At 36.6% G+C, this 228753-nt stretch overlaps 1 protein-coding gene across 1 annotated transcript; it reads right to left on the reverse strand.

Annotated features, from left to right (window-relative positions):
• Positions 1-13906: 13906 nt before the first annotated feature.
• Positions 13907-155848, reverse strand: SEMA3E (semaphorin 3E). Its single transcript, XM_074144540.1, has 17 exons — positions 155734-155848; positions 80145-80305; positions 70171-70230; positions 65520-65639; positions 50794-50887; positions 43258-43377; positions 41109-41251; positions 38245-38359; positions 37834-37903; positions 36386-36530; positions 31381-31603; positions 28609-28700; positions 27374-27415; positions 24022-24188; positions 17916-17983; positions 16263-16402; positions 13907-14359 (listed from the first exon to the last, which is right to left on the reverse strand). Exons 1-17 carry the CDS (start codon positions 155846-155848, stop codon positions 13907-13909), a joined length of 2328 nt encoding a protein of 775 aa, XP_074000641.1.
• Positions 155849-228753: the final 72905 nt, after the last annotated feature.

Below are 228753 nucleotides of genomic sequence, written 5' to 3' on the forward strand. Positions count from 1 at the left end.
GATAATTTCTTAGGCTTTTTTTTTTGTACTGGAGGGACCACCACGCAGGTTCTGCTTGTCAGAATCAGGACGAGAATGAACGGGTTCCCCACTGTCCCGATTAGAGGTAAAATAGAACCAACTTTCTGTTCAGTAATTTTACTTTTTATCTAGGCCTCTTCTAACTCTCTGAAAGTAACAACATACTGTGGAGAAAACTGTTTGCTTTTAGAGCAAATTATTTGCACTATTTACACTATTTGTTGAGGTGTATTTTGTATGTACATTGCACATATTTATGTGGCTGTAAAGCTTCAGATATGTACCTGACTCATAAATAGAGGGCAACACATGGAAATAATTGAGATAATTCTCGAAAACAAATATCTCTCAAAGAAATATAGGAATTTTTTAAAAATAAATTGTTTCTGATGCAACTGAATAGGTAAAATGGTCATGGATGCTTTTTGCAACATCAGCTTGCACACCAATTGTCCATTCCGGGGGTTTTGTCTCTTCCTACTGTTCTTTGCCTCTCCTGTGCCTCCTGCCCAGTTGTATCTGTTCTTGAATTCCCTGGTTTGGTTCCCCTTGCTAATCCCACAAACCCATGTTCAGATACAGCTGAGAGGAGTATATAGGGGAAAAAATGAGGGGCCAGGGCTAGTGTAGTTGGAAGGCAAAAATTGCACAAGCTAAGAATGTGATTATGGAATGAAATGGGGACAAAATTCAATTCCACTCGATAAATTATGCTGCTCATTTGCCCCCTCTTTCTGATGTGTGTAACCTGGTACAAGTGTGTTACGCATTTCAGCTGTCCTGGTCTGCAAAGTCAAGTAGTAAAAGTTACATTCTTATTTCTTTTCAGAAAGTAGGACATATGGTATTTATTTGCTGAGCAACAAAATTGCATCTTCACTGGTTATCTCAGGTATATCCAAAGGAATTAAGCTGTGCTTCAGAAATTAAATGCTGGAGAAATTGTGCAGTAAACAAATTCTCTCTGAGTGTGTTTTTCCATATTGCTGTTCTGCATAATTCCATAGATATTTAAAAGCCTTTTTCTCTTTTGCCCTGAAATCTAGTTAAATACCAAATGATGTATACATGAATCCTATTAATGAGGTATCACTTAATAAAGAAGACTTAGGTCTGTGACCTAGCTTTCAGAATACACAATGTGTTTTTCCAAAAGTAGTTTGCAGTTTGTGTTTGTACACGTCCAGATACATTGCTGTGTAAATCTCATTGGCTGCTGATATTTCTCTTTGAAGAATACTAACCATGTCAAGTGTGCTAAAATATTGGTTTCAAGTTCCTCAAGCTAAAACCCTGTTCTGAAGAAGAGTCCCTCTCCACTAAGAAGAAAGTCTGATTTCTGGGAAGAGCCTAGTATGGTGTTTGCATCTAAATGACATTTTTAAATACTATAATTGAAAAAAATTCTTCACTTGGGGAAGTAAAGGGAACTCAAGAGACTGCTGATGCAAGAAAAGCCTCATGGAGATAAGAGATTTGAGAATACAGTCATAGCAGAGATGGAAGATTCTAAACAGAAAACTCCTTGTGTAAAATCTTCATTTTCTGGGAACAGAATACAGTCTCTCACTCTGAAAACGCAAATTATAGACTAGTTTTTCAGATAGCTTTAAAGTATTTAAAACTGATTATATAAACAGAAATGGCAGGAGAATGAAAATGTCAAGTTACTAATAGAAATAACAGAAGATGTCTACAGTAAAGGTTATTGTACCATGTGTAGTAATTATCAGTTAATTCAACAGTTCCCTGGGAGTTCGTATATTTAATTACAACTTTTGGCTGTACCTTCGTTAGAACTGGATAGGCAACCTCTAACTCTTTAGCTCCAGGTCATACTATATGAAGAACAACCCATATCTGGGTTACAAGCACAACCCATGTATGTGTCTTACACAGACAGAAGGACTATGAATCATAGAATTGTAGGCTCACAGAATGGTTTGGGTTGGAATTGACCTTCGAAGATCATCTAGTTCAACCCCTTGGCCATGGGCAGGAAAGTCTTTCACTAGATCAGGTTACTCAAAGCCCCATCCATCCAACCTGACTTGAACACTTCCAATGATGGGACAGCCACAACTTGTCTGGGAAACCTGTTCCAGTGTCTTACCACCCTCAGTGTAAAACATTTCTTCCTTATGTCCAATCTAAATCTACCCTCTTTCAGTTTAAAATCATTATCCCTTGTTTTATCACTACAGGCCCTGATAAAACGTCTTTCTCCATCTCTCTTATAAGCTCTCTTTATATATTGAGAAGCCACAATAAGATCTCCTGGTGCCTTCTCTTCTCCAGGCTGAACAACTACAACTCTCTCAGCCTGTCTTCATAGGAGAGGTGTTCCATTCCTCTGATCATTTTCACGGCCCTCCTCTGGTCCCACTTTAACAGGTCAATGTCTTTTTTGTGCTGGGAACCCCAGAGCTGGACACAGTACTCCAGGTGGGGTCTCACCAGAGCAGAATGGAAGGGCAGAATCACCTCCCTTGACTTGCTGGCCACGCTTCTTTTGATGCAGCCCAGGATATGGTTGGCTTTTCTGGGCTGTGAGTGCACATTGCCAGCTCACATTGAATTATTCATCCACCAATATCCACAAGTCCTTCTCTGTGGAACTGGTCTCAGTCCATTCATCTGCCAGTCTGTACTGATGCTGGGAATTGCTCAGACCCATGTTAAGGACCTTGCACTTGGCTACCCTGAACTTCATGAAGTTCACATAAGGCCACTCCTGCAGCCTGTCAAGGTCTCTCTGGGTGGCAACCCTTCCCCCTAGCAAATCAACTGCATCACTCATCTTGGTGTCACCCACATGTTGAGGGTGCACTCAATCCCACTGCCTGTCATTAATGAAGATGTTGAAAAGTACCAGTCACCTGAGGGAGACCACTTGTTACTGATCTCCATTTGGCTACTGAGCCACTGACTGCCATTCTTTGGATACAGTAATCCAGCCAGTTCCTTGTCCATCAGATAGTCCATTCATCAAACCCATATCTCTCTAATTTAGCAATAAGGATGTTGTGTGGGTTCTTATCAAAGCCTTGCAGAAGTCAAGATGGATGATATCAGTTGCTCATCCCTTATCCACCAACACAATCACTCCATTGTAGAAGGCCACCAGATTACTCAGGGAATTATGGACTTTATGAAGTTCATAAAGACTTTATTTTTAATTTCAGATAATATAATGATGGAAATAATCCCATTTTCGGGGGAAAACAAGATGAAGGAAAGCAGGACAGGGACAAGCCTGGGTCAAAGTTGCATGGAAAGATCATTCTTTCTGAGCCTGTGTGTGAAAACTGATTAATCTTCAACATACCACATGGGCGTCATCTTATCTGATCATCATGTTTCCAGTTCATCCGTTTGGTGAACTTCACTTAATTGCATTACATGTTAAACAGCAGGCAGTCGCAACTCAGAGTAATGTTCCTCTTTAATGGTGCAATTCTGCCTTGTTCAGACTATTCTTAGGCAGAGCCATCAAGTGTTTGATGCCTGGGATGCCTGGAAGCTCTGATATTTGGAGTAGCTACAAGGCTTGCTTTCAAGTCTTGTAGTATGTGCATATGCCAGGGTTACCGGCACTACTGGCTTTTCATCATTATGACTCAGTCCTACCAGGAGGTGACTTTTTTCTATTCTGGACATCTTATGAACTCAAAAGAATTAGCAATGGAGCTAACAAGTCAGGAGCAGCTCTCCAGTTAAATCCCATAGAGGGGTGAGAAAGTGATACATGGTTAAGGGCTAGCTGGATTGTGTGGATCTCTCAGCAGCTGTCGTGGTTGTTACTAATCTTTGTGAATTATTTCCTTCTAACTCCATCTTTTTGAAGGTTGCAACTTCATTCAGTCAACAAATAAATCTTTATGCACTTTTTTTTTCCCCACTATCCAGTTTCATAGTGAGGTAAGAAACTGGAGAAACAAGTTATTAAGCATGCAAAAAACATACAGCAGAGAAGCCTCCTTCAATTTTTAATCTTAGTATTAAATGGCACCAAAGAACATATGGTTTTCACCTAATGCTTTCTCTTAAAGATAACTGTTCCTCTTGAGGCATGATATCTCTCTTTGAGGACCAAGTAATAGAAGGATTTTACAATTGAGTGGCACACGAATCTGAAGCCAGAGAAAGCTATAAATAGCTCTACTTTGTGTTCAACACATACTAAATATGGTGCAACTGGTTGAACTGTGATGTTCACAGAATCACAAAATCACAGACCAGACCAGCTTGGAGGGAACCTGGAGAGATCATCTGGTCCAACCTTTCATGGGAAAGGGAGTCTAGATGAGATTATGTTACATATTTGTGGTAGAGAGGCCCAAGGAATTCCAGGTAGAATGGAGAGCAAAGCATTCCTTGTAGTGGTGAAGATGTTCAGTCTATCAGATCCTGCCTCTGATTTAAAAACAGTTTTCTTTTGAACAGAAACCTGACCCTTGGAATAGCATAAATCAAAATATGGAGAGATTGCTTAGCATGGACATCTGTGTGGTAGCTATCTGCTTCTGTCATTAAAGAGGAGGCTGGAAATTAATTGCTACTTTGCACAATATAGTGGAATAGCTTGAATTCTTTGCCACAAAGCCCTAGCTCAATTGCCTGAAATATGCTCTTGGAAATGTTTCTTCTTTAGCCATGTATTTGATAATCCCTATATTGTACATCTTACAGGAAAGTGTCATATCTGTCACACAAAGCCATGAAAATAAGACTTTTTTTTTTCTGTTCCTGCAGCGCTGTGTGGTACACCAGAAAAAAACAAGGTAAGTGAACATATGAGAGGTAAACCTCTTCTTAGGACTATGATCAGTACAAATGGCTGTTATTGTGTGCCTCCAATCTCTTTATGTTAAGAGATAACCAACTCTTGTTGATAGAAACAAAATAGTTTGTCTCCAAAGAAAGCAAAGTTAGAAGCAAGTCTGTTACAAAATATCTACTGATTGCAAATTCAGCAGGGTAGTTTTACTTATTTAAGATAAAAGTCTTGGATGCATTAAAGAAGGACACACCATCTGTGCTGCATAAATCACTGCCTTGACTATGTCCTTGATTAATCAGACCTTGGTCTATTTGCCTGTCTAGACCTTGCGTGGTGGGAGCAGCCTTTGCTGTGCTGATGACAGGAAGGTTCAGTTTTAGGTAAGAAGAGATTTCCCACAACATGTCTTCAGTTTCTGGTTACTAATTGCTTTATTTGATATAGTTTTTAATGTGGCTTAAAAAAAACCAATTCTTATGTAGGACATGGACTGAATATGGGACCAGGAAGAGATCACAGTCTGTTCTTCAGCTCTCCTACCTTTGAAAGTTGTTTATAGCTTTATGTCTAGTGAGAGGGAAGAAAACCCACTTCCCCTATAGCTAGGGGCTAAATATGATTTCTCTGCAGCTTTTGAAAGCGTAGCCTACATGCATATTCAGTTCCCACCAAGCTAACAGTTTTGGGGGTTTTTTTGAAGGCTTTGTGTAGTTCTAGTGACGGTGGCCCTCTGTGCAGACTGCTTTGCCATACTGTGGAGTATATGGCATCTGCTGACCAAACGGTGCCATTTGCTTACTTTTAATTCTGTGAAATCAGCTTTCCAAGAGGCCAAATGCAAAACACAGAAGTTACTAACAAATACTTTTCTCCTGCCTCCTTCTCCTGCATTGTACAATATCAAATGCAGTGAGTTGCAAGTAGTCATTGTGAATAAGAAATGGTTCCCCACATCTTCCACTCACTTCCCTACCAGCCATCCTATATCCAGCCCTCTCCCGCCAATGCATCCTCTAATCTGGCACTCTTTGCTCTAGCCATATAGCTTTTGCAATGTCCCCCACAAGGCTGCACAGTCCATGTGTTGTCTAATGCCCTGGATCAGATCAGGGTTGCATTTGAACACACTGAAAGCAGCCAGCAGTGAGAGTCATATCTACTGGGCCATGCTCCCTGGCACAAGCTGTAGGAGCGGCAATCATCTTGGCAGCTTCAACCCCATTGACAGCTACAGAAGAGGACTCAGAGGTCATTACCTCATAATGACCCTACGCTCACCACCAAATGTGGTGACCATATTAACAATCCAGGAAGCACCGAAGAAGCCCCAGAGAAGCTGCCCTTGCAACAGTTTCTTCTGATCTGCAGTTTCCTAATTTGTGCATTTAAAGTGCTTTGAAAAGGATAGATGAGATAGAAAACTTTTTTCTTTTTCTTTTTCTTTTTTTTTTTTTTTTAATAAAGCTAAAAAAGTAATTCCTGCCTTTCTGGAGTGAAATTAAAATGAATTTTAAAGTTAAATTTTAATGAATTTTAAAATTAAAACTCTACAAAATTAAAAATTTACCCACAGTTCATAATCCACCCAGGCACAGGAACTATGATAACAAATCACAGTTCAAGATCTTTTCTAAAAGCTTCTGTGGGTAAGCAGTTCTCAAATCATTATAAACACTAACCCCACACTAATATAACTAACTCATGGCTGAATAATCCTCTCACACCTCACAGTTCTGTGTGCCTGGTGTAACATTTAATGAAATTCACAAAACAGTGCCACAAAGGTGTGAAAAACAGTCAAAAAGCCAGAGCGCAGAGCAGAAATGGTAATGTTCTAGGCTGGCTGGAACATTCATAATTTCAAGAGAATATTTTGTATTCTGGGGATTGAATGAATTTTTACCATGTGCACACTCTTAAAAGGTCAGTGCACGTAAAAAAAAATTGCTATATATTTTGGATGTGAAAAAAATCTCTTTTTCAAGATGATTAAAAGGCAGAAAGATAGAAAGGCAGGTATTCTTTGGAAGTTATGCTTCAGGTTTATGAATAGCTTCTTTCACAGAAATGTGGTATAAAAGTGAGTGAGCATCTAATTCCCCTACTTTCCAAGCAAATCTAAATAATAATGATTTCTTATTAAAATTAGTTTCTGGTGAAAAATGACCTCTGAATAAATGAGAGTACATCACTTACTGATTTCTGCTGTTTAAAAGAAAAAAAACCAAAACCCCTCCCTCCAAAACCATTCCACAATACCTATTGATTTCTTATTGAATGTTATCAACTTCATCCTCCCCACTGTCTTTATTTGCTAGCTCTCTAAGACAAAACTGCTTGGAATTAGTTACCGTATTTTCAGCTAAATTGATAGCTCTGATGTTTTGGACTATTTACTTTGAGACAAAAATTAGCTTGAAATGGTCTTTCTGATTACTTTAAAGCACCGTGGTGGAATTAATCAAATGAATCATCTCATCCTAATGAACACATCTAAAAAGGACCTGATAGATTGCAATCCAAGAAATTATATTTTTCTCCAACAATTACAAGGAAAAAAGAAAAAAGAAAAAAAAAAAAGAACAAACACCTTCCCCCCACCATCCCCCCCACTCCCAAAAAAAACCAAACCCAAAGAAGCCTGAACGACCACAGGCTCTTGTGCTTTTCTTATTAATAGGGACTGCACCCTCAACTCAGCCTTACGTGACCATGAGTGGACATCACCTTAAAGAGGCTTTATATTTCTTGATAGACTTCTGATTTTTCACTTTTACCCTCTTCCAAAAGTTTCCACCCTATAGCAAGAATGACTGAGCAGGATGTGTTTGTTACCTGTGCTACCATAAACTGACACTGCCTGAAAAAAGTGTCGATTAGCACAAACATGCCCTTGCACACTGCTTTTGGAGCACAAGCAGGCACCTCTGTGTGGCATCGCACCATGTTGGTTTAACTTGCCCACTCGCCTGGCACTACTCTGTACATGGCATTGTGTGGCAGAGGAGCTCTTTCTGGCCACAAGCCTTTTCTGCTCCTGTGAACAACAGAGTGAGGGATGCTAAAGCGTACTGTCATCCCTCTGGTGGCTGTTGTGAGACTAAACAAATTTTGAACATAAAAAGCATAAAAAACACTATCAACACAAAAAGCATGAAACTATCAACATATACACTATAAACATAAAAAGCACTATCAAATATTCATTTTTTTTAATGACTGCAAAATAATAATGTAGTAAGTAACACATTTAAAGAGGAGGAAATGTAGTAAATGAAATACTAATGATCTGTATACCTGAATTAAAGCTACAGGTAGAATATTTTCATTACCTTGATTTTGACATGGTACACAGTGATTTTTCATATTCTGATCATTATTTCAGTCACAACAACCCCAGGCAACGCTACAGGCTTGAGGAAGAGTGGCTGGAAAGCTGCCCAGCAGAAAAGGACCTGGGGGTGTTGGTGGACAGCCGGCTTAACATGAGCCAGCAGTGTGCCCAGGTGGCCAAGAAGGCCAACGGCATCCTGGCCTGTATCAGGAATAGCGTGGCCAGCAGGAGCAGGGAAGTCATCGTGCCTCTGTACTCAGCACTGGTGAAGGCCTCACCTCGAGTACTGTGTTCAGTTTTGGGCCCCTCACTACAGGAAGGACATTGAGCTGCTGGAGCATGTCCAGAGGAGAGCCACCAAGCTGGTGAGGGGTCTAGAGAACAAGTCATATGAGGAGAGGCTGAGGGAACTGGGCATGTTTAGTTTGGAGAAGAGGAGGCTGAGGGGGGATCTCATTGCCCTCTACAACTACCTGAAAGGAGGTTGTCGAGAGGTGGGTGTTGGCCTCTTCTCCCAAGGGAATAATGACAGGACCAGAGGAAATGGTCTGAAATTGCAGCAGGGGAGGTTTAGATTAGATATTAGGAAGAATTACTTTACTGAGAGAGTGGTCAGGCACTGGAACAGCCTGCCCAGGGAGGTGGTGGAGTCGCCATCCCTGGAAGTATTTAAGAAACGTGTAGACATGGCACTTCAGGGCATGCTCTAGTGCCTGAGATTGTTGCCTTGTGTCTGTTTGTGGGTGGGTGTGGTGTGTGGTGGGTTTTTTTTGGGTTTTTTTGGTTGGTTGGTTGGTTGGTTGGTTTTTTTGTGGTTGGACTCGATGATCTCAAAGGTCCCTTCCAACCATGAAGATTCTGTGATTCTGTGATTAATAGCACATTTTAATGCGTCTAGCAAATTAAAATGCAGAAAATGTGCATGGGGCATTAATTATGCCTATTGGTCTACAAATTTCATCTCTTCTTATTAAGAAGAGGAGAAGACAGTGAGTTAAAGCTGTTGTGGCTTATGATGATGATGACGATTATTGACATTACTATGTGACTGCACAGATATGCTTGAAATCCATGTTGAAGGCACTGGGTGTGTGATTCTTCAGAGTGAGAAAAAGTCATCATGGGCTATGTGTGTGATTTTGTTGGATATGTTGAATTTCAGACTGACTAGAGATATCCTGAGAGTTCATAAATTATATACAAATGCACCCACACGGAATGTAATCCTAGAGTACACTTCTTCAAATGCAGCTTTTCAAAGATGTGCAAAAACTCTTCCAAAGGCATGAAATTCTGCAGTTGAATTAACTGACATCAAAAGTAAAGAGTTGTTTTGTTTCAGTGGAGTATTCTGGGTGTTGTAATTGGGGAAGTCTACTGAAACAATTTATTCACAACTGCTCTTCAGTCCACAGATGTTCTGAAACAGAATCTGTGACTCCCCAAACCATTCATTTAGCCAGGCTCCTCCTCCTGCAGTTAAAACTGCTCTTTCTAGATATGGATAAGAATTTTGTGGAATCTAGGAGCTGGGCAGCTAAGACTGCCAAGCTCCAACTACATTCAACTATGCTTGGTCCTGCTGCATAGCACTTCTCACTTCAGGAAATTGTGAGCACATGTGAGCAAAGGCTTAACAATATATTTCCTCGTTCAACATTAGATGAGAGTCAAAATGTTGTTTTGTGAAATGGGATTACAGTGATGGATTAGGTTGATGTTTGATAAGTTTGTTTAGAAATGTGTTTATCACTGTGAAATGTAGATTAACTCATGGTGACTGGTAGCTTTACTTGACATTGATAGCTCTGCCATTTTTCTGCTTATCTAGTCAGATAACTTACTTCCTCAAAAAATTAAAATTTAAAAAATTCCCTCATTACTACTGGAGAAAGTAAATATTACCCAAAGGCAAGGCTTGTCAATCGTGGCTTCATTTACGATAAATACTCATGTTAACTGGACATGAATCCTCCTTTAAAAGCAGTAATTCAGTGAACTGAACAGGATTCCAGGGCTGATAGGAATTGCAGACATCCTGCTAGGTTACAGATGTAGCAAAGCTCACTTTCAGTGCCTCTTATCTGGACAGTGCAGCTTTCAGAGGCGTTTGTGCCTTCTGGACCCAGAAACATAAAGTTGCATAAATAACTCCAGCTTCACTGCTCCAAGGTAGACTAAGGAGATTAATGGATTTCTTAAAAAGGGAAACTGACTGACTACTTTTTTTAGGGGAAAAGAAAATTGATTCTTTCCCCACAAATTAAAAGAAAGTAAAGGAACAAGAGAAACTCTATAACTATGTTAGTTACTTTAATTCAAACACTTCTTAAAATATGACTCTTAACTCTGCTATTCAGTCACCTGGATGTAGGGCAATTATTTTTCTCTCTTGCCTACCGAAAGAGATCTGTTTTATGCTACAGAAAATTGTGTAGATCCTGAAAGCATGTTTTGAGATATACAAGCCAGGAACTTCACGGCAGGCTAACACTCTCCTGGCTTGATGTCCCAACAGAGCCTGGGAGCACAGTAGTTTGTACAAGGTGGCAATAATCTCATTGACAAGAGAGCGAGAGCGAGAGCAAAGCAAAGTGAGTGTTTAGTCCAAGTGATCTGGCTTGTCCCTCATCATGCAGCAGGTCAGAGTTCAAAGCTTTATCTAAACTGTTGTTTCTCAGTGAATTTACATCAATTAGAACCGTCTGGGTTTAAGTGACCATGTGCAACTCTCAAAATACATTAATGCAGCAGATGTGCTCTAATCCTAGCTTTCCCAAATCTACCTGACATTAACAGACTAAATCTACTCATTACCCTGTTCCACAGTTTCCCACTTGGCAACCGTGTACTAACATCCCTCTATCCTGATCTGAGATCTCTGCTCAATAAATGCATTGTGAAGGGCATCTGTAAATAACAAGGCATGACTAGTGATTTGCACGTAATCATATTGTCTGATGAAAAGAAATGATGAGAAATAATACAGATTATTTCAGCCAAAAATGGTTCTTAATTATATTTATAATTTGACCACTTCATGCACATACAAAATACATCAAAATCATAACGAAAAGAAGCAGACAATGCCTCCCAAATATACAAAGAAGCATTTTAAATAACATTGTCTGTGTACGAGCACATTTGTGCGTATCCTTCCAAAATACACTGTCACTCTTTCTCTTCTTCCATAGCTGTCATAGCACTCTTTGAACAAGACTTTGTAGTTCTGAATCCTCACAGGCATTGCAACCATGAAAGTAGCAAGGTGTGAGCTAGAAATTTAAATTTTAAAAAGTAAATAAAAATTTAATGCAATTCTCCACATGTAACCACTAAAGGGATGGGGAGCTAAAAATACACACTCTTGTATTAAATCAGGAATCCTGATTTGCATATCACATGATTTCAACCTGAAATCTCAGAGAATGAGGTTGTTCCACCAGACTGAGATGCTGTTATTCCTTTCTAATAGTCCATTAATGGTACATTTGGCACTAGATGCTAGCAAATGAATCAGGAAAAGTAAAATATAACTCCCATTACTGCTGAAAAGAAGAGGATTCCACAATTCATCAGAAAAGGATTTCAGTGGTGTTTTAAGAGTTTTCCACCAAGGAAGCCAGTGAGGATTGTATAGGGAATTAAGTATAAATCAGGGGTGCTTGTTCTGTGTATGTTCTCTCTTCCACAGCCTTCAGTACTAGCACTTTCCATATAACTGTAAACAAACAGGGGATCCTAACTTCAACTAAGTTCCATTAAACTGTCACAGAAAAGTGAATTTATCCAGTCTTCTGTATCAGATCAAAGTTTGCAACTGCATGAATTCATGCAAGTCTGCGCACAGTGTCTGGTCCCATCTCTTAGACAGGCAATCTAGCTAAACGAAGTGCAAACCTTCAGATAAATAGTTTTCCTTAACACTACTGGCTGACAGAAAAATTTGTCTGCTGTTATACTAACACAAGGTGAAACCCTGTTTTCCTTATTCTCCATTGCTGACATTGTGCCCACAGACCCCTTTCAAAGACTGGGACAGCCTCTGTTCCCAGAGGAGCACAGGAAAGCTCTCTGGTCCTGCCAGCACCCATGAGATCTCTCACACACAACCTGTTCAGAAAACACTGGGTGAACACCGATTGCTGTGTTTGTTAACACAAACCTAGCAAATCTCTGTTATCCAGGCTCGTACTTCCCACTGAGTTAAGTACTGTTTCCTGATTAGAAGCTGAAGCTCAATATGAACCTTGTTGTGACTGGTGAATCCCTTGTATATTTTCTTGGTGGCATCAAAATCTGTATAAGCTTGGCTATTTCCCCTATTGGCATCATGTTCTCATTTGAGGAGTTAACTTATTTGTGACTCATTTGTGTTTATAACTTCCCTGTATTTTTTTAAAAATTTCCAATTAAAAAAAAAATCAAATTCATATTGTAATATCAGATTTCTCAAGTAGTGAAATGCTAGTTTTTCTGCATTTTCTGCATCTTGTTTCTTGTACTTAGAGGATTAAATTTTTTCTTTTTTTTTTTTTTTCTTTTTTTTTTTTTTTTTAAGTCTTGAAAGACCTAGATTCTAAGTGACTTGGTTCTTTGACCTCTCCTGGTATCGCTCACAAGAACAGCAAAGCAGCCCTTTTGACCAAAGATCACATATCTGGAAAAGATTTACCTGGTCAGACCCTGAAACTATATATACACAGCTGCATAATGCTGTTCTTCTTTTTAATCTACATCCTAACTTTTTATGACTGCATTTTACCCCATAAGCACTTTAACAACATAAAACATTACTTACTTTAAATGCTGTCTTTCCAGCATAAATGACTTCCAACTTCCTTCTAAGTCTGTGGATTTAGCACATGGAGACTGGAAGCGTGTGCTGAAAACAAACCAGCTGTGGATCTGGGCAACACCTCTTTGCTTTACACGTTTCTTCAGAAAATAGGTAACATCAGCTTTTACTTTGTTTTGCCACAAGAGGGCACTCCCTTAATTCGTGTCATTACTAAGGCGATGTCCATTACTAGCGACAAGATAGACTCGTTTTCTATCTAAACCATCGTTCCAACTTTTTATATAGATAAGTTGAAGAATTTCATTCTGTTTGTGTTCTCAGCATGCATTTGACTTACATCAAGTTACTAGGGAATATCATTTAGCTGTGAGAGCACACTGCGCTTCATAAATGACTGATAAGACAAAAAATGGTGGGAAGTAAATAGTATTTTCCCTTCATTATCTTTACAAATAGCAGTACACTGTATTAACACAACTCATTGTTCTCAGTGAGAAACTCAGACAGGTCACAATCAAAAGGAAAGATCTTAAGACGTGCCGCTTTCAGAAACATGAGAAATTTGTGAAACGAAGAAAAAACGTGTTATACTTTTCATCTGCTTGTGAATGCTTAGCTATTTGAATTTGCTTAAATATGCCATCATATGCAACAATATACAGCGCAAGCATGGTCCACACAGGAAACTGATTCAAGCACTCAAAGTCTGAAGATTGTCACGTCCTCCCTAATGCAAAACTCTGATTGCATTGACCTACTTAGAATCAGAAAGTTAAGAAGATTTTGTTTAAAATGCTTCTAAACAGTCATCATGAGTGTACAGTATAACTTACCATAGCATTTTTGTTTTCAGTCCTCATATTTCATATATAAACCTGTGTCAATTACCAAAACCAAGACTGATTTCACCCTCTTACTTAAGTCCAAATAAAATCTTGCCCAGAAACAGTAGATGGATGTTTGTCCATCAAGAGTCAGCTATGTTCCTGGGCAACCGGTAATGCTCTGGCCGGATCCTTGCCTTCTTCTCCTGAGGGTTGGCATATTTCCACTTGGATGGAGACATTTTCAGCTTTTTTCTCTTCTTATCTGTACACCACACTTTTTCACAGTATTCCTCCACTCTCTGGAAGTTGCTATAACCTATTAGTTGAAGAAATTCCTTGTACCATGGCTTGGATGCCTGAGGTATACTGCTCTGCATTGGGCATGGCATTTTGTGAGGTGTCTCCTCCTCATAGTCTTTATTGAACATTTCATCTACACGCTCTTCCTCAACTATTTCCAGGGTGATTTTCCTGACAGTGTGAACAATGCTGTGTTCCACTGTCTGACAAAAATACGTCCCTGCATCCAGCCGATGCAGCTTCAGGAATAAGAGGCCAAGGTCCATTTTGATTATTCTATCATCTGTCTTCACCTGAAAAACAAATTGATGCAGCTATAGAGCACAGGCCTTTACTATTACATTAAATCAGTGCAATTACTTCTGAAATGTACTTTCATGAATGTAATATTACATTTCAAGAGGACAATTAGGAATCCATGATCCTTTAATTCACAGTTTTTAAGTAAAGAAAATATTTACTTGAAGTAAAGAAGTTGAGCTGTGAAAGGAAAGCAACCTAGAGAATCTGGCAAGCATGGTAGAACAGATAGTGGAGCAGATAGTTTCCTGTTTTCCCAGCATGGGTTAGTCACTTGTGGCTAAATCACAGAGGGAAATAAGGTTGAAACATGCAAATAAACTAGTGGATAGAAAACAAACAGGCATTTGCCAGATGACCTCCAAAAACTGTCCCTGTGAATGCTTTTATACATTGACAAATGTTTTTGAGGTAGCACTCATAGGCATTTTTATTTCTAACTGCAGGGCCAATAAGATCTTAAAGCCACAGTTCTGAGCTTGGTGTTTGAGTTCCTCCTACAGCTCCCGAGAGCTAGGTTATTAACTACAATGTATTTGCTGATGCTAGCAAGCAGGGAGCACACAGCTGTCTAATCCAACCATCAGAAATGTCCAGGAGAATGGCATCTCCATCTTTCTATTTAACACTAAGATGCCGAATATAAGGCAGACAAGAAGTACTGGGCGATGAATGGATTGAAAAAAGCCTTGCAGTGAAGGACCTGGGTATATCGGTGGATGGGAAATTGGGCGTGAGCTGGCACTGTGTGTTTGCCGTCCAGAAAGCCATCCATATCCTGGGCTGCATCACAAGAAGCGTGGCCAGCAGGGAGGTGATTCTGCCCCTCTACTCTGCTATTGTGAGACTCCACCTGAAGTACTGTGTCCAGCTCTGGGGCCCCCAACGTAAGAAGGACAAAGACCTGTTGGAACAACTTCAGAGGAGGAGCACAAAAATAATCAGAAGGCTGGAACACCTGTCCTGTGAAGACAGGCTGAGGGAGTTGTAATTGTTCAGTCTGGAGAAGTGAAGGCTCTGGGGACACCTTATAGCAGCCTTTCAATATGTAAAGGGGGACTATAAGAAAAATGGAGACACTTTTTACCAGGGCATGTAGTGATAAGAGAAGGGATAATTATTTTAAACTTAAAGAGGACAGATTTAGATTGGACATATGGAAGAAATATTTTATGCTGCGGGTGATAAGACACTGGAACAGGTTTCCCAGACAAGCTGTGGCTATCCCATCATTGGAAGCGTTCAAGTGAGGTTGGATAGGGCTTTGAGTAACCTGATCTAGTGAAAGATGTCCCTGCCCATGGCTGAAGGGTTGGACTAAATGATCTTTGAAGGCCCTTTCCAACCCAAACCATTCTGTGATTCTATGACAATATTGTTCTACTTCTCTTTGCTTGAAATTGTCTTTTTCTGATGAGTAAATAATTATTCATGGAAAAAATGAAATAACTTGCAGGTGGAACCATTAAAACAAATTCATCTTAGTAGTATAAAGACCTACTGGAAAGTTAGAGTCTGTTTCATAATAGGGAAATAGATGTAAAAGTGGCAGAGAATCCACCAAAACCCGTTTTCAGGAGGTTCTGTCATGTAATAGGTGAGGTAGCAAGAATGAATAAATGTTAAACTAGACTCACATTGGGAGCAATATGTACACATTTCACCTCTGCAATAACACACCAAGAGAAGAGTTGGATTCTCTTTTGGTTTGAGATCTTCAATCAAGTTTTTCTATATTTCTAACATCTGTGTTCAAGATGCTGAATGCAAACACCAGTTGAAATTCTCATGTCTATTAATTCATGAGAGCGACTGATGACAGGCCTTTCAGTAAAGATGTAATATTCCTAAGCACAGACTCTTTTAGTTAAAAGGTTAGGCTAAAGGAATATTTACCTCTTCCTTCTTAGCTTCATGTGCTCGCTGGACAAACCAGATTACTTTTGCTTGTAAGGTCTTAGGGGTGCACTCCAGAAGGGTACTGTTGTACTCTATTCCATAAACAAGTCGCTCCTCGGTCTTCTCCAGGACTTCACCTGGAAGGAAGAGAAATGTTTTAAAAATATGTGTCACGGCTAATACTTGTTACACTCCATATTCAAAGTGTATTTACTTTTCAGAGTGAACTTTAATTCAGATCCAACCATATAGTGACTGAGAAGTAGTGTCTGGTGAAGGTCTGACCCACTAAGTGAATTTTCCGATCATCCCAGATTCTTACAGGATCTGGCCACAAGATAAATGGACCAAATTGTGCCATGATTCAGCTAAGATTATACACAGAGAAACAGATTTCAGCCTTTCAGACTGCTAATTGCTTGTGCCTGGTTCTTATGAACAGTTCATCTATTTCATTTTCACTCAGTGAAACAGGAAGATTCAATACATGCTTACATATAATAAATAATTACATATTTTTAGGGAGAGCACATAGTCTTTTGCAGAATGAAACTCTTGAAAACTATAAATAACCTAACCAAATTATACATATCCATGTTATACACGTGTAAAATGAATGTATAGTATTGGCCCAAGGGTGCTAATAAAAGCAAGGTGAATGAAATTAATCAAATCTCAATTCTGCTTTTCCATCCAACAAAACATCTGGAGGAAGATAAGCTAGATCTTACACTGGAGGAGACCAATTGCCTCATTAATGAAATCATTTTATTCCACAGCAGTGAGAAATATTCTTGAGACCAATCAGTTTTATACCTTAACAATACAGGATTTTATATCATTGTGATTTCTCTGTTGCATTTCAAACTTACTGTATAATTAATATTTCATGTTTGAATATACTTTTTCAAAATCTACAATATCCTCCAATGATCTCCAATTTTAATGAAGCTTTCTCTGGTAAAATATCTGATATTTTAATATCTACAATATCTTTCCTCTGACTATCTATCTAAAAGAACATTTTATATTTGATTTTTTTCTTTTATAAATGTATTGAGTTATCCTGCAAAATACTGAGGATGTCCAGGCAACTGCTTGCTCTCTGTTTTGCCTTTCCCAGTCTTTGAAATCATCACTTTCCAAGATTTGGAAAACAGCATTAGACATGGTAATCTTTTTTTAGGACAAATCTTGATGATAATCATAAAAACACATTTGTGTTCTGACGTGTCATTGCCCATCTCTGTGCTATGGAGCTCTCTCAGTTCTGACTGAGTGTCCTGGCAGCATTTCATACACATTTCCGGATGCAGCCCTGTTGTTTCTTATCCCTGCCCCATCTTTCCACTTGCATTTCCACTGGAGGCCCTTGAGATGCATTAGCTACATCCCTAGTCTGAATGACAGAGCTGCAGGACTATATGAATGCTGTGGGATGAACCTCACCTGCTATTGAAACAAAGTCATTCTTAAACCTGCATAACGAGCTCATCCCCATGACTCTTATAATTTATCATAAATCCTTATTATAGGTATAAGCCAGTAAAAAAACTCAGGTGGGATCATGGTCTGGCTCATGCTCTTGGCAAAGTCTGTGCCTCTGCTCCAGGCATTTGCTAGCAATTTGTAAACGTGTGAGTAGATTACCAATGAACTGCTGGCCAAAGCACTGCTGCGCTGCATTTCCATGTCGAACATCTTGTCGGCGGAAACGTCTGCGGGGGAAAAAATGGAATTGTTTGAGATGAACATGTTTAGCTTACAGATTGTTGGGTTTATGCTAAAGTGGCATTCATTAAAAATGTAAGGAGTTAAACTCCGATTCCTAAAAATTTAACACTGCTGTGAGAAGTACTCATTTATGCATTGGCATTTTGTCTCTAGCCAACCTGCTGGAAATCACGTCTGAAAAGAAGAAACAGACATGTCTGGGGAAGAGGCACAGATATGTATGTCCAGTTTATACTTAACTACATTGATGTTACAGATATTAAAATCAAAACTGGATCAACTGGGCACCATTCAGTGCTACGAAAAGTCAAAGGGTCCTTTAACTTTTCTTTGCATTTTCTCTCTCTGGAAGCCAAGGAAATTTTCCTTTCTTAGTTTAGAACAGCTTGCCATGTATGTGAATGGTAGCTCATTTATCCTTTGCTCTCATGTTATTTTTTTCACTTGGGAATCTCAAGGCTCAGAGTAAATACTTTATTTTATTACATCTGTGTAGCAGACAGTTGTTAAGTTCATTTTTTCTCAATAGGGAAACAGACACACTCATGACTAGCCCATGCCTAGAAATTGACCTAGTGGCAGAGCTGTGGTCAGAACCTGGGAGCCCTGGGCTGCGACCTGGAAATAATGCAATTGGTTTTGAGCAAAAAATTGTTGTGAATTTTGGGCTTTGGGGTTTTTATATACATTGACAGAAAAACTATGAAAACCATATTGTAAGGTGCATTCCCAGAAGAATTGTGCTTTTATATGGCGATTTTTTGCTGAGTGTCCTGATAAATAAAATTCAGATTGCTTACTAGTGAAACAAAAAAGCCTACTGGAATGCCACATCTTGCCAGATATAGTAGTTCTGACAACCTGAAATCTGGTTATACTGAGGATACCTTTCATATATTTGCATAAAGACCCATTCTACACAGTATTACCACTGTCATACATAACAGATTAACAGAAATATGCAACGTGGCAAATCTTACACAACAGGTATGTGTGCAGTATAAATCATATATGATAGAAACACACAAAGCCAAGCAGTTTTTTTGTTCTTTGCATTTACTGCTTAAATAATGCTTTTCTGCAGCGCTACGTGAACACACAAGGCAGAATTTTATTTGAAACAAATTTAATTTATTGATACTATATAGATTTATACTGGCTAAAGGTCTTACCCATGGATGTTACTTATCACATTTCTAAACTGGAAGTAGACAGTGATTGTTTTCTAAGTTCTGTCACCCATATGGAATTCTGATCCAGGTGTGCAGGTGGATCAATAGGACAGCTTTAACCTTTACTGATATTCAGAGTAGCAGAGCCAATATTTTGCCATTGTTTCAGGGGAATCTGCAAATTCATTGGTGACTGCATCAGGCCTTTTAAGCAGAAGCACTAAAAATCCATGCACGTTATTAAATGGAAGCTGAGATTCTGAGATAGCAACAGGGCTTCATCATGTCCGGGGAGTTCTCATTGTGATGTATAGATGCTGCAGCCCTGCTTACTGATAACTCCGCAAAGTGTCAGTGCTGAATAATGCTTCCACCAGCTTTGCACATCTGTATACGCAAAGAAGAGACAATTCTCTTGCACAAATATACATAAATAGTACAGACATTAGCCTTGAAAAAACCAAAGTAGAAAACGCCACTGCTGTCAGGCCCAGCAGCCCTATCTAGCAGGAACAGGACAGTTAGCAGACATGTACTATTTACTCTGCAGTTCCTGAAGATCACTGTGGAACTAAAAAAATCCAAGTCCTGTAAGACAGGATATTTCTCCAGTTGTTAGAAGCGTTCAAGGAAAAGAAATGTTTGTTTGATGGAATTTTGCTGTTGTGAGTGTAAACACTGGGGAAGATATATTTACCTTCACTTGCTACTGTTTTTTTGAAGAAAAGAAAAAAATGGGGAGAGGTGCTGAAAGAGAGTGAGATGCTGGGGGATAAATTTATTTCACAAATACTGACATAAGCCTGGTATTTGTTATTTTTTCCTAGTAATCATTTCATTCAGAATTCCATGAATAATAGAGTACCAGACATTTCCTGAGATAAACTAGGATAAGGAACAATTTTCAGTGACTAGCAAATGTACTGAATATGTGGAAGTGTCTTTTGCAATCTGTAACTTCATAAATTTAGATTTCAGTCTATTTCTGTGCTTCCACAAACTTAATAAAAATGATATGCAAGAAAGCAATAGTTGTCGTCGTCGTCATCATCATCATCATCATCACTATCATCCTAATGTTTCTTTATTGTATCCCAGGGATAGATGAGGCAAGGTGGAAAAGTCTCAGGGAGAAAAGGCACCGTTGTTGTTTGCAGAAATAAATCAGTCAATTGAGTTTGAGTTTGCCCAAACAGGTTACAACAGATTGACATTTGGGTTGGCACAGGGGCTGAGCTGCAAGAAGGCAGCCCCTTAACTCCGCCCTGCCCCCGCGCTCCCTCGCACCCCCTTGTGGGAGGCTGCGGTCACTGCAGCTCCACCTCCCCACTCCAGCCTGGGCACCCCGTCACAGGCAGGCAGCAAGGAAGGCCAGGAGGCTTCAGGGAAAAGAAACATAGATTTGGGAAAAAACTCATCTGTTCGGAGCTCCCTTGCTAACCATGAGAGACAAGCATGTGTTTGTGTGTCTGCTGGTGGAGTGGATTGTGGAGAAAGACGCCAGAGAGAAAGAGCGGGCAGGAGTGCAACTGTCAGCTTCTTAAAATTAGCTAAGGAATCACAGGTTAACAGACCTACCCAAGCTGAAAGACATTTTTGAATTACTTCAGCCCTTTTTCAGCCTGGACGATGAGCTGGCATAGCAAAGTGTCTCACTTGTAGAATATAGTGCTTGTTTAGATAAGAATTGAACCTGCCTAAATCAGATTGCAGAGGTAATAGTGAACTAAAGCATCTTTGAGTCCTGGACCTTTCTGCTTCCTCAAGCACACTTCATAGAAGTTGAATGCAATATAATTTCCTTCTAGCATCTTCAGTATTTGCAGTATGCAGGAGCTGTACACCTGTAACTACCATGACACCATAGTGTGCTATTCTGGCAGCATGAAAATACGGGATTTTGAGCTCAGTTTTCATCTGACCTTAATTAAATCCTATATCTATTTATTATCCAGGCTATACATTTACAAGGAATTGTAATATAGGCTTTCACAATTCAACAAATTAGTACCAGCTGTCAAGCAGAGGGTGTTCTGTATTTATGCTGCAGTTCTCTCTGTACCCTGTACATACCTTAACTTGCAGTTTTTCTATTTCATGTTTCTCTAAACACTTGTCATACCTTGGAGGCATTAGGATCTAAAGCAGAGAGTGAATCAGTAGGGAGAACACATTGTACATTCCTGCTTTGGTTCAACTCTTCACCATCAGGACTGGAATTAAAAAGAGAGCTCTTAGCAGTGCTCTTACTGCACTAGCAGGGCTGCTTTTACCAGTCAAAAGCCCACCTAAAGGTACTGTATGAGGGACATGTTTGAACACATGGAGGTGGTATTAAAGCCAACTCAAATATGCTGTATTGTAAGGCACAGGTCTATAACCCCTGATGAAGTGAGGGCTGCCAGGAACAGGGGGAACAAGTGTTCTCCAATGCCCCTTGTGCTCCCATTGCTCATACTACCCAGCACAGCTTTAAGCAGAAATCTGGAGCCCTGAGACAAAGCCAAACCAAGATGTATATGCTCTGGGGCATAGCGTGAATCATATCTGGAGCCCAGGGCAGCCACGGCAGGGTTATTGACTGCTCAGGGTTGCTTGATATCAGAAAACTCCATGTTATCTACCGAGATTTGCCTTTTCCAGCAGTGATCTCCATCTGGTACCCAGCAGCAGGGAACTTAAAACAACTTTCATAACATGTCCTGAGTAGCTTTCCCTGCCTCCCCATGTACCACACTGCTAGTGTAAGCTCAGCACTTTAAAATGCTCTGAGAGCCAGCTATGAGCTAAAGGGAACAAAGCAAATGCCATCTATCCTTCTCAACGATATTAGCTCTTGCTGGCTGTTTCCCATACTCTTACATGTAAAACAAGTTTTGCAGACTTCAAGAACATTCAATTGAGTGCAAATCCCTTCTCCACCGCTGCAACGCTTATCTTAAGAGGAGGGTGATAATAACAGTATTTTCTTCTTTTAGAGACTGACCTGCTGAATGTTGAGGAGGTAAGGCACAGGAAGGTGCCTGGGGTGCTGCCCGTATCACTCAACCCTGGATAAATGTATGTATCAGGGGACTTAAGGGCTCCTGCTCTGGAAATTGTCTTAGGTGAGAAATATGCTAAAAATGTACAACAGAGTTCAGGACCAAGTGAGTTTCTCTTATCTTTCCTTAGACAGTAAGTAGCCTGCAGAACAACGTAAATGCTACTACAGTCCTAGCAGGTTGGTAGGAAATTTTTAAAAACCCCCAAATGACCCCTTCCCCAAATGACTTTTACATCATTAATTGACTAACTCAAATGCTTTATAATTATGATAATCCAATTTCTACTTATACTGCAGGAAATTAATCTCCCTGGCCCACTATATGCTCATTTTTCTTAATCTGGGGCCTGAAAATTTTATCCAGAATCTTCTCACATTGACCAGAAAACCAGAGCCCACTTCCTCCTTTAGGTTTGCAAGAGCCATGAGAAGTCTGTATGATCGTGCTTGTAAAAGTGGTGTAGATTTCCTACTTGGATTAACCTCTGTTTTAGTGTAATAAGTCCAAGAGATTCTTAATTACACTGAGTCATTGGCTGTGTTTCTCATTTTTACTTCTTAATGTGCCTTACCCAAAACATCATGTTACCCAATGTAACGCAACTGTGTTTATTATCTTTTAGACAAATCCACGGAAATGTCTGTTGTGCCTGGCTATAGTAAGCAGGGCATTTGTTTGAGTTCATCCAGGTTCATGGAAAGATAAGGTGTGCAGGACAAAAAAATAAATAAATAGAAACCCCCAGTTTCCTGTTTTTTTCCTTAAGAAATAATAATCAATTTGGGATATTATGACTTGGTTTTGACTGAATCATCTCCACTGTTTTTCAAAACTGCCTCCAGAAGTTACTCAATTTATTCAAATCCTTGCAGTCCATGTACATCTATATATAAGTATATATTTGCAGAAACAGTAACTGTAAACAAACAAACAGACAAACAAAAAAAAAAAAAAAAAAACAAAACAGAAGGGATTTGAATTATACATTACCAAAGTTTTGCTGCTAAGGCTAGAAATTAATCTCTCTAGTGGCAAAGCTGACTTAAAGTCTTGCGAAAAAGTCTGGATTAAAATATGCACATTCTAGATGCTTGATCAAGTATATGTGTAGCTGAATTGGAGAATTTGGGTTTGAGAACGAAGGGAAGATAACAGGTATATGGGAAATTACTGCACAAAAGAGTGAAGGCCAAGAGCCATGAATAAGTGAATGGTGACAGAGAGGAGAATTCTACCCAAGGGAAGAATTAAAGCACCTGAATTACATTTGTGCTTTGAACTGGCCTCTAGAGTAACTTTTCTTGATAAATTCACTGAAGAAAGCCTAAGACTAGCTTCAGCTTTTGCAGATAGTCTGTTTTCTTTTTGATTGGTGAATGTATTTGACTATTAACAAAGATTCTTCTTTGCTTTTTTTGGAAATTCTGTTGTATATTTTATTGCAATGGGATATATTTGCTGTATAATTCTACCACAATAGGTCTCTGAAGTTGTAACAAATCCTCTGTGCACCAGAAGATGTATAAGGAAATTGAAGTTTGTTTAAAACTTACTGCAAATAATTACTAAGTGAATTTGCTTCATTCATAAAAATATTCCTGGTACTGCACTGGTTTATGCCAGCCTGTTAATTTGGCTACTTTGCAATCCCCTAAGGTTGTGCTAATAAATTAGCAGCTAACATATCTTCTCAGTGCTCGGTTATTTTTATAAGGGGGAGATACGAAATACTTTGTGTGGCGGTAGGATCTCTTTACATAGATATTTTGCAAAAAGGATATCACAGAAAGCAGCAGTTCTCACCTCTTTGCCTGCATTCCCGTGGGATAGTATCGGGAGCAGGAGATCCCATCCCAAGCGCAGTATGGATCCCGAGCGAGGCAGCAATCAGCACAGGCCGTGCCGTACATGTCACACTGGTGGAACTTCACTTGAGCTATGACCGACTCAGATCCAACATAGAGCTGTTGCTGAAAAAAATACACCATGTATGATTAAATTCCTAGAACTTCCACTAAAACTTCTGTTACCAATGGAGTTATTAAAAAACATTAGCTTTATCATTGCTTGCCAGTTGCGCATCCAGCCTGTGCCCTGAGGGAGGCAGAGTTACTCTATAGGAAAATATCTGATTATGGACTAACTCCCCTGCATGAGGACAGAGGAGCAGAAAGAAGGTAAAATGAACAAGTTTATTTTGGCATTTCCTCACTTCTGAAGTTTCAGCTTTGTAAGCTCTGTGTTTAAATAGGCAGGGATTTAATTTCTTTTTCTTCCTCAAGATACTTTCAGTGCCTCCCTTTTCACACTTCTCTGTCACCTAACAGGTCTGCAAAAAAAACCCCAAAAAACTTGACAAAGACTTTAAACAAAGAAGTTCAAATTTGCAAAAGTTTTAAGCAATCTCAATCTTAAAATGGGAGTTATCAAGTAAATTTAACTCTTGGTATGGGTACTTACAATATGGTCATATACACATGCACAGTAGTACTGTGATTTGTGTAATCCCTCAGTGCACAAGAGAGATTTATTTTTTCCTGGTGCTATGCAGTCTTTCCTTACAAATTAATTGGTCACAATCTGCTTCTTTCATATTTATTTGTAGGATTTGGGGGTTTTTTTCAGCATTAGTGATAAGACCATTTGAATCTTCTGAGTTCACAGAAATATCCTTTTCAAATCAAATGAAAGACAATCAGTCTGATTCATGAGTTGCTGGTATAACAAATTCAGAAGAGAATAGCTTGAATTTACAGGGATTTGATAAGAAATCTTGTTGCAGGTGAATGTAAATGGAGTGAACACAGAAATATGCAGTGTGCACTGCAATAGGAACTGCTTATGCATGGCTCACTACCATGGTTTTACCAGTCAGGAAAAGGATTCCTAATGAACATTTAAACTGTGCTTATCCTAATGGCCAAACTTAGTCCATGACTTCCACTTTTAGATCAAGCTTTCAAAATCTGGTATTTTAAAATTCTTAAAGCTGGAAAATACAAGCAGCTCATTTAGTCTGGCTTGCCTATCACAAAACACAAAATTTAATCCAGATCGTTCATTTTTGTTCCAAATTACACCTCCTGTTTAGGTCATGAAAATTTTACTCTTAGAAATGCCGGGAGAAAAGACTAGGAGAGACTGGTAACAGCAATGCTTGAAGACTTTTTCAGCTGAGATAAAGCAGATGATAGCAGGAACTCAATCTGCCAACAGGAATGAAGAAGCATCCTAGGATCCTTGTTTGAGAGGACTTCTTTCTTGTCCGTAAAGGCTGCCTTGTGATTGTCCCAGAAGACATGAACAACACTTTCAATGAGACATACGAGATGAGATTTTTCTCTTTCATCTTTTAGCAGGGGTAAAGACTACTCTAAGTCTTGGTTCATCACAGAAGGGCAAAAAGCATCTGATATCTAGCCAACCGAACATCAAAGAACATTCCTTCCCAGCCTTTGCAGATAACTAGCTCAGCCCTGAAACAGGATATTGTATTGCACCACTGGCTTAGCAAAAACTGGGTAGTGTTATAAGAATATTGAGACAAACCTAGCAACGAGATCTCCACAGGCCCACAAAATCTAAGGTCAAAAGAGACCAACCAAAATGCTAAAGTAGAGAAGCTACATAACTTTTTTTGCATAAACTCAATTAAGTTATACTTCTGCTTGCAGATCTCATTTTAAAGACAAAGTTATTTGGTGCCAACCCAGTCTCTTACATGTATTCCAACATTTAATTGTCCTTAGTACCAGAAAACTGCATCCTATTTCAAGATTAAGTTTATCTACGTTCAAAAAGCTGAATTTGGTTATTTAATCTTGATATTGCTTTGCCATCATTATTCAAGAATCTCTCTACACATACACTAAGTAGTCACTTTGTTGGGTAAAATTTTGTATCTGGTTATCCTGTTTTCTCTAAGTCTTTTCTTTGATATCTCGAAAAAGTTAAGCTATTTTTACTTCTCACAAGAAGGTTTGTTCTCCAACCACTGGATTGTTCTGGCAGCTTTTTTACAACACTCTCCAGATTTTCCAGATATTTCTTGAATTATTAGACTTAGAAGCCCTCTTGGGAGCTGGGTATAATGGAGGAAGACTACTTCACTTTTTATACAGTATCTCCTTTTTACTTTTCCAACACAACCCTTTTACCATGACATTTCACTGAGAGCTAAAGTTAAGGCAAATGCCTGAAATGACACCAAAGTCTTTCTCCAAATAATCACTTAAGTGCAGTATTAGACAAGCCAGAGCTGCTTTCACACTCCAAGAGAAAAAAAAAAAATAGATTGATCCAGGAAATAATTCAGAATACTTACACCTAAGATCCTCCTCTGAATCACCATCAGAGGAGTCTGTCTTTCTACATTACCTGCAGAAAGAATGCAACTTTACTGACACCAAGACTAAAATGATCTTTTGGGGCACACTCACATCTTATATTAGTGCACTTTTCAGTCTTTGATACTTGTGTTTCACTATGTTTACATGCACTCATATTGCGTTGGATGTCTAAGATCTATTAAGATATAACTGTCCTGGGATGTTTATAAAGGCTCCATCCTGAGATGATGTGGTGATATGGTACGGATATCTGTGATATGGTACGGATATCTGTGATATGGTAAAGAGGAGAATCTACCTACAATAGTAATAAATTGGGTGTTTATATTAGCAGAAACTAGCAGAAACTCTAAAGTGAGTCAGATCCAAACAGCCCTGCCTTTCATGGGCAACTGAATACCTGGGAGAGCCAGCAAGGTGTTCTACACTGGTATCCCCATGGGGCTGCAGTCTGTCTGCATTTATCAGCAGGGAACTTTTCTGTGAGTTGCCATCAAGCTAATCCCTACTCTGATTGCTATGGCAGTAACTCATGAAACAGATTGGGTTTTACTTGCTTTGATAAGAATGATAGTGGGAACTAAGGAGAGTTAACATTAGAATTAGAAAACATAAATGCTTCATAAAGGAAGAGAGTATGTAACCATAAGTTTATATTACAAAAGGATTATATGTATAAAACCAGATCACATTATAGATGATGTACGTCCATCCATCTATCAATATATATATCTATCTCTATACAATTTATAGCTTAATTACATTTCAGACACAATCTTCACATTTCAAACTTGTCAAATACTTACCCTTTTTGAAGAGATTTCCATAGAAATAATAGGAACTGGCACCTAGGAAATATGAAATATTTCATTGCTTAGGAAAAAGAACACATTTTTGCTATGACAATAAATTAAGTAAAATAGTGATGGTATTTACTTACTATATTCAGTTTTGTTAGAAACTTTGACTTCCTTTAAGTTCTTATGTTACAGAAAGATGTGAAGAAATTGTGAGTTTCAGAACTATTACTTTAAAAGAGTTTATTTAAAAACAACCAGCCAACACTTAATTCAGGATTATTTGAGCCACAGGAACACTAAAATTTCCCTGTCAAACATGACATTAGTTCTTGCCACCACTGAATCCCTTTTGTCCTACTTGAGAGTGATAAGTGGAGTGTTCTTTATAACAAAACATTCATTAAAGATAAGATAAAAATAGCAGAAATTCCTTCTCTTACCATTTTCCTCTCTGCCCTCTGCTCAGATTTCCTGGAGCAATGGCAAGACATAGCCCCTAATAGGTCTATTGAAAACCAGATTTATCAAGAGGGGCAATTTCTGTGATTTTCCCCCCAGGCAATAAGTCAATATTAAATGCAGGTACCAGATCTAAGTATCTACTTTTGGACGTTAGATTTTCCCTATGGTTGCAAGTAGGCTACCCTCCTACGCAATGTGGCTGACATGGCATGTTGGGAATACTCTCTAAGAGAATTTCATTATATTAGCTTTGCCACATGCCAAATACTGAGTTTAGTCATGGGTTATTCTGAAACAGAATGGAGTTTTGCCTCACTAGGATTCAGGTTTTCCCACTGTAAAGACGGATTAATTGATTCACTCTTTCTGAGGATAGGACTTTTTCTATCTAGACCTCATTTAAGCTTCCAAGATTGTAGTACACACATTTTTGTGCATGCATTTGTAATTTTTAAAATACTTAATTGGATATGAGGGGAAAATTAAATAAAATGCAGTAAGTTCTTAATTGATAGTCACACTAAAACCTCCAAACGTAAACAGAAAGACAGTAGTCCTGGTTTGCTGCCATATGTTTCAGTACTTGGGCTACAACCATCTCAGAAAAACTTCAATCAAAAATGAAGATTTCCTGTCATAAAATAACTAGATCATTAGAAAATTTCTTGCACACAGCTATTATATATTTGACTGTCTTCGGATAGCTTTTTTTTTGACATTTTTATTCTACAGAAAATTTCAGACAGTTATATATATACTTCATATACAGCACAGTTCACCTTGAATACTTGCAACTCTTCAAGAATCACTTCTTCCATTGATTCTGTCTCTTGATTGTAAATTGTAATGATTTTCAGCACAATACCATTATCTGGAAATAAATTTAAACAAAACAAAACAAAACAAAACAAAAAACAAAACAAAACTAAAGGTTATAATTGGTGGAAACTTTTATATGGCCTTCAAATACATTAAATGACTTCTTCAAACTGATAATGGATAGAAATTTATAAATATGTACAGGTAGTTGGATATCACTTTTATTGATGAGGGGGTCTTACTCTTAGAAAATGAATACATATGACAATTTGTCCCTGGCAAAGACGAGTCAATTGAGACACCCCTGAGCTAAATGATTAATTGACTTGCATTTTTCAAATTCTGGGTCATAAGCCCTTTGGTGATCTACAAAAGGATCAAAGAGGGTGACCAAATTTCAGAAAAAGAAATGAGAGTAGGCAGGAGCTGACTCCATCAAGGCAAGAGAGTGTAAAGTGGCTTAAATGATAGGATCTGAATGTTTACACTAGTTAGGAAATTACTATCCTTAATTGCTGGCAGCAGCTCCATTCCTCCAGGCAAGAGTACAAACACCTTAAGGGGTTCATTGTCCAAAGCTCTCATGCCCTTTTGGGGAAACACTGAGCTTCTATTGAGCTGAAGGTGTTAATCCAAGGAAGATGAACCAAAAAAAAGGCTGCACATTCAAGAAGTCTAAGGCACATTGGAGTTTAGATCTTTCATCCTCTCTGTCAGTACAACTCTTGCAGGAAATTAAAATACATGAATAGCATCTGGTCTTCCACCACTTTAGCTTTGTCTTGCTGACTCTTGTTAGAATAGTCTTGTTTTCCTTAATCTGAAAATCTGTCATCGACAATGACAAATATCAGTTCCTTTCTTCTTTCAGTCACCTTTGATTTACAGGGGAAATATTAAGCAGACAAGCACTGGGAAAAATGTTCAGCAAAAAGATCAAAGGGGCAAACATAAAGAGGAACCGCTAAACTGGGGTCATACAGCACTTCTCAAAGAGAATATGTAATCAAAGGCATCCATTTTGTGATGGAACAGTAAAAAGAAATTGCATTCTGAGCTCTGATTTTCATAAGTAAGTACCCCTTCGAATCCTGCTGACAGACACGTGGAAGTTAGCCCTGACGTTGAGACTTTGCCTTTGATGAACCTTTCTAACCTATACTGCTACTCTAAGAAAACTTCTGCTTGGCTGTAAGACCCTATTTACTTATGTTACACAGCAGGTGTTGGACTCAGATAAAAAAAGATTAACCCTTCCTAACATTATATTGCCAAGAGAATCAGTGAGTTTTTGGATGGGAACTTTGCCAGAACAGAGATTGCAGGGTTCATTTTAGAGTTTCTAAAGCCCAAATTCCTATGCTGGAATTTCTTGTCACCTGAGATTAGACATCTGGAGAAGACTAAGCAGCTGTTGGGTGCCAGTCCAGCACAGCTCTAAAGCACACACTTAAGTCCCTTTGGATTCTACTTTGCTGAATGGAGGACTCGTGTACAAGAGTATTTGATGTAATACCTCGATCACAAATGCAAATGGAAAATATGAAAATTCTAGTCACTGTTATAAAATCTGCTGTAGAGAAATAAGTGACACATGGCACAATGTTTTATAGACTACACAAAATACAATACCGAGACCATACTGAGGTCATTTAAAAGCTTAGAATATAGCATTAATATAAATAAACCTTTGCTATTCTACAAGCATGTTTCTTTTGAATGTTCTCAACACTGAAATGTGCTTATCACAGGAATTTCATTAGTAAAAAATAATTCACTGCAACTGCTTTCCTAGACAAATGGTCAAAATGATTTGTGATACCACTCCTGTTGTTAAATTGATAAAATGTGAATGCATGAATCCTTGGATTTTTTCCAAGCAGATTAGATGTGACTAAAGTCTTGGCTTGTTCCAAACTTTCCTCTTATTTTCTTATGTTTTCTTGCTTTTCAAATACCATTAGAATGTGTGTTTTTTCTCTGGCTGCTTAGAGTTAGGTCAGGTCTATGATATATTTTAGCTTGTTCATATTTTTTGGTAGAGGTTTAAAAAAATCCTTTCTCAACAAGCTCTATGTACCTTATAAAGCCAGCACAAAAGAAAGACAAGAAAACTTGGCAGAAAATGTCTAACAGTTTATTTTTAAGAAATGTGGGTATTTCCTCCTTTCTTCCCTCAGCTGTGTTGCAACTCAAGTCTGGAAGCTGACAGCTTCTTTTTAACAGTATCAGCTAGACTTGTGGTCTCCAGAATTAGGGAAAACAAACTTTGTAATAAAGTCAGTAACTTGAACTGATATTTTTGAAAATCATATCACCTCTGTTTCTCTCAGAGTCTAGGTTTCAGCTCAAAATTATGCTCGTATACATGATTGTGTTCTGAAGCTTTAAAAATAAGGCCAGTCATGTAGGAATTTAATTTAAGGTTCTTGTTTGGAAAAAAAACCAAACAAACCAAAAACCCGAATCCTATGCTTAAGCTTCTCATCCTAGTCTTTTCTTAACATTATTTTTCTATATAATGTTATCAACACAGTGAAACACATTTCTAGAATGACTAAATTCTTCTTTAAGTTGAAGACTGGCAACTTAAGTTGAAGTCATGCAAATAATGATTGTTAAAGAGGAATATGGTATTGATTTATTATTTTTGGACTATACACAATTTCATTCATCCTGAAGGAAAAAAAGACCCATTAAATCAATTTTCTTCCTTGTTTTTCTTAATGTACCTGTACCAATGAACAAGACATCATATTGCCCGTCTTCGGCTTCCACTCTGTCCACTGCTATTTGTTTAAGATTGTACTTTCCATCTGTTTTAACTAGTATTGGCCTCTTATGAACAGGCTTGATGGGCTGATACATCAGTGGATGACTCCTGGCAAAATGGACAGCTTCATCAGGATAGTCTTTGGTGGTGGTGTACAGACCACCATTCACCTTGCTGGCACACTGCAAAACCAGAAAACATAGATTATCCTGAAGGTTTGCCAGATACATTGCCAGAGACAAGTCTTGCTTTCAGGGGTAATGACAAGTCTACAGAAAATCTGGCATAAAAACAGGCACAGAAGACCACAGTAGGAATTGAGACAGTGAACTCTATGTGTTGTGCACATGTGGATTATTAATCATGAGAAGCCAAGAAAGGAAACACAGAACAGAGCCTTGGTGCTGTCATGTTTAGAAAGAGGGAGGGCTCCTTCCTCTCTGGCATACTAAAAGCAGAATAAATAGTGACACTTAGATTTTTATGAAAACCACAGTGCTTATGTCTTCCCCAAATTCACATTGAAGATGTGATCAGAATGGCCATTGACAGAGTTAGGAGAAAAGGGTTTCCTATCCCAGTAGAGCGACAGCCACGTAAAGTCAGTAGTATACTAATACTTGAAACCAATCTCTAGTCTAATTACTTCTGATTGCAAAATGTGTTACTGTAAGAAACTAAGCACACTTAAAAATCATAGAATCATAGAATGATTAGAGTTGGAAGGAACCTTAAAGATCACCAAGTTGCAACCCCCCTGCCATAGGCAGGGACAATTTCCACTAGACCAGGTTACTCAAAGCCTCATCCAAAAATGATGCCAGCAGCAACAATAATTCTTGATTTCAGGCATTCTAACAGTATTACCTTTGATTCTAATTCGTAACTCACAATGACAGTATTATATATCACAGTTTAGCTTGAAATACCAATGTTTGCATTGATCAATCTACTGTTTTGCAAAGCAAATACACTTTATGTCAATGATTGATTAAAAGAGGCTTACTCCTTTGGTCAAATGTGCAATTAGGGATAATTTAATGCCTTAAACTGAGAAGTTAATTTTAGGATGCTTTGCAAAGGATATAGTGTTCCCTAACTGAACACGGATTCTACATTTCCAATTTGCTTCATGATGTCTAATTGAAACCATTTATGATCAAGTTGGAAATATCTCAGTAACTCTTTACTTTCTCCACATATTCATAAGACAGTGTGGTTTTAAGAAGCATTTCAAGCAAAGCCACAGTAGCAGCCTTTCCCTATTTAAATTGGATTTTTCAATCAATAAAATGAAATAAAATATTCTTTATGTTTACTGGAAACAGCAATTTTAAACTTGTGGTCAACTGTAATTTACAATAACAAACTCTTGCACTTGTCAATTGGGGCAACGTTTGTTTCCACTTTTTGGGCTTAGCTACAAGAAAGTATTTGTTCAGTGTTGACTTTAAAGTAATTGTCTAATCAACCCAGTGATGGGATTTCAGTGGCTGTTTGCAATAAAGAGACAGAGCTGGAGCATGAAGACAGGCTAAGCCTCTGCTTTCCATGCACTGCACAGTTTATGAAGATAATAGGAATTGCTAGGTTCCCTTTGCAAAGTTCTAGTCCTGGAGAGATTTAATAAAAATAATCCTTCACAGGCTTTTCATTTTTAATTAAATAAAATAAAGTAGTCTAGAAAGGAAACAGTAGATGCAGCTGTCTCTGAAGTTTATCAACACTATTTTTGAGGTAACTGATGTCATTCCCAGAAGCATCACAGTCTAAATGAACTAAATAAATCACAAAACAGGAGCAGAGATTATGGCAGGAGCAGAGATTATGGCAGAAGCAGAGCTTCAAGCAGACTTCAGAGAACAACGGATTGCAGAGTCTGTCAGAACTGGTGGCTTTCTTTTTATTTAGCTTTAAACTGTATTCTCATTCCTTATAGACTCCGTCTTTACCCATTCAATAGCTAAGATCAAAGAGTGCTGACTCTCAGAGATGCCTAATAGTAGGTTATTTTTGGCCTCTTGTCACTGTCACTCTTGTAATGGGAAAAGTAGTGGGATTCAGCTTACCAATATGCTGACCTCTTCTTTGGAGTGTGAAACCTAACACTGTGGGCTACAGCCCAACACATGCTCTCTCTTCATGCTACTGGAAAAGCATTGAAAATATCTCTAAACTGTGCCCTATATAAGCAGCCAAAAATGAATCAATTGATCCCCTGTTAGCTGGCACACCCGGCCACTTCAGCCTCTGACACACTCTGCAACATAAAGATTTAATCACAATAAACATGATTAAATGGATCTGCACACAGGAAAGACCTGGTTCCTCAGCTAAGTTGTTCCATGACATTGGGAAAAAATACTTGCTCTCTTCTTTTACATCTGTTTTGGCTCCTATGCCTTGCCTGTTGGGGAGGCTACAGTCCAGGCTGTCCCAGATGTGGCCATTCAGAGCCAAGGGAGAGAAGCATCGAAAGCGAGTGGAACTTAGGGCAACCTTTCTGTAAATCACTGTCAACTGTGCTGAAGTGTTGGCTCAGTGTTCTATCCTTCTTGCCAAAAAAAAACCCCAAAACGTTTAATCTTCAGTGCTAGGTTGTATTAATGTAATGATTGTAGTCATTAATACAGAATTCCTGCCTGTGTTTAACACCAGTCCAAATAACATATGTGAGGTGTTCTACTGACTGGAAAGAAAAAAAAAAAAACCAACCTAACACTTACAGAATTTGGACCATATCATCTTTGCAAAATATGTAGCCATTCTGCAATCCATGCATGGTACTATTTCATTATTTAGTAAAACTGTAAAAACTGTAAATTTGCTATACAAAATGTCACATAGGAAACCAATAATTCATTTGAATTCAGCCGTTCTGCTCAAAATTTGATAATTTACTTATCTGTTTTCCTGTACTGACTCAACATCAATGACTTTGATCCACATCAAACAAACAAAAAGCCATTTGGTACTGATGTCAGCACTGCTACAGTGGTACCTTATTGGCCAAGATGGTCAAATCATATTCACAGTGTGTAAATCCCGGATAATCTCTTTTTTGGAGCATCCACTTCAGCATTTTGACTTATGTCTCTAACCCCAAGAGAAGTAAAGGAAAACATTAATTTAAAATGAGAGAGGACATGCATTTGAAATCATACTGCAGGGAGAAAGGCTGTACTGGCATGGACTTGATAAGCTAATAGGCCTTTTCACCTCTCATTTCTGTGATTCAGTGATAAATGAATTGTATGCAAAGTTTCTTTCTGCAAATGAGTGCTTTTAGTATAAAGGAGAATATAGATTCAGTTAGCAAAGGGAAAACAGCACTGAAGGTAATGCTCCAGCAACTGTTTATTCCACCGTTAAGAAAGTGAGCCCCTATCCTGTAAGAGGTGAAGTGTGAGAGCTGAGGGATGGGGGGGGGTTAGCCAAACTGCTATTAGAAATGTCTGCATCTTGAGAGTCAAAAATCTACACAATGTGGACGTGATAAGAGGTAGACCTTCAGCGAGTATAAAAAAAAGCAGCTTTGCAAGAGATGGCAATTGCCGTAGGTGGGTAAGTAGCTGCATTCCCCAAAATTACAGGGAGCAGAAGAAGCCCTGGATGTGGTACTTCTCTGGGTTGGCCCAGCATTGCCTGCTGTGAGACAACTCCTGACTTGCAGTGGGAAGGGGAACGTGAGGGAGGCCCTGGTTGTGCTGCGTCTGTGAGATGCTGTTGGGCCCCTGCAATGCAAAGGGGACATTCAAGCTGCACTAACGGGCAGCGAAGGCAGGGGACTGCTCTCCTTACCCCCTGAGCTGAGATGGGAAAGTCACAAACTAAGATACTACAGAGAGAGAAACTTCAGAAATGCCTAAAAAGAAACAGTAAAAGCATTTGAGATTAAGATTACTTGTCATGCCATTGAAAAATGAACATAGAAATTAGAAATTCCTTGTAGAAATCAATACCCGTCTTAAGTAATGTTTGTGATTTCCTCCAGAATTTCTGTTTACTAAGTTAAAAAGCTAAGTGCCAGCCAGAAACACCTCTCTGCATGACAACACCTGTACAGTTGCTACAATAGTTGCCAGATTAATTACATTTTCAAAATATGTCTTGTTTCTTTTCTTCACCTAATGTCCATTGGAAAAAAGAAAAAAGTTTCTAAATAAACTCTTGGAAACTAGCAAAAAGCATGTCATGAGTTTGGTTCTTTGCAACATTGTTTTAATATTGCTATATTCTTTGTAAAGGGTACAGAACAAGAATGTTAATAAGCTCAGGAACCTGATTTCAGGCTAGTAAAATCTCCGTATGTGATGTCTGAAAGCAAACCAAAGAATTGTGAGGCTGCTAGACCCTTGCTTCTAGAAAGAACCAGTCCTGAGAGAAGGACCAGTGATGGAGGATTTACTTCTTATCTACGAATGCGCTTGTTCTGATGAGTTACTTTTGTTAAAATCTATGTCTCATTTCTAAGCTGTACACTGATGCAAATTATTGAAATATAGAAATTTGATCCTTTTTGAAAAAGAGATGGAAAAAAGGAACCAGAACAATCTGATCTTGAAATAGTGGATCATCTTTTTATTTTCTTCCTTTAACACTTGTTAAATGCCCTGGTTTCTGCAGGCAACAGAAGGAAAGTGAATTACCTTGTATAAGCATGCTTTTTTCCAGTAATAAGCTTATTTATATTGGAAAGTATTTTTGTAAATATATGTACATATTTTTAGTTCATCCTAGCTTTACTTTCTCAAGCAATGTCAGTAGGGACAGCCTGTTCACCAGAAAGTTCCATTAGAAAAAAACTTCATGGTTCGCTCAATGCAGGTGATGCTGGAGTATGCATATAAATTTAAGTACATCCTGGATTGTGAAGTCAGGAAGATTTGTACATTAGCAGCAGTCTGCTTTTTCTTTCTGCATTAGTTTACACAGTAAAGCAGTGGAAAATAGATTATACTTACTGAACCAGGCCTAGGATAAGGTACTTTTCCTTCATATAGAGCCCAGTGGTACTCAGGTCCTTCTTTATGAGCATATGGTCCATTGAAAGCTGCTCGGACACTTGCCATGTGGTAAACACATACAGCATATCCTCTAAATATATTGCTATGAAGTAAAATTCAAAGACATTATTAAAGCAAAATGCCACATTCTGTACATATAATACTCGTATTATTGTGTAATTAAAAATAAGTCACATTTCACCAGTATTCAGGGAGAAAAAATTACTTATTGCTTCCTATATGCTTGTCTTACAACTACTATGTCCGATGTTCTTTACAAAGTCTTTAATGTGTTTCTATTTATAACATTTATCTGAGGAAGCTCCATGTTGTTATCCCAAATCACCAAAAAAATGATGAACACAGGCTCTAAATTACTTGTTTATAAATACAGAGGAAGTGCCATGAGCTCAACTCAGGTCTTGATTAGTAACCTATTAACCATTAGTGACCCAGTTAACCATTTCTCTTCTCTAAGATTTTTCCTGATGTTGTTACTTTGGAAAGATGGGAATCATCCAATGTTGACTGAAATACAGGAGTCTTTTTATATTGAGTGGGAATGTTGGTTGGTGCTATTAGATCATCAAGATCACTCTATGTAGATCAATTCACATAAAAGTATGTGGATTTTACTTTTAAATTTTATGCACTTAGTTCCAGAGAAGTAATTCATTATTTTTCAAACAAGCATCAGTGCTATCTGCAAAGAAGTTACCTCTGAAGACTCCAGAAGGAGATTCAGATAATTTTAATTAGGTGCCCACCTCTCTCTACTGGCATAGGGAGCCAGTAGGAAATGGTTGGTGCCTGCATCCCTAGAGGACCAGATCTGCCTTGCTTTATTCCAAAAAAAATAATTCAGGAGAGTGAAATAGTGGGAAAAGCACAGTTGCTCTTCTCGAACAGTCACATCCTGAACAAACAGTTGGATTTCCAAGAAACAAGTACTGTCTGCTCGCACTTGAACTGAGCTGCTGTGGAAAAGGAGGCCACCAACAAGATCATAGCTGGTGTTTTAGGCTTCACTAAGAAGTTAGGGAGTTTAAGCCCCTATCTACTTAAACTTGAATTACAGTGGAGCTTGTAAAAGACAAGTGGCTCTGATAGGTGGCTGCTCTTGTAAGCATGCAGGAGTGCATATACTTGGGAACTAGGAAATTTTCAAGCAGAGAAACATTTAATTAATTTATGATCCAGACAGACTGGATCACTGAATGAGACTTCAAGCTCCCTAGTGTCACAGAGCAGTTTTTACATTAACAAGGAAGTCCATAGTGAATACAAGAGGGATTAAACTGTTTACTATATATTTGCTAAGGGATATTTATCATGCAGCTTCTATCTCTTCAATAGGATGTTCAAACATTCCTCTATTGCTGGTATTATTTCTTCTAGTTGTTTACCTTGTAGTATTGAAGAGGCCAAATATCACTGGATTTTTGTTATCACGAGTTTGCAGCAAAAACACATCCTCTGTAAAATTTAAATACAATGTTATTGGTAGCAAACCACTTTTCTCAGCTCAAAAGAGAAACTTCATTGCTTGTTAAAAGTGTAATCCTATTTTACTCATATATGTTATTTAATTTTATGCAGATTTTAAAAGCAATCTTTAAAAGCAATGCAGTAAGTAAAGGCATAATTGACGATAGTCAGGTCCATATGTACAGAACTTCATATACATTGGAAACAAAACACTAACAACCATTCCCTGTTAATGAATACAAGTACAATATTTGATAATAAGGTGTGTTATCATGAAAGTATATGCTTTGTATGATGGTTTTAAGTTTGTTGCAGTCTAGAATGTTTACCTAATTCATCAAAATGCGTATCAATTCCATTTCTTCCAGGCACAGAGCAAACTAGCCTGGTTTTGAGGAAAGTGCTCCATTTATTCACGAGCATTCGCTGGCCTCCCATATCATTCTGCATAGAAAGAAACAAATGCTGATAGTAATTTGAATGAGTAAGTCTAGAAGCACAAACATCTCTGCTGCATTAGCTGCTTATTGTATCTTTTAATGTCAAAAGCATGCATTTTCAAACCACATGTCTATTACTAGTATTATATCTCTGGAGTCAGTTTTCAAGTAGGATTCCACTGATCAAGACCAGGTCTCATTAAGAGCTGTGGGTTTATAAAAATTTTTTTATTCTGCACCGCATCCATGGATAGTTTTAATGATACAGCTGTGGTAAAGCTTTTATTGCTCATTTTCATTAGCTGGATGTACTAAGTACACTAGCAAAGTTTAGCTTTGCTTTAGGAGCTCAGTGCAGGGTTAGATCAACACATTTGGGAACTGAAGCACTGAGTAGAGCTAGCGCAGCTGGGGCAAGTCTGAGGCAAATGTCTACGTGGTGCTCTAACAATTTCTCAACACCTTTAAATAATTCCTGCTTTGCTATGACCGTCTCATCTTTTTCTTGCTGTTGCAACTGTTGGACTCTCAAAAAAAAGGAGACATTTAGCACTACTTAGTAATTGGACTCTGTAACCTTTGGGTAGCATCCTTAAAGCTAAGGACTTATATTCTTGTAGACTGTGTAACCAACTGCTCAAGGCTCTGTATTAGGCTTGCAAAACTCCTCTTGCAACTTCACTCTTAGCTACTGAAATTAATTTATTTCCTCAGCTTCAAATTGAGATCTTACGAAACCAGAGACGTGTTTTCCTCAGAAAAGCAGAAATATACAGTCAGTGCCTCTGCGTTACAAAACCTGTTACAGCTCAGACGAGAACGTAAAAGCTGGAAAAAAAACCCCAGATCTTGAATCATGAGCTAGCAATTTTTTGTATTTATTAAATCAAATTTGAATTATAGCATACGGATTTGAAGTTAATGTCCAAATGAAAAAGCATTTGGAGTTTTGGACAAGTGGAAGAGAAAGTTCTGTGGGATTTTGGTTTAACCCACAGCTAGAGATAAGACATTCGGATGGATTAGAGGGAACGATTAAAATAATCTATTCAGACATTTACCAGAACATAGGCCAAAGAATCCTACTTCAGATCTTGACGCAGGCTTGAATTCAGAAAGTGAACTGGCTTTGTGAACATTAATGTCTTAGGCTGCAATTTGGTACTTTGCATACTTTTGTTTTAAGTAATACATGAATATTCCTTAAGAAATTTTAATAGGTAGTATGCTGGTGAGTATATTTGACATAATATACATTGAGGTGACAAAAGATTTTTAACTTGTATCTTGTTTTTTGCCCAATAGTTTTAGGAATGTATCCCCTATAGTTAGGAGGAAAGAATGCAATTAGTTTTGGACACAAGATCAGATGCTAAGAAATAAACTTCTCATTGCTTCCTTTAATCAAGCAGCTCTAGTTCCAATGGGAATGGGAGACGTTTTCTCATCAGCCTTACTGTAGTTCAATTAATAGAAAAGCAATGCACGCAAACTTCATCAGTTGTTCAGAGAGGACCAATTATGGGCAGCTTAATCTGGGAGATCAAATGTATAACAGTGGTTCTCTCCAGTGACTGCCTGAGATCTCCTTCCTGTGTTTGGGGCCATGGAGTCAAAAAGAGATGCAATCAACACACCAGGAACATGGCCTGTGTGGGAAATGGGTAATCATATAGGGTAGCAGAGGGAAGTAAGGTCTCTCCTTGTGACTTTTCTCCTCCTTCTGGTAAACCTTATGCCTGGCTGCAATAATAATTTCCTGAGCAATTCAATCCTTTGTTCTAGTTTCCTATCTGCACAATTTTCCTTAGTTGCTGTTGAGAAGAAGAAAGACAGATGAAATGAAAACAGTAGTTAGCTACTGTTTATAAAACACTCTACAGATGGCTGACATTGCACCCCTTTTATTGTTCATGCAGCAGAAAGAGGATTTTGAAATTTACAGAATCACAGGATAGTTGAATTTAGCAGAGAACCCTGGAGATTTTCTAGGCCAACTGCCCTGCTAAAAGTAAGTTGCTTTAAGCAAATTGCTCAAGAAGTTGCTCAGATCCATGTCTATCGGGTTTTGAGTATCTCCAGGGCTGGAGACTCTGGTTAACCTGTATCAATGTTCGATCACCCTGGCAGTAAAAAATTCTGATAGAATTTTGTATGTTTCAATCTGTGCCCATTGTCTCTTGTCCTGTCCAGCTGGCTGCAAAAGCCAGCTGTCTGATAGGATAGCCATTGATCCTCCACAGATGCATGTGAGTTAAGTTTTCTCCTCACTCACAGAATGGGAAGGCAAGATGGAATGTTGGAGAGCACTGGTGTCTGGACTGGTCCTGTCACCAGGAATGTGAGGGGACATCAATTTATGTCATCTGTGAGAGCTGCAAGAGACCCTGGACCTACAGCCAATACTAAGGGTGATGGAGCCTTGATCTGAATTGAGAACATGGATGGTAAGAGTCCTGTGGGCAACTGCTATTACCATTATGTCATGTCAGCACAAAGAGAGATGGACTTGATTAACAAGATTTCTGAACTTTGCCCTCCTCTCTCAGCAAAATTATCTTCAAGCCCAGATTTTGTATTGCTTTTGAATTTTCTAATGCTTGGGGCTGTTTATATGTAAGTTTTTCATTCAGACCTAAAACTTACTCTTACATACATTACAGATGCCATATTTGCCTGGGGGAGAAGGACCAAAGAAAGGATCATGCTTTTTTTTTTTTCACTAAGCTGGGGAATCAAAAAAAAGAACTTACTGCGCATACGCGTCCCACTCTGGTATATATGGCATGAGTGCTTGTCTCGGCCTCTAATGCTTTTTCAGTAAAGAAGAAATATACTTTGTTGTCATCGTGGTCTTCATTGTCAGGGATCATGTATGAGCCAACGAATTTTGGCTCTTGAAAAGAAAACAAAAATGAATTGAAATCAAGTTTATTAAAACATTCTCTTATTTTTCAATCCTTTAAATCAGCTGGTGGCAAAGAAAAAAATAAAATGAAAGAATCATGCATCTGTCAGTCAGAGACATACCTAAGGGGAAATGGGTGAGAGAAAGAAGAAAAAATCTACTTTTTTTGTGGGTTGGTACTATAGAACATGTGGAATACATTAATGTCAAACTATTTTTATAACTCCAATTCAAAATCAATATTCCTTAGTATGTGTGCAAGAGAAAGACCCTTTTCCAGTCCTGTTCTCTGGGGCTTATATATTTTAATATGGATTAAACTAAAATCTGGCACTAATATTCACATAATAATCTCTGATCCCATACAAACCAAGTGTAAGAATGTCAACTTCGGACAAACAGCCCTTTAGATAAAGAAAAAGTTCTGGTATTTCAGCAAATAGATGTTACATGAACATATATCTTCATAGAGAGAAGGTGCATTGTGTATCTTTTTCACAAAATAAAAACCTTCTAAATTTCTCCTGTTTTCATATTTTGCTGCAAAGTTGAAATCTAAGTTCAGGCTTCAGTCCATGCCTGTACACCTTTTAACCCCACACCAAACAGAGCTGTGGATGATTTCATCTCACTGAATTGTAACAAAGTTTTTACAAGTTCTTTAAATGAAAATGTCATTCTTACAATTAGTATGATTTCTTAAGAAGCAGCAGGTAACACAAATATTTTCTAACTTCCTGTTTTCTATAAAGACAGTCATTGGATTTGAAGACATTGATACAGCACTCGCTAATTTTCTGTAGGGTTTTTAATATTTATTTTAAAATATTCCCTTTCTGCAAATAAATTTCAACTATAGGCAAAATGCAAAACAATATTTTGGCCATAATATGGAGAATTCTATATATTTGAAATAATGAAATCTTCCAGAGACAAAAGAAGAGAAAATTAACTTACATATTAGGAAGATCCTCCTGATTGTTGCTATACATATATAGCCAATCTAATTCACTCAGTTCAGCAAAGCTTAAGTATTAGACTTAAAGAATATCAAAGCATTTTCCAAACATATTTTAAAAAAATTAAGTAATTGAAGTCTGAGGTCAGATTCATGTTGGAAGAAGTATACAGCAGAACTATTCTCTCCTTCTGATTTGGGAGAAAACTGCTTTGAAATTTGAGGGAAAACTTCTATGTGCTTTTACTGAAAACATGATGCTCACCACATGAATCACCTTAAAAGGCAATTATTGACTCTCCTTGCAAAACACTAGCAGTAATTAAGTCAATGTTATGACAAAATATTGCAATACTTTTGGAGCAAAACAAATCAAGATTATGACTCTCCATTTCACAGAAATTTCAACATTTTGAAATTTGGTTACATTTCACATTGAAGAGTATGAAACAATTTATAAATTTCCCAACACATAACTTTGCTCAATATTTTTCTTGTGGAATATTTTAATTTTCTTCTTTAACTTATTATTTCATTTAACTGCATGATCATTGTATATCTATAATTTTCCGTTATTGCCTGACATCTGTTTACTACACAACTTGGCAAAAATTGACTTGTTTCATTGCAACATAAAGACAAAATGATCTCACCTAGAAAAAAGAGTACTGTGTTCTAAGTAGAAGCTCCCATTAATTAAATAGAGAATTTTAAAACTTTATATGAATTATATCTGACATATTAAATAGTATAGACTATACGCAGAATATAAATTAAAAGCAATTTTAAAAGTGAAAAATGGAGGACTTAAAGTTCCACTTGCTAAATCCAATATGTAATTAAAGTAAAGATTTCAATATGTTCAGCCTGGCAGGAGATTAATGAAAAATTTAATGGAAAAAGTTTAAACAAATTCATCCCCAAATGGATATACTCTTGCATGAACAATATAATTTTAATTTCTGGTTAAACAAAAATTCTCTAGTCATCCAAAACACTTTTGATTCCTTGTTCTTCCTTCTCTTCCTTCCCATACCTTTCAACAGGCGCTCACTATCAGGTTCGGTTCGGAGATGGGCCATGCGATTCATGGTGCGAAATAGAGCAGCATCTCTTCCCCAGTAGTCACTGTAGAGACCAGTAAAAAGTTCACCACCTGCAAACCGTACATTAAAAAACAAAACAAAAAAATTTGATAATGCTCCACTTATTAATTTCATTGCATATGATAGGAACTGCATTATAAACATGGCTCATTAATATTTCCTCAAATTCAAGTAAGAAGATGTCTCAATAAGTTACATGTAGTCTAAAGAGCATATGGACATTGTTCCTACCAGCACTGCAACATTTACAGTTGGAACAGCATGATGACAAGAATTTTAAATTTCATTCATGGGTTTGGCCTCATTTTCAAAACTGACTTAATGACTTCAGGATAGACTCACACGCAAAACATGAAAGCATTAAGATAATGTCTAACCATACCTGCAACAATAACATCTGACACATCAGCCACCTAAGTTCAAAGATCTCACTGCCATTCAGTTTGTGCCTGGCTCTACAGGGACCTTTGTTGGCACTTAAAATTTTCACCAGTACAAAGACTTTGACCAGTGGTTTGTTTCTGAGCACTTCCAGACGTGCCCCAGTCTTGCTAATGAGAAGTTGCGAATTGTTTGGTCCCAGAACTGGAAGGGACATGTTGGGTTTATGATGAGCCAGAAATAATGGGAGCAAAAAAATGGGATGAAAATGCAGCAGCAGAATTCAGAGGATGCAGTGAAAATGAAAAGAATAGTAACAGCTGCACCAAACCACTGATTTGGGCTGTGCTGCATGGATACACCTCCAGGCTAAACCAGACCTGAACCCACAGATCAGACCTCAAACAAGGGAGTGGTTCCTGAGCATAGTTATCAGATTTGGCTCTGTGCAAAACATGGCTGAAAAAAAGATTCATTAAGGAAGAACATTCTGAAAATACTGGAGGGCTGGATGCAGTTATCTCCCCAGCTGGAGAGATAAGAAGCAGTACCTGCTACCTTAGAAGTGATTTCTATAAACAAGCACATGTTTTATTAGGCTGAAGGGTATTGGAGCTGTTGTACTTTACCTGAAATAACTACAGTTTGGGCATAACTTGCTGGCTGAGGGGCTTAGGTGTCCAGATGGACAAAGAAAAAGAGCATATTTTCTCTAATCCAGCAGTAACTTGTTTTCATATCCTTAAAATATTCACCAGAGTAGGGACAGGACCTGAGATCTCAGCCATCCTTCACAACCGGTGATGAATATTTCCTGAAAAATTTATGGGAACAGTAATTTGATCCCATTTTCAAAGGGTTCAGGTGGCATTCACAAATTAAGCAAGCATAGGAAAATATTAGAAACAATATGCTGATTGCCAATAACTGTTGAAAATCTATATGTAGTTGGGTACAACTGGATCATACGTTTGTTCAAAAATCCAGCCTATCTCTATCTGACCCATCTAAAATTGTGGTATTGGATATATTTTACTTCAGTGAAATACCAGCAATAATTCTAGCTTTTAGTTATGCATGGGTGCAATTCCCCTTAGCTGACCAAGCATTAAGGATAATATAGTTCATGTCCTTGTAGCTTTAGATGAGAAATTTTTAGGCTCAATTTAAGAAGCAGACAGCTATCGTCACTAGGTGGCATCCTTATGTTAGAAAATAACACAGCAGGAATTGAACTGTGCAAGAAGAGGGAAATTATTTCCAGTTCATGTCTAATCTGAGTGGAGGTTTCAGTGACACGGCTTCCTACCCCCTAGTCAAAATAAATATGACAGATCCATTCAAATAACATTTTCTGATATTTATAAAGAATTATAGCAAAAGTAAGAATTTTGCTTGTTGGTCTCCTGCAAAGTGTGAATTCTGTTTCTTTTAAGAGATATATATTAATTGAATGGTACCATAAGTACCATTATTTAATAATAATTAAGATTATTCAGAATATTTATAAATATTCTGAATAATTAAGATCTGTCAGAGTAATGATTCTGAAAAGTTTATAGTTTGGCAGCTGTGGCTGGTTCAGAAACCTCTGCTGATTCAGAACTGAGTGTAGGGGTTTTTTTTTGTCCTAGGCAACATTCATTAAAGAATGAATATTGCCTTGTAAAATACATGGTCATGATTTAGTGTAAAATACTTGCAAGTGAAATGAAAAGTAAGTATAAATTACAGCATCAGTTCTACCGAAAACTAATAGCGAGTTTTATTTTTTTAAACACAGAGCTGCTTAAACAACAGAATTTGCCAGTGTCTGAATAATGTTCCAAACAATCTTCACAACAGTAATTAATGAGTTACATTAGTCATAAATCCCCCTTTAAGAATTCTGTTGGAAAAATATTTCAGACTGAATGTTGTTTTTTGGGGGGTTTTGTTTGTTTGCTTGTTTGTTTGTTTGTTGCTTTTTAATTATGGTGATATGTAATACAAATCACTATGCTTTTATCTTTTCCACACTGTAGTGAATCTTGGAATATGCATCTGTGCGGGGTAAATGATTTGTCACATATTGCTGATGATCAGGATTGACATTTATAAGTCCAGATGTTCAGAAGTTGGACATGAAGCCTATTCCTGTTTGATATAGCTATAAAATGTTAGTATATGCAACTAACCTGCTGGTATGGCATTCTACCGTATACTGATGAAGTTATTACTGATTTTATCTGTGAGATCCTTGGGGGAGAAAATGGAAGTTCCAGTCTTGGAAGGATATTGTTCCATTAAAGATATTGTACAGATACAGAAATTAAATCTGATTTTTAACCTTAAGTGTTACTAAACTAAACATAAGACAAGTATCAAGTGTGAGCAGACAGGTCACCTCACTGAAGGAAAGCAATGAGACAATACTGACAAGGGTGACTGGCAAAGATGTCAGCGCAGGATAGATAATTCTGAGATCTTTTCTACTTTTGACAGAGGATCTTCTCTTTTCCTCTTCAACAGTCTTTTGCACATCCTGTAAATCCATGTTACAAATTTTGAACAGTGGCACATTTTTACAGGTGCTGACTAATTCTAGATTTGGAGGCAACCTGAGGTTCAGGTTTGAAAAATCCTGTCAAGATTTCTTCTGTTTTCTCCTCTGAAAAAGCTACAACTGTGTATTAACTCTTTCCTGTCTTGGTTGCAGGGTTTTATACTGCTGCACATCACACTGATAAACCAGTATCTTCCAGTGAAAATCAACTGAGCAATTTCACAGACCTTCAACATTCCTACCGTCTTCCAGTCTAATCTCAGCTTCACATCTATTTGACAAATTAATTGCTAAAATTTAAGTTTTAATACAGCCTGGTTAATCCTGCTGAAACAAGAATAGAAACTTTCTTGTTTCCTTATTTGAACAAACAAAAAAATCCCATGGACCTCAAAAAACAGTTTTAAATCAAGTGATACATGCATACTTTTCAGCTAGCATTCTTTTCAAGCAAACAAATACATAAATGTTCAATTGGGACCACTTAAAAGATAACTTGGTTTTTTGCCCTTTTCTCAGAGGAAAATATTAACAAAATCAAATACAAAGTTCTTCTTCTAAAACCAAGAATTCCTAGACAATGATCCTTAAAGTAAAACAGATTGAAGCATGTGATTTAATTTTAAAAAGCTTAATATATACAAGGGTTTTCTATAAATAGGCTGCTTCTACGTTAGAAGTGGGTTTCCTTCATTTCTTGTTGACGTTTTGTGTACCTGCTTGAAATTGGAATGTAATGCAAACATATGCTATTGTTCATCAGCAGTCCTTTTTGTGTAAAATCCTCATTATACCACTTTCTACAAAGTGGACTAGCTCTGTTATGAATACAGGAGTAGAACATAAGCAGCACCTTTCGTGCATTTCTTTGCCAACCAGTTATTACTCACATGAAAATTAAAATCAGAATACCAATTCATATTTTTAGCAAGTGATACCTTTCACAGTAGGAAAAAAAAAAAACAAATTCAAAGAAATTAGCTGTTGCTTAGCTGATAAACTTCCTCTGTAATCTGAAATCTGCTTTCCTCCAAAATCTGCTTTTTCTTTCTCGCAGTTAAGTATTCCGTCTTTTGTTTTAAGAGAAAATGTATTTATTTTAGCTCTATATCTAGAGTAAAAGAAGGGATACAAATATATTAAACTGTTTTAAAACTGTAAAACCAGAAAATATTGTCAGAATGGGTTTCCTGGATAGAGAAACATATTAAAATGTAGCTTAGGTTTTTCACCAGTTGCTCGTGATATATTGCAAGTAACAAAACATAGACATAAACTAATTTCTCAGCTTTCAGGAGCTAGAGTGGTCTAAGTTAATCAGTGTGCATGATCTGATATCAAAAACAGTTTTGGCTATTGAAAGCAGATGGGAGAGTTCATTAGAAATAGAAGTCCAAAAGTTTTATATGCCATTTATCCAAACATATACATTTTATACAGCCTGTCTGCCATCCAACATCTATTCTGTTTCCTGATGCTGACAATAAATTGCTAAAAGTTAATTGTTCATAAATTGAGGAATTCATCATAAGCTACTTTACCACTGGGTCGGATAACCTGTAATAAAACTTACAACAGCATGGATATTCAGTTTTAAAGCCAAGTCACGAATTACTGTTTTCTTGAAGTGGGTATTTTAACTGATGTGTTGAAATACATGAAGAGATACAGAACAAGAGATTGTCTTTCTTCCTAAATTAATCTAGCTAAATCTGGTCCTAATTAGTGATGGTGCAAATGACCTTTCAAGATCAAGATTTTTTAAAGCTTTTAAACCTTTATCAGAGATATGTAAAGTTTCCTTGACAGTCTAATCCTCACTGTTAGTCAATAGCCATGCTGGTGTAGGCTGTTGTGTTAATGTGAGTTGCAGAGATGGAAGTAGGTTTTGAATAGTTTAGTTAGGAAGAAGAGGGTACTGGGGTGTGAAAGTCTTTGCTAACAGGTTTGCATAAAATCTTTTTAAGGACATGCATATTGGCTGAACCTATGTGGGAGAGTGGAGGCAGCTCTGGGGTGCAGCCTCCAAGGACATACTGACTCCATACCAGGAGCAAATTTCACTTTCTAAGAAAACTGGAGTGTATGAAGAGGAAGACAACCTCCAAGTGTTGAAGGGAAAACTGGAAGACCTGGAAGGTGCATGGTGCAGTTGTCATCTCCTCTCATGGGGTCATGGCCACAATGAGCTCTAACCAGGGCTCAGCTGAATGAAGGAACATCCCTTCCTTCAGAGTGTACTTGGCATTAGAGATCTCAGTCTCATTTTCAAATGTCAATTAAAAGATTCATTAATATTCACTGTGTTTGCATCTATGTTATCTACCCTTTTCAAATGAACACCTACAGAAACAAAGCATATACATTCTAGAGTCTAAGGAGTGGCACTAATTCTGTTTATTCTGTAAACTGTGTGTCCTTGATTAGTAGAAGTTAGTAGAATATAGTAGAATACATGGAAATACAAACTCGATAAGACATTTTCCTAAGTGTTAGAAGTGTTTGATTCCAATAACATAAAAAGTATAAAAGCATAGATAAAATACTAAGCTACGAAGAATTTTGTTATGTTTTTAAAACAACATTCTATGATCCCTTCAAATTATAGAATTCCCAATGGAGGCCTAGAAGAACAGCCTCTAAATAGCTTTTTCAGGTCATATTAGTTTTAATAAAGGGGTGAAAGTTTGCCTGGTTTTTGGTGTTGTATCAAATCCGATAAAAATGTATTATTTTCTCTTGTTAGTATTGCCACATTACAGAACTGTTAGCTTAGTGAGATTGATTTTATAAGTTTTTGTCAGTGGATGTCCAAGACTCTGATCAATATTTATCAGGGAAGGTCTTATTTAATGGATTCCTCTTTCAGATAAAACTGTGAGGATCCATAGGACCTCCCATAATCCGGGCACACTAATGAATAGGTCAGAAACACAAGGACTAACCATTAGTCTTGAAGTGCTCAGTGGAACAATCTGGCTTCCATTTAAGCACATAAAATTCACATTGATCTCACAGTAGGAACATGATCAGGTTAATTTATTTACTTAGTTCTGTCTGAAGAAAGGTTGAGAAGGACTTCAAGATTAGACCAAGAGGTTTCAGGCCTACAGCAAATTCCATGGGATGAGTCTTTGTTCCCAGGCTGAGCTAAGACTGGAATCTGTTAAAAACTGCAGAAACAATTTAGAAATAAGGGTGGAAGAAAAGCGTAACAATCTGTGCTTCATGGATTTTGGGAGGTCGGTCAAAATACAGCAGTCTTTTCAGATTCTTTCATGACTTCTTAACCCACTAACTCTTAAGAATTTGAGCTGTAATTTATTTTTTTAATGGGAATGAACAATATTTTGATGAATTGCTGCAATTTGAAAGATTTGTCATTACTTGTGAGGATTCTTCTTGCAAGTAATTTGTTATTGTAAAGGAATAAATAAATCTGGCATGTAAAAATACATCTGTCACTCATGACCAATACTCCTTATCACTGTGGGGGACCTATATCATTGCAGTTCACAATCAGAGACTTTAGCTGTCTGAATTTAAGATATGGTGTCAAATGTGAATATCAAAGAGTCCTAAAATCCTCTAACTTTTTTATCCCTGAAAATTTGAAAATTTAGTTGATCTTTAGCCTCTTTTTCTGGCTCTTTCTTTTAATGACTATTTATTTTAAATGCTCAGTTTTCATCTTATTTATGTTTGCCTAAAACAGAAATCACTGCGTTACTCCCTAAGTGCATCTAGCTTTCACATTTTACCTGCTGTTCCAGTCTATTTTTAGTCAATGTACTATAATATTGCCAAACCTGTGTTTGCTTGATCTCACAAAATGTTTTCAGGAAAACATTACAGAGGAAAAAAGTATATGGTTTGCTATGCTACAACTTCAAAGATCCCAGCCCTACAAATATACTTACCAGCAAGGCATAGAGGAGCGCTATCTCAGCCCAGATTTCTGGCACTGCAGGACTTTTAGATTGAATTCTATTTTTATAACTGTCAAGTATAAGATCCACTCTTTTAACTGAGAATCTCCAGTTTTGGATAGTTCTGTTAGAAGGTAGCATTGAAAAAAATCTATTTTGATCTCAAAATCTATAATTTATGTAAACAATGAATGCTTGATATTAAAAAAAAAAGGTAAATTCACATTTTTACAAGATGCTTGTTATTCAGATTATGTCTCAGTAGATGAAAAATAGTAAATTTTGTGCATTTGTCTCAATGGTGTAAATGACTAAACTAAACATATTGCCTTGGTTTGAAGGCAAGCGGGAAATTACTATTTCCGAAATTACACAACAATCAATTACCTCTTCAGGCACATGTCATATAACATTTACTCCCTTCACTGGGACACCCTTTCTGGAGTTAATGCTGTCTGGGATGTAATATTAATGTGGGCAGCACCATGAGGATTAAGTCTGACATATAGAAGTTTGCAAGGGAAAACTGACAACACCTCAGTGTGCTGAAGAAAGAGACTTAGAATGACAGATTGACAGGACCGTGAAGTTTGTGACATAAAGATCATTACCAATTAAGATGGAGGTGAAGGAAGAACTGGGGTCAAAAGGGCACCTGCCTCGTCCTCTCTCAAATTTGTGCGATTCCAGTTGAAACAGATGATCCTTAAAAAAAAAAAAAAACAACAACACAGAAACCAGCATAAATGCTACAGGCAAAGAAAAATGTCCTTCGAGCTGAGCTTTAAGTTTGTTATACCTTTGTAATGAATTGACTTCATTAGGGAAAAAACACAATTACAATTGCTCACTGATATACTAGTAAAAATTCTCTGGGTTTCTACAAATCATCTTTGTGTGTGCACTGCCGAAAAAGAATCAGTAAAATATGCACTAAAATTTCACTTGTTTCATTTCTGTGGGAGTAGGGAGTGAAGATTCCTCTATCTTTTCTCCAAATTATCTGAACATTAAATAGATATCTAGCCATGGAATGTATTTTCCCTCTTTAAACATTTTTTTCCAGTAGTTGTTAAATATATCATGCTGTGTTATCTTCTCTTGGTAGCTTTGAGATGTTTATATCTCTTCTTCATAAAAGTATGTTTAGGAATGTATCCCCAGTTATGATTTTCAGAGCAGATGTGATTTCTGCAGTGGATTTAACAGAATATCAGTTTAAAAAGAACATTGGCAACTTAGTTTAATTTGCTGGTGTAAGGCTGTAAAGGCTGAGAAAGAATTTACAATTTAAATTTTCATTTGCAGTGCTACATTTGTCCCACCTTTCTCAAAAGACCCCATTAATGTCTGATTAAAATATCCGTTGAGAGTACAATATTTTTTTAATGTGTATATTACCAAAAAATTATACCACAAAGCATGGGGATGGGGGAGGCAAAGCAAGAGAAAGCTATGAAAGCTTCATAAAAAAATATGCCACCCAGCCATCAAGTGTGTGACTGGTAAACATTTCGACAGTCTAGCAGTTCCAGTTCTGTGCAACAGTTTTAGTCAAAAGTCTATTGAAATGCAGATTATATCAACATATTGGAACATATTGAACAGCTACCTGTTCAGTAAACTAATCTCAGGTTCACATTGCAAATATACTGAGGCAACTATTTTATGAGGCATAAAATTACATGTGACAGGACCCCAAATACCCTAGAATTTTGAGGAGAATGTGTCTGGATCTCTCCCTTACAGCAAACATTCTCAAAGAGGTCCAAGATGCTTTTTAACCATCAAAACCATGTTTTATTAGACCTGACTTTTCAGGTATTTATTAGAATAACTCAGTATTTAAACACAAAAAAAGATTGATAAATCCAGACTGGCAAAAAAATGTCCTGGCAGTATATATAGTCCTTTTAGTCCTTATGTCTTTATAGCAGGCTCTTTTTTCTGCTGTTGATTATCTTCATGTAATTCTGGGGGGTTGTAGCATATGCAGCTCGATCCTTAGAAAGTTTTGCTTTTGAGAGATACAGAAACCTGATCATGTGCCTCCTCTCTGCAATGCTGTATTCCCCACTCTCCTTCAGATCACTCACCTGTATGTCCACCCATCCCACCCTACAACCTACAACTGTCTCTCTTCCCAAGCAAGTGCAGTTGCCCCCAAAGCAAAACTAATGCTCTCTTCTCTTCAGGTAGCTCCACTCATGACAGTTAAGCCCTCCTGAAAAAATCATAAAGAGAAGGAGCAAAGCAGCAGAAGAGATACTGACCATTGCATGGGATGGAAAACTGGTAAGATAATAATAATTAATTTCTTTAAGGATGAAAAAAAAAAATATATAAAGAAAGTAGGAAAGTTGTAGGGCTTTTAGTTCCCACTTATTGATGAATAATTGAATATTCCTATGCATTTCATTTAAAACAAATAATCTTGAATTTGTCACAAGCTCCTGCCCTTCAAAACATTATTCACTCCTTAATCCCCAGATCAGCCAAGCTGATGTTCTGGCCTATCTTCCTATCTGTCTATCTAAATAATGCATTCCTTTTTGGTGCAACTTTTGATCAAAAAGCAAGATTCCCATTAGTTAGTTTCCATAAAAATGGGATGTAACCCAGAATGCAGTTCTGGAAAATTATTCTGGAAAAATAAGACATCTATTTCATGTCTACTTGAAGTGAAAAAAGCCACCCCAAAATAAAAATAGCAAGCAAAAACAACACAAAATTTAAGTTACAGTCCTAAAACCCATGAGATAACAAGACATTCAGTATCTCACCTCTCCAGAAGCTCCTGTGTTGACCTAACCCTGGCACATTAGGACCTGATGTTAAAGCTGATGCAGCAGAAAATAATCATCCTGGGTAGAGACTGGTGGTGCATTAATATTATTTTCTGCTGTATCAGCTCCAATTGCACATCAGTAGTAACTATTCCCCCTCTGCTGTTGGATAAATGTCAAACAATGAAGAAATATTTCTCTGTGTGTGGAAATCTCAGACCCATTCCATACTTTTCAAACATCACATACCAGGTATTTTTCAAAACTAAATACCATAACATTTTGGGTGAATAGTAGAAAAAGAGAGAGTAAGGAGGACTCAAGAAGGGAAAGAAAAACCTTGTGAAACTGCACAAAAGGACTAGGAAGTATAATGTTAATAGAATATGTTGTGAAGGAACTGTTTCTAAAAACAATCCGACTGTCTGATGTAATATATTCTCTAATCAGGTATTAAAAATAAAGTTATTAATGAAACAGTTTCTCTTCTGGGACCTCAGCTAAACTATTTGTCCATTCATCTGTTAAATAAATAAGAAGAACCCCACAATTTTTAGAGAGAAAGATGCAGAAGTAAGTGGAGAGATAAACTGAGAGTTAAAATTTGATAGATTTTTCTAGTCTTAACGGTTTCTGTTCACTTTTCCGGCCAATAAAATAAAAAGGTACTTGTCTATGAAAGGGAAAAGTAACAAATTTTTAACTGATTACAGCAAAAAACCATACTCAGGTAAAGTGATCGGGTGTGGAAACAAAATTATTTTGAAATAATATTTGAAGAAGTTGTATTTTCCATACTTCATGGTTTGTAGTGTATGGCTCGTATTTCATTCTAAATAGGGAACAGAAATTGAAATTTTTGTGCTGTAAAGCAAGACATGATCCCATCAGGGCATCATAAACCACTATAAACCATCATATTCAGGTCTTCTGGTAAAATGCCCCTGGTACTCAGACCAGGGAGACTTGACTGGTACAGGAGTCTTCCAGGTGATGTGGAAGGATATTGTATCACTGCACACCAAATTATAGTATCACCATGGAAAAGCTACTAATGTAGCTAACCATTCCCCTAAGAATCAGAATGAAATCAGTGATAAAGATAAACCCATCTCTTTTAACATTCATGACATGAATGTGTTTAAAGCAGATAACTAAATGATTGCTATAACTATATATATAACTACGTAATGTGAAGTAGTATGCAAAGTGTCCTATCATTATCTACATTTTAACAGCTGGAATTTCTGAGTATGGATTGTAGCTTAAATATACAACCTAATGCTAACACTGAAGGTAGACAAAAATTTGGATTTCAGAGCAACTTGGAGAAGTTTCTAAGTGGATCTCACCAGTTCTGATATAAAGCAGGATGTGTATCAAAAATGCTTGCAGATGCATGTAACTGTCTGAAAAGTCACTGGAAATGTAAGCAATGACTCCCACAAGAGATATTTTCCACCTTCACCTTTTAGGACAGCATACCAAATATTCCATGGTTGCAATAAGTTATTCCCATCACTGGGGTAGAGCAACTGGAGATCAAGTGTTCGATGTGTCAGCTTCCACAGGATGCCAGTTTAAATGAAATAAGTGTTACACATTAATAATCAGCTTTGAAGGCTAATAACATAATTCTAACCCTCCTTGCTGCTTGTGACATCGGAATCTCTTGAAAAATATCAGACGAAAACTGACAGTTTCCTCACAGATTATCCAACACAGCTATTGAACACTGAAATTTGTTTTACGGGTGTTCTTCAGTGGTTAAGGTAAAAATTATGCAAAAACACATATGGAGGGCTGGGAGTGGAATTACAAATTTCTACATCTAGTTTGGGAGAAGAAATGGGGCTCTCGGTTTGATTTATGATACCTATGACTTAGGAAACGTAATACACTTTCAACTATTATTAAAATAACAATGTTGTTTAAGAAGACATAGAAGATATTTCCAAGGGCATTAAGCATTTTGCCATTAACTTGATATGAATTGATAATTCTAGACAATGAAGAATAATGTAGGCTATAAATAATAATGAAAGAAAAGGTCAATCAGAGCCATTAAAATTTAAAGGCTGCATTTAACTTTTGTTGCAGAAAATTGCTTTCTCTAATGCCAAGTGCTGCTTTGCTCTGGTTCAAGACAGCATTTATGCATGTGATTAATTTAAAACATATGCTTACTTCCATTCCTATTCAGCAAAGTACCTAAGCCTATTCTCAATGTTAATACAATGGCTGTATCTTTTCACTAAATCAGAGACTTAAAAATTTAGAGGCTTTGGTTGGATTTTCCTACAATATTATTTTTAGGAGAAAAAAAAAAATATTTTCTGTAGGGGGATTTTTTTTTCACTTGCAATTTTTATTTTCCAGGTAACAAAAAAGTAAATGTATCATACTGGATTTTTTTGAAAAGAAATTTAAACCATTTGAAAACCTTTAATTACATACTTAACTGTGTATGTATATGCTCCAACAGTATAGCCAAGGTCTACTCTTCAGGAAATCTATGCTTTTCTGTAGTTGGTTGGGTTTTTTTTTGGCTGCTATTAGGTGTTTTGTGTTTGGTTTTGGTTTTTTAAGATGTCCATGTTACTTATATTGCAGGATAGTAAACCATATTTAGAGTATTGTGGGGAGAGACTGCAGATTATATATTTTATATATATATATTTGCAAATATATATACAAATATTCTTTTGTTCTGTATAGTCTCAAAATATTTTTTTCACTTTTCTTTTTTCTTGTATACTCACTTATTTTTATTTTGACCCTGAAAGACACACTGAATACACTCTGCAGAGGCTTCTTTTAGAAAGAATGAACCTTGGCTTCCCCATTAAAAAACAAAATCTGAAAAATCACAGAACCTGTCTGTAAATCAGCAGAAAATACAATTCAAATATAAGTCTCCAAAATTAACAACTCCATGACCTGTCTTAATCTGTAGTTAATCTACAGTTGCCTCATCAATAAGACATGTGGTAAAAGAGATATACAGTAGAATACTTTGTCTTTGCATAACAAAAGAAAATAACATACTGGTCAGGCCTGAAAAGATGTCTCACATCATATATAAAAGGTATATCATCTGCCTTTTGTATTTAAGCAGACCAAATTTTGGTGCTAAGAAAAAGGTGTATTAACCTAATATGATAAGGATAGTCCCAAGTGTTAGGCAAGTGGTAAATTGATACAAATCCAACTAACTAATTCAAGAAATTAAAACTGTAAAATCAATAGAAAATTAATGAATACCATGGAGTTTATATAAAGGATGTTGTACATCAAATACTTTAGTAAGTTCCTATTGCAACCTACTGGCCTATTGAAGTCAGCATAACACAGGCATGCAGATATAAGGGTGCTTCAAAGGTGAAAGAACCTTTCATTCATGATGTAATATCTTCTTAAAAATATCCAAATACTAATTTTCAAAAGGATCTATGCACTGGTAAAAAACTCCTCTGCTTGTTGTCAGAGGATTACTAACTTTGAAAATTACACCTTTCATTTCACTCAACTTTATTTTCTGAGCCAAATGGGGATACAATATTAGGAATGGAGTCCTCAAAGAACTGGCTGAAATAGTCAGTTCTTTGCTACTTGACATAATTAAAATTATTTGGGAGGTGGTATTTCTTCTGAGGATCTGTTTTCAATCCTCTTTACTGTTCAGTGACATACTGAAAAGATCAATCGTCCTATGGGATGAGAGTGCATAAAATATTATGGACATTAAATCCTCCCTAAAAATTCAGACGTATTTTTCAGGTCTACACATTTTATTCCACGGTTAAATGATTAAGACACATTGGACTCCAATGTGAAAACATGTTTAAAATCTGGAGCTATGTCAGACTGCTGTCTGGGTTTGCTAAAGGATTAGCAATTTGTGACTTGTGTCAAAATATCTGGCCTAAAGTGACAGAAATAATGTATTTTCCTGATTTAATGCATGTGAAATACTCTGGCAATAGGAAAAAAGAAACCACCCCAAGCCTGCATATCAAAATCACAGGCATTTATCTTCAGCAGTTCAGAGTGTTTAAGCAGAAATGGCTGACTTAGAATTTTAGGAGATACACCTTTGCATGACCTTAGCTGGACACATAAACTCATTAGGGTCCTATGGCATAGAATAGGACCTTTAGCAAAACCAATTATTATTATATTGCACTAGTGTGATAGTAGGTATGTAACTTCCAGGAACCACATAGGGGGTCTCTAGAATTAAAAAATTTTAATAGCTGTATATGGTCTTATGACTAGGTGAAAGAGGACCTAAAGATACTACAAAATTCCTGTACAAAAGTGAAGGGACTTCTGTGGGGAAATGCACAGGCTTCACACGGAGCCTTGCTAGGCAAGATTTTCCCTTCTCCTTGATTTTGACAGTAATACTTGTGTTAAGATTGTGAGGGTCGCATCAGAGCAAATACTAAATAAAAGTCCTCTCCCCTAATGATTGCTGTCACAACAACTGAGAACAAAGGTTGTGAAAAAAAAAAAAAAATAAAGGAATGATATAGCTTTCTGGTTTGAGCTTACAGTCCAGGCTTTGGTGATGGATGGATCAACAGATGCATTGGGTATGGAGAGGACAACAGCTACATTCAACTGAGAATGGATTTAAGAAGGAAAGCAGATACCCTGGGGAAGTTCTGTCTATCTCAGTAGTGTGGAGCCTTAGATAGACAACAGTCCTTTTGCAGAGCTTCAACAGGGCATGCCAAATTCGGCCATTCTGGAAGAAAGGGCAGAGGAGTGGATCCACTGCCTTTTGATGAGACATATGAACTGCAATACTTCTTTTTAGTTCACTTTTTAATCTGGATTAAATTTCCTGGATAGATCTCAGTCAAATAAGAACCATTATTAGCCATAAATTATGGAAGAATTATAGAATATTAAGGGTGCATTTTATAAATCTGCAAAAATATTAACTAAAACCTGTCATTGTTTAGTTTTTGCTGGTTTTAATTATGATGACTAACATCTCATTGAGTAGTACCTCCACTCCTCAAACAATGTCATAGACTTCATCAGGTACCCACACTTAGAAAAATACTTTCTCTCATAAATAGAGGTGGCAGAATCTAAAAATCATTATAATGAGAGCTGGAATATTTTACCTACCCCCATCAAATTGCCACACAGGTGGAGTATTTCTTTCTCTTTGGGATAATAATATTATTCCTCTGTACTGATTCATTCTCTCCTGACCATCTGTCTTTAATCTTGCAAAGGGCAGGTTTAATACGATGGAAAATTCATTTCATATGGCTGATCAATTCACATTCTCTACTAATCTGCCAAATTGAACTGAAACTTCAACTGTGGCCATATTTAGACAGTATTCAAAAGTAATGAATGTCATTCATCTCATTTTATGGATGGAGAGTGCTGTCAAACAAACCTGTTGCCTGTTGCAATGTGTAAGACTGACTGATAAGAACAACTGTGCTGATACAGAATACTTGGCTTTCTCCAGGGCATTTGATTTAGTACATAGTTATTTGATGAAACAATGTGCATTGTAGAATTATTAAGAAATATGCTGACGTGTATCAAAGTACAGTAGTTATTAGGTACGCATTGATGAATCCTCCGTTACTGAAGGTTTCCTTAAATTTTTTTTCGATAGAAGAATTTTTTATTTAGCAGTGATTTAAAAAGAAATCATATGATTTCTTTCATAGTAAAGTTTACAAAAAGACCGGGGAGGCATAAAAATGAAGAGAAAAGGTTAATGAGAGCTCTGGGGGCATTCAGGTTGTGGAATGTTCTGAATACCAAGTTAAAGATTAGAAACTAACAAAGTAGACTTTAATATAGTCATATCCAGGGTGGTATATCTTGGAATAGGGAATACAGTTTATATGACATCAGAATGTCCTAGAAGGTGAAGGTTCATATCCTTGTTCAGTCAGACTACCTTCATGCACTAGACTGAGGTGCCTCATTTAGGATCATTGACATACCAGGTGCCTTGTTAGAGCTGACAGTGACAGGCATCTCTAGAAGTCTCTTCACTGACATTGTCATATGAGACAGCTAATTATGTGTCTCAACTCAGTGTGTAAACTGGGATAACTTTGTGCTCCAGAGAAGAACTTTGGGTCAAGTGCAAAATACAAAAAGGAAATTTCTCATTGTGATGCTGTGCCAAGAACTCAGCACTTGAGTCTATGAAAAGAGGAATCTCAAATAGAGGTAGGGAAGTGACATGGCCTGTATACACACCATTGAATAGCATGTCTGGTTCTAGTGTCCACACTTCCAGAACATGTGAAAATACTGCAGAGAGTTCACAGGAAGGACACAAATATGATTGAGGAATCCTTGTGATAGGAGATTTAAGGAGCTATATTTATTCAGCTTATCAAAAAAAAGTGAAGAGGTGTCTTGATCTTTTTGTATAGGTACTTATATGTGGAAAAGATGTGGAAAAGATAGCGTGAGACTTTTCAACTCTGCTATCAAAGGCATATTGAGGTTAAACAACAGGAAGTTGAACTTAGATAACTTTAACCTTGAGTAAAGGGCTATTTCCTAATGTTGAAAGTAATTAAATACTCGGACAGCTTACCAGAGAAATAGTGGAGTAACTGTTATCTGGATACTTTCAAATGACAATACATATTTTGCTGAGTATGTTTTAATTATCCATGCAGTGTGTGACTGACCACAAAAAATGTTCTGATGGCCCCTTCTGGCCTTTACTTCTCTTTATGCACTACCCATTATCCCTTTCCTATCAAAGCTTGTGAAGAACAGAATTGCCCTTTCTTCATTTTTCTTACTGAGATTCACATACACAGCTGTTCATTAAGGTCGTTATAGCCGAAACTCATGAACTTTAATTTCTCACATAACCATATGCGTTGGTGTGAAAGGAAGTTTTTCACCCTGTTTCACAAGATGCTTGTCATTTTTTTGGAAGGTTTGGCGATTGACCAGTTGTGGAGGTTGGGTTGTTATTTGAGCTGGTGTAGAAAATCTTTTTCATATGTTGCTTGGGTATTACTTCCTCATTTTCTTAGGAATACACAGATAAGCCTTGAGTTCAGTAAGAAATTCTTCTTCAGGTTAGGGTTTATGTGGGTCTTCAGCTTTTTCTTTTTCCCTTTTACAGCACAGCACCTTTGTTGTATGCTGTGAGCATAGGGTTATTGCTCACCTGATCGATTTCCTGCCTACTGTGAGTTTAGTTACCAGTTTAATATCTACCAAAATGCCTGCATATTTAACTTCCAAAACCTGAAATGCTTTAATCTAACTGAAATTTTGGGCTTTTTGATGTTTTGGTGCAATTTGACAGCCTGTGATGTGGGCATTCAGCCTAGATGATGTAATGAATCTCTCTGGTAAAAAGTTCTATGACACTGTGTTTCTTACTTGGCAGCACTTCATATATATGAACACTTGGTATTAGTTTAGACATCACCCAGCTTAATGACTAGTTTCACATGAACTGTAGATGCAGAAGACTGCAATAAATAAGCAATTTTGTAGTATTTAGAATTACAGATTCAATTCCATAAATAGATCAAGTTTGGAAAAACCTCCTATGATTTAGTGGATGACATTCTAACTGGTGGCTTTTTATCCATGCAGAGGGACAATGTGTCTCTGAGCGAATATTTTCAGGCCAAGAATTTGTCACACATTCTATCTAATGAAGGATTGACCAACACCCACTTCTATTTGGTCAGTGAAACCAGATGTTCCTCCTCCTTCGTCCTCTGCAAACTGAGAGCGGAGATGAGGTAATAGGAAAAAGCATGGAGAGGGAGTAACTGGGTAAATCATTGTTTGTTTTGATTATAAAAAGATAAGTCAGAAGCAATATCCTAAAATAATAGATATAAATAAGTATACAATTTTTTTTCAAAGCAGAAAGAATGATGACATTACCAAATGCTGGTCAAGAAAAGAAAAAAAATATGTCACATGAAAATTAAACTGAGATATGACTGGAACATTCTCTCTTAACTTCCATGTCAATTCACATCAATTTTTAAAGCAAGAGCTGAGGACGTCATGTTGCCTACATTTATTTGGAGGAGACAAGCAAATAGAACACATTGATTTCTATTTGAAAGCTAATTGAAAGCAACAGTTGAACCTTATCCTGGTTTTGCTTTGAATCACTGAATATGTAAAAAAAGAAGCGTTACTCCCCACATCCAAAGAAATATTAAGGACAACATAGACTAGAAAGAAGAAATTCTAACTTGACTGAACTGTCCTCCAAGCAAACACACGTGCTGCTTCGTTAAAAGCAATTCCTATCTAACAAGCCTTAAAGACTTAGAATTTATAGCTGCTGTTCCACTGTTCCATCATAAGCAGAATCTCATCTGGCTGATTGAAGAGGAAATAGCATCATAAGGAATGCATCAGATTAGGAACACCTAAGGGAGACTCCCAGAAACCACCAGTGCATTTTGTGGATGGTGACTTAGTCCATCAGCCTTCTGAGATGGAGAAATACAGCTGTAGGCAGTTAGCTGACTTGGATGAGACATTGAAAATGGTACTTTGCCAGCTCAGTGCACATATTAAAAATTTACAGCGTGTTCTGGAAGAAAAATTCTTCATGCACTGTCCTTTCCCACAACTTTAATTACCTCAACAGGTTTTGTCATGCAGAGATGCTTTCCTCTCCAGAAATCAGGTCTATCTTGTCACCATATAGTATGCAAAACCTTAGGATATTATTTCTGCATATTGTTTTCTTTTGGAATTTCCACTCATTTTGCAGGTTCTATGGATGCAGAGTGATCTCTTTAGCCATATTTGGTGGAACTCCCATCTGGAATTGTTAAAGGTGCTTTGTGAGTTAGCTATTAAGGCAGTTTGGATCATAGGAAGGCCTCTGGAGCACTCCTAAAACCTGTTGGTCTGCTAAATAGGTAACTCATTAAGATAAAATCATTGCCTGACTGCAAATAGCTCATCTGATTTATCTAAGTTTGTCATATTTCACCTAGAGTATTTTGAGCTATATAGAACAGTAGCGGAGCACTGTTCTACTAGCAGATAAATGAGAAGAAACATAGACAGAGAAAGAAAAAGGCTTCTCACAGTATTCATCTTCTACTACCAAAACTGAATTTATATTAATGCAAAAGGAAGAGGCTGGATGTAGATGCTTTTTTGTTTGGTTGGTTTTTTGTTTGTTTGTTTTTTTCCCCATTGGCATGAAAGGCAACAGGAGTGCCAAATGTTGATTTGGTGAGAATGGAGACAGAGTAATGTTTTTTCAGCACTTTTCTTCATCTCCTATACTTGGTTGAGGACTTGTCTCATATTTGTTCTCACAGAGCACATGGTAAGGATGCATATTCAATTAATCATGGGAAGTTTGGGGTTGAGGGTCTCTGACTCTTGCTTTCTTCAGAAAAAAAAATAATATTGATTTTAATGAAATGGACTCTCCTTCATTTCTGGATGACAGACAAACAGAAACTAGAGGAAACCAGCCTTTTTTGACCTAAACAGATTTTTGACTTTGGAAGCATTTCAAGAAGTCAGTGATAATGAACTCACTTACTGGCTAGCAATTAACTTGCTTATTTTTTTTTGGACAAGATTTTGTAATATGTTCTTTTGCAAACACCAATAGTTGTTCTGTCTGCAAAGTCAGCATTCCTATTTTTCCCAATTTGCAATTTATTTCTAAATGTCAGAAAAACACTGGGTGATTTGCTGAAATGTTTAAATTTGGGGAAGCAACATTCATCAAAGTCAAAGTAATTAGAAAAGAGAGAAAAAGATAAAAAGATGCATGTTGCTATCAGTAACTATACTTGTATATTTTTAGAAAGGTAATATCCGACAACAGCTTTACTAAAGTGAACAGCCTGGAATTCCAAAGCAACATCAATTAAATCAATATTAAAATAGAAGGACTGCATTAAACCATTATACATTTAATCTTTCAAATGGATATATAATGTATCATAGAATTTTAAAAAAAATTATTTAGAGAAATATATTTGGTTAGACACTGGTGGTGCAACACAAGTTTAAGGTAGAATTCAATAAATCCAAAATTTATTGCTTGTTGGTTTATATGATCAACATATTCAAATAAAATTATTTACATTAAGACAAAATACCAGGTATCATTAAATTTCTATAGACAATGAGAAGCATCAAATGAGCATTTAAACATATATAATATATCATGGTACAATTTGATTGTGAAAGATTTCAAAACACATTTCAATTACTACATTGTAAATTAGATTATTTCTAGAGAGACTGGTTAGGGGAATGGACAGCTTTACTGTGTTTTTTTGAGAAACTTACGTGTTCTGATTTTCAGTAAGTTCCGAGGAGCAATGATCTGCCAATGAAGCAATCAAATTCTGCCTACTTTTGGAGATAAAAATCTCCTTTTTGGCTTCACTATTTGTTGACATGAGCTCAATGTTCTGCAAGACACAGCTCAAACCTGTTTTTGATAAGAAAGTATGAATTTGTAGTTGCATAAGAATGTGAGACTTTATACAGCAGGCAGAATGCTCCTTTTCATAAGCTGGATTGCACCTCACAAAAATATGCTAAATACTAGATCAGGATGCCAAACAATATGATTATGATCATGGCTTTGGGATATTCTTACTGTTCAAAGGAGAAACAGTAATGCTTCGTTTTCTTCAAATGGCTATTCAGAAATGGATGACTTGATGTAAACTTTCATTGCAAGACAGCAATGAAATAAATTTTCTTGCAACATGGGACTAGTGAGCACCAAGAACAAGAGCCACAACTGGATTTTGTTCTACCAGATTGTTTCTCTGTGACCTTCTCAGTAAATTGTGAGAGATAAGGCTGTAGAAAATACAGTCCTGCTATTCTATCATGTTCTTAAATGCCTATATCTCTAATTTGTATTTATATGCAGTTTTTAATTTAAGAGGGTTGCATCTCCCCTTCACCATCAGCTCAGGAAGCACTACTGAAACTTATGATTAAGGTCCCTGACCACAGATCAAGTATTTCCTCTGTGTTGGTACCGATGACTCATAGTTCTGAATGGAAGAGTGAATCTAGCTTCATATGCTGTGTTAGCTAGGTATCTAGATATACAGAAGTGTGCTGTAAGGGCTTCCTTTTTACCTCCCACCCTTTATACGTCAACATGTCTACAAAGTGTCATTGTTCAAATGCATATAAGCCTCAAATACACTTTGTGTTTCTTAAGAGATTCTGTTCAGAAGCAACTTAGTTTGCAGAATGAAGTTAGATTTACTTATATTGAAGTTCACTACTTTTAATAAAAAATGTCAACAATATCTACGATATGTTCCTTTCAGCCAGCTGCATATTATGAACTGCATTTAACTGCATATAACTGCATAGTATAAACCAGCATTTACCCGTCAAATTCAAGTCTGAGTTTTATTAGTTTTTAATGAAGGTGTTTGGGTCCTGTTTAGAAATGGGATAGTATCGTTATATTTTTAAGACTGTTTCATTTGTTACTCTTCTCTCCATGACGGTCAGATAGTGAGAAAGAGGCAAGAGAGCTGAAGTGGCAGAAATAGGGGGACAGTAATCAGAAGTCAACGGTTTGGGATACTCTGACCAAACAGAGAGATCAGCAAACAGAGAGTGAACTGCAATTTTCTGACGAATGATCTTGTCTCTTCATTTCCTGCAGTTACATGATGTCCTTATCAGTCAAAGAAAGCAAGATTGCAATTTGCCCACTCAATCACATACCATGTGTTATTTTTAACCTACCATACACATGACACCTGTCTTTTTTAATCCTGATCGTCAGCTTTTCAGATAACAGAAACTAATATAGCTACTTGTTAGTGTAACAAATATACTTCCAGTTCTTCTACATAAACAGAGAAATGGTAATTTTCCCATGACTTCAGTATGGGTAAAATTTTAGAACTTCAGTTTGACAAGAGAGAATAATAAACAAAAAGAAGGAAAGGAAGGACAGTGATACACAAGGGGAGGATCATGGGCCACACATTCTTATATACAAGTCTTGTTTCTCATTTTTTTGTTTGTTTGGTTTCTATTTTTATTAGCCTGTTGCTTATGTTTTCTTAAACAGTGTTCCTAAATATACAGATATTGCTTCCTTTAAACTGTACCAGGAAGCCTGACAGGAGGTTCATGAGAGGAGCAAAGATGACATGCAAAGCTGCCTTATTTTAAAATTGCTTATTATCTAGTTCCTTCCTCAGTTTCTGATGGCACTGTACTTCTACAATTCAAATAACTTCAAATTTAAGTGCTGTGCTGGGGTCTTAACTTCTGAGATGCTTCTGATTTTAACAGCAGTTGGAGGTGCACAGCGTAGATTGGGTCCTTGGAGATAGTTTCTGGTGATGTGGTTCTAGTCACTCATTAGTGAGTTCCTCTAGTCACAAACTGAGTTTTAGACCAGCATTACATTTCACCTGGAAAAAATATCTCTTGTATGGTTTGTATGAGAACTCTGAGCCCTTGAATTTAAATATTTATTTTTAACCACACAGGCTTTTTTGAAACAAATTTCTTACCTCTGATGGATGTCCAGCTCTAATAAAAGTACAGAGTGGATCAAAAGCTCCTGTTCCACAAGCCAGAAGATGCGTTCTGTTGTATCGGTGAAGGACACGGATGTAATTTGCACATTCATCCTAGTTTATATAAAACATAAACATAGAAAAATATTAGCATTCTTTTTTTAATTTATTTTTTTTTTTAAATATCTTAGGTGCCCTTAGGTGATATTCTGCATATTGAAAATTTCTATTCCATTAAATACAATGTCTTAGTTTTCCCACTTCATTCTGTACCTCGGTGCCACCAATTTCATGGATGGACACTTTTGACATGAAAAAAGTTTAGAGCACTCATTTATCACAATTTTTCTTAGATGCTTAACCGGTTTGGAGTTATTAAGCTATAAAACACACTTTTGTGCTTCCTTAATCTCATAGATATTCTGCAAACCTAAATATTTGTTTTACTTTTAGATGCACCAGACATTAGACTCAGCATGAGATGTAAATAGTCAGTAAATGGTTCCCCTCTCAGGTTAAATAAATTTTATCTCAAGAAAAAGAACATTTTTTTCTTACATTTTTCCATAGGACCACTGCACTATTATTTATTGTGTAATTAATTGCTAATCAATATTTTTTTTTTATTGTATAGCCTCGTGCTTTATCTGCTCCCACTGTTCAAACCCTACTTTGGAGAAGAAATTATTCCTTTTCCCCAGGGTGATACTCTGGGACTCATTAGTGTATTTGCAGCTTCATAAATATTAAAATTAAAAAATTTTCAAACATTCCTTTGAGACGTGAGGTCATTATCCTTCCCATGTTAAACTTGAAATGGAGACAGATAAAAGTATCCATTGATTTTGGGACCCCTGGGACTTGGTTTCACAGATTCCTGTTCGTTTCCATTTGTTGCTCAATATTTCTGCAACTCAGACCCTGGGTTTTAAGACAGTCACACCAAGTTTAAGATGACAATTATAATGGGACTAGTCTTAGCTAACTGTAGTTGTGCTAAAGTTTAGATACGTAATTTATGCTATTCTCTTCAGATTTTTCAGTAGTCAATGAAGAAGTCCAGACGTCCAAAAGGCAATTAATTCTATCCTAAAATGAATATGTAAAACACAGTTGAGGAAAATTTTTGAAAATTTGCCTTCTTTCAATGATGACTACTCTACTTTTCAGACTGCTGTATTTATATGAGAAAAATCCTGGGTCTTATTAACCATCTGCAAGAACTTAATGTCACAGAGGAGGAATCTGCAGCAGGGCTACAGGCAGAATTCAGCTCCTAAAAATATACATTGAGTTTAAAACTAAGAAACCATCTTTCTCCTTTCTTCAGACTCTTGTGTCATTCAGTGCAAGTCTTCCAACTGCTCCAACAAATAAATAAGGAAAATTTCTCCATCCTTGTGGTCCCTCACTTGGACAAAATTTTTCAAACCTGCTGAAAAAAAAAAACCTGCTACTTGAATTGAGAGAAGAATGAGTTGAGATTAGTAGGATGTGATCCTCTATACATGGATCAGCACACTCAGATGTGTCCGCTTTGTACGTGCATTTCACAAATATTTGCTAAGTGGTGGTGGTAGAATGGTAATACATAGGAATTTTATGATGCTTTCCAGTTTTTAAATGGATGCTTTACTGGGAACTGCTGCTGTTCCTCATTCTCCCTCCCCTCCAAGTATGACCTTCCTGACTTATCCCCTCTGTTCTCTCTCAGTGGTGGTCTGTTCTTTACTCCATGGTTTCCTTTTTTATCCACATATACCTGCAGGTCTCAATCTTCTTCTCAAAAGCACTGTGGAGGAAGAGAGATCTTAGGTATTTTTTAAAAATGGTCAAAAATTACACATTTTTTCTCCTCTGTGCCTTCATAGAAATGTCTGAGAATTTCTGCAGAAAAAAATAGGATGAGGCAGATACCAAATATAGAAAAAAGTCATTCTAAATGGCTAGATTTATCATTTATAAACAAATGAAAAAGGTGCTATTCTGGGATGTGTTTGGCAACCAGGCATTGCTGCTGGCCCAACTAATAATATCCTGTACACATAAAAAGGAAGAGATGCATCAGCCAAGGGAACATTAAAATAGGTTTTCTTCCTACTATATTAATTAATTAAATGTTGTGGTTGTCTTTATGAGGCTCCATAGACATAATAGATCCATGGAATTTTATTAATCTGAAACTTCTCAGTGTAAAGTAGTTAGTCATCACTACAGAATTTGATTTCTATATCTGAATGATTTCCAATTCTGATAAAATAACTCTCAAACCACAGGCCCACAGGTGTGTTTCCTGGCACACTGGATGAGAGCAGAAGGATTTTTTTCCTTGGTTTGATCTGGATCATAAAAGTGTGGCCTGAGTTTAAGATGATGCACATGTTGTTAAGACAAGGCTTTTCTAACTGTCCTATCAAGTCTGTTACAAGCTCTCTGAAACTCTGTTAATGACTACAGTACTTGCAGTTTTACTGTTACAAGATGAACTGATAACTTTTAAAGATTGTAAGAGCTTGTAGAAGTGGCCTGCTCTGTTATACAGAAAGAGGTAGCAGAGAAAATGTGAAGTACTTCAACACTAAGATGTTTATTACAATATTTTCAGTTCTGCCAAATAGTAATTATGCACTGAGTAAAAGATCTTTTGCAAAGGAAAATAAAGAAAGAAATAGCATGGAAATAAGGAAAAAGGTTTCAAAGAGCACCTATAAGTAATTTTTTTTCTGAGACTTATGGTGTGAAATATAGCATTCAGAACTTAGAAACAGCAAAGGGTTGATTTTAAGACATAATGCCATTACGCCAATATTAGATTATGGCTACAAAAAATGAAGGTGAAAAGAAAAGTAATAGGAAAGTTTTTGATACTAATTTAGATTCCTTTCAGCTTGAGCAATTTAGCTTACTGAATACTGAGCATGCTAATGAAAGTTTCTAAGGTTTCCCTGGAATTAATTAGTCTTACTCATTCACATAGTCCTACACATAATTAGGTCTCATGTGAGGATCAGAATATTGTTTGGTATTGTTTGGTATTACAATATTTCCAGCTTTTACAATTTTAACATATTTTTCTTAAAGAGTCCAGTTCTGGAATCTTATGATTATTTAAAAATTCTGTGGTTTTCTTTTAAAATATATAGACGCCTAACTTTCACAGTACAGAGAGATGTAGGAAACATACAAGGTTCTTTAAGTGATCATATTCATTACGATGTAAATTTGAAGACTCATAATGACAAACTGGATTGTAAAAGATTTTGAATTTTAGGGAATCTTGTGAGTCTGAAGGGGATACCTCTAAATTATGTTGGAACAACAGTATCTATTTCATACTTGTTTAACCCAAAGAATATTGTCAAAGTACAAGAAAATAATTCCCATCATGTAGTGGTGAAGGAAAGTTGACAGACCTTTAAGTGTAATAACAGCCTATGCTGAGAGGTAGTATTAAATAAAGCTCAAAAAATTTATGTTTTGGATGTACTTAATATGACCACAAAGTTTGGATAATGTAGCAAAATACCATTTTCAACCAAGCCACCTGAATTTCTCAAAGGTACAATAGCATCTAGAAAAATGCAATGAATTTTTAAGATACCTCAGAAAGGACCAGTTGCCCGCCAGGTGTGTGTGAGAGTAAAGTATCGTGGGTTTTATTATCATTATTATTATTATTATTAATTATTATTATTATTTTCCAATTTGGTTCACCGATTCCCTTGATGTGGAAAGTTCTCATGCTTTTACTTCAACAGGAATCTTTATAGCTTCCTAATCTTCACTGGGAATAAGTTGTGGTTATCGTCAAGGCTGCCCGTTTGCTGTGTTTGTGTGGGAAAACTGTGCATGTGTCCTTCTATGTCCTACGTTCCTGTCACTGTTGCTGTAAAACTATCATCATTTTCAAATCCTTTGCTACAGTGTGAGCTCTCTCAGCTGTGGGATTTATTAGGTGTTGTACTTGCTGTGTGTTTATGAGGTGCAGATAATGAGCTTGGTGCACTGCAAAATTAAAGAGAGCTCCCATCCAGAAGAACTTTCATCCTATGGTGCCAATGATATCAGCTGCTGTATGTCAGTGAGCTTTCAGGTCTTTCCCCAGGAACTGATTACAGTCAAAGCACTGGATCACAAGAACAGAACAGCTTTGGAGCTCATTAAAACAGAATATTTTTATTAATATACAAAAAAAACCCTATAGGGCAAACCAATTTAGAGTTTATTTTATAATAACTAATAATTTAACTGCTTTTTTGAAATTATTCTAGCGAATGTGAATTTTAAAGATAAATTAGAATGAGAAAAAGTTTGAATAGAGAAGATATCCTATGCGTATGAAAAGAAAGGGAACAGAAATGGGAAAGGAGTATTATTAAGGCACTTTCTTTGATAACAGCAGAAAAAAGAATTAGGAGAAAGTTCAGATGATCAAAAGTGTTCATTGCCTGCTTATGAGCTGGTTTGAAAAGCAATTGAACTAATAATTCGTTGTGTTCACAGTAGTTACACGTTTTTAAGCTGCAACACTCAGTATTATATCTACACTGTGATCTCTCTGAAGTTTAGGGATGCCTGAATCCTTGTTTTGGACCTGACACTAGTATAATTAAAGTATATTTGATTTGTAATTAACGATACTTACAGCATCTCTTCCCTTAATTACGCATTCTTCTGCCTGCAGAGGTGTACTAGGCCAATGGATCTGAGGAAAAAAAAAAAACAAACAAACATATAAAATCATTTAATGAACAGTCCGATCATGTCAATCCAGCTTCTCCATTATTTTTCATGTGAAAGATTCATAGAAAGGAATCATAGAATCATAGAACAACCCAGGTTGGAAGGGACTGCAAAAGATCATGTGGTACAACTTTTCATGGGAAAGGGAGCCTAGATGAGATTATCTAGCACCCTGTCTTACCACATCTTCAAAACCTCCAGTGATGAAGACTCGGCCACATCCCTGGAGAGGTCGTTTAAGTGATTGAAAAAAATTTCTTTAGTATCTCCTGGTATCTTCTTAGAACTTTTAAAAGTAAAAACATTGTCCCTTATCGGCTCCTTGTGAAGAGAGAGCCTCTGTCCTCTTTGTGGCTGTCCTCTAAGTACCGGAATACTGTGATGAGTTCCCCCTGAGCCTTCTCTTCTCCAGGGAGAAAAGGCCTAACTCCTTTAGTCTTTCCTCAAAGGGCAGGTTCTTCAGCCCTTTGATCATGTTTGTGACCCTCCTTTGGATCTCCTATAGTCTTTCCACATCTGTCTTGAATTGTGGGGATCAGAACCGGACACAGTACTCCAAGTGAGGCCTGACAAGCGTTGAGTAGAGTGGCATGATCACATCTCTGTCTCTGTTAGTAATGCCCCTGCAGACACAATCCAGGATCAAATTTGCCTTCCTTGCTGCCACAGCATGCTGCTGACTCATGTTCAGCTTGATGTTGACCAGCACCCTGAGGTCCCTCCAGTATGGCTGCTCCCCAGCCACACAGATCCCAGCCTATACTGGTTTCTTTGCTTCTGTTGTCCCAGGCGCAGGACCTTGCACTTGTCTTTATACTTGACTCATCATACTGTATATACACTTTTAATAGTATGTTATAAAGTTAAATAAAGTTTCTGTTATCATTTGAACGGTTGTCAAGTAAAATGTTCCAGTTTTATTTTTAAATATCTATAAATGTTTACAATAAGGTAATAAATATTTTTGTCGAAACATAACTGTTTTGCTTAGGGTAACTCAGCAAACAATGCTAGCCAACAGAATTTAAAGGAAATTAACGTATTGAACATTTTATGTAAATTCAGTAGAAATGTCTTGGCTAAACTGTCAGTGACTTTCAACACAGAATTATAATTTTGAACTACTGATTTCCTGCTCTAAGTGACACTTAGGAAAGAAACTGGTTTACAGTGAAGTTAATGAGGGTCAGCAATTAACCTCATGGGAGTAGGATCAGATCTTCACAGTCAGTTACTTGAAATGAAGCCAAATTACACAAGCAAGATTCTTTTCAGTTACCTACCATATAAAATTTATGTTTCATTCCAGATGCATGTTTTGTTTGCATGAAAACAATGTTAAAAAATGACTGAGCAGAGTGGAATGATTACTTCATTTCTTAAAAATTTTAAAAGTGAAAACAAAAACATGTTCACTTCAGTGATATCAGGCTTGGCTGAACAAAGTAAGTATCAAAAAATGGATGTCATCATTAAGACATTCTTGTCAATAGTCCAATCAAAGATTATTATTCTATCTGGAAAACATTTTAAAATTAAGTCCTTCTTCTCCTAGGCTTTTTTTCTCCTTTTTTGTAATTGAATTAACTTAGTTTTCTTGAAATAATTTTAGCCCAAGAAAATCTGGTCATAAACTGTAAGAAAAGTAAATTAGAAGAACAGTGGGGATAAACTATAAACCCTGGAGATCTAGTGCTTAAAAGCAAGAGGTCAGCTATATTCTTATCAACTTCAGCAGCTTGTCGGCGTTTAGGTCTCATTGCCCAAATCATGCCACCTATGTTCAGACACCATCTAAATCCTGCAAGAAACCTAAAATTAATCAGAATATTTGTTTTCAGTCAGATGGTTTTATAGTCCTCTGTGTATGATCAGAAGTAACTCTTATCTAGGCTCTGTATTGCTGTCGTGTAGTCTGGGGAGGTACCTGAACTCTGCTGAACTCCCATGAGGGCTCTCATCCTGTTGCCCTGGTCAGACCATTCCTGGCTCATTCAGTGCAAAACTCGGGGTCCACAGTCATTCACTTTACTCGTTGGTCAAGGATTGAATAGGCAATTAAAGACTAGAAGTTAGGAGATATGAAGTCTAGCGTTTCCCAGCTTCCACTTCCCAAATAAATATTCTAGCTAGCAGGATAAAATAGGGCCTTTTGCCCACATCAACTGTAGGTGGCTGTTCGGAACAGAGAAACCACGGAGGGAATAAAACACTTGAGTCTGCAACCTAATATTAAATACGCTGTGTGTAGGTGATTATTTTTGTATTTGGATACTTAGTCCCAGTGCTATTGAAAACATTTTATATGCACATATTCCACTTAAGACATACTGAATTAAATGCATACACAGAATTAAGAGAAAAAAGTCAAAGAGGTAACCCAATGCCCCCACTTTGTCTGGCATATTGAAAACCAGCTGCAGTGTAAGCAACAAGAATTTAGTCCTTAGCACAGAATGATAGAACAAACCATAGAATCATAGAATGGTTTGAGTTGGAAAGGACTGTCAAAGATCATCTAGTTCAAATCCCCCTGCCACAGGCAGGGAAGTCTTTCACTAGATCAGGCTGATCAAAGACCTATCCAACCTAACCATGAATACTTCCAATGACAGGGCAGCCACAATTTCTCTTATAAGACCCCTTTACATATTGAAAGGCCTCAATAAAGTCTATCTAGAGCCTTCTCTTCTCCAGTCTGAACAACCACAACTCTCTCAGTCTTTCTTCATAGGAGAATTTTTCAAGACTTCTGATCATTTTCATGGTCCTCCTCTGGACCCACTCTAACAGGTCCATGTCCTTCCTATGCTGAGGACTCCAGAGCTGGACCTGGTACTCCAGGTGGGGTCTCACCAGAGTGGAATAGAGGGGGCAGAATCATCTCCCTCGACCTGCTGGCCACACTTCTTTCAATGCAGCCCAGGGTATGGTTGGCTTTCTGGGCTGCAAGAATACATTGCCAGCTCATGTCCAACTTTTCATCCGCTAGTATCCCAAAGTCCTTCTCTGCAGGGTTGTTCTCAATCCATTCATCCCCAAGTCTGTACTGATACTGAGGACTGCCCCCACCCATGTGCAGGACCTTGCACTTGGCCGTCTTGAACTTCATGAGTTTCACATGGACCCACTACTCAAGCTTGTCAAGGTCCCCCTGGATGGCATCCCTTCCCTCACGTGTATCAACTTCACCACTCAGCTTGGTGTCATCCAAAAACTTGCCGAGGGTGTACTCAATCTCACTCTCTATGCTGTTGAAGATATTAAACAGTAACGGTCCCAACACAGATCCTTGAGGGACACAACTCAGTACTGGTTTCCACTTGGATATTCAGCCATTGACTATAACTCTTTGGATGTGGCCATCTAGCCAATTCCTTATCCATCTATCTATCCTTATCCATCCATCTATCATCCATCCATCTATTATCCATCCGTCTATCCATCAAATCCATATCTCTCCAGTTTATAGGTAGGAATCATAGGCCTTACAGAAATCTAGGTAGATGACATCTGTAGTTTTTCCCTTGTCCGCTGATGCAGTCACTCCATTGTAGAAGGCCGCTAGGTTAGTCAGGTACTATTTGTCCTTGGTGAAGCCATGTTTTCTGTCTCTAATTGTCTCCCTGTCTTCCATATGTTTCAACGTATCTTCTTGGGGAGGATCTGTTCTGTGATCTAAGGAGAATCAGGGGAGGTGTGCACAAACCCTCTTGCAGAGGAGGTGGAGGGCTTTGCTTCCTGGGCAAGTTGCGCTACCGCTGCTGCTGGGTATCTGCTTTCCAAAGTGACTCCTGCACAAACCTTTCTCCAAACAAAGCCCTGGTTCTGTCTCGGTTTAACCATATGTTTATTTCCTGTTGGGATAGTTGTAATGGCTTATGTTAGCAAAAGATGCCTAACAGAAGGAGTAAGAAAGGCAAACATCTCTGTACATTTTCCACAGCTTGTGCAGAGGTGTAGGAATCTATCTTAGATGCTAATAGCGTATTACCTGCCTCTAAGGCACACCCATGTTAGTTGCCTGAAGTATGTGTCTGAATTATGACTTTAGCAGTACGGATGAGTCTCCTGAAGAAGCCTTTTTATCCAGAAAATATTTTTTAAGACTCATAACTCTTACAAGGCTTATGAGTCTTAACATAAATGAGCATTAAGTTTTTAATCTCTCCAAGATTACTTTAGACTAGAGACTAAAAAAAGCCTCTGCGTATCAGGTTTTGCTATCATACTACATTTCAAAATTCGATTTTGCATTCATCTTGGGTCTAAGCACAGTAGTTTAAAAGGTGTGTAGTAAAAAAGTGTTCTGCAAAACATAAAAAAAGGTATTTTAGTGCTTTTAATCTTGAAATCTTCATGATTTCTTAGCTCAGTTAAAACAACTGAGAAGAGCTGCTCAATCTGCTACCATCATTTGCAAAGAAATCTATAGTAAGTAGCTCAAGGTAGCAATACTTTACCAAGGTGTACTTACTGTACTTAATTATATTTGTGTAATTATTGATGTTTTACTTAACCAGCATAACATAGGATCTGTTTGCACTTCATGGAAATCCAGATATTTATCAACTGTAATGGTAGCCTTTAACCTGCCACATATTATTTTTCCTGGTGTTTATGCTTTAAGTTATGACAACTACCAGGTTTAGCTTTGAACTGATTCTTTGCCAGGATTACAATCTTCTGGCAAGCTATCAATAAGTATTGTTGGGAAATTTTCCTGTGCATGTAGACTGGAATAACATCACACTAACGTACGTTTCACTGGGCTGTGTGCTTGACGTAATTATTGGCTCAGTCATAATTTTTCAAAACTTTTCACGCCTGCAGGCTGCTGTGGAATAAATTTTTAAATTGCTTGTTTAATGATGTTTTCTCATCTTTCACCATAATGTTATCATTCTTGAGACCTGGATGATGTAATCTTAGCACTGTATTTAAAGGACAGGAAAAAGCTACTTTTAAATATATTCCTCATGGGAAAATATAGAATTATAAGGCAGCACAAACAACAGCTACTGAGCAAATTCAGATAGGGGGAAAACTTTAATTGGAGCTGGAATGCTAATTAGTGTCTCCAAACAGCTTCCCTATTCAGTCACTAGCCTCAAAAAACAGGATGACATGTCTAATGAAAACTCAGTTCAAGAAATTATATGAGCTTTGTAGCACTTCAGGCCAAAATAGACTACTGTCTGAGCTAGTCTGAACTCTAGTATATGACAGAGCAATTAAGCAATTCAACTATCCCATCACTGGTTTAAGGTAATAAATAGTGCTTAATTAACACATAATGTGTTTGGCTGAAGCACAAATTCTGCAAAAATATCTGGTTCTGACTGGGTATTATATGTGTACTTCTAATTTCTGTTTGAATATATGTACATTCCTACATGGTTTTCAAATGAGATACAAGCAACCCCTGCTCTTGCAGACTTGTGTTCAGCCAGCTCTGGAGTGGAAATACAGAGCTTTACTAGAGGCAGGATATATTATGAGGGCTCTCTGGTTTATTACAACAGGCACATAAGTCCTAATCTGGAGCTGTCTCGTACTGGATCAGAAACAGCACATTGAAATCTGCCTGCACAAGTCTATTTGCTGAAACAGGAAGGCATCTCTTCAGACCAAGGCCTTCATGAGCCCTTTGAAGCAGAAACTAGGAAGAAAGAGTATCTATAAGGAGTTTGTGGACAAGTAGGAAGTGCAGTTTATTTTCACTCCAACAAGAGACAAAATATAGAACCAAAGGTCGTCCCTCTCTATGAGCTGTTAGATCAGTGATGGTGAACTACTGGCATTGGTTCAAGTTTGCTGTCAACAAAGATATGCTCTGGCACCAATTACAATGAACTGACATACTTTTTAAAATAAATTTGGCACCAGATATCAAAGAAAGTTCTCTATCAGTGGGTTAGATCATTACAAGCCTTAAAGAATTTGGATCAAATCCCAAATATGTGTAAAGTTTGATTCCAAAGGTGGTGTCAAAGGGAATGAGATATTAGGGAAAGCAAAGGTCACATGGAGGGTACCTCCAAAGGTTTGGCTTTATACAAGGTTTCAAGTACTTGCATGTAACAACATTTCACAATCTCCCTCCTTCTTGCTACTCTTAGTGTTAGGGTATTCTTAATATAGAAAGCAAAGCACGTGAGTAACTTTGTTTCAAAAACTTACTGTAAGATATGTGGTGGGCCCATACGAACCTCATGAAGTTCAACAAGGCCAAGTGCAAGGTCCTGAACCTGGGTCACGGCAATCGCAGGCACAAATACAGGTTGGGTAGAGAATGGCTGGAGAGCAGCCCTGAGGAGAAGGACTTGGGAGTGCTTGTGGATGAGAAGCTCGACATGAGCTGGCAATGCATGCTGGCAGCCCAGAAAGCCAACCGCATCCTGGGCTGCATCAAGAGAAGAGTCGCCAGCAGGTGGACGGAGGTGAATCTGCCCCTCTACTCTGCTCTAGTGAGACCCCACCTGGAGTACTGTGTCCACCTGTGTAGTCCTCAACACAGGAAGGACATGGACCTGTTGGAACAGGTCCAGCGGAGGGCCATGAAGATGATCAGAGGGATGGAGCACCTCTCCTAATGAGGACAGGCTGAGGGAGTTGTGGTTGTCCAGCCTGGAGAAGAGAAGGCTCCGGGGAGACCTTATAACAGCCTTCCAGTACCTGAAGGGGGCCTACAGAAGAGATGGGGAAGGACTCTTTGTCAGGGAGTGGAGCGATAGGATGAGGGGTAATAGTTTTAAACTGGAAGAGGGGAAATTTAGGCTTAGATATTAGGAAGAAATTCTTTACTGTGAGGGTGGTGAAGCACTGGAACAGGTTGCCCAGGGAAGTTGTGGATGCCCCATCCCTGGAGGTGTTCAAGACCAGGCTAGATGGGGCTTTGAGCAACCTGGTCTAATGGGAGGTGTCCTGCCCATGGCAGGGGAGTTGGAACTTGATGATCTTTAAGGTCCCTTACAACCCAAACCATTCTATGTTTCTATGATTCTGTGATTCTAAGATATGTTAAATACTCTAAGCAAGAAATTTGCTGTATGTATTATATGTAAAGAGAGATACAAAGGGTACAAAAAATGCAAACTAGGCAAAGGAAATATAATTTGCCCAATGAATAAGTGAGACTCTATCTTTGTCCAATATGACATGGAAAGCTTGTGCCACATTTGAGAGCTCAACCCAGATCTTTGGATTCCCCAGCCAATGCAAGAATGACAATAGTTTTCTTCCCTCAAAGATTTCTCCCATTTTGTGTATATCTTTTCTTTACTAGATATAAAAAGTGGCCAGAAAAATATATGCTTAACATAATGTTAGTAGATGTGTACAAAAACAGCTAATAACTTATGTGAAAAAGCTATAATCTACCCTTCAGAGTGCTGCTTTGTATTTGAAAGCTGAAGAGAATTGAACTTTAAGGAAAAATACAGTCCAGTAAATGCAGATTTATAGGATGCATATCTCATATGCATCACAAGTTGAGTTTTTTGAAAATGCTGGATTACTTTGGCAGTCAACAGGTCTCAATGCAAAAGCATTTTATGATCACTAGGCATTTTGTTGTTTCTCTTTGGGATCTTCCAATACGCTTGCTAGAACTGAATTACTAGAACATTTTACTGCAGAAGAAATACATCTCTAATTGTGAATGGGCTTTAGTTTGGTTTTTAGAGAGCATATTCATATTCCAAATGGTGGAAAATGAGATGTCAATGAATTAAGATACATGAACTGTTCTCTAGAACACAGAAGGTGAAAAAGATCTATGCAAATTGGCCCCAAAGCTACCAACTTTATGAAACATCTTTTTGGCAGTTAGTGACTCATCCTTGCCTCCATTCTTATACTTTCACTAGGTTATAACTGGTGTTTTAGATTAATTAAGCTAAAATCTTCAGTCTGAAAGAAAAGGTCAAGGGCTAGCCAACATACAGTTAAAGGCAGATTAATGAAAAACTTTGGTAATAATGAATCAACCAGCCTCTCAATTCCAGGAACTTCCCCCAGTGCATTGCAGTAATTAAGCTCTTGTATAACAGAAACATCTCGTTCCACACTTTTGCGGGTAGCGCTGTGGGACAATCAAGTTTTCCCCAGCTATCAGATCTGCTCTGAACGAACACTGGGAAAAGAAAAAAGGATCATGACATTTGTATTCAAGGGACCTAAGTCCCAGTGAGGTCATGTTTCTAAACATGTTAGGTCAAGCTCCATTTATTCCAGTTTCTCATCTTTTGCACATCATAAAAGCAGGCAAGCAGGCAAGAAGAGCTTCCATTAATTTTTCATACTCTGCAAAGAGGTCTCAAGACAGAGAGTATGGTTTCGAGTAATCAGCTGATCTTCCACCTAAAAACAACAAGAAGGAGAGCAATGAACTTCAAGAGTGTGTCCGGATGGGACAATGGTGGTTGGACAGAAGCATAAAGTGCTCTATCCTGTCGTATTTCCTCATACAGATTTACTGCCAAAGTGGGAAGAGAGAGGGGGAAAAAGGCTTATTTTATAGAAACAACAGCTTCCTAAATGTTTTCATATCCCTGAGCTCTAACATCTTGTCACAGGATAGTAATAATTTTTATCAAATGGAAAAGCAGTTAGCTCATATCTCACTGTGGAGGAGCAAAACTCGGTACATAACATTGCTCGCTGAGGAATTAAAAAAATACATTTTATATTTTTAAATGTAGATAAATTCTCAAATGGCCTCTCTGAGTATATCCATTTCCCTGTATCTAGAATTGCCTTTCCGAAACTGTTTATAAAGATGATAAAGCATATTATATCTGTTCACAGTACAGGAACGTACTAATTACACTTGGAGATAAGCAAGGTTGCATATGGTAAAGTTGACCAGAGTGTTGGCATGAGAAAAGTGATATTCACTTACAACAGAGGGGCTGAAAGAAAAGCATTTGAAACATCAGTAGTCAGTGCAGTATGGAAATCAACACAATCATACTTCTCTAGAGGGGCTTTATTTACTGGCTTTTTCATTCATTTACTAATTTGAGAATGAATCTAAATATATCAAAATACCATGGGGAAATTTCAAAAAGTACATAAGGAAAACATTAAAATATTTCAAGACATTGTCCACAGTCAAGATGATTGAGGCAGGAGCAATGCTCTTCTGGCTTCCATTGCCACCACATGCTTCCAATCCTAGGTGTCAAGGGCAGAAGTGAGTAAGGAAGCCAAGACTCATATCACCTCAGACTCCAGCCTCTCCACTTCAATTGACAGTTTGCCAGTCAGCTGTGGTTTCTATGATGTACCAATCTCTCTGGTAGGATTATGACTTAAACCACCTCTCCCCCACAGACCACTAAGTAGACTTCAAATGCCATTTTCAGAAATTACTTAATAGCACCTCTGACTCAAAGCCACTGCAAAGTCCAGTTTCTAAAGAAGGCTAAAAATTAGCTGCATGGTTTATGTTATTATTGAACTTCTCATAGCTGGTGCTAATTTTTTTTTTTTTCACATTTTTTTCATTTGCTGTCAAAAAGGCCCCCACAAATACCAGGGAGAAATTATACCTTGATAATATAGCAGAGATACAGAAATCAAGTATGCACAAAGTGTGAGACGCTCTAAAAGTCTGTAAATATGCTGAAAAACAGTGAGAAATAGCTAAATGACCCCCAGATCTTTTTACCTAGAGTGACCCTTATGGGTTAATACTGGGGAAAAAAATGGTAATTAGTGTATTTTTCTTAAATATAAACATGACCTTATGGTTTGTGCACAAAACATCTACAAAAACCCCATTATCTCATTTCTAGTCATGCAAACTCTGATATTCTGTCCTATGCATTACAACATGAAGTGACTAATATATACAGCTTTTTACTCCACCTCTCGGTAGTTGTCGCTGATTCGATCCAAACTGAGGGAATACAAGAGGTCTCTTCCTCCCACGAACAGTCGCTCTTGATACTCATCCAGCAGCATTATATGAAGACCAAGATATCCAAATGGGCTATGAAAGACTGAAGTCCTGTTTAAATCCCAGAGCTCTGAAATACAATCAGAGTGTGTGTGATAAATACCAAACAGCTTAGCTTTCATGGCTTCATTTTCATATCCTCCTAGGGAACTAGACAAGAAGTTGTGGGACATTAAAATGCTAATCATATAATCTTTGAGTAAGAAAAAGACACAAAACACCTGGGAACAATTTTCAAAATGAACCAGCTCTCCAGGAGATTTTTGTGTGAATCTTTACATTATAGTCTTTGTGCTCAATATATCATGAGGTAGGGATAGGGGAAAATAAGTTTTCTTCTTAATGTTTTCTGAAAAGGAAAAAACACTGCTTAGGATATTAACTGCAAACAGGAAAAAAATGAATGAACTGAGGGAAATTGAAAAAATTACTGGAAATTGTCTCCTTGTCTTTCCCTCAGGCATGGAGGTTTATACTGCATGCACAATGTTATTCTGGTTTTGCCTTTTGAGGGGGAAAAGTGTTGCTTGTTCCAAGCCCAGCACTGTCTCCACTCACTGAAAATATTGCCTGTAAATTCAGTGAGAACAGTATGAATTGTGTAAAATTAATATTCCTAATTTTCCAAGTGATTACTGACTTTGTCAAGAAATATGCTAACCAGATAAGGGGAGCTGGGGCTTAGCTGCACATGGTCCAGGCGAAAGTCACTTCCTCAGAAAAAGGGAAATTCATCCTGGGTAATGTTGCAGAAACTTGGAATCGGGCCTCAGGAAGGAAGAAAGAGACAAGCACAGGGGTCTTTCTGCACTCTTGAGCAGATGGTGCAGAACACAGCCCAGCTCATAACAGGCCAAAGAGGCTGAAAACCATTTTGCTGTCAGGAAGCCCCAAAAGAAGTCATTACAAAGAGTACCTTAGGACTGCCCCTGGAACAGTGGAGCTGGGACTGGGGGAAAGGAGCTATGTCTGTATTGTGGTAAATTGTTTAATTTTGAAGGAACAAAAAATCACTCTTGGTAAAAGCAACTAAATTCCTTTTAGCTTTTCCTCACAGATATCCCTAAGCACAACTGTTCTGATTATTAGGATGTGGCCCAACAGCTGATGGTGGGAAATATGGGAATGTCTCAGAACTAATGAAGACAACAAATGGGCTGCCATGCCATTGGGGTGGAAGGTCATGTGCCACACCAGCAGTTATGTTCATTCATCCATGCTGCAGCCTGTCAGCCACATAAAGGCCACAGCTGGTCTTCTGCAAGAGGACTGGTCCTACATGTTAGAGAAAGTCCTTGCAAAGGTCTATCACTATGGCATCCACTTGGGATACCATATATGCCATGCATATATGCTGTGATTTTCAGAAAACGATGGATATCTTTAACCTGAGAATGCAGTCTCATAAGGTACCCAAATATTAAACAATCAAAATTCATAATCATCATTAAAAAATTATCCTGTGTTCCCTGAGAAAAGGGCATTCCAAACCAATAACATTTGAATTCTATATCTGAATTTGAATTTACCCTACCCAGAAAAAGATCTAACACAACCGATTTTCCTCATGAGATACCTTATATCCTAAAGTACAGAGAAGAGAACAAATATGTTGAGCTAAGGCAAAAAAAATAACATTCAATGAGGATATTAATTTAATCCAATGAATTCCCACAATTTCTTTTTCTTTTAAATTATTATTTATATTGTGTGTGTGATGATAAGGGAATTTAATAATAGGATAAATATGTTTTCTTCCATTTGTTGACTAGGTTTGATTCAGGTGAAGAGAAGCTCAAAGCAACTGCTTTCTGACAGTTCTTTCCCTAGATAATAAAATTTCTATCAAAGCAGTTGTACTAGAAATTCAGCCTCACAACTGTTTTATTTCCTGAACTATCTTCAAAAAGAATCTATTGGTTAAATAGCCGTGCATAGTAATTTTAATGTCTAGGCTTTTCATAAAAATTTTTAACATTAGAGGTCAAAACACTTTGTACCTGGGTGTGATTGCCCTCATTTAACAAATGGAAAAACTAAGTCACAGAGAGAAGCATCATGAGAGGAAAACAAATGTCTTTTTTGTCTAAGCTTTGCATACTGACCAGTAGACATATATACATTTTTTGACAGTGATACACTCAGCAGAAAGCTGCATAGCAGTTTGGAAATGGTGCTTTCAAAGTAAGCTTCTCTTGCCAAGCAAATCCAGCAGATTGCTGTTTCAGAAGAACATTGCCTGTTTGTGATCAGATTAGAAACAGAATGAAAGCAGAACTAGAAATATTCTTTTATTCCTAAATAAAGCCACTTTTTATTTGCAAGAATATAAAACATCCAATATACTTTATTTTTGAGTCAGTCTTGGAGATAGAAGAATTGCATCTTAAATTCTAGTTATATACAAGCCACAAAAGGATACTGTGGTAGCTTCCCCTGATTTATTTCCATGTTGTCCTGAAGGCAAATTTTTCATAAATGAGACAATATTTCTTTACATAGATCAGAGATATCACTCACATTCTCAATGAGAACACAAGGCACAATGAACAGTCCTCTACCTGACCACAGAAAGTGGTAACTTCTCTTGTAAGGCTCAGTCCTGCCGAGTACACCTGCAACTCTCATTGTCTTACATAAAAGTTGAGAATATTAAACACCTTTCAAGATCAAACTTATAAAAAAGAAATATTTCTAGGACTACCTCCAGCAAAGCTATATAGGCACGTTTTTGCTGAGGGTGTAGAGACAAGCACAGAAGTGAACCTGACATCTGGAAGGGCTGAAAACACCAAGCAGCGGGACCTGGGGAGCAATTTTGTTACTGAAATACAAATGTACTAGTATTACGTAGTTCCTTTGAAAGGTACCGGGATTTCTGAACATTGTAAGATATCTGAGACATCAGGATAGTGTAGACAAATAGGATACAGCACCTTCTGAATGCCAAGAGAATTGGTGGGATATCAAGGGGTCTAAAATGGTACTAGATGTCTGTCATTTCTAGGCAACTGAATCTCACCATGATCCTGCTTGATGTAAATGACCCAGGCTTTGGAGCTGTAGAACATCATTCATGTATTGCTGTGCCCCTTCAGCAAAGCTGGTTGGCTTCGATGTAGCACTGCAGGAGTGCAGCTGGACTGCTTCCAGACTTGAGCTGCTGCAGCCACAGGTGGCACAGCCCGCACACTCATTTAGTGGATTGTTAGTTTATGAATTGTTGCACTTCACAGTGTTGAGATGCCCTGAGTCATTTAAATCAAGGCACAACTGGGAGCAAAGCACTTAAATTTAAAGCTCAAAGCAACTTTCCCCAAAATCTACCCTCAGTTACCTTGAAGAAGCTTATGCTTGCAAGGGTCACCTTCTCATTTCAGACTCCTCAAGGTGTCAGGAGTTGTTCTCCTGGTCATGCCCATACCCTTAATTTGAAAAATTCAGTTTCTCGATCATGCATAGATTTAAGCATAACCTAAAAAGAGGTTGATCTTCTACCTCATACTAGGATTTAACAGCTACATTTATGCTGAGCACATCTAGCATACTTACAAGATCAGGTGCAAATGCAATTTTCTTTCAGAACCTGGTCAGAGAAAATATAGTGCTGCTTAAGGTTTATAAAATATTCTAGTGGCTAAATCGGTCACCTGAGAAATAGCAGACATGAGTTCAATTTCCTTTTCTAAATGGATTGAAACCCAGATCTTTCTCTTTCCATAGAGAGGTCTAATCACAAGCTATTAGCTACTAGATTGGTAGGGAAGGATGGATGCTTTCCCCATTTCCTGTCGAAGCTGTGCAACAAAATAGTCAAGCTTCAGGAAGACTGAACAAGCAGTAGCATGACTCTAATTTAATAGGTAAATTGCTTTTCTGGGAAAGAAGTTCTGGTTCTAGCGCTCAAAATACTCTATACATTTTATATTAAACAGATAGTTAATAAAGTATATAAACTGTTTTAGCACATGGAATAGAAACCCTTGGCTCCTCACTCACACAGGAATGGCTAAAGATTTCAGCTGAGTAAACCCCTTCCTTTTTTGGAGTTTCTATAGATTTTTGTGACAATAAGCCCTTCCTTTATAAAGATCTTGTGTAAAGAAATAAAAAGCAAGAGAAAAAGAGGACAAATTGTTCAAGGAGAATGTACTGTTGGTGGTCAACACACAGGACAAAAGATCATTTCTACTTCCATCTTTTGATAAAAACAGAGCTTCAAGTTGCCTTGGTGTACTGACCTCTAAATTTGAAAAAATGTTTTTCAGCTTTTGGACTTTGAACTTAGTTTTTTTAATCGAAAACTAAACCATAACTAAAACTACACAGTTACTGTACAAACAATATTTTACTCAACAAAGAAAGGACTGCTTCAATATTTACATGCTCCTATATGGCACTTCACTTACCCGGGAAAGCCTTAAAGCAGGTCTGGACTTACAGACTACATTTCCTAAGAAAACAAATATTATTTCTTGCTGTTTTTAATGCTGAGAACAAACCTGAAGGTTTGTTATCTGTCTGCTGGAGCTTGCTGGCAAGTATTCAGACCGATCTTGCTCACCATGCTTTCTCTTGTAGCAAATCTACTTTGGTGAATATATTCATATTATATCCTCTCCAACAAGATGGATTCTGTTGGCAATTTGTCAAACAATGCTAATCATATTCATACGAGCTGATTTCTTGAATGTTAATTCTTTCTAACTTCTAAGACTGTGTTAAAACAGCTGTTTCTTCTATTAAAAAAAAAATAAAGTCACCCTTTTATTATGTTATTTCAATATTGTTTTAAATATGAATGCCTAATGAAATATGCTTAGGACATTAAATGTAAAAACCTCATTGCTGCTCGACAGCAGCAAGAGAATGGTGAGCTCTCCTCTATAACACGTTCTCAGAAATTAAGCATGTAGTGTTTGAATCTTGAATATAGACAAGTATCACTGCAGATATTTTTTATCTCAGGGAGTGAAAGAGTTGCTGTTGCTCTGCTCTGTTTTTCATAGCATTACATCATCACAACTGCACAAGGCTATTGCTTTTGCCCTTTTTTGCCCTCATAAAAATCTTTGGTTCCCCTTTTAAATTCTACAGAAATATAGTCTCACCTCCCACACTACTTCATTCTGCAGAACATTCTTCCGGCAAAGATGTTTTCCAGATGCAGGGCACTGACAAATGAGTCTGGCACTTTGAACATGTTGAGTACGTACAGTGGACGTCTCAGTGCTGCCTTACAGGAAGAGGTAACGACTGGGGTTGCCTTCTGTCCCCATCAATAATGTAAAAGGCCACAGATATAAAGACTAGGTAATGTGAATGCCTGCATGACAGTTTGTGTTTCCAGTTACCAGCAACTGTTAGTCCTGGAATATAAATATTTATAAACATTTGGTGATCCTTATGTAATTTTAGTTAGTTCAGCTTTTTGCTATATAGCTGATGTGATAACCAAAATCTGATTACACATGACAAGAAAGGGACAGAAACAAAAAGGAGGAAAACCAAAAGGGAGACATATGGGAGAGCCTGAAATATCTGTGACACAGTTTATGAACTACAGGTTAATAGCAACATCAGGCAACACAAGTATCCTTCAGTTTTAAACCACCAATACCTTAAGGCAGATTACTATTCAAGGATACTCTTTAGACTCATCCATCACAAGGACAAAAATATAATCTTACAAGTGGTTGGATGTTTCTGACAAGGTTAAGACCTGTAACTGGCAATATTCCGTATAAAATAGGTAACAGGAGGCAGAAGTTTTCTTCCCTGGGAAAAATAATAAAGATAAAAGCTCACTCTAAAAAACTATGTTGCAGAATCACTTTCCTGTGCTCGCAGTCATCAGTCATCTATATTTCTGCAAAATTAATTATAGAGCCATGATAGTAATTGCCAAGTAGTGGAGGGACACACTAACTCAGGTGAACCAGGAAGCAACTGAACCGGTTGAGCAATAGTGTAAATTGGCCGAGATGATTGAAGTCACTGCTGCCACATGAGGTTTGCTAGGAAAATCTGAGCCAAGAACTTTAAAGGCAGAATTAATTGCAAAGAGCAAACTAACTAAAAAATCTTGGTAGCAGTAATGCTGAAAGTTGCCACTATACTTTTAAAACACAGTTCTGAAGACATTTTAGTATCCTATTTGGGGAACATGGATCAGTAGGAAGCAAACTTAAAAGGCTGTGGGGGAAACCAAAATATGAACTTTCACTGCTTGAGGTTTTATCTGTGTGGCTGCCAGGCAGATGCCTCAGAAACTTGGCAGGGTAGGAGACAGAAAGCAAAGTCTAGTAATGACAAGCAAAACCCCATTAGTCCATAACTACTCTCACATGATTCAACCTCTGCTCTTAACAGCAGGTGAGTTTGGCTATCTAGCTATATTTGGAGAATGTAATTGGCTTCATGAAGCGAGCTGGTGCAGCAAAGTCCATGAATAGTTTTGTTTGTTTGGTGCTCTTCCTCTGAATGCGTGGATCTAGTGATGAAGTTGAAATTATAGTGAAAACTTCAAAGAAAGAACTTTCCCTGTGAGTTTGCTTAAATTACAGAGGCAAAAGTTTCTGAAATTAAAAGGTACGGTTTGAGGAGACAAGAATATTTCCAATCTGTATGCAATACAAAACTCTTGTCTCTCTTTTTTTCTAAGAATATTGTAAAAACCTATAACTGGAACATGTAATAAATCATAGGGTATATTTTTGTTTCTTCTAATTCTACTCAGCTTATGGCAGAAAAATTTCATTAACACAACTAATCATGTTAGCTCATGTCCTAATCCTTGAAATTTCCATTTCAAATTATTGTATGTCACATATATAACGTGACATATATACACTCTGTCACATCTAGCAAATATTTAGTTTTTCTTCCCTGCTGGCAAAATGACACACTCAGTTAGTAGCGCTATAATTGATCTGGTTTTAGTTACTAAACAACAGAAATATAACCTTTACAAACCTACCAGGGCATATAGTACCAATATGTTACATGCTACTGAAAAAAATAAAGTGTATGCTTACACAGTATTTCATAATGTTTCTAGTTCTTGCTGGAAACTTCTACAGTTACTAAATTAAAAATAATCACCCATAGTCTTCATACAAGCTGGGTTCACTGCAATTTTAACATTCTTTTCTAGAAGCACATACCAGTCCAATAAAAATTATCTGATATTCAATTTAATGTTACTAATTCTTAAAAAGAAATTCAATGCAGTGAATGGTCAATTTACAGACTGTATTAGAGGAAAATTTCTTTGTAAGTCAGCTGAAAACTTTTACAGTACCTGCTTAACAGTAGTTTATGTTGAAGTGCTATTTGTTTTCTGACAATATATGTGATTCCACCAATTTCTGGATCTTATTGTTGATTTTGATTAAAGCAGTAGCAAGCTACTACGGCTTCTGGTATAAGACCTAATCCAGAATTTATCTGCCATTTTTACCAGTTGAGTTCATTAACTTTGAGCTAAGTAATCACACCAACATAGATTAAACAGATGTGGAACAGTACATGAATAATAGTTTTACTCCTGTATTTTTTCTGAACCTGAGAAACAGACAGGGAATCAACTCAGAATGAGAAGAAACCTTCATAATTCCAATGTTAAAATTTTATTTAAATGATAATTCCTCCCATGCATTCACAACATGTTTTTAATGAAAATACGTAATAATATTTCAGTGACCACTGATTTTCAAAGATTTAAAATTGTTTACTATATTGATTCCGTTTCTATTTCCAGTTAGCTGGATATTGCTTACTGAGTGATAAATCATTTATTTTTTTGATTCATTTCAGTGTTAGATAGCAAATTTTGGAGTGCATTCAAACAAATTTGCTACGGTCAAGTTGACATACTCCTTATACCAGGGCTCTAATAAAAAAGATTTGTTTAACTTTCCAGTATGATTTTTCTCAGAAAAGGTACACACATCCCCAAAGTGTTCTCTGACAATGCAGTTCAAAAATGTGGTTGTGACAGAAAATATTAAACCATATTAATTGCTTATGCAGAATGACATAATACCATTGCTGTTACAAGTCCCCAGGTTTCAGTCCCAGGCAGGGTGGATGTTTATTCATGTTAGCAATATTAGACCAGTATAATGTTGTTGTCTAAAACTCCCTAGTGACTTCAAACCTTTATGATCCTTACCTCTTTAATAAAGCATTTTAAGTAGGTGATAATAAGTGATAGTGTTATGGATAATAAAAAACATATTAATGTCAGACTTTTAGATGTAGAATGCATGATAGCAAGCTTCAGAAATGTGTTTGTCTATAAAAATGCTCCAGAAGAAATATAAATGGGAAAATTTTAATATGAAATTATTCCAGCCTAAGGATGACACAACCATCCGTGAAGTTGTCTTTGAGCACATTATATATTTCATCCAATTTATTTCTACAGAAGTAAGCATACAAAAAAATGTCCTCTTTAAATTATACTCACAAAAGATGTTTTACATTATGTTTAATATCTTAATAGTGTTAACAAGTGAAAGAATCAATTTATAAAACTCTTGAGCTTTAGAAGATACATATGGTTCAAATAATCACAGCTCTCTTCTGATGAAACACAGACAGTCCAGTCTCCTGAGGACTTGATTTATTAAGGTGTACCACTTACTACATGCTTATTACCACACCGATCTGTGAAGGGTAGAATTCTTCCTACAGAGAAATCCAGTGTTTTGACAGAAAGAGAATCTGGTGCCTTCATTTAAAACAAAGATGCCAAAAGTCAGAGTTTTATGCTATTTAAAATGACTGTTAAATTGAATTTCCTTTGAAAAAGATGGATAAAAATGTGCTATCCCATGTGACTTTCAGGGGCATATGCTCTTGGGCAGGATGGCATGTGATTGACAGTATACGTAAGGCTATCTGGAATCATCAACATGATAAAAAACAGAACGAAGGAAAAAGGAGACATTGTAAAGAAAGCAAAAGGCAGAGGGAAAATTGAGATGGAAATAACTAAAAAGGTAAAAGGAAACTTTCAAAGTATTTTTTTTCTGCCAAATCAATTACTTACAACAGATGCAGAGTTTGAGATAATACTCCATAGGTGAGTTTAGAAAGATTGGCTACACCTCACACACTGAAATAAACCCAAGTTTTACTGAGCACAGCAACTTTAAGCAGCAGTGAATGGATTCATGTAGAAATGAGTACATTGTTACCCCAAAGTCTGTTCTCTTTAATTGAGCAGAATAACTTCTCTGGAAAGATTTAATTCACAGAAAGGAGACAAATATTCAGCTGCTAAACATCAGTGTCTTCAGAAGACCTACCTAATTTGAGGTATCTGGCACTAACGTATCCATGATTTGATCCTGCTTTTCCTGATATGTACCAAATACTTCTGAATATTAATGAAAACATCAAAGGCCTGTTTGTTGGCTTTATTTAAATTATTTTTTATTATGAGATGGATTTTTATGAAAAAATTCAAGCTCTTATATTCTAGGTGGGGTATGTCATATTCAGCTTTTGCTTTGTTCGAAGTCAGGTCTCTAGTTTAAGATATTTATCCAGCTGTCTTTTTTATCAGAACAAGAGAATGAGAGATTCCTAAATGGGGTTTTGGAATTCCTTTATAAAATAATCTAAACTCATATAATCTAAAAGTAATCATTTCTATAGTCCAAATTTTAAGGAATTCTACTAAGTTTTAGACACATAGTTAAGCGTATATGAATTCCACCCAAGATGCATTCTATATATAAGATAAAACATCAGTGTTTGCAATTTTAAGAACTGCAATGAATACATAGAAATAACTGTCTTTAAGAATCTTTGTTGTCTGTACTGTTTCTCCCCCAATATGCCTAATTATGTGTAAAATGCTGGTTAGGTTAAATGCCTTGGAAGAAAGAAACAGAGAAAAGCTTTATTTGAATAACTTGGGACATATTTGAAACCTTTCAGAATCAATAACGCTTTGCAAATATTAGCAGTCAAAACCAGAAACATGCTTCTGCCATTTGACTTTGAGCCGGTAGAACTCAAAAGAGTTGATCTTAAGTAGTGTAACTGGAGAATAAAAGTCAATATTAGGCAGCTGTTAGTGGCCACATAACTATTATGAATTGTATTATGAAACATTGCATATTATCTGTAAACTTTCACAGATATGTGCACCCATCCTCCCCCTTATTATTTTTTTTTCTACTCATTTGTTTCTGGCAGATTTTGCCAGGTAGGGGGATAATCCTAGTGCTTGTCTAGAACTTTATTGTACATTTGACTTAAACATTATCTTTTCTCATGGTAAATTTGGGCATCCAACAGAGTCAGGCCACAGATCCTACTGAATTTTAGATGCAATTTTTGCTTCTAAACCCTTCAGATACTTTTAGAAAAATACCCAGTGGTAATAAAAGTCAGAATGTAGAGAACTCTACATGTAGAGACAAGAAACAATGTCCCCATATTACAAGTAACATCTCTATGTCCTCATTTGACCTGATGGTAACCATAAAAAAACCCCAACCCTTCATGCTTCAAAATGGAGCATTGTCCCAGTATGACTCTGTCCTGATTCATTTTGCATAGTATGTATAAACACCATACACTTACGGGGTCCTTCCCTGTTAGTTCTTTCTTCACTGTATCATTAGAAATTCACTGTCATCTTGATGCTAGGTTTAGCATTGGTGCTTAACCTCAGATATTTTGGGGTCTACCTGTCTTTTCTTCTTATAGCTCTTTTTTTATAGACTTTACAGTAGGTAGCACATGAGATAATTTCATTAATAGCCTTTAATTCTCACAAGGGTTAATGATCTTTGGAGATACTATGGAAATGAGGAGTTGATACACTGGATTTATTTTTGTGTACTAGAGTGTTGTGCAGAAACCGACGATCAATCGAGGAATTAGATCATAGAATCACAGAATCATAGAATCAATCATAGAATCATAGAATGGTTTGGGTTGGAAAGGACCTTCAAAGATCACCTAGTTCAAAGTCCCCTGCTATGGGCAGGGACATCTTTCACTAGACTAGGTTGCTCAAAGCCAATGTGACCTTGAGTGATGGGGCAGCCACAACTTCTCTAGGCAACCTGTTCCCATATCCAACCAGCTTCATAGTAAACAATTTCTTCTTTATAACTAATATAAATCTACTCTTAGTTTAAAATAATAATCCCTTGTCATATTACTACAGTCTCTGGTAAAAAGTCTTCCTCCATCTTTCTTGTAAGCCCCCTTTATATATTGATAGGCCTCAATAAGGTCTCCGTAGAGCCATCTCTCCTCCAAGCTGAACAAACACAACTCTGTCAGCCTTTCCTCATAGGAGAGGTGTTCTAACCTCTTGTCATTTTTGTGGCCTTCCTCTGCTCTAATAGGTCGATGTCTTTCTTGTGCTGAGGACTCCACAGCTGGACATATTACTCCAGGTGGGGTCTCACCAGAGTGGAGTAGAGAGGGCAGAATCCCTCTCTCCCTCAGCCTGTTTCTTGTGATGCAGCCCAGGATACGGTTGGTTTTCTGGGCTGTGAGCACACATTACCAGCTCATGTCCAACTTTTCGTCCACTAGTATCCCAAAGTCTTTCTCTGCAGCGCTGCTCTCAAGCCATTCATCTCCCATGCTGTATTGATACTGGAGATTGCCCTGACTCACATTCAGGACCTTGAACTTGGCTGCCTTTAACTTCATGAGGTTCACAGGAGCCCACTCCTGCAACCTGTCAAGGTCCTTCTGGATGACATCCCTTCTCTCATGTGTATCAACTTCACCACTGAGCTTGGTGTCATCCACAAAGTTGCTGAGGGTGCACTCAATCCCATTGTCTATGTTGTTGGTGAAGATATTAAATTGTATTGTTCCCAGTATGGACCGTTGAGGGACACAACTCACTACTAGATTATGTACTGCTCAGAACTGCAAAAAAATGCAGCCCTGGACTGCATTTTCTCTAAGAATTTGTAATCTAACTGGAAGACACAGCTAAAAAAGAAAGCAAAATGGAAGAATTTCCATTATGGAAGTGGAGAAAATGGTATAAAAGTAATTTCAGTTTTCACAAAATTCTCCAGGATTTAGATTTAGCTCTACATGATTTGCAACAATCATTCAAGAAGTTTGTATTTAACTGTTGGACGCTTCATATTTTGAATGCAAATACAATGGGTGATTCAGAAGGTTACTATCTGTAGCTTTCTGAATTAGTTTGATGAGAGTTTGCCCTCGGAAAAAAATGAGCAGAACACAGACGGTATTAGAACTTGGAAGGAACATTTTTCTGGCACTGAACGAATTTTTAAAGACATGTTTCCATGTCAAACTGGAATAAAATCTTCAAACACAGAACATTTTTAAAAATTGAAAAAGCCTGTTATTTTCACATTGACGTGATGGAACTATTTTGATAATTTTACATCTTTTATTTTGATTAAAGCAGTGTCATCTTTTTATTGTAAGTCAACTGACATTTCAAAATGAAATGTTTTTTGGACAAAATAGAAGTCTCAATTTAAAATATCTAAATATCTTTTTTTTTTTCCCCTCCCAAAATATCAATTAATGAAAACATTCTATTTCCATGATTTCATAATGTTTCATAATGAGGAAAAAAGAAAAAAAAATCCAAAAACCAACATCAGAATCTATATAACCAGCAAAGTACTTCTACATACTTTAAAAGAACTTACTGCTATTCCTTCTATAAAAAATTTTAGTCTCTAATAAAATTTAGCTACCTCTAAAACTAAAAAGGCTTTTGAAAAAAAGTGAATTTCATTAATTTAATTGCCATGGATTTTTCATAGCAGTGTGTAGAGACAGGAAGATGTAAAGAAACAGTCATGTAGAAGACAAGATACAGAAATCTTTTACAGGATTACAAAACAGTTTCTAAATATGGACTTTTGAGGTATGAATATTACTTCCAAAATAGTTTCAATATGAATATGAAAAATTTGAACATATTATATTAGAATTATATATCCCAAGTACAATATTACTGAATCTGATAGATATTTTTTGGTTTAGAATACGGTAGAAACAGAGATTTATATTCTGCACATTATTTATGAGCTTGGGACTATCTGAGGTAGTGTTAATTTTGTAATGCATGCTGCATATTGGTCCAACACTTATACATCAGGACACAATTCCCCATTCCTGATACTATGGAAAATATGTAAAGAAACCATCATGAGCTGTATGAAATATCTTTTCACAGAATAATATATTTATCAAACTGTCACTAATAAGTACATTTGGGAATGAACAGGTCCTAAACATATATTATTTAACTGAAAGCTATTTAATTGTTTATATTATATTTCATTAATACTTTAAAGGAAAATGTTACACTTAAGTAGTTCTGCCACTTACTATATAAGCTTAACTGAAGTTCAAGGGAATTTTCTCGTTTTAAGAATTAAAGAATTGTGAGTATTTTATTCTATTCTGACCATTGTAGGATATTATAAAATAGTGTCTGGTCTGAAGACAGTGAGACAGTTTTCTTTATAAAGAAAAACAAAAAGCAGGAAAAGCATAGAAAATTCTCATTTGTGTAGATGTAAAAGCAATATATCTAGTTTATTTATGCTAGCTTTATTCACAGAAATAAGTATGATCTATATAAACAGTTTCTGAGTTCAGCAGGCTCTCTTGCAGGGATAAGCACTTCTCGATCTAAGAGTTGCATAAACAACTCTTATGTACCAGTGGATGGCTGGCACTGAGAGACCACATGGGCCATGGTGTGTGCTGTATTTGTATCACAAGAAAACCAAACAAAAATGGTCTTTGTTGCATCTTTTGTAATCTCATACGCTTGTTCAAGTTAAGTCTAAGATAAGTATTAAACATTTGCTCCCCATTTTCCACTGTTGGAAGCAATGTAAAATAAAGTTGTTAAAACACAGCACAATTGTATATACTTGTTTTTGAAAGGAAAAAGGAAGGAAAAAAAAAAAGAGGAAAAAAAACCCAGAAAATACTACAAGGACAAGACAAGGAATTAAGTCATTTAATAGTAAAGATACGAATAATGTGACAGTCAGATCTATTAGCTTCAGAATAATCTGCAAAGGCAAGCACCAGAACTGCTATTAGACGAGCCAATTAAAAAAAGATAGGAGGAAGCATTTGACAATCTACTCTAGTAAATAGCCATGCTGCACTAGTTGGAAAAGGATTAGAAATCTTTCAGGTTATTTCCCCATCTTCATTTGCCATGATATAATTTACACTAAAGAACAGAATTTTCTTTAATCACAGGATATTAATACCAGATCAGTAGTTGGATGTGTCACCTTCCCAAGTGAAATACTTCTATGTAACAGTAAGATGAAAAAATAATATTTACATCCCTCACCTTGGGAGTACAAGCATCAGGAAAATAGTCTCTGACCCACAGAATGGGTATTTATGTGCATGTGGATATATAAGTTTATATGTATGTATAAAATGTTATTTCACACAAAGGTCTCATTTTATAAGCAAGGCTGCTTGACATCTCAAACTATGCTAATGAAAGCGGTATCAAAAAATTAATAATAAATGTACAAATATGATAGCTCTAATGAGGATCTATATTTTCAAAGTATTATGAATCAAAAGTAAATTTGATAAAACTAAGCAGCAGTCCATCTATTATGTTTTTTTCCTCTTGCAACTTTTTTTTTCAGCTTTGAAGGTAATCTCAGTGATACCACCACAGAAAGTAAAGACCATCTCTAAAAATTGTCACAGAGCTAACTAATATTTACGCATTTTCTACGGAAGTCTAGCATGCTGCTACTATTAATGCCATTTGCCAATAACTATTTTCTCTGTGGCTACCAGTTCCATTATCTGAATAATCTTTAAAAAATGCTAAATAGGTATTGAAAACAATTACTTTTTCTTCCCTATAGAATTCAGCATTTTGGTAATTCATAGCTCAGCTGGTCAGTGTCTCTGTATCAATTATTAAATTATTTCAGAACCTAAATTTTTGGAATTTGAACTGCTTTCTTTCTTGCTCTTTTTTAGAAGGAATAAAGATCAGAAAGCAGGTCCTTTAGACGGATTTATTTTCACTGTGTGTCTGTCAGTGGGTCACTGTAAGGGTGTACACGTGCTGTTATAGTAAGGCAACAATATAGATGCTGCCTGTACTGAAATCTAGAAGCCACGGAGTTTGCATAGGTGTCTTGACGTTGTCAAGGCAGCTGCAGCTTCCACTATGTCCAGCTGCCCCTGTTCTTGCATTTATACCAAAAATAAAAGCATCAGCACTTTAACACAGATTACGTCTCTTGAAATACCATCCTCTGCTTCAAATAAGTTGTACTAAAGACATCTAAGGAATCCCTTCATGTTAAATATTTACTCTACCTCCTTTTTACATTCTTATGTCAGAGAGCTTTAAATGAAAAAAACAAGTAGAGCAAGGCTCCAGAATATTACTGTAAACATTCAGAAGTTTCACTACACAAGAGTTCTAGGAAATTTGGGTTCATTTATGCTTAATCATCTTCATATGTCTTCCAATACCACCCAATTGGGGCTTTCAGTCGCAGAACTCAACACACAGTTACAAACACTAAATTTCACATGAAGCCACAAACTCTGTGCAGGTAGTAGCATTTTTTTCTTGAGTTCCAGTGAGTGTTTTGGTGGAAAAACAGGAATAGAAATATATGTGGTTAGAGCATAGTGTAACAAATCCTGAAATGGATGGATTCAGCATAGGTAGAGATTCAATTTCAAATGTGCAATTCAGCCTTAGTGTCTCCAGGTAAAAGACCATAGCAGCGAAAGAAGATGGCATGAACATTGTGCAAAAGATGATAGTTTTATAAATTGCAAGTAGTTTTGCACTGCTGAAGCAGATTCAGAGGGCCAGTCATGTAGGGGTGAAGCTCATTTTAGTTAGCCTATTTCCACTGGCATAAATTAAGTTTCACTTATTTATAATGGTGTAGAATCCGGCCCTAGATGCACTGCATTTCTGTTTCTTATTTATTTATACAGTCTGCTGATCTAAACTTCAGAAAGAATTTCCCAGTGTTAGGAATAAGCAGATGTGATGCCTGCTATTAAATTCCAAAACAATTCTGATTTACCAAACTATTTTGATGTAAAATAAAAAATGTGCACCCAAACCTACCAGTAATGTTTGCAGCCCTTTCTTTTCTGACAGTAGTGAGCTCTAATGGTATTGAACTAACAGTATAATTTTAAGTTCAGGTGGTAAAGATTCATGTGTTTAGGCTAAAGACTGCAGGTTCAGTCTCCACAGTATTTGGCCTCTCCTTACACATTAATCATGTGTAGTAAGTGGCAGAAGCCTTCAAAGTGTATTAACACAGGTGGACCTTTGGTGCTTATTTGTAGCTCTGCAGAATAAATATGCTTCAGGCTGTTTGTATAGGTCCAGTAGCAAGGTTAGAACTCGGGAGTGATAAGGTTACCTAAACCATAGCACAACTAAAGAAAGTCAAGCCAACCAAGAAAATCAAGGTTGATTTCTACATGTCACATTTAAAAACTAAATATATACAATGCCTGAGGAATGCATTTGAAACAGCAAAGTCTGGTAGGAAAGAATGTTTTAAGAGCACTATTATAGCAGGGATATTTCTACTGGGAATAAATAAACTGCTGAACGTGCCTCATTTTTTAATGTCCCACAGATGTAAACTGTACTTGATTCTATTGTCTGTAATTTAATTTAATGCTTGGAATGTTGCAGTAATATATAGTAACTGATATGCCCTTTGATTGAGAAACAGCCAGACCAAAAAACTTTATAATTTTTCCTGCACTATGGAGCCTTCTTACTGCTAATAAAAGATTAGGTTTAACATGAATTGCTATTATTCAACCTTTATTAGAAATGACATACAGAACTAAGACATGTGTCTTTATGTCTTTTCTTATTAATTGGAAAGCTTTTCACTTCTAGATATATGGGATTTTTCTTTGTGTTTTTAATTGTGAACAATATCTTGCAAATTTAAATAATGGTTCAGTAGAAGCATTAGTTGAATAGCACCATCAGCAGTACTGTGAAATTATTTTTCTGCAATAATAGAATTGTTTTTTACCTATCCTTATCTTCACTCCTATTAAATACCTTTAATTCCTTGGGGAAGCAGGCACTTAGCATTCAGTACAAGAAAGACGCAAAGGAGTGCAGTAATATTCAAAAATACTTTTAACTTTGAAGTATTTCTAGTCAGAGATTTAGCTTAAATGTTTATATTAATGCTATGTCACACTCCATTGTGACTCATGGTGTAACAGAATTGTAATTTTATAATAATAAACATGTTATTTCGATACATTTCTAGTCCATAAGGTATAGAAAAATAATAAATTTTGATGTGCAATACTTGGCTTTCTTTTCAAATCAGAATATTTCTGTTGTTTTGCAGCTGTTCTTTAAACAACCAGCCAAATACAAAATATCTATACTTCCATTTTCAGAATGGGTTAATTGAATATGTATAATGCAAAAATTCCTCAATTAAACAAAAAAAATATTTACTTTTTTTTTTTTTTAACTGGTTATATCTCTCATTTTTCTGTAACCAGAGTCTAGTGACAATCTGTTAAGTGGCATCAAGGCTGTCTTACTTTTTCCATAAAAATAGACCTTCCTAACTTTATGAACTTTATGTTAGGAGAGTCTTATGGATGTTGTACTCACATAAACTATAATTGCCAACACAGGCATAATATAAAAAATATATATAAAATATATAAAAATAATTAAAATTAATAAATAAAATATATAAAATGTATAAAAATAATATATTGCTTATACTCAATTTACAACCTGGTTTACAACATTGTCAGCTTCCATCATTTTAATGTGACTGGTGCAGCAGTGGCTTTTCTGAAAGTCCTTACAACTGGAGTGTTGAGTGTATGTGAGAAGCGAATGTTTTCAAACTGCAAGTTTCTCTTCTGATTACAGAGAAGATGCTGAACACGTGACAGAACCACGAAGACCTTGAAACCAAAAAATTTGAAAAATAAACAATCCAATTTCATTTCATTTTTCCATTTTCAGAATACTTTTGTCAATGCTTCTGATTTTTAAGCTGACTCCATGATTTGACACATATATTCGACTATTCAGGTTGAGCAGTGCTTAGTTACACAGTATATTAGCTTTTGTTCCTTTCATAAATTAATTTTAACTTAAGGAACTGACCTTCCAAAATTATGACTAGTTACATGCAAAGTTTGTTTCTGACAGAAGCAAAACACACACAGAAGAGGCTGGAGACATCTGGAAGCTTGTTGATGACCAGAAAACCTCAATCTAATAAAGTTTTTGAACTGTTGAAAGGAAGTACATTTTTTGGTTGTTTCCACCATTGACAACAAGTGTGAAAACTGAGATTTGTTGATTTTTTTTTTTTATTTATCACTTTTTTATATGGTGTGAACAATGAACAGATCTATAAACATCACATATTTTTTAGCACAAATTAGCTAATAGGAAATCAATGTCAAGCTCAAGGATTTGTATCAGTTAAATGCTGTTTAACAAGGAAACATGCTGATACCAGAGTGCATATTTATTTACTCACGCATACAAATCAATAGAAATAGAATGCTAATCCTTCATTAACATTATAAAATAATCTACTTCCTTCTTCTGAAGAATTGGAGGTTGGTGAAGGCTGAATCACTTGCTGCTAAGGACACCTTCTGAATATAAATATTTGCATTCCTTGGAGGATATTCTTCTCCACAGGAGGCAGGAGCACTTAGCTTTGGCTTTATGCCTAACTACACACCTTTAATGTGCGACTGTCTCAAAACCCTTGTACACTGTATTGTACCTAGAGGTTAAGTGCAGAGTGTTAAGGGGAGACCAATTTCAATTAAAAGTGCAATAATGGCATTAAAATATGCACTGCTGTAGCTTCAGTAAGGTCGCTTCCTGTTACTGTCAATAGGATCTTATTAGGGTTTTCTTAATTATGTGTGCACAGGGAATGATATAGTTGATAATGGTGTGGACAGTGGCACCTGAACTGCATTTCAGAGTAGGAAAAAACCCAGCATTTTAAAACTGATCTTCAAGTGTTAGCACTTCAGTCTATACTTAGGTGGGGTAGCAAGTTTTACTTTAAGAACTGCTGAAAATCTCCAGGTTTGTGTTGCCTTCCTTGAGGAAAAAGCATGAAAAAAGGAGGCAGATTTGGTAATGGTTATTTAAGATGTATTAAGTAGCACCAGCAGCATTGCCCAGAAAATCAGTGAATTACATGGCAACAATTGGGTCACTGTGCTAGATAATTACACAGGTCTACACAGCACTCAGCACATGGGAATCTGCCATTTAGACTTGGTGAACTAACAAATTCTGAAAGCATTCCAGCTTATTTAAAAGTCTACCCTGAAACTGGAAGTTGATCTATGGTTGGCAGATTGCTTGCCAGGTATTTTACTAACCTACGAGTTCAAAAGAAATGAGTCTCTCAGCTTCAAGAGAGGGAGAGGGAAGTTGTCTTTGAAAAAGCAAGGGGAATAAGGCAAGAAAAAAGATGACTGAGACTAAAACTTTTCATGTCTTGAAGAACATGCACGGACTACTGGGAAAGCATCCATTATTAGTGCTGTGAGCAATAATTATTACTACTAACAAGCATCCTCACTTACAGATACGATGGCACATGTTTTAAGACAGATTCAGTGGCAGATTTTTAATGAGCTCACTTCGTAGTTACAAATACTGTTGCTCCCCCACAACACAGAAGTGTTTAATGTCTTCCCTCATGAAACTTAAAACTAACAGTTAATTTGCTTACAGTTTCTGTAATGATCTCTTCTTCCCCTCTGAACTAGTTGGTGAGCCACACATTAATTTCCTCAGTTCAGTTTTATAACATATTTTGAAAAATCCTTAGCCTTTTTTCTTTCATTCTAGGGCTGTGGCCCACTGCACACCATGCAGCAGCTTCTCTTTGTTCTTTGTGTGTGCCAGCACCAGAGATAGTTGTTAGCATGCAAAGAGCATAACTTGCAATACTTGCAATGCTGATGCACCTGGAATAGGAAGAGAGTCCAAGGTTGAAGAACCCTCGGTGAAAGCTTCAGAGGTGATCACAGACCTTTACTGGTTGTTTTGCCTCTCCTGCACTTCTCTGTGAACATTTTCCTTCTGTGGGATTATCCACAAATGGAATGACGTAAAATTATGGTTTAACGGTGATTATTTGGCTTGTGCATAAGTGGATGCTCTCACTTATTGTAGTTTAACTCACTTCTTTTCACTCTTTATTGCTTCTAGGCATATACTCAAGTCATATAATCTGTCACCGAACATTGACATTGTTTGTGAAACACAAGTATAGGATTCCAGCACTGCTGACACTTTTTTTGGTTTGTTTTTTTTTTCCCTTGAATGAACACCATTAGTGCATGTGTGTCAACTCAAATTCAAATTATTTTCATTGCATGTGAAATGGAAAATAGACTAGCAATGACTTTTTCAGTTCAAATACTTTGTTAACATTACATTCGATAGAAGCTGTAGAACAAAAATAATTTTGCCAAGAGAGATGAAAACTGAGTGTGTGGTGGAGAAACTAAATATTACAGCAGCAAGAGTGTTTAGTGGAAACACTCCCTGGGAAGCCAAGGCTTTCTGGTGGGTAAGTGACAAAAAGGTGACTAACTGGGGGGATGATTAATTCCCTTTTGTATACAAATGCTATAAGAAAAATCCTCATAAATGAAGCAACTAGTTACATATGTCAAGTATGACATATTATGAATGCACAGATTAATCAAACTAGGCTATGTCTTATTCATCATATATCTCAAAATGGCATGAAAAGAGCTTTACTTTATACCTTTTTTTATGCACTGTTGATGGACTTCATGCGTTTTTGTGAAGTAGCCAAAATGTCAGCTTGACAAATGTTTTCACGTGATCAAAAACCTCAAAATGGTGATATTTTTCTGTTGCATGCTGATGAACACAGGAAAGCATAGCATGATAAATTACAGTACCTGGAATCAAGGATGACTTTGATCATCTTGGCAAAAAAATTACATGATATTTAACAAAAATTTATGGAGGAAAGTCACTCTGAATCCTATCTTCTGTATTCTGTATTTAATTCAATTATGAAATGTAAATGAACAAACCAAAAGATAGTTTTCAGAGACTGAAGTAAAATTCATTTGTACAAAAAAGTGAACATAGTGAGCAACTGTGCGTTAGCAGTCCCCTTATAGAAGAAAACTAATGAATTATATTCGATATTTGTTGGCATTGTCTAAATTGCATATAGCCACTCTTATTCTTAAATAAGACAACAAATAATATCAATAACAAAGAGATGTTGCTGATGCAATTACAACAGAACCTGTACAGCTGCGAAATCACAGCCACCTCTTCTGTTTGAGGTGTACTAATGCTGTAATATAGGCTGTAAAATAATGCTGTAATAGGCCCTGCTAGTGTGAAAGCGTATGGTCTCCTTGGCTGCATCAGTATTACTAAATAAAACCATTTTATGGCTCAGAGGCCAGATGGCATACATCCATAAAGCTAAACTGTTCCACTGTCTTCATCTCCAAGCAACATAACATCATCCAACCCCCCTATGTATAATGGTCCTTGTTGTACTGTCTCCTGAACCATGCCCAAATATTATTTGGAAGAGTGCTAGTTTTCACAGTGGCCAAGAAGAACATAAAAAATTTAAATACTAGGGATAATCACAGGTCAGTGCTTCAGTGGATGCTTGTGCTCTGGATTTGCTTTTTAAAATGATATGTAATCTTTGCTAAATTTATCACTTTCAGGTTTGTTTTAATTTGGATAATTTCCTATTTTTTTGCATGTCTAGTCTATTCCAGAATTATTATTTAACTGATATATTACAACAGAGGTAAGAGACCTAAGTGAGAAGGCTTGGTGTTGTCCTGAGCATCTCATATGCGCACAATAAAAGTTCTTTGCCTTTGAGTTTGAAGAAATAGCAGGGAAATATTCACTTGCTGCATCATAGCCAAGGGGCAATACTGAGCACAGGTATTGTTACTGTAGTAATGTTAACGAGCAGTGGTAACTTCTGTTACCATCAACAACAATTTAAGAAAAGCGTATCTGTAATCTGTTAATTAAAATCTAGTTAGAATCTGCTTTGACATACTTAGGCTGACCACATAGCTCAATAATAATAATCTTTTTTAATGCCGGAAGCACTTGAGTATGGAATGCAAAATTAAGACATTTCTTCTATTTGATTTAATCCACATCTCATTCTGAGGCCATGTGCAGCCCCCAAGAAATCTACCTACTGTAGAAGATATGTTTATCTGATGAGAGATGTTCTACAGTAGGTATATATTCATAAAGCATATGATATTGTGCATAGGCACAAACTCTCTGGTTCCGAGGGAAAACAGTACAGTTGCATGAAAAATATGTTATTTTTTATAAGTAACTTAGCAACTGTGACTTGTTCTGAGCCAAGAACAGAATCTAAAGGTTGTAGTCAGAATTTTCCTTCAACCGTTTTTCCGTCTGTCATCAGTGTCCCCCACAGCCAGAACTGTTTGTGTTTTGTACTGATGTGGGGATTCCTGCTTGGGGCAGAGCTTCAGATACACTACTCAGCACATTGAAAGGATGTGGGCTTTGGGCAGGGGAGGGAGCCATATACTATGTCTCCTTAAGGAGTAATCTACAAATGATTGCTCTTATTATGAATATATTATTTAGAATTTCAAGCTTTTCCCTTTTTTGTGTATATTAATATAATCTATATTATAAACCATAATAGTGTAATGCTGCCAACCTCTTACTCAACTAAAGCATGAAAGAGTTTCATTTTCATATGCCTCTGCTAACCTTTGCCTTCTCACTTCAACTATGTGATAAATCACCATCTTATTTGCAAAAGCCAACTTTTCTCATTTAAGAAATGAATAATAAGCTTGAGTGTGCTACGGGATCAACTTTGCCGTGCCAATATATCCTCGCTCACTTTGTGCTGTAGGCATAGTGCTACATTTTCCACTCTATAATGCAGACATGCTGAATTGCATAATCCAAAATTAAACAATCTAAACTACAAAGCCACATCAAAGTAACACAAAGGAGATAATTAGCCCCACAAGAGGATTAGAGATCTGCTTTTCACTGCCTCAAGTCCATTTAGCTAATTGTTTGGAAATATTTTTCTGGTACTAAAAAGAAAATGCAAGATTAGTTTTAAGTTAAATCATTTGTTTATCTTGACTGGTATTTTTCTGCTGACCCTACAAAAATCTGATGCTTCAGGAACTATGAATAGTTCTAATAATGACCAGGTGACATAGCACACGTGTTGCCCCAGAGTCTTCTGGTGTATAATACACATCTAGAAGCTTGAAAATGGATTGCTATTATCATTCATGAATAAGTACTAATGTCAATAGCATTAATAGCTCATAGCTAATTCTATTAATACACTCAGTTGTGTAAGTAAAATGTTCAGTTCTGAAGGTTGCTGAAAGCAGATAATCCTTTCAGTATGCTTCCACTTTATCATGTGGATATAATTTTAATCAATACTGTATATTCATCTTCATATTCACCTACCTAAAGTATTTGAGAATATAAAATCTTTCCCAACCCTAAGTTTTACATTTAATTATGTCCTTGATATTTAGATCACATTTAAATACATTCAGATAAAATTAGGACAAATAAAAAGCTACAGTGATTAATCTTAAGAAGAAAATGACACTTCGTAAGAAGTTCTTCGTAAGAAGAAAATGACACTATTAATCTGGGCTACCAGTTCCAAGATATTATTGTCTTCAGTAGTTTTAACTATGGTTAAAATGCAAATATTCCCACAGCACATTTCCACCAGTTAAAGTTTGAACACTCCTTTTCAAGAAAATATTTGCATTTCTCTCAGTTCACTAGTGTTGTGAAAAACATGCCACTAGAACATAATCTTTGTTAGCAGTATCAAAGCATAAAACATGAAAAGATTTGAACACGAACAATAGAAAACCTTAAAAATGAGCATCATGTTTATATTCAACGCTAGGTAACACACTTTTAGTTGGAAAACACAGAGCGTGGTAAGATTTTTCAGAAGTGTTTAGAGATTGAGAGCCTACTAAAGTTTTCAAAAGCACCCATACACATTAGGCTACCAAGTCCCATTATTTCCAATCTGGCTAGGTTGAAAAATCACTAAGGGAAAAAAAAAATAATACTGATCTAAGGTTGCTATACATATTCCTGTACTTTACACTGACATTTCCCCTTGAGAATGCATTCATGAAATTCTTTAAAGCAGAAGAGAAATTGTAATTATTTAAGAAAGTGTATGTTATGACGCTTAAAATTTACTACACTTAAAACCAGGTGAATTATGCAAAGAATTCTCTCTAGGGGCCAAAAAACATGAAACACAAAGCCATAGAGAACAGGGGAGAAAAAAAAAATAAAAAAGAGAAAGAAAATGAGAGAAAATAGAGAATCTATCTCATCTGCTGCTCATTACTGAACAGTAACTCAGACTACATAAACATATAAATGGACTCCCTGCTGTTTATACCTAACCATTGCACGGAAATGTGTTCTATCAGCATAAAGGTATCTGTATTCCATTCTGGTCACATTTTAGTGGCAAGTTCATTCTTTTTCATTTATAAGACCTGCTGATATCACATGAAAAATTCTGAAACAAAGTCTATTTAGGGAAAACACTGTTGTAATAGACTATATTTACTGTTTCACTTTTCTCCTTGCCTTATTCCTCAATACGTTTGTATAAAAATAGTTTCTTTGTTCCCCAGAGTTAATTTTCTTACACTGCTTATGGTTTTCAGCTGAGGTCATATTTCTAAATTTATAGTTTTCCAGCTGCTTACTACAGCTTTGCTACTATGCAACTCAAGGCCATGAGCTGTAATGAGTAGATCATCTGTGTGGAAGGAAAGGAGAGGACACTGCACCATGCACTTATACTGTGGCCCACAAGCCCTGGGCACCACCAACCTGAGACTTCTTTCAGATGCTACTTGAGCTTTTTTCCTGAGTAAAAGTCAGTAACTCTGGCTCCCGAGTCACAGCAGGGACACCATGTGTTCACAGAGCTTTGCTGTGGGTTCCTGCATTAGAAGTAGGGAGGCAGAGAAGTTTTACAGAGCTGCACAAAATTTCTGCCTTCTCACTGGGAGTCCCAGTCCATGGGTTCAGCCCTGGTAGGTAATAATGAAGCTGGTTTTATGGCTTGGTACGGAAAGTAGTGCTTAACATTCTCACCTGTGTTGGGCTGGCATATGTTAGCAGTCTTACCCACACCTCGTATAATAGTATTTCCCAATTCCATTGGAAATATTTTGCTCAATAGGTTTTAGGAACCCCTTTTCTTTTCATGGCCAGTTCCACTGTCTAGCTAGTAATCTCTCTGGGATCAGCCCTTAGACTTCTGTTTTCTTCTTCCCTGTGGGTCCCAAAAATCTTGGCTGCAGCTTTTAAGAGAGCAATTTCTAACAGACCTTCATGTTCACCACCAAGCATTCGGTACTATTAAAATTTCATTCCATTTATTTTAGTCTAACACTTTTTTTCTTAAGGTCATCTATTTTGTGCATTATCTGCTAATTTCATTAGCACACTGCTTGTTTTTATGCCAAGCCCATAAATGAGTCTATTAAATAAGATGCATTCCATGAATAAACCTCAGGAATTAAAAAAAAAAAAGCCCTTCTTCAAGCCCTTCCTCTATTTATTTTATAAGGTCTATGCTAATACCTGTCCAACCCTAACCCTTTCGCTGACTAATAGCATCTCCTAGCACTATATTAAATATTTTACTGAAGTCTAGACACATTTTCTCTACTACATTTCATCTGTCTGAAGAAATGAATCATATATCAAATAACAATAAATTAGTACAAGTAAGTGCATTTATCTTTGATGAAGCTGTCTCCAGTGTCATCTTGCCATCAATTAAATTCCATGTTTTAAGGACTGGGGTTTTTTTTGCTTTAAGTTGAAAAGATACTCCATCTAAATTTAGCAAAACAGAATGTAGGCATCTAGTGTAAAGTAGCCTTTTAGGTTCCAAACAATCAGTAGGAAGACCTAAGCATATGTGAAGAGTAAACCACTTAAATATATACATATTTATACATATGTACCTATACATATACACATAGATGTAGTTGGAATTAAATGAGATACCCATTTTCTCTCTTGAATGGACTGGGAGCCATACTTTTAGACGGCTGGGTAAGCCTACAGTTGGATTGAAAGCAACTGTGTTTTCTGACTTGATATTATCAAATTCCTTATGATTTTTTTCACTAAGTCAATAGAGATACTTCCCTTTTATAAATCCATTGTTATTAATAATCTTTCATTCGCATATTTGATATTACTACCTTTATTGAAAGCAAATTTTCATTTAGCTTTGGGTTATACTTAGATCATCTCTTTCACCAATCCTTATTGAACAGTGATCTAATTACCTTCTCCTTTATGTTCTTTCTTTCAGACACCTAAAGATGTTACAGCTGCAGACACTGTGAAGGCTAAGCATCCTAGATGTTTTAAAAAATATGCATTATATAAGCGTACCAAATGTGGCATCAGGAAATAAAAAAGAAAAAACAGATTTTATTCTGCTTTGATGGAAACAGACTAGGCATATCAAAGAAAAAAGCTCCTACTGACTTTAATGGCCATGACTTAATGGATACTAAAAAAAAAAGCATTGATGCAGCCAGCAGACATATATTCTACCTTTTTGCTCAAAGCGTGTCTGGGAAAGCATGTCTCCCAGTTCCAGCCTCCCATTGGGTACAACGGAAGTACTTGACTAAGAACAGTAGCTGAACTGACAGCTTTTTAATTTCATAGGCTTTTGCTGCTGCATTTTAACATGCCTGCTACGGATATTTTTTTTCTGAAAGCCAGTTGAGGGTGCCAATTCTAAGGATACTACTCTGAAAATAACAGAAAAAAAAATCCGCTTCTGTACGTATAAACATAACTATATCCTTATGTCAATGTTATTTTTTGTGCTTTTCGATGTCAAATTGGACAGCAGTGACACAAAGCCCGTAATATGAAGTAAAATGAATTCCAGATGGATTGCCTCAGTTTGTTATTTCAGTAGCATTCAGAACAATTTTAATTTATTTTTACTAAAAATTGTAGCTTACAAAGATGCCTTTGATGGTGTAGCTCAAGGGTGTAAATACATAAATATATACTTGTGCTTTAAAATGAAGACCACAAAGTTCTTAAAAGCCAGTAACAGTCACAGCTAGTCAGATGCTCCAGCGTATTAGATTTGCAACCTTTAACACTGGGCTTAATCAAAACTTTTCTATAATTTTAGAATTTTATTATTTATACATATATATATAAAATGAGGACACATACCTAAAATCCAGCTCTTAACTTTCCTTATTTTGATTAAGACATCCTTATTTATCATTAACCGTTCATTAGGAGACTTCAGGGAAATCAGTGTGAACTTCTTTTATGAGGCAGGGTGCAATTCAGTTGGTACAGGTAGGTCAGTGAAGACGGAGAGGGCCTGAGCAGCCAAATGAGCAAACATTGATCGTAGCCTAACAGCTAGTTCATTGTTTTGTAGGGAAGACTCCAAGGTTCTGGTTCCTGCTTCCAAGGACAATTTTTACTTTTTTAATCCAAAGGTTGCAGACACCTTTCAGGCTGTTAAGTATAGGATCTGATGACATTTCTTGATTAATTGAATACACTAATCACTGATTTATTGCTTGTAATTTTGATGACTTATAGGGTCCTAAAAGTCAAAGCATGTATGATTGCAACAGACTGGATCTCATTCTAAAAGGTAAGAAGAAACAACCAGAACTGTTAAACGTTATTGTTTGACTTGCTATATCCACTGTGATTTCTTTTTCATCAGAAGAGAAGGCAATGAAGTTAGGTTGAATATTGATTGAATTAGGTTTTTTCTATGGATTAGAGACTTGCATTATTTCACATATGACCTCCTATAAAAGAAGACTGGTTGTTTAATGATAAAACCCAACAATTCTGTTACTAGGACAAATCAAGTTCTTTTCATTAAACTTGGGATGTTTAACTGGCTGAAGGTTGTCATGCTCAGCGCTAATACTGGATTGAATTTCAGAGGAACCTCAAGGGGAAAAAAAGAAAAGCAATTTTTTCTGACTGCTGAATATAGAAGACCAATTCAGTCCTCCAGATCCTGGATGTTTTATCATTTCATTTGCACCAACCTCAATAATTTTTTGAGTCATGTGGATTCAGATTCATTCCACCCCAAGTAAGAACTTATCAGAGGCACCCAAACTACACACCCAGTAACTAAATTCCCTAATAGTTAGTGGAGACAAATATGCTTCTTCAAAGAGTAATTTAGCCCACTTAAGAACAACATTGTCATCTGTAAAGGCCCATCCTTTTCCACTGACTGCATGAGCAGCTTAGTAAGACCATAATATTAATTTAAACATTACAGGTGTCTGAATTTGGAGAAGATGAACATATGCCCTGACTCCTACAATGAATATAGCGACACAGATGTGGTTATGATGTTATATGAGATGTTGTTTCCATGTTGTTTGGTCTACAAGCATCTTGCATTATTGATGGAGAATGTGTTACTTTGACAGTCTTTGAGTCAAGGAAGTTATTTTCAGTCACAATGCCAGTACATTATGTATGATGGCAGTATGTGTAGTGGGTAGTGGCAGTAAATATTTTCCTGCCTTTGCTAGTTATTTGTCTTAGCTCTGAACTGCAGAGAACCACCCACTCAGCTGCAAGAATAGTTCAATCCCTATGCCATTCAGTCTTCACTGCAGACTCCGGGACCACCAGGAAGGTCCAAATATCTGAGCTCCAGATTGTCTACACAGTTTGCCAGTTACTATTTACTTGCTAGCCAAATAATTGTATGCTTCATGTCTTGTACTAATAAAGACATTCAACCCTATTTACTTCATTTAGAAAGAAAAAAAGAAAAAAGTAGTACTTAACATTCATTAGAATGTTATTAGAATATATGTCAATCAGAGTCAAGACTATTTTGGTTTTAGGCCAAAGGAAATTACAGATACACCATTATTTCTATTAATTGCAACTAAAGTACTTTTCAAAACCTCACTAAGCACCAAGGAAATTGCCATCAGAAATTGCAGTGGTAACTCAAGCTTTTGTAGCAATTGTAATTCAATTACAATTTCAATTGTTTTCAGTCAAGTGCATTAAAAATTGCTAGGGTTGCTCTTAAAGCTTCCAGGGAAGTAAGCATTTGGCAATGCTTGCACAGCCAAAGAAGTCAGAAGACTGGGCTCTGCTTTTGATTTTGCGTTTATAGAACGCTTTCATTCATAGCACTTCTCAAATAAGATCTCAGGACCCCATTTAGAGGACAGGTTAATGACATTGTCCTTGCATCACAGCTTCCAAAAATGAAGCTTAGAAACATTTTCTTTTCCTAAAGATGCAGATGTATGTGTAACATCTTACAAAATCTGACATTACAGGTACGACATCCAGCTTCAGAAGTCTAATATGTAGATATGATCTAGCTGTCTAAGCTCTCTACAACAGAGAAGTAAGATGTTCTAGTGAGACAGTTGTTCACCTTGTCCTTATATATGTCCAACATTGCTGAGATGAATTGCACTCTAGAAGCGCTTGTTTCTCTTCACTGGTTATAATGGATACCCATATGACAAGGTCAGATATAGCTTTTGACGCAAGAATTTGGAAGTCTTATATTTATAAGCATATTGCTGATACAATAGACTTCATTACCCCTATCCATACAATTTACTTGCAGTTCCAAAGATAAAAACTGAGTTTTAAAGCCTCTTTATCTAACAGTGTTGGTCCGTCTGTTTTTAATATCTTTGGATTTCAGAATCTGCTCATCTTGGTACACAGAATATGTTTTTGGTATTTTTTCTCCTGGGTACTGTTTGCTAGCACATTGTTTTTTCTCCCCAGTCCTCAGATTACTTACATTATCAAGCCAACATATGAAAAAGCTATAAAGCATGTGAAACATTTCCAGTATGATTCTAAGTCAGCAAAAGTATGCTTTCCTGCCAGATGTAGATTAGACTCCAGTTTTTACCTAAATGTCTGTTACCACATCTTCATGCATAGTTGAGCTGCCGTACTACCTCCTGTGCATCACTTAAAGCAAAACTTCCAGATCCCTTTCAGTTATTCTGTTAAAATATTTGGCACAATCTGTCAAAGAATAATGTTTTAGTTTCGTGTTTTCCTGGAAGTTAGCTTAAGTTTAATAGGTTATCAGTACATCAAAAGATCTGAAAACATGGAGACTGAAATAAAAAAATAAATATCAATGTGCTGGAACTAGAACCAGAGCTTTAGGAGGCAAAATTCAACATTCATGCTTTTGGTCTTCAGTTTTGTTTCAAGTTTCTTATCCAAGAATATAATATGAAGCCTCCTGGTTAAAGCTGGACTGAAAGGTTTTTTTGTTCCATTTTCCTTAGTTCTTACTCTGATTATAGGATAGTCTTCCAAGGAAGCATTTGAAAAGCTATGACAGATTCTCTTCTACGGAGTGTATTTCAAAATTCCCATGACACAATATTGAGATTAACAATACACTAGTGAACATAAATAACATGTCCAATGACTTAATGTTGTAATCTTAAAAGTCCAATTGTTGCTGGCTCTTCAGATCACCTTCAGCACCTCAAACCTCATCAGGGTAAATAAAATAACATTCTCTTGGTTCAGCAGTTACTAGGGATAAAAGAAATCACTGAGGCTAAAGCTAAGCCTGTCACACTGAATAGTGGAATTCATCTGACATCCACAGTTCCTGCTGAAATCACATAGTATCTTGAGGTCTGCCCACAGCTGTTCCACAGACAGCAAAGGGGGTGTTATTAGTTTGGCTGATTATGGAAAATATTTGATTAAAACTCCAGTCTCCCCCAATGCCTGTGGAAAACCTAAGAACAGTGAGGAACAGATCACACAAATTCATGCAGCCCTTATCATCTTGGATTACAATTTGACAAGGCTCCAGAGATTAGGCAAACTATAAAAATGTTCTCATGTAATTCAGAATGAGAGCTAACACTTCTGAACCAAGTGGAGGATTTCACAAGACTTCTTTCACCTAGCCTGTTAAACCATCTAAAATGGTCTATGAGAAAAGTCCAGATTAAACTGTATATTCTGTACTGATGCAGCCTATATATCTGTGTATGTTTTAATATAATGAAACCCGCTTTTGAAAAAGTAAATTCATGTACATGGAGTCTTAAGAAACAAGCAAGTAGAAACCCCAACAACACGTTCATTCTCACCTAAGATGTTATGGCCTCTTAATGTTTGCAAATATTACACAAGAAAAATTAAAATATCAGTTCCAACTATGCTTTTTATTGAACTGGTTGTCCCTGAAATAAATTGATTTTATTTCTTTTTAAACCAAAGTAAATCAGGATGTGTGATATCATGATAATTCATGGTGGGTTTACGGCCAACGTCATTTTATTCTACAAGAGCTCATTTCTGTGTAACAGCCATTTTGCACCAAACAACTCATTATTTTAAAGTCACCAAAGAGGTTCTTCAGATAAATTCAGAAATTATATCTTGCCATCTAGTAACATTTGAGAAGGATTTTTTCAGTAGACTTATAAATTCTGTAGGGCTCACCGAGAGATTAGTAATTACAAATTGTCTCCATAAGTTATTCATCACAATTTAAATTGATACATTCTTGTTCTTCCTGTCACAATGCATTTACTTCAGAGAGAAGGTTTGTTTTGGGGCTACTTCACACAGTCTTTTTATATCACTATATTCATCTCAAAACCAGTATCACTGAGGCAGTGGAGTCCACTAATTACTGGTGTAGACGTATTCATAGGGAATACATCTATATAATTTTAGCAATATGGAGTTTGCGCAGAAATCTCAAGTTTCACTTTAATTTATTTTAGTCAACACAAATAATCTCGTAATCCTTAGAAGACTCTGCAAGTACAAACAGAAGCAACCAGTAAACCGCGCTGAAGTAGCAGTAAGGAAATATGTCACCGAAATACCCTAATGCTTTCTCCATAGCCTTCAGGCAATTTCTCCCCTTTCAGGCAACATCTCAGATTTAAAAAGCCTGCTTTGTGCTAAAACTTCCATATCATTAAATCAATCTCTTTTTTTGGTCTTGACTATTCCAGTTATTAAAAGATATAATCAACATCTTTGATGGATTAAGTAATGATCCAATAAAACTGCGCTCAGCCAGAAGATACATTTCTGACTGTGTAACTCCTATGCTGAAGAGTTCTTTCATGAGAAATAAAAAAAAAAAAAAAAAACAACAATTGGTTCAAATTAGTCTATACCTGTTCCAAAACGCAGTGAGATAATCTCTTTTATTAACAGATGGTGAATATTTAAGACTTAAATCCTCCAAAATACAGGCTAATACAGGTATCACTGTAATCAGAAGCACATGATGATGGGGAAAATCATATCCCTAAATTTAATTAGATACAGACATAGCAGAGAAACATTTATAAAAATATTTACTTTTTTTTGGCTTGTAGGCAATAAAATGACTAAAGCAATTACACCATATATCTTGTAACTGTTTGCTAGTTAAAGTGGGTATTGCAAAATAACCCTGTAAGATACATAACAAATGCTCAACTTTATATCTTAAGAACAAGCTACCTATTGGACTACAAATGCAACTTTAACAATTGAGACTTTTCTCAAATGAATGAAACATTTTGACTCCTTTCTAAGGGGATGAACCACTGTGTATGTTTAATTATCATTCTAGAAGACAAGAAATAGAAAAAACTAGAAAGTATTAATTAAAATGAAACAGAGTGCAAAGCAAATTTGATTAAAACAGTACAAAATCATCTTATCAGTTTTCATGGTACCAAGGGAGGTTTAAATTATATATGAGCATAGTTCTTTCCCTTAATTTTCCTTAATAACTTTTAATCCTCATATCTCTTATTAGCTTGAATTTGGAGATAATTGAGGCTGTATTATAAAAAAAAAATACCAAACAAATTTGAACAGCACGTGCACTGACTACATTTAATTGTGTATGGATTTAATGTGATTTAATCATTCCTTTCACATCTTTAGGCCACTATTTTTCGGTTCAAAATCATCTGTAAGGATATTTTGGTTGTTCAGTGCTGAAAGCATAAAAGCGTCTTCTGCATATCTAAGGTATTTCAACCAGTATCCCATACTATGTCAAGACAAGGGGTATGGCAACTCAGCCTTATCCCTGCTTTCCAAATTTTGAGATGCATCAGTTTCCCGTTATTCATTGAGGAGGGACAAGAAGTCAACAAGTAGACCAGTTGCATTGGGAAGAAACTGTTCATTCCTCCCCCACAGAGAGCTGGAGAATTAATATCTAGAGAAATCTCCTTCTGCAAACCATGAAACACTGTTTCTCAGGAGAGTTCAGGATGGTCCCAGTCAGACCTTCTGTTCCTGCAGCTGGCTGCACCAACTGGCCAGACATATCTGCAATTAAGAAAGCCTTCACCATTGGTTGATATATAAAAGACTAAATATTGCTATTCTCGCTGCTCAGGATAGATATGCCAAATTAAAAAAAAAAAAAAAAAAAAAAAAAAAGGAGTAAAGGAAAAATAAATATTCTTGCCCATAACACTAAAGTGTGTCTTTTGCTCCTTTAGGCCATTACTTGTCTTCATACTTTTCAAATTTTTCTCCCATCCTTTAGGGTTCTCTTCCTTTTTATGTCTTTTCAAGAATTTGAAATATGACTCCAACGTGGCTATTATCTATCCTGCTAGGTTTTAATGTAGGGTTCATGCACATGTCTGCAAAATCCATGACGGGATTAAATCATTGATTTGCCATAGTGTCGTTTTCGCCCTTCCTGGTCTCTGCTCTGTTCTTGTACATTTTTTAGTAATAAACTCATGCTAACATCATCAGATGGTGAGCTAATAGAGGCTCATGTCCCTTAATGTTAGCTGTCTAAAAATTAGATGTCCAGTCTAAACAGATACAGAGTGATCCTACATCACTGTATACCTAACCACAAAACGTAGCCACTTGGAGATGGAAATTCAGCCCACCTATTACATTAATTGCCTTTGGAAGTGTCTCTTTTTTTCCATAGACTATAGAAAATATCTGAGCTAACTCGACTCTTTAAGTTAGATATTATGACCATAAGCTTTAGTTAACTATATTTTAAAGTAGGTCTTTTTTCTCCTGGGTGTTTCATAATTCCTTTTGGCATGCTTTATTTTCCAAGTGACTTCCTTATTATCCTATTGGCAATTTTTTTACTATTGCCTTTAAATAACATTTTTTAAAAATAATGGTTTTAATATGGGAAGTTATTTTCTCCAGCATGTGGACAATGACACTTTGCTTTTTCAATAAGCTTTTTTTAATATTTTTAGTTTATATGAAATGGACAAGGCACAGTCTTCTCATAATAGTGGCATTGCAGATGGTATAAATCAGAAAAAAAAGAATTACCTATAGTATTTTAAAAAAACCCAGCTATGACTTATGTTCAGAAGTGCATTAAAGACTTGTCCATTACTGAAGCAGATCCTGACTTGTCTGTGCTTTGACTGAGAACATTATCTAACAAATTGGTCATTAATTGCTGTTGAAAATCAATTCACTGAAATAATGGCTTAAACGTACTGCTGAACGGTTTGTCATGAAGGATATATATGAGTGAAGATAAAATGCTTTAATTTCAGCTGCAATTTATAAGTTATGTCTGGGCTGCCAATCACATCTAACAGTCAGGGCATTTCTTCCAGTGGTCAGAAATCCTGTCAGCATTTTCACAAGTGGAAAGTAATTGAATTAACTGCAAAATGCTAACATTATCCCTTTTCATGTGCACTGAAAAGAAAAAAAATTACACATCTTAGAAATACTGAAATGTTTTAAGACAGAAGCAATTAGGGGTCACAACAGCAGACTGACCCTCTTTAGATTCTAAATTGCATCATTCTCTCTACTGCATTATATGAAGGAGCTAAAAATATAGGCATTAACTTGCAAAAGGAAAAAAAGCAACAGAGACCTAAACCTGTGTCTCAGGCAGTCAAAAAGTCCCGTAATTGACTAGAAAAGGATTAAGATCTGCTCCTCAGCATGTAATATATATGACATATGTATATATATACATACTGAAATAATACACAATATAGTAAATATTACAGCCCAATATTAAATAAAATCTTAGCAGGTTCACTGGAAGTTGTATTAGTCATAATAAGCTAAGAAAAGGCAGATGGAAAGATGCTAAATTTCCATAGGGACATTCAGCTGTTTTCTCAATGTGATAAAGGCCAGGCTGGATGGGGCTTTGAGCAATGTGGTCTACTGGGAGGTGTCCCTGCCCATGGCAGGGGGCTTGGAACTAGAGGATCTACCCTTCCAACCCAAACCATCACGATTTTATGATAAAGGGGGTAGTTATGTTGGTTTTGTTGGTTTTGTCCCTCACTAAAGGCACACAAGATAATAATAAAACAACCTTTTAGATCATTGACTCCATCTCCTCAGTGGACAACTGGTCATTAACTCAGTACATAGCTAACAATGTATATCATACCTAAGGGCTTCTGGAATGCATTCAGTGAGAATGAAACAAATGGCCAAACAAATTACAAAATATTTTGGTATGAAGATATTAACACTTAGTTACTTTTGGTGAACTCTGATGTGGTACGGTTCGGTTCTATTCTATTCTATTCTAGTTCAAACAGGCATTTTTTAAAAAAAATTACTACTTATTTATGACTCCATGAAATTCTTAACATACAGCCTAAGAAACAGTATCATTCCAGTTGTGCAAAGATGCTCTGGGTCTAAGCTAAATCATCTCAAATCATTAGTCATAGTGGAAAACAGAATATTTATACCAAGAAAAACAGTTCCATAAGGTGGGAAAACTATAACAAAACTGAAATAAGCTGAAATAGAGGCTGTTACTGTCAGCAGGAACTCATAGTTTATCTGAAGCTTCTGGAAACACCTCTCATTGCAATCATATGAAAACCGTCTGAGTTGTTGTCTCAATATTAAAGCTACCGCAGTGCCCACTGGGACATCTCTTTGTTTTACTTTCATGTTTCTTATGTGCAGAATTGCCCCAGATCCAGAACTGTTGCTGAAAGTAACACATCAGCAGAAGATATGCAAATAATTTTTCAGGTTTTTCTGAGCTGTTTCACAGCTACTATTGTCATGATTCACATTCCATAATGAAGGGCTTTCATTTCATATTGAATTCATATAATTTTTAAAAGAATTAGTCTGTGAGTAGAGCTCTTAAATTTTTTCCTTTTCTTTTAACCTATCAAGCAACAATCCATTTTCCAATTATTAGTATACCACAACCCTGTCACTACGACAAAAGCAGCAGTGCACAAAGCTACCAAAATAGTCTATTTTTACCAAAGGGACAGCTTCACTTCATTACTGAGTGAAATTATGAACTTGGTTTATCAGTTCACAAAGCACTTCTGAATCATTTGGTACAAAGTAGAATTAAGAGCATAACTTCTGATTACCATAGTAAAATCATAAATAGGTGTATACCATTGTATCCATATCTCCTTCTCCTTCATAACACTCGATTATGTAACACAATAGATGAAAAAGAAATTACCTACATTACTTTCCGTTTCTGTCTTCACCTAACATAAGTGAAAGTTTTATTCATAAGTTTATTGGATGAAATAATTTTCATATTGAAATCAATAGGAGTTAGGCCCTGGATTCACTTGACCACAATTTCACCTGCAAGTGAGGACCAAAAAGGATTACTATGACTATTAAGTTTGACCTCTTTCATTACACAGGGCATAAAATTTAATTAAGTAATTTCTGCATCAAGTCTAATAACTTCCTGATGAGCTCAAGTGCATGATTTAGAAAGACACTTAGCTATAGCTGCTCCATCACTTTGGCTAGAAAATTCTCCCAACAATTAATCATTCTCATTATTAAAAAAAAAAAAAGGTGTCTACATAATTTCCCATCCAAGTCTATCTTATTATGTCTTTGTCTGCTATATTGCCGGTGTCTAAAAAAGATAAATTACTCGATGCCGGCATTTTTGGAAGGACTTCATATGAATTCAAGAGAAACATTGCTTTTTTCTTTTTTTTTTTTTTTTTAACTTTACATGGCCATTCAGGCATGGAGATGGGCAAGATGCCATTAGATATTTTCCTAATTAACACAATTTAGTCTCAGTTGAAGACATAAATGTTCTCTGAAGCAAAGATGATAAAAGCAGGCTAAAAGAGCAAATTACACAAGTGAGCCAAATTAATTCTTAAAGCATAAGACAAGTTGTATATGTCAAATAAAGTGAGAGAGGCAGATGAGCCAGAATGGTTCTTTTCAAAATAAGAAAGAAAAAAAGAACTATGCCTTTTCAAGTGAAAAAGCACCATACAGTATAAATGCATTATTGCTCCACTGGCCAAACAGACTCTACATATGGATGTCTGTAAAATAAAAAGGGTAGAATAAATAGCAGAAACATCAATATGATTTATACTGCATGCAGATTAATAATACCCAAAGGAGAACCTGGATTCAAATTTTATACACCTTGTCGAAGTCCCATGAGAGATGGTAGCATTCGTAAACATTTTGCTCATTCAAATTGCCAAATACGTTCAGGAGTTTATAAACTGGCAAGCAAGGAGTTTGATTCAGTGCTTTGAACTCAAGCCTAGTCTATAAAAAGTATGTCTGCACGAAGACAGAGGGAAAAGAGAGGAAACCAGATGCTGAAAAAAATGAAAAGGGAAGTCACCCTGTGTCTCGCTGAAGCCAAGCACGAGTGTTCCTTGACAGCAAAACTGTGACATGACCTAAGAGCACAGTCTAAAGAGATCTGATATCTCTGATTATAATCTCTTTTTCATCAGAAATTGGGGGTTTAGCTTTCTTGCAGATACTTCAGGACAATTTGTCCTTGTCACCTGTTCTTATTTTTCTAAAAAATAAACTTCTTATAAAGCTGTTTTAGACAGGAGAGATATGAAGGATTTGTTTACAAGCTTATAATCAGCAGCATATGAACTCTGCAATGGGGATACAGTTACACATGCTAACCTCTTGCCTCATTCACGAAGATCTGAAGTTTGGCCCACGATATAAAGTCTCAACGTGAATGACCTTGTGAGCCATAATTAAAATTCCTTGAAACAAAGGTTTTTCAAAAGTTTTAATAGTTTGCAGTGCTGGCATGTGTAGCCCATGCTACCGGGACATTCTGGCTCATGCAAGCTGACTGCAGCTGATATCTGACTACAGCAAAATGTGGGGATAAGATGAAAAGATTATGTCAAGATTTGCTAAGGAATAACTCTTGATGCTTTTGCTTTTCTCCCATTAGTGTCAGTGTGGGTCAGCTTCTTTCTTACACCAGAAGAAAGAAAAAAATTACAGTTATCTTCCTGTTTATTACCTTGAAGGTTGATCAAAATTGACTTTTGCACTAATTCAAATGAAAAAATGGAAACCTGGCAATTTTTTCCTAGTAAATCAGAATACAAAAGAGTTTCAGAAACTGCTCCTAAATAAATGGGATTACATCTGTTCTAGTTTCAGACAGGGTGGGAAGCCTTCTTTTTTGGAAACATTTTCATGTGTATTTATACCACAAACAGAAGCGTCTTTCTACTTTCTTAAGGAAGCTGAATGTTAAACTTGAAGCATACTGTGCAGACTTTAGACTATGAATGCATGTATTATCTTTTCTGTTTCCCCAGAAGAGGAATTCTCTCCCTTGGAGGAGTATGACCACTCAAACAGAGAAGCTGGCTGAAACCTCAGGGCTTGGGAACAGAACCATTTTTAATGGAAAGCTTCCTTATAAAAATGTAAATTTCTTGGTATAAAATTCTGATATTTAAAGATATGGGAAATGTATATACTTGAAATAATGTACATAATGAAATAACTGATTTTCAATTTCTGTTCTATGTATAAGACTTTTGTCACATTAGTTGCTTCTTTTTTTTAGTTAAGTACAAACATGTGAATGATAAAAATATATATTTATAGAAAACTGGCTGGAAAGGGTACCTAAATACTGAATACTTATTGTGCTCTAAGTGAAAAACTCCATACAAATCCTGCACAGGATTGTAACTCTGAGCAAATACAGTACACTGCTAACCCACAGCACAGGAACAATTACTGCAAGGGCTTTCATAAAAGATGTATGTTTAAACAAGGATGAAACTTTATAAACCAAAAGTCTGGACATATGTGTTTATGAATATATACATGTATATACATGTATATATGTATAAAGACACACATTAAAGAAATATGTGTTTATATACACTCATATACACACTACATCAATGTACATATAAACACATAAACACAAATGCACAAACTGTTATCTTCATCTTACTGTATCAGAAGAATACACGATCACAGGAAAATTAACCCCCCAGTTACCTTACCTTGATCTAATGCCAGGGTTTTCTTTTTTTGAATGGGCACCTGGAGCCCAGTGCCTCATTTGATGCTGGCAAAGCTCTCACTGAACTTTAAGAACACCAATTTATTACCTAATGCTGGATTGTACCAGTTCTAGGGTACGCTTTCCTCTTATTTTGCAATAAACACTTGAACTCAAGCTTAAGGGGCTTTTATAGGGACTCTTCCAGCAAACCACTGAAGTTTTAATGCTTAAAATTCTTCTAGACCCAGTTCTTAGTTGTGCTGCTCAGAGTGTGGTTATACTGAGGTTAGCAGAAGCTAAACTGTCTTTCCCCCATATTAATGTAAAATCAGCAAATCAGGTGTACAAAAAGATTCAGCTGTTTTTCAGCTTATGAGAATAAGGCACTGGAAAAGGGAAGCACAAGCTGTTCCACATTTTGCTTCTTTTACCAAGACAGCTATTCAGTAAGACAAAGAGAAAGGTGATACAGTACAGATGGTACGTGCTACTGGTGTTTTGTAAGTGTGTGCTCTGATTCATATGGGCATCCTAATTTAAGACAGTAGTTAAGAATAATTGCCATCCTAAGGAAGAATGGCTTAATACTGAGCTGAAGGGATTTATCATGGGTAACTGTGGGAGCAAAGTGTATTTCCTCTGTAGATATACTCACGGAAATATCAACATTTTAGCTCTATTAGAACATTTGAATTTCAATATACGCAGAAATACAGGGACACTTGAAAGTCTCCATGAGGAGTAGAGTGAAGCTGTAGAAAAAAGTATTCCTGCTCCTAGGAAACACTCAGCTGCACTGCCACTAAATGAGTGTTTAAAACCCAATTTTAGCTAGCAGATGGCCATCAGTGAGGCTGCAGGCCGCCTAGAGTGAGAAACCACGTCTTTACATTTCTATTGTGATGCATACAGTTTTAGTTCTGCTTCTGTGAGATTCACAATGAACACAATGGAAGGAATGAAGCAGAATCATGCTCTCAGATTTGCTAATTTTCATCAGAGTTACTTCAGATGACCTCAACTCTAGTTGAAAGCACGCAAAAACACAAATGTCATTAAGAAGTCACTCTTTGTAAACCCAAACTTCTAAGTTCAAGTTCTCAGTGCTCACTTTGCTGTTGAAAGAGATCATGCCCTTAATTTCCCTCCAAGTAGGAGCCTGCGTGTAACTCATGGGTAGCCCAGGGAAACACTATGACTCACAGACATCCCTCTGAGTCATAATTCCTCCCTTTCTTCCTCCTTTCTCCCACAGCCTTTCCATTTGATTATGGTCTTTTCCACAAGTAAATGATTGTCCCACCAGCCATGCCAGCTCAGCTACATTGGCCAGCAAGTGGAGGAACCGAGCCAAAGACAGATAATTCCCTGTCTGCACCTCGTTACCTGGGCTGGGCAGGCAGCAGAGGCAGCTCAGTGCCCCAGGTAGCCCTGCCAGTATGGGAAGCTTATGAAGCAGTTGTGGGTTGTCCTGGTTTTACCCTTTCATGTGGGCATTTAACTCTTATTCTTAATCTAACCATTCTCATTAAGATCCAAGATAGAGAACCCAGAAGAAACTCTAAACTGTACATGGGTTTCAGTGATTTAAGAAGTAAAAACACTTCTGATATATAAATAAACAAATATAACTAGCTACTGGCAGCAAGTCTCCCAGGGACTGACATTGGTTAATAGGGATCCAGACCAAAGAAAAATTTAGTGTCCAGACATTGTTTTATTTAATACATTTATCCATTGGGTTTTTTTCCTCATTTGTCAGCAAAAGCAAACATTCTTTTCCAGAACAGGCCTGTGAAAGCTGAAAAGTCTTCAAAGCAATTAAAATTGAACTTCTGAATCACCAACTCCCTCGTCTCAATCAGTTAACAGATAAGTAGGATCTACCTCTCCCAGACTCATATTTTCATTGCAAATGTTGATTTTTAAAGGTCTGAGAATAACCTATTAGAATAACTTTATAATACATGAACATTCTTGCACACTTTTAAATGACTGGCCTCCTGCTCAGAATTTAAAACAGGAGTTGATGTGAAAAGGACGGCAGGGTTACAGCAGTCTCAGAGAAAGCTAAATTCAGTGCTACAGTGCAGATGATACATGCAGTTTTTACTAGTTGTGTAATAAAATTCCACAATGACTATAACAGTAAAAAGAATAGTTAGAAATTTAGTTTGAAATACTCAAAATTAACAAGCAGACAAATGCCTAAACATGTGGAGGACTTCAGATTCTGGATGTCCATAATTTCTTTAGCCAGGGCATTGCTGTAACTTTCAGGTTACCGTATGCTAGGCTTAATTTCACTTGCATCCTCTCCTTGACGACTGGAATGTTTCTATAAAAAGTGATAGCTGCAGTGGGAGGAGAGACAAGGGTCCGCAACACAATATCAAAAGTCTCCATTGGAGGAGTAGGATAAAAGGTTGAATTGTCATCAGCCAAGGAAGGAAGTTGAGTTGAGTTCAGACCTCTCACATCTCAAATGAAAAATCAAGTTCTACCTATTAAGTTAGGTGGGAATGAAGCTATGTCAAGAGAGGAAAATTGAGACCTCTTCTTATGTTTCAAAAGTAGATGATTACCTTGAAAAAATAAAAAGGTTCATAGTCCTGTCTTGCAGGTGTCTGAAGTCATGATTTACGTGAGCACTGGGACTACAATGTTGACCTTTTTTCCTATTGACTAGAACAGTGCAATTCCGGAGTTTGTTTCTGACTTTGAATAGTACATTTGGCAGATTGATGGCTGTTTTCAGTCTACCAAGGTACATAACTTACACAGGTAAAAGCTGACTGTGTGCTAACATAGATCCTTAGTCTTCATTGTAGACGACAAGAGTCTCAATTAAGTAGTGGAGCGTCTGAATTTATTTTTTTCCTGCTTTTTTTTTTTCTCTCATATCTCACATTTTTTGATTTAGATTATAACAGAGAAGCAGGATTTAACTCCTTTGTTATTCTCATGTTGTCCCATATTTGTCCAAATACTTTCTAAAATCAAGCTTCTAGTAGTTTCTGGCCCCAAAGTAGCATTTGTTCCTGAAAGAGAGGATAGATAGAGCAAAAGAAAATTCATCCAATACTTATTTAATGATAGTGCTCCTTACTGTAAAATATTTATGCTTTATTATTTTCTGGCAGTTGCTTTCCAAGATTATACCCATTATGATAAGATTTGACACAGTTCATCTCTCCCCAGCTGTAAATTCTTTCTGATTATTATGTGAAGTTGATGAGGAGGTAAGCTAAATAAACAAACAAAAAAAATCAACAAATGGAATATAAGCCTCTCATTTTACATTACTGATGAAATAGCTATTTCATCTAACTGCTGAAGAAAATTTGGAGTATTTTGGAGGTGATTTTTTTAAGTCACTTGGTGACTTAAAAATAAAATTAAATCTGAAGGCCATTAACTGAATAGTTCTTAAATTATAGCTCTTGGAACTGGGCAGAGACACCATTAAATGTCTCTCTCCATATTTTTAATGCATTTCTTAAAGATGCCTTCACTGGCAAAGACTGTATACTTTGCAAACTGGAAACGGCTCTATTTCAATGAATTTATAACCTCTACTAGAAAATATTTCTCTAATAAGAAATATACAAGCTTAACTAAGTATGTCTAAAAGTTACTGGAGCTTGGAGAACTCCGTGGGGTGGGGGTAATGTGGGGGGAGAAATTTTTGGACTGCAAATGTGATTTAGCTAGAAAGGGAAAGGGACAGGGATACAAGATTTCAAGTTCTTGTCACTTGCTTCTGTAATTTAGACACATGGCTAATAATAATTTTTCAGATGTGGCACTAACATGGGTAGCTGACTGACTTTTCACACTTGCCATGCATAAGCACATTGTTGTTTCGACCTCTGTCTTGAAGGGGGAATCAAAAATTATATAGATGCAGAAGACACGTTGGCTTTCCAAATGAGTAAACCAGGCAGATGGCTGATTAAATGAGCACCGTATATTTAACATCTTCTAAAGTGTGCTGAGATCTCCAAGGGAAAAGCAAAGTCAGAATACAAATAGTTGTGATACAGAAATTAATAGCTATAATAGCTAAGTATAATTTAAGTCAATTTAATCTTCACTGCCACTCAAATAATGTCCACAGCATAGTGCTATGAAATATTAGATTTTAGTTCCAACCGTCAGCATCTCTGTCATTCTGGCAACATCAAATTTTCCTCTTGCTTGAATAAGACTACTTATGTATAATTTTAAACTTCCATTTTATATTTTCACCATTTATACCGACTTTATTTCCATTCCAACTAGCTTTTAACCTCAGCAAACAATAAAGTCTAAATCCCCTCATTTTTTTTTAAACCTTTTACTTTCATCTTGCTTTTTAATAGGCTGTGTTTCTTTCAGAGATGAGCAATGGAACTTTAGGTATTTTCCAGTTAGTAGACAAGTCTTATTACCTTTTATATTTTCCATGTTCCTAACTAAATAGTGCTACATCTTGTGAAACAAATATTTAAAATACCCCTCCCCAAAATAAAAATAAATAAATAAATATAATATAAAGCCTGGTTTAGTTTTGAAAAGCTTTTGGTATTTAAAATGAACCAATATACAGGAGATATTCAAGATACTACCTGAATCTGATGAATTAGCATACCTGTTTCACTAAGGAGAGTAATTCACATGAACATTCAATGGACTACATGGTAGATATCCAGATAATGTCTTAATGCCTAAAAGTCTAGATTCTTCTTATATCTTGCCTTTTTTTTTTTTTCCTTCACCTTTTCTGATCATTGTATATCCTTAATCTGGCTTCTCATATTCATCTCAGTGATTCGAGCTTTGCCCACTGGAGCTGTGTGAAGTACTTCCCAGTAGTTAATGGCCAGGTACTAAGTCAAAGGCGCAAAGTGAAGCTAAAGAATGACTGAAGATCAAGAAAAGACCCAAGTCAGAGCTCACAGCAATATAAAAATGTTAGGAAAAAGTAATGGAAGTGGTCTGTCTGTGTATCAAAAGTTTAAAAACTTCAGCAGAATACGTGTACAGTGGACTGAACAGAGTACCTGTTTTTCTTAGAACACCAAACAGTAATGAATACATAAAAAGAATTGCACTCCCAGTTGTTTATTAATGATAACACTTTTGAGACCAGACGCCTTTATCAGTTGAGTGAGAAGATGAAAACTCTTTTACTGTGGCTGCTCCCAAAATGGAACTTTCTAGTTCTAAGTAAGGAACCCAAAGATCTCCAAAAGTAAAAGAGGTTGGTAGCTAGAATGCTGTAACAAGTAGAGAGAAGATCAATGAAAGAGAAATTAGATGTTGGTGATCTTTCCAATGTTGAATGTTGGTAAACTTTTCCAGTGTTCTCATTGATTAGATGAATAGTTCTCTAAATGAATAATTTAAAAGTGTTGATGACAAGGAGAACTCCTAAATCCAAGACCTGTGTGGAACCATTTGACTCCAGGGCTAAACTTAAATGTCATTATTCAGGGATCTCATGGCAAAAAGTGGTTACCACAGTCATGAAGTTAGTATATTAAAAATATATATATATATCAAAATGTTGACAAGAATTCCTTCACTACTATGAACAAATCACCGCACTCATTAATGTGTTGAGAAGAGTTTCTGACAACACAAAACCAAACCCTCAGGCCTCAGATAAGATGAAGGTCGAATTCTCTAGCAAAACAATACACGTATTCCCATTTTCATAAATCATGGTGTTCTGACTAAGTTAAAAGATCAAGAGAAAAATAAAAAAATAATGTTGGGTAGACAGACCCTTTCTCACCTCTGGAGAATGTTTTTCTTTCTTTTTCTTTGAATTTGTTGTATATATTGCTGCAAGGATATATCTCTTTTGCATTACAAGACATCACACAAAAATGAAGGAAACTGAAGGGTAAAATGTAAAAATACAGAGTTATCAGATCAATACACAGACTGATGCTAAAACATAAGTTTCTAGTGCCCCTGCCAATCCACAATTTTGTTGCAAACAGTGAAATAAAATTTAAACAAGATTCATATATACAAAAGAGGATGTTACATTTGAGAACCAAGCAAGAATATGACAACTTCTCTTAGAAATGTTATAATAAGCTATGTTCAAATTGAGTGAATAACCTGCTAGCTTTGCTTCCATATCATTCTGGTTTCCATAGAAATTTAACTCAGCTCAGTTAAATCCTAACAAACGATGTATGGTTTTGACCACCCAACAATAACACCATGATTTCTAAGATCAGATTGTGAACTGCTTCCAAAATTAGATTGTTTTTCTTGGTAGCGAGAAAAATTTAAGAGACGGTTAGTTGCTGACTGAATGTGGGGTCTCTATGCCCTTTTTCATTCAAATAAAAAAATCCTAACGTTATAGGTCTGATTATGAAGGTAAAGAGAAAACAGGATATAGCTTGGTAAAAATGAATGGCTCAAAAGTTAATGTGGATAATGTCAAATGGCTGTCTCCAAGAAACTGCAAAGAACCATACATGTGATTGTGTTTGGCCTTCTGTGATGTGTAGTTATAAATTCATAAACTAGATTTTAAACCCTATTTTGGCTGTGTAAATCACATATAGTATCATTCATGTCTGTGCAGCAGCATATCCTGCAGACAACTCCATTTTTTTCAGTATGATTAAACCAATACAAGTAAAGAATTCGACCTATGCATATAAAAACTTAATTAAATGCTCAGAAGAATAACATTTTAAAGTTAGATTGTGTTAGATTTCAAGATTACAAAAATGAGAGACATCTCATTATATCCTATGGATTTTGCCAGAATAGTAGTAAATTGCTCTAATAGTTATTTTTCCAGCAAGAAGAGGCAGTACATGGATATGCATCCAAAACCGAGTTTAATACTCCACACATTTTCAGATTAAAACCAAGTTGTGCTCCCCAGGAACAGGAGAATCTTGCTACAGATTTGTACAAATGTCACCCTAAGCTCACCTACATCCATAACGGATAAAGGTAATAATAACATTTAAAATGTTAACAACTGAAGACATATAGATATGTCAGACTATTGTCATCCAACTAATCTTAGAAAAGAATTTGGTTGTGCTTTAGATGTGTATGTTTATGAATATTTTATACAAAACTGATCTAGGATTTAAAATATGTAAAAAACATTTTAGGGGGAACATTAAATAGAAGCTGTACTACATTATATTGCCAGACATAAGTATAGTTATTGTTTTAGCTGTCTTTTAACAATTTATACTTCTCTTTTTAAATACTTTTTTATACTTTTAAAATTATTTTTATAATTTTCTCACAAGATAATTAATTGAATATGTGGTTAAACTGCTACATGTGCATCAAAAAGTTAGAAATGTACATAAAATAAGAAGAAAATCAACTAGATTGTTTGAATACTTAATGAATATCACTTGAAAATCACCTGTTGTTCTCCCCCTCAAAGACAAGTGTATTTCAAAGGGCTACATTACATATATAATTTGAGAAGTACATGAGTACTTTCAGAAATTATTCATTAGGACAATTCAACAGTTAATGTAGGATTTTCAAAGGGATTTAAATGGATTAGATAAGGACTTGGTCACTGAAATCCCACAACCTTCATTGAAAATGTCAGCTAACATGAATGTTTCACTAATAAAGTCACACATGCACAGCTACTGATTTATAGTTATATTGTATTTAGTTATAAAGTACTTGAGCCAAACAAGATTCTGAGCATTTAATCAGGAACTTCTTTAAAAATGCAAGTCACCAATAGGAGTAGTCTAGTGTTTAACTCAAAATAAAATGGTTAAGAAAAGTATATGTTGTTTTCAGGTTGCATTTGCCTGAAAAGAAAAATGCTGACTCAGTCTCATTGTGAAAAATACATTTTTGATTTTTTATGAAGTAAAACAATTCTATGAAGAGATCCACTTCTCAGGTACTTCCATCAAAAAATCCTTTCCACAAATAACTGCAAAATCAATTCACATTAGTATTTACTTTTTATGGAGCAGTAAATCAGTAGGGATGACTCTGCTAACACAGTTATCACTAGTGCGAATGGATTGAGTGGAATCTCTTGTTAAAATTCAATGGTATTCCAGACATGGCATCTTAAACATTGTACTTGCAGTTATGTATCTATATATGTAAGAATTTAATTTAAAACATAATTAGGAATGGTGCTAAAAACGTTAAAGCATAGCTGGATGAATCCCAGAAAGCTTTTCAGTTGTAATATCAAATATCAAGTCACATTAATGCTTTATGAAAACTGAATGCATCCAGAGCCTCTAGATTTATCCAAACTATTAAAGTGACAGCTGCTTCTCTCAGTTTAAAACTAATTGGTCATCATTAAATATCTCTGTCTGAGTATGTTAATTAAGCATACTTACACATGTTTCTAAAGAAAATATATCCTGGAAGTCTCTTTCTTTTCAAAGAAAGGAACATTGCTGAAGCTATACGTCTCTCTGCTCTCTTTTCTAAGGTTTTTTTTGCTTTTAATAAAAGCAATGTGATGTGATTTTAGTTGTTAGTGTCTAAAATTTTCCACTTCCAGTGCTTTCTAAAACAGTGAAATCCATTAAAGTCAGAGAAAACATTATGCTATGCATAACAGAGTATCCTTTTCAACCAGAATTATTTTCTTTCCCTGAGGATGGAAAAAATATGCCGTGGTTAAACAGGATAAAACTTCCTACATTTTTTTCTTTCTTTTTAAATTCAGGCATGCAGTAGCAGCTAAAATGATATATTTCATATGTTTTCGCAAAGTCCAATAAAAAATAATGTGCATTAGATGAAAACTAAACATTAATGATGGAAAAGTATCAGAACTGCCTTTATAAATTAGGAGTCTATTGACAGTGAAATTGTACTAAGCCTGTACGTGCCTATGCATTCAACAGAACGACTGAATTATGCCAAAAAAGAAAGGTCTCAGAAATTTGAAGGATATAAGAGGACATTATAACAATCTATTCTGATCCTGTGTGCACAGTACAGGCTGTACTGTCTCAATTGTCAGAGATATGAAGACTCTTTCTTGTACCAGAAATATTCTCATGGGAAATGACATATTATTGGCACTGCTAGATAAATATTTGAATTTAGATATATACATTTATTGAGAAAACTTTAGCATTATTTAACCAATATATATAATATATATGTATATTACATCATATGACCAATATATATAATGAGAGCCCAAAGACAGAATTCTGTCCTCATATCAGCTAACAAAGACTAACAGTATGCATCAGAACAGACATATGATATTTCCACATATATCAATTAGTGAAGTCAGTTTTCAACATCTATCTAGACACAGTCATGTAAAATTATACATCAACACCCATCAAGACAACTGAAAAGTCTAGGTTATGAGGCTCTTAAATTTCATTCCTCTATTTTGGCCTCAGTACCTGTGAAAATGATCTTCCAGGTAGGCGGTAGGATTTCCTAATTGATGTTTAGGCACTTCCATCTAAACTAGGAGACAAGTGAGTTTACAATCCTCTCTTTTATCTTTTTTTTTTTTTATACATGTTTGTGCAGTACCTAACACAATGGAAAATTTATCTTTACTGACTCAAGTTACTAGTAAAATTAGTGAATAAATCATTCCCTGTTGGATTCATGAGCAAGGCCAAAGATTGAGCAGAAATGATAAGCACAACACTGCACTTGGTAGCCAGGAGTGATGATTGCCTCAGTATAAGAAAGTCTGAAAATGTCAAGCAGATGCCAACTTTTAGGAGAGGTTGTTCCTGGTGAATCACCAGGTCCCAGACAGATCAAAGGTCTCCAGTAGGCTCTTGCAAAACCTTATTTGAGCCTATTTAGCTAATTCACAGTTGCAGTACTCTATGCCTACCACCCTATTCCCTTCCAACTTTCTGGCTGGGGTCAAGAAAAAAATATATACTTTTCTGAGGTCAAGAAAAAAAAGTTATTAATCCATACAGGCACATGTAGGATGACTTTCTTTATTGCAGTCCTTCCTTTTTACACCTGTTTTGTAGTTAGAGTGACTAGAAGTTTCTCTAGGAATTGAATCGGAAGAATTAATGTGACTGGGAGCATGCCTGAGGGTTTGTCTTCCAAATGGTCTTGAAAAAGTCTTATCTTTGCCAGGATGATGGGAATTTTTTGTAAGAACTATGTTCACTTTGATATGCAAAAAATATCTGTTACACTCTAATTCAGTTGATTATGATTTTAATATCTTCTATTTAAAACAAAATACTGTAATGGTTTCGTTTATATTTGGGAAATGGTCTTCCTCCTAATTATTAACCATCACTATGCCTGTGGACTGGCTCAACGCATCTCTGCAAGTCTAGGGAAGCAATAGGTATACTGAACCTGCACTGATGTAAAATAGTGAAATCAGTGAAAAGCCACTGAAGTCGTGGATTATACATCAGTTTATATTGAATGGCAATCTGGTAATCTAAACTGCAATGGATTTGAAATTTGGGTGCAATTTAATTTACACTGAGTGGCAATAATAGTTAGTCTGACTATATTCAAGTTGAGTAGTGGGAAACCCCAGTACCTGGCATAAGCAGAGAAAGTGTAAGTAGAAACTTAGGCACATGTAGCATAACAAGGAAAATTTCCATTCCTGGATTAGTCAGTATCTCAAATTGGAAAACTATTGTTTCAGAGAGACGAAAAGTGTGGTGCTATTGAAATATTTCCTTCATGAATAAGTGTGTAGTCACTCCAGGAAAAAAAGGTGTTTGAAGTATGATGATTGAAATGCCAGGTGTAGACTAGACTCATTTTACATAACAGTATTCATTAAAGAATAGTGATCATCATTGTCATCAACAGCCTTGATTTCTTCTGTACTGCTACAAACTTTACATTAATTTATCACACAGAAGTTGTGAAATCACGTTTGTACCAGTACTTAAACCAAATATTTAAGCCAGATCACACAATTTGTCTCAGAGTCTTCAGGTTTCTCTTCTGTAGAAAGGCTATAGAAACAGCCAGGTGTGGACAAAAATTGCTCAGGGCTTTTTATTGCACACTTGCCCAAACATCTTCTTACAGTCAATCACTTCAAGGTGATCAGGTACAGGTTGAGACGAGACATACTCTTACTGAAACAATTGTTGCTGCAAACCAGGTTGTGCAATCTCCTAAGAAAACTCTTCCAATACTGATACTGACTTTCTGCTCCGGAGGCCCCACTTTTGCCTGTGTTGGAGATTACAGGCATTACAACTCCTTTTGTTAAAGCAGAATTCAACTGAATTTAAAAGTCAACTGAATACGCTGAGTTGGAGAAAAGAAAACTGGACAGGCTTTTTTAAGTGTGAACATCACGTTCGCTCTGAAAAAATGCAGCTACTTATCACTGCAGGCGAACAACAGGACTTCCTGCTGGCGAAAGACATATGTTATTTCAATATATAGGGTGAAAAAAATATTGCTCCATGAGATGTGGACAGATGTGGTTTTTTAGATCTGTAATAATGATAAACTGCCTAACTGATCCATAGTGAAGTAGAAAACCCTATCCTTGATTTAATTAATAGTCCAGGAAACTGGCTATACTCCATGGATCTACTCCCTAGTAAGCTGAAACACCAGGGATCTCTGCTTCTCAATTACACGTAGTGAACAGCAATTGTTACACTCCGTGCAAGATTTCAGTGTCCTGCAGGTTACTCAAAATTGAAGTCTTGAAGAGAAAATTGAAAACATGAGATTTGTTGCTTAAGTCACAGAGTCATCTGCAGCACCTTTTGAAAGTCTGGATTTACTGATGGGAGAAGGACAAAGTGGTTAATGGCTCTTCCTGCCAGGGCAAACTACAAAGGTTGTTCAGCTAAGATATGCTAACCTTCATATTAAAACAGTTCATCTGTTTTCCAGACAGTCCCATAGGATTAAGGAACCTGGCTTTGGAACTTCTAGTGGTATTAAAATGACACGGAAGGCTTCTTTAAACACCAAGATATAGTACTGAAATATTGTATTTAGCTATACAAGGATTACAAAGAGTCAAGTGTTATATCTCTTAATGTAGTCACAAAATCAATAAGCAATTTATAAAGCTACTTACTGGGAAGAACAGAAAACCAGCTGTCATGCTTTATAAGTATCAAAATAACACATTGTAAAATACAATATTTAATAGACACCGAACATTATATTTAAGTAATTAATAAATCCAAAACACTACCAGAACCAAATAAGAAATGACAAGGTATTCAAATCAGTACCTAAGCAGCATATGGACATTGTCTCTAAAGATCATTCACATAATCTAAAAAGTGAGAATAGTTTTTATAGTAAGATTATTTTATATCTGTATTTATTATAGTTACATCTTTCAAAAAGAGGCAGTATTAACTTATACTAAAATTTATGTTTTTATTTGAGCAAGGATATAGCTTTTGCAAGATTATGTGTAAAAAATTCATGAGATCTACCTCATTGTTCACAGTTATTTTTCATAGGTTGAGCTGTGTACTGATAAGGAGGAAAAAATGTACAGACACATAAACATACACACAATCTGCTTCATCTACACTGCATCTATCTGGGACCAGACTAAAATTTTTTTTGCAGCTATGCTGTTATTTGAAATATTAGTAATAAATGAACAAAAATATCACAATATTTCAAGTAAAGAGAAACTTACAGTTCCTTGTCAAATGTGAGGCAGTAAAAAAAAAAAAAGCTATTTTGAAAAATTGTATTTATCATGCCAAGTGAGAACTTGGCATTTTAGGTTGTGTCAGATTCTGTCAAAGCATAATGCAGTATAAAGCAACATAGTTCTTCAGTTCAAATCTGTTTTCAATGTGCTTATGCATGCCAGCTTGAGATGACCAACTGTAGCTGCAGAAGGGCAACATTGGTTTCCATTCCAGCAGTTTCAAATAGCCAATTTGTCCTAAAATTGCTTACCTCAAACAGTATTCCCAAGTGTAGAAATACCTATGTATGAAATTCAGATTTATTGGCCTGATTTAAGATGGTATGGATATGCGATGGAAATAATATCTGAGGGATTTTTTGTAATTCTATATCTTCCTCTAGAATATTGTCACACTTCCATTTATGATCCCAGTTACACTACAAAGGTAAACACAAGGCATAAGGGAAATAGGAAAGATATTTAGATAAATTATCTAAATATTTAATATCCCACAACATTGCTGTTCTTCATTTTCATTTCAACAAAATAATTGTTTTGGAGGGTTTCATTATATGAATCTTTGCTAAAGACTAGTTTTATAACAAGCCAATCACTTCCTAAGTTTTAGCTGTAGAGTATGGTTATGATTTTCCAAGAATGTAGGTAAGGAAAACAAAGAGGCTACAGCTTCTAACAGCTGAAACAGCTGGAAAAAACAAAAGCTCCCAGAGACAAGATCTTTCCAACAGGTCCCTCAGATGTTATACTTCCACCTCAAATGTAGGATTGTGATCCCACAGAATGGCAATTAGCATTTAAACCAGATTGAGTGTCCTACTGAGGAAGATAACCCATCTGTCCCACTGATTATCACGTTGAAAGATTAGAAAGACCTCCCATTTCTTCAGTGCTTGTATGTCTCTAACTCCACAATATGGGATAGCATTTAAAAATACAACTAACATAGGTCAGGATTATCTACATGACTGGTATTGATCTATCAGTTCAGATGAAACTGGGGGGGTTCTTTTCAGTTGTTGCTCTCTGACTTTCTGCTGTGATGACCTAGACCCTATAAATAATAAGGCAGTTGTGGATTCTCATGACAAGATGTGAATAATATGTAATTCTGGTTGTGATGAGGTGGGAGTATGTATAGGCACAAAGCCTGCTGAGATAATTTTGAGAATCCATGCCAGAGGAAATGTGTCACAGTGGCACAGCCTTACGCAATTTCGCACATTAAGCTGTACCGTACTGAATCAAAACCCAGTGGACTTTTAGATGTGGTTGGTTTTGATGTTCTTTTGGTTTGGGGTTTTTCTTTTTTTTTTTTTTGAGGGGGAGTGTTATGGTTTGAGAGAACCCATAACAATCCATTGTCGTTAGCCAATTATTCTATCACCCGATGACCCCTCCCCACCCAGAAAGGGGAATCGGGGAACACAAAGAAACACAAGGGTTGAAATATAAATAGATTTAATAGACTAAGACTAAATAATTAACAATAATACTAAAGAACCAGTATTAATCCCGATACTGATATACAGGAATTATACTCAGCCAATTCTATCAGCAGGAAGCTGTGCACTCCCAGCAGGGACAGCAAATATTGGACACTGCGAGCGCAATGGCTTCAGGAGGAAGGGAAGGGCTCAGGGTTCCGGCACCAGGGTAAGGAGTTGTCTGGACCGCCGTCATCAGGGAGGGAGCCAGCTACACAGCAATCTTTTCTAATTTATATTGAATGTGATGTTCATGGTATGAAATAATCCTGTCAGCCAGCCTGAGTCAAATGCCCAGGCCTTGCTCCTCCTTGTCCCTGCACCCGGCAAGGCTCAAAAACACTAAGCTCGAATCCCACAGAGCCTGGCTGGCTATAAAGTAAATATTTTCACAAATTCAGACACTAGAGTCTTCTAAAAGTGCAATTTTCCCCAGCATTAGAAGAATAGTCCTGTGTCTCTCAACCCACGAAGGGAGGAAGGGGGAAGGGCAGGGAATGACTTTCTCCTGTTCCTTTCCTCCTGGCCCCTGACATTGCTTCAGAGGATGCTCTCAGATTCTTTCTTTTCTAATATAGGTGCAACCACAGATCCTAAGTGCACGTAATTATAGGATAGCTAATATGGAAAAGACAGTAGAATCATAAACAACCAGAAATTGGGTGTGGATTCACAAAACCCCAGAAAAATTACTTAGTCATACTATTTTATGAATCAGAAGGGAATACTCTGCCTGAATATAATTAGTAACCACCAGGGCCTAAACTCAGCTTCACTTCCTGAACAGTACAAATCCATCAGCATACTTCTAATACCTTAAGGAGATTTAGTTAGTTATGAAGAGAAAGAAAGAAAGAAAGTTTGAAAGGATCACATATCTTCACTACACTGTTAATTTGGGCTTTTACTCAGTTCTTACTCATACAAGAAACCCTAGGCCAAGTTTAGGAGTTCTTCAAACAAAGTGAAAAACCCAGCTTGGGCTGTGGTATGTGAGCTAGTTCTGTCCTGATTTTGCAGTGAGGATGCAGTGAAAACAAAACTAATTAAGCTTCCAGAAACACAAGTTCCCTCAAAATTTGGAAAAGATCAGAAGAGCTTCAGCCAACTGAAGCACTAAAATGTCAGAGGATATGTTCACAGAAGTCCCAAACACATGTTCAGAGGATATGCTGAACTTGATATATCAACATGTGATATATAGCTCAAATCTTGTTCAGTTGACCTTAATGCATACAAAAATTAATACAAATGTGATGTGTATTCAAGTAGGGCAGCCTTGTCCTTTTCCTTCCCCTTTTCCTGTAGAATATTTTTCTAGAACTAGCTGATCATCAGCTGAAAGACAAGTCAATCTTGAAATTACATAGAATACAATGCATTATTCATCAGATATTTCTGAATTCATTATGCACTGATTTCTACAACCCAGAACAAATCCCACATATTCTTATATCATCAGTCACCATTACAAAATCCTTATCCAAAGGAATGTATGCTTTTAACACAGAAACAGACACAAAAGGGTATTCAATTTAGAAATGCTCAGCTTGGGAAAACAAAAACATGCCACTTATTCAATAGTCATGAATGATCTATTGCTCTGTTCGATTGTGTCACTCTCTTTCCAGATTATCCAAAGACAAAAGAAAATTTTCATTTGCAGTAAAACTCAAGATAACCTGAACAGTACATGAGTATAGTCTAATTAAGCCATATAAATTTTACCCAGGAATTTATTGAAAATTGAGAGCTTATATTTGCCTTAGATCAAAAGTTTAGTCATTTTAACTAAAAATTCAACCAGTGTTTGTCCATGTCTCAGAGTTAACACACTATTTACTGCTGCTGTAACTCTTTTTTTTCATGCTGCAGTACAAGTTTAAAGGAGCAAATAAAAAGTAAAGCTGATTTCTGAAAAAAGTGAGCAGCTTTGGGAAACAAAAGACAGGCAATTCCATTACCAACAAACATGTTCTATTCTCAGACTAAATGTTTTAAATAACATATAATTAGTCAGAAAAAATGTAGGGGGTTTCTCCTTATCTAACTAGGTTAATAGTGTTATAACTACTGCTGGTCTGAAACGTGCACCAGTTACAGATATTGATATATTCTGAAGCTGACTGACAATTTGATGTCTCTGTTCTCATTAGCATTGACAAATCTTTAAAACTAATGTCATGAAAATTTGGAGAGAGATGTGTGGGTTATGAAGTCCAGTTTCACCTAACTAAAAGTAACCCTACAACTAGTATGTGGTTTAGGAAGACTCTCAGGAGTTACTAATATGCCAGACATCAATATGAGCCACAGACCACAACACAGTTTCAACTTCCTGTAACAATGTGAACACCACAGAGAAAGCTGTTAATAGAAAGTACCAATGGAAGGTAGTCCAAGTACATTGCCAATGACAGCATTAGCAGGAGTTTGTTAGATTAAAGTTTTAGCGGATCTGAAGAAGTGCCAGAATCACAAAAAACAAGGAGAAAATTGGGGAGAGATAGAATATTTTTTTTTATACCAAATCTGGTTGTCAGTTTAACCCTGATTATGTCAGAAGAACATAACAAACAGGTACCTAACAATTTCATGTCAAGAGAAGCACGAAGCCTTCCTCTAGTTGTTGCCATTCTCCCGTGCTTCTTAGAAAAAAGAAAAGAAAAGAAAAAAATAAAGAAGAAAAAAAAAGAAAAAACACAAGGAAAAAAAAAAACACCACAAAAAAATTAAAACTTGAATCCTAATTATCAATCAAAAGGTTGCAGAAAGTAGTCTAGGGCCTTGAAGCATGGAATTAGGGACATATAGACAGCATTAAAACAAAGGGTGGCCATGTGTCTTTTCAAACACCACAAAATACAGAATTATGGAATGACAGAATCACAGAATGACAGGGGCGGGAAGGGACCTCTGGAGATCATCTAGTCCAACCCCCCTGCCAGAGCAGGTTTACCTAGAGCAGGTTGCACAGGATGGCATCCAGGCAGGTTTTGAATGTCTCCAGAGACAGAGACTCCGCTACCTCTCTGGGCAGATTGTTCCAATGCTCTGCTACCCTCAAACTAAAGAAGTTCCTCCTTATGCTTAGATGGAACTTCCTATGCACAAGTTTATGCCCATTACCTGTTGTCTTGTCACTGGGCACCACTAAAAAAAGACTGGCCCCATCCTCTTGACACCCACCCTTTAAGATTGATAAGATGCCCCCTCAGTCTTCTCTTCTCCTCTCCAGACAAAAAAGACCCAAGTCCCCCAGCTTTTCCTCATAAGAGAGATGTTCTAGTCATTTAGGTTGGAAAAGACCCTTAAGATCACCAAGTCTAACTGTTAGCCTAACACTACCAAGTCTACCACAAAACCATGTCTTTAAGTGCCACATCTACATGTCTTTTAAATACCTTTAGTGGTGACACAACCACTTCCCTGGGCAGCCTGTTCCAACACTTGACAACACTTTTGGTGAAAAAATCACTTCCCTGGTCCTACTGGACACAGTTTCTGATACAAGTCAGGATCCTATTGGCCTTATTGGCAACCTGGGCACACTGTTGGCTCATATTCAGCCAGCTGTTGACAAACAACCCCAGATTCTTTTCCACCAAGCAGCTTTCCAGCCACTCTTCCCCAAGCGTTCCCCTATAGTGTTGCATATACATCAAAATATAAACTGTGCAAGGGCTAATAATCAAAACTATAATTACTTATTTCCACTATTTCTACTATTTAGCTACATAAATATTTTTCCAAATCAATCAAGCCCTATTTAAGAAGTCAATTATATTTTGTAATCTTCCTTAAAAATCTCTGCAGGAAAACAAAAGGTTTAATACTGTACAGAATCAAAAGGTCTTCTAATATTGACAGTTTTTTGTCAGTCAGGCTACCAGGAATACTGATATGGTACCACTTCAGTGCTGTGCTTCAATCATTACAGTGTGAGCATTAAATATCTTCCAGTAATAAAACAACTCATTTTTGTAAACCTGCTCTTTATCTAAACTTTAAATAAAAATTAACCTAAATATAGAGTGATAGTTTCTAGATGTTTTCAAGCATATGCAATTAAAATATAACAACTTATTGACATTAACTTTGGTTTAGTAAGTCAATCCTCTACCTTGAGTTGAAAATTTAATGGTTGCTTTCTGTATTCTCAAATTCATATTCAAATTCAGTAAAAGGAAGGTCCAATCAAGAAAATCAGGCAGGATGGAAACTCCTCTGTTTATAAGAAGTTATGTTTTTCTTCATCCAGACACACCCCCCACAGCCCAAATTGAGCAAGAAACATATATCAGAAAAGAATGGGTAAAAACACTGTTATAGTCTACAAAAAAGAATGTATGCATAATAAATACAACTGCTGAAACAAAGTAAATATATTCCAAAATATGAGAAATGTATTTATTTCTTAAACTGATGTCTGTAGAGAACATAGAGAATACCATAAGAATGTGGTACTACTTCTACTGGAGAGAATGTTAATGACACGGTCTTGGCTGAGATCAATAAGGCCACACAAAAGAATAAAATCACATTAGAAAATGTCTTGGACGTCTCTTTTGTAAACTGATTATCTGGCATAATAAAGAAAACATTTAAGGTAGTTCTGTTTTGCCTGTTAAATGATTCCTTCTTGGAATGGTTTGTTTTGGAACACACCAAAGTAAAAGCTAGTAAAAAAATGAAAAAGTAGTTATACTCGAGACATTAAGTAATAGTGACCACATCAGAATTAAATTTAGCTCTCTTAAAGGGGGAATAATATTAAAAAAGAAAAAAAAAAAGAGACAGAAATTAACCTTATGATATGAAACTTCAGAAGACATTCAAAATCAAAAGCAAAATATATAAAAAAAAATAAAATAAACAGGATCAAAATAATTTGAAATTTAATTTAAATCCTTGTATTACTAGCTGGAAGTTACATAAACACATGATACCAATCATACATGTTCAGGAAAATGAATTTTAAAAAGCCCACAAAACAAAGCAACATGAGTCTTAAATGTTTTTTTGAGTCAAGCAGAAACCATTTTTAAAAAAGAAACCGCCCAGCTGATGCAGTCCTGAGTAATGTGCTCTAGGCAATCCTGCTTTAGCAGGGGAGTTGGACGAGATGATCTCTAGAGGTCCCTTCTAACTCTGACAATTCTGTGATTCCATGAGGCCAACAGAAGAGAACTAACTATGACATGTGAATGGATGGGGATTTGATGCATGATCAAGTTATGAAGAGATGACAAGTTAACATGCCTCAGCTAACTTGTGATAACTGGATGCCTTAGAAACAAAGTAATTTTGGCCCCAAATTACAATGATTCTGTGAAGTTGCTTTAATCTGTATTTGCTTCAGGCCATGAATGTGCACCCAGATCCCGCATGACTTGCTAAACCATTGTAAGCTGAGTGCGTTCCCAAGTCCTGTGTTTGAGATTTGCAAAGCTACAGTAAAATCTGAAGAATGAGTAGTGAAACTCAAAACCAATCATAGATTCATAGACTGGTCCAGGCTGGAAGGGACCTCCAAAGGTCATCTAGTCCAATCTCCCCGCAGTCAGCAGGGACACCCCCAACTAGACGAGGTTGCCCAGGGCCTCGTCGAGCTTCACCTTGAATATCTCAAGGGAAGGGACCTCAACCACCTCCCTGGGCAACCTGTTCCAGTGTTCCACCACCCTCAGAGTAAAGAACTTTTTCCTAATATCCAATCTAAATCTCCCCTTCTCCAACTTAAAACTATTGCCCCTTGTCCTGTCACTGCAGGCCTTTGTAAACAGACCCTCCCCAGCCTTCCTGTAGGCCCCCCTCAGGTACTGGAAGGCCGCTATTAGTCTCCCCAGAGCCTCCTCTTCTCCAGGCTGAACAACCCCAGCTCCCTCAGCCTGTCCTCATAGCAGAGGTGTTCCAACCCCCTGATCATTTTAGTGGCCCTCCTCTGGACCCGCTCCATCAGGTCCATGTCCTTTCTATATTGAGGGCTCCAGACCTGCACACAGTACTCCAGGTGAGGTCTCACCAGAGCAGAGTAAAGTGGCAGAATCACCTCTCTGGATCTGCCGGCAACACTTCTTTTGATGCAGCCCAGGATGTGACTGGCCTTCTGGGCTGCGAGGGCACATTGCCTGCTCATGTCCAGCTTCCTGTCCATCAGCACCCCCAAGTCCCTTTCCTCAGGGCTGCTTTCTAATACCTCATCCCCCAGTCTGTATTTATACTGAGGATTGTTTCGGCCCAGGTGCAGAACCCTGCACTTGCTTTTGTTGAACCTCAAGAGGTTCATCTGGGCCCACCTCTCCAGCCTGTCCAGGTCCCTCTGAATGACATCCCATCCCTCTGGTGTATCGACAACACCACACAGCTTGGTGTCATCTGCAAACTTGCTGATGGTGCTCTCAATCCCTCTGTCTATGTCGTTGATAAAAATGTTAAACAGTACCGGTCCCAGCACGGACCCTTGAGGGACACCACTTGTCACTGCTCTCCATCTGGACTTCAAGCCATTGAGTACCACCCTCTGGGTACAATCATCCAGCCAATTCCTTGTCCACTGAACAGTCCACCCATCAAATCCGTATCCCTCTAATTTGGCTAGCAGGATGTCAATTGTCTGCAGAAGGATGAGGTGTCACCTGGGCTACCTTGCAACAAATGAGCAACTGAACATTTCCTTGCAGTTTTTCTTCACCACAACAATTTACACAAATACCTATTCAAGACATACTCGTTCCAAGTAATGATGATAAGATCCTCAAGAAAAAATACCACTTTAAATTACTAATAATGTATTAAGGAGTTATTAGTACTTATTGACATTTATCAAAAAGCATTTTTGCCAAACTCAGGCAAAATGGGGGATCAGACTTTCCAGAAAAGCATATCATGTTTCAAGAAATAAATGCAAAGCTCTTTAAATTTACTCTCCCTTTTGTTCCAGTATGTGGGGTTTCTGTTTCCAAGAATTCTTTGCAATGCTGAACACCATAAGTTTTAAAAACTAATACTTATATTCTTAAACATCTTTAGATTTCAGTACCCATGACTTGAAAGAAAAATGCTGTACTTCAATTTGTTAATATGGAAGTCTCAGTATCGCTAAGAGAGTTCATATGGAATTTTTGGTTTAAATACTTAACTGCTAGCAAAAATAAGCATTCTTGTGGAAACTAGAATTGAAAGACAACACCTGCCATTTTCTCTTTAAAAGTGTTGCTACTGTTTCCGGGAATTGAGAAACAAGGCTTGTTTTAACATTCCTAAACTATCTGTAAAATTGAAGGTAATTAACAGTATCTAGATAAACATTGCAAAAGAATAAGTGGCAGCAGCTTAAGGAGAAATTTGGTTTCATCAGAACACTAGAATTTTTGGAATGCATTTACAGTACAGTCAATACAAGGGAAAATGTTCATTTATCTGACTTACTATCTCAAAACACTTTAAAATGCTGCTGTAGTTAAGTACTTTGGAGGTCACTGATAAATAAAACTGCTTGCTAGCACAACATAAAAAAAAATTATTAATAGTTTGTCACTCAGACATGAATGACACCATCTAAGATAATACAAAGTAAACAGAGAATACTTTTTTATTATTATTCCTGAATTAGAATACGCTCAGATAGCCATAGATTTTATTTTTAATCTTGCTTGTCTACACACTTGTCAGCTGCTAGCCTGATAAGCATTTTTTTTTAACTGTTCATATTACCAAGTTTATTGGTGAAAACTAGCTGATAATGATATAGTGGGATTGATTTAGGTTAAATAAAGCCCTGTCTCACTAGGGCTATCTGGTCTTGTCTAAAATTTCCAGTCCGTACCTTTTTCTACTAAGGACTCTTTCATCTTCAACAGTCAGATAGACCTTATGTGGTCTTTTTTTCCAGATGTTCTTTTCCTTTGACACTATATTGACCCAGGCAGTTGTCCTTCATTCCTTGGCTTCTTGCTTTAATATTCTGTCTCAGAAAGCTCCATCTAGAAAGACTCCCTTGGGAATAAGATCATGTCAAAATTATACAGGGAAGGGCTGGGATAAAAATCCTAACCCATCTGAAAGCAGGGAGTGCCACAGAAAATCTCTTCCAAATACTCATTTATTGCACTGTCCCCAATTATTTATGAAGAAAGCAGACCTAGTGCCTTTAACTCATGTAATTCGAAAATATCTTCAGTCTAAATTGTGCTTGGTGATCAGCTGGACTTCCTAGGAACAGCTACCTGCAATACAGAAGGCGACTGAAATTTCCATAGGAGCTATTGGAAAAGATAATTGCATTGCCACTAAATCGACAGGAGGTTATCTGACTTCACTACAGAAATACCAATTTGGAATGACTAAGATGATGATCATAGTAAAGATAATTTGATTCTTTTGTGATGAAAACAACATTCTAACTTCCTAACAAAATGAGGATTTTTCCATCCCTCTGCTCATTGGTTACACAGTCCACTTAGTTTGTTCTCTATGATACATGAGATCCCTCTAAGCAATTTCAAACTTCTTGGAAAAAGGGTAGGGAGTAGAAACAGTCTAAAAAACATTAAGTTTTTCAAAGTTTCCTGAAAATCAGTAGTTAAGAAACGGAAATACTCCCTTTGTTCCTTAACCAAAAGGAAGAACAAAGTCATTATCCAAGTAATCCAATTAACAGGCAACTGGGCCATTAGTACATGCAAACTGACTGGTCAACAAGCACGTGCAGAAACAATCATACTTCTGCTACTTTTTGTCCACCTAGGGAGACAAAGATTGGTTAATGAATATAAAGAGTTCCAGGTTACATGGAACACCACTGAAGATTACATGAGCGAGAGAATTCCTATAAGGGAGACTTTAGTGCCTGGGGTACTGTTACATGTGCTGCAGTAGGAAAACATTAGGGATGGGGAAAGGTGAGTATGACTTTGGAGGATTAAGTGATTCATTAAGAACTGGAGATACTAAAAATACTAGTGATAAAGGGAAGTAGATCTCAGACTATTTCAGTAGGGGAAAGAATAGAGAAAGGCCAAGGGACAGGACATATAAGTATATAGGAGACTAGAATACATTTCTTTCTCTTTTCATGTTTTTTTGTGGTTTTTTTTTCTGCTTTAATGATTGCCTCCAATTGAGGCATGTCCTTGTTAATATTTCTTATTGCCATTGTCACATTGCTCAAAGAAATTTCAGTCTAACTAAGCAAAACAATAGGTAGTTGGAAGGAAATTTTATTCTCACACTTAGGTTAGATAATTCTACTGGGAAAAAATTATGAGATTTAGCAAGACTTAAATACATGAGGATCCCAGGAGCTTGTTGAAGGTTTTTCATAAAACTTCAAAGTGAATCCAGATTTCTCAAATCTAATAGATTATTAACACATTATTGGTGATCCAATCAGCCCAACAGAAAAACTGTCAATGGAAGAAAAGGATTGTAGATCTTCTTTCACAAAGGAAATAATTTAGTTATAAAAGTATTCGGTTTAAAATTGCACACAGACATGTTTTACGGGTACTATAGCTTCTATAAGCATCACGTCAGATCTCTGGAGTTCACTTTCTAAGATAGCTATCAGAAGTTGTGAGGTCTCTATTGAGGTTCATCATCCATTTTTTTCAGCAGGTGTGAGGCCTTCAAAGGGTAAAAAACAGTAACTGCTTAGGTTAGGAACTGACTGCCTTAAAAACAAATCTTGTCCAAACAACAACGTTAAGGTCAGCCTGAAGGTTTTCTAATCCAATTATGCAAGCTGGATCCACCCTTTAGTGCTCTCAGATGCATTTTTAAAAGTCTGTAAACAATCCTGTAGTGACTAAATAGTATCAGCATTATTAAAATCCCTGTGAAAGAAACTGCAGAACTCTGAGATGCCAACTGAAACACTTATTACCCTGTGCTACTGTAACGCATTACAACCATAAGTATGGAACTCAGGTGAATGCAGTAATAGCTGACCTCTGCCATCAAAATTACAGTGTCTGACAAGAGCAGACCTTACAGACCGAAGGACCAAACACTTATATAAGCAAAACCACTGAGACAGAGTTTGCACAGAAATCCACATCTGTAGGAACTTATCATCATGTTGCGAACAGTTAAACACAGAAGCCAAACCACGCCAACAAGGTCGTAGCAGGACTACAGTCATGGATATGATGCATGACTAATTCAGGAAAACTCTGAAGTACCTTTTCATCATAGATTAGAAATCTACTTTCTTTGTGTTAATTTATAGTTTACACCATTTAAAATATAAAACATGCTAAGGCATGACAAGTCTTAACTCTTAGATAGTCCCCATGGGTCCTGCACACTCCCAGGCAATAGTATCAGATATCAGTACGTGTCAATACCTTTCAACAATCCCAAGGTAGAGCATTTCTATGCTGCTATCAAATTCACAGCGCACTTCAGGAGCTATTTCACAAGAATGTATAAACATCAGTTATTATTATTTTCAGATCTCCATGCTGTAAGTTTTTTTTTTGTTTTGTTATACTTCTAAATTAAGAATACAAGGAGTTTTCAACAGCCCAGAGATCTAATTTTACAGCTCAAGGGTTTTAGTGCTATTACACATTAAAGCTGTAAATGTGAAACCACAAAAAACATCTAATCCATTAACCTGATATTATGAAGTAATTTGTTGCATTTTCCAGCAAAGTAAGGGGTTGTTCTGTGTCAAGAAAATTACAGAGATGGCATATAGCACTTGTAGCATCTATTTCACAATTCTAAATGACAAGTACCCACACACATTACAGTGCTCTATAAAACCCTCGAAGAAACATTTTCTGAAAATACCATTTTCCTTGTAACAAAGGAGCATGGCAAGTTGTAAGTCTCAAGCCTTTTCATAAGTGTTTTAACCAAAGAATAAAATGGAAAGTGAATTATACACATAAATCAAAATTGTCAGAGTTTCGTGTTGCTTTGTAATGCCTAGGGTATGAGCAAAATAGAACAACTTTTGTCATGATTGGTTTTAATCAATCATGCTACAGGGACGGCCACAAAGAATCTGTGCCTTAGACTTTGGTCTTGCAAACAAACCCCAACTTAACTTTTAATCAATGGAGTCATTTGTATGATTAAAGGAACACACATGATCAAGTATTTATAGAATCAAAGTTTTAGGATATGGTCTATAAGGCTGCTTTGTGTGCGGCGGAAATAACTTAAACAGCTTGTATATAACCACTGCTTATTGCTACTTCTTAGCCAGAGAGTAGCTGAACTCTGGCAGGCAGCTGTGAGAGGCTCACCTATTTCAATATGAAGTGCATCAGTCTAGTTTAAACTGTTCTGAAAGATGCCTAACTTAAGTCACCATATCATGCTTAAATTAGTATATTATACTTAAACAAAATAAGTGTATTGTGCACTAGAGCAGATGCAGAACGCATCTGAGTCATTACTGCGGTCCAGAGATAGCTGTGTCCAGCAGCTATGGTAGCCACTTTCACTGCTCAAGTCACTGCTAAGTGACTACACCTTTGTCCTTATTTTCCAGACCATCATTAGACCAAAGACACACTACTTAGTGATAATATCTTCACTTATACTTTATCAGGGCAATTGTGCTGCAGCTTGTAAGCGCTGCAGTAAGTTATTCTCAGTTAAAAGGGTTTATCCTCGGACGTGTAACATCCCAGACCTATCATCAGACATTCATCTCAAATCCATCTCACCTACTTTTATCTGAGTGTAAGCTAGGCCGCCAGTTTAAGCTGACTGTTATTCTCCATTTATACTCAGGAGAGATGAAAATACATTTCCAGGCTAAGTGCAGCAACCGAGTGGATCACCTGTTTCAGAAAGTGAAGTCAGGAACGAGGAATATCCAGTAAACTCATTAAGCACAGAAGTTTGTGGGAGGTTTGCCATTGTCCTTAGTAACAGTGAAATAAGGCCTCTGTTCTATTTTTGTATTAAAGGTTTCATATATTTAGCAGTAGAAATTAAGAACAATGTGGTGCATTCAAAGCTGTTGTTGGAGAACCACTCTTTACTGTAACTGTTTATTTCATCTTCTAAACGTGAAATATTTTATCTACAAGTATTCAAGTATTTTAGAAATGAAATAACTCATTGCAGCGTTTGAGTGTTGACCCACAGAAGCTGCAGTCATTCAATAAGGAACACTATGGAATCAATAAAGAGCTTGGGACTGTTTATAGCCTGGTTCTGAGCTATGATAAATGCTCAACCTGCTGAATACTTTAACACCTCCTCAATAGTGTGTTTAGAAATGACTATCCCACATACTTGTGTAACCTGAAAATATGCAGAAGGACATGGCCATGCCCAAGATAAGCAGAGAAGAGAAAATAATTACTTACTGCATGTAAACACAGGCACATAAAGACAAGACATTTTTTAGCAACAACACTAATAAGAACAAGATCTCATAAAACAACTTACGTCTTTCTGGGCTTCCAGACAACACATATTTTCAAGCTTCACATCATACCATTCCCAATCAACTGAGATGAAATATTTAACACAGAAAGGAATGGGTTTATTTTCCTTTACTCTTGGCTTTTACCACACACCCACAGGAAAGCACTTAGCTTAATCATAAATAAAGAGTTGCAGGAGCTCATGGAATTGAGCAACACTTGCTAACCTTTAGCTTTGTGGCTGAAAAATGACCTTCAGTGATGACCCCAGTGAATAGTGCTATCTAGAATAATTCCCTCACATCAAGTAACCTATTATTTTACTATTATTAAGTTTTAGTAACACTGCTGGGAGAAACCATCTGTTAAAAGAGAAACAAGGTACTGACCTCTAGGTATTTGGGGACTGTTGTTTTCTGCAATCAGTTTAAGGCACTTTTCATTCATTTTGTACAATTTCCTTTCAACAGTGTCAGGAAGATCAGAATAAGAAAAGGCCAACATCCCTGTGATGTTTATTGCACATCAACAAATAAAAGATATATTTACAGCTGTATTCACCATTTTACTAGGCCTATTAAACAAATGTGTTGTAAGAAAAAGCCTATAAAGCAAACTTAGCAACAGTAAAAAGCCCATTGTTTGACTCCCCACAGAAGCCTCAATTGCTTCACAGTATGAAGTCAGGAATCCTTTAGATAAAAATAAACACAGAAAAAGTAGAGAATAGATACATTAAGGATGTTAAGAGGAGTGAACTCTTCTTTCACTGAATGCCTATCTTCCAATTACTGGTTCCTGGGTTTAGAGAATTATGTTGCAAATAGTTTGCAAAAGTAACCCCATCATCATACTAGAGGGATCCAGTCAAGAACCTTTTAAATTCGTTAGTAAGTATATTTTGGGGGATTTAAAGAAATAGAAACATGGGACAAACTTCACATGCTGGACTGAATGAGCGAGTTTCCCAAATCTTGAAATTCTTCAGTACTGGTGAAGTAAAAAAATTAGCAACATGATTTCAGAAGGGTAATAAACATATTTTTTTTTTTTTTTTTCCCCCCATATCTGCTGCTGCCAAATCACAGTCTAAAGAGGACTATATACTGCCTGTCATCAAATTCTTACAAATAATGAACATCATCTGCTCAGGCCAAAGGGATATGAGAAAGCATCAGTGATCATTTTTTTTTTTCTTTCTCCTGTTTTTGGATAACAGGCTTTCTTTGGTTGAGCTTGGGGTTTTTTGTTTGCTTTTTTTTTTCATGAATGAAAATTTTGACCTTTTATTTCTTCTGTATTTTGACATTTAATATTCATAGGCATCCTTTGAACTATATTGTAATGTATCACACAAAGCACAAAAGTCTCATGTCTGTCATACAACTTTCCTTGACTGGAAATCTGTCCTTCACAACTAGGTTTCTGATATGAAAGCTCATATCAAGCAAATTCAACTAAGAACAGAAATGCAATTTTAGAAGCCAGGCGTTGCATGTGTATGGCAAATTAGTCTTTGCTATTAGACTATTACAGGGCTTCCTTTGTGTTGATGTTTTAACCTACAGAAGCATTGAAAAATCCAGTTTTTAATCCATCCCTTCATACTGGAGATCTAAGTATCAAGAGTCAACCAGTAACAGGCAGGTGAGTTACAGAAAGCGCTATAGCACCAAGTTTCTCCATGGAAGGCAAAAAGACAACACAGCAGTGAGTATTGCTGTTTCCTTGTAAACTTCATTAATTTTGTACTGGGAAGTGTACAAGGTAAATGGACGGCATTTCCACCAGGCTAATGAAGTTTCAGTCTGAAACATTGCACTGCATTCAAGGACAAATCTTAGGTAATTATGTGTAACTGGAAGACTTCCGTTGACTTTTAAGAAGAATTGAGCAGATTCTGATTGACAAGAAGAGGTAATAAAGCATACAAAGTACTATATTGAGACAGAGTAGCAAGACATGACATAAACAACAACCAATTATCTGCTTTCACCTGAGACTAATAAAAAGTAATTTAAAGATGAGATTCAACTTCTATTCCATCAGAAATTATTTTTCAGCTCCATGAGTGATCCAAGTTTTGCAGCTATTGGCTACACACACAGTCTGTGTGTCATGCCAGGGCCAAGATGCTTGGCAGGCACCACGTTGTTGACATCTTTGTGGTTACAGACCTCCTGTACATACTTGCACAGAAACTGTGAAAGGAACCTTTGACATGCCATTAAATTCCGGAGGTCCTGCAAATTACAGGTAAAATAAGAATGAGAGTAGACCAGAAGAGGAACAAAGATTCCTCACTAGGATGATATATTCTCCTACAGCAGTGCAGATAAATCCAGAGGCCTGATGTGCTGCAATTTACAAATCCTCTGAAAAGGTTTAACATCAAGAAATGTTAAAGAGAAACCCTGAGAAAAAAAACAGAGAAACTCTTCCTTGTGTTTGTAATGTTGTTTCTTAAAAAAAAAAAATCCTTCAAAACACTTTTGCTTAGCTGATGTTTATAGGCAAGAAAATCATCACAGGGTAAGAAAAAACTGAATATATAATGATACATTCCTGCTTTACATTGCTTTGAAAGGGAAGGAAAAAAAGTCTTTAGACTGCTATAAAACAGTTTGCCAAAGGGATGCAGCATGAGTGAAAGCATATCAATTTATAGCTTCATCAAAACTAACAGAAGATACTTAGAGGAGAAACACAGTAATGTCAGCCTTCAATTGAATTGGTTAACAAGGTGAAATCTCTCTTCCAAAATGAGAATTTGTAACCTTGAGGATGATCAGAAGAACCAAGAGCAAGGGGAAAAAGGAATTTGTCAATGTGAGATGAAAAAACGGAGGAAACAATAGGCTGGTAACATTTGTTTTTGAAACTATGCTCTGAGGGAACCATGATGGTTTTATTTGTTTTAATTTATGTAGTAAATTCACTCAGTTCCTCAAACTGAATCTCAGTGATGACAATTTACATTTTCCATCAACTTAAAGATGGAGTTTATTTCAAAAACTTTCAAATATTGTTTCATCAGTCATTTACATCCTTTCTTTACAGGCATTTGGAATTATAGCTAAACTACACTGCAGATTTTTTATAATGCAATATTTTCATTCTTTTTCTCTTTCAACATTTTATTTCATGTTTAATCATGAATCCTTAGCTGATTATTTAAATGCCAAATGTTAACTAACCAACACAAAACATTTTAAATAGTATACTCAAGTTAAGAGGGCTTTTTTTCTGTAAAACAAAGATTATTATCTTTATCCCTGCAGGCTATGAATTTCTTTAAGAAATGAAGATTTTTCTAATTAATGTTGGTTGCATGCTATAACTTCATCATGTTTGCCTGGCTACATGAAGAAAACCAGGGCGGCAGTTTTAATAATATTTAGTATTCCCATTGCACACTTTTAGAATATTTATTGACTGGAAGTTGCTCAAAAGGCCTGAAACAGATGCTCACCCTTGCACAGTGTACTGTAAATCATACAAACAGCATTAATCCTGTTTTCATTTAAGTAAAATATAACACTTTCTTTCAGTGAAATAATAATGAGTAAAATATCTGATGAAGAGTTTAAAATAGCAGATGGTGTTATCACTTTGAAAGTAAGGAGGTAGCTGTATAGAAGCAGCATGCAGGATATTCTGGTCTTGCACCTTCAGATGGTACTTAGTTCTTTAAAGCAAAAGCAGGAAAGTGATTGATGTTGCGCAGCAAACAGTCTGCTTCTTGCATCCCCAGCGATGGTGCTTATCGCTTCAGAGTTCTGCTACAGCAGTACTTACAGAAGCCTTTGTCAACAAAATGCAGTTAAGAAAGGAGCTAGCGTGGCTTCACTGCCAAAAAAAATCCTGTCTTGGTGAGCAAGTCCCTCCAGGATTACTTGGAAACACTCCTGAACTTGCTTCCACCTCTTGTGATATGGATGAATAATAAACCTAAAGCTTGTCCTGATTGTTGGTAAAGAATCAGTTGTATGTCCAGAGGGAAAGCAAAAGCTCTCCTCTCCACCCTACAGGTGGCCCAGAGATATTTGTGTATCTTTCCTTAAGACATTTCTAAGCTGATGTTGAGTTCTCTGTGGCCTCAAGAATTTTCGTATAAGAAGAGACTGCTTGTCACATGGTTTTTTCAAACACTCGTAATTCTGGTTATCAGTCCTTTTACCCAAACATATTTAGACCTTGAGTCATAATACAGGATAATATAGGCCTTTAGTTCCTAAACCCTTGGAATTATACTGCTCTTTAATTCACTGTAAGGAAAATCTTCAATCTGTTATATACACACACACACATATTTTATAGACGCATATATATATGTGTATACATATACCTATATATATATATATGTATATACATACACCTAATCATCTATCTTTTTTTTTTTACACAGATTTCTCTGAACTGTATGTAAGCACAGACCACAAACTAAACCCTTATTCTGGTACAAACTCAAGGTAATTTATATCTAGCATGAATTAACATCTTTCTCGAATTTGAATTTACCTTGGTAGAAAAACTAATCCTTCCTAGTCATTCAAAACCAAAATTCTATTACAGCAGAAAGCCGTTAAAAATAGAAAACATTTTCATGCATGAAATTGAATCAGTCATGATTCAGTTATGGGTTATGTGGCTAGTCATTAATTAGCCATGATTTATGTGGCCAGGTGATTACTAATTGAAAATACTATACTTGCATTAAATATATTTACCTACTTCAGAATTCACAAATGCCTGTCCAAAAATTCCCTGCATTTTTGTTATTCAATTTAGTCATTAGTCCCTGAGAAAATTTTGCTGCCACCTAGCTAGAGAACAGACACAGTAAGATAAGCATGATGAAACTCTTAGTGTTCATTAAAATGAATTCTAAATTACAATCAGCAAGAAAGTTAAAGTAGGTGTGCTGAAATCTGTCTCCTGTAAATGGCAACGAAACATTTTTATGCTGTAACACACCTCAAAGATGACTAGCCAACACTAACAAACCTAAATTCTTATTCTTATATTACACATTCTACATAATAAGATCTCTACATGAACATGGAGAGTATCACTTTTCTTTTGCAACATTTTTAGCTCTTAGTCATCATTTATCTCCTTGGTCATCTGCTACTATTGTTTGAAATATTTATGTTTGGAGAATAAATTTTCTATTCCAGATTATTTTCTTCTAAATTCAGGCTGCTCCTTCTGCCTGCTGCAGCTTGACTCTACTATAGAAAGTAGCAAGCAGTTCTCACAGCAGGTAAAAGGGAGATATTTGGCTGAATAAGGCAGGCACAACTGCTAGTTGACCATACCTTTTCCAGACAAGAATAGTGTCCAGTGCATAGTGACACAACCTGAGATCAAGTGATGCCAAAATCCCTCAAGTCACTCAAGAGCAATGTAAATGGGTAAAACAGATCCCTCAAGATCTGCAAATCTCTGCACGTAACCAACTATGCCAGATCCCATTGCAGCAACAAAATTGTACAGACTGCTGGAAGGGCTCAACGTCTATTTTCATACTATGTTACCTTTAGTCTTGACCATACTCACAAACTAGGAGAAAAAAAAAAAAAAAACCACCAGTTAGAAATACAGTGCAAACCATGCGTAATGCTTGAATTATACAATTACATCCTTCATGGGCTCTTCAGGCCTACATGCTTCTAGTATAGCGCTGTTAGGCTTATATAAATATATCCCTCCTGTCCTCTGGAAACCCAATCCATTTCAATCTGTAATGTAAATAGTTTCTTTTTAACATGCAGTGTGTGCTGATTTCACCTTAATTATATATTTCCCTTTGCGAGAACTTGAACTGTGGGATACTGGGAAAGAATTTAACCAGCAGCCTATAAAGAATAGGGGCTGAAGCTTGGCTTCCATTAACACCTCATTAGGCAGAGCCTGTAGTGCACGTAAAATGAGCTAATGATTTTTAAATGCAGTTGTCAACCTATAACTTAATAATGTAGAAACTTTATTTCTCTTTATTACTGAGCGAGTGATAATACATTTTTATATCTACAAATCAACATGAAGCTATTGGAGAACATTATTACCCCAAGCAAGATCTTCGTCGGTCATCATCAAACACTGACCTTTACTACTAAACACTGACCATACCACTAATACCACAAGTGGTACTAATCGTAGTGTAAATTTTCTGATAGACACAAGCTGAAGGTTTGAGGAAAACACCTTCAAATCCTGGATATAAATATAGTTCAGCTTACTAAAAATGAAGTTAGAACTATAAAATGACTGTTAGGTGGTTATAGGATTAATTCTAATCCCATACAGAGGAATGGCAAAATTCTCATGTTTGAGTTTACTGTGAATAAAGACCATCCTCTACCTTACCAAAAATCACTGTTACAGTCTGTATTAAATTGACAGGTTTAACAGTAGTTCAAGAATGCAGGACTTTCATTAACTCCCACAGAAGCTGAGTAAATGACCATAGAGTCAAACAGGGGTTGCACAATATATCCCTTAATTGGCAAGGGGATTGTGGTATTCCTATCCATCAGGTGACCCCTCTGCACAAGGGTTAGGACCTGATCTTGTTGCAGTGGGTCTGGAGGCATGTGTGCGCTGCAGGTGAAGCCTGGTTTGCTGTGAGAGCAAAAGGTTCTCATTCACTGTCAGTTCACTACACTTTCACTGAGCATCACTTTTAAAGACAGGAAGAAAAAAAGAAAGAAGAGAGATTTTGTGAATTTATAAAAAAGAAAGTCTCTCTTTCTAACTTGTGGAAACCTTCTCTTGGTTCTTCAACGTAGTAAGATTTTAAAACAGAATAGTTTTAAATACTTCTTCCATAACAAAAAAAAATCATGTCTATAAACCTCATTATACTTGTCACAGAGGCTTTGAGTTTACCAGTCAGCACTAGCCTTTCTTGCAATGGCCTGAATCCCAATTAACCACCAGCATCCGCAGTTACAAAGGGAGGCAGGGAGCAGGCGTGCTTACTTTCATGTTTCAGGGTCTTTGCAGTGAAATTTTAAACTGAATTTACAGCTACTCCACACTGAAAATTTACACATATGGGCTTCATCATCTGTGCCACACGGCAACTCACAGGACAGGCTGGAGCAGCTTTGTAAAGAGGATACACAACCACCTCTTCATAGCCTCCCTGTGCCTGGCTGGTACCCACAGCAGCCTCTCTCTAGGGTAAATGCAATTAAGACGAGGGACCCTCCTGCTGTTCCTGTTTGATTAGTGAATACAGCAACGACATTTACTCATTGTCTTCATGCTTGGTTGCTACATTCTTTTGACTGGGAGGGTTGCAGTAGCTGTTCCCAGGGTGCAGGCAGGTATGCCATTTCTAACCTTTGACTCGGGATATGTGGTTGTGCACCCACTGACTGCAACACAGCTTGCAAATTCAGTCACATCTCCGAAGTGTGAAAAATGTGACAGGGTATTGTACAAGGCAAAATATAAGATGGTGATGTGTGTGTCCATGGTAGACAATTTACTTGGGACAGATCTTTCTGTGTCATCGGATCTGAGTGAACCGACATCAGGCAAGGGGAGGTTTGGCCCTCTGTGAGGGATGGATGTTTTATAATCTCCTTGAAAATATCAGTTATGATATGCTATGGCTAAATTACTGTCTCCCTGCTAAAAATAGAAGTAATATGCAGTGAAATGTACACTGATTCCAACCAGCAGAAAAACAATTACTTCTACAAGTGAGCACAGAGGCAGTTAATAGTCACAGCACCATAATGGGGAGCTTGCCAAAACTGGCAGCTAAGCCAGAGTCCTGAACCCACATAACAGTAGGTCTATTTGTCTCATTTACTGTGCTTTCCTCATCTCCCTTACCCAATCACAAGCAAACAAATATCAGTGATAATGATAGCCTTAGTAATTACACCTAGAAATAAATCAACGTTCAAATGCACATTTTCAACAGTAAGAGATGTGAAAGGATTACATAATCAGCATTTGTCACTCATTCCTGCTGTACTCTAAAACCACAGGCTAAAAAAGAAGTAGTTCATATCTTAAAAGCAGTCATATAATTTATTTCATTCAGAGCAATTAATTGTTTACTTACAAGACAGCTTTCCATGACAAATCTTTCTTTCTTTAAAACGTGTTTCACTGCCCTATAAAAGCAAACCCCATTTCTTATAGCTTCCTAGCACGACATTCAGACCAATTATCCTATTCAGCTTCTCCTTTCTGTATAATTGGTAATTTAGCTTGCTATATAAAACACAATTAAACCTTGTTTAGACTAAGGCTGTCTACATGGGGAGCTGTAGCTGATGCTAATTCTTAAATCGTAACCATACTTAAAATAGGTATTCTAATGTACTTCACACTGATGTAGCTTAGTTATCACTTTCATAACCAGATAAATGTTCTTGAGTAAATTAGCATTTGCTCATTCCCAACTATGCCAGCAAAAAGGTATTTTCTTTTCATCTTTGCATAGGAGGTAATATCAAAACATTACTGATTGGCCAATCATCAATTTATCTTGCACACTTACATTTTTTCACTGCTACTGCAATAACTACCTGTCATATATTTGTAAGTACATAATCTACAAAAGTGTGTAATGCTGCAGAGAACTGAAATGTCATGATTGTGCACAGGTATTTTTATATATAGACTAGATTGAAACTAAATCATAGGGAAGAGCTTAAATCACATGCAATCCAGAACTGAAAAAGGAGATACTCTGAAGGAGCTAAGGAAGAAACATTCAGGTAAACTGAAACTTAAATGATTTAAAACAGAAAAGAAAAGTTATAAGTACTCTACATACATATGTCAGAAAAAATGACATTTTTTTCTTTGGGTAACTCAGTTAAACTGCAAGCAGACTTACGTTGGCAGTTAGTCATTTTAATTATAGTGTGATGACACTTGCTAGTTTAGAAAATGAATCATATGGTTGCACAGCAATTCAGTCTTTTTGCCTTAGCTATATCTGTAGATAGATAGAATTCTAAAAGTGAAACAGGCATTTAATTGCTTAAGGGTTACTTGATGCATAAGAGTATATTTATTTAGCAATGATTTCAGATTATCTTGTCCATTTCTTTCCCTCTTATTAGAAACCAGACATCCTTCTTACAGCACAGAGGATAAGACAGAATGACAGGCAAATCTAACACACTTTCAGGTAGGAGAATATTTCAGTAGCCTAAAATTATCACTGTAAGTGCCTTAAATCTCCCTGAATTCAGTAAACTTAATTATGGATACAGTCAAATACAAGGAAACAATTCACAAGATTTCTGAACAGGAATATTTTGTTCTGTCAAAGGACCACAATTTAACCCCAATGCAATACTTTCAGTGAAGTCAATGAACTTGCATTAGCATAAATTCTTTAAAAACCTGACACACTGACCTACCTTTATGTGACAGACGTAACCTTGGCTGCCTCGTATCTGTTGCATGACATCCAGTCGGTAAGTCTAGTAACAAGCCATATAGTGCCAGGATTAAAAGGTCCTGGGCAGATGCCATCCTGCCCAAGATCAAATTCTTGCGCTCTTCACTTAACTGCTGCTGTTTGTTTGTTGTTTTGGTGGGGTTTTTTTAAGGCTCCAAGTTCCACTTCTACTTTCCCAGTGCAGTTAAATCTCTCTCTTTGGTCAGTTTGTGGGGTATCTCTATGGGAAATTCAACGTTCATCAGAGAAGCACACAGCCTCAGCTAGCCATTTGTCAAGCTGTGCAAATGTCATGTAAAAATATTCCCTCCCTAGGACAATTGTTTATAAAGTGCGAGGACATTCCAAGGCGTTACTCTGCGGTGTTGTGTCTTGAGCTCTCTTTAGTAACTCTGCCAGTGGATTCAGGAAGAAGCTGTATTTTCAGTCCCTCCTGCAAGGCAATTCATTCAGAGAAGGAGGGAGGGAGAAAAAAAAAAAAAAAGAAGAAAGCACCCTCCTCCTTGGTGCTCTTCAGAACTCAGCCCCTTGCTCTGACTTGCCAAACAGCTAGTTTTAATTCACCTTTCACCTTTGCTAATTAAAAACAAGAAGTGCCATTCCCTCCTGGAGTTGCAGCATCCACCCAGCAGGGAAGCTGGGCTGTCAGGCTGCTGTATTTACTGAGAAAGTTCAGGGAGGGTTGAGGCAATGTACAGTATTAGCAGCTCCAAGAAGCGTTTTAATCCACGTGCCGTGCACCGATTCCTCAATTGCTTCATGGTTTCACGTTGTAAAACATCGGGAGAAGGGTCAGGATTCCTCCTGTCCCTCCCTTTTGAAAAGTCATTTCGGCTTTTGTTCGCAGCTCAGTTTTAGAGGAGGATTAACCCTAGAATTAACTATGTAAGTACATTATCACTTAGAGTCATTAAACAGCATGCTACTAAGTGGATCAGAATAGAAAGATTCCAGTTGTATACCCTTTCTTACTTTAAAGAAAAAGGTTTAGCTTTTTTGATTATTTTTTTTTTTTCCAAATGTGGTTTTACACAGTGGCTTCTCCCCATTACATTTTAAATGTCTGTAAGTCTGGAACCTTAGGTCATCTATACATGTCAGTAAAATTACTTATCTGACTAGATGCCTGTAGGATTGGACAGCATTTAAAAAAAGAAAAAAAAAAAAAAAGCCTGAACAGAGCGCTGTGATAACATGATAAACAGCATCAGATTTACAAGCGTCAAGCAGCTACCTCTTATATTGCAGCTCACAAATACCAGAAAACTTCCTCTCTTTTTCATGTCATTTGTAACTTAAAAATATACCCGTGGCAAGAACTAAATTTTTATAAATCAAGCCAGATCTATGTCTGGAATATGTTAATTAAAGAATAAAGTTCTCTGTAATTAAGACCTCATGCATAGAATCATTTAGAAATGTGTGAGGTGCATTTTAGTAATTAACAGTTGCACTTTTTTAAATAGGATGGAGCAATAAAGTCATGTTAAGTCTTTATAATTCTCATTGTTTTAGAATCACAAAGAAAGGAAAATGAAAACTAATATATGCATTTGACAATAATGTACTCAAATTTTGTAGCCAACAAAAGGTAATGATATCTGGAGAGAAAGATTTAATAAGAAATTTCTGTATGCCAGCAAACTGAAAAGAACCCAGTACAATAGTATAGGGAAATGCTAGTCATTGTAATAGCAGGATACATGGCTGGGAGAAGACAGGTCTGTTCAAGAATAAAAAATATGAACTACTAGGACAGAAAAAAAAAAAAAAAAAAAGCAACTTTGGTGAAAAGACAGAAGTAAATCATGAGAATGCCCAAGGACTCCTGGAGGCTGTATAATCAGGAGCAGGGAGGAGGTCATGTCTACCTGTTAGTTCTCCAAGAGCAGGTCACGTACACATACCTGGGCTTGCTTTAAATCAGCTGGAAACTGTGCCAACAGCAGTTAAACCACAGGAGCAAGAGCTAAATCACACAGCTATTTGCTCCACTTCTTGCACACAACTGCAGGCTGCACTGAATTTTATGCTGATGTGCCGGTTGTCTGGCAGTAGCTCAGCATGTGCACTGGAGACATTGTCAGTGGAGAAGGCAACACAGGCTCTGCCTCCAAGCATTGACCTCAACATGGATGAGTTTATCATCTACCCGATGGGATTATTGTTATTGGCACCTTTCTGTAGTACTGAGGCATACAAATGTGCTGCGTTTGACCATTAAAATGTGCTGTAAAAGAGCATGATCTGGTGCCTGTTGAAGTTAGTGGAGACTCTTTGAAAATTTTCATTTGTCTTTGGATGTGATTCTGTGAGTTGTTATTAAAATATTTACATCTTCCTTCCTCCCCTTTCCCCCCTCCCCTCCCCCCAAAAAAAGTTCAATGAACAGAATTCTCAGAAACTCCTTCTTTCTCAACATAAGTCATTTAAATATTTAAATATTTTCAATTCTGAGATAGTCCAAATGGATTTTTTTCTTTGAAATATCCTGATATGGAAAACTTAACACTACTTCTAATTTAATATATGTATTTTCAAAAAGGACACAAAATTCCAAATGTAAGCTCACAGTATGAAAACTAAAACCATATTCAGTGAATAAAGCAAACATTAGTGCAAACCCCCAAATCCTGCCTCTCTCTAGAACTCCTCTCCAAGCTGTAGTAGGGTGTTATTTTATTAATTTATTAAATTTCCCAGGCTGCAGCTAAGACAGACTCAGACAGCTCAACAGACTGAACAGTTAGACTTCAGGTATCCTGCGGTTGTACCAAGAAGTTAGTGCAACAAGTTCAAAACAACTTTCCCAACTTTGAAGTTCTGCTTTCGTTTTCCAGTTGGAGAAAGGGAACTGGGGGGTGGAAGGGACAAGGGGGCTGCTGGAGACTGTGGGCCTTATTTTGTATTTAGATAAGAGGTAGGGTGCAGCAGGTCTATTCAAACAAGACATACATAAAAATAAGGGCAATTCCCCACCAAAGTCAGCTTACATGCACTCACACGCAGTTCTAACCCCACACATCCCTAGCCATTACACAGATCCTTGGCTCCCTACAAACACAACGTGACCCAGGGCTGGAGCTCCAGTAGAGTCAGAAATACCCTAACAAGCTGATTTTCATATTTTTGCCCAAGGACAAAGCTTTTCTTTTGTCTGAAATCTGATTCTCAAGCAGGGTGGGCCTTGTGGGTGCCTCAGGCTCCTTCCCCTGCCTGCCGAGGGAAGGGCTGCGGAGCAAAGGAGCAGAAGCAGAAGCTGGAGCTGCCGCTCAACATTAAGGCTTTGGCTGTCAGCAAGAGGTGCTGGCATGGGAAAGCTGGGAATGGCTGCTGAGCACAGGGAAAGATGCCTGCACTGGAAAGAGACCTAACCGAATAGAAAAGAAAAGGAAAATTGATATATCGGACATGCAGGGCACTGATTTTTTCCCTAGGAAAAGTGAATAATCTCACAGGGTGAATCCTTACTTTGTTTTTCTGAGATTGCTACATAAGGATCGCAAGCCTTACACCACCCTCCACCCTTACACAACAAGATTTGATGCAAAGCAAGTAGTGGAAAGATACACACAATTTCACATCAAGAGAAATGCGTGGCCTCAGGCAAGGCAGTCAAACTCTTTGCCTCAGCATCTTTTCAATTAAATAGGCATATGGTCTTGCCTCAAGGGGTATTTTGAGAGGCTTCTTCCTAAAGGATTTCAAGCAGTGGTAGAAGGATGACAACAAAGATGTTCAAATATTAGGATTCGGTCTTAGATGAGTGCAAACACAGATGCCTCAGGGCTGTGAAGCACCCATGTAGTACAGTACAGGGTCTCTGAAGAGTAAACAAGGTGAGTTTACTGCTTTTTTTCTTCTAATAAGGCAAACACAACAGATCCCTGTCAGACCTGAGTTTGCTTCAGTAGTAAAATCTCCAGTTAAGTAAACGCTGACAGATAGTAAAAAATCATGCCTGGAAACCTGTAAGTAAAGATTATTTGAAAATTCAAATGCAAACCCTGTATTTGATTGCTGGGGTAGAATCCCTATAATTATGCTGTCCTAAAGAGGGAGAGGACAGGTTTTCTTATTAGAAAAGGAAAAAATAAGGCTGTTGTGTATATTTGCATTTTTTATGTACAGTAAAGAAATCCACTAAAATAACTACAAATTAATTGTGAATTGCTATGTAAAGTTTGTGAACCATAGTTTGATTTGCTGCAGCCACTGCAGATCCAGAGCAATTCTAATGAAGTCACTGAGCCTGTAAATCTAAACTCTCTAACACAAAATACTTCTGACATATTGTGTGAACTGGTTTAAGTTTAACTGATAGAGTGAAATGTAAACGTAGGAGCAGGATATAAATAAGTAGATCTGCAGCTACTAGCACCAGTAAGAAATTCTAAACATTATCACTATAAAGCAAAACGAAGTGTTTAGAAATTTTAAAGCTGGGGTGGTCCGAGAATTGCCATAACCATAACTTAAAACTAGGTTTAAAAGTTACAAGACTGCCTCCTCTTTCTGATGATGATACACTAAGCCACAGTAGGAATTCTCTTGGTCTTTGTTGGTTGCCTGCAGTTCAAAAGAAGGTGTGTAACCCCAAGAGGAGCTGTGTGGCCTTCACTGAAGTTAATGTGGCCTGTACCTGTGTTAGTACTGTAACTTGTGGTAGCTGCAATGCTCAGGTAATCACAAGCTTTAAAAGACACTTAAAGAACTTCTCTTACATGACTTAATCTGTTAAAGTTTTTTTACATCACTGCTTATTCACTGGGTATTGCAGCTCTTATTGACCCGTCAGCTTTCAAATTCTATCATACAGAAATCCTTACAACAGATGTAGGAGATGAAGGGAAGTTCCATATATCATGTAATTGTTATCTCTGTCTTATCTCTGCCTTTGAGGTGGGAATTCATGTCTGCTCCAGTCTCCACTACAAACTGGTAATTGGCTCTCATGTGTCATCAGTACTGGAAGAAATGGTAACACAGAACTGCTTGGCATCGGCACAGTGTAGGTACTGCAGCCTCACAACTCTCAATCAACCCATAAAAAATTCTGTGGAGGCATTAAGTAAGAATGCTGGCAAGACACAACAAGAACACAAAATAGCTGATCCAACAGGTGAGTAATCACTCAGTAATATCTTCTGGGATCTCTCTCAACGAAAGGAGCAGAACCGCCACTTGGATGACCCTATTGACCCTCAGGAGGATATACTAACTGATAGCAGAAGAATGTTGCCAGAACCTGTTTGATACAAGGATATAACAGGAAATAATAATAAAACTTAGTCATCATATAGAATTGTCAGATTAGAAATGTTTTAGGCTTTTGCTTTTGTCTGCAAAACTTGGATCCTAACCCTGTGTGAAAGTAGATGTGTTTATATGTAGTGTCTCCAGGACAGGGAAGTGTTATTTCTCTTGTTTTATACGCACTGCATTCTCTCTTTGATCCAAGATCTAATTTAGACAATATTCATTAAGCAAAAGAGTTTCACTGAACATGAACCTGTACTTCAAACTAGCCACAAAATTACACAGTAAATTAATGTTCTGGAGGAAAAAAAGAGTTCTCAATTAAATTAAATTCCTCTTAATTCCAGAAAGACTGGGTTTTGACAAGTAAATATTGAAACATACTGCCCTTGGAACATTGTTGTTTGCAGTAACGCCATTTCTATGACTAATTACAGGTGAATGTCAATACTACTTGGGACATAGATGGCATACTTTTGTTAACCTATAAAAAACAGGTGAAACAAGTGTTTCTTTCTTCAAATGCAGCCCTACTGAGGGATTTTTTTATAGGTTGCATGAAAAAAATGGCATATCAGCATATCTTAATCCTGAAATCAACTCCATGTGCCTGACTTAAGATTAGTACATGGGTCACAGCAATCTGTACGGTTCGTTATGGATGAAAATCAAATTACTGATTTCTCTAGGGGAATGTATTTTTGATGGTATTTTTGCTAAGAAATAATTGCTGAAGTCTCTCAAAAGAAAAAACATAAATTAAACTGTTAGCTGTTTGTTGAAGATCAACTTGAAATATAGCATGTCATATTTTCCACTGATCACTGAGCAGGAAATAAAAATGTAATGGTCAAAAGTCTAATATTAAGTAATTATGGCTATCAGATATTTCCTATTAACTCAGAATGAGGAGTATATTTTATTAAAAGTTAATGATGCACTTTTTTATCCCAGATGAACAATGTGAATATTGTGCAGTTCTCCCTTTAAGTGATTTTTGCTTCCAGTTGATTCTTGATTCTTCACTATTTAAAGAAGGAACAAAACAACAAACAAAACACTGGTTATATAAGAATAACATTTTATGCCTTAAAGGTGCCATTTAGTTGCTCTGGTTCTTAGCTATTCATTTCTCTACTCAACAATGAAGTGGTTTGGCCATAGTCAGAGGCATTTGTAAACAAAAATTTACTTTCCTTGATCAGACACACAAAGATATAACCTACAAATTTTCTGTCTGAAGCCTACAGCCATCTTTAAATGTAATTATCATCTGAAAGGTGAAATGGAAAGCATTTGTGAAAGAACAAACCATTTTGACCACAGATCAGTTGCAGGTTTTAAAACTGCAGATGCATTTTGATGCAAAATATTTGAAAATCATTTCCAGTTTTATTGCCAGCTAATGGATTCTACATTCCTACTTGAGCAAGGTGATGCCATCATCATCCTGGACATAAGTCCTGGGCTACACTTAGTTTGTATTTTGACTTACACCTATTAGTGGAAGACATACACCATGACACATCCCAAAAGCAGAGAGCAAGAACTAGTATATGCTGTGATTTGCATCAGTGGGAAGTAATCTGCTTTCAGGAATGAATTAGATTTCTTGTGACAGCAACTCAGGCCCAAAAACTGAAGAAAAGATGAAGGAAATCTAAGACATGCTTTTGGGCATTTAATATGGAGCATGCTTGGAAGTGAGCTGTACTCAATTGAAATACAGAAAGAAGCTTAGCTGATATGCTTCTGTGTCACAGTGGTTAAAGCATTAATTCTCTCCTTGGTTTAAAGATGATCATAGGTAAATATCCAGCTTTGAATCCCTTTACAGTTGTCAGGCAGTTAATATTTAGGTACTGTGATGTTGAGTACTGAAGCGCAGAAATCCCCAGTATTTTGCAGCAGTTCCTGGTGAGCAGTGGCTGATCTCGCTGTAGCCACAGACAGCTTTGGGAAGTGTGGGAGATGTCGAACCTCTCAAATTCTGTACAAAATGTCTCAAAGGAATGAGGAGCCCAGTGTGGTGGCAACTGAACAATCTATTTCCTTTAAGGTCTTTAGAAATCCCAGCATTAACCAGGTCCTCATTTTCAAAGCAGAAAACCAAAAACAATTCCTTTGCTGCATTTCTAACTGCTTTACCACACACACACACATAGGCATCCATGGCCAATAATTATCTCTATCTAAGAGAACTTCTTGTCTGAATGACTTACTGTCCTTTGCTGTGCAGTAGTTGAAACAAAAAGATTTGGCTTTGCATTCAGAACTTGGGTGTTCCTTATACCACAAACACTTTTTTTTTTTGCCATCTGCTTTATTAGTATCATCAAGAAAGTTATTATATTGGATTTCACTTTTGACATCTGTCTAGACAGATATTTATTTGAACCACCAACACATTCACTTAAAGAAAAAAAAAAAAAAAAAAAAGAAAGGGGAAAAAAAAAGCAGAGGCTTTAATACATTTTCTTTATTGAAGAGCCAACAACTTCAGCTTTCAAAAAATCTCTGGACAGGGTATCAAACAGCATTAAGTTAATCCTTTTAATTAAAAACTTGAAGAAATGAGAGAGGAGTGTAAGTCTATTTTACAACTAGATAAATGAATATTCTATCTCAGGGAAATCTGTTGTTTGCCTGATGAGATCATTTATATCATTATTAAGGATGGACAAGTATTACCCTCATCTGTTAAGATACTGCCATTGTTCCAGTAACAAAATCAATGGTTACAGTCATTAGAATAACTACTCAGAAATCCAGTTGTACGGCTGTGTAGAAAAAGTGCAGTAGTATTGCCAGATGTGAGAAAAATGTCAAAAGTCAAATCCTAAGGCTGTGTTGGCTGATACAGAAATTCCTTGTACACAAATATCCCCAATTCAAAAGAACAGCAACAAGAGCGAAGCATAAACAGGAGGTGAGCAATTGTATGAATGTGGAAAGCTGTCCTCAGGCAAGGGAGATCCACTCTCTCTCTATAGCTGAGCTGGATTCCAAGTGAGAAGCTGGAGCTATGAAACAGGGTAACAAGAAAAATCAAGTAAAGCATTGTGGCAGCAGGACGAACTAGACAGCAGACTAGCTGCCTCGGGATGTGGTCAAAGCCATGTTATTTGGGTCATTTTAAACTAGGCTACCCTGCCCTGCTGGGGAGGTGTACCGGATGATGTATCAGTTGTTTTCCATCCCTAGATGCTATGATCTTATAAATGTTGTGGCTCGAGACCATGTCTATTTTGAATTAACAAAACCACTTTGTATGTAATGGGCAAGGCAGGGATTAGAGGGCTGATTAATTAGACAAATACAAGACTATTTATATAGGGACTTTGCATACTTGGTGAGGGCACAGTGAAAACCACACTTCTCTAGTTAATCTCTCTGTAGGGATTCTCTGAATCATAATTTGTTTTTATATAAGTGACCATCTTCCTCCAACACCAAAGGAGGGCATGACCCAAAAGGGAAAGTCACCATAGACTGTAGTTTAGTCTGCTATGACTTCCCTGCTCTAACACAAAGCACATGTGTATTCCCTAAAATAGAAAAGTTAAAGTAGGCAAAACCAGAAGGACATACAAATTATGGCTGCCTGGGGAAAGCCCTGGTTTACAATACAGCAAGTTATACAGTCTGGTGTTGCTGTGTTAGTTGATGTTCAGCATAATTACCATTGTAGTTACTGTGATAAAGTTTTAAAAAATAACAAAAATGAAAATATTAGGTAGTTGTTAAATCATCTGGAACACAAAAGAGGTCTGTAAAATGCAGAACCCTCTCATTTTGGTTACTATGTATCTCTTCTGCAGTCTGTGTAGCTCTTACTCCTTCAGCTATATTTTCTTAAGGTTTCAGAGCCAAATTATTGCATCACCAAAAGGGCCAGAAACAGGATGGCCTCATTTTCTGGTTGTGTGAAATGACTTGATTCAATTTCTATTAATAGGGACAGCTAGGAACACCAAATATCCTGAAATTATAACTATATCACTGAGAAATGTGAATATGCTAAAAATAGTCATTCAAAAAAACACCTATTCTATGCGTTAATTTCCCCAAACTGAATTTTTGGGGTTACATCAGGTTAGTTGCAGCAGTGTTTGTGAGAACTGAAATTCCAGGAATCCAAGGAAATACTTCAGTCTTATCGTTCAGACTACAAACAGTCCCACTGACTTCCAGAGCACCATTCATGTCCTTTAAGTTAAACACATGGTTAAGTGAATTGGCAGGTCAACGTTGAAAATTGTGCATTTTTAATAATAGAATAATAGGAAATAAACAAAAAAAAATGTTGTTCCCAGTAACAGTGTTCGAAAAGAACAAACTATTCCTTAGTTTTAGACTTGTTTTTCCCATTTCGGGAATTCCCCCAAAATAGATGATAATTTCTGCGAAACTGATTCCAGATAAACATCACCTTTTCTGCATCTGTACGGTAAAAAATCAATTTTGAGGTGGTGGAAAACTGAGGTTTTATAAGGTCACAAGAAAAGTGAGGGCAGGCAAAGGGGTCTGGGGTGAAAGTGGGATTGAGAGGTACCTCTCCAACACTAAAAGGGTCGGGAGATGTTTTGTAGCTACAAGAGTGAGAGACACAAACTAACCTGCTGCTTTGGGTTAATGCATTGCAGCTCAGATTGGCCACATCTACCTTACAAAAAGTGTGGGCCAAAGGTTTCCCTGTCATCCTGGGCTCCTAAGGTGTGACTATCACCCTGTGTGTTTTATTAGTCTCAAACTGTCTAATAATACCTTGGGGCTTGTGTTGCAGTTCACTAGTTTGGCATTTTTATGAAACAAAATTAAGGTTCTGTAATTGCATGTCATTGGGTGAGTTATGAAGGCTTGTGAGCCTTTCTGGGGTTGCAAAGCCTACAGAGATAATGTTGAAGGACTCTATAGGATGAAGACTGCTGCAGCCTTTTTGTGCCACCTGTGCAGAGGTATCCCTGGAGTGAATTGTCTCCTGGAGTGGAGAGAGTTGGTTGGAAGAGTCTGAAAAAGAGTCAGGGAACAAATGAAATATTAATGAGCCCTAAACTGGCTCAATTAAAAGAAACTGAGATGGATTTCAACATATTTTAGAGGGACAGGAGTGAGAGCAGGGACCTTTCTCTTTGTTCTCCCTTTTCATCTGTGGGACAGGAGCCATCCCCTCCTCCCCATACCTGCAGACCCGCTGCCTTCCCTGCCTTTGGCTGCACTCAGTGCTCCCAATGCAGAGTAAGCACTTTTTCTTTGCCACTGACACCCCTCCTTTACATCTTTCCATGTATCTTAGGCTGACATGAAAGCTGAGCTGTTTTCACATCGAATGAGGGTGGATCACGTTCCTCTTTTTCACAAGGTCAGGGTCGGCATGATATCGAGAAACTTCTGCTGTGGAAAATGCATTCCTGCCTCCCCCAGCCTGTGTATGAATAGATAGATAGGCTCAAGGATTCCTTCCCATCCCAGCTGCAGGCGAAGGGGACCGTCTATTGCCTCTTGCAGGACACACTTGTAGGCAATTGCCTATCTCTGTTTATGCTGTGCAAGCTTTTAGCAGTCAGATACTATTTTGTGAGAAGAAATTCTAATCAGCGCCTATCAGTTATTTCACTTTGTTGGAAATAAATATTATTTAGGAGGCTAGGTTAGTCACTTCTGTCATCACACAGCTCTAGTTATTCTTCAGTTTCTGACCAAATCTTTGTAATCTGCATAGTTTCTCTGTACCACTTATGAAGTTTCTTGAATATGCCTTATTCAAGTGACTTTTCTATCCTTTTCCAGTTCAGTGGAAACAAAACAACCTACTTGTAACTGAAATTACCACTTTCCTCTTTGAAAGGTTTGGGACTTCATTTGGCTCCTTCCTTTTTGTGTTCCTAGTGCCATAATCTACAATCACCATAGGTCATTTCCGGTCTCAAGGTCAAAGGATGCTCGAGTTTGAGAAGATTCACCTGAAACCTATGTTAAAATGATTGTTATGTATCCAAAGAAAAGAGTGTCATGAATTATTTTGTATAGAAGAAAAGTAAATAATATAACTTGGAGAATTTATACCCTGTTTTGACTGCACTAACACTTTGCCTGGGGAGAAACTGGGTAATAGTTTAAGGGTGCATCTATCTACATGGACACTTTCATTCTGATCAGGACTATGACTTTGGATTGAACCTTCTGATTCACATAACACGCCTCGGTTCACATTGCAGAGCAGTGGGAGAAGATGCAAACTGGATTCCTTTCTGATGAAACTAAACTGGAAGATACATTCCAGGATTGCACCCAACATGCTCCTACTGTTACTGGGCACCAGTCCAGGGAATCAGACTAGAACTAATCCAAAATTAAACTCCTGGGACTCATATAGCATAGACGTCAGGTCTTGTTAATAGTATACAAGATGATAAAAAAGACTAAATTGTCTCCTGGCCTGATAAATTCACATCAAGTTAATTGAATCATTTCAGATACAACTACTTTTCATAGAAATAGTGAGGAAGTGATTAGACTCATAAACTGCTAAAGCAAGAGTGTGCATTTTACCTACGTTAATCCAATAGACCAGTGATTTGATGTTCAGATGTGAGAGAACCAACTTTAAACTATGTCACAATTTGATTTAAACCTGTGAAGGCAGTGTTTGGGGTTTTTTTGTTTGTTTGTTTTTTTAATTAGGCAGTGCATAAATTTGAACCATAGTACAGTATTTTTGCATGCCCACCTTAAACAAGAAGATTATCTGACACAGATCTACTTGGGCCTTTCCTCTGAGGTTCATAGGATAAACACTTATTTTATTTTTTGAGAAAGAGAAAAAGAATTTCACATTTTATTCAACTTGAAACTTCATTTTCACTTTTAAAGTCCTGAAATACAATTATTCACATAGCACTACTCACAGGACCTCAGCAGATCTGGCACTCAGTTCCCATGTTCAGATCATCAGACTAAAACACTCAGCAGAATGGAAATCTGTCTGAGAAAGATTACTATTACTTGTCACTTTTGTGGAAATGTGCCATTTTCTTCTAAAAAGGGGGTGGGCTTGATCAAGAAAGCCTGCCAACTAAAACTATATATTTATAAATACATAAATCTTGATCAACCATAGCTGGGAGCTTATTTCTCTGAGGGCTGAACACCCAACAAATGACCAATTGACTCCACTGTTTGAATAGCTGTAAGATGGAAGGAATTATTTTATGCTGAAGGTCATATTTTATTTATTTCAGTTCAAGGGCCAGTAATTTTCCACAGCTAATATCCTGTTTTTAAAATATCTTTAAATGATGTCCCTAAAAATAAAATTGTATACTCACACATTTCTTTCAGTGGCACTTAACTTTTGGAAAGACTTAATTCTAAGTTTATGTCATTGAACTAGTTCTTTCCACATATATTCTCAGGAATTTGTTTTAGGATAATGATTTCTTTGAATATTTTTCTCCAGATTTTAATGCTCACAGGATCTTATGATTATTCTCTTATAATTTGTATAGAAGACCAACAACTTTGACCCCCAAAACACATGATCTGAGAAATATATTAACCAACTATGTTTTCTGCATTAAGTAATTTTAGACTTTCACTGGGCATTCACCAGCATTGCCCTGCTGAGTCATTTCTGTGGGAAAAATAACACTAATGAAGAGTGCTGTCCTGTTTGTAATAAATAAGAAACACAAGTAGAATTCACCAGAAATTAATCTACAGTCCTTTAGACAAAGGAGGGAAAGAGAAAGCCTTGCTAACGAAAACTGTTTGCAAGGTACATGTCAATGAAAAGACAACGCAAAGAGGTGAAGATAAATGTATAGTGAAATTGAGAAATGTCACTTCAGGTAACTGTGTTTTTAGGATTAGATGTGAGAAAAGTGAAGGCAAAACTACAGTAGGAAGCTTCAAAGGAGCTAGAAGAAACTTAGAAACTGTCATATTGCAGTAGGAAGGTCCCAATTTTCTCCTGGAGAAGCTGGCAAATCATGGCATAGACAAGTGTACTCTTCACTGGGTAAAAAACTGGCTGGATGGCCGTGCCCAGAGAGTTGTAATTAATGGGGTGAAATCCAGTTGGCTGCCAGTCATCAGTGGTGTCCCTCAGGGCTCAGTTTTGGGGCCAGTCTTGTTTAATATCTTTATTGATGATCTAGATAAGGGGATTGAGTGCACCCTCAGTAAGTTTGCAGATGACACCAAACTAGGTGGGAGTGTTGATCTGCTTGAGGGTCAGAAGGCTCTACAGAGGGATCTGGACAGGTTGGATCAATGGGCCAAGGCCAATGGGATGAGGTTTAATAAGGCCAAGTGCCGGGTCCTGCATTTCAGTCACAACAATCCCAGGCAACGCTACAGGCTTGGGGAAGAGTGGTTGGAAAGCTGCCCAGCAGAAAAAGACCTGGGGGTGTTGGTGGAAAGCCGGCTTAACGTGAGCCAGCAGTGTGCCCAGGTGGCCAAGAAGGCCAACAGCATCCTGGCCTGTATCAGGAATAGCGTGGCCAGCAGGAGTAGGGAGGTCATCGTGCCTCTGTACTCGGCACTGGTGAGGCCTCACCTTGAGTACTGTGTTCAGTTCTGGGCCCCTCACTACAGGAAGGACGTTGAGCTGCTGGAGCATGTCCAGAGGAGAGCCACCAAGCTGGTGAGGGGTCTATAGAACAAGTCATATGAGGAGAGGCTGAGGGAACTGGGCATGTTTAGTTTGGAGAAGAGAAGGCTGAGGGGGGACCTCATTGCCCTCTACAACTACCTGAAAGGAGGTTGTCAAGAGGTGGGTGTTGGCCTCTTCTCCCAAGGGAATAATGACAGGACCAGAGGAAATGGTATGAAGTTGCAGCAGGGGAGGTTTAGATTAGATATTAGGAAGAATTACTTTACTGAGAGAGTGGTCAGGCACTGGAACAGCCTGCCCAGGGAGGTGGTGGAGTCGCCGTCCCTGGAGGTATTTAAGAAACATGTAGACATGGCAATTCAGGGCATGCTCTAGTGCCCGAGATTGTTGGTTTGTGTCTGTTTGTGGGTGGGTGTGGTGTGTGGTTGTGGGTGTTTGTTTTGTGTGGTTTTTGGTTTTTGTTTTTGTTTTGTTTTTGTGTTTGTTTTTTGCTTTTTGGGTGGTGTTTTTTTTTTTTTTTTTATGGTTGGACTCGATGATCTCAAAGGTCCCTTCCAACCAAGAAGATTCTGTGATTCTGCGATTCTCTGACTATGGCTATGAAAAGGATAGGCACGGATTGTTCGTGTCTACAGGCCACTTTGCCTCCACAGCCACAGCAGTGCAAGAAGCCATCAATTCAAAAAGGAGTTGTTTTGTCAGCTTTTAGGCCTAAGTATCTTCATTTAATTTTAGAAGCAACACTACACAGACAGACAGTGTACGTTTTGGTGCTCAAGTGTACCTCAGTATTGATGAGAGAAAAAATACACCATCAATCTTGTTCATAAGAACCACATGATTTTAGACAATCAAATCTATCTTTGTCTTTTTTTCACTAGGCCACTACAAGACATCCCATGTCATTTTAGGGTATTAAACCTAGCTGAAAATGGTACTCAGCCCAAATATTTCACACTAAACTTTGGACAATAAAACTAGAAATTAGCCTATTGTAGCTGCTAATATTCTGGACTGAATTTGGCCTGGAGCAAATCTCTAAAATATTTGGTGCTCTGAAAGTTGTGAATTTGAATCAGAAGTTTAATTCTGTAGACTGTATTAATTTTGGAACTGTATGCTTCATAATTTTTTAATTTTCCTCTGTGTTATATAGGAAGAATAAAAAATAATAATCAGCCACAGTTTTGAGAACTGGTTTCAATTTGGATCTTCTTAACTCAGGCTGCCCTTCATCCCTGGGGGTCGACATTTAATTGACGCCTTGGTAGCAAAATGCTCATTTAAATTTCCTGGTCTTTAGTCTACTGTAAAGGCTCATAGCAACATTTGTGATGCTGCATTGACAAAAATGCCTGAAAATGCAAATCTTTTTCCATCTGAAATGCCTCACTTCTTTCCACCTTATAAATAACAGAACATTTGTGTTTGAGTTCCTTCTATTAAAGATCATATTTTTATTAACACCAGATATTGAAATGTGATTCCAACCCTCACTGGATATTTTGGATTAAATTCCCTCATAATAAAAACATAATAAAAATAAAATGTGAAGTGTTCCGACTAATTAGTAATTATTTCCCTTTTATTGCAGATAACTTGCTTTTGGGCATGCATTTCAGCCTCCCTCATACCTCCCCCACCATTTTCTTCCCTTTCTATAAAGTTTCTTCATATGGTTGATTTCTACAGTTAAATAATCGTCAAATTAAAAAAAAAAAGGAAAAAGATTTTATTTGTAAAGTTCATATCTGTTTTGGAGAACAGGCTTATTATTTTGAATCTTTGGTGTGAAGATCATGACATATTGGTACAAAGTTTCCTTTTGCCAAAATCTGACTGGCAGCAACAAGAGCTGGGTTTAAATTTTATAGGGGTCACTACAGAAACACTGGCTCTATCCAGAAACCTGGGAAAATTATGCAAACTCTTCTGCTGCTCAATGAGCTAATTTTCTAACCCAACAAAAAAAAAGGTTAACAAACCTTGTTTAACAAACAAAATTTTCATCCAAGGAAGAAAAGAGCACACATAAATAGGTAGATAAACAGAGCAACAACAACTTAATTCATAGAGGATAAATATAACTGCTTAGCAGTCTTTATTTTTTTTTTTTCCCCAGGGGTAGAATTATTTTTAAAATAACTACCTCTTCAATGTAACACATATAAAGCCAGGTATGTCTTGGATCTCTCTATTTGTCATTTTCATTTTTTACCCTTTTGCCCCATCCAGTGACAACTTTTTCTCTTCTGGCTTCTTCTCTCCTCTGGAGTTCTTGGGATATATCTGCTGTCTTGGTCATGAAGTTTAAACAGGCCTTGCACGACCACTAAGTGCAGAGTTCTTTTCATTTTAATATTAGTCAACTACTAGTGTAAAATCTCAGAAACCTATTTTAAGCTGTATTGAAGGTATATCTCTTTATCGACTGTAAGGACGCTTAGATGTTTATGGTCTATAGATGTCTATACCTATTTAAGCAGCTAAATTTAGCTGAGCTTAAATCTACCTGAATTGCTCAGGTTCATCAAGAATGCAATCAATCTGTCAAAAATACTGACTATATATTGCATTTTTCACCAGAAAATGTGATTCCTAATGACAAGCCCATTGCCTCCAATTGGCAACCATTAGATAGCACCATGAATCATGCAACCTTTTTTTCTTAGTTCACCAGCCAGCTATAAAAGCTAGTGTCAAGGTCCAGAAAAATTGAATTTACTTGAATAACAACTAGCCACCTGCTTCCTTTCACAATTACTGAAATGAATATGCAGCTTTTTGCAGCTTTCTAAACCACATCACTGCTTTATTGGGAACCAAAAGAACAATTTCAGGAATATCAAAGAAAGATGCTGAACAGCTACATATAATTTCTTTCCTAAAGGGCTAATACAGCATATAGAAACACAGAATTAGCATTCAAGAGATCCAGATTCAATTTCTGGCTCTGTTTTTTTGATATTTGTTCGCATCACTTCATTTCTTTATGTCTGAGGTTCCCCATAAGAAAAAGCTCATGTCAAAAGTATACAGCAAAGATATTTCTTTGAATATTTACTCAAAAGATATCAAGTCTGGAATGCGAACACCTTTTGGATAGACAATCATCTTATAAAAGTTTATACATGTTTAAATTCAAAATACACATCACAGTGTAAGACTAATTCTTCCTATTCATATATTCCCTATTTAAACAACCACAACAGAAACAAGCTGAATTTTAAATAAACTGTGTTCTTTCAGATTCAAAAGTTAAGATAATCTGCTTTCCCAGGAGCTTGAAGTCCTTTATAAAAGTTGAACAAACCTAAACATTTTAAAACTTTTCCTAGGAGTCTCATGCAAAACTTGTAAAAATGAAACAACTTGGGTTTAAGAGACATCATTTGTCATGTAAGGGAGGCAGATGTTATTAATTATCAAAGTAGAGATCACGCTCATACTGCACAAAAGCATAAAAAGCATAGTAGCACTTTAAGTGAACCATAAAATTACAATGTGTTATTTCTGCTAGAGGTGGTAAAACCAACGTCATATTCGGTAAGAAGGAAGGTTGCTTTTCCTTTAAAAGAGAATGTTACAGGAGAAATCTCTATCTAACTACATCTGTCAGTACTGTTCATCTGAAAGATGTTTGCTTTTGCCTTGATTTCTGCTTTTATAATGGTACAAACCAGAATGAAGTTTGCACTAGAATGGAGTGACAAATTGTGGCGCAGACCAGCAAGTCAATGTGATGTGGTTCTGCTTCACTGGCTTCCTGTGCGAATCTGAGTGACCTGAAAAGGTCATTTTTTTTCTCCTTCCTTCCTTCCTTCCTCCCTTTTCTCAGCTGTTTGACAGAACATTTTTTATGACACACCTGAGTGTGGACTAGTACTATAGACCCCAATCTCAAATTCTTTCATTTAAGCAAACAGAAGCAATTTTGTCTTATTTTCTTTTGCACTCGATTATCACCAGAACAACCTAGATATCAAATGTGTGGAAATAAAAGTGTGTTAGTCCTTCTTCTCCCAGTATCTGTTATGAACCAAGGAAGATACACTTCTGAGACCAACCTGTATGCCTTTACACTTATAGCACTTTATATATCACATGATACATTTGACTTTGACAATTATTTTTGTATTAAATTCTGACCCTTAGTAAAAGGATGCTACAAATTTTAAAATTCTGTAGGTATTCCACAATAATAATTGTAATAATAATCCATTTAACACAGCACAGAACTTGCGATGTTTTCTTTTATTAATTTCTATAGAAAACTAAAACATTTTCTGAAAAATACAGAGAAAAAAATGAAAGCAGCTAAATACTAGAGTCAAACTATACAACATTTTTTACTGCTGACATTGCTTTTGATTTGTCACAGAATTCACTTTCTAAAATTGGAAACTCTCACTCTTTAGCAGAGAGTTACTCATATTTGGAATAAATTATATCACCATATGTTTTAATTTTTCTTAATGATTCCCTCATATTGCTATTTCCTTTTTATCTACAAGATCATTTAGTTCAAAGCTGATCTTCAGCATTTGACATTGAAAATTCGAATCTAAAATTATTGCATGGGAAATTATAAACCAGATGAGTAGATTCATTAACTTCTTTAATATTGCACACATTTTTTTTAACATTGCTCACATTAATCTTTATTCATGTAATCACTTGTGTCTAGGCTTTACAGAAGTATTCTAGTTGCAAACTCCACAGAATACTAATTCTGCTTGTCATTAGGTAGATAGGTAAGAAAGTAATGATCAATATAAATGAATTATTTAATTCAAAAAAATCTGATGTTCTAAAATATCTATTCTACTTAAGTTAAATATTGATAGTTATTGGAAAGTATTTAAACACTGAGGAGACAGAATACAGACCCATAACCCTTAATTTGATGTCAAGAATCACTTCAAATTTTACAGACTTGCAGATGAAATTTCAGAGGTTTCAAATGTCCTACTTGTAACTTAAAAAAAAAAAAAATTGTTTTCATAATCTTTCCTCTGCAGATGTGAAACTTGCATTTTTCCTGAATACATAGACAGACCATAGTACTGACAAATTCTATTGAAAAATAAGAAAAATAAGAAAAAAATTAAGAATAATGTATCTGAAGTAACATTATATTTACAATTTTCCTAAGATATGTCATCCACTCTTTGTACAGGAAGCTGCAACATGGCAAGGAGAGGATCTTTTATGTTAAGAGAGTAATCAACCAGTTGGGGACTAACTTCTCGGAGTGCTCGGCTGTTTTCTAAGGACAGTCACCCGCCTGCCAGACCCAGTGGCTGAATTGGTAGAGCTCTTGGGAGCTCCTTTGCTGTGGAGATACTGTGATATCACAGTGCCCTGTGGAGCTTCAACTAGCAAGAGCTCCACTTGACAAGGTTCCTGTCTCCTTTTCACACGGTCTATAGTGTGCAGCCTGATGTGTGGCAAATATGGTTCAGTAATAGTGCTGTACCTTCTCTTTTCTTATGCTATGTCCAAGTAGATACCCTTCTATCTTGGGATGAAACATGATGTTAATGAAAAGTCTATGAAATATGAAATAAGTTCAAAAATAGTTTTTTCTTGATTATGGACCAGTGCTGCTTATAGTAAAAAACATACAGCTTTCTTTTATTTCTGATCATTTCCATGCTTAGAAAGTTGAAAATTCAAGTTTCCAAGCAGGCAGAAAATTTCCACAGGGTCATTGAAGATTTCTTAACTTTCATGTTGAAGACCCTTAAAAGCAGAATGTTTAGTTTCATTTCTGTCTTTCTGTCTTTTAACTCAGATGGGCTCCAGATTTTTGGTCTATGTGTGTTAAGTCTTGATATTATGTGAAATTATAGTCCAATATTTTATTAGGCTCTTGGAATAAAATTTTTAAAATGTCTTCAGAGTTATATGGAATATTTTATCCTTGCTTTTATATAAATGGCATTGTGCTCTTTATTCAGGTATAACATTTTCTGTTTCTCAATTCTGCCTCATCAGCGTCATTTAATATTACTTTGAAAGTTTCTTTGCTTTTTATGCTACATAAAACACTAACAGCAATGCCCTGTTGCCTTTCCTCTCTCTACTTGGGCTGGAAATTTAATCTACAACACAAAAGAAGGGTGGTTTCATGAAGTTCTTGCCAATAGAGAGGGCGTTTCCTCTGAAATGTAGATTCCTCCCCTGCCACCTTCTCAACCATCCCTCCCAGGAACTTTACACAGTTGATAAACAGGCAAGGGAGGGTAGCAGGAAGAAAAACGTCTATTTGCAGCTGGTAACTACTGGGCATTTAGAGGCAGTGGAGTCTTGATTTGTCAAGATCTTTCTCCCCACCTTAGTACTTCTAGACTTAGCAGCCTAACCTAATGGCCTAATTTCTATGCATAGACATTTTAGGTGGTTGCTCAGAAAAAGAAAAAAAAAAAGTTTGTGCAGAGTTAGCACAGTGAATAGTATCATGAGTGAAACTGGTAAGTAATGGGACCTGTGTACTCTATAATGACACTTGTTAGAATTCTAGAAAATGAAAGTTCAGTTTTTAAAATTACTCATAGTGAAATAAAATATGTTCAGAGTATAGCTGGACTACTTGGGTCTTCAGGACAGTCCAAACATTTGTTTCAGGTACAGAAGTAAGAAGTGATCTTTTAAGGAAAGAGTTAGAGAAAGACAGAATCATATTGGTGCCCCTTGCGGACACAGTAATGTGATTCTGTCCACCAAGTTATAGAAAGTTTCTGATAAAATGATTGAGTAACATCCTCATTTTATATAGGAATAAATACTTTCTGGTGAATGCAAGAGCATGGCTGTGCAAGATCATGAACGTTTTTATTTTCTGTCAATTTTCCTAAAATACAACTATTACAATGAATCACACTTGTCAGGTCCAGAATTTTTTCCTCTACAGTGGTGGGAGAAAGATGCAAGACCTTCCATGGGAAGCATGGAGTAACTTTTCATGGGATAATATTCCTGGCTCCTTGTTTGTTGAGAATTACCAATCAGAATAAAAACACACTTCAAATGTACATTCTCATATCAAGGAGAAAAGTCAGTCAGAAATTTATAGTCCTGTCTATGTGACTTATATCCAAAAGATTAAAATTGTTTTTGCTTTATAGTGCATTCTCTCATAGCTCAAATGCACTGGTATTTCCTTATTCTGTCAAGATCAGGAAATAGACATATCAGAGAGCAGAAGAGAAAAGATAAATTAATTGCTGACAAGAAGGACCTTTACATTTATTTTTATTATATTAATGATTTTACTTGACTGCCAATTCACATTTTTAGGCAGTCTTGGTCTGTTGATCAGTCTTAAAAAAGACTGCACAATCTTTGGGTGAAGATAGAGAGAAATGTTTAAACTTTCCAAAAAAACAGTCCGAAAATATATTGCCTGCTAAAACTGGCGAAGTAAGTATCAAGCTATGTCACCTCACCCTGACCTAGAGTAGATCCTTATTTCACAAGTACTTCTATTTATTTCTCTGAGACTATTCCTGGACATAGGTGATATTCAGTCTAATTAAAGTAATTCATCTGTTTTTAAGAAAATCCAAATAAAGAGAGTCTGAAATGTTATTCAATGATTGCACACATCTTACACAGATCCTGAAAAGAGTCCTATTGGCTGCATGATTCCTTCAATTCTTCAACCTATACTATGAAAGTTGAATCAAGCGCTAATACAAGGAGAGAGACTTCCAATATTTGCTCTGGTATTTGCAAAGTTAAGATATCAGTAAGAGTTGTGTATTTCTTTAATTTCATCACAAGCAATGATTAAAAAAAAGATAAAAAGACAGATTCACATAAATTATCGCTATTTATTGATAGGATTTCCAGGGCTATTGTTAAGACTTTGCAAAATGAGAATAGAAATATCAAAGAGATTTTTGTGGTGAAAGGCACAATGAAAATCCATGACAACAAATTTGGCAGAAAAAAATTAAATAAAAGTAAGGTTGCTATTCTTTCTTAACACAATCATGTTACAGTTTAGGAGGACATGTTGGATTTCCCACTTCTAAATCCTCAAAATAAAGCTAAGTGCATTTTGGAAGCTGTGCTTTAGTCACATGGAGTTATTAGCTTATATACAGGAAAACCTAGATTCTTTTTAATATTGAGTTACACCTGAAATTATATATATACTGTATTATGCAGGTCAGACTATATCAGTTTATGACACTTAAGTTATTTATGAAAGACATTCTCATCAGAAACCTATAACAGGGTCTGATATAGCATATGTTTGTTCTCTTCTAGAAACATGTCAATACTTACCAAGCTGGAGGCAAAGCTATATGCATAGAGGTTGATCTCAGGCTTTTTATTCTCCATGTATTTTCCAGGTTGTTAAATCCTTTTTTGATTCCCATGAGGTATAAATCAATATGTAAACCTACTTCTTTTTTTTTTTTTTTTTCCCCTTTATCACCACAGAGGATTTCAGCTAAGGCTCTGCTGTGTCTAACAGTGACCATTATTCAGTGCAACATTCCTGATGTTTGCAATGACAGTTGACTTTGCTTTATCTGACATATTCTTTCATTGTTACAGCTACTTCCCAGGATCCTTGGGTGCACTTGGCAAGCATCATGCATTATAACCATCAGATCCCCTAGAAACACTTGTGGAGGCACTGAGGACAGGCTGGCACTTCCTCACATGAGGCTGGAAAAAGCTGTTTTCTAATGGATATCATACCCCCAGAGTACAGTTATAATGGTTCTTTTATTTAGACTGATTTATGTAAAATCTGATTTATGTAACAGTCAGCCATCCTTCTGAGGGGCTTAACTTCCAAAGGGATTGTGGAATACAAAGCCATTCTTTGGCTTTAAGGTTGCTACCAGCAACATGTAATAATAGACTGTAAGTCAGATGGAAAATAGGAAAAAATGATTACATACTCAAGGCACATCTCCACTCCAGACAAAACTTAATTTTTAAAAAAAAATATTTTATTCTGAATATGGATCTTAAAGGTTTAACTGATATTAATCCTAATGACTTTAAAGCTATGAATCAAATTATAATTGTAAAATTTTAGACACAATATTCACTGTCAGGACCTAAAAACATAAAAATGTACAATGATGTGTATCCCAACAGTCAGCATTCAAAAGATGCGCTGTTTTATTTTTAGGACTATGCATACTGAATATCAATCACAAAGTAACCAGTGTTGTGGCAATTGAAAGCCGGAAGATTTTTTTCCCCTTGCATGTACATTGGTATTTCAGATTTTTCTTATTTCCTTCCTCAAGCAGCCATAGTACTCTTTATTTGTTTCTCTAAAAGCTCCCTCAAAATCTAGAAATAAAAATCTTTTGACACTTGCAATTTGCTCTAAGTCCCATCAAACTAGTGTATAACCATTCTCTGCAGAAGGCTCCCCAGCGTCCCTGTTCAGCATCAGTCAGATTACTTTTGATGTGAAAAAAGGTTTGAGTAGGAAAGCATTACAGCAACACTCTGTGGATGCCATGTAGCCGCCACCTTCTTTTATTTAGATGACTTGATCTTGTCCCACTTAAGTTCACTACTAAAAGCATTAAGTAAAATCTTCATATGCTACCATTAGCTCTCAAACTAAGGCCAAATAAGTTAGTAATGCATTGACATATGAGTGTGATAATCATAGTCAAGGTTAGTTGTGCTATTAGACAACTGAAAACATTTTACGAAATATTTAAGAAAGTAAATGTTTCATCTAATGTACCAGCATAGCATGAAGACAGTAATTTACTGACGGAGTTAACTCAAATTGTTCTTGACTGATAAAATTAACTAGCAAGAAGCTGAAGTTCTTGGCATGTGAAGATATTAACTGTGTCCCAGTATAGTTTTTCAATGAAAAAAAAAATAATGAAAGTAGAGAGCCAAGATCCATAAATATTATATAATAAGGCCTGTTCATTTGTTCTTTGTAAAACTATTGCAAAAAAATTAAGCTCCGGAACTTGAAAGGAAATGCCAGATTGTATCAGACAAAAAATGTGCCCATTGTTCCTACTTAATCTGGACTCTCTTCTTGGTTTTGGGCACTGATTCCTGCTTGTCAGTGTTAATCCCCAATTGTTCCTACCTTAAAAGCTATCTGATTGAACTTCTTCCTCAATCACCCTCTAACAACTGGCTTGATTCAATACATTCAGCTAAAGAAAATGAAAGAGGACATGATTTGACGAGAAATAACAAGTGTGTTTTTCTCTTGTAAGTATTTCAGAAAGACACAGCAAGTAATTGCAGATATTAAATGCAAGGCCTTTCAGGCAAAACACATCGCACCAACTTTTCCACACTGTTATAAGGAGACTTGCAAAACATTTCCTACCTAAAACGCACAGCCATCTTTTCCATTTGACAGCTTTAGATATGATCACATTTCTTGAGGGAGTTTGGAACAGGTGAGGAGGTTGAGGAAAATTGTTGCACTGAGACTGAAGGCAGCACTTTGCCAGAGGTAGTCTGAGCACTCTGTTTCCTTGAATCTAATGAAGGAAGGCATACTGTATTTTGATAGTATTTAATATATATTTCACATTACTGTAAGATCATAGAATCATAGAATCATTATGGTTGGTCAGTACAAGAGGGAAAGAAAATATGATAACTTTCCTCCAATAACTCTGCTTCTTCTCGGTAAGCTAATATTACTAAGAAAGGTTATCCTGGAGTATTTTTGGTAACAAGACAATCTAAAGTAGACTACTAGAAACTGGTTGGTAGAGATCCTCATTTTTTTTGCCCATTCCACAGAAGATAAGAGGGTATTATGGACTGAACAGTGGAGGCTGATTTTCATACTTTAAGCTGGAGAAGTCCATACACTGAGCTATAGAGGTTTTAAATTTTATGTGGCAGCCATAGTGGTAATCATTAATAAATCATTAATCATTAATCAATAAATCATTAATCATTAATAAAATAAGTGTTACAGTGGTCTTCCAAACTGCCAGAACTGAATGTTTTAGTTTTTTATAGGAAGAGTTCAATAGGAATTGCAAAAAACATGCTCATTTTTAGTATAAAACAAAGGCCAGACATAATTTTAAGGTTTTTCAAGTACTGATAAACAAGGTCATCACTAGGAAAATATGTCTAAGTTTAACTTGTGGGAATGTTTAAAATGCAGCGCGTTATTGCTCTAAATGAGGTGGAAGGGGAAGGAGAGAAAAGCAAGAGGGAAGGAGTAAGTGGGACAGAATAAAGTAATTTCTCTTTTAGAGTTATGGTATCTTTTTTATCTCCTCATGTAGGTGATTGTCACTGTGCTGCAAAAGCTCAATTAGACATGAACTGTGATCCTTTGGGGGACTGTACTGATGTTAAACTGAAATGAAGTTGTCTCCCACATAAATCTATTTCACTTTAGAATTTAATATGGATGAAGCAGCTTTTATAAACCTTCCAACTGAAGAAACATAATAAGATTCTGACAACTTTACCAGGAAGTGTCACTTTGCAAATATGTAAATTTAGAAATTGATTTTCTTTCTCTAATCTTCTAGACCCAAGACGTAGCTGAGAATTCTAGGTGTTTGGGATCATATCTGTAATGGCATATGAAATGAACAATATAGGCTCTTTTCTCGATATCAGTAGCAATTGGAATTACCAGCCAAGATGTAGTCCTTCTTATGTTATGTGCTATACAGATATTTAGTGAAATACTGTTCTTGTAATGACTGACATTTGCAAAAGAACTGAAAGAATGAAAATGTCATAAATTCTGAATTTACATCTATTAATTTATTTATAGCTTGAACTCACATGGAGAAAGATAAGCTAAGGCAGGAATGGATTTAGCAGGGGTAGAGGAGTAGTAGCATTGCTGCAAACAGAAACTAGAGATTTATTTTGTCTCACCTATATCTGTTGAACACTGATGAGTTCAATAAGGACAACTTAAAAACCACAGACAATCTGCACTCAAAATGAATCAATATTTCCTTTTTTTTTTTTAAGTCCTAAAATATTTTTATTTGCTTTGGTATTTAGCAGTACAAAATATTGCTAAAATATAGTTCTATTTTCGAACAGTTTCAAAGGATCATACTATGATTTTTCAGCACAACCTATTACTCTTCCTGAAGAGACTTTTTTGATAGATTTTAAAATTTATTCTGTAGATCTCATACCTAAAAAGTCTCAGATTAGCTTTCAAGTTAGGCAAAACAAAAATAGAATATTTAAAGATACATTTAAAGATATCAGATGGATCTGATTCTGTGCGTTGCTCCCTTCCCTGAGTTAGCTTATTGAATCCAGTAGTACTAATTTCAAAGCTGGGGAAAGAAATGCGCTATTGATCACGTACATTAAGTATGACTGGTTTGTTGTGCCATTCACATACAAAACACATGTACAGAGTGACGACGTGATTTTCACTTTCCTTTTTCATGTTTCAATCTTTCTTAAACCTTATGACATTTGAGAAACTTCCGGTGAAATCAAGGCATCGTATGAAAGTATAGGGTACACTGAAGCCTCTGTTCTCTAAAACATAATTCTGCTTGTAGGCTACAAGCACCAAAACTGTTCCTTTGGGGTGGTGAGTGTTAAAACAAAAGCTATGTTAGTGGCTGAAAACCTACCAGTACTTAAATTCTTTTTCCTTTGCTATAAAACCAATCACGGAGTCAGGCCTGTATGTTTTTCCATATCCCTATAGACACAACTACTGTGTTGTTAATATTGGTAAAAATCTAAGCATTTGTTACCCTGCAAAGCTCTATTTGTTGAAGATCCAGTAAAGTTCAAAGAATTTTCTTTTTCCGTCAAACAGGGCTGGCTACACCGGGCTAAGTGTTTATTACCACCTCCTTTCACTCGTGCCAATTAGCACCTACCAGTGAACACAAAGACAGATGGTCATTGCCAATGAGGGCTTTCTGTTAAGAATTTCCCTTTCCTAAGTGTAGGTTGGGGGGGCTGGGGCATAGAGAAGAGAAGTTGTATAAAACCTGCTTTGTGTTTTTACAGAAATGGACCCAGCAAGAAATTTTATGATGTTATCACAGCTAGTTCTAAAGTAAGAATTCTATTTAAACAGAATAAGAGTTCCATTCTTCATCTTATTTTCAAAACTTTGCATAATATGAGCCTAAATGGATTTAGCTCAGGTACCTTGGAAAACAAGGAGATTTACAGCATTGTTTCTGACTGCTTTCTGAGTATAAGCAGTTCACAAAAAAATCCTGGTTTTTAGATTTAGAAATGAAACTATTAATACAGAAAAAACTTCACAAATCATTGCACCACAGGTAAAACTGTGACCGCTCATATCAGGGAATTTATCTGCAGTAATTAGTTGCTATTAATAATAATGAGGTATAGGAACACAAAGTATATTATCCTAAATAGAAGTACAATATCATATCATTACAGAAATTCTGAGATGATATCCTTTGAGTAATGTTGCTGTAATAAAGCTATATTTGAGTGACACAGAGCCATAATTCTTGGATCTTGACTATATTTCACTTAACTAATTGCTCCTATATCTGTATGTCTTACACTGGTATGAAGATTCCTTATTAGTCTCCTACCTTCTGTGTCATCTTGATGGATGTTCACAAGGCTGTCTTATTCTTTCCCCAGCCATAGCTGAATTTCAATAATGGATACAGTGATCTAGCATATAGGCTGTAAAATTTGAGTGCTCTTGAGTCTTTGGATGAGAGATGCTATATGAAAGACTGTCATTTAAATAAACCACCTCTTACCATGTTCTCCAGTTCAGCATTTTTTCTTCTAAATATCATGTCTTTCTAGTTTTGCCTTATCTGTAGGAACAGATAGTTTGTCAAAAAATAGTGGTATGGATTAGAAATTAAATCCTTGTCAAGTGGTGGAGGTTAATGGGGCACAAAATAAAAATCACATGGATGGATGGAATAAATGTGTAGCATGTGTATTATTTTAATGTATCCCTTTTCTATTACAGTTTAGAAATCTCTTATTATAAAGGAGTAAATGTTGCAAAGAAGCTGAGCTCATCAAGATGGAGAAGGAATGTTCATTACTGTTTGTATTTGATAAGTCATCTATGAGAAATGCAAATATTTGGAGAAACCTAAATTATGTACTGATTGTTAAGAGGGTATAGGCTTGTACTGTTTGCAGTTGAGTGGTTGTTTTATTTCACGGTGCCACCAAATAACTCTAGTGTATAATGTCTTTATAAACAAGGCACAGTTAGAAACAAGATCTAAAGGGTGCCTCAAAGACATGTACCACTTTTTTAAAGAGCAACCCTCATTGAGAGTTGCTCTAAACACTGAAATTACTATGAGATTAGAATATAAACTTCCAAAAAAGAAAAGATTGTTCTGTAGATATTTCACTCTCAGGGTGGTATGGGAGTGTGAATGTTAATACCACGACTGTGGTAATGTTGTTAGGTAGTTAGTAGTTATTTTGAACCTGGTATTTCTCACTGCAACTCCATAATTATGTTTATGTATTTACATGGGGTGACATGTACACATTCAGTTTCACAAAATATTTTTCCCCCGAGTAAAGAATTTCAGGTTCTTGTTAGGTGAGAGATTATGCATAAACATTCCTTGCAAAACAGACAAGCTTGAGCTGTCTGCTGGAGTTGTTTTCTAAGCACTGCCACATAAGTACTTCTGGAAGCACACGGCATGCTCTGGTATTTAATGTTTTATTCTCATTCATAGGGGGAAAGATAGAAAATCCGCAGTTTAGTTTATCTTCTATTCTTTCTCTTGTCCTTATTCTATGTCTTTTTTACCCCCTTCATTATTTTAAAGACATCTTAGAGGGCTTCTGGTCCTTCAGTGAAATATTCCAGTCTTGGAAATTTGACCTTTTATGTGCACGTTGTAGAAAAGGAGTAGATTCATAGCTTTTAAGGCCAGAAGGGACCATTCGATCATCAAACCTGACCTCCTGTATAACACAGGCAAAAGAATTTCCCCTCTATTGAGTCCAATAATTTGTCTGTAAACCATCTAGTAACAGGATGTTATATTTTAAGAGTAGTTTAAAACTACACAGGTCTCATTTTAATTTTTCACCAGTGGTTTCAGTTTATCATTCAAATAATATTTATAACAGAGAATATATGTATGAATATTGTAGTACTTTATATAGATCTTTGGCTAGGTCTTAGTTTAGTTTATTAATCCATTGGTGAAGCATATGTTGCTTTGCATTTCAGTGGTTACAAATCCAAGTTTTAAAATTCTATAAATTAGAGACTGTGCTACCATTATACTAAATCATTTCATCTCACTCACATGCTTCCACTTGCACTCACATAAATTATCAAGTTTAAATTCAAAGCTTACTTGTTAGTTGTGAACACTACATAGTTTCTGCCAGATTCGGCTTTCACAGTCCTATACAGTATGGAAAAATGAAAGGGCAATATTCAATTGCCAGTTCACATCTATTTACATCACATGTAACAGCCTTTATCTCAGCTTTATTCAGCTCTGACTCCTCAGCTGCTTACAAGTTGATGGGAAAAATTACATTATGCGACAACTGAGAGGCATGCTGTGGAAACAGGCTCAGCATAAAACACCAGCAATGAGAACCATGTTCAAATTATACAGTTTTAAAAAAAAAAAGTGTGAATGCACACCAAGTGCTCTGCTAAGCTGCAATGCAAAATGGCTTCTCTGAGAAGAACAGGAATAATGCTCTCACGGAGGTTTCAGGCCTAAGTTAAACTCAATTGAAACCTCTTAATCAGTAAAAAAAAATGTGAAGGAAGAGTGTAATTCCCCATCCACAGCTACTGTCAAGTGAAAGAAGGTTTTTTCATTTTCACTGAAATGAGTAACACTCAAACTCACATACTGGTAAATGACTGCTATAGAGCACAGAATGTGGAGACATATATTTAGAGACACTAATTGTTAACACCTCACCACAGTTACAAGAGAGATCAATAGCTACAACCATGTTGAATACAAGGTATGAGATGTCATAGATGTTATAAGAAAGACACAAGTCAGACAAAGCTGACACAGTTCACGACTGCTAACTCTGTGGTTGTCTAAATGTGATACAAACCAGGAAAAGTCATCTCTGGACACGTTTGCAGCCTTAAGTCAGGAAGCCACAATTTACTGTTTTGTCAGAGATGGCTAAGAGACTTACTATTTGTCAAGAAATAACAGATATGTGTGCAGTCTAACTTTTGGAGCATGACTAGACAATGCCTGGAAGCTAACCAGCATGTTAAGGAGTCAAAATCTCCAAAGAAAGGGAAATGTGAATATGTTATAGAAGGCATATTAAGAGCTAATTTCCTGAGGGATTGGAGGGATATCCCCATTTTTACTGGGAATCAGTATCATGCATTGCCAAGTTAACTACGAGTAATCACAGGCTCGCTACAATCTTGAGCAGGGAGGCAGAACAAGGACCAGGTTTATAAGGAATCTGTAATATAGTATTTTGTAAGCAGGCAAAGAGATGCCTGCCAATGCACAGAATCAAGGGGGAGACATAGGAGTGTAGTTAAATTCTCCCAAGCTTGAGCTCACGCCTCCTGCCTTTTGGCCTGTTGGACTTTGCATGGCTGTGGGCTGGCTGGGAGCTGAGGGAAGGACAGCCCCACAGAAAGAGCTTGCTTACTTCTGCCATGTAGAGATAAACGCCATCTGGGCATGTTTGGCAAATATAAAAATATCATCTAAACATGCTCTCTGTGGCCCTTGAAGGCACCGGGAAGATATGTTAGAAGCCAAGCTGAGTCCAGCCGTGAAAGGACATTTTTGAAAACTGCAAGATCAAAAGATCAGCTGAGAACTGTTCCATAGCAGCTGCAAACCACCCAAACCTCTGGGGCGTGAAGAAACTATTAATCAGGAAAAAGAAATGGAAATTGGCAAAATTGTCTCACTGTGATTCAGTGATTTGATCACAACTGATAGATAATTCTGTGATAATTCTGTAATTTGCAGATCACAAAGAAGGGAATAAGAAAACGTAGTTATGAAACTCAGAAAGACAATACTGAAAGTTATAAAATAGAGACACAGTACTAGACTACCCATTCTGTTGTTCTTTTTCATCTCATGAGGTGTCTTTTCAGACCATAATTAGAAGAAGAAAGAATTGATTGGGGAGAAGAATCAGGATGGACATCTTCAGTGCTGCCCTGCTGGGGTGGTCTCAAATCACAACCTATATGTGGTTGATTGTAACCACTGTCTTTCACTGAACTAGAAGTGAAATGTGAAATGTAGATGTGAGCCTTAAAGTATTGTTATGATTGAAAGGGTCACTGCGGAGGTGCAACTGGCTAGGAAGAAATGCTCTGTCAATCACCTTGCTATACTCAAAAGAAATTTGCTTCAACATCTGCAGGAGATATAGCATGAATTTGGGCTCTGAATTTTAATATGTGGCTTCTTTTATCCAAGGAAAAGATAAGCACATTTCCTCGCCGAAGCAGAGGAATGTAGAATGGAAATTCTTACTAGGCATTGTCAAGTAACTCGAGGTATAGAATCTGAAACCTGGATTCTTACCTCCATCCATCTTAAGTTCATGTGCAGGGAGTCAGGCTTTAATACACAAGAGTTCAGGGTTGTAACCCCTTTTCATGCTTCCCTGTGCACTGCAAACATTCAAGAGAAAAGAAACAATTAAGAAATATTATAAAGTTACATAGAACTTTGGAAGTTTTAATGCTGACAGACACAAGGTCAAACAAGAGAAGATCAGGCACTACGACAATCAGCAGAAAGCAAAGGGGTAATTAATATGGAGAATGGATCATCTGAGATGGCACCAGAAACCACAGCTGTGATCATTCAAAAAGTGTTAGACAAGCACTTTGAAGCAATGAAAACATTAGCGATGTGTTACTGGGAACGACTGCAGTGGACTGCATAGCCTCCTTCTGTCCCGAAGTATTACTGTAAAGACTTGTACTTTAATGCTGAAATAAAAAAAGGAAAAAAGGTTAACAATGTGATGTTAACACCATAGACTTTAAAACTAGAAAATATATATTAAGCAGACAGATGAGCACTTATGTTTGCATTATTTGAAGGAATGAAAGTGATAAAGTGGTCCGAGCACAGTCCAGGAAACCAAGACTCTTGAAGGGTAGTCCTGTCTCTCCCAGAAAATTTTGTTTTAGCTTGGAGAACAATCCTAATTTCTTTGCCCTACTTTCTTCCTCCTGTATAAAAAATTTAAAATAACATTTGTCTGGGTTGCAAGAGGAAGAAATTGGCAGGGAATGTTAAATGCTTTGAAAATATGGAGTTGCTAGTTGAGGGGACTACAAGGAGCCACTAAGTTTGGCTACAACCCGATGTGACTGAATGTGTAGTTTTCAACAATGAAACTCAATTACTAAGATAGGTAGGGTTTACTTGCCTTTCACATAGGCTAATGCAGTTTCTACTCTGCTGCTGGATAATTTATGGACTCTCAGTTTTCCTGAATAACGATGACATAATGACACTGACGAAATCAAAAAGGTCTTTGAGATCTACTTTATATAAAAGGCTCCATTGTCACCATAAACTTCATAGATTAATATCAAATTCTTATTGTTTTTTCAGGCTTTTGGGGGGTTTCATTGTAGCTTTAATACTAATTATATTTATATGTGAATATAGCTGTCAAATTCAAAGGACTTCGGGTACTTTTTTAGACACATTTAAGTGTTGATTCTCTTGCTCAGTACATGTACAATGATGGCAACCCAACATCTGAGTTTCACTAGTCTCTTCTTCAAGTAATAAACAATTGCTATGAACATCGTGTGAATGCAGGTTTGTAATGCTTAAGGATATAAAAAGCATAAATATGATGAGGGATATTCACAGCTGTAGTGAATCTACTGACAATAGAATTTGTCCATGTGAAATGTGACAGAGATTATGCAAGTGCAACATTTCTTCCTGCCATTATGATCTCATCCATGCTGCAACCATAACAGTTTTAGTTCCTTAATCAAAGTAGCTGGTCTTCCCTGGAAAGGTGGGAGCTCTCTAAGTGTTAACTAGGCTGCCGTAGTTGGTGTAGGTAAGATCTCACAGCAGCGCATATAAGTCCCTGAGGATGGCTTTCTTTGCTCCCCCTGTCTCTATACCATTTTAAGAGTCACATGCTGGGGTCTAATGGGGAGTAGGGGATGTTGCATTCCCAATACCTGTTTTTCAAGCTTTAAAGTTAAGATGCTGCTGTATTCATTAAGTCTTTCTCGCAACTGCTCCAGCAAATTGAGTTAGTACCACACAGACATAGAAATGTTCAGCTTTGCTGAAAAAAAAATGGAAGGTGTTTGTGGAATAAAAGGTGCCTGAGACCTTTTCTGCACAGGAAAGTTTTTTTGTGTAAACTAATATAGAAATTTCTGGCACATTACCTACTTCTAGAGCTGGATTTTTCACATTGGAGTTAATGTGGGATAACTAGTGTACCGTAAAATCACATCATACCTTACTGAACGCTAGCTTCCTTTTTTAGACAAGACTGGAAAGTTTGAAATTTACTCATAAAAAGGGTTTTGAAAATGCAGTTCCATCTGACATTCTTGTAAAAAGTAAATATAACCTGCTATACAATTAACAGTGACTTGTTCTTGGCAATTCCTTTTAAAACAAATGAATTACTAACAAGGCATTGGGTAATGGTATCTTGTCTGCAGAGATTTCTATTTTTACATTTTGCTAAGCATAGTATGAGTCTTGGCTTTGTAATTAAAAGAAGGTGACATTTTGAGTTCAGTTTTCATGGAATCAGCAGGCATTGCAGGCAGCTGGTAAAAGAAGGGAAAACTTCTTTTACCTTTTCTTTCTAACTCTATATGACTTTGATACCATATAAGCCAGTATTCTGGACCCCAGCACAACCCTGAATTCAAGAGAGCTCTTCACAGCCATAAAAAGCTCACAGCTAAAACATTGTCCGTTTTCTGCCTCCATTATTGCCCACAAGTAACCTCCGGCCACGTTGAACAGTGTACATAAGTAGCCATCTGTGGTGCAGCTATACTCTATCTATGGTGGGCCACCAGGCTGTGCTGATTAGCAGATGTATTGTAATGAGTGTTGGTTTCTTCCCTTCCTTTTATTGAAAAGAAATCCAGAAATGCAGGGGTACATAGCCAGACAACTGGGGAGAACTCAGGAAGAGACCTGGGAACAAAGAGTGGAGTCCTCCTACCTTTTAAAGTGGGTTCAGGAACTTCTAGTGGCAGTAATATCAGTTTAGTCTCTCCTCCTGCAGAGCAACTGTCACTGTGAGGATGGACATCTCAAAGTCTGTGCAACGCATTCTGCATGCTGATGAGTGTTTTGTCGTACTTTCTGCTACTACTGTGACAGTACTTATGATTCATAACCCACCTAGTACTTATGATTCATAGCCCACCTGACTAACTAGGAAAAACTACAAGGTGTGGAACAGTGGTGGTTTCTGCAGAGAATCAGTGCAATTATGTTGGGATAAGTTCCAAATATAACCCATTTTTTAAAATAAGAGATATTTTTTGAAGACATGCTTTCAGCTGAATTTTGCTTTGAAACTGGGAAGTTCCTGTATACCCCCCAAAATATTACTAGATCTGTTTATCACGAATCAGGTCTCATTTGGCCCTCTAGGTGTTGGTAAGGAAGTTATTTGCTGCTAAATCTGTGGAATGAAGACACCTTATGTGTGTCTTTTAAATCTGTGCATTGATTTTAGCCAAGTCTTGGGGAATGAGCATAAAAGTGGTCAGAGAGATGGAGCACCTCTCCTATGAAGAAAAGCTGAGAGAGTTGGAGTTGTTTAGCCTGAAGAAGAGAAGGCTCTGGGGAGACCTTATTGCACCCTTTCAGTCCTTAAAGGGGGCATATAAGAATGACAGAGAGGTCTTTACCAAGGCCTGTAGTGACAGGACAAGGGCCAATGGTTTTAAACTGAAAGGCAGTAGATTTAGATTGGACAGAAGGAACAAACATTTTACAATGAGGGTGGTGAGACATTGGAACAGGTTGTCCAAAGATATTGTTGTTGTCCCATCATTGGAAGTGTTCAAGGTCAGGTTGGATGGGGTTTTGAACAACTCAATGTAGTGAAATATGTCTCTGCTCATTGCAAGGGGGGTTGGACTAGACGATCTTTAAAGGTCCCTTCCAACCCAAACCATTCTATGATTCCATGATTCTGTGAGCCTGTGACTTTGCAAATTGTGCCTGGCGAAATCCAGGTATGCAATTTTTTACTGTGACTCGACATCTCATCTGTAACCCAAAATATCTAGGTCAAATCTTGACACTGAAAAAATTAAATAGAATTTACACTGGATTTTTTTGTCCTAAAAAATCTCTAGGAAAAAAAAAAAAAAAAGAAAGAAAAAGCAACTTCTTTTTTTTTTTTTTAAGTTGAAAGAAAGAGAATCTCTTTTATAAATCCTAAAAGGCTTAAATATATTTCAAGCATTTTCCAATTCAATAGCCATACAATGTGATCATTAATGAGCCACATATATCTCACATAAAGCTCTATTAGGGTCAAAATGATTCATTCACAGGTTGAAAGAATAAAAATAGGTAGGAAATAAAAATACCTGAATTAAAATAATACCCAGGGCTGGTGAATTACTTAATTGCTTTATAAATACTCTTTTATTACCTTTTCCATAGCATATGGCAGAAATATGAAACACAGGTTTTGTAATATGTCAATACATTTAGCAAAAGCTACAGAAAGCAATGTATTTAAACTTACTCAGATTGATTCCCATATATACAACAGGAAATTAAAAGGCTACCAAATTAAACAAAGATGAAGTTAAAAACAAATTGGGGGTAAAAGATATCCAAGACATAAGGCAAATAAGACCTTTGGTTTAAATCACCTGTGTTCAGATAAAATGAACAGTCCATTGACTTTACAGACTTTAATTTCATCCCCTGTTCAGAGAAATTGGGAAATACATCTGCTTACATGTACTTTACCATAAATACATTCAAAGGGTTAATTACAAATTTTTATTGCAAGTAACCAGAATTTGACTCTGCATTTATTTTTCATTGTTACTAAGTACACTATATTTAGTTTTAACAGATGAAGAAATTACACTTTTTTTTTTTCTTTTTTGGCTTTGCAAATCATTATTCAGCTGACAGTGATCAAAGACTGAAAACTGGCCTGTTCCTAAAATACAGCATGAGTCATTGGCCCATGCGGATGTAAGCGAATGCATCTTAGCCTCTCTGTTTTCATACAGAGAAATATATTGTTTTGCTGACACTAAAGATGTGAACTGCAATCAAGAGCTATATAATCTCTTACAGTGCAATAGGAACCATGTTTGTTCCTAAAAACAAATATCAAATACTTTCTGTAGGATTTGTCACTGCATGGGAAGTTTGGACACTTGTAAATTCGCACTGAATATAGAATATGCTCCATGAATACTGAACTTACCAAATTATGTGCACTTTCCTGCCAATGCAGTGTCAAACACAGAGGCCCATTACTTTCTTCTTATTCACACAAACCCTGTTCATATGGTATTAGGGCATACACAACGTAATTAATGCTGTTCAGATTTGGTCATCAAAGGAAGCAAAACCCACAGTAGTGCTCCACAGTAACAGTGTAGAGAGTTATGATAAATGAACCATTACCATACCTTACACTGAAATTATTCTCTGTACAGTTTATTCCAGATCCAGCTGGTTGTAGTCCAGATCTGGCTATGGGATTTCTACCAAGTCATGGCTCCGAGTTCAGGCTCAAATTCCCGGCGCTGAACATGAGCTGCATGCTGTGTCGCCCTCTGGCTGTGGTTTGGAATGAGAGGACTAGTTTTGTGGGATGGGAAACTTGTGCTTGTAGGACAACTGTTCATACTCAAAGCAGAATTAATAGTATTTCCAATTTTTTTTTTTTTCACTATATAATATAGAGATATTTAAGAATTTTAATACTTTCTCAAAATTTAATTGGACTTGTATTCCCATAAAAGGCAATGAAAACAAAGACATGTTACTCCAAGACAATTAAAATACCAACCCCCACTTCTCTAAAAACAGATCAAATATGTAAACCTTTGGTGACTTCTGAATTTCTAGTTTTAAAAAAAATAGAGATTTTTTAAAAATTAATTTAATTATTTTTTTTTAAATTTTGACCTAAACCCAAATTGATTCTTGTCCAGAATCAAGATGTTCAGAAAGACATCCAGCTTCATGACTGAATGAAAATGAGTTACAGTTAAGCTATTTAGAATTTTTCAGTGTGATTAGGAAATATATATTACAAATGTTTTCATTTTGATACAGTCATTTGGTGAAACACTAATATTAGCATTATTTTTCCCCCAAAGTAGTTTTAGTTTGAAATTTATATTAGAAATACTATCTACTTTCTCAGACATTGACATTTTTAGATACTGCTATGTGCTATACTTTATATTAAAGACTATGTTCTAGAAATATCCAGCTGACACACAGAAAAAGAAATTAGGGGTCATTTGAAAAAGGACCACTTCCCAGTAGGATTTCTTATAAATCTCTTGTGAAATGAGATTTATATTGTCTTGCCTGATACTAATAAGATATAATGAGTAGAATTTCTGAAAGAGCTATTGTAGTCTATCTGCCAAGTGGAAAACTGTACATCCAAAGCCCTAATTAGACTGTTATCATAACTTAACACAAATTGTGAATCCAAACTGAAGGAATCCACTGGGACTAGTAGAATGCTGCTGGTCTCCTGTTCACATAAATTTAACCCTAATGACTATGCTAACAGAACTCATTTGCTGAAATACAGGTCTATGCCACACGTTCAATTTTAACTTCAGAAGGTACCTTCAAAAGCAGGAGTGAAATGGTGGGAGAGAAATTCTATTCATTGCAACTGGGATCAATTAACTGGCTTTATTCTTGCCAAATCAGTATGATATGCATTTACTTGTGAAATGTATTTTTCAATAATGTTTTGTAAATAACAAATTAATTAAAATGATACTTCCTTAAGCAACTTTCTGTTGAATGAGGTAATACATGTACTTAAGAATATATATATGTCTTACATATGTTTACATATATATATCTGCATGTCTATATACATGCATGCAAACGTACTTCTCATAGATAGATATGTATGCATAGAGACACATACACACAGGGAGAAAGAGAAATAGAGAAGTGATAGTGCACAGACTTCAGATGAGAGACTTTTCTTTGAAAAGTATTGATAAGATACTTTGAAGTAGACCTTTGTAGACCTTTCCCTTATAATGAGCTCCCAGAAGAAGAGCACAAGGCTTTTAAAATCAATAAAAGTTACATTTTTATAAGAAAGAAAACTAGAATTTGTGAGTTCTTTTTATACAGAGGAATATTTTAGAACTGTTTTTATCCATGGAGTACAGAAAAGAAGTAAAAAATATTTATGCACAAACTTCCCCTTTCCCCATGCATCCTTGCAGGTGGAACTTCGCTTTCATGCAATGTTGTAATTAACTCAATGAGTTTTGAAATGCAGTAAACTTTGTATACACTCTAATCCCTAGGGAGTTTCTCATTTTGTTTCATCTAAATCTTGGCTGATCAGTCCCTGTTTTTCACAGCACCTTCATCATCTCTGAGCCGCCTTTCCCCAGTTCCACATTTACAAGCTTTTACCTGTCACCTCCTGAAGTCTCTGATACTTTCTCTCTGTCCTCAGGTGATTCCATCTCACCCAATCTTCTTGAAAGAGGAAAATATATGACCAAGAACAAATATCACACAAATCTCACCCATCAAAAGGACTAAAACACATAAAAGGCTGTGGTTTGGAGGATAGTGTTTGGGAAGATGGGAAAGGGCCTTAAATAGATCAAGGAGGTTCTGAAGCACAACCAAGTACTGAAATAAATCATTGTGTCCACCCAAAAGAAAGTAATACTCTTTCTTACACACTATCAAATCTTCCTCGAGACAGACTTTTTGAAGACAGTTAGAGTTATTTCCAGGCACTGAGTTTAGCTTAAATTAGATAATATGGTGAATAGACTGCACAATAAACCTTCCATAATCAGTGATCCGTCTGTGTTGGCTCTTCTTTATTCCTTATGAGAAACTGCTACTACTGTTACATATACTTCCAGATCTTACTTTAGCAGAAAATGGATCACAGATTGGTCCAGAAGTCATGGACATTATGGATTTTAACTCTCTCTATGGATTTTTTTAAGCAACCAGAAGAACCAGACTGCAAGATTTTTACCAAGTGGCACTAAGATATTTCTAAGGAAACAGTAAATTATTAATTTACTTTCATCAAATTTGGCTTATTATAATTTTTAAGTCCCCACCCTTTTTCTGAAACACAAAGGCTATATGTATACAACCAGCAAAATGCTACAGAAATTAAGAGCTGATGATCTCTTTCTCCCGAGCCCAAACAATTGTATTGGAAGTGTGTTGGAAGAAGAAAAATTGTAATTCATTATGCTGGTGTTCTGACCAAGCATTAATTATCCCACTCTCTCCTCCCAGTGTCAAATTCTATTCTGAAAAGAAAAACCTCACAAACCAAAAAACTTTATTCCCCACAAATCAAAAAAGAAACACAAGGTATGTGGGAGTAATGATTTAAAAATCACAGTGACCATACTAAAACTGAGCAGCTGCTTCAGATGCATTGCTAGAATTTTCCTCTTGTCCTCCAGATACATTATTAGGTGCAATCATAATCTTGTCAAATAAAGGATTGTTGTTTGGAATAACACCATGTTAATAATAATGAATAGTGATGGAGAACTGGCCAGCACCCAAAAGTTTCAACTTTACTGTCACTGAATAAATATTCCAAATGCTAGTGTCTTATCTGAATATCCAAGCTTCTTGAGTCTACAAACAATGGCTGGAAATCTAGTTCTTTCAATATATTAGATAACTTTTTTTTCCCCTGTCAGGCAAGATATACCTTAGGGGTAGACTTTACTGAGTTACTCTTCTTGTCATGCCTGGCACTGAAAAAATATAAAAGTGGTATTTATTTTGTCTTTAGGCTAGACATGAAAGTAAGAAGTCTATACAAGAAGTGTAGACTCGGTGTTCGGCACAGAAAGTCAGTCTAGGTCTCAAGTCACAGACAGGTGGAAAGTCATGGTGCCATAATGAGTTACCCAATATAGCTGATCTGCAACAACATTTATCTTCAATCTCTTAGCCTGTGACAAGTGTGAAGCGATTTACATTTCTTTGGTCCTCAACAAAATATGTGATGAAAGAGGATAAGGATTATTTGAATTACTTCACATTTGCCACAAACCAAGAGAACACAAAAGGACAGTTACAACACATTAGTTGCTATTCAGTAACTTGTTATCTCCATGGGAACTTGTCCATGTGTCTAAGCCCGTAACTCTCTACCTCTTGAAATGACATAACAGTGCTTCTTCCTCTTCCCTTTTCATCTTAGATGACTGTAAATTCATCAGGCCTAAGGGGGTCTCATAATAAGTGACTTTTTTGTTGAAACTACTTCTCCTATATGAATAAAGAAGTTAAATAAATAATACCTACTTTTCTTGGCTCACTCACACAGATAAAAATACAGGACCTTTGCCAGCTAAAGATGTTTCTATTTGCAAATTTTATCATGTGACAAATCACACACTGAACATGGGATACACCATCTGCGGCACTCGAATCTCACAGCTTGACCATTCAATGTTATCAAATCTTGTTTAAAGCTCTAACTTCTTCAGGGTGACCCTGAAGAGAAATTAAAGCATGGAAATGGAAAATTTCTCCCCTAAAGTTAACTAGCATCCTGAAGGTAGAGCAAGACCCTGGTAAAATTTTCAGCCCAGTTCTCTGCATAGCAGATAATGCTGCCCTGCTATATGTTAGGTATATACAAACAAAGAGCTATAGCAATTTTTGTGAATCTATTCTCCAAATACTTATAAAATATAACAATTTTGCAATTTTCAATGGCAAATTAAAGCTTCACAACTTACTTATTGACTTATGAAGTATATCAAGAGCACATTCAAAGCATAAGTGTATTTTCCTTGCATAAAATAGTCTCTTTATGCTATTTTTATAAGGCCTGGCTAGTAATAAACCATTCAGAATGGAACAAGTTTTTCAGGTTGAAGTCAGTCAGAGGAAAATGGCAGCAGGACAAAAGACAACTCATGAGCAGATCCTTTCTGCAGCGGCCTCTTATGCCAGTCCAAAATGGCAAAAGCAGTGAGACCAGACAGGAAGCTCACCACATACTGTGTGCTATTCTTGGTGGAAAAATACATCCTGGCCTTGGCACCAAAATCTCACAGCAGTAAATTGCAACTCATGTGTGGCCAGAGAGTCCTGGCTGCAAGATTAGTGTGTTTTGGGAAGTCAGGTGAAAGGGAAACATGAATGCTGGAAACCTGTCAGAGTGATTTCAGCACCAAAGAAAGCAACGATGGTCTGGATGACCTAAGAACAGATTTGTTTAACAGCTACTTCAGGAAATGTACTGCCAAAGCATAAATGCAGTTCACATACTTTCACATTCACAGGTGGTATATCACTTCTTCTCATTAAGAGCACCCAGTAATTTACATCAGGAAACTTTACTTTCAGTTGTTCATGGTTTTGACAAAACTAGTATTTTAAGTCCGCCATAGGTTGTACCTTTTCTCTGAAGGTTTCAGTCACACCAAAATGTCCAAATTAATGAAACAAAAAGAAAAACTGTAAACAGGCCGAGAATAAAGTTGAGAATAACACTGTGTAACCATGTTAAAGTCTTATGATCCCTTTCTTTGAGATGGTCTTGCCTTAAGCATTCAAAATGTCTTTGGTGCAGAGACAGCTGAATAAAGCCAACACACATACATACAAGGGAAATGGACTGAAACAGAAAGAGGCAAGGGGCCCTCTGGTGAGAAGAAAAATTGGGAGAAGGTAAAGTGGAAACAGCAGGACCTGAAAGGTGCCACTTGAACCTTGAAGGAGATAAGAAGTTTGGAGAGGAAATGAGGAGCATGGTTTGAACTGTGCATTTGTGCTCATCATCTTCTGTTGTGAAACCCAGGGCAAAATGTATGAGTATGCATTCATTTCACCCACATAAAGAATAGCAACCTGTGATTACAGACAGTTAATAGGTGGTTACCTGTGCTGGTAGACATTTCTGAACAATGAATCTACAGTTCAAACTTCTTAGTGGCCAAGAGTGGTAATGTAGTAGACTTGTTATTTGTCCCAGTTTGAAGTAAAACAGAACCAACTTTCTGTTCAGTAATTTTACATCTTAGCTAGGCCTCTTCTAACTCTCTCAAATTAATGGCATATTGTGGAGAAAACTGCTCGTTTTCAGAGTGATAAGACCAATGTTTGTGCTACATGCCAAGGAATGGTATGCAGAGAGGCCCTTGCTTATAAGTCAACTCTCTTTCTTCAATGGCTGACATCCGAAGAGGACTCTGTCTGTTCATCTGCCTTTGATCCAGATCCGTATGTTCCTGACTCCAGAGCTGGAACCCAGTTCCCATCCCTTGCTGAGTCCAGTCTGGCACTTCCCCAGTGCCTACTGGTGATGTCATCCCGGGAACTTGATACCGTTTTGTATATATTGTATCTACTTCTCTATTTTCTTCTTTTTGATTTTAATATTAAATTTCTTCATTAAAGTAGTTTAGTTCATTCTAAGCTTCTAAATCTCCTTATCTCTTCCTCTCCTGTCTTTGGGACAGGTGGGGAGCGGGGAGAGGAGGAGGGGGAAGGATCATCTGTCATTCTGGTTTTGGTAAACTTGGCCAAAACCACAACATTATTTTAATCAGTCTGGTTTTTTAATTGTTGATACTATACACCCAAAAAACTCTGTAAATTATGAACTCCCAAAATTAGGAAATAAGACATATTCTTTTTCATTTGAAATATGATATGGTCTTTAAATATTTGACTAATTTTACTTCTGACAAAGGGCACATCACATGTATATGCACAAGATGATTATTTGTCTTTACACAAGTAAACTTAATCTTGATATTTCTTTAATTGTCAGACGCTGTTTAAATAATCTTATTTTAACATAGACATATATATTCAGTAAACATACAGTGCAGAAATGACCATTATCTTGATCCTTTGGACTATTATGAATTTGTTTGCATTTGCTGGTTCTCACTGCATGACATGGCTTGGTGGAAGGTCTTGAAAGCCACAGTTAGAAAAGAATGGCTACGTGATCTCCCCACCAAGTGCAAAGCAGTTGCTGTGCTTTTTCAGATGGTGCTTCATGCTGAACCTAGTAAGCTGTCCTATCTGCTGCCACTAGCTCTGGTGGTGAACTATCCTATCCTTACACCCAGCACTGTTATCTTTTTACTTTTCCCAGAACTCCATGTTAAACATGATACAAAGAATTCAGTAAATGCTTGAGGGTAAGATAAGTCTCACTGAACTTTCATCTTCATTGGCCAGGGTCTCCCAGCACCGAGAGGTGAGGGAGAAGGTATCACCAGACTAAAATGGGTGATTCATTTCACTCATCTTAGACTCCTGTTTCAGAAGGAGATGAATCAGCCTTGGAAAGGCTCAATGATAGACCCCAATGAAAAGGCTAACCTTAGAGAAGATGAGTCTCATGTCACACTGCTTTACAGATATAGGGCTCAAACACAGTGCTGATGAAAAACAATGCAAATCCTTTCACAGATATGAGGTGAAGCACTTTAACTTAAATATTTTAACACACTTAGCCTCACGTTCATCATGAGCATACAGCACATGAAGGTTCAGTAACTTCAGTTTGTGTTGGCCACCAATTCATTAAACTATAATGTTTGACTGTGCTTAGATCCCATTCAAAGTGTGCTACGTAGACGTAGTCAAAAGTACTGAAGGGTTATAAAACTTCTAAAACCAGAAATTATGTGCTTTTGAAAATTATTTCTTGAGTTAAATTTCTTGTTCAAACAAAATACTTCTTTAACAGTAATTCTCATATGTTTTCCCAAGTTTGTTCTTTGCCGTTTCTTTTTTGTGAGGAAATGTTGGCTACCAAATATCATCATGGTGATTGTTAATACCTTTATTTAAATGTGTATTTTTGATGCATAATTCCCCAGATGAGAATTCTTCATCACTGACGATGGGAGAAAACACACAGAAGCATTAAAAACCTTTCCTCTCCAAATCCCGTTCTTTTCTACAGAGAAAATAGAAAATAAAGCCTTCTAACTAATCTCACTGTAGTGTGGATCCCAACCCTTTTTTCTTTCAAACTCGGCATAATTTTGGCAGTTGATTAAATTTTCACAACTTTTGCTGGAACTCTTTGACTAACAGTATTTTTAATTTTTTCTATGTTTCTACACACCTCTCTGCAGCTCTCTAACTAAGCCTGGACAAGTCTGTCCCTTTCAACAGTTTGGCCAACAAAGGTAATTAGGAATGCTGTTCTTGCCAGCTCTCCAGGGGAAATATTAAGAAAATAAGCAAGAATAGAACAAAAAATATTTTTTCTAGCTGAAAAAATTCCACAAAATGCACCTGCACAATAATTCATCTTTTTCCAAATTTCAGATCATTGGATTCAAGATTTTGACAATGCTCAGTGTCATTCAGAGGCAAAGCCATTTCTGCACCACTCAGATAAAAACTAATATCTCAGTCTTCTCAAAAGTGAAAAGTATTTTAAGCTCAAAAGAAGCATCTTGGATCATTCCAAATCTGTCTATGTACTATTGTATATTGGAAAATCATGTGGACTCGAATTTTATCTGCTTAATCAGTCTTCTCCCCAAGGTTATTTCTGGCTTAACTATTAACTTGTTCTTTGATGCTGTGTCTAGCTATAGTTCAATTCCTGCATTTAATTAATTTTCTTTTCTACATTCACCTGCTCTTTTAAACTATGGGTAGCTTTCCAGGCCCTTTCCATTGGCTTTACTGTCTTTTTTTTTTTTTTTTTACACATTTCTTTGCTTCAGGAATCACTTCATTTCTCATAACGTCACAAAAATTGCCAAGTCCTCTTTTGCTCTGAGGACATTTCTATTCTCTCTGTATTCTCTCTATATTCTTATTTATCCATTGTCTTCCTCAGAAATGGTTTGCTGTTATGCTTTGGCTCATATTTTAGACCAACAGGTTACAGGTGGTGATGTTTTGTAGTTTCTCCTCTGTCTATGTTGCAGGTTTTTATTAGGGCACTCTGCAGCCATTACATCAATACAGAATCCTCTTGAATAGGGAAATTCTCATTTTAGCAGGCTTATCAGATTTTTTCACTTTGATCTGTGACAAAGGGACACAATTACAAATGAGAACCACTGTGTCCTCTTAAATATTTTTAAGAACAAGAGAGAATATATGCAATGAAGTTCCTACATACTCCCGAGAACGCATCTGGCTTCTGCAACATTTTCTGTTTCTCAAACTTATGAGGTGCTACTTGGTTTATAATTCATGTTCTGGCATAAAGTGCATTGAAACCATATATATTTTAAATTAAACACATGTATGAGATACAGTAACACATAGACTGAATGCTACACAGTGAAAAATAAAGTTCCCAAAGCACAAACTCTTCATAAAATATTTAAAATAACATATAGTGATGCACTATTTCTATACATTGCTATGTAATGAAAAAGTTAATGCTGTAGACCATGTCAAAATGATCTATGTTGGAAAATCTATTGCTTAACAACTATGCAGTGGGTGCTGAAATACACAGAGAAAGTTAATGAGCTGATGTTAGTGGACTGCACTGTACAGTCTGATGCCCCTACTATTGTACCTACATCACAGGACAGTGAACTTACTTTCAAGTTTAAGAGAGTGTCCCATATTATCTACCTAATCAAATTTTTTTTCCTTTCCAGACTTTATTAAGACCAATACAGTCTCATGAAATGTCTCCATCACAAGAAAATGTCATTTTCATATGAAAAAAAAAAAAAAAAAAACAAACCAAAAAAAAATTATAAGGTATCTCATCCTGTAAAAATTAGGTTGTATCCTTCATTCTTACACAAAGTAAAATCAAGCTCTCTCCCTTGTATTTTAGACATACTGGCTTCATAGCATTTTAAAAAGCTTTGTTGTATGTGGTGAAATAGAGATATTTCTCTGTGGGTTTGTGATTTGAAGATTTGGCTGCAGTTGAAAAGAAGACACCAGGGTCAGTAAGTCCCCTGTGAGGCCCATTTACCTCACTACCAAATTCTTATTCTGATTCAATCATATTTTGGACCAGAGGGAGACTTCTTCATAAAACAATTCAGGTAACTATTCTACAGTATTTAAATGAGACCAAACCTTGCATTTTTTTCTAAAACTGTGTCCAGTGTTGGGGAATCCACCCCTTCTCTGGGTAGATTATTCCAATGGGTGATATGTTGGCAAAATTTCCATTACTCACTCACTTCCATTAAGCACAAAATTAAGAACGTTATTCTTAGAACATTATGGTTTGTCAAAGGATAAAACAGAATTTATCGAGCAAATCCTACAGAACAAAAGTCACCATCATTCTCATTATCTGTCAAGTCCAAAGAAAAAAAAAATCTCTTCATCTTTAACATAAAGGTATTGCAGCATGACTATACGTAAATAAGATTAAATAAACCCTACTATTCATCAGTGAAGTACAGGAATGAAAAGGATAGACAAGAGAAATGTACTATCAGATATAAAGGCTGCAGTCACATATGCTTGGAACAGCTCATATACCCCTACGAAGCAAGACTTCAAAATATCTGTGATGAAATGTGCATTTATATCCTGCTGTTGACTATGAAGGGTAATTATTACATTGTAAATTCAATTAACTATGATATGAGGAAAAAATGCTTGTAAACTGCACGTTAGATTATATGGTTAAAAGCTAATCACCATAAACACAGAAGCTCAGCAGCATGCAAAGGAACAATGTCAGGCTGAAAACCCCCAGTAAATTAGTGTGAATGGGCCACCTGGAACCACTTCCTTGAGGCTCTCCAAGGGCAATGCTGAGACCTTTGTCCCTGGTGAGAAGCTCACCGAAAGCCAAGGACACTCATTCATGCTCAGTCTTGCTGAACCTTGGAACATGGAGTCACAACAGCCTCGCATTCATTGAACTAGTGGATTCAGCAGTCTCTACCATTTTAAAATAAAGTATTCCTCAGTCCTTACAGCTTGAAATGATGACCTGCTAGCACAGTCTTTTTCTAGCAGACACCCACATTCAGAATCATGTGCTCCATTTTATTCTATTTTATTTTAACAAGCCCCACTCTCCCCCTCCACCCACATAATATAATTAGAGGAATCCCCTGGAAATCCTCTCAGAAATAATATGATGCATCACATTTAATGAGCGATATTTGAGTTTATGTAGTTAAAAATATATACTAACATCAAAAATGGGAGGTAGAAAATGGGAGAAAGATAGTCTTTAATTTAGTCCAACAGCACAGATCTGAACCCAAGTATATTTACCTACCATCAACATTTGAGCTGTTTGGAACAAGTTAATGAATTGTAACAAAATCCAGGCCTTTTTTTCTCTTCTAAGTTTCAGAGCTGGAGCATCTTTTCACTTTAGTTATGGTAGTTGTCAAAAAGAAGATAAATTCAACAAGCAGTGGAAAAACGTCAAAAAGGGAAAGATTGCCCAAGCAAACAATAATCTACATGAAAACACACCACAGTAATTCTGCATTGGAAAAGAATTTTGTATAGTCTGTGTGTAAAGACTTCTTTTGTTCTTATAGTAACAGTTCAAGACTGACTGAAAGCAGAAACTAATTGAGTAACAGATTCACAATAAAATATATAAGGAAAATTCCATGTTCAAGGTGTCAACCAATAGTGAAGCTTTATTTTTCTGCATATTCTGTGTAACTTTATGCAGTATTCTTTACATTGACCTCTCTGTTCTCACTATGTTCAATAATAGCACCTAAAATATTATTAAGTATAATACTATATCAAAACATTTATAGCAGTAAATATATCAATTAAAAATACTTTATTAAAACTTCTCAGACAATAACAGCTCCATCTGTAAACCTGAAAAATAGCATAAGTGAAAGCATAAAAGTGATGACAGTCACACTTACTGGCTCCTCTGAAAATAAAGCACTAGGAGTGAGGCAGTTTAGTCTAGTAACTATGTGAGCTGAGCAAAACCTTACTAGAGTAAAACTTAGTCCTGAGATGTTTCACTCCCTTAGATTGTTTGGTCCAGACAACAAAAAAAACGGAAGTAGGGAATACTGAGGTCATATGTCAGTCAGTTTTCTAGTCACCAAACTTAGTGCTTCAGCTCAGATCCTGAGGATAAAGCAAAATCCAGAAAACACCTGGGACAAATCTCATTAAAACAAAAATATACAAGGAGTCTGAAATTCTTGGGTGTAAATATTTTCTGCTTCTTTTAAGGCTTTTTATGGAAAGAATCTTCCAAATGTATAAACTTAGGTTAAAAAAAATAATCACTATTATATGTTTTCATCTGGTACTGTTTAATGAAATTATGACATTTACATTAATTTCTCCCTTCATTCTTGAAATCTAGAAAAGTGAACAGTAAAATTTGCCTCCTTTCTTTTGTCTGTGACTGCAAAAACCAGCAAATGCAATCTGAGAAACCCAAGTTCAAAAAGAATTCCTGGAGTCACCAGAATTCTGATAGCCACCTATGCATAAATTATGTTTCAAGGCTATTAACATGGGACACACATTATGATGAACAGTCCATGTATATTGACAGATAATGAAAACATCTATTTTCACAGCCAGCTTTTCATGGAAAATCAAATCTGAATGCGACTTCAGTACTACACATCCTTTGTTTCCAATCATACTTTGAAGTTATACTGCTAAATATAACATGACTGAAAGGATCCAGGTGAGAGAAGACTGACACACAAATACCTGCTAGTGCTAGAAATTTGTACAGCATGCGGTTCCACTGCTGTAACACATGCTTAAAATAGCAGCTTTGCACCTCTGGAAGACAAAGAAGTTGAAAAACAAAAACGGATGACCAAAATATGTACCAACATTTCAGAATATCTCAACTTTTGCTAAATACACTGTCATTCATGAAATATCAAATATAAAAATAGGTTGAAGCTCCAGCTGTAAATGTACTCATTGGCAATGACTCAAAAAAGTCCAGGATTTAAACCTAACAATTTAATGAATAGGAATATGAAAGGATTGGAAAGTTAAATAAAATGACACTTTTAGGAAACCTTTAGAGGTTTGAAGTGCTCAGTAGGTTTTGGGTGTATATTAAGAAAAGAAAATTGAGACCATTAAAGGCACAAGGGAACAGAAACCATTCTTCTTTAAAGGGTAGAAAATAAGAGGGAGACTCGAGGCCTAGAGAAATGGGATTACCCCATGTGTTATGCTTCCATCTTCACCTGTGATAGTCTGGGCAGGATAGTCTGACACATTGACAGACACATACAAGTATCTGTCTTGTTGGCTGATGAAATGACACAAAGTTGTTGTGCCTGGATTCACAGTAACGGAGGAATATGTGAAAGAATGTTATGGGGCTTTCTAAACAAAGAACATGTAGATTTTCAGGTTAGAAACAAGAATAAAGAAAACAAATATGAAAGTTTACCAAGTGGTTTAATTATTTTATAGAGTGAAAAAATGATGAATTTTATTATTTGAAGAAATATACAGCATTCAAATTTCCTACGCTGGGGGTAAATGTAACACTAGCTTTCAAACACTGTTTGCTTTTTTATTACTCCTTACATATTTTTAAAAAGTAATGACTATTATTGGAAGGAATTGACATGATCTTTCCATATTTTTAAAGGCAAGCACTCCCACTGACTTTGGCACTGGCTGTTTGTAGAGAAAGGATGCTGGGTTGGGCCCACAACAGCTTGCTTTTGTTTAAGCTATGATTTTCATTCCCGCAGCTCATGTTTGTCATCTTCTAGGGAGTAGTTTGTTCCCTAATCCTTTTTAATACTATATACTTAGGGTATGTCTGTTCTGTGGCTTCGATGTGTGCTGAAACATATGTAAAACTACCTCTGATTGATTTTATCATACACCTAGAACATGGAATATTGTTCCTTTAGACCTACGGTATTTGTTCAGCCATGTAATGCTTTGCCATTTTGTGCTGCTTACCTGGTTTATACCAGTCCCAATATGCCTACATATCCTGAAATCACACCTTTCACTGCAGAGTAGACAAGCCAAAAGGAAAGTGCTGAGAATTGCCTCAGCCTGATGGTTTTATCAGTAGAGATCCCTTAGATGAAAGCACTAAGGGGTGGAAGGAAGACCTTGGCTGAAGTAGAAAGTGTTAGTTGGCTCCCCATCTATGGTCCCCACCTATGGGCACTTTTGCCAGATGATGCAGCTGGTGCAAAGACTGTGTTGGACTGTCTACCTACCAACACCACAGCGAAGGTACAGGTGTCTCATACTGTGTTCCTTAACTGAAGGATTGTGATATATTACATCATGCTACCTGATAATCCAGTTCCAATTTAACAAAAGACAACAGTAAGATGGCTTACTTTGAAACATCTGCTTAACACTGTTCTGCCTGAATTTAGGGCTTTAATTAATTGCTTTGATAACTCAAAGACTGACTAGAGACTAAAGACAAATGACAAAGTGTTAAAGTCAAAACAATCTCGTTAATTGTTGCTTTTTTTTTCTAATTTATTGGCAGATAAGAGCTTCTCGAGATTTCATGATACAAAGTTATACAGTAGAAAGTCAAAGGTGTATTTACCAGATCATGCATCATCCTTACATTGATTTTCATTAGCTTCTTAATGTTGAATCAGCCATTACCTACTATGTCAACATGCATTAAGAGCAACCATTAAATGGCTTTTTATTTATTTAACTTCAGCTTGAGAAGTGGAGGGGCCTGCTTTGTTGAAGTCTTTCTTACCAAGAATGTTAAGGAAAATTCTAAAACGATACACCTGCAGCAGACAAAAATATCTGTCCAGGGCTGCCACAGAGCTAAAACTTTTTTTTTTTGCTTGGTGTGTTGATACAAGGTAGCAGTAGTTTTAGTCAGTGTTGATCTGCATACTGAAAGTCTATTTTCCCACAATCCTGACTGTAAAACCTGAGATTGCTTTCTTTTTTTTTTTACAGGATGACACTAAATGCGGTCAAAAAATGTGAAAGAACTAAAAACAATAGCCCAGGTGGACACTAAGTGAAAACAGATCAGAATATGCAGAACCTTACAGAGCAAAAGCACAGTCACTATGTCCTATTTATATCATCCTTTCATCCCCAGTTAGCTGTGCATGATTTTGTTTGGAATATCTTCCTGAAGAACACTTGTGAGAAGATAGGAAGATAAGCATTGTAGCTCTGCTTCCTTTTAGTCAAATAAATAGCTGTAGGCTTAACTGACAAAAGATATACTAAACACAAACAGCTTCCATTTGGGATTTTTTTTTTTTCAGTCTTCCACCTTCACAGTTTCTTTTTATGGTTTGGGAGATTTGGGTAGGATTTTTTGAAGGAGGAGGGAAAAAGAATCTTGTGAGTGGGTGGATTAATTTATTATTTACTTGGTTTTCCTGCTGTTTTCAAGGTATTCAAAGGTACCTCAGTCTTTTAAAGCAACACACAACAGATAGTCACACAGATGAGCTCAGTGGTCTGGATTGTTTAAATTCTTCAGTTTCAAAGATTTCAGATTCCCGATCTGTAACAAGCGAACTTGACATAATGATAAAAATAAACCTATCCTTTTTTAACTCATGTTAGCTTGGCAAAAGAAAGAGAAGAGTGAGATGAATTCAATCCTGCCTTCTAAGTCATCAAGAAAAGCACTTTCTTTTGTTCAGTGCTTAGCTTTAATAAAGAATAGTGGTGCGTTTGTATATTTGGTACAATGGGATAAAAATCTTCATTTTGTATCCAGGCCAAGCAATGACAAGAGAAGTTCTTTTGCTCAGAACAAAATAATGGAAAATGTTGAAATCATTAAGTAGTAATAAATTCATGACACTGATTTGGGATCTTTCAGTTATTTTAAGTATAAGTACATTATGTGCTGAAGTATCCTTTGGGGATTTCAGCACAGGAATATTAGCAGAGAAATGTTACTACTTACTAGTTGTATGAAGATATCAAATGAATTAGTTTAATAATTGTGTACAGTACTTGTATTTGTAATGGGCTGCCGAGTCCAAATAATAATCCAAAGATGAGTAACAGTGAAGGAAAACAAAAATTAAAAATACCTCAATTCTATTTTAAAGATTCAAAACTTACACCTGGGTATTCTTGCCTTGGACAGCAAAGGGGTGAAATGTGGGCTTCCTTTAAGGCACGAGAGAACTCCTTTAGTCAGGGGGACTGTACTGTTTGCTTTAATTTACAGAGGTATTTAAGTGCTTTACTGTAGTGCCTGCCATGGTACTGGATAGGGCTTGTATTCCTGAGCTCCTTCATCAATCAACTGCATTTCAGGGAGCACTTGCGCCCATCCTTAGCTTTAACAACATGGCCTGTTCGGACATACTGGCATGTGACAGCTGTAACCCACTGCAAAATCATGTGTTTCAGGATGAAGACTGACTTTAGTGACACACGAGTGTACCAAAGGCTCAGTTCTCCTTTATTACACCCATGTTAGTATGCACAAGTTACTTTGGTAAGAACTATCCTCAGCCACATATACTTAGCATTGCAATCTTGTTTGACTTCCACTGTAGACTAAATTCATTCATGAGCTTTGTTAAAGTTCAGCCAAAGTAAGTGGAATCATATATACAGTCAAAGGAAACCCTATACTAAAGCTACCTTGCTGAAATTGCAACAGACTATTGAAGAAAGTTTTACTAGCTCATAAAAGTCTTTTCATCCATGTATTCATGGAGAGCTATACAATTTATGTCCGCTCAAAATCTCCACCAAATCCTTTCTCTGTATTTTTCACCCTCTGACTAAACTTACTTAGGCATGACTAAAAGAAAAAAAAAAAAAAAAGTCCATTTGTACTTGACAATCCTTGAGAGAAACTTAATCTCTCTATCAGCAGTGGCATGTGCGTTGCACTGTATATATCACGCCTGCTCTGAAGTAGTTCTTTCATTCCTTCAGGACAACTTCTTTATGAGCGTCTGAGTACTGAACAGAACACGTATAAACCAACTGGCAGATGTTCTTAGTAAATCATTGAGAGGCCCACATTAAAAATTAGCCACCTGCGTATTTACCTGTTCTTTTCTAAGTATCAATAAATTATTTAGAACACTGAAATGTCTGTTTGAATTTATCAGTATATCTTGTTCATAGGTATTTTTGTTCTAGTTTCCCAAGAATCAAAAAGAGAGGAGAATCCTTTCAATATAATCGTTAATTTATAGCAAACAACATAATCTCTGGCTGCAGTAACACAATTTCTAGCCAAAAAGAAAACCCTTTAAAAGAAACAAGGTATATAAGTTTCCTCTGAATTTCACTGAATTGAATTCACTGAATTTTTTTTAGAGTTGGAAGGGACCATAGAGATCATCTAGTCCAACTCCCCTGCTGAAGCAGGATTGCCCAGAGCATGTCAGAGCATGTTACTCAGGACTGTATCCAGGCGGGTCTTGAAAATCTCCAGAGAAGGGGACTCCACAACCTCCCTGGGCAGCCTGTTCCAGTGCTCTGTCACCCTCACCATAAAGAAGTTTCTTCTCATATTTGAGTGGAACCTCCTATGTTCCAGCTTGTGCCCGTTGCCCCTCGTCCTCTCACTGGCAACCTCTGAAAAGTCTGCCTCCTTCCTCCTTTAACCCACCCTTTAGATACTCATCCGTTTTACTACTTGCTTGTTTCTTCAACAGCAGATGCTACCTGTAAATATACAGGTCCGAAGTAGTCCTAATAGAGTTCTTCTCTTTGGGGACAGACAGAAATTTGCTACCTGCAAATTATAAAAGATTCAGTTTTCCTTTTAAAAGTGTTTCACTGATTCACTGATAATAGCACCACAAAACCTCCTCTTTATTATTTGTGCTGAGCTGCAGTGACAGAATTATACAACCAGTCCCTACTGCTGAGAATTTTGTTTGACAACTGAAATTCCTGAAATTCAGTAACACTCAAATCTATTGTCTATCTTTTGTCCTCCTGATTTTCGTCACCATGGCATAATTAAGCTAACTGAAAGATATATGGGTTTTTGGCCCCTGCCCATGTTCAGAAAGCTTCATGAGATAGTTAGAAACTACGAAATTAACAATTTCTGAATATGTGCACATCTGGAGATCAAACAAATGATCAGAGCCCTGGCACTTCGTTGAAATCTGGCATTAGGTACTATGAATGGTGGTAGTTCTTAAAGCTCTTAAAATTTAAACCATCTGCAACTAATCAGCTGCCTCCCAATTGTACATGTGAGACGGGGGATCAAATAATAGTTTGAAGATCACCTGGTCCTCATAAAAGCCTGCTAGAAGCTTGGTTGCAGGGGAGTGAAGGCAGGCTGGCTCTGGCAAGAGGGTTTAGGTTGACAGAACAAACGTGATTGATACCTTGAGCTTCTGTTGGATTACTTTGTTCTGAAAGACTCAAAGTTTTTGTCTGAGGGAGAAGGACTAAAATTTTGTACTAGGAAGTATTTCACCTGAGTACGGTTTGATAAAGCACTTACAGTTAGGATTTTTTTTCTTTCAGGAGCTTGATTTTTCTCATAAGCGGATTCCAAAATTGCTACAAATAACTAGGTCAATATGTAACTAGGTTCTTGCTCTGATTCATCCTGTCTCTTTCTCCCAGTAAAAGCTGCTTAGCTGTGTTAGTGAAGTTAGGTGATAAAAATAACATACATGGGAGTGTTTTCCCTTTTAATGAAGTATTTCAGCCTCAGCTTCACTATCAGAAGGTTCTCTAAACACTCCATATAAGAAGAAAATTGTATCTTGTCAACAATTTGATCTTCACTTTTTCCTCTTGGAAAAAGGAAAGCTTTGAGAAGTTTCATAGCTTTGAGAAGTTTCATAGCTTTGAATGCTGAGCTGAGACAGGTACCTGCAGATTGTCAGAAGGGTGAGTGTTAAAACACCTTATGCTTCTTTATAATTTCTGACTGTTCAACTTCTTGAACACAGAGCTACCTGGAAATTCCCCTCTGTACTGCACAGTAACCTCATGCATCGGCTAATGAGACCCGATGCCTACCCTGAGTCCGTAAGCGTTCAGGGAGTGGGATACCCAAAAATTTGGCTGCGACTTTGCTGTTATCATGTTACATGTCTTAATGCTCATACATAACTTGGTAGCTCTGCTCCACTGCTAAGGTTAGGAGAGGATAATAATGTATTGACACGAAAAAAGAATCTGAGTGGAGAGTGGAAATAAAATGCATCTTTAAAAATCAGCTTACTCTTGATTGATGTTACTGAAGAAAGTCACACAAGAGTGTTGTAAAGAGTGAAATGGAGATGTTGAGGTTTAGATGTAAAATAAACCAATTAAACCGTGCTGTTTGATATCAGGTGAAGTCACACATGATGACCTGGTCAGACCAACAGCATTAGTGAACAAAAGCAGAAACTCCATCAAAACCAGATGCTACATCAGGATTTAACTATCATAAGCATAACACATTTGGAAGTGAGTACTGTGAACAAGGTATTGTGAACTCATCCTCTATTTTGAATATAAGCAGAATGCCCTGAAGGAAGCATACAACTTAAACCACAGCCTTAAAAAAGATGAATAGGACTATATAAATATGGAAAAAAAAAAAAAAAAAAAAAGAGGGGAAAAAGAATCCAACCCTTGTTGCTATGTTACTAGTCTTTGGAGCAAGATCATGCACACATGGAAATCAATGTCAGTTCTGCTTTTTTAGTTTTCCTCCTGTGTCATAACTCTCATAGTTCCTGGCTGGGAAACTGATGATAACAGAGCCAAGTCTTAATAAACTCTGAGTGGGGTACTCCAGCTGAACAGAGCACATTTTGAGCAGAGAGATTCAGTAATTGCTCATAGCAGGAATTGTAGACTTTTATTAATTGTATGCTGAGATTGGGGAGTACATTAATGCACTTGGAATGTGTGGCATGGAAGCCAGGAGAGCTTCAGGAGACGCCATGGCTGAGAGGACACATTTCTGAGGCATTACTTATTCTACCTCTGCAACAAGGGACAAGGGGGAGGGAAAGCAGTGCCACAGCAAGATCAGTATTGCAAGAGCAAGGCTTTGTTATACTAGATGCTGCTGAGGCAGAATGAAACATTTCTGACCCCAAAGAGCTGAGGTCCAAGTGAAAAAGTACAAGAAATACATGGAATCACAAAGAGGAACATGTGAGGAAATGTGTTTTTGTTCAGAGGCAGGAATCGTTTCACAGGCAGGAATCTCATCCAAACCAGCATCTGAACTCCTTGTTCACTTGAAGCACTGAAACCTCCAACACGGGAAAGAGAGCAGGTATATTGAAATTAAAATCTCTGTAATGAAGAAATATTTCCCACCCAGTTTACATCTAAGAAACACTGAAAGCAGTAAGTTACTCTTTCGCTTATTTCCCTCTTGCTCTCATTGAGTGAGTCTAGGGGAAGGCCACTGAGATGATTAGGGGTCTGGAGCATGTGATATGTGAGCAGAAGCTGAGAGAACTGCACTTGCTCATCTTTAGAAAGAGAAGCCAGAGAGGACATCTTATTGCTGCCTTGAGCTACATAGTTTAAAATTAGCCCTGCTCCGAGTGTTGGGGCTGACTTGATGACCTCTGAAGGCCTTTTCCAACCTTTGATTATATGATTGTAGGAACAAGGGCTGGGAACTGTCACAAATAAGGATTCTTCAAAAAGTATTTTACACAATGAACTTAATATAAAGCATTACGAAACTGGGAAAATCAGAACAATTACCGACACTGATATGACACATTTTGGGACTGAAGATGAAAATAGATGAGGGATCACAAAGTCCTTAGCTTATGTTTGACAATGCAGTTCAAAGGCAACAAAAAAGCCAGCTGTGTGGTTTCAAACAGCCATAAATATTAGTATAGTTAGAAAGTTAGCTGTTCAAAAAATCCCCAAGGGGAAAATAGACACGTCCCTCTCCTTTCCAAATCAAATACACAGAGCAGCTATTGCATAAGCATTTTGTTCAATTTATTTGTCTTTCTAGCACTTAACCTCAAAGCTTGTCTCTGCAGATAGATTCAGAAAAGTTTTTAAAGTTCTGAAAGATTAGCACGATGCACAAAATATAAGCAAAGTGTTTTCTTTATTTTCCCAAATGGAAACTCCGGATGTATTCCTCTCAAATCTGAGCTTACACCTGTCTGGCTGGACATGACTGTAATAATTAAGAGTGATATTTTCTTTTTTGCTCAGATCAAACCCAACAATTTCCAGTGTCTCTGTGATATGCAGGATATTCACTAGGAGTTAAATCCTCCTCTTCGTCACAAAGTCTTTCGTGTTGAGTATCTTTTAATAAGGGAGATTTGCAAAGGTTGTAGGAGGAAAGGAAACCTCTGCCTAATTAAACTGTAGAAATGCAACTGAAGTACTCTGTCATCTTTATCCAAACTGTTTATCATTATTCTGGGTAGATACCTTGGATTTAATGAATGTCATTTCATATTTTATGATGAAAATTATATGTCTACATAGGTTTACTGTCTACAAACAGAACAACGGTGACTAGATCACACATCTGCAACAAAGACATCTACATTTATGCATTGAATCACACTATTTTTTTCTTGAAATCACTATAACAACGTCAGGGTTGTTTCATTGTATTTTGGCCATAATCCATTCATCCCACTACAACTTCCATGTAAGTAGTGCAAGGACATCAAAGGGCATGGCTTAGTCCTGAAATGTTTGCTATGCTGCTATTTTTCATCAGTACCTTCTGCTCATAAACAAACACTGTTATTTTTTCCACTTAAACCAAGAACAGCTGAAATTCATTAGAACATTCTTAATTTTTTTCAACTGTTTATTTAATTTGATCTTCTGGCAGCTTCCATTTGAAAAAAAAAAAAAAAGACTATATACAACTCAACATTTTCCCTCAAAATAGATTCTTCAAAGCAGCTTTATTAAATGTACATATGTTTATGAATAAGCAAATATTCTTTCTTATACTGGAATTTGTCCACCACATTAACACTCAGAATTCTGCTCAGGTACTTGTTTTAATGGGGTTACTTTTTCATTTAGAAGATCTAGAAAGAGTAAATGGATTTAAAAAAAAAAAATATGGGTCTTACTAAACTAATAGATTTTGGAAGAGATTGTTTTTAATTAATTAGCAAAGTCTTTCTTTTTTTAAGGTAAGGCCTAGTTCAGCAATTTGAATGCTAACACAGATAGTAAGGGAATTCTGCTTACACATGTAGCTGCAGCTCTTCTAAGACAGCAGAGATCTTATGAGGGAATACACTTTTTAAAAGTGTCCGAAGCAATTTAAATATGATCCATGAATGACTTCTCAGTGGATTAGCCCCTAACCTTTAAATTTCATGACATTAGTCACATCTCATCTTGACATCTATAATGGAATATTCTCCTATTCAATTGCTTAAAAAATGTCCGGTTTGACTTCCGATTGACCGCTGATGAGAACTGATCTCTTTAAAAGGGTTTTAAGAGACTAATGATAGATGGAAATTATTTCTGTAAAGTAAAAAAAATACAGCATAAAATATTACCTGATATTAAAAATAATGAAATATATGTTGCTGGGCTTCATTGCTTCCTTTAAATACGTAGAAGAATTTTATTTTAAGTAACCATAAGAAATAATTCTTAGGTGTTCCTCTGATCTACTAAAAAAACCCCATTATTACAGGGAAGAACTCAACAAATTTAAAGGAGAAACACATTTGAACTGAGAACCACACTGATAATGAGATATACGTTATTTCTCACCAAAAAAAAATTACCTGAAATGATATTTTAAAACACCACTCTCTGCAATCTTAGTAAGTAAAGTATTTAGGATGTCTTACATATATTGAAGACACATCTGGTAAATAGTATCTATAGAACCTGAAATGGCCAATTATGAAAGTTTTTAATTAAAGAAAAAGAAATCAAAATTTTTCATAGCATTCCCCATGAAGCCTACGAGTGAGATTCTGGATGCAGAAATATAAACGGGAACAGCACCTGGATCCATAGCAGTTGATTTGTAATGATGAACAAGGCCCTAAAAAATTGACCCTAAGTTGTCCCTTAAGACAACAACTTTTCTCCCTTTCATGTGACAGAAAATATTAATTACTGCCTATAATGCATTATGTCATTATATGCAAATATATGTCATTATCCTGTTAGCTTTTGCTCCCCCACAGCTGGTAGGATTCATGTTAATTCAGCTACATTAAAATGCAAGGGCACTATGAAACTGATGATAGAGATGCTTTATTAAGAAGTCAAATACAAATAAAAAGATACATATATAATATAGTTGAAGAGGGTTAATCTTATTTTCATTGATTCTCAAGTCCAATGAATGATTTGAAAGTAGACCACCTTTGGCATTTGTCATGAGGACCAAAGTTCAACTGGAAAAACATTTTTTGTATGATGAAGACAGAGGATTTTTGAACTGATTGAAAATGGGTATGTATTTAAGCCAAAGATTTTTTGTTTGTCATTGTGTTTGGGTGTCAAACATGATACCATCTGTTGGGCTGCAAGTCCAGCATTTGGGAAACTGTAAGACAGAAAATCCAGGAAATTCTAAAACTTGCTCTGTACTACTGTATGGGAGCACCCAGCCAAACCGGTTTCAGAGCACAATAGGTGAGATGCAGGGGGTTGTCATCTGACTCAGCTTCATCTCCGCCTTGCCTTGCCTATGCAGAGATAACCTGGGGGGAGCTGCAAAAACGGCTCAGCCCGGGGTTGTCTCAAGATTGCATCACAGTAAGAACAGAAACCGAATGGAGCCTTAACTCCCTTAACAAATAAAATGCCCTGAGTCCCATCCCACCACTATTCCCATGACTTTGAGTGCTAGACATCACAAAATTGGCAACAGAGACTTAGCCATCACACCACCAGAAGTAAATATCCCAGATAGTGTAATCCACTCAGGCATAATCCTGCACTCCCACAGAATCAGGAAATATAAACCGCAAGGTTTGAGGAGAAAAATGGGGAATCTTCCAGCAATACAGCTGGCTTGTGGGAGATTCGTCCCTGCCTTGTCCAGGACGCTGTACAGGGTAACTTCCCAGGGATTGAGCGACTTTACCTGAGAGAGAGGGTAAGTGATTAAGAAACATACGTATGGTATAAGGCATGCTATTAAGATCGTGATTTGTGCACTCTTTTAAGGTATTAATAACTAGCGTGCTTGCGGTTTATGTTGTTACTTTTCGGGATCACTTGTAGGTTGCAATAGTGTATTCCGCAAATTTCTTTTAAATTGCAATAGTGTAATCGCCATTGTACACATAGAACTCGCAATAGTGATGTATTGGACCTGTGAGTGAAGTCCAAATAAATTGTGAATTTGAACCTCTCAGTGAAGTCCTTCTTCCCGTTTTGTCACAACTACACTGGATGAATTCCTTAAAGATATAGTAGCAGTGTTGTGACAGCATTGACTATGCACAGACACTATGTGCTTCTTGGGTCTCTCCTTGACAGGAATTTTGAAGCAGTTGCCTAATTAATATAATAGTTATAATATAGTAATAATAATATATAATATAATATAATATAATAGTTATAATATAATAGTTGCCTAATTAAATATGTTAATTTTGAATTAAAAAATGCAGCTGAAAATCAGTCTATTATTGTTTTCCTTTGGTGAGAAAATCCAAACCAGAAACATTTCTAATCCCACACTTCAGCAGAGCTCTTTCCTCTCGTGGTGCACAGGTACTTGTAGTGACAAACAGGATGCTAAAACCTGGTCAGGCATTTTTTCAAATGACTGTATATGGCAACTGATTCTGATCTCTTGTATACTTTTACTGTATTTCAGCAATCTCATGTGATCCAGCACACCTCAGGGAAAATGGGGCTTTGGAAAACAGATTTATCTGCATACAATAAATTTCTCAAGGTCTGTGTCTGACCAGCCATCTTTCCAGTATGCTTTAACATGAAATCTGCTCACTTCAGAGGGTCAGAATTTCTGCCTTCTTCATCATGGATTTGTCTTTAGGGTAACAACAAAGAACATGCAGCAAAGAACAATTAACCTTTTTCTCCAGGTGTGACAACTCTTCAGGTTTTTTACTTGAAAGGTTTTCAATCCTCCCTTTTCTTTCTACTTCTAGAAAAGTCTTCTGAAATAACAGTCATCAGAATAGCACGTCTAGTTTCAATACCAAACTTCAGATGGCATAAATCACAATAGGACCTTTAATATAAAATGAACTGTGTCAATTTATACCAGGAAAGAATACATAGTGGAATGTAATGTTCTGAATGAATTCAAGGAGCCTGTTAGAAGAATCATAAAGAATCATAAAGAATCGTAGAGAATTGTAGAGAATTGAGAACAGTTTGGGTTGGAAGGAACCTTTAAAGATCATTTAGTCCAATCTCCTTGCAATGAGCAGGGACATCTTCAACTAGATCATGTTGCTCAGAGCCCCATCTAGCCTGACCTTGAATGTTTCCAGGATGGGGCATCTACCACCTCTCTGGCCAACATGTTTCAATATATCACCACCCTTATCGTAAAAATTTTCCTCCTTCTATCTAGTCTAAATCTACACTCTTTTAGTTTAAAAACATTACCCCTTGTCCTATCACTACAGGCCCTTCTGAAAAGCCTGTGCCCATCTTTCTTATGATTTTTAATTTAAGACCCTCTGTCAAAGCCATTTTTCATGTTAAGAAGCTCATGTTTTACCATAGTAGATCCTATGCTGCTTTTTAAACCTTGGTCTTCACCGGCATAGAAATTGACCAAGATATTTTTTAAAAGGACTAATTGATTGCACCAACTAGCCTGAGCTATAAAATGAATAATGAGGAAGAATGTAACCTTCCCCAACCATGAATCTGAAATTATTTTTTGTTTTGAATCTTTGGATCAAAAGAGAAGTGGTATAATCAAAATCAGCTATTTTTTTTCACTGCAAGAACAGCAGAAAACAATTTAATCTATAGTTCTGGAAATATTCTCCAGAAGTCTTTGTCTGGGAACCAAAGGAGAAATTGTTTCTCAACAACTGTAAAACTGTGAAGACAACAAACAGATACATACATTCCAGTCTGTGTTTTATTAGAAAGATGATATATTATATTACTGCAACACGATTTTTAGCTAACTGAATACACCTAGTATTTTAAAGGGGCAGAAGCTTTTCAACATAAGCCGAGATGAAACTTATATTTATTGTGCCTGCCAACTATCTTATTTCATCAAACAAAATATGAAAACTGATTTCAATAATACATTACAGTGTTTAGTTAATAAGATACAGAAACGACCAAGACATGAAGAAATGACTGACAGCAAGCAAAGGCCAAACAAATACAGAAGAAAGAGGATCTGTTGGGAGAATTATGTGCCAGCCTCTACATTCTAACTTCATTCTAGACCTTTTGTTAGTCATTAAAGTGTAAGTAAAAAAAAACCCCAAACAACCAAAAAAACCCCCGAAACAAACAGCAGCAGTAAAACAGAGTAACTTTTTATGGCTAGGTTCACCAGCAATCTATTACGTGCATCAGTTACACAGATCAAGTTATATGTGGTAAAGTTTTAATTAAATGAATAGGACTAAGACTTATTTTTAAAAATGTCAAAGTTATTTTAATGGCCTAAATGCAGTGGTCACCTTAATGGTAAGATGGGTAAGTCACCAATGTGACTTAGGAGACTCTTTCCCATGACCACCTAAATGTTTACGCATACATTGCAAGCTGAGGAACTCAAAGCTAGTTGCCTCAGGTTACAGTGATTGCACAGAGCTCATTTTTAGTACGCGAGATAGTAAATTCCTTCTATGGGAAAAAAAAACAAACATTATCTCTCCAAATTATTCCAATTCTAGAGGTTCCCCAGGGCTTCTCCTAAAGAAGAAAAATGTATGGAAGTTGTCTGCTTGTACACCAGCAATGTGTCCCACTCTCCACCTTCCTTTACATAGTTCTCTACATTAGGTACTCTGCAGGATGAAGAATACTACCTTCAGGTGATTTTTCTTCCTAAGGAATCTATATGGATCAAAACTTATTATCCAGGCTACATCTAAAACAGAGAAAACCAGTCCTGTGTCTTAATCTTTGGAAATCACTTCCCTAGAGAGGGCTGATTTCCCTCTCCCACTGCACCCATCCACATGGCAAAGATGATGCTACCATTAAACTCCTAACATTTAGGAATTTTGAACTTTTATTTATGCAGTGCAGGACATTTTCGTATGAACATTTTGACTACATTCTGTAAACTGCACTTATTTCCTGAGTGTCTTTAGGAATTTGCCTTGCTAATTGCATACTGTGACATGCCCTACATCTGCATGATCTGAAGTGGACAAGTCTCGGTATTTTCCTAATCTTATTAATGACTGACAACTCTGTTGCCATTGTTGAGCTGCCGCTATTTCCCCGGGAAATAAGGTATGTGCATTTGCATTAGCTGCCTCGCTCTCCATCTGTTAATTTGTCTCCCTGAATTCTCTTCCTAATCACCTCTGAACATTTCAAATAAACTTGAAAGAAGGAGAAAGTCTAAAAAACCATTAAAGTCCTACAAGTTTTCTGAAAATAGCCATCTGCCTACTGGAAAGAGATTTGAATTAGCAGTCCCGTTGTGGGAAAGACAGATCAAATTCAGAAAGATAGGACTCGTAGATCAGACAGACAGAACTATATATTGCACTCAGACAGATGGCTGGCCTGCCAACATGGCAACAAAGAGCGTGTGTACTTCTGGATTATCCGCAGAACTTGTTAAATCTTTCCCAATTGTTGCCTGTGTTCTGCCATGGTTAATGCTGCAGGAAGGTTTGGGTACTAAAGAACACAAACCCATAAGCGATCAGCCTTCACTATCTTCACAAAATATTGGATTTTTTTTTTTTTTGTCTTTTATGTTTACATTGAAGACTTAGAATATGAAATCAGAATGTTTGTATTATTTTTATTTTCTTAAAACAAACAGCCTTATGAAACAATGTTCAAGATTTAAAAGCATTCTCCCTTATTTGAATTAAAGTCAAAAAGGAAAATTTATTTCCAGAAATATATCAGCTAAGAGTCTCAGTCATAGACTCTTTAAGAAAAAGTAGATACAAAGGACATACCAATGAAGATGTTATTTATAACCTGTGAATTGTATATCTGAAATGTGATGATTAACTCCGTAAATCAGCAATATATCTGCTGAGTTTGTACTTCCTAAACTATTTCAACTTCAAGACAGCAAAATCTTTCTTATAAGAAATTTGGAATCCCATTTTCCCTTTACCTAATACAAAGACAATGGTCTTCCAGAACATTGCACAGCTGTCAAGATAATTATGTTTTGAGGCTCATCTTCTTTTATTGATTATTGCAAGTTACTGTCACTGCAACACTTAGAAGCAATTGTATGACAAGTAAAGACGACATGGAACTTATACTCCTCAGTGGACAGAATTGAGTTGGAGTGGAAAGGGGCTGTCTGCTAGTATTTCACCTGACAAAGCCAGAGACCACTGAGATCTGCTCAACCACCTCTTCTTATGCCTTCTGTTAGACATTTCCCTTTAATTGGGAAAGGAGAAATACAAATCTGTCTATGCTGACTTTGTACTGCACAGAAGGAATCCCCAATGTCCTCCTGAAGACACATTTTCATCCTTTTTTGCTTTGAAGAATGGAAAGGACAACTTCATATAGGTCATGCTTTGGCTGACACCATTACTGGGCCCAGCTCTACCACTTTCAAGGATGCTGCCCACGCTTGCAGTGGTGTGAACCGTGGCCTATACAGAGTGTAGTACATATAGGATATAATAATGAGTTACAGTATGTGGTCCATAATGGGTGGCTACACTAAATTAGACATTCATTCAACATGACCTTATGAAATCTTTTGATGAAAATATTAATGATTTATAAGCTGTTTAACATAATTTGCTTAACTTTCCTATCATTAAAATCAATTACGTTTGGCTACAAAATAGAGAAAAAATGAAAAATTGTAAGATTCCCCTTTACTTTTCTGCTCTGCCACAAATTTCCTGAGTCTGTATAAATTGCCTTTGTTTTGTGCCCTAGCACCCACCTCTAAAATGGGAATTAATAGTACTCCCCTACTTCACGGTCTGTTTTAAGGATACATTCATTAGTGTTTGTAGGGTGCCAGAGATGCCTAACTGATCTCAGGGGAATTAATTATACATACAAAGACCAAAATGGGATGAGGAAAGTAACTAGCTGAAAAATATTAGAAGTGTTAGTTCATTATATATACTGTATAGAGTTTATACCAGACTAATTATTGAACTTCCTTTCTTTTCTTACTGCTCGTTATACAAATCACACCACGGCACTCTTTTCAGTTTCCTTCCGGACTAACCCTTAACTGTAGAGGTACAAAGTCCTGGCCCACGAGCAAATAATTCACAAAGGTGCAGCTTTTTAAGAAGTATTTCATTTAAAATGTATTTTTATTTAGTCTTTGGCTTCCTCCTTGAAAGATGAAACACTGTTATGCAACAGGGAAATTTTGTTGTGAATCCTGTGTGGTCCACCCCAGGATAAAAACCTACTGTTGCTACAAAGACCTGGGTGAGGCACGGGGTAGCAAATACATCATTCGAATGCCTTTGCGCACAGACTAACAAGCCAAATCTCCTACCCAGCACACACAAGTGACATAGTGATTTTGATACTTATGCCTTTGCTGAAAATTCAGGGATGAAAAGTCCTATTATTTAAGCTAATTTATAAAAGGCTGTGTTTCTGCAGCTGAAAGTTCATATTTAATTCCTAAGGAAATTCTGTGCCAGGACTAGTGCAGATACTATGCTCTATTTCCATGGTGGAGGGAATCACAGTAATACAGTGTGCAGCTGGGGGATGAGGAGGGCAGGTGAATTGGAGAAATCCTTGTTGCCTAACTTATGTACAGAGGGCCCTCTGGCTGCAGGCCCCTGTGTCACTAACGCAGAGAGAAGCTTGTAGTAGGTAGGCTGTTTGAATGGAGGAAAGAAACCATGGATTTCAATAACCACTGAGAAAATACAAAACAAACACCAGTGATACAAATAGGAAACAATTGTTCTCTTCAGATATCTAACCCTGCCTAATGCTAAATTACTGGAAAGATCTAGTAGTGGAAAAAGCAAGAAATGCCGTTGTGAAGTATAATGAAAATACATGATTGCAGTTTCAGGTTTCATTCTGTTAATTTATTTCCATGATTACTGAAAAAAAATTTAAGTAAAAACCTAAAATCAATAACTTCTCCTGAGGGAATTGAAAAGCTGCTGTGAAAAACAATGCAAATTACTGTGAATCCCTTAGTCAGGGTCCAGAACTATTTTTTAATTGCTTGTCAGGTTTTGTTATCACAATTTTTAGACTTTGTAGCTGTTCACACTGCAGTAATAAAGTTGGACTTGCAAAGCAAGACCAAGGAATCTCAACCAGATCTTGACAATGAATTGTGGACAAATTGAAATGAGGATTATTGAAAGCCAAAGGTGTGACTGAAATGGGAATCCATAGCTCTAACCTCTGCACTTGGCTGTTTAACTTAGAACTTCAAAGAAGAGGATGGGAGGATAAAGCACAAAAGGCATGAGATATCAAAACAGATAAACATCTATGAAATATTGAACAGAGTTTTCTCCTAAAACAATTTCTCCATTACACATTTTATTCCTGTATTTTGAAGGTCTTATTGTGGTTTCTGGTTAAATTATAGCTTTTGCAAATTTACCACAGTGGGAAAATCAGTTTTCCAGTTTTTCATTATGACTTATTAAAAGATTTTTTTAACTTTCACAGATTGAAGGCAAGTCCAACATCTGAATTTTACTGGAAAATATTTGAGTAATATTATTTAAATGCATCATTTCAAAGAAGCTTTACCAAGGCATTTTCTTGTCATTGAGAAACTTGTTAAAGTATAGAACATGTATTACATCTGATTAAAAGTCCATTTAGCCCAATACATTGTTTCCAATAGAATCTAGATGTGAATGTCTAAACAGAACATAAGAAGAGAGTAAAAATAAAATTACACCCATTATACTTTCAACAGTTTGATTCTTGGTCTTCCTAAGATGAAAATGATGTCCTTGATGGCTTTCCCTTCCATGAACTTCCTCAGCCTTGCTCTGTATTCATGCAGAATTTTCCACCAATAAGCTGTGGCAAGGAGTTCTATAGCTTAGGCCCTTCATAATTTTATTTAAGAGACAACAGCCCTATTTATTTGTTTGATACCTTTTTGTTTCAGTTTGTTTGATGTTTCCTAGTTTTCTTAGTGGGAGAGAATGTGAACAACCTCCAGTATCCACCCTCTTCTTACCACTCATGATTTTAAAGGTGAAGATTCCATTATTTAGGCATTAAATGGATATATTAAAATACAATCTTATTTCTGATAAATGAAAACTTTTATAGTATTTCATCTTCTTTTTGTCATAGCTGTATTTTAAGCACAGATTCTGCAAAGACTGAAATTTCCAATACTATTACATCATACCACCATGTAAGAAAAGCTCCCAAAGGGTAAGGAATGAAGAGTAGTAAAAATGCTATTAGGTTCTCATGCCTATTTAAAAGTTTTTCTCTTAGAGTCAGAGGAACTACAGCATAAGACTTTTTATCTGGGTCAAGAAATTTCTTTCTCTCTTGAGTACTTTCTATTTCTTACAATGGCCAATTAGCTCCATGAAGAAATGTTAGTTCCTTAAGAATCTCTGAAATGTAGGATTCAATGCCGATGTGTGCTTAGAGAAAAAAATATCTACATACCAAATCCTGGTTTTGATGTTGTTTTATTTTCTTATTACAGTTTCTAAATTTAGAGAGGAAAAGAAGTTCTGTTGCATGGAGGAACAGGATCATCTTCAGGTACAAGGTGTGTGGATTCTCATGAGGCAAAGGGAAACACTGTAAGTAAAGAAATAGCAAGACACCAGCTGTTTAGCACACACTGCATGTTACAGCATGTATTTCATTACTTGAATTATGGACATTTTTCTCAGGAAACTCTGAGAACTGGGTTCCTTTCTGTCTCTTTCTTCAATATCATAAAATGTTTCATGAGTATTATGTTCAGTGAAGGAATAAACACGCATGTGCTGGACAGAGCAGGATTTGGCTCACACTAATACAAAGAAAAAGCAAGCCAATGCATGAATTTTTGCCAAATAAGAGCCTTTGCTCTTATTGTTGTAATTTTAAATGGTTAGTGAATTAAATCAGCTTTATGACCTTTTCTGTAGCTGTCCTGTCTAATTATACAGAAAGGACAAGTTTATCTTGAGATGTTGAGGAAATGGATGGATTACAAAGAAAGCTCTGTAGGTGAGGCAGAGTTTATGGAAACTTGCATAGCTTACATGTTAGTAGTTGTCGTTAAAGCCGTAGGCCTTTCCATAGGACCTAAATACACATACATCCTGAAGAAACATGTGCTACCAATTCTGCATAGATGCTTCCCATACCCTTAAGCAGCAGATCACAGATATTTGAGTGCTTACCATATGCCTGTACCTTTCAGACTTGACAGCACACATCTAATGCCAAGTCTGCAATGCCAATTCCCCAATGCTAAGTTTATACAATTTGTCACAGCCTTCAAAGTGCAGAGGATGTATACGTTTCTGCTAATTGAAGGCCTCTGGTCTTCTCTGCCCACCAGTGGTGCAGTCTTCTCTACATCCTTTTGCCATTGGAAAAACACTGTTGTTCAATGCCACCGGCAGTAAATCACCCTAAAGTGTATGCACACCTCAGCTTTGTGGCAACTGTTGGTTCAGCTGAGTGTGTCGTGAAGGTTAATGAATCAAAATTTACAGGGGATTCTGGAGAAAATAATAAAGTGTTAAAGGGGGATGTTTTCTCAACTGGCTTCAGCCAGTTTGGAGAATAGATGTTTATTTGTTGGGCAAACATTGGAAATGTTTGCTCCTTGGATCAAGTTGGTACATATTTGCATAACTAATAATTACGTGGTTACATTTGGCTTGTTCTGTTCTATATAAAGACAGACAGCAGAAATTCTCTTGCATGATGCTACAAGCCACATCATTTGGTTTATACAAGTAATGGTTAACATAGTTCAAAGTAATGGTTAATATAGTTCAATGATTTAAAAAGACTTCAGTGACACTTCATTTTACTGGTAAATTTAGCTGCATGAATTAGATGTCTCCTTCCAGTTATTAACAGCTAAAAGATTTAAAATCAAATTTATTGTTTAATTGTAAATTCACATTTACTGAAACCTGTATTATACAAGAAGTTATTTTTTCCCTGAAATGCAATTTATTCTATACCAAGTAGTCTCTTACCTCAGCTTCAATTAAAATCATATCTCCAAATACAGTATAAAATGGCCACAGATCAGACTGTGACAGTTAAGGAAGTGACCAACATTTCCCAAACATTTCCAGTGACAATTTAGGCTCATTACACCAAATATTGGTATGAATATTTTATTTTTTGCAAGGTTCTTGACTTCCAAAGCCTAAAATGGGATCACAAGCCTGACAGAAACCCACTGTTAAGGTACAATTTTCTAAACAAAGAGAGGCAGTGAGCCTTTGAAGAGAGGCATAGAAACACAAACTCAGGAATGACTCTATCTGTTCAAATCTTCCTGTGTTCAAAGAATCAGAACAGTGTGTCCGTTCTTTGTAGAATAAAGTATGAGGTCTAGCTAGTTCTATTATTAGTTCTCCTTTCAAAATAAACTTTCTGTTATTTCATCATTTTTCTCCATCTTCCACATAGTTGTATTAATTGCCATTACACATTGCTGACATTCAAAGCTAGAAATTTATCAAAATCTTACAGACTGGAAGCTGATCAATCCAAACAGTATTTTCCTATTACGTTATTCATACATTCACGGAATGAAAAATCAGATTGTAAAACCTTCTAAAATTCACTGTTGTTTTTAACAAACAAAAATAATTTGACAAAAATTTACTCCCAGATTCTTTATACTTGATGTACTTGCATCTGGGTTGTCTAAAAACACACACTTAAATATCCTATTTTAGCATACCGATCTAAGAAGGAGCAGGCACATCTTCCTTTAAGAACATGTTCTTGAATTCACTGTGTGTCTAAAACACTCACAAGAGTATTAAAAGCAAATACAATCTGTAAATTTTTTTATTGTCCTAATAATTTCTGGGGTGAATAGAACAGCACAACTCCAATGACAAAAACAAGGACAAGGACAATTGTTCTTCCGGAAATCTGGAAATGAGTAAAATAGGATAATCTTCTGGAAATCAGTGAAATAGGAAGAATTTTCTTCCCTGGAAGTAAATATATCATGCCCTTGTTACACTCACGTTACACATTGTTGGCATTTTGGCTAGAGTTACCTTAGTGAGCTGTGGGAAAAACATGGGAAGAAGGTCCTTCACCCAAACACTGTAGGAAACTTCAGCTACCCATGTTCTCCATGTCCCTTTGAGTGGGAAAGGCATATTCTTTTGTGACTCAGCTGTAGAAATTTTGCATGTGTACTAGATAAATTCCACGTATAATCCTTGAAATGTATGGAATGTTTTGTGAGTGCATTTTAAGAATTCCTACCTCAAATTGTCTTGTGCTCTATGGTTTGTTTTTATAGAGTGTTTGAAGGCTTTTTGCAGTTCTTATGTAAAGTCCTAATGCTACAAGTATTTAGGATAATGTTTACCTTCATAGATAAGTTTAGTAAATACCTTAGTTTGCAAGCTTGCAAGAAGGCCTTTTTGGCGTAACTCACTAAAAAAGCATGCATTTATCTGCACCTCAAGCTTCCTTACTTAACAGGCTTTCTTCTCTCTTCATCTTTGGAAACATATTAAAGTGTCATTAAAACTAAATGCTGGTTCCAAGGCAGTTGCAAAGCTTCCTGTTCCTATAATTCAGTATTATTCTTTATTAGTGGAATTATTTTTTATTTTTCCAACTAAAAACTTGGAAGACAAATGTGAGAAAAGCTTCATCCTGGAGTGGAAGTTTGTTTATATTTCTAAAATAGAATCAAGCTAAAATAAATTTTGGCCTATAAGCAATATATCTGGTATTTGATACTCCACTGAAAAATATCTATTCACAGTTCATTGTTGAAGAGCAGTAGCTTATGAGGCACAAGGATTGCTTTTATATTTGTATATCATTGAAAGATTAGTGAGTGTAGAGTGCTTAATAATATAGATACATAATCCCCTAACAGTCACCTGTCAATAAATGAACACGTCAAAAAATCTTTCTATATTGCTTCTGCAAGTCTGATTGATTGGTAAGTCAGCAGAGGCCCCGACATTCTGTGCTGTCAGCTTACCCTAGGCAGAAACCATTTTTCCCTATTTCATTAAGTTTCAAGCCTTAAAGTTATTTAAACAATTTATCCTTAAGTTACCATAGTATAAGCCACCTGAAGTTAAAAGTCTATTCTATATTTCCTGTCTCTTCAGTATAATTAATGACTGTTTGCCAAATTGTGGAAAATTGCTCCCACTTGTTTTCCTAGCAGAGAACTTGATTCTTTCTAATGGTTCTCAAGTTGTTAGATCCCATTACCAATTCTTTCAGAAGGCATTTCTTATTCCTTCCAGATCTCTCTTTTTGCTATTACTTGGGCAATTCTCAAGTCTTTTGTTTTAATAACAGTTCAGTTATCTCTCTAACCTCTAAGCTAATTAATGAGCCACAGGGGATAGTCTATATTGCACAACCATAATGATCACTTGAGACCAACATCTGAGACTGTAAGGGTAATGGTGTTTCCAAACCACATGGCAAAAGGATTAGCCTTCCACCTAACATTCAGACAGAGTTCAGATCTATTCCAATTTATCAGTATGAATAATCAAAGCTTAGTCCAGTCAGGCTACCTGTGTTATTCTTTACAGTTTCAATGGAATGCTTGTTTAAAGAATAATAATATTGGAATATTAAACTCCTCTCATACTTGCTGGAAGGACCAAAACTTTTTAATCTTCACAAAACTGCGCAATGCAACACCTTTCATGTATTTGATACTTTATTTTTTCAGCCAGTCAGCTGAGTCTGGATATGCCTATAGTGATGGTGTTGGACCAACTTCTATTCATAACACATTCTATGACTTTCTGTGAAGATTAAACCATTTTGATTTATTGATATAACTGCAGAAAAAGCATAAACATTTGTTTCATATCTACACAGTCTATTGGAAGATGAAATAAATATTATCCCAGGAGTCCCAGAAGAAGAAAACAAAATAGATATGGTAGATAGGATTATCTATACAATTAAAGCATTAACGGTACATTAAATCCCAGGCAATTAGCTTGACAGTACTGATAGGCTTAGTTCTTCTTTAACTGTGGGTGGTAAACAGGGAGTTTCTTTTAAATTAGATGTGCAACAGCTTCAGAAATGTTTCTTACTCTTTTCCCCCAAGCATCACATTTCTGAAATAATGAAGGTTGCTATGTACTCAAGCATTTTTGATAGACAAGTCAAGTCACTTATTTTGAAACAGGAAAAAAACTCAACTTCAGCTCCTGTTTTTAGGCTGATTTCTAAGGAAATAGAAGAGATATTTCTATGTGTCTGTCTGCCCACGTGCCCTCTAAATAAATGGAATACATTGACCAATTTCAACTGAATCTGACAGTGTGATAAATGTTTTAAAGATGTGCTATGGGCTTTGTACAGAAAGGTAGTCTGGTAGAGACCTACAACCTTTACAATGAAACTCAGAAAAAGGGTTCAGCTTTTCAGTAATATGGTAAAGCTATAGATGAAGTTATTACTATTTCTTTTTATTCCTACTACCTTTGTTGTTGGAAGACCAGATACACCACTCAACGGCATTGGTCCTGGAGCTGTTTTTTAACCTATAAACAGAGGTCCTCGCTCTCCTCTCTGCCTGGTTTTCTTTCACAGGCACTAACTCACTTGGGATAATTAATTAAAAAAGGAGCAGCCAAGTATATCTGCCCCCTTC

The sequence above is a fragment of the Numenius arquata genome, chromosome 2 (genome assembly GCF_964106895.1).
Source record: "Numenius arquata chromosome 2, bNumArq3.hap1.1, whole genome shotgun sequence".
NCBI lineage: Eukaryota > Metazoa > Chordata > Aves > Charadriiformes > Scolopacidae > Numenius > Numenius arquata.

Excerpts from the sequence above, each read along its gene's own strand:
- SEMA3E (XM_074144540.1), bottom strand. The coding sequence starts at position 155,848 with ATGGCATCTGCCCAGGACCTTTTAATCCTGGCACTATATGGCTTGTTA. Across the intron at positions 70,231-80,144 it reads TCAGCGACAACTACCGAGAG|ATCCATTGGCCTAGTACACC; the intron begins GTGGAGTAAAAA and ends TTTTTTCCTCAG. Across the intron at positions 27,416-28,608 it reads AAGAGTTGCAAGTATTCAAG|GTGCCAGTTCCTATTATTTC; the intron begins GTGAACTGTGCT and ends CATATTTCCTAG.